We start from the raw sequence: 288,358 nt of genomic DNA on the forward strand, positions 1-288,358 counted from the left end.
AGCATGACAAGAGCTAATGCACCTATACAGTGGAAGCTGTATTATTAATGGCCCTGCTAATAGCTGGTGACAGTGAGAGAGTGAATTTCCACAGTTCACAGCCCTTTGTAGGTCTTCTTCTGGAACATTTCTCTCCACTATCATCACCCAGACTCCCCCTCTGACCTCTTTATCAGTCAGTGAGTGGTACCAGAGGTTTAAGACACATCATCACTGCAGCATGCCATGTGTGCTCTGCAGGGCAGCACAACAGATGGAGAAACTGGGGAAAAAACACAGTCCTTTAAAAAAATATAAGTTCCTAAAAATAGTTTGTGAGGTATGATAATGTCATTTACTTCCACTTTTATTCTTTTGTGCTTACTTACTTCACATGAATTTTCATGTTTCATCTTCAAGTGAATCTTCTTATTTACAGCTATGCAGCCTGATCTAAAATTCACTGTGGGCAGTGGAAATGCTGCCAATGACTTCAGTGGACTTTGGATCAAGCCCATATCTACCTTAGAACTCTGGTTTTCTTGACTCCTACACATGAAATCAAAGGCTGAACCTGGCTTATCTATATATATGAAGAATACAGAAGTAACATTAAAAGAAAACACTATTATGTTTGCTTCCACTTCTGCCTCCCTTTCAAGGGGAAGAGAAGAAGCTGCTCATTTCAGCACCTCTGCAATTAAAGTAAATATAACCAGCTATATGTTATATAACCATCTATTTCAAGCATGCTTTATGTTCAGCAAACCTTAGAAAAACTGATGCTTTTTACTTTTGCAGCTTTTTGCTCCAGAGAACAAGTGGTTGAATTTGTTTGCTACAGTACAGATAATGTTACACAGATGTTGCTGAAGCACAGCACTGGCCCTTGGACTGTATTTGGTGTCTGCAGGAGCACTGGAGTCTTCCAGGGCCTTTGAAGCCTTGCACTTGGCCTTTCACAGAAATGTACCAAAACACAGTGATACTGCTGATGGTTTTATTTAACAGGGAGGGTTGGTGTAATGTTGTGCTCCACACGAAACAGCAAAAGCATCACCTCTCACTACTCCAGCTTTTGAAACTGCCAAAACTTCTTTGGACTATTTGTTTACCCTTAATGCTATTAAAGGTTACTGCACTTCCATGGAAGCCTAAGTTATGAGGTTGGCAAAAGCACCCTGAGTATTTTCTCTCTAAAAAGAGACAATATGAAAACAATATAAGAACTTGACTAGCAATTTCTAGTAATGCAGACTTTGAGTTTGAATTTGATCTGTTCAGAGAGGTTTAAAACATTTTTTTTTCAGCAGCATCAAGGAATCTGTGTTGTATAGCATTTTCCATAACTAAATGTCAGTGAAGCTATTTTCAAGTGTTCTTTACAGGAGAAGTAACTTTAATCTTCCTGTTATTACTCTTGGTGTTTTTCAGTACCCTAGAAGAGCGCCTGAATGAATCATTTAGGGTTAAAATTTTGAAGTAAGTTCTTAAAGGAATATCTTAGTTGGTTTGTTTCCTTAACACAAAATTTGTATATAATTCTTACTCAAATTCAGAAAAGCTGAATTAATATTCAATTAGCTTAATACAAAGAACTACCTTGGTTTGCACAATATAGCTGAGTACTGATCAAACAAGAAGAATTTATACACTTCCCCTCCTTTTGTTTTGGTTTGATTATTAATACTGGTGGTACTTTTCAGCTTTATTGGGGACACAGGAGAATTGAGGAGGTATCTTTTCCTTATTTTTCTTTCCAGGAGGGCCAACTCTAACAGTCAGGTCAATATATAAAACATTCTGATTAAGGGCAAACAGGACCCAGAAGCTGTTCTGGAAGCACTGAGAGTGAATGGCTTCCCAATAACATGTCATATAATTGAAGATGATTCTGATATTTCAGCAGCTGGAAGATACCTTGGCTCTTTCTCTGCCTCAGCAGCTATTTCTGGCTGCTTACTTTAATGAGATTTGAAGGATCTTAACTTTCTCAGAGATTGTTATTCCTACATCAAATTGATCAATGAATTCAATGGGAGATGGGGCAGGAGGAGTGGTCAGGCACAACCAGACATATGCAGATCATGATAAAAGGCTCATTTCTCTAAGACATCAGAGAGAAAATCATCTATCATGTTATTTTCTAGAAGAGCTTGTATTTCTGCACATTTTGCAAGGGTAGCATACAGCTCCTTGCGCTGGGCTGGCAATGAGATGCCCAAGGTAAAAGGGGGTTTGCAAGCCTGCCTTCTCAGCAGCTTCATGGGGAGAGAGGGGCGGCTGCCCTGAGCCAGCCCCTCCTTTGCCCGGGACTAGACCTTTCCAGGTGCAGCAGATGCTGGCCCCACTCCAGCAAAGCACTTAAGCACATGCTTAACTTTCAACACATCAATTACTCATGGAGAAGTCAAGCCCAGAGAAGCTGCTGGTGCAGAGATAGCGGTGAAAAGGAAGTGGGGAAGTGGTGACCTTATTGCCTCTCTTTCCCAATGGACCTGTCTGCAGACATCATTCAGGGCCTGGGGTAAAATGATCAAGGAGGCTAATAGGTCAATGACCTGCTACTCTGTCCTTAGCCCAGCCCCAACCTTCGCAAAAGAGAGGGGAAGGGAGTGGGGAAGATCTGTACAGTTTGTCAGATGTTATCACGCCTGATAAGACAAAGCTTTTCTTTCAGGAATTTCTTCTTCCCTAGCTTGCTGTGAAGAAAAGATGGCAACTCAGAGATCTGTAGTGGCAAAGAGGAAATTCGCAGTCTTTTGTTCTTGCTCTGCCACTCACATCTGTGACAGGTTTCCTTTCTCCCTTAAGCTATTCCAATTTCTAGCTCTGCATGTGTCAAAATAAGTTTCCAAAGCAAATCACAAATGTATGGGGTAATTAGAGCTGTCATTTTATTGTCAGAGGAAGGCACTCCCCTTCCCTAAGAAGAGTACACCTCCCTGTCAACAGCATACTGTAGTGATGATGAAGAATTTAACGTTTGTCTCTTTGGTTAATTAATATTTTTTTTTCCTTTTCCCTTGAGGGATGCGATAAGGAAAAAGAGGAGAATTGCCTGATGTTGCTGCTATATGGACCCTTCTGTGTTTAAAAAACTCTTGGAAAATGCTGTTGAGAGGTAGACAACTATGCATAACCACTAAAACACACAAAAGTGACCCTAGAGTCACCTTTCCAGACATGTGGAGACTTACCTAAATTTAAAGAAAATTTAAAAATAAATATTCAAAAATTACATTCAGAAAATTTGAAATGCAACAAATCGAAGGACAAGATCTGTTCCTTCAGATTGCCAGCAACATGAAAAAGATTTTCTAAATGTTTGGAGGAGTATCTTTAAAAAGACATGCAGCCCAGATCCTCACTCTTCCAGAGAATCCCTCAGGGACACATCTGAAGCTCCCTTCACAAGACACAGTAATGACAAGCTCACCATAAGCCTACTCTCAGATGTTTCCATAGTTTTTTTAAATGTGAGTATTTTGTAATAATATGTGGCAACAATTGTGGACATATGTGGAGACAATTATTTCAAAAATTATTTGTGGGAGTTGAAGTGCACACAAAAATAATTTATTTTCCAATTAAACTTCCCTGCTTTAGTTTTATACTCCTGTCCAATACATGACTCCCCAATCTTTGTAAAACAGTTTTCTCTGGGGAACCCACAGCACTTCATGGGAAGTTGCAATCAAAATGGAGTCAGAGGTGTGTTTTAGATACAGAAAGAGTGGTTAAGTACCTAAAATGCATATTGCAGCATGGAAGAAGGGTGGGCTTTCTAATCAATGTGCAGGACACTTGCATTCAGATTTGCTCTCTTACTGGTGTCCAATCTACTTGTGGTGAGCCACTTCCACTGACCAGGTCCCAGCTCCACAGAGGGCATCATTATGGTGCTCCTTTCTTCTACCTTTCTTGCATATTTTGCAGCATGGCATTTTATTAGTGTGCTGGGAATACTGTGGGGTATGAAGCATGGTGAAAGCAACAAGCATGGGAAGGTTCTCTGGCTCTTTGAGGTGCTGTTCAGCTCTGGGGTCTAATGGTAAAGTAAATCTAAGGATTCCTGCCCATTTCATCTCCTTGTCCCTCTCTGTGTACTGCAATTCACTGCCCTGTCAGTTGTTCCACTTAGAATTTTTCTGGAAGATGCTGAAAGCAGATCAGGGAACTTACCTAGTTAAGAGCAAGCCTCCTCTCACCAACAAAATTTCTCATTCAGGCCAATGCATAGATAAGGACAGCGTGGTCCCATCAACAGATCTCAGCACAGGTGAGATCTCACAAGGGCTGTGAGACAGCACAGGGCTGGAAACAAAGACTTTGGGTCATCTTAAATTAGTTTAGTCATCATTTCATTTCACTGTAGCCTGAGCAAAACTTTTTAGACTGAAGAAGCATTAAATGTTGTTATATGAGTCTGTGCTCCAACTCCATTGTGAAATTTTGCCCTTCTTGCAGGATTTCTGGTCAAGTAGCACAGCAGCTCTTTGCAAACATTAAGTACTGCGTCCCTACAACACACCTGGCAGGCAGATACAATATCCTCTTATCAGATGGGCAAAACAAGCTGCACAGTGACCACGACTGGCTCAGCCATGCAGCACAAGCCAACAGGATAGGCAGCAAGAAGTTGAAAGTCCCAATTGCTCGACTGATGTTTTAACTACCAGGCTTCTGCTGGAAACCAGTGGCCACTTGCAGTAACTGCCAACACAGAGATGCTTCAAGCAGAAATAGGAATGGGATAAGGAGTAACAATGATATGACTTACAGATGGCTTTCATTAAACAGAGTTTATATTGGATTAAAGACACAATTTTGAGTCTACAGCAAAACTGCTTGAAATAGTTTAATCTAATCTTGAAGAGGCTTTTTGACCAAATCAAACATTTTACTGCAAATTTTGCAACTCCACTGAAAGTTCCTGGGGGGTTCTGTTTTTGAAAAAAAAAAAAAAAAACCCCAACCCTCTCCCCCCCACCCCCCAAAAAAAGGGGAATCTCAATACAGTCATATTTGTAAGTCTTATTGCTGAAAATGAGATATATTTTATAGAAAGTGTACGTCTATACTTCTAAGAATAATTCTTATTTTTGCCTGGTCTTATTAGCAGAAGACTTGTCATTGATTAACATGAATGAGTGACTGAGCTACAAATAATGTAAAAAGCTAAATGCTTTCTGTGTTACAGCAGTAACAAGAAAATACTTATTCCAGTGACAAAACTGGTGGTAATCAGCTTTTCTTGAAAGAAAGATTGTTTCATGTTGTATTTGGTGTCTATCTTCAAACTTTAAAATTATTATTTAGCAAATAATATGTTTTCATAGCAAAATTATGGTCATGTGGAATTGTTTTTGTTCAGGGGTTTTGGGACCCCAAAAGTCAAAAGATGATTGTATTATGCCAGTAGTTACCATTTTCACATACATTCATACAAAACTTCATCAAGGCACATATTACTCGATTCACAATGCACAGTCCAAATAAGATTATATACATGCTTGCAACTCCATTTCCTGCTATATTCTTGGACATCAATGAAAGTTTTCTGAAGCTTTTCTTTTTGGAGACAAACTCATATAGGTCTCACATAGTCTATCTCATGGATAGACACTGAAGATATGAGTGAACAAGGTAATTATAAGTTTGCCTTTGAACAGTCAGAAGAAATAAAGGAATTGCCTTACCAGGTTTTTGAGCCTATATGTTATTGGTTAAATGCCCAAACCAACTGAAACCTTAGCTGCACTTTCCTTCTAAATTTGAACTGTTCAAAATTAGCTGGAGACCTCAGGCTCTGGTAGAGAGATCCAAAATCCACTTAGGCTGACACCTTGAAGGACAGAGAAATCCCTTCTGATTATGGTCCATAAAAAGAAAAACTGTTTATAAGCATGGAAAATTGTATTCATATTTGCATAAATGATGATAACAAGTGGTGAGGGAGGTCAATGGAAGGGATGGATCTTGCAATTCTAAAGCAAAGAACAAAAAGCAAATCCCCTCAAAAGATTCAGAAGTCCCATCAGACCAAAACCAAAAGTTTTCAAAATCTGCAAAAACCTTCTGGTATAAAATAATTTCAAGTTTCAATGACAGTGCGGTTGGCAATAAACTATAAATCACTGTACACAGAGGTTTCTAACTGGCAAGTGGCAAATACATGAAGGCTGTTTCTCCATGCTTTTGGCTTATTCAAATACAAGTTTTTGTAAGGAAACAAGATTTATATAATATTGTATTTCTCAGCCCTTTTAATCTCTCTGATCCCTGCTGGATAACTCCAGCTGAAGAGAGCACTAGAGGCTTGGAGTGATTGTCGTTCTAAATACCCTTTGAATGTCACTCCCCAGGTACTGGAGAGAGGCTCAGAGGCACAGAAGAGCTGTGATAGGAGAACAACTGCATCACCTGCTGCCAGGAATGCTGAAGAGGTGAGATCTGTGGTGCATGTGCTGGCAGTAGGGAAAGCTGTAGCTGCAGCTCACAGTTTACCAGATGGGAGGTGTTTCAGCAGAACTGAGGCCAGAGGCAGAGTCTGCTACTCACTGAACAGGTTTGGTCTCTTATTTCTTATGTGGGGAAGGAACCTCTGCTCATTCTTCACTCTTCTTCTACACTGTTACTTTTATGGAGGTTCTTTTTTTTTTTCCCCACTTTTTTCTCCTTTGGCTTCATCTTAAAAGTTAAGGAACAGAAGTTGAGAAAATGTCCCTATGTGCACAAGCATGTGGGTAGTCAGATGGTTTCGTAACAGCTGCTGTATTGCTTTCTCCTTCACCTGAAGAGAATTCCTTATTCCACAGTGATCCCACCAACTAAATATATTCCCTGTGTCTGCAACAGTCACCACTCCAATGGTATCATGTGAGACCCTAGCGAGGCAGAACCCTCCCCAAGATTCCTCCTGGGGACAAGAAGGTTCTTGGCAAAATGTTCTTCAAAATGTTCTTCAAAATCTACCTCTCTCTTAACCTGCTGTGATAACATTTCAGTCATAGGCAGGAAAAGACCTGTCATCCAGCAGTGGATCCATACCTGACAGTGGCAGGCATGGAGAAAGGTGTATACACAAAAGGCAGGATGGAGAAAGGTGTATGCATAAAAGGCAGGAATAACTTGCATTATACAAGCATCTGAGGACTCTTCCATAAGTATCCATGGAAGTCAAAGTTACCCTATAATTCTTAGTGAATCAATTTTCAGACACAATCTGTACATCTATGTCACCAACACTCGAATACAAAGGTGCTTTTGTTGCCACCTGATGTATGGTGCAGAAGCAGGTGCAGACAGGATCACATTCAGCACTGGGAAGTCATCTGAGTATTTAATAGCTTCTCAGCAAGTTTTGAAAACTTTACACAGATTCTGGTTCAGCCTGCAGCCAGGGATATTCCTCCCAACTTCTGGCTCCAGCTGGTCAGCAGTCAGGACTCCCCTACAATCTCACTGCTCCATACAATGGGTGTGACAATGTTTGGAGGGGTGTGGGCTTGAGGTGCTGCTACTCATGGGCAGGTGTGACAAATCTGAGGAGCCTGAACCTTGATTCAACCCACAGTGACCTTAACAGGCTGTTCGGATGGCGTATTCATTGTATTGGAGTGGGAATTATGACTGTGCATACTGACGCAGAATTAAACACAGGCAGAGACAAACAAGAGAGAAGGGATACTCCCCAGGGGCATTCAAAATGAAGGTCTGTATTGGGGGACGAAAAGAAATTAGCCAGCTGAGATTGATGTTGGAGAACAAATGTAGTTCGTATTTTATTAATAAAAGAGGTCTCGCCACAAAGGAAATTCCCATCTTGGCCTGGCGATGTAGCACTAAGTGGTAATGGATACATGAAATGCCAAAACCCATAGATCTCTAGTTACACCAGAGCAGACACTCTTTGGGGCTTGTAATTACAGGGAGCTGGCAGACATTCAGATTTCATCTTTGAGAGAGAAAAGGACTTTCTGCTCTCCTGCCAACTGGGATGACTTAGCTCAGTGCCAAGCTGGACATACCTTCCAGAGTATTTGCAAAGTAGCATTCAGCTCTACCTCAGGTTCTTTCACTTTTCAGGTTTTTGAAAATGAGCAAATAAAATATTTGTAATGGCACCTGTAGTAGTGAGGCATCTCAGAGAGAAAAGCCAAGTCCTGCCTCCCAACCAGAAGAAAACACAGTTGAGAAAAAGCAATAGCTCAGAGCTGTGTGGGACTGAAACAGAAAAAAAAAAAAAAAGGCTGGGACATAAATGATGTGTCAAAGACAGCAGATATTCTTGGACCCAAGTTTGTTCTCTGGACCCATCCTAATGGTGTGGATCGGGCACTGATGTACTGAAACATGAGGCAAACGTGGTTTCTCAGGCTGAAGACAAACTGACCATGCTGCCAGGGGTTATCTATATAGTCAAGACCTGCTGTAACAAGACCTGGAAAGCCTGTCCTCTGTTACTCTCTTCAGATTATCCCTGGACATTTTCTGTCAATTTGTTGTACTGAGATTAACAAGTTTGCCCTAGAAGATTTATGTTGACTGCCAAGGTGGCAGTTGATGAGCTATCTGATATTAAGTTAGATCTCTTCACATGACATATGTAAAACCTGTGGGCAAATGAGCAGGCCCAACACTTCTTAGACAAATTCTGTACTCAGTTACACCAGAGGAATGCAACTGAAGTCAATATGATTTACAGGAAAAAATGACAGTACATGGCTTGGGTGTTTTTTGAGATGACTTGGAGATTCTAGCTGTAGCTAACAGGACTGGCCACAGAAGAAAACTCAAAGAAAAGTAACACTGTTGTTTGTTTTTCTTCCCTAACTCTAATGTCAGCCCCAGTCTAACAAAGCACCCAGTAATATTTGCTTAGGCACTGAATTTGTTAGCCTAACTTATTTTCACTGTTTATCCCACATTTCTGTAAAAATGTGTTAGAAAGAAATAATCTGTTAATGCCAAAAGTTCTCAAATACTCTATTTCACAGACACAGTGTACACTAGAAGGAGCTTGCAAGTACAACTGTGCTGGAATTTTTATATCAATAAACCCCAGAGGGGTGGTGCAGCTCCTGACACTGCACCAGTTCCAAGGATGAAATAACACATCCTGGCAACCCAACTGGATTTTGCCAGCAGAGCTGCAATGCTTTTTTTTGTTTTTATTTTTTTTTCTGAGACAGAATACCAGCAAAAACTTCTCCTGAGAAACCAAGCAGGGACTACGCCTTAGCTGTCTGCTTGGGATGCTCATCTGGCACACAGGAGACAAAGGTGCGCATCCCCGCTCTGCTCAAATCAGCTGTGTCAAATCTTAACCCCTCTCCCAGCGAAAAGTCTCCCCAGTCCTGGCCCTGCTGACTACCAAAAGATCCTTCTGTCCTTTTGAGCTCATCTGTCAGAACTGTTCCAGAACAGTTTGATCAGCTGGTGGTTAGGGTGGGATGTGGGAGAGCTGGGTGTCATTCAGGCAATACAAGAGCTCAGAGAAGGGTGTCCTCTATCTCCAGACATCTCGAGCAGCAGCCTTTTGGCTGAGGGGCAAAGTTCTGTCTGCTTGTCAGCAGAAACACTTGCTGGGGGCGCAAGGAATCTTTCCTGACAAGGATATTATTGCAGTTGATGGGCCCCCACAGTAAAATGCATAGTTTTTTAAAAGTTGGCGTGTACTTGCACAAACACACGTACATTTTGTTTCCCTGAAGAACTTCTGAACGTCTCTTGTGTGCTCAGGAAAGGCCAAATGACCTAAGGGTTATAAGGTGCCAGTTACAGATACTGTTTCACATTCTTTCTTAGAAAAATAGTTATGAAACTACTGGATTTTCTTCCCCCCCCCCTTTTTTTTTTTCCCTGTATCTCTTCCAATGCAAAATGCTTTTCTCTCCCAGTGGAAACCAATCATTTACTAAATACTCAATGTAATTCCTATCACTGTCTCTCAAGTGGGCCTGTGTTTACATATCATAAGCAAGAATCTTTTTTCTTATGCCATAGTCACTACATAGAAATAAATACAAGCCACAGAACCTGCACAAAACTTTGCTGACACACAAAATTTTAAACACCTTATGGATTAATGTTTATGAAGCCTGTCAGAGGTTTAAAACCACAATGAGAAAGAAAGATTTTCTTCAGGTCTAAGAAATGAACTTTTGGTCTAATGTCAGCCCTACACTAAAAAAGCCTTGATAGTTTGTTTGTCTAAGCCGACAGCTCCTTATTCAATTGTTCATGATGTCTCTCCATTTAATTCTTGCTATAAATTTGTCTCTTTGTCACACTCTTTACACTGTACCTCAGTGTGCCCCAGAGACATGGTGAGCCAGCAGCTCACCACTAACTCAGCTTAAGGAGAAATGCTAGCAACAAGGACAAGCCTGCCAAAACCCATAAAACTTGCTGCTTTTTGCCTCAGTTTAAAACAAAAAAATAATATTGTCTTTTCTCTAAAGTGGTAAAGCAACACATGCCCAAATGAGTTCTGGACATTACAGGATTTTTAATGGTTTTGAAGAAACCTTTGCACTTATAACACATTCTCCAAAATGTATGGTTGTTAATTTAGTAGTCAGCATAAGTAAAAACAAACTGGTGGCAGCAGGTGCAACCACTGGCTTTTGGTAGGCAATGGGAAGTACATGAAATCACCGCTTCTGAAATACTGAATAAATTGTAAAGGAAAAAGCTGATTGAAAGCTGAGAGGTAGTCATGTCCATTGCCATGTTAACCTGCTGTTTTACTGTAACCACAGTGTCTATGAGAATGTACCTGTACTCACCAGCTGGGCAAAACCAGTTAGTGAAAATCTAAAACATTTCCCTCCAAATGTGTTTTTTTTGTTTTTTCTTTAAGATTTAAATGAGCTTTTTTGCATTATTTGTCAATTTTTTGCTATTTCTGAAGAAAACTTGGTAAGAAACAATGACTCTCTGTAGAATAAAGGCCTCTGCTACCCATTGCAAATTAAAATTTTGCTAGGTCATGTGTAGCAATTTTTGCACAGACCACTGCATGCTGATAATACTACTTTCCCCCCAGAGGTGCCTGCCTCTCTGCATTTGTCCTCAGGATCACTCAAAAACTGGCTGCAGGAATCCACTGCAGATCTGCAGCCTCTGCAAGGCTTGCTGGGTAGATATTCCTGCTCTCACCCAATTTCAGGGTCCTATCCCCGCCCTTGCTTATATTTTCAGTATTTCACCCCTGCAGATGAAGCCGTTGTTTGTAGTCATGAGTTATGTTTTCTCATCTTGCACAGAAGATTTGTTCTGACTTTCCCTGGACAGTCATGGAGGGTGGAAAGGAGCAAATACATTTTTCTTTGCTCTGTGCCCATCATAAGGAGGGGACAGGAGTGAAGGGAGAAGGGCTAAGGAATGACTAGCTTATGCCTGTTTGATTTCTACCGCCTATGTCTTAAAAGGCATTAGTGTCTGTGCAAGGTGCCCTGAAGAGGAAAGCCCTCTGTTTATGCAGAAGACAGGAACGATGTAGGAAGGGACAAGGATGGCTGCCCTGCATGCTCAGGCAGCTTCGCCTCCATCCCGTCCTAGATTGATCTCTGCCAGTGGCGATGGGTGGCTCTGGCACTGGGCCCATTTCACCTTGCCATTTTGGCCGAGATTGCTGGGTGAGGTGAAGGCTTTGCAAACACCTCCTGCCCACAGACAGCTGGCTTGGGACCATGGAGCTCCCCTTACAAAGGGCTGAGGAAGAGGAGTACCAATGTAAAGGAGTTTGGGTTACAACAGGTTTACAAATCTGAAATAGCAAGCTGGTACACAATACAAATGTCAGTGCTAGGGGTTGGAAATAAAAAATATACAGGCACTAAACCAAGCTTTTTATTCCACATGAAATTTCCACTGGTAAAATACCAGACTTTTCCTGAGAAAGCATTTAACCTCTTAGGATTAGAAGAATGGAACCTCTTCCTAGTCTTCTGAGAAGCAGCGCATGTGGATGCTGAAGTGGTACATCTCTGAGATCTGGTCAGGATCTTCCCAGTAAGATGATTTCCTACATTTTAATTTCCTACATTTAAACTGTTTGTTCCTTCTTTCATTTGAAAATAAAACTTATTTCCTCCAAAAGATGATGAGCCATACAAACAGATAAACAGGAAATGATAGCAAAACAGGTAATGATAGCAAAACAAGTCCAGCCAGGGAATAATAATAATAATAATAATAATAATAATAATAATAATAATAATAATAATAATAATAATAATAATAATAATAGATAAACACATACTACTTCTGTGCCCAAGAATTTTGATGTCTTAGAACCTCTGATGTTATTTTGTGTTCTTATTTTCTGCTGCATCTTATGTGTTACCTATGTCAGCTACTCACTCCCCTGACTCTCAGAAAAGCATTTTACAGCCACTATTTCACTTCACACAATAGTTCTTTTCCTGTATGATTTTAATGGTTGGTGCAAATCTGGATGCAAGAATTAGAGATGCATTTATCCTCCCCAGACAGAAATCCTCCTGCTGACATTCTCCACAGAGTAGTTTATGTCCAAGGCTCCAAGAATCATGCAGAATCCCATGGTTGTTTCCAGAGAGTCAAGCAGGAAACCAGGTTTGTCAGCAACACTTCCAAAGGCTGTCTTTTTTCTCTCTTTTTCCTTCTTGCCTCTGTTGGTGCTCACATCCTTCTTGCCAACTGTGTGCTCTGTCATTCAGCATGTCCTGACTGGTGCTCCTTTAACTCAGCCACCAGACGGTTTTTCAGGGTTTGGTTCTCACCCCAGCCATGCCATCCCAGGCTCCACACTTGACTGAAAGAGGAGCACCTGTGGCTCCTTACTAAACCTCTGATTTAATGCAAGGTGAGTGAATCAACAGCCACGCCTCTCTCTGCACTGCAATAAGCAATCTTCTGAGAAGTCCCAAGAGCATGCTGCGTGGGGTGATGGGGAGAGCATAGAAGAACTCTGTCTCTAGCAGGTGGGAATGCTACTAGCACCAGTCTCATGTCACGATGAGAGTAGGATATTTTTGCCATTGTTGTTGCCCTGCAGAGGTCTAAGTCCTCTTCCTCATATTGAATACTCACTAAAATGTAATAAATCTCCACACAGTAAATTCTAGTAATAAAAAATGCAACATGCTGAAACTCAAAAGTCCAACTGAAGGATGAAGCTTATCAAAGCCGTCTGTTTCCCAAGGACAGCCAGCCACACACACTGGTCTGTGCCTCCTCAGTTTTGACTTGATCTCTATATTCTGTCCCCTTCCTAAAAGGTCAGTTTAATATATTTTGGGAAATCATCTTTATTTTAAAATGATAATGTCAACATCTTCTGGACTCTAAACTTGCCTTTTTGCAGAATTTTTTCCTTTTGGCTATTGTCAAATTTGTGTAAATCCACTCACATTTGACTAAGTTATAAACCCTCAAAAACCTGCAGTTTGTTTTTATTAGAGGTATTTCTCACCAATTCTGAGAATGTATTTTTTTCTGCAATGTCAAATCCAAACTGTGTGCTGTGCCACTCAGCATGTCCTGACAGACAAGCCAAGAGCAAAGGGGACTGTTGGCCATGAATTGCCTTTACCCAGCTACAGGCCAGCAGTGCACACAGCACTGAAGGTGAAGGAGTTGGTGGGCTTGCAATATACAAAGAGCAAGGTGAAACAGAAGGGAGAGCAGGCATGGGCTTGTGATGAAGGGCACACGGACCTAAACTGGGGTGGACTGGAGAACATGGAAGAGGACTAGAAAGATGGGGGAAACAGGACTCTGTACATGTGGTGAATAATTGTGTGTATGAAAGAGGCTAGTCATGGTCAGAAGAAAAAAAATCCTTTTGTCTCTGACAGACATGTCAACATTGCCAAGTTTCACCCAGCTAAGAGGAAGGGGCTATGAAGCCCAGGCTGGAAAATCGTACTGCAGTGCCTGATGCAGCAGCTGGCAACTTGCTATCGCTGTGAGAGATGCTGCTAGTTTCAGAGCAATAGAGGTCTTGTGCAGTGAAGGGCCTCAAACATGCTCCAACCTGGGTGATAGAATATGGTATCTTCAGGGTTTTTTTCCCCATTTAAAAAGTGCACACAGATGTGTGCAAATACTTTGTTAAAAATTGCATCATATAATGTTGTATTGCACTAATAAAAAACAAAACCTTTTGAAAACCTTTTTAAATTTTTGTGACTGTGGGTGCTCATTGAGAGGTGGCAATGCTGCAACTACCTTTCTGGCTGCATTCATTGAACACTGTAGGATCTGGAGAAGTCAGCAGTAGGTGTCTCAAGTAAGGCACTCAAATCTCTCCGTAATTAATACCTACTTCTCTCCACCTAGGTTCATCATGCATGCAGCTACTGCTTTAGAAACATGCTCTACCCTGAGTCCCTCCTCACTGAGCCACGTGTGACAAAGCTTGCAAGGATGTTAGATTTAATGATTGAAGAAATTGTTGTGTGTTGGGAGTGTGCCATTCTGCAGCCTTCCTAAAGCACTTTTGTGTTCCGTCCCACAAACACGCACACACGGAGAAGAAAGCAAGCCCTGATAGCTTCAGCGTCCCTTGTAGTACCACTTACCTGTGGGGTCTCTGCGGGCTGACAGTGAGCTGTTGTGTCCCCGGCAGGAGCGGGGAACTCCAGTGACAAAATTGTAGTGAAAGGGTTTCTTTCAGGCAGCAGGGACGAGGAGATCCTTCACAGTAAGGAAATATAAACAGATCTCTATTTGGCTCTTAAGAGATGAGAAAGAAAAGCGCAGCTCTGAGGTGGAAGGTTTCACCTGGCATTAACTGCGCGCGTAGCGGCGGCCCCGCAGCGACCGCATCTCACCGAGGTATCCCTCCCGAGCCCAGCAGTGCCCGCTCCCCGCCGTGCTGGAGCGCCTGGCAGCCCCCAGAGACGCCCGGCTGCCCCACGGGGAGCTGCCACCTTGGCTTTTGTTCCAGCTCAGAAACCTGGATGCCACGGTCCTGGCTCCCGCCCCGTGCGGTGACCGGCTGGAGGCGCGGCGGGGCCAGGGCAGGGGCGCTCCGGTAGGAGGTCGGGGCTCACCGGGGTGGGGGTCGGGACCACCTCTCCCGCCTGCCAGGGGCTGCCGGTATCTGTACATGTTGATTCAGCATGTGGCGGGGGCGTGGGGGAGGAATAAACCCTGCGGGGGAAGCAAGCGGCGACCCCCCGGGAGCACCGGGGAGGGTTAATCGGCGAGGATCTGTGGGTCTGGGAGGAGAAAGCGGAGGCCGGGCTGGGGAGGGGGAAGGATAAGAGGAAAAGGGGCAGAGCGGCTAGGAGAGGTCGCACACCGCCAGCCTCCGCAGCCGCGGCAGTGCCTTCCCGCGTGCTCCCGGTGGTGGTGGTGGGTCCTCCCTCCCTTCCCTTCCCGTCCCAGTCGTTTCCTCCCGCTATCCCTGCCACCGAGGGCTCAGGGTGGAAGGGAGAGAAAAGGACCCCAGGGCTAAACAGCAGCTCGCCCGAGGCGGAGGCAGGCGCGGCGCCCCGGGGGAGGCGGTGGCGTGCGGCAGATTCCCCCGGCAGTGGGAGGGCTCCGGGAGAGGATAGGCTGGGGGAGCATCTCCTAGCCGGGGTTTACTCCCGAGGAGCGAGGGAGGGACACAGAGAGAGGGAGAAAGTGCCGCCACTTAGCTTTACAGCCGCCCTCAAATTTTAAGGACTGGGGTGGGGAAAAAGAAAACTGAGGATCTGAGGTGGGACCTCCCAGCCGGAGCGATTGAAAAGGAGCCAAAGCAGGCGTCGGGGGGGAGCGACATCCCAAGGAGAGTCCCCGTCCTCCGCTCCCCGCAGCCGCTGGGTGCCCTCCGCCGCCGCCTCAGGATGTGGGTGCCGCTGCTGCTGCTGCTGCCGGAGCTGCTCCCCGCCGTGCCGGCACAGAAGCTCTCCGCCCTCACGGTAAGGCCACCCCGCCGCCGGCGTCGGGCGCCCCCCGGACCGGTCCCGGGAGCACCTGAGCAGGCGATGCGGCTCCGGGGCGGCGAGAGGCGCCCGCGGCTGCCGGGCCGAGCGCTGCGCCCTGCCCCGGCCAGGCGGGAGCCCCGGCCAGGCGGGAGCTCCGCCGCGGCTCGCCCGGGGAGCCGCCGGCACCGCCGCCCCGCCGAGCGCCTCCGGGGAAAGCACGGCCCGCGGCTGCGGAGCGCAAGTTTACTGCGGGTCCCCGCAGAGCTTCGGTCCAGCGTTAATGTCCTTGTTAATGCTTTTATTTGCCCGAAGAGGAATAATGCTGCAGTGAGGTCCGCTTTTGGACCTACTCGGGCTGACCGATTTTGCTTCTTTTTAATTATAAAGCAACATGAAACAAGCCTTTCTGGCTATTCCAGGCTCCATGATGCTATACATGGAACTCCGCGTAGAGATGGGTGAGCCAGTTCATTACGCTTACTAAATAAGCCATAACCACTATTCTAGCCAAGACCTGAGGTTTGCAGCTAATAGCTCAGTTCAGTCTTCTTGTAGAGCTTGCAGTGTTTGCAAAGCTATAATTAATGCAATCTGTAGAAATAAAAACATTTTCCTTAAATGTGTTTTTAAACAAGTGCTTGAGTAAACATAACGGGCAGCAAATACTTCTTTCAAGCTGTTTTTAAGTGTTTTGGTGAAGGCTATGTGCTTAAAGTTTATTATGGTAAAGTTACAGGCAGCTGCAAAGTGAAATAGACCCTATTTTGTTAAGTCTTTCAGAAAATTTCTGTAAAATCCCAAGAGTTGAGTTTTTTGGTTTTTTTTTTTTTTTTTTTTTTTTTTTCCCCCATTCTTTCCCCCTTATTGAGTAAGGTGCTATAGGGACAGCTCAAGGTGAAATGGCTGTGGGGGATGGCTGGGCTGTTCATACCTGAAATTCTTCAGGAAAAGTTTTGTTGACTAAATTTGGGGGTTTTGGTTTTTTTCCTCTTAAATGATTTGTAGATTAGAAGCTGCTAATTGAAAATCTTAAAGGACTGAGTTTGCTCCATGAATTTTATTGTGTATGGCATTTTAAAGTGTGGGATAGATAAAGTCAAGTGCTTCTCATATTTTACTTTTTAAGACCCTAATTTGAAGCCCCCTTACACGGTCCGGTGATATATACTATTCTAATAAACAGATTAACATTGCAATTTACTTTCAACTTCACTTTAACAAATGTATAAACATAATTTGCAAGATAGGACATGTAATATTCTTTTTTTCTGTACATAAAAAGAGTTCTAAATATTAGTGGAAGTAAACTGGAAATGCTACAAACCCTTAGATTGTCCAAATGTAAAATAACAGTGATTGTGACTGTTACAATATCTTCAGATGGTACATAACCCAAATGATGTTAAAGCCATTTTAAATATGGATAGAAATCACTGCAGAATATACTTTTCATTCAGTGAGGGGTTGTCTGCGACACAAAAGGGAAGAAAAATCTGGCTAAGGTCACTTTGTCAAACTCTTTAAAAATTAAATGCCATAGACTCATGCAAAGTATTTGACTTCTCTGTCATTTGAGTGATGTTATAATACCCTCTATTCCTTCCTTCACCAATTCAAAGTGTGTGTTACTCATTTCTGTACCTTATAGTAGTCTGCATCTTTATGAAACATGAGCAGAAATGTCAGTTCTGGTAGAATTCCCACCCAGAAGGTAATAGTTTTAAAGAAGTCTAGCTTTCAGACTGAAATGAACTTGAACATTTTGGTTGGTGTAGCTAGCCTTGTTAGTAGAGGGCTGTAGGTAGTGAGCTCATGTTAGTTTTTCCACTGCCTGTGCTCTTCTTCCGGAAGGGGCTCACCCATACAAATGCTAGACAGCATTGGGAATCCTTCTCTAAAACAAGTAAGGGACAGGCAGACGCCCGTAGGAACGAAATAACACTCACTCACACTGATGCACATACACTTTCTACATCTTCCCACAAGGTTGAACTTTGAGTGAGGCAGGTTTATTTCTACTATTTCTGTACTTACCTGTTTAAACAACAATAAAAAACCAGTGCTATTACCACAGCAAATACCACACCGCTTAATCATTCTTAACTCCTGTAGTCACTTTGTTTGTAGCTCACAGACTATATAACTCCTCTCCACATGGACCTTTCTCAAATATCCATGGATAGTATCTGCATAATTACAAGGAACAACAAACCAAAGCTGTGTAGAAATACCAAGAAAATCTTGGCCTTTTCTTTTTCACCTGCTGTGCCACTGTGCCGTGACTGAGAATGGCCATTCTTTTCTACACATCATATGCAGATTTTATTTTTATTTGTGGTTTGAAGAATAACAGATAAAGGCTGAAATTTTCATGAACAACCAGAGGTCATGGGAACAGGGCGTTTCACTGCGGATCTGAGTTTTATCGAAATGATGGGATGATCGTGGAGAGGGAATGCACATCCCTGATCACAATACTGTCAGAAGTATACTCATCTTGCCAGGTGGTGGCAATATCAGGAGAACAGTCTACTGCAGTGGTAAATCTGACATAAGATGAACCTTGGCAAAGACAAGACAATAAAATTATAGTTCCCTGCAGCAAAAGCCACTCTACCATTTTCTAAAAGGTAACACATGGATCGGAGGATTTTTCCTTGCCTGGGCTTTAATCAACAAAGTGGGTGATGGCATGGCAGGGAGGGAGGATATCAGCATCTGTCTTTAAGATTTTCATTTTTATAAACAGATCTCTGGCCTGTTTTAACTTTATGTCCTCACTAGATCAAGGAATGGATTAAGTATTACTTTAGGAAAAGACTGTCAGTAGTTTACAGACCTGTTTTCCCATTTAATCAGGAATAATATTTTTGCATTTCACTTGGGTAGCAATACCCACAAGAACCACCCATGTCTGTAGTCCAGGTGAATATGCGATTTTCATATGTTGGAAGCTTTGCAATAGTCCAATAGCAATAAATCACACAAATAATATCTCCAAGAGATTTCTGGTTATCTAACAGTCTTATGTGACTGCAGGTTTGCAAGAAGTGATGGGCATATGGCTTCCTACTACATGACAGCTATTAGGACAATTTCTGGCAGGCAGATGCATCAGAATAGTTATCAGGTAGTGGAAATGCTCCAGTCTGTCTAGAGTCTGGTCCCCTTGACCTCATGGCTATATCTAAAGTGAGCATGAATGTTGTAATCTGTCTATCTCTGCCCAAACTGTGGACCCAGACAGAACTTACTTGACTGCCTATGTGCCAGATAGAGAAGGGCTGATGAGAGATAGGCTGGTGCATACCTGAATCTTTATTGGGAAGCCATGATCTTCACCGGTGTCTAAGAGTTTCAGAGTTTCCATGTGTTCACTGGGTTAGAGATAGTCCAAAGTTACTTTGAGTTTGTACCAGTCTTGGCTTCTTGTCACCAGGATTACTCTTTGCTAAGGTTTCTCCTGGACTCTGGTCTCCTGAGTAGGACCATATTGCAGTGATAGATAAAGTGAGGTGAAATGTTATATTCCAATTATTAATTGCTAACTGAGCCTCAGGGATGTATGCAGGAGGATAATGTTCTTTATTGTTGTATTTACTGTTATTTCAAATGAACAAATATTGGCAACAGAACAGTGGCTTTTATTATGGAAAGGTAGGCTGAGAGCTGTCTAAGAACCCCTGAGATCTGGAGGGACTGTAGCCAGTTTGGCTACTCTTGTTCTTTTCTCCCCTTGTGTCAAATACTAATGTATTCTACAAAATATCTTAAGTAGCCTTGTCCTTTTACCTTGTTTATAGAAAGCCAGGTAGCACTCTGCAATTTTTGTAACACACTGTTGGAACGTTTTTGCAATGCTGCATTTTATTCTGCTCTGTGAGATGTAGCCATTCTTTTTGGGTGTATGAAACTGAGGGGATCTGAGCCTTGCTGACTCCTTGTTTTAGGGAAATTAGGCATATCTTGAGGATATAGGTACTTTTGTTTTGAAACACAGTGCTTTGAAGAAAGCTCATTTTCTTCCTCAAATAAGTAAGTTTATGATCACTGCATTTACCAACACACTTTGTCATTGTTTATACTGCATTTTTGAAACCATCAACTTCGCTTTTATCTCAGTTGCAGTGTTGTGTGTGTGGATGTACTTCTACAAACAATAGGATACAAGTGTTTCTTATTTTAAAATCTTGATGACTTGCAACATACCACAAACTATTTATACTTTCAAAGCCTTGCTGTACCGTGGGCTTTTCTCAATACAATTGATAGATCATACAAAGGAAGAAAGTTTGCTTGAAATTACTTCCTGAAATGAACACCTCTGCCTGGTAATAGTTTCTTTCATCAGCAGCTGAATATTTTGGGGAACAATTGTTTTCTTTTTCTCCCTTGGCACATGCTTTGTGAGTATTCAATAGCATTTAGTGCACTGGATAGCTTCCACAACACTGCCCAATATAAGATGGACCACTAAGGTAGTTCAGTAAAGGGAAGCTAAACACAATCAAAGCTTTCCAAGTTAAGGACTCATTTGGATGGCGCCTGCAAACCAAAACATTTGGAAAAGTTACTCTAATTGTGACTGAAAAACCAAGGCCATAAATAAAATTGTAAGTGGCTCCAGATCCTAACAACATTGTTACTGCAAATGGGCATTGGTACAACCAAGGGTACATCAGCTCTGAAAATAAAACACTTTCAACAATGCTTCCTTGCAATAAACTCTCAAGACACTTCTTATTAAAGAAACAACACCAAAAACTGTGGGAGTTGATACAGAAAGCATCAGCAAATTTTTCATTGGGCGTCAGAAGTACTTTTTGTGCATGCAGCCAACATAAACTGCACCTTACAATGTGTAAGACATTAATGGAGATGGCCAGTTGACTGTATGCCCATAAGATTTTTAAAACTAGCATTGAAGACTAGAAATGAGTGTGAGTGGGGAGGGAAGAGAAGGATAGAGCAAACAAATAGAAGATCCTGCATATTGTATCCACTTTTGGTGCTGTCATTGGCCCCCTGTTGCCTACTGAATACCTCAAGGAACTTCTATATTTCTTGACAGTGGGCAAACTTCAAGGTTTAGTTCATTCTGAAAAGCCTCCAAAGGTTTAGCTGCTATCCAAAACCTATCTGAACCCTGTTGGTCTGGAAACCAGGATACAGATCTTTTCAAGATCTGGCTTGCTCGGGACTTTGCTCATATTTCCATTTCTTAAGCCAGACCAGCCTCACCACAGGCACAGCCATTTTCATGGTATTTTGGTGCTTCATTTCTTGTCAGGCCTGAGACCAGGAAGTGCAGAGGCGCCTGAAAATTAAAAACTGAGTAAAAAAGAGTTGGAATCAAAGACCTATTTTTGAACAGCAATGAAGGTCCGAGTTTGGTTCAGGAGTGACATTTTATCTGAACAAATTCAAACATTCTTGGGCAATCTGCGAGTGAAAGGAGGTTACATCTTGCAAAGGACTTAGGGATTTCCAAAAACCTTTGTGTTTTCCTTAGACTCAAAACCCAAATACATCCTAATTTTCTGTTTGATTTAGTATTGTGCTCTCGGGAAGATTTTTAAAGAGTTGACATTGTAGATTCATGATGAAGGCCGTTTCACAATTAAAATTTGTAGTCCTTTCTTCCAAATTAATATAATCAAAGCAGTTTTTGACTTCATGAATACTGTGTCCTCTGCCCCTCTACTGTCTTCTACAGCAAAATTCTGGTGATGCCAGTCATTTGGTCTCAACAGCCCTGTGTATTTTCACAGGATATGCTTCTGTTGACATTTCTTTATCCACTTCTGGTAATTAATTGCTAATCACTGCCTTAATATCTACAGTGGTAGTGCAACAGAGTAACACTGGAGGCAAATCTGGAAAGAGAAAATACTTCAGAAAAAATTTGCAAAATGCTAATCTCACACATAATAATTTATGCCAAAAGAAAAGGAGGGATAGTGAGATGTAACACGATATTGTCCATAAGAAAATAAACTGAGCAGAGAAGAGAAGGTATAGCATAAATACCAGCATTTTTTTCCTGCAGTTTTCCAGTCTTTGCCTAGCTGCCCCATGTACACAGGGAATTGGTCTGAATTACAGCCATTGCTGTAGTGCAGTGGTGTGCATGGGATACAGGGATACAGGCTTTGGTTATGGGGGAGTGAAAACTACCGAGATGAATATGGACTAGTTTTTAGATTGATGTGATAGCACTTAGTATGAGAGGATTGCTTAATATGACTTTACCAAATTATCAGTGGTCCCCAAGCAGCGAAGCTAATGCAGTGTCACATCCTACCAAAGAACTCATGAAGTCAGTCTCCCAAATGGAAGTTTCAGCCGGTCCTTGCAGAAGAAATCGCTTTGATGATTTAGTAACTGCCCTTCAGTGATTTTTTTCCCCTCTCTAATTTGTTACCTTTTAAAAATGACCGCTAAGTGTTTCATCAGCTGTTGAAAATCCAGGCTAATAGAGAATGCAACCTAGAATTCTGGTCAGGATAGAAAGAGAAAACATTTCCTGAAAGCGATGCTTTCCAGCTCTCTCCCTGGCTTACTCAGTGGGTTGCTAGAAAACTTGCTCGAGACTGTTTACATCATACCTATCCAAAACCTAGCTTTTTTCCCTTCATTTACTTTAGGCTGCTTGTTGTGTCATCTTCTGAGTCACTGAGTAAAGATAATTTTTTTTCTTTTGTGTTGCCTTAAAGTTGTTTTGAGGATGTAATAATATCCTTTCTTGTCTTTTGTGTGTTCACTTTTGAACTGTATACAAATTAGCTGTCATACATGTGCTATAAATCTTTGAATATGTCCTAGAGACCTAAAGAGTACTTACATGCAAATCAAGAAAAATTCCTTTCTTTGGAATGCTCGTTAAGTCATGGCTTCTTGCTGTGTTTTGCAGATTTTTTGAATAAAATTGCTGCCATGAAGTGCTCACCGTCTTTTTACTTGGCCTACCTTTATCGTGCATTTATGAATATTCTGACCTTTTTTCAGAATTAAAACAAGGTACTATCAGTGAGTGAACAGTGTAAAAGCTCAGGAGAGATCAGTACATTTTTTTGAAATGCAAGTAGCGACAGATAAAGAATAATTTTATTGGTATTCAGGATGGACTCACTATGATCTATGTAGCAAGCTGCAGTACAGAGAAAAACTGCAAATTGCAGGTGACCCCTGGATGTCAGGGTGCGAAGGCAATGCCTCAGTTCCATTATTTTTTCTTGCTTTTATCTGGAGTAAAGTGGAGGAATGGTTGAGTTTAGTCTGAGTAAAATCTGCCATTGAGTCTCATTACTACTTTGAAGGATGGGGAGCAGAGTGGGTGACATATTAGTAGTCATGCAAACCATTTTAACCATATTTCAACTGCAACATGTCTACTTGTACAGAAATGCTATTAAATCAGACCATCTCTGTCTGGAAGTATCACAGAATACAAAGTGTGTGAGCTGGGGACATAAATCATGTCATCTAGACAATTGCTTCCCAAATGTTTTTCTTTACTAGATGCTGCTCTTCACAGTGGTATCTTCCTGCAAATGATAGAATCTAGGGTGTGGGGCTGCTGTTCTGAGCATACAAGGTAGAAGTATGGCATTGACAGCATGTCAGAAAGATGGTGATACTAAAATATGAAAATCTCTTCTCAGTGAGGCTGATACATGTGTGCCATGCTATTTTCAGTGCACTTGTCTTTATCCTGATTTTCTGTGTCATCCAAACATGCTGTGTTCCTCTTTGGGACTGTGAGGTGAACCTAATGGTCTTAAAATTAAAAGGACATTATTAGAAGCAGGAGGGCACGCTGAACACAGCTTACCAATGGTTTCTGGTTCAGTTGTCTCAGTTAATTTATTTGCCCTTGTCTGTGCAGGTGAGGAATTATTTATTGCATCTGATCACCATGTTTTAATCAGTTCTTATTCACTGTAGCCTCCACATGGATGCCACTTAGTGCAGACAAAGGGGTGTCAGTGAAACTGACCCTGGCTCTGTAAAGTTGTATTTGTTAGTGGTGTGGTCACTGTGCATCACCATTTTTTACCTATAGTGCCGTATAACACTGCTCAAGTCAAGGCAGCAGTTGTCACATGGGCTGATGGGTCTTCTAGAGTGAAAAATCACTGTGGCAAATGTCACTTTTTAAAGTAAAAGTTTCTATCAAAGAAATGAAATCAAGTGAGTGAAACCTGGTCCTGAAATAGGTGTGCTACTATGTCCTCGAGGGTAGCACATATTGTAAAGATACCTTTGTCCCCACAAGAGGGTGCAGAAATGAAAAACATTGTCAAAATGGAAACTAAATCAGGCTTTGAGTTAGCCATAGGTTTATTTGTTCAGTAATTATCTCTGGTGTGTTGGATGGCTTAGTTTTGGAAGAGAGCCATCAAAGTATTAAGTGATGCAAAATAAAAAGCAGAGATGGGAAGGTCCATACAGGTATTTCTCAACTTCTCCTCCTGTCCATTCTGTTACAAATACAGAGCGGTGGCACCGCTTGCGCTGCGTCCTCAGGGGCAGGGAGGTCGCCTCTCTTCTTCCACGGCACTGCAGGGATCCACCACGGGAGGGAGAGCAAGAGCAGGTCTGCCCCGACTCCTCTGGCCAGGGCTGACAGCAGGAGAAGCCCTGGTTTCCCTCCCCAGGGGCTTTAGTCCGGAGGGGAGGAGGAGAGCAGCTGGGGACCTTGATTTTTCAGTACTTGCCACTCAGTAGCGCATCAGATGGGAGCTCAAATGGGAGAAATCTCAAGTGGAAAAAGTCTTGGCACAAACTATTGAAAGGTCGAAAAGAGTTCTGCAAAAATAAAGTGTCTTTAATGACATGGTGTGGCTTGACATTAATTAGCATGAATTAGCACTCATGAGAGCTCAGAGCAGGCTGGTGAGGACAAGAGGGATATATGGCCTAACATAAGAGATGCTCTTGGCTGTGAGACATGAGGAGGTGTTCAGCCTGCAGAAAGCATAGGGCATATTAATTTCATTGCGTGTATCCATGCTGTTTCTTTTTGCAGCATTTATTACATAAATTCTGATGAGCAAGACAAAACGAAGTGGACAACTTATTTTTTACACTATTTTTAATGGGATTGTATTTCAGACCATCTCCTCCTGGGACGGCAGTTTCCAAGCATGCCAAATTTTTGATAGATTTCGGCCTAAGTGGATTAAATTGCAAATCTGCACTTTAAACAGGAGGTTTTGTCTTCCCATCATGTTTTCTCCTTGAAAGGTTCCATAAATTACATTTCTAAAAGAAAGGGAAAGTTTTTTTTTAAAGAAGTGTTCATTTGGTAAATTGCTCTTCTGTTTAAGCTTCCCTTTTCCAGGTGCTGAATGACTCCCAGAGCAAAAGCTTTGTCATTGCTTGAGAATGGACTTCCATTAATTTGCAATAAAATTACAAGGCAATATTCATGCATGGATAATTGATTTCACTCTGAAGGGAAAATGGCAAAAAGCAAAGCTCAAGTGTCTACTTGTCTGTAACTAGTGCAGCAATTTTCTCCACTGCAAAATGGGTATCAAGTGTTTCTCTTATGAAGTGTCAGTGTTTGTGTTCATTCGCTGCAAGACCAGGAGAGGTCTACAGCAATGGGAGGGTCAGGGTATTTCCTACTACATGACAAAGCCAGGTCTGACACCAAGACTAAATGTCTGATAGAGATTGATTTTTTCATCTTTGTGGCTGGTGACAGACTCACTAAAGCTCAGTAGACACAGCACTGCTGGTTTGGTAGACTGACTGGTGAGATAACCACAGGTTCACAATTCATGTAGTGTTGAGGTGAAAACAAAGAAAAGAGCTACTGCAACACTGCTGCTAGGAGTGAGCCCAGAGGACCTGGAAATTGGCATCCTTTGGGACGCATAGTTGTGAATGGGCTCTCTCTGGCTGCTGTAGATTTTTCTCCAGTATTCTCCTTCCCCATCCAGTTGATCTTTCCTTAGTTCGTCTTCAGTGTTTACATGCCTTTTCTGTGTATAGATTGTAAGCTATTTGTGTTTGTACAATGTTTTGGGCAAAAGAGGCTCATTCCTGGTTCACTTTCTTGGTCTGCCACAGTTTTCTAGTTCAGTAATAAATAAATCTCAAATGACACCTTCTTGCAGGTGAGACTGAACACAAATAATAGAAGATATACAAATAGTAGAGTTCATCAGGCAGTTGTGGCCACAGTCTGGTTCTTTACACCCCCTGCAAATTATCCAAGCTGGTTATTTTGTATAGACTTTCTTATAACTATTCATGCTGATTATTTTGTATAGACTTTCTTACAGCTATGCATGTCTACACAAACACACACACACACACACACACACACACACACACACATACACACACAAATATGTATGTTCGAACCTACTCTGCCTTTTGTAAAGAATTGGAGCAAGCAATTCAACATTACAGGAAGTGATCAGCAAAACTGTCTATTCTCTGGTCTTGTCATGCTGTTGGCCAAAGTGTTCTGCACAGTGCAGAGAGCCAAGTGTCATCTGCTTGGTATTTCCTGACTTGTGAGAGCTTAGTGATTCAACCTTATCACTGCCCTAAAGCTGGGGTTCTCAGCCTGTGGTATGTGTTTCCTTTCATGGTGCAAAACTCTTTCTCCCCTAAAGAAATAGAGCCCTGAATCAATGCAGCCCGGTCTTTCCTACCAAGAATGGCGTGACTCTTTGGATGCCTCTTCCTATTTTTGCATGTAGGTCAGATGGGCTTGAAGCTTCTCTACCCACTGCCCTTCCCTAACTTTCAAAGGAGACGAGGAGATGGGTTTGGATGAAAGATGCTTCTGTCTTGTGAGTGCAGGCCAAAGAGCTGAGAGCTGCTCTTGCTGCAGTGTTACAGCCTCTGAGGGTACTTTCTCTTTCTATAGCAGCAGCACCAAGAACCCTCTGGGAAACCTGGTCCAAATGCTCTCTTGACAAACTCAGAGAGATGTCAAGCATTATCAAGGACTTCTCCCTGTAGGCCTTCTGTAGCTTCTGTGTGTTGTATCCATCAGCTGCAATAAATTCCCTAGATTGCCATTTTCTACCTTAAGATGACCCATGTCAACCATAAATGTATATGCAGGGGAACACTATATACATTCCCATGCAAACCTTTTCTTCCTTTTGTTTTTCAGGAATGATTGGAAAACCCCCATAAAAGCTTAAAGTTCCCTTGAGGTTAATAACCAGAATGTCAGATATTTTTCCCATGAAGTTTATGTAATTTGATCTGATTGCTTTGATCTGATATTTTTGTTTGTGTGTTTTGGCCTAAGGGAATGATGCATAGGAGTCTAGTGTTAGTTTTCATTTGACAAGATTTCTAAGTTGTTAGGTTTTGGCTGTGTTGGAAGTGCTACAGGGCAGCTGTGTTTGTTAGTTGATTAATTTGTGTTATCTAAAGACTGAAAAGAACAAAAAGAATACCATCTCCCTTCAAATCTCAGATCAAGTCACTTCAGGAACTGCCTCAGGCAAGAGTTGATTTTATTTTAGCAGCTCTCATGATTATCATTCTACATAATGACAGAATAGAGCTTTTACTGCCTGCATTGCTTATTATGACAGGAGAAATCAAAAGGTCTTACAGTATCTTTACTCGTAACGAAAGTAAATTATTTCTTTAAAACTGCTATCCTGAGTCTTCTCAACACACCTGGGGGTGAGAAAACTCCCAAGTGAGATTCATTTTACAACCATGTCAGGAAATCTCACTCATTTTATAGAAGTAAGAAGCAACCAGAAGTCTCCAATGAAATTAGGAGGTTACAAATAGGACTAATCACATGTAAAAACTCACTATTTCCAGCTGACAGCAATTAAACCAGTGTCAGAGATTCAATGATATTCCCTCCAGGGATCTTCGTAAAATTGAGACAAACATTAGAAAGAGCGTGCATGATGGATGGGAAAGTTTGAAAAAAAAATGACAAGTCTATCAAAGCTGAAGGGGGTCACAGTTCATGCTCTCCAGCTCTTTTGTGGTATGCAGGATGTCTCTCAGGAAGAGCCCTGCAGCTATCTGCTGTCAACAACAGCAAAGCAGGTGTGCAGGTGTGCCTGGACTATATACTTTCTCATACCTGGTGCTTCTTGCTTGAATAAAGGTCAATATCTTTTAAGACTTTGTGATTATTTGTTTACTGCTTCTGTTTTTGCTAGAAAACTGTTGGGTGCAGTGAGATTTAGAAGCTGTTGTCAAAGTATAATTGGAGCTGATTACCTAATTTCCTTTCATTTGTCGTGACTGTGAAATAGCCCGAGGGCTGCATGTCAAATACACACATTCTGTGCCCTGTACTGATTCAAAAGCTGTGTGCCAGGTGCCTGCAAGGCAGCTCAGATGGCGCAGTAGCATGGGTGAGGGGAAGTGAGATGGTTTGCCCTGCCAGTACACTCTTCTGAAAGATCAGAAATGATTCTGCCTCACCACGCTTCGGTCCTTCCTGTTAAAGAGAGATGTCACAAATGCAACTTCTGTCCTGGCTCTCTGGAATATTTGTACATCCCTGTGTTACTTGGAGAGCAGAAATGCCTGAAGCAGGCACTCAGCTGAAGTGGATCTCTGATTGTGGCCTGTGTGTTGTGCATGCAGGAGGTGCAGGTTCAGCGGTACGTGGGTCCCAGAGGAGGGATTGCATAATAGCAATTCTAATATTCCACAGTATTTATGATGGGTGTGTCCAGCCTTCTCCATAACATCCTGCTGAGTTCAGTGGGAGTTTGAGCAAGATGGAATTGGACATCTGTCTGCCCTCTTGAATCTGGAACAAGGGAAACTATGGGTCTACCCCCTAAGGGCAGGAGGGTGCAGAGGAGCTTGGAGATAATTGAAGTGCCTGAAACTGATACTGTCAATGTGCATGTTAGGATATGAAGCTTGGGAGGCGTTATAAAATCTTTTTGTCTGTGTGTATCTGCGTGGTGGAGCTGTTCATAACAGAAACATGTTGGCAGCTTTTTGTACATACAGGTAGATTTTGGTCACAAGGATACCACTGGGCATATGCTGGGCGTATAGAGTGTAAAATCACCTCTCCATGCTCTTTTTGTTACCGGATGGTGTTTACTTTCTTGAATCAATCCTGTTGTCACATTTGTCCTTCTTACATGTTGTTGACAAATGCATGTGAGTACAGAACCTAAAGGTCCACTGAAATAGCCACTAATTCAGGAAATAAAACTTGTTAAAATACTATCCTTCCCTTTTAAGAGCAAATATAGCTCTATAACTCTCTTACTATGAATTTGATAAATCCCATATCCACCAAAACTGTTACTATAACACTGCCAATTTTCTTTTTTACCTCTGAATATGATAGCTTTAGTCTTTGTGGCAAAGGCACACCAAGACACAGCCATTCTTAATGCTCAATGAAGGCTCCAGATACTCTTCTGGGAGACAAAGATTGGCTGATAGATATCTGAGCATGGTCAAAGCACTGGCTCAATTGAAATAGAAGTGAGGAGAACCTGGAAGAGACAGCAGTTAAAGTCAACAGAATGGGGAGCTGTGCTCATGCCAAAAATATGTGAAGAAAAAAACTTGAGTCTCAGCATTTTTTATATTACTTTTTTTCCCCCTCAAAACCAGGATGTTTGTTTCAAAATAAAATGGATTATAAATAAAATGGGCTATAAATAACATGCACACATTTTTGTAAAATTATTTTCTTACAAGCAACCTGTAAGTCAATCTCCAAATGATTCATATTACCTCAGTGACATTGACTTTCTGTGCATGCAACTCTGTTAAATTAAACCTAAGGTTGTGTATCGTTCATCAACACAATCATTAAGAAAAGTTCATGAAGCTGGGAGTGCTAAAATACCTGTTGTTCGTTCTGACTGCATTATCTGGGCAAGCCCATTCAGTGTGCATTGGTTTCACAATGCACTCTTTTCAAAGCTCATGCCTCTCAATCAGTCCTGCTGTCCCCCATGGCCTGGAATCCTGCCCGAGCTTGATTGCAGTGTCAGGTGAGGTTCCTGCTGCTTACCTGCTGCTTCCTTAGATGACAACGTCCCATGTTGTCCAGAAGTGCTCGCACATTGTGTTAAAACTCCTGCAGATTGCCTATGAAAACATGGAATAAGGGAGTTTGTGTTTTCAACAGGCAGCCTCTGTCTTAGCAGCTGTGTGAAACAAGTCAGTGCTGTTATTTCAGTTAATGTGGCCAGGACTCCCTCGTGTCCATTAACCTGAAGCTGTGAATGATGCTATGAAAAGAAGGGCTGGTCTTACAGTGGTCAGGTCACTTGCATTGTTGTGGTAGCACATTGATCAATATTTTAAGCATTTTCTAGCCCAGAGATCTCTGCTGCTTGCTGTTTTGCTATCTTAAGTAGCTGTTGACTAATATATGCTGTCTCTCAGATAGACATTTTTCTTCAGTGCATTTTTCATGTCAGAGGTGGACACCATTGAGCTATTGCTATTTCATTTTCCATATTGAATTTGGATCTGTGCCGTGGGAATCCATTTAACTGCTATGGTGGTGTTCAAATAAACTGAACTTGAATTGAGCACTTGGCAGATTTAGCCTGATGGACTGTGAATCCAGATGTTACCCTTCTGCTGCTCATCACCTAATAAAATGCATACCCAGTACTCTGTTACCCTAGGGATAATTTATCAGCCACACTCAGCTTCATTATGGACACTTCCCTTATCCTGTGGCTGATCTGTCTAGTGAAGTGCAGTCCCCTTCTATGCAGTAGGTTGTTTGGGGATCTGTCTGGGAACCCTTTTATCTTAGAAAATATGTATTAGGGATTGTTAGGTAATCCTGATGTTCTGGTAAAGGCCAGATTGGTAACAGGGTAATGCCCCTCAGAACCACAGGCGACAAGGAGGTTCAAAATATTTTTGGCGAATATTTCTGCTTTATTCCTAGGTGACTGGCAGGTCACTGCTGTGTTTCTGATTGATGGCTGAGTACAAGGACAGCCTCACATGCACGGCACAGTTTCAGTTGCCCACTTGTTGCTATTTATTTACCATCACCTCTGTAGTTCTTCAGGAGCCAGTGGAAACTGAGTTGGTGGAAAGGATGGCTTCCTCATCTACTCAATGACTGTTTGTGAAAGGCTGAAAATTGTATCAGCTATAGCATGGGCTGAAAAACAGAGAGAGGAGTCACACGCATCCAAAGATAGGTACATATATTTTTGAAGGATCAAAAAAGAAAGCACAAAAGAAGAAGAATGTGTCAATATCATACAGGATAGCCATCTAGCTCCAGGCATACTAGGGTAAGTGCTCTCCTCTTGCCCCAGTCATGTACATGCATGTACTGACTCCTTTTTTTGGTCTTTTTGTTTGCTTTTAACTGATTTCCTTCATTCGTAGATAGATGGCTTTTCATCAACTGAGATTTAAAAAAACCTGTTACCAATAACAAAGCATGTGAAATCTAGCTAATCAGATTAGATGAATGTTTTCTCTCATGACAAGAGCTATGTAATCAAAAATACAAGTGATTAAAAATTATGTTAGCATAAAGAGAGAAAGAACAAGAAATTTAGGCTTTTTAAAGTAAGATTTTTTAAAAAGCAATTTGCCTGTGAAATGTTGCATTTTTAGAAAAAACACTTCTTAACAAACAGCTCTTCTGTTTGAAAGATTTCTGTAAAATTGGTGGATTTTATTGAAATTCTGTGTTTAAAATGCTAATGTTTTAAGGAGATGGAGAAGCACTCTTGTTGTATTCCAGAGATGCACAGTAATGCAAAAGAGGTTGGTTTCCAAAGAGAGCTGTCAGAAGACAAAAATGCAGGAAATCCAGCAATTTTTAAGTAGAACAATTTTAGTTGGAATGAACTTTAAGCAGCTGCAGTATTTCATGCACAGGGTAACATGGATGAAACTACAGGCTGCTGTAATTACAGTTTTCTATCAGTAACAGAATATCTGCTTAACAGGAATTAATGCAGTCTTAAAAGTTTCATGAACTGATTCTGCTTCTGTGAATCTTTTGTAATCTGAAAGGTATTCTGTAAAATTAGCAAATTCTGCAGGTTCTCTGACTTAGCTTCTTAGCAATCACACCATCTTATTTTAATATTGAAGACAATATAGAAATATTCACTATAGAAATATAGAAATATTTTTTTTGCAAATTTCTTGAGAAGTTCCTCTACCATTTTTAATATGCGAATATCTATTTCTGATAAAAGATTTGATGTATACCATAAATTTGGCTCATTTAAAAATCAGCTTTTCAAGCCCTATGTTCAGAAAAACCATGTCTTTAATACAGAGTAGCTAGAATGTCCAAGGATTTTGCAGATTTTGTAGAATATTTTCCAGCCTTGAAATATCTTATAAAATTAGGCTCTTTTCTTGAAACTCTTGTAGGCATAATAAATACTGGTTAATTGTCATGCCATGCAGGACAATCTTGTAGGTACATCTGAAGTATGGGATAAATTGACATTTGTATGTTGAATTATTATAAGCGAGAGACTGAGATAAGACAGGTCAAGCTGTTGGCGGTTACTTTTACTAAATTTGTTTCTGACCAGGCATATCAAAATGTTCACAGACAGCTGTAGATTTATCCCTGCAGAATGAGGGAAAAAAGTCCTTATGTAACTATTACCAAAGCCAAACACTTATAAAGTTAAACTGCTTATTTTATTATGGCAGTTTGTTTTCCTGTTTCATACTCAAACTCTTCTTTGCATGGCAGATATGATCATCTATAGGAGTATAAAGGTGTGATTTGGGAGATGTCTCCAAAGATCCATTTTTGAAAAATCCCAGGCTATTTAATTAATGTATTTTTAATGGTATCTTTGGTGTTATATAGAAAATTGCTTTGTTTCATTGTGCAAGTTTCTTTACATTTATATCAGTTTCATGATCTTAGTGTCAGAGTGACCTTACCCATATCACAATCTTTAGTGTCAAAATAGTCCAGCTGTTTTCTCCAATTACCCTAATTACCCAGTGTCAAAACATCCCAACAGCCCAGTCTAAACACAATTCAGTCCAACAAATTAGCACATGTAAGGCTTTTTTCTCATATTATTTAATTAAAAATGAATTTCCCTTCCTCGGTCCAAAGAAAATCATTACACATTCGTCTCAGGGGACCAATTCCTTTTTACTTGAACCACTACAACTGCCTCTTAATATGGTAAAAAATGTAATGTAAAAGGCAAGAAGTCTGCAATGGGGTGTCAGGTGCTGTGAGGACCAGGGAGTGGGAGCAGTGGGGGCTCCCTGTGGGCAGGCAGAGCCTGTCCCACCCCCCACCAGGAGCAGGCATCCATGGGGTCCTGGGACAGCCCCAGCCCCTGGCATCCGATGCCTCCCCGCGTATGGGCTGCTCTTTAAGGGGGAGGTCACTTGTAGTTTGGAATATGGGCATGGATGAGCAGAGCCCATGGTGAAGATGGAATGGGGCAGGAGCAGTGGATCAGGCAGGGGCCAAGCAGCAAGGGTGTAGCTGTAAAGTAGGTCCCATGGGTGGGGACAGGTCCCAGCTGCGTTGTCACCTCTCCAGCACGGCATGGGAGCCCCTCTGCAGGGACACCAGGGAAGAGGGGCTGCCAGTGGGCTGTGCTGTCCCTCCATTAATCCTGAGCTCAGACAGCCAAACCTTTTTGAAGGGCATCATCTCAGGACCCGTACATGGGATCAAAAATCTCTATAATGTGTACATTAATTCTTCTGATGAAAAATTCTAGCTGCCAGATTTTTGATCTGGGCAAGGTGACACAAACCAACCTAAGGCAGGCAGAGGCCAAGCTGCTGTTTCTAGTTTTACAAGATGAAACTGGATTGGTTGGTGTCTGCATAAGCACCCCAGTAAACTGCCTCTGCATTCTTGTTGATGCTGAGTTACATTGTACTTTTTATAATACAGATTTTATAGCTTTAATTGCTATGAAATGCATAGGCAGTAGAGACAATTAACTTCTTATTTGATCACATATGCTGTGCTGAAGTTGCTTTTCTATTTGGGAGTGAAGACTTTTCCCTTGGAGAAGGAGAATTAAAAGAAGCTAGCATAGTACAAAACTGAAGGGTCTCATCATCCCCTAAGTCATGAAAAGACTGAACAGAGAATCTGTGGAAAACTGTAGAAAAATACAACCCTCTGTGTTGCGGGCTGACTCAGACAGACTGTGGAAGCCATGTGTATGCTGCAGTTTTTCATGTAATCACCCAGGGTACCTAAGGAACATTAGGTTTTGTAGGTTCCCACATCATACTGACTGTTGTTTTGCATGACAGCAGTAACCACAAGCTGTTGACAGCTTGTGTTCATATTTCTGACAGGACAGCAGCCTGTAGGTAGGTAAAGTTTCCCCATCCACAATCTCCTCAGGTGTGAGTAGCAAGCTATTACAGGAAATGAATAACACTTTCCACATTGCTTTCCCTGCTTTCCACACCCTATAACCAAGAAGTGCAAGTAAACCTTGTAGAAGCATGGGGGGGGGCTGCCAGAGGCAGAAGCTGCAGAGGGACCTGTCCATGTCTACGTTCACACCTGTGTGCCCCAGTGAAGGAAGCACAGGAAGGACAGGTGCTTTATAACTATTTCCCCACTGCAGCCAGGTATTGATCAAACACTCCTGGCAGTAGGAGACCACATAGCTCAGTGTAGCTGTGCTACCATGGCACAGTGCCCATGCTGCTGTGGCTTTCAAGAGTTGTGCAACAAGGGGTAAACATATTCACCTACATCAAGACTAATGTGGCAGTGCAATTCCTCAGCAGGAACTGTGGAACTGTACTGCGGGTACTTCAGGGGTGCCAGAGATTACCATGGTTGTAATTGTCACATACATCTCTCACTGTTTTCAAATTTCAGAAGACTAAACTGAGTAAGCATGTTGCAGGTAACTAACAGACACGTGGCTTGCCTTCAAATATTCACACCAGAAATGCCCTAGTGAAATCAGTTTCTATTATATTGCACGGTCTGGACAGAAATAGTTCTAGACCACAAGAACTGATCTCATGTTGATGAAAGATCAAATTTCATGCCTTGTGTTTGCAGTTATGAAATGAAAGGTGCTTGCCAGCATCAGCTTTCCTGAGACAACAAGAAAACTCTTGACATTTTCTCCTCCCTGAAGGAAGAAAAAAAGGAAAAAGTATCCATTCCTCATTTCTTGCTGCAAGAGAAATATTTTTGCTTTCACATTCTTACATTACCATATCAGGATTTTTTCCCAGACTTTAGGAGAAATGTTTACACTGAAAGCACTTGCAAAGTAATTTATTTTACTGTTATATCTGGTCATAAGGTTGAACACTAAAACAAAGCTAATTTACAGGATTTGGAGCTGATTTTCCATTCGTAGTTAATATTTTTGATCAATTTGAATAAGTAAAATAATAGGAAGAATTTTAGAATCTTACAGTTCTCCTGGAAATTTTCATTGCTAACTGATTGTTTTTGCTACATTAGGCTTGTCTGACCTCTTTGAATGTTTTCAGGATAGGCAGTAGCTCATGAAATTATTAAAGTTTTCTACAGGAACTACTTATGAAGAGTTTATGTGGGGTAAAAATTTTATTGTTAAATTCTATCTGCCTTCACAATAAATGGATTAACCTTGAGTGATCCACCTTGTTCCTCACTGAGATTTTCTTTAAGTAGTGGAGATTTTGTCACATCATTGCAATAGCCTTGCTTTTTTAACATAATGTAATTAGAAATAGATTTTTTCATGGATACAAACTTATGTGTAGCACATCAAATGGATGATATGTATTTAATGGAGAAAGGAGAAATAAAACCTGTTTGCCATTTGCCTCAGTTCTATGTCAAGGAGATCTGCTGTAGTTCTCTGCTTAGCTAGCTCCTTCCCTGGCCTTTCTGTAGCTGGTGGTGTCAGGGAGTCTGGTATATTAGGCTGGGAGGGGTCTGAGTGAGCTGTTGGTGGGGCTGAGGTGTAGGGAAGGGACAAGACTGTCAGTGCAGGTTTGCCTAAGTGCTCTGAGGGGAATTTATTGGCTCTCGGTGGTTATCGCGGTGCTGCTTCGGCTGATGGAGCAGACTGGGATTTTTCAGGAGGGCTTTCAAGGGGTTGCTTCGCTGTGACTGGCAGCTCAGGGCTGCTGAGGAGACAGCTTCTTGTGGTGCCAGCAACAGGGCATTGTGCTTGCTGCCTAGATAATCAAGGCAATACTTGATGTGTTCTGGTTTGAACTAAGTGTTTGTTCTAGAAACAAAATCTGGTGGAGAGACGATCTCTAGTGAAAGTTGTACTCTAGATGATTTTAAAATATTTGTTTTCTAGTGGGAAAGGAGTCTGTGCCCTCCCTCTGCCCACCAGAGCTGAACACAGCCTGTGTGCAGCAGATCTGAATAGGAGTAGCTTTTCCTGTTCCTTCTGTACTTTTTTCCTGTTCCTTCTTTAGGAGCCATCTATAATGTGTTGCACAATGCTAACAAACTATAATTTATGAAACAGTTTAATTACTCAGCAAAAGGTACCAACATTTTGGGAGGGATTTCCGAGGATCAGAAAAGCATTATGTTTTTGTACTGCAGGGGGCCTTGAAAATATAGATTAATACTTTGGGAAGTAAAATCTTTTAATGATGTCAGACAATGTCTTTCAGTCCTTTAATTATGCAGATATCTCCATGAGGAGAATGTGTATTTTCATGGGTTCAGTCCCATTTTTTTTGTGGCTATTACTGTACAAATATTGAGTAGCTCTTTGGGCAATGACATCTCAGAGAGGCAAGCCCCCTTTGCAGAACCCATGCAGACACCTCCATGCCCTGTCCAGTTCACATCTGATGTAGTCAGGGCAAAGATCTCTGGGACTGGGTGAGGTAAGACTCTCAAGTGTGAAGTCGTGAACTATGAAACTCCTGGAAGTGCTTTTTTGGGGTGGTTTCTGTACCTCTCTGTGGCAGTGGTGGCATCAAGGATTCTGCTAAACTGTATTTGTTGATATTTTTTAACCTGCTGGAGGGAACTGTTGGAATCCTGCTTGTGGCACATGGAGGAGAAATAAATTCATTGGAAAGAAGAATTGAGAAACATCCCATCTTTTCAGGCATTTTCAAGCTGAGTGCTTCTGTCAAGTGGTTTTGTCCTAGTGGCAGCAGAAACATGTAGTTCTGTGGCAGGAACAAATGAGAATTTATACAGAGGAAATGGAAATTCTTCAACCTTGCATTTCTGGTTTGAATAATCTGAGGATCAAGCTCTGCTGCCCATGTAGTTCTCCCTTTGGGAGAACAGTGTGCTGGTGGAGGGGGTTTGTTAGGCAGGTTGTTGTGTTACTCAATTTGAGCAATCACCAGTAAAATCTTATATGGTGGTGAACTCTTACATGAACGGAACTTTAGGGTGGATTTAATGCCAGCTAGAATGTTATAACTTAGCCTTGGTGTTCAGAGCTCTGTGGTTGCTTTCAGGAAACAGGATTTTCCTGCACTAGCACTGTGTGTGATTCATTCCACAAGTTCATGGTTGGGAGAACTAAATGTCACCCCTAATTCTGGGGGTGGTGGGAGGGGGAGGATGTGAAGAATGTTGAAAAGATGTTCTCTAAACCACACAAGAGAAACAATGAAAAAAGGAAGAGTCTCAAGCCTTTATATCCCATGTGTATGTTACTGTGAGTTCACTCAAAATTTCTGTGAACACCGTGCCAATATTCTTAAATTAAGCTACTGCTGTGTATTTAAGTCTCTGTTGCATATGGGGGCATCCTGCATTAGTGAATTTGCAGCACATATTCCAAAAGGGAACTCTGGGGAATTCTGCTGAATACCAGCCCCCACACACTGTCAAGCCCTCTTTTTATTTCAGAGTTGTAAGAAAAGCTCTTGGATATGTACATTAGATAATGAAAGGAAAATTTTTTTCTTGTTATGGCAGTGAATCCTTATTCAAATGGAAGTCATTGCACAGCTGCAACTTGGAAGATTTTGATCTGTAGTATTTGTGGATGGGAACACAGTGATGGATTACTGACATCTGCTATTTATTTTGTCTTCTGTGAGATGCTGCTGTGTTTAGTGATGATAAACAGCACTTCTCAGTGATTCAGGATTTGCCCAAATTACTCAGCGAGTAGTCAAACTGTTCACTTACAAGGATGAAACTAAAATACTTAAACACACTAGGAGATCCTGTAAGGAATAGGGACTTTCACCATAGGAAAATAAATTGTAGTATTCTAAGGTGTCAGCAGAAGAAACTTGCACCTTTCCTGAAGGGAAAAGACAGATAACACTTCCCAGTATGTGCTCACTTCAAGATCAGGAGAATAAACCCTACCGAAGGTTGTATTACAAATGGGTCCTTGCAAGAGTTCATCAGCCTCTTTGGTTTTCTTGTCTCTTAAAAACAGAGGAGATTGACATCCAGCTGGCTCCTGAAATGTTGAAGATCTCACCTATTTCAGAAGAAAAACACTATAGTTAGCAACTCTTTACTGACTGCTGTAAACTGGATTGAGTTCACTAGTTCAGAGAAACTAAGATTGTAACCATGGAGCTTTTCTATTAATAGAATCTAAAAGGGATAAAATACAGGATAAAGTAGTAAATTGTTTCTTAGTCTGCTAGGAAAATTCCTGAAGCTGAGCATTTTCACCACAAAGTCTATTACCTGCACTAAAACACATCAACTGAAATGCTGCAATATGGTAAAAGAAGTTTTCGTTTGCCCTGTGTAGCTTTACAGATAATAAAAATCCCAGGTGCTGCCTGGATCTTAGAAATAGCAAATTACAAAATAAAGGAAAAGAGGATTTTACTATGAGTTTTTAGAAGTTCAGCCAAACATAGATGGGAATGCCCTTATCTGTGAATCTACAGTCCAGGGAAGGTCTAAATCTCGTAGGAAAATGATGCATAACACATTGTGTTCAGGTCTGGTTTTCTGCAGATACTCTGTGTGTTGCTAGTGCTTTTCTCTATGAAATATCACAAGTGATTGCTACATTGATTGGGTCAAAAACCCTTGAACACTGATCTCACCTGTGAGCTTTCAAGTCCTGGTCTCATAAGGAAATATCCTTGAGTTACCAGTGCTGAAAAAAGGATGTTTGTTTAACTTTTGTTTGTCCCAGTCATATGTCCCATCAATCTACTGGTCGATCTAGTTAATGATTTACCCTTTAGGGATTCAAATGAGTTTAAAACATAAACTGTAAATCTCTCTGTGATCTGTAGGTGGGTGTATTTCCACTGAGACAATGGCACAGGGTGGGGAAGTTATTCAACTTCTTAGAGGAAAATAACTCTCTGCACCTCAGCATTTTAGGTACTGCTAATCTGAATGGTGTAACTTGCAAGAAAAAGACATAGCTGGGTACACCAATGTAGTTTACAATGGATTCTTACAGAGTCCAAAAACCAGCATTAAAAGGCAAGCTAAAATTAATCAGTTGCTTGGGAAAATATTTTCCAGGTTTATTAGAATCTTTTAATTCCATAAGCTATCTATTCTAGTGACAAATAGCCAAAAAGATTTTTAGATTGAGATGGGTATTCAAAGTACAACAGGCAGCTGCAGTGTTTAAAACTCTTCTCCATTCAGGGTAACACAATTCCACTTCACAGTTGTGTTTTTGCAGATGATAAACTGACAGTTTTGGAAAATTGGCTTTGCACCTATCAGAAACAGAAATAGCTGGAACTCCATTTCCCTAGTTCTTTAGGCCACAATAGAAATTTTCATTCAGCCAGTTACTGTTAGTTTGTGAATTCATCACTGTCACTTTTTACACAAAAGAAGTTGAGTCTCCTGTCTGAGCCAGAGTGAAGAATCATTGCAGACATGCTTGGGTTTTTGGAATGAGTGCTTATCACCCTTAAACATAGATAAAAAATTCCAAGCAGACAGAGATCAGAAAATTCAAGATCAGCTACTTCCAGAAACCTGTATTTTATCTGTGTGTGTTCTCTTAAGGTACAGCTGGGCTGACAAAGGCACAGCTGGGCTGACAAAGTGTCACCTGGCCTTCTTGGAAACAATTGACATTTTTCCTCTTTTCTCAGTATTGACTGGAAGATTTTAATTAGGCTATAGATGTTACTTGCAGCTGTGAATCAAATATAGGTGAATTTTCCTGCTCTTGTGTAATGGAGAAGTTGTTTCCTACTTTGTAGCTACCTGATTGAAGAAAGATACTAATAATTTAGTTTACTGAATGCACTCTCTGGGTGAAAGAGTAGCTCCCCTCCTTGCTCTCATAGTTAACAGTATGTTCTTTACTGAAACTGAACCACAATATACTAAGTCAGTAAGATAATATAATTTGTTTCTATAAATCTGACTTTGTAGGTTTTTCTTGTATTTAACGTAAGGATCACAGTATGAGCACTAGTTAGGGAAATTTCCCATATACATCCTTGGCAATGTGACCTTGACTCAGATATGCTTTAACTGAAATAGTTCTATCCCTAAATCTTTCCAGGCTCAGAATTTTTTTTAGGCACTCAAAAAAGCGGCTGTAGCAGATCATGCAGCCTGTATAAAGAAAAGAAAATATGCCCAACACACAAAACTACCAACAAACATGATTTCACATGTAAGCTAGTTCTGATTAGATAGATAAGAATGCAGATATACACATAAGCAGACTGATGCATCAAAGTTCACTATTTAACCAAAAAACACCAGGAGAGTTTCCCCCTCTTGTTGAAAGCATTGAGTTTTCTCCTACAGAGCAAACAAAAACATCTGGCTGTGACAGGTGTTGCAGCGTGGATCCCTCTCAGCCATAGGAGTTAATTTATGGATGTTTGGAAACAATTACAGCTTTTGTAGTTTCATTTTGATGAATAGTGTCACTGTTGATGTAGAGACTCAAGAAACCACATTTCTGTTCACCCTCTATGTGCTTCGTGCTCAGATGACAGTAAGAAGTATAGCACTACTTGTTTTTAGCTAGAGTACAGAGTTTTGTTATGTAAGATCGTTCAGGTGGCCTGAGAAAATCAGTTCATATCCTTGTAAGTGTTGCTATTTTTCTGGCTGGGATGAGGCTAGGGATCTGCTCTGAAGGTTGCTGTTGTACCCCACAGCCTTGTTCCTTTTTCTACCGGAGCAAAATCTATGGAAATGGTGAAAGCAACTGAATGGGAGAAAGTAGGCAGAATATTCTCCCATTGGGAAAAGATGAAATACTGATTAGTTGGGAAAATGTTGCACTGGGAAGAAGGCTGGCAACTAGTTACAGTAAGTACTAACCCTCAGCACAGAGCTTCAATTTTGCATTTTTGTTCTTCAGTACTGCCAGCTGAAGGAGAGGATTTGAAGCTGTCTGACTGCACAACTTTGAAAACTTTAATTACTGGGTTGTCGTAGTTCAGAGTGAAAGGGAAAATGAAGGCTTATTTTGCATATTCCCAATATTTCTGAATTGTCAACTTGGTTGCCAGCATATGCCACCCCTGAGAGAAAACATCTGTGGCTGGAGTCAGTAGACCTTTAACTTAATTTGAAAGAACTTTCTCAAATGTGGAATGACTGGCCTAGACTCTAGGAAAGAAACCTTTTTCCCACAACTGACTGCATAGTCAACATATTTTGGTTTGGACACTGATTCTCAAGAGTGGGAAGATGATTTAATTTTATTACTGGGTTAATTACTTCTTATACAACCAGCTGCAGTATATACATTAAAAAAGACGAACACTTCAAAATTCAGAAAAAAGTAGGCTATTAGGGAAGTGTTAAGCATGTACATATTCCTAGATGGGCAGCTTCTTGATGGGCTTCTCATTCATACTAAGGGTATGTAAAATAATCTGATTGATAAGATTCAGCTTTTAAAAATTAAATTAGTTTGTTGTTTGAATTTTTCTAACTTCAGTTTCAAGTTATTGGATCTTTGCCTTTGCTGGAAGTTAAGGCAGATTGCTTGAATGAGAAAGGTATTTTGCTTGTTTACTACTTTCTGTCAAGTTTGCTTGCATTTCAAATTTTTTCATAGGTAAATAGGTAAAATAGGTAAATTCTGCTTTCTAATGTAAACATTCAATGACTTGTCCTATGGAAGGAAATGAGATTGCTCCTGTTAATGACAATAAAAGAGTTCAATGTCTTCCACAAATATTTGAGCAAGGAAACAGCTGAGGTTGATGGATAATCTTCATAGAAGCAGAGTTCTAACTGTAAGCAAAAACTGGGTTTGGAACCATGACAGATTTTGCATGCTGGAAATTGTTGAGTTCTGTCACAGGTGTCCTACAGCTTAACTCTGGAATGAGTTCTTCTAATGGTCATGTATTTGTTGATATAGCAAATTAATGATCATATCTGAGTTACGGACAATGGAATTTATAATTTCAGTGGAACATCAAGTTGGCACTTGCCTGTTAGCATGTTTATTTTCTGTGTTTCTTTTTTGTTTTAGACCAAAAAGTACTTACTGTTTATGTTCCACAATTTAATTTACCAGTTACCACAAAGCCTTTAAAATCCGAAGTAGGTGCTGATGTATTTGGTGTGATATATTAGTTAAAATTACAGCAAATTTTGAATTGCGACAATTTATACAGACAAGGGCCTGAATCAAAATCTTGGATCTAAAACACACTGAGCTTGAGGAGGATTTGGATTTGGATCTAAACTCTGTGGTTTGGTTTTTTTTCTTTAATCACATGGTGTTACAAACATCTATTTCATGTTTCTAAACTGTCCCAGCTGTGCCGAGTATTTCCTTGAGCACATTGGACTTATTTTCACACAGATGTAAATCAGGAGTAACTTTGCTAAAGTCAGTGCAACTGTTGCCATTAGATGAGGCATAAGTAAAAGTCTTTGCTGTCCCTATGGTGTCTCTCTATGCTGATAATACAGAAATTACATGTATTCATTGCATCCATTTTGTAAAGAAACTGTCTGCAAGTCTTTGCATGAACAAGAATGGGATGCACAGAATAGAAATATGAGTTGGAATGGCTGCTCTGTACAGTGGCCACTTGACACTTTTCTTAAGACAGCACTCAGTGCCATTGCTGCATCCTCTTTCCTTTCTTTCTCCCACCTACTGGTTTCTTCCAGGCTCTGTTACAACCACTGAATTCTCTTCGCACGTTTTGTAGCCATGTCCTGTTGCACCCTGTCAGTTCACTGGATTTGCCATTGTGCTGTTTGCCTCTCACCTTTAAGGCTATCACTCATCAGCTCTTAGGAACCAACATTATACAGTATTTGGGGTAAAGAGAATATAAGACCTGGATCAAGTGTTGATTTCCACTCCAGCTTTCCCTATTGAATTACATAAAGGTTTCAACCGAACTTGAGCTATTAAGAAACCCAAGCTTTTCTTTAGGTTGGACAGAGCTTGTAAAAGTCCTGTGTTTTTGTGTCTGTCATTCCCCATCCCTCCTTCTTCATTATTCTTGCATGCATATCCAGTTTCGGATTAAACTGTGGCTGTTCTTGTGGTATTTCTTGTCCTGGCCAGAAACAGGAGCTCTGGGAAGCATTGCTGCAAAACCCTCTTGTTGAGTGTTCCTGTGTAGTTTTTCAGGCTTACTCAATCTAATCTTTGTTTTTAGATCCTTACTGGATGAAAATAAATTACCATTCCTTTACCTGTAGCTTTATTCGGATGCCATTGCTATTCTTCTGTTTCATCAAAGGAGGGGACTTGACTTATCTGTACTAGTGAAAGTGATCTGACTTGCACCATATTATGCCAGCAATGAGAAACTGCCTCACAGATTTGTATTTTCCAAAGATGATACGTGGTCTCTCCGCAGCTGCAATTCCCCTGGAGGAAGGTGGTCAGACTTCTTACTGGGGGTTGTTCATTCTTGCCTCTTTGAGCCAAGAGCAATATAAGCCAGGGTCAGTCAAGGGTAAGATCCATGCAGTTACCAGTTCAGTAATGCTTAGCATGAAAATATAATCCTCTAAGGGAGCATGGGAGAAAACAGTGAATCCCACAGAATGTCATGTTGCATATTCTATCAGATAGAAGAAACCAGTACTTCAGGTGGCTCTGGGCAAGTAATAAAACAGGGTGCAAGGAGATGATTCGATCTACAAGCTCTTCTTAAACTAAATACTAGGTCTTGGCCAAGGAATATAAAAATCCTGATACTTCCTTTTAAGTTGCCATTCAAGTTTGTAACTTTGAGGCAGGAAAGGATGAACAATCATAGATTGCTTCCCCTTGAGAAAAGCAGTATTTCAAAGACTGCAAGCAGTGTGGATCCTGGAAGGAACAGTGGGGATTTTCCTTTTGTGTACAAATATATGTCACTAGGTAAACTGTTCCGAGAGCACAGGTGAATTTTGTAAGATCTCAGCTGTTCTTTCAGTATCTTAAGAGCAGCTTAAGCAGGTAACATATAAAACCAAGTTTGTTCTAGCGCTACTTTTTTTAATTTGAAATATATCACATATTATTCATCAGAGGAGGATTGGCACCACAATATGAGAAAGATGCAAAGGTGTCAGAAAGCATCCAAAGGAAGACTACAAAGATATTGAAGGGAGGGAAGATATATGAGGAGCAGCTGAGGTCACTTGGTCTATTCAGCCTGGAGAAGAGGAGAATGAGGGGAAACCTCATTGCAGTTACAGCTTCCTCCTGAGGGAAAGAGGATGGACAGGCACTGATCTCTTCAGTCCTGTGGACCAGTGACAGGACTCAAAGGAATGGCTTCAAGTTGTGCCAGGGAAGATTTAGGTTGGATATCAGAAAGGTTTTCACCCAGAGGGCAATCAGACACTGGAACAGCTCCCCAGGGAAGTGGTCACTGACAGAGTTCAGAAAGCATTTGAACAGCACTCTTAGGCACATGGTGTGACTCTTTAAGTGGTCCTGTGCAGGGCCAGGAGTTGGACTCAATGATTCCTGTGAGTCTCTTCCAACTCAGGAAATTCTATGATATTCAAGCTGACAACCTGTTTAGGCTGTGCAAGAACACAACTTTATATAAAAAGTGTCCAGCTTGCATAGTACATGAAAACAAAACAATAGAACTGAGGAAAACTCAAAGATAAACATCAGCCTATGTGGTGACTGGGGAAACTTGTACATCCCCAAAACTTTAAATTAGACACCTTTTATAGTTAGGTAATGGTGTATATTCTCTCTCATCGACAACTTAAGCTTAGTTATGGCTTAGTGGTTTAAATTAGACTCTTCATTGCTCAGAAATAAGTTGCCCCCAGATTTAACACTTGCTCTCTCCCTACTGGAATTTTATATATGCTTGACAGTAGATAGCTTTTGGATTTACCTCCTTTTCATTGTCTGCACCAGGTCACCTGCTCCTTTATCTGGAGTTCAAGATTCAGTTTAAAACCTGACATTTGTCTACAGTACTTCTGCAGGAATTCTTAAATATAGTCTTGAAAATCACTGTTTGAATTTATTAATACAATTTTCTCTATTTTTAAATAGTTTTATGTCACTTTCAGTGCTTGTTTTTGTGTTTTCTGGATGTGACATTCCTGTAGCCAAAGAACAGGTCTTTTAGTTGGATCCTTTTGCAGGGTTATGTCAGCTGTGCTGAAAGATATTGGAGTACCTTTTGATTGACATGATTTTTAGAAATGGGAAAAAGAAAAGAATTTTTAGTAATGGGCTGTAACAATTTACGAAGCTGTATATGCAACACTTCTACCATATTAAAAAATACTGTATTTGTCTATTGTTTTTTTACATGTTCTTGCACATGAAAACATGATACTATATTTCACCTCCATCTGGACAAGAGTATTTTACTTTTGAGCTAGGGAGAAAGGAGGTGTATGATAAGTGGAGTGTGCTATGGCCCTTTGTATTTGCCTTTTCCAAAAGTTTCAGCTAGGATATTGTTGCACGAAGCAAAGCTTTGACTGGACTGACTTAAGCAATAAGAGTGAGCTGTTCTTTATCATATTAATTACAGTTGACTCATGTCACTTCACCTCCCAAGACCAATGATAGTCGGTTGAGATTATATCCAAACCAGTCATAAGTTACCAATGAATCAGTAAGAGAATATTTTGGGCTGGTATACAAAAACATGTCTTGCTCCATATTTAGTTAGCTTGGATCCTCCTGTGGTTCAGCAGTATTTTACAGAAACAAAACATTTTCAGCTTCAAGCAGATTCCAGTTTCCTTAATAAAACTCTCAGTGCAAGGAGGGAAAGAGTTTAGCCAACATGCAGTTTCATTCCTCCAAGAGCAGCTAGTAGGCACACATCTTTCGTATTCTGTGTTCAGGGCTTCCTACTGTCATTCATTTTGATTACCTGAAAGCTGTTGTGATATTAAAAGCATGGTGTGCAGCAGATAAGTTGTGATATCAGCTTCTTGTCATGCTAATCCTCTCTGCTTTTCCAGCTGAGAGAAGAAAAGATTGAGGTGCTTGAGTATGGAAACCATGTTGAGGAACATGTTCTTCTTGGTAGAAGTGTTTCCTATTTTTCTCAGATCAGTTCACGATTTGGTTGAAATATTGCTGTGAGGAAGCACTGAGGTATAGCTTTTAAACAAATAAGTGGTAAGGAAAAATGTTTAGAAAAACCTTGATAAATATGCCTCTGCCTTAACAGTGTCTGTTTGCTATAGAAACATTAATGTATCATGTCTATTCTGTTTTGATGGATATATTAACAATGCTGTCATTGTTTCTCTATATCTGACAGCTACATAAAGGAGTATCTGGAAACTGAGGTGCTCCTAAAAGCTAAAAACCACGTAACTAAATAAAACACTGTGCTAAGCTAATGTATAAAATAAAAGTAATTAATGCTTAGCCATAAATAAGCTTCAGAGAACTAAAGCAAAAGTCAAGTGTGTGGCCATGTTTAGAGCCTGATCTCATGGCTTTGGCACTTATTTAATGTTCTGCTCTTACTGTATTTTTCATTCATGGTTTATGAAATGCTTTACAAAGACAAGTAATGATAGTCTGATTTTTGTTAGGGGAGATCTGAAGAAGCACTAAGATAAAGAAAAGCACTAAATCACTTGTCTGTTATTTAGTCAGTTCATTGTGGGTAGAAAGAGTACAAATATTGCCTTTATTTTGAGGGAGACAAGGTTATTTCAAGAAGAAACATTGTAGTTGTGTATCTCTCACAAACTAAATTATTATTGTTCTCTCCTACTCTTTTAGGCTCAGAAGTGGAGAACACTGAGAGGCCTTGAATTCAGAATTTCCCCTAAAAGAACTAAAAACTGATCAGTACCACACTGTTCAAAACTTGAGAGAACTAATAGCATGCAGAGTCCAAACAGATCAGCCTGTGTTTTTTCCTGGAAAAATCATCCTAGATTGCATTAAAAATGACATTCAATGAAGAGCTGGGGTTTTTATGTAAATTGAAACAAAAGGCATAGAGTAGCCTACAAAATATCCTCAAATGTTTTTAACAAGAAAATCCATGTGCCAGTTTTGAAGGATTCATACTGTTTGTCTTGCCATGTCCTTGGTTTGTTAATGAACCAGGCTTATTTCAGCCATGACTAGATCTTATGTAGGAAAGACCACTTGGAAGAATGACACGTGGTTAAAAAAACAGGAAGGAGTTTCTGGAGTCCTGTATTTAATTCCCAGCATTGCCACAGACTTCCTCTTTGACTTTGAACAAGTCACCACATCTCTGTGACTAAATTAACTGTCTGTAAATTGATACTAGCAGAAATTTTCTCCTTTAATGGCAAGTTCTGGGGAGAATGTATATTTGGGTATCAACAGGAGCTGCAAAGGATTTAGATTTTTAGCTTTCTAAAACGTGAATCCAAGAGAACTATTTAAAGGTGTAGCCGTTTTCTATGGATTGTTTCAACAATGGAAAAACACCACAAAGTGTTTGGAGTTGTTTGCATCAGCAATCCGTGGTGCTTTGGCACCCATTCATATCTGACAGATTCATAGCAGAACATACTTTTCTACTGTTCTACTTTTCAGATTCATAGCAGAACATACTCCTACTGAGTCCAAGACAGTGATAATGGCAGATGCGTCAGTCTGTCCTACGGCAGATGTGTCAGTCAGCTAATAATGCTGCTCTGAGTATGCTGTGGGTAGAGCTGCGGTGTAGATTGCAGAGGTGACAGACTTCAGGGAACTTTACTTAAAGGAAAGGTCTGGCTCCCAGGTGCTGTAGGAGGTGGCTAGGGATACAGGCTGAGTGTATGGCACCCAACAGGTCAATGACAGACTGGGCAGCTGACAGAAGGATAGCTCAGCTATCAAAGGCAATCTGTTCTAGGTGATAAGGGACAAGTTTTATGCCCCCAGGCCTACATCTTAAATAGAAGAAGGCCTCTCCTGTAGTAAATATGGGCATGCTGAATTCACATAAAACATTTGCTCTCCTGTTTTCTGAACAGTTAAACAATGATTTACATTTGTCAAGGTTTGTGAAAAATACCCGTGTTCATCTAGTCCAAGCCATTTTCATGGCTGAATATATTTACACTGTCATTCATAATTTTTATCCAGATTACTTTAAATTTGGTTAAGTGCTGTCCACAGAGAGCATCAGTAGCCTGTGGTGAGCAGCTGTAATTCTCCTTGGTAGCTGGCCAAGCTGTCCCTACAGAGGATGGTGTCGAATGAGGAATTGTCCTTAGTCCAGTCACCTGATGTTCCTTTTCCTTAGGCAACAACATAAAGTGAGGTGAGAATGCCTTAGCCTCTGCTGTAGAGTATGTTCTTTTTTCCTCTGTGAGGCAGATGACAGGGAAAAAAGATTAAGTTTTTTAAAAATGGCATCACTATTTCTTTTCTTCCTCCTGTGTCAGTGAGATGTGGTCAAAAGTAGCCAACAGACTGCTGTCTTTCCAGGCCACTCCATGCAACAGAGAAACAAAGCTGTGGCTCTGTTTGGCCTCACAAGCACTAAACGACAAAAGATTTGTGAAAGTCAGATTCCATGCTCCAAGGAAGGCAACAACTTGTAACATTGGGAGGAAGAGGATGTGGAATTGGTGTGATGTGTCTATGTGTTAGAAGGGGATGGGCTCTCTTAAATATTCTTCCACAAGCTATAATCTCTGCAAAACCATATCAGGGAGCCATTTTCCACAGTGAAACAGGAAAATGTATCATAGGTGCCACCTCTGCCTGTATTTTTTTGGTCAATCCCACTGCATATAAAAAATATCTATAACATGGGATAATTATAGTCTTCCAACAAAAATAATCAGAGAGGAAAAGATTCTCTAATTTTCAAGTATAACTAGAAACCACAAATACAAAATATTGCATCAGAGACTTCGGAGTGCAGAAATCTTCACTCTTGAGCTGTAAAAATATGATGTTTATATAAGCTCTTGGTAAGAGCTGAAACTTGCTGGGCCTTAATTCTTTCACTTTGTGGGGAGAGAAAAAATATGATTAAAATGAAATACCTGTTCTTTAGAGGTCTGGCGTTCTTTATCTGTTGTATTTTCAAATTACTTACAAGCATTTTGTTATCACAGATTCAGTGTCTAGACTTCCTCAAGTGTGCAAAAATTAATTCTGATTGCATAACAATAAAAAACCCCAAACTTTACAAAATCTTTGATGGGGGTGATTTTTATTAAAAAAAAGGATCTCAATAAATTGTTATAGTCTTATTCTGTGTTCTCAGGTCCACTAGGTTTAAAACCAGAATTTTTGGTTTTACTTCTGAAGTGAGATAGTCTTTTGTTGATTCTTCATCTACAATACAGTGTGTGTGACTGTCATTACAGCCTTTTTGGGGATTTTTTCTTTTTGGTACTGCACCAACTGTTGTGAGGTCTTTGCTCACTGAACTCAAGTGGAAGCTCTTCAAATTCTCCTCCATTTGGTTTGTCATCTGTAAGAATTCCTTATGCTACCAAGAAATCTCACACATTTGGGTCTGTGGTGGTAAGGGAGTGATGGGTTGTATTGCTAGTATGACAATTTTACATCCCTAGGATTACTGGGTGATCTTTTATGACAGATTTTAAAGCTACTGGCCAACTGGTGAGTAGAAGCCAAAGAACTGCAAGGAAAAGTTCTGACAAAGAAAGCAGAGGCCACTTAAAATGTGAAACAGAACTTGGAAAAATTCTTTTATGTCTGGTTTGGATCATGGTTTGTTGACCCCTTTTATCCACTGCTAGATGCACACAAAATTTTGCCTTTCATATTTAAGGGTTTTTTCTTTTGAAAAACTCCTCATAATAATTAGAAATAAATGGCTTCCTAATGACTTTTTTCCTTGGAAAACAATGGTTTAAATTAAAGGAAAAATGTTTTTGCCCAACATACAAACAAACATACAAGAGTTCCATAAAACCCCAAAATTGAGAGGAAATGGAACTGCCAGTGGTTTGAGAAAACTGTTTACAGGTTCTTGTGTTCCTGTGGAAAGTGGTTCTTTTTTTCATTAGACTGGCTTGTTAAACCCTTCTATGTTCTAAATGTGTACTATTAAACCCTTTGCTTTTAGCATGATTCCTCTTTTTAAAGACGACAGTATTTAAACCTAGCAACATGTTATTTTAAGATCAGCAGTTTAGCAAGAGCAAAATCTGCCTCCCAGACTCAGCTGCCTGCCTTCTTTCCCAAATACTTTGTTCTGAAGGAGCTGATGGCAGTGATAAATGTAAGAGAGTGAGAGCTCTGCAGTTATTGTCAGCAAGTTAGCTTTATGGCTCGGGGATTAGACCTTTGATGTCTTATCGAGTTTCTGCCCTGCGTGAATCAGTTGCTTACTTGATTTAAATTATAAAAAGAAATGCTCTGTTGTGATATTGTCTCATACTGTGTCTTCGTCATTTGAGATGCCTCTGTGTTCTTTAGTTCCCTAGGAAGAGAAGGCAACCAGCCATATGGAGAGTGGCCAGTTGCCTGCCGATCGTGATAGGCACTAAATAGAGTTGCATAGAAATTCAGATGTAGGAAGGCCCTGTGTAGCTGAGCCTTTCTGTCCCCCACAAAGAGAGATTGTTCCCTACAAGTCTGCAATGCGACATCCAGCACTGTTTCCCTTTAGCTTTCGAGGGGGTCCCTCTATTCCTTTAATAAACTATTTCCTTTTCACAGAGGTAAGTGCTTCTTAAGAAGTTTTCTTTTTTGACATCCCTCAGTGTAATTGCAGCTGTAATGCTGCTTCAGCATGTGGTGGGGGGAGAGCAAAGGTGAGCTGGAAAGGAAGTCCCCCTTTCATGATTCCAGGAACAGCAATACCTTACACTGGAAACGACCATCTAGAAGCTCATTTTCAGAGTTTTGTGTGTCCTGTATGTTGGAGATTTCTGGCATTTGTTGCTGAGGTTTAACTTAAAGTTTCTTTTTTTTTTGAGTTATAGGTCATTGCCTTTAGTTTTATTCCTTTAAGCTACCTCAGACACTTTAAACGGTGTGTACTGATATTCCCTAATCCTAAAATAGATCTCTCAAGTACAGAAATGTTGATCTGACTTATATTTTGTTTGCATTTTAAAATAGCTTTTCAATATTTTGGAAGCCAAAGTATTTTTCAAACAAGTGGCCTTTAAAACAACACTAAGAAGTAAAACTTGTCTATTTTCCCAAGTTGTTGCTGAGGTTGTGAGAGATAACAGGCAAACAGATTAGCTGTGTCTCAGGAAACTGGCTAACAGGATGGTTGTGCTAGCCCACTTGTATTCTGAAAGCTGGGTCAGTACTTATGAAAAGCTTAAGTAAACTAGAGGATAATTCAATACATAGACAATGCATCCCACTGTTTCTCTGTTTATTTTCTCCCTGTGTGACTTCTGGCAACTGAGAAGAAACGCTATAAATGACAGCAACCCGCCAAAGAAAAGATTATGAATAACAATACCACAAGAATGAAGGGCATGAAGTTACCACTGACTTGGGACAAATGCAGAGCAGTGGACACATGACACAGCCAGCAACCAGTGGATTATAGTAGATGCAGAACAGAATACCTTCAGATGAGAAAGCCTTTCAATTTGAGTTTCAGCTTAAATTTATGCTAGTTTGTCCTGTCTCTGGTAACCAAAGGTCTTGATATCTGTAGGTTTTTGACTCTGTTGAACCTGTTTACTTTGCTGGTAATACTCTGAAACCAAGAGAAGTGATGCCACTGGACACTGACAAAATGAAAGTGCTGAGCTCTCTCTAACTTACAGTTACGTGTACATAGAGATGGTGCTAGCTCGTTTTGAGCACTGTACAAGTCTGTCATGCTTCCTATCCCAATCTAACATTCAATTTTCAGGCAATGCATAGCATAAGTTTCAATACTGTTTAACTTTTTGGATGTTGCAAAATGAAAAAAAATGCCAGCTCTTAATGTTAAACTGAAGTTAAAAATAACTTTAATAAAAATCACAGGAAGATTTTTTTTACCCCTGAAAAGTCAGGTAACCTGGTTTTTGGAAGAAAAGAAAAGATTGTTTGTAGATCCTTTGCCCTTGCTGAGGTGCACTTTTATTACTTCCAAATATCTACTGTATTAAATGTGTTGGCTGTTTTCTTCTAAAGTGAATACACTAGGATCAGTTTGCAAAAATAAGTGGTTTCATGAAGTATGAAGGAGTCCTCATCTTGAAATGAATTAATGTAGTCAGATAAAGTGTTTTTTAGGGTCACTTATAGTATTTATGATATCTTGAAAATTAAGACCAGTATTTTATTTTTAGTTGTATAGGATCAGTGCCAAAATATTTTTCATACATTGCTTCTGATGCTCAGATTTTGCAGCTTCTGGCGTGACTCATTGGAAGCGAGGGCTTTGTGCTTGAGAAGACTGTACTATAGGAGCACTGAAATGAATCAGGGAAAGGCCCTTCGAAGGGGTGATTCACCATGGCTGAGTGCCACTCAATTGGAGCCCAGGCCTGCTTCTGTTGATGTCTGTATATTTACATTAGTAGCAAAGGAACCAGATCCTAGAATTAAGCTACTGAAGAGAATAGCCCTTCAAGAGGTATGGTTTCACTACCTCTGAGTTTCTATTTAAGACATAGAGAGGAAAAAAGAGTAGATTTGGACTTCTTGTTCTTGTAGCATTTTCTGGCATTCACGTGTTCATGCTTTCTTGAAAGCAAGAAAAAATGTATGTCATGGTTTGCTTCAGTTTTAGCCTAATCCTGCCTAGTTTATGTGGCTGCACAACTGAGATATTCTGCCTTTTTTAGTAATTTGTGAAGCAGCAGTAAAAAGAAATGATGGATGTGCTGACATTCACCCCCATCCCTCCATCAATACGGCAAAGTAGAGGTCACTTAAAAAAAAACACCTGTTAAAGCAATAAACATTTAAAAAATAACATGCCAAAGCAAAACATATCAATCAAAGCACAACTCTGTTTAATAATTTTCTGTGCTGGTCATAACAAGAGGAGACTGTAATTTTGGCAGTGAGGCTCCAAAAGCTTTACTGCACTCCAGGCACTGAGGGAGTAAAGCACAACACTGTTCTAATTGATATGTAGGTAACTTGGAGCTGACTTTGAGTACTAATCCTGGGTGATTTAAAAAAAAACAAAACAACAAGCACCACCACAACATAAAAAACAAACCCCAACAAACCCAAACCTCAACTTCCCACTCAGTAAAACTGCATACTCTAGCTGTTTATTTCAACCATCCTGGAAAAATTTTATAGGAAAAGAGGCAATACATCAATTACATATGAAAAGTTTCATTAAATGAAGTAGTGGTGGTGGGGGGTGTCTGTTTGCAAAGGTTTAACACAGCCCTTTTCAATAAAACAGTGTCTCAGCAGGTATTAGAGACAGTTCTGCCTCCTGTGTGCCCCTACAAATGCACAACCTACAGGAGACCTTTGAGAAAGTTATTTCTGGAACCTAGAGCCCACCTCTGTTTCAGTTGTATGAAACCAGGGACTGTGACAGTTTGTTCCCCTTTGTTTTTTTGACACTATGGGATAGGTTATTTTCATAGGGCTTGAAACAATTACAGAAGGGTAGTTTATCAGACTCTCCAGCTCATAAGGTAGAAGAGATGTTTTTAGGACATGATCTGTCTTTTCCAAGCCAGGTGAAGCTTATCCTAAAGCTTCCAGTTTCTAGTTTTGTAGTCTACACAATTAGTTCCACACTATGACACCATGATCATGGCTCGCTGTCCTGAGAGTGCTGCACTCTTGTGGCTGGGTCACTAATTTTTGCATAAACAGGGATAATGAGCTCTAAGGAACAAATGTTCATTTTATCTCAAGTCTGAGATAACTTTATTGAAATCAGTAATCTGCTCACTTGTCTGGTAGGGGAATATAATGGGAACATTCTGGTGCACACCAAGAACCCCTGAGAAGAGGCAGAAGAGTTTTGATGAGATTCTTTGTTGTAAGTGCAAATGGCCTTGCCTACTATAATAGCAAGCATGGGCGTGTTCTGGCTCTAAAATCACGTCTGATTAGTCTCAGAATTGCAGAATGGGCCAGTGGGGCATCTGTTCTAGCAGGGTTCTCCAAGAGCACACTGCACAGGATTGCATCCAGCTGCTTCTCAAATATCTCCAATGAAGGACACTCCACAACCTCTCTGGACAATCTGTTCCAGTGCTCAGTCCCCTACTCAGTGAAGTTCTTCCTGTTGTTCAGGTGGAGCTTTCTGTGCATCACTTTCTGCCTGTTTTCTCTTGTCCTATTGCTTGACACACACCTTTAGGTATTTATACACATTATTGAGGTCTTCTTGCAGTCATTTTTTCTTAAGGCTGCACAGGCCCAGTGTGTGATGGCTTCTGTGTAAATTCCTCCATGCAAGCTTAACCTTAATGGTGATGTTCTGTATGTTTGTAAACAAAAGGAGGCTACAATTTCAAGTACCCTGCTCTGGGTTTGTCATGGAACAGACATTAGGGACTGTTTTGCTTCAATGGGACAGAACAAGATGAACAAATCTGTTTAAGATTGCTTGAGTACAGCAGTTATACAGAGCAGGTATTTTGAAGGTATCTCCTGGTACTGCCCTTAATAACAGGGGTGAGGAGAACTTAAGTCTTCCATCCATTTCAGTGCTAGGGCTGAATGCTTTCCCATGGCATTGGAATGAGAGTAAAGTTTGTTCTGTAAATTTACTTTAGAATCATAGAATATGAGTTGGAAAGGAACCATTAGGATCACATTCTGCTTCATTCCTTGGGAGAACAGTAAAGAAATAGCCACTGAAAAGATTAGTGCTGTTTCAGTGAAGCAGATTGAGACAGGCTAGCTGATTGGAATGCTCTCTAAGGCAGAGTGTAACGGATATTTAAACATCATTGCCTTTTTCTGAAATACACATGGGAATATGACTTTACAGATTATAACTCGCATATGTCTACATATATGCAGACACACATGCATACATGCACACACACACACACGTGTTGTGGTCTAACTCACTTTTCCATTGTAGACAAGACTAGAGGGAACAAAATATTCCTAGGTTGGAGATTTCTACATCTGCCTATCAGGCAGCTATCAGACAGGAACAGCATGACTACACATATCACTGTAAATCAGCACATTTTTCACCAGCACAAAGCTCTCAGCACAGAGCCACTTTAGAGTCCACTGCTCCATGACTTGTTTGCAGCAGCAGGGAAGTCAGACCCTTACATTCAGCATCTCACAGTAACCAGATGCAGAATAAAGAAATTGCCTTTCAAAGCTGTACTCTGCAGTAGGCTTTTCCAAGCAAATCAGTGATGTGTAGCATCCATCTTCTCTCTTCTGCTTGTTTTTCAGGACCTTTTGGCCTTCAGCCCTCCAAGATGAGGTGTTAGTCTCCTGTTTTATGAGCAATCTTGAACTGTATTTTAGATTCTGAAAGTAGCATTCACTTGGTCAAAGGAAAAGTCTGTATATCAGTTATAAGGGGTCCACAAAAAATAATAAAATAAAAATCTGTTGTGAATGTGCTTAAATACCTAGTGTCAGTGGAGGGTATGTAGGTCCAGTCAAAATTGAAGGAATGTTACAGAAAAGAATGAAGACTTTTATCCACAGATAGAAAAAGTGATTTCCTGGTCTTCATCTTTTTTTAAGAAAACTTATATTAGGGCAAATTAAAAATAGGTTTTGCACGGTTATGAGTTATGCTTTATGTGCAGCCTGATTGTGTTGAGGATGCCTCTACAGGATTGCAAGTATTAGAGGCAAGCTGGCCCTAATTTAAGGAAAAAAAAAAAAAAAAAAAAGGGGAAAACAGTCCTGCCTTGCTCAGATTAATCAAACAGTGGCATCAAACTAAAGACAAAATCTACAGCTGTGCACTATATTATGAAATGTAGAGTAGAGCATTTCCCATTACTGTTTTGAGCCCCATTCAATAACTAATCTTTACACCTCAGCCTGAGTGTGTTTATTGTCCGTTTTTCTTCCAATACAGAGATGCTGGTGCTCCCCATGGCCATACTGTGACATTGCTCTTGACTCTTCTGCTTTCTTGGGCTGGCAGTTCAGCTTGCAGGTGTATCCAGTTGTTGGCTCTCTAGCCAAGCACCATTTTTCTCACCTTATACTGTCATCTGCTTAGAAGCAAGGAGAGCTGCTCTGAACTTCAGAGGGTGGGTGGGGTCACAGATCTGTGCACCAGAAATGCAAAGGTGTGCATGTGACTCAGTTTAATGTGAAGACCTTTTCTGCCCTTGTGATGATGTAGTTGCAGGATGTAGACCAGAGGAATGAGACCAAATCCCTGCATAAGAGTGAACAGTGTAAGGTAGAGATATGTGTGACACCATAACAGGGAGCAAGGTTATACACATACTATTTTGATAAATAGTTTAATAGCACAGTGAGGAAACCATCCATTTCCTACTCTTAAGGTGCTGGAAAAATGTTCTCATTGGCTGCAACACATTGCTTCTGGTTGGAGAAATAGGGATCCTGACTGTCCATAGCCCAGATGGACAAAAACAAAGTGAAAAACCAGTGACAAAAACAAAGATGAAAGATAAATCAGAGCAGAAAACAGCAAAAAACAGAGCAGAAATGTTTTCCTCCACTTTAAGCAAGGTTTCATGTGTCTACTGCTTCATACCCTGAACTTCAGTAACAGAGAGATGAAAGATCACTGGGATCATCAGTGATACATTTAATCCAGTATTAAGATCCTTTGAAGTGTGAGACAGTGAAGGAAAACACTGGAATTCCTTAATGCCGGAAATATATGACAGTAAATAATATTTCAGAAATGCCTATACCTGTCAAGTGGGTATATCTAGTGACTTTAGTGATCAGCTTTTACTCATGAGGGAAACCCAAAATCAAACATTTTTCTGCTATGGACCCGTTATCATTCTTTCTTCTCAGAAATACTACATGAGAATTTAAAGCAGTGCCTAGTACAGAATATTAAGTCCTTTGGAAGCTGGGTCTTGTCAAATATAGTGCTTTGGAAAGGCTGAAATGAATGATACTGAAATGTAAAGGAGAAGATAAGTTACAGTGATTCCAGCTGAGTCTGGAATCTGTGGAATAATTTTTAGGTGAAACCAATTTTTTTGAAACATGACTAGGCTGGTGTCTGTGTCATTAGGGCAAGAGGTGTCTCTCAGTTAAAAGTGTTTTGCTTTTTAATAGGATTTAACCATAATTGTCCACTTTATGCTGGTTGTTCAAAATAATTCCATCTCAGGTTGTTCAACTGTTGTTGGCCTAATTTCAGTCATTACCAGCATTCAACAGAAATGCTGCTTTAAGCTTGTCTTTCAGTGAATCACGTGTTTGTACAGTAACACAATTGTTAAATGAATTCAAAGACAGAAATAGATGAACCAATACTGAGAGTGAGTCACTTTCTGGTCCGTATTGAACCATTTTTCTCTCTCTCAAAACTGTCCTATTTTAATCAAAAGTACTATTCTCACAGGAAAGTAGAGCTCTAGGATGTGAACCAGTGTGATCCCAGCTTTTCTGTCACTGATTGTGCTTGTTTTTCTTTTCTTATGAGAAATTCCATAGCCCTTTCTTGTTTCAGCATTAGTTTTAGATGTGTTCCTCAATTCCTTTGGCTATGTGAGCAAGCAATACTGATTTTGACTTGTACCGTCTTACGCTGCTGTAGTAAAGATGACAATGAAGTATTTTCCAAATGTCAATCACAAACTTTCTGCATGTTTTTTTTCCTAGTACATTTTCTAGTCTCTCTTTCAGGCTGTCTTTCCTTAAAATTGCTTGCCTTTTCGTCCTTCCTGCTCTTAAATCCCTCAGTTACACAAGGTTGGTGGAAATTGTTTAAATGTACAACCCAAATTCTCCAGTGAGGTTTGGCTAACCAATAAGCTATTCAAGTGGTTTTGTCTTCATCCTCTGCTTTTCCAGGTTGCTTGAATATCCTTGAATCCTTAATTTGCCCTAATCTCCTCTAAGGCTTTGAAATAATAAAATACTTAAATAAACCTCTTTGGATAAATGCCCTTTAAAATACAGCTTTATCTGTGACCTATCATGCTCTCAAGGGAGCGGATTTTGTTCCTCAGACAATTTAAGGGGATTTTCTGTCCACGGTGTTACTGTCAGGCATACCCATCTTAACTCCTGCAACAGTTCAAAACAGAACAAATGAGGAAACTCTGGGGAAGAAATGGTACAGGGGCTAGACTCCTGCTGTCTGTGATTTTCTTCTGGTGCCTGGGTTCAGTCCCCTGATCTGCTGCATGATTTTCTGTGGGTTACAAAGCCTTCCTGTGCTTTTGAAAACTAACTCTCTGCTCAAAAGGGATGTTGCTGAGGATAAGTTAAGGGTGGCAAAGTGCCTAGCCATTACAGAGGGGTAGTCTTCTACACACTGAAAGGCTGAATTCCTTACTTTGCAAAATAGAAAGAGGGAGATCACCTGACTTGCCATCACCAAATCCACAGGGGAAGTTGGAGGCAAAGCAGAGGACTGGATCCATTTTTGTTCACCAGGGGCCCCGTGGGGTCCATTTTTCATTGAGAAATCCTTTTCACAGCCCTAGGTAGGCCCAGTCTCAGAGTCCTGCAGATGCCTCCCAGGCAAGAAAGGGAAGCCAGGACAACCTCACAGGGCTCCCATTGTGCAGCTCATCAGGGCACCCAGGCAAGCCCTGGAGACCAACATGCTTTGGGGGTTGTTCAGAGCCATGAATGCCTGTCTTAAGTGTTGCTCATTGTGCAGGTAAAGGGGAATTACTTCAGTTTTTCTCCCTTCCCACTCAGCTCACCTAATTATTAATTTCTGTCGGCAAGGAACTGCAAAATAACACCGACATAGGGAGCAAGGAACATCTTTCCTCCACTTCTGGAACTCTGTGGTTAGATTCCTTGGAGAAAGATTTGGGGTTTGTGTGTAATTTGTGAGTAATTTGCTTCTGAAGTTAATTATTCCTAGGAGTGAAAAATTGCTCAAAAGCATTGGGAAAAGCAAGCTTTCCTTTTTATCTTAGTGAGCCACTAAAATATAAAAATTCTGGTAAAAGTCCAACAATATGACTATTATTTTAAAGTGATACCTTTGAGATAATCTCTCCATTTTCATGCAGACTCTCCAGAAAGACATCTGTATTTCCTCACATTAAATGATAGGAAGTGGAAATATACCACAGTTTTAAGTAGGAAGATTATGGAGATTTATAACTCTCTTTATATATTTCTTATGTGTAATAAAATGCAGGGGAACTATACATAGTAAATGTTTTTTTTTTTACTTTTTAATCCCAGATACATACTACTCTTGGTGCTTTCTTTTTTTTTTTTCCTTGAAATTTTCCTCCTCATAATTTCAATTTCCCATCTGAAGTTCAAAATTTTCTCTACCTAAGGTTTGTAATAATGAAGTAGCACCAATGAAAACAGGGCTTTAGCTGGATGCAGATCTTTTCTTGGGCACCTCATGATGCTTAGGACAATTATTAACTCCTGGTAGCTGTATGCCTTGCTTAATTCTGTGCTTGTTCAGAAGAAGCAGAAAGAGAGAAATTCATCTGAGCACTTACTGAGTTCACCTTCTCCCTAGTCCCAGCTTTGCAAGAGCTCAGAAGATAAAGTAATACCTTTGTTTTTATCTGTCTTTGTTTTGGCTGGCATGTAGTGGCATCAGATCTGATTAAGGTTTTTTTGGCAGCATCTTTCAGGGTGAGAAACTCCTTCTTTTCACAGTGCCAAGGGTGATGCCAAACTCATCAGCCGTCCTGTCTTGGTGTTGGAGGGATGAACAATTAGGTCAGGTTCAGTGTACTTTGTGTTAAAACTAGAAAGAAGTGCATTGAAGTCCACAATGAGAATATTTATATTAAAAATCCTACTTGGGTCTTAGAACAGTTGATACATATCTAATAAAATAGACAAGCATCCATTGCTGTCTCATTTTTGTTGTGAAGAATGTTTCTGCAATCACCATTTTCACTCCAAAAACTCCCAAGTTGCTGTTTTGAGGTTCATGATGGTTGAAAGAGATTCAGACACTTCCTAATTGTGATAATGGATTTAGTGTATGTTACGGAGATGTTGCAGTCACTGCCATTTCACAGCAGCAGTGGAAAAACCCCAGATATAATGAATCAGCTAGGACCTGAACACCCAAAAAAGGCAGAACTTTCTTTTCAGTTTTAGGTGATTTTTTTGTATCTTTGCTGGGGAAAGGGACAACAGAGCAGTTTTCACACAGGAATAGCATTCCTACAGCATTAATTTCTTTTTTCCCTAGTTTTTGAGAGTGGACCAAGATAAAGACAGAGAATGCAGCCTGGACTGTGCAGGTTCCCCTCAGAAATCACTCTGTGCATCTGATGGAAGAACTTTTCTGTCCCGGTGTGAGTTTCAACGAGCAAAATGCAAAGACCCTCAGCTGGAAATAGCCTACCGAGGCAACTGCAAAGGTGAGAAAATCAGTTTCCCTTGACCATAATGAAAAATAATAGACCCTAAAATAGTGTTTGAAATGTCTGTGAATTGAAAACCAGGAGTGCTGGACTTGAAGAGTTTTCTAAAAGCAAGCAAGGTTGAAATCTGTTATTTCTATAACAATATTCTATCTAAAGATAAGTTAATCTTGAGCCTTCATCAAAATTGTGACTCCCAAACCCTCTTATTTTTCAGTAAGTCACTATTAAAGAAACTTGCATGGCCAGGTCCTTGTTCAGAAGCACCATATCGCTGGCAGGTTCAGAGAAACTCTTACAATAGTTATCTTGCAAGGTTTATCCTGTCTATTACAATTTGGTATTTGAGTTTGGGATGGTGAGTTTAAGTCTTGTATTTCCTAACTGCAACCATGTGGTGTGGCAAGGGTGGTGGTGGTAGGGTGAGTTGAGTGAGAAAAAGAGAAAACAAAAAAAAAGCCTATGCATGGAGCCCTCACAGGCCATTCCTCATTCCTGCCTATATCATCCACTCCTTTACTTCTGATCTCGGTTTAGAGAATTTCAGTGACGTGCAGCCCAACAAAATATTTGCAGTTAAATCTTTTAACTTTTAGAGCACCATGGTGCTAGACAATGCAGAACCTTACTGAAGTGTAGGGTGATTCCCAACACAGTGATCTTTCTAAAATGTAAGAAGAGCCATGGTCATAAAGATTTGCTTTTCTCTCTGTCCTAAAGAGAGTGGCAGGGAGTGGAGGTAGGGGGTGGGAGAAAGAAAACCCCAGGGACCACACCAATTCAGCCTGTAGGAGGCAATTTTCTACATCTTCTCTCTCCATTAGCTCCTGCAAACCTCTGAAGCATCAAGACTGCTTCAAAGAGACATTCTGTCTCATCTTCTGCCTGGATGAAACAGTATCCTCATTCTTCAGCCCTTTCATAGTAAACCATTGTACTGTGTGATGGATCTATTTACTGTGGTGAGCAAGGATAACGTAATGGAGCCACCTGAGCCAAAGCTTTTGTTACACTCATGAACGACAGAGACAATTATTGTGCACTTGGTATTTGTTCATTTTATACATTAGAGCTTTATGGAAATTAGTTTTGAGTGGTTTTCTTTATTGTTTTTTATACAGTATTGAAAAAGCAATCTGCAAGAAATTTTCTTCATTAAGATGAGAATTGCTTTACTGAAGGTTTCGTCATTGATGCTGTCAAATTTTTCTGCAGTCAATAGCTGCAATTTGGAGAAGTACTCATTTGCTGTTTATTTATTAATGCATACAGTAGAATTGTAGAATTGGAATTAGATGCCTTAAGCACCTTAAGTATTGCTGATAGCAGGTACACATCGTGTTCTCTTAGAGCAAATGTTTTTTTCTTTGATTGGTAATAAACAGATATTTGCCAATAATGCACTTAATCAGTATCAGCAAGAGACAAGTGCTCTTTTAATTTTTCATTTTCATGGTATTTCTTATTCAGTAAAGCAATTTTAATGTTTGAAGCGACCAGTGTCTTTATTCCTACTTATGTCTGTGATCATCAGATATATTTCAAGCTGTAAAAACAAGTTTTAAAGAAGAAGAAGATGGCTCATTGGCCTAGCTGCTGTTTTAGTTTTAGCATTGCTAGGGATAGTTCTGATACTCATATCAAACCTTCTGATAGAGCCAAGGAAATGCTCTGATTAAGACCTTTTGAGCCAGTTGCTGTTGATTGGTAAAATTTGTTGTTGCAGGTGATGCTTGATCAAAAAGCAGAGGGTTGTTTTAGTAGGGCTAACCAAAAAGTGATGTTTCAATAGAGAGCAACTTTCAAGGTTTCAGAATTTACTTTCATTCCATGTAGGAATGAAAACAGATCCTTTTGGAAGTGTTTGTCTGCACCCCTGAAAAAACAGACACCCACCCTAACTTCCCATTAAGGCATTGGTTTTGAAACAAGTTTTGAGCTTGCAGGTAAAAGGGAAAGAAACATGCATGTTCCCATGTGAATGTTCTGAAGGGAGAAAAGAGGTGATTCCTGGTATAGACTTCACAACTTTAAACCTGTGCTGTGATAATCATCCACCATTGATCAAAAAAGGCAATCTTAATTCTGTCTCCTCCTGTCTTCCAAAAAAAGTCCTTATTCACCTCTCAAAAATCTTCTCTAAAAACAAAATATTTCCAGCTACCATTTTAATTAATTTAATGATGACTAGACCTTTGTTTGGTTCAGTCTATTCAGTAGCAATCTAAAGACTTCACCAGTTTATGTTGACAGCCTTTTGGAATAATGTTGAGTCTATCATTTCTTGTTTAGATATTCAGAACTGTGACTTCTTTTTACATCCATAGGGAATTTTGAATTACTACCAGACAGATGTCTGCTTTCTCTGTTTCTTTTTTCCTTCAAAAGGCAAATTTATATTGACTCTTTTTTCTCTTTTTCACTGTTCTCAACTTTTTTCTCATCTATTTGGTTTTGAACACTTAAATACTAAAAAGCACAAAAGGATAGTTTGCCCTGTGTGTGCTGGTTGCCTTTCTAATTCAAGTCCCATTCACAGCAAGTGTTCTCAGCACAGGCAATTCTTTAGCATTGCAAAGGAAATAAATTTTAGACTCTAGATCTTAAAAGATCACAGTAAAATGGCAGCATTTAAGCAATTTTTTCCCTTATACTTCTGTTCTAGTTCCTGATTGTTGCAGCAGAGATCAAAACATTTCAGGTTTAAGCAAACCTGAAAATGAACAAACCCTGAACCTTCCTCTCATTTCTGAAAGACAACCCACCTTTAACAAAACAAGCATGGAAAAAGAGTGTTCTGTTAGCTTTTTTTTTTCCGAAGGCATTAATTTTACTTTTTTTTTATTTTAAGTCCATGTCCAACCTTTGCTGGAATCCATTGCTAAGCTTAGAAATGCTATAAGAAGCTAAAATCTTATAAAGTTTCCAGCCTATATTTGGAGTTTCTAAGAGCTCAAATAATCTGTGTACACTGTAGATGAACATTCACATTTTTGGAGACTTTTCCAAACAAAATCTTAATTCCAAAGTTCTGGAGATTTGCCACTTGCTCGACACAGACATTTACTGTGCAATGAGATTACGAATCTAATAAATAAATGTGTGTTGACAGCTGAGAAATACTACTTGTGTTGTTTAACAGTTAGGAAGGACTGTTAAAATATCACCTGTGATGGGGATCCACCGCATGCACACACAAATGCTTCACAGTAAATGTGGCCCAGCATAGCCAAAGGAACAAAATATACAAGAAGTGGAAAAGCAATATAATTGCTTTTAAACTCCTCAGAAAGAAACAGATACTATGTCTGCAGGAATTAATTAAGCAATGCCAGGAGACAGTGTGAGCGCCAGGCAGGTAAGGTGATAAATGCTCCCTGTTGTGCTTTGGACCATGGCCAGCTGTCCTCTGCTGAGGACTGTATCTATATGGCTCAGTGAAAAGATGGGCCAAGGACTTTTCCATGCAGGCAGCATGCACAGAGGTGCCTTCTTTTACAGGTTTAAGGCTGCTCAGCTTTTTTTTTAACTTTCTTTTTCTCTTTCATTTTTGTTTCCTAAATAGCATTAGGAATACAAATTTCATTTCTTGGTATGTTTTTAAGTGTATATACCCCCATACCATAACTGAGGCCCTGGAGATATTCTGTAATATTCTGTATGTATTAGGCAAGTCGCTCAGTAATAATATTTGGTATTTGGGCATTGTGATCAATGAAAAAACAAATTCATATGTATCTTGCCAGCATACCTCTACCCTGACACAGAGTTCTTAAAATATTCCAGCTGGGGCACTTTGATTTTGTGGGTTCTCTACCAGTACTTCACTAAAATAAGACTTCTCTAATGGCTGGAGTTTTGATACAAATTGCCAGTCCTTATAAAATCTCCCCTGCCAGGGGGATCACATTTCCTTACTTCACTATCCTCATGTAACAGCAGCCTGGGTGTATAAGCAGCTGCTAAACAGGACTTGCACAAATCTCTGAGTGGTCCTTTCTAAAAATGGCAATGTAGGAGCTTTACACAGCGATATTTAATTTCTGAGGGGCTTGGAATTTAATCTGTGTAACACTGAGTGCATACTCAGTATTTGCAGATGTGGCCCCAACAGTGATTTACTGCTTCGTGAGTACACCAAGGAGAGCCATCACACAGAGTAGTGTCATTGTTATTCTGTAGCTGTGTAGATCCCCTTCCTTGGCTGAAAATCCTAGGTAGGTCGTGTTTAACTTAATTAATTTATGGTATCTTAAAGAGCCTCACTGTTTAAAAATGCTGCTCTTTTATGAGCTATTATTGTGGTATTCACATGCCCTCTGAACAGAGAGAAGCTGTGAGACAAGTAGAGAAGAAGGAAAACACAATTCTTATCTCGCTTGCTGTGCCTGTGTTGTGCTAAAGTAGAATGCAGTATGGACAGTCACGAGAGAGTCGGAGATGAGTGCAGTTCTGTGCAGTTGTGGGCAAGAGTGAGTGCATGGCGGATTCAGTCTAGATGAAATGTACATAGTATAGTATAATAAAGTAATTCATTAGCCTTCTGAGGATGGAGTCAGATGCAGCATTCTCTCTCCCTCGCCAACGTTGGAGTCGTCTTTGGTTTACAATATATTATAGATATGAGAAGTCTTTCTCACAAGTCACATAAAGAACCAAAGCACATCAAAATATGAGTAAAATTTTTCATAAAACAGGTATTTTACAATTTGACTTCCTTAAAGAAGAAAATGCTCAGCATTTCATTTTTTAAATTAAGGCTTTCAGGAATAGTGAAAAGTTTCACTCATTTCAACTGTGGTTACAAAGTTAATGAATGGATTAAAAGCATGCTTAAATAAATTGAAATTTCTGCCTTTGGATAATCACACTAATAGGATTTTTCCCTTTGTGCAGAGAATGAAGGCATTGCTGGGCAGTAGTTGTTTTGAGACCACAAGTTAATCTTGGTCTCATAATTAGTGAATCCAAGCATAATTTGGAGAGACATTACTCTTGCCTATTAGCTAGAGAACTGGGTTGTAAAAGCTGGACGTGGTTTCTGAGTGCACACCTTTTCCAGAATTCCCATGGAGGCTGGCATCCAGCTCAGGTTTGCCTGTGAGCCAGGCGGGCGTGAGCTTGACGTGTGCTGGCAGTGCCTGAGCATGTCCCTTAGCTCGGAGTGTGGGCAGGGACCTTGGCTTGGCCAGTGCACCTGCTGCCTGGAAGGCAGCCCTGTGGGATGTGTTTGGGAGGTAGAACACGCTCCCAAGATGTTTCGTTTGGAGAGAGAAAAAAGGAGTGAGTAGGTATGGTTCTTTTTCGAACTGAAATGAGTGAAAGTGGGACTGGACCAAGGTGTCAGCCTTAAAAATAAACCTGAACAGAGTGAGATCTTGGACGGTCTGTGCCTTGAGAACAGGACAGTTTTCATGTGTCCTCAGCTCTCCCTTTTCACCTCTCCTTTTCTTTTTTCTTCTCATCTTTAATGAGGGGGGAAAAAAAAAGAACGATGCAGGTTTTTTAATTATTTAATAAAAACATATTAAAAACAGAATATATTGAGAAGCGGTGCTAACTTTGGGATTATTGAAAAGGAAGAAGATTGATTATATAGCAGATTTTTGTCTTAAAATACTTTCAGCTAGGAATTATCTCCTCCTTTTTCAGACATATTTTTTCACTGTAGACACTGTGTTTAATTTGTAGGATGACTTCAGGTTTCCAGACTGTGGGGCTGGCAATCCTGATGCAAATACTTGTCAGTCCCGGCTGCATTTTGGTTTTGAGTCTTCATTTATATTATGTGTCAAGATGATACACATCAAGCCACTCTAGTAAAAGTGGTGGGAAACAAAATATCCAGCATGGTGAAAAAGGCATCTACATAGAGAAGTTACAAATTATGTTATCTCTTAAACAAGTGGAGTTGGCTTCTGATTATACTTTCTAGTATTTCATGGAAAGGAATGAAGTTTAAAGTATGTTTGGAATACTTTTGTGGAATATTCTTTGCTCTTTTAAATTTATCTAGTGGTACTTAGAACACAAGACAAGTAACACTGGGATAGTATCCACAGTTTTCTGGAGACAGAGTTTATCTCTTTTTAAAATTATCAATTTTTATTGATACTATTTCTCCAAGCAGAATTTGCTGAAGCCAGACTGCACAGAAATAAGGCATGTAAGAGCATTCTTATGCACAAAAAATGGGTCTTCATAAAATCAAATATGCAATACAACAATTTGATTTGAAAGTAATATTTTTCTGGGTTTTTTGTGGAGTTTTCATTTCTGCTCTTGTATTTTCAGTTTGAGGTTCAGAGGTCATATAAAAATGAAGGTCCTAAAAGAAGTGGAGAGTGCTAAAGCAATAATACTGTGCCAAAGACTAAGAACCACAAACCTTTTCAAAACTTCTCAGATTTCAGTGCAAGAATTAGCCAAATAGACTTCTCCAAACTATCAAATCTCTGCTCTTCTCAGAAAGCCAGTGTAGCCTTTGGCATCTAAAAAATCAGAAAGCTGTTGCTTTAGTTTTTCTTGAAGTATTTGATTCAGTTCTAATCAGACTGTATCTCTCCAAATGCGACTGTTAGCAAACTGAAATAGTGTGCCAAGAGGGAATCCAGCACAGCATTCCTTATTTTATCTTAGAGCTTAGATATCTAAATGGCTGTGTGGTTGCTAAATGTAGGGAGAAAAAAGAAAAAGCAAAAGCAAAAAGAAAACAACAAAGAAACCCCACACTGCCTGGCTCTGACTGTTAGATGCCAATAGAGGAGAGTTTAGGCTAAGATTGCTCTGCTGTTTTGTTTGAATCCAGAAAGCAACTATAAAAATAAATAGTGAAAGAGTTGGCCAGCTCTTGTCACGAAGCAGCAAGTCATTATTTTATGGTTATGTCAGGCTAAATGTCTGTGCTGACATCCTTTCCAACCCAAGAGGCTAATATCCCTGCATCTTTAAAACTGATACTTTCAGCATGTATAGTTTGCTACGTGTTTCCTATCACTAGAGGCAACAACTTTTTATCTGCTTTGCTGTTAGACACAGTCAGTCCTTTACAATATACATTGACCTAGGTCAAATATAATGGGAAATTTTCATGAGCGGTTTATTCCATATAAACCAAGTGGTGTCTTGTGCTCCAAATAAAATTTTTTGTGCTAAATTAACTGTAAAAAAGACTGTTTGACTTTTATCATATCACTACCAGTTACCAAAAAGGTACAGCAGTGAGAAAGAAGCAAAGAAGCAGAAAAAAATTCTGGTTTGTAGGACAATTCAGTAAAGTGCTCAGGTGAACAGCTAACTTGAAACAGCTTGTTGCACAGCATGTTTCTAAGTTTAAGGACAAGTGTACCACAGGTATTCTGGCAAAATCGAGGTGCAGAGGGAAACAGTGAAAGGTCTTTGGATTACGTGTGTCTACACTAGGTCTGGTTGTTCACATCTATGTGACTTTAGAAAAGATTTCTCTGTAGTGTAAGAACAGCTGAGTCTCTGTGGGAAGCTCTCAAGGAAATCTTCAAATGATGAAGCTAACCACTTTATATATAGTTTTTACAAAGTAGTAAATGTTTCTGATATGTTCCACAGAATATTCCATCTATAACAAAATAAGTAAGTAAAGGATGGAGTGTATTTTTCACTAAAATAAATAACAAGGTTGTGTCAAACACAATAATCTCTTGCAAAGCAAGCAAAGTTTGCTCCATATATTGGGACTGAGAAAGGTATTTTTATTCCTACTGTGATACGTAGCAAACCAAAAAACACTGGATGAACTAAATTGAAATCTTTGCAAGAGATTTATCTATACTTTTGGCAAGTTGTTTACTTTTCCATGAGAGAATCTGGGTTAGAACTCCCTGTAGAACCCCAAAATGCCTGTAAATCAATTGTGCTGAATGTCACCTTAGAGATGGTGTTTACACCCTTGACTTTGTGTCATTGTTATAATGATAAACTTCTACTTTGCAGTAATAAATTTCCCTCTGTTTGATATATTATTCAAGGATTAGCCAGCAGAGTTAAGTTGGTGCATGTTTTTTCCCTGAAGCTCAGTGTTTTCGGAGCTGTACTGTTGGAAATAAAGCATAAAATGAGATTAGTTCCAAGTCAGGCTGGTGCTGTTTGTGAGGTTAACTCTATTTCCAGAATTTCCTGTTGACTTCAGTGCTATCTCAGGAAGGTCCTGCAGCAATGTAGTGGCACCACTTCATAGGTGAAAGTTTTCCCTGTTGCATAGAGAAACTTAGATCAGAGTTAAAGATGACTTTCTATTTTGTTTGTGCTTTCTGGTCACTGGTCTCTCCTGGAAGTCAGAATTGTCACTAGGGCAGTTCAGAAAGACCTGCACAAACAGCTAAAACTCTGTACTCCCTTTAGTCCTGTGTATTTCTGTCCGCTCCCATACACTCATTTTTGTCTTCTGTTGTACACCTCAAGATGTGTTCATCTTATTAAACCTCTGGTTGCTTTTGAGGTCCAGGTGCTAAGTCACACAGGTACAATCAACACATTGGCCAAGATGTAGTGCTAAAATGCAATGAGCCTTGTATCAATCTAGTTTGACAGCTAACAGAGTCCCAGTGAGCTGATTAAGGTAAACTCATGCTCAATTTCTATGCCAGGAGATATTTTTTTTCCCATTCCCCACGAGGCTGTGGGATGTAAAAGCCCATTTACCTGGAGTTGAGAGGATAAAATCTCACTGAGTTAGTCATTGACACAATTCCAAATTACAGTTGGACATGCATATCTGCAAAATTAGTTCTTCTCATTGTATGACTATATGCAAATTAGGCTGCATTTCAGCCAGATTTTAACAGGTCTTAGAACCTAATGGCATTTTCACCAGGTCATACACTAGAATCCAGCTTGAGCCTGCTGGCTTCCTTATTAATACTTTAGTTAGGAAGAGAAATAAAGTATAGTGGGAATTCTAGTAAGAAACTTATAACAGTTTCAAGACCATTATTTTCCCACTAGAAAGTTCCAAAAATTTAAACAAAAACAGATTAAAAAAAAAAAAAAAAAAGCTTTGCTGCATTACACAGTGCTTGTCATCCTTCCACAATCTTGCAGCCTCAGAGTCCCCTCTGCTCTCAGGTTTGTCACCAGAGGGACACTGCTCACCTCACAAGACTTTAACCTGCTTTTGTCAGGGGCAATGTTGAAAAGTCAAAAGCTGTGGGCTGATTAATCAGCACAGAGGTAGGTACTGGGTCAGTCCTATCACCTTTCATTCTTGGTCCTAATTTCAAAATAATCAGGGTCCATCCTGATCTGAGAGATTCCTGTCCTAGATAGATAGCAAAGTTGAATCTGTGTGTGAGAGACTTTACTGTTACCCATCCCCTTAGATGTATTTATTTATTTATTGATTCATTTATGTAAACTAAATTCTGGCAAACCACATAATTCTAGACCCATCCTATTAATTTGAGTTTCGTGTGCAGCTTTACCTGCACTTCTACAGGTGCACAGAGGAGTCTGTAGACAAGAATTGTCTGGGGGCAGTCCAAGGAGACTTTGTACAGTGAATCCCAGATTTGCCTTTGCTCAATGGTCATAAGCAATGGCCATGTTGAAGGTTTTTCTCCCTATGGATTAGGATGTCACCCATCACTTATTTATGCATGTTAAGAGCTGCAAGTTTTCCCTACAACTATCTCTTGTCTGATGTTTTGATGTGAGCTCACGTTTCAGCCTTTCTTCAGTCATGTCAGGAAATATTTTTTTAATCCTTTTTCAGCTGTTATTTTGCATAAATGTATGGCCCTTAAATGTCTTGAATTCTTTTTCTTTGGAAAAATTTCTGGAAGTTATGCAACAGATTTTTAAGGCATTGCAACTAGGGCAGAGAGGCAGATAATCAGATGGTGTAATCTTACAAATTTATAGAAAATATTATCATTTATTTTCTCTTCAGTGATCTCTTTTTTATTTGAAGGAACTTAGCTCCTCTGAATTAACAATTCAATGGTCATTAATATTCTGAGTATTAATGTTTTTATATTTCTTCTTTTTTTCTTGCTCAACTCATTACATTTCTTCTGTCAGGTTTGGACCTCCACTCTGTGCTATAATTCTTCTTCTTCAGTAATATCTTGGTAAAATTAAAAAACAAAAACAAAAACAAAAACAAAAACAAAACAGAACTGGAAATAATATTTTGGCTTTATTTACTTTCAGATGCTTAACTTGATAAGAGATCTTCCTCGTTGTTTTATTTTGTGTATACTGAAGCACAGTAATATCCAACAGGTTTAAAATGTTTCCATGGTTATATAATACAAAATAAGACTTCATATGTGAATTTTATATTCAAACAAATTTGGTGACTTTTGATTTTAAAGCATATTAGGTCATCCACGAATAGGAGGCCTTTAAAGCATCAGGCTGTTTAGGAACAAGTGGTGGACAGCTTTGGAGAACTTCTCTTCTTGGCATATTCTTATGATAATTCAACTATAGAAGATAATTTACAACTCTGCTGGTTCTATACCAGAGACCTTATGTGATGGAATTTATATCACTTTTCCTTTTAGACATTTAAACCACATGTCATTCTAGAAAAACGAGGACAGAGGTCCAACAAAGGAGTGATTTATTTTCAGTTAAAACACTAGCTACATTAAAACCACATGTTATTAAGTACTGTATAACCAAACCATGCTCAGAAGAATGCTTACGACACCAAAGCTTGCTTAAAATGACTCTTTTTTTTTTTTCCCCAAAAAAAAAATCTTTGGCAGTGCACACATTAACAGATTTTACCTGAGCTGCACAGTACCTTGGCTATACTTCTCCCTTGGAGAAAAAAAAACCTATTCAAGTACCATAGTACAAATTAATTCAGTTCCTTGTTATTTTTCTTTCTCATATTTCTGGATGCTTGAATTTCTCTGTCCCTTTAAGTTATCATTTCATCTCTGTAAGTACCCCTCCTGAAACAGCATAATACAATTAATGATGCTAAGACTGAAACATAGTTTTTCAAAGTGAAACTATTTGTATTTGGGGCATATTAGCAGCATGAACTCTCATAGTGCTCCTTTGAGAAGAGTAAAGGAACACACAGAACTAGTGCACATGAATCCAAGATTAGGAGGGAAATAGGAAGAATAGAATTAAGGGGCCCCAGTTTTGTTTTCAGAATGCAGATGCTGAGGACAAGTTTCTGTCCTCATTATGCTACACTTCCACACCAGATTGCCTAGGACTTGAAGAGATTTTTTAATGCTGATGTTGCCAAGTGAGTTATCCAAAGCTCAGTGGGAGTGACAAGTGAAGGATTTACCCTGTAAAAAGAAACTTCTGCCATTCCACTGAGTTTCCAAGGTGGTTCTGTGAATGTGTGTCTGGATCATAGTGGCACAGAGAGGGTGCTTGCAGGAATTCAGCTGGCTCACCTGTGTGCTCCTAGGAATGCAAACCTCTGTCAAGTGCTGTTGATTCACTCTGCATGTTCTGTTTAATTTGCACCTTGCATGGATTAGAAAGGCTGTTCCCATGCTTTTGAAGAACTGCACAGGCATTAATGAATGACCACAACACCACTGTCTCACAGGTTATCACTGGACAGTTTTAGCCTTAAAATGGGATTAACCACTTTCTGTCAGACAGTCTTTAAACCAAACAGGGATCAGAAGCAGCAAATTTCTCTGCTCGTATGTTTGAAATCATTCTAATTCAGATGTTACAGTCGCATCTTGAAGTCATTAATACTACCTTAAGCTTGCCTGTTATTCTCATTTTTCCTGAAATCGCTTAGCTCAAGCAGTTTCTGAAGTTCTGATTCTGCATCAGCAACTTGTGAAAATTTGTAGTGTAAAAGGTACAACATCTTATGCTTGTGTCTTTTATAAGCTCATGGCTGCATAGCTGACATAAAGTATATGTAGTAGACAGTATAGTTTGTTAGACAATAGAAACTCCACCGAATTAAAGCTAGAATAGAAACTCCACCGAATTAAAGCTGGCTGGTTTGCTGTTTGGTCTCTTGGATGGAGACCTATACCAAGTAACAAAGGAGATGGTGCAAGAGACCTCACAGTGGACAAAAAGGACCGTGTGATAGACTTGATGTCCTATGCTTAAATCATAAACTGTCACATTAAATTTTAGTGTAATATGAATCCTTCATGTCCAAAATGAGTATTTAATCACCTTCCCAATAAGTTCCTGCACTGTACAATATATATATTTTTTTATTTTACCAGCCTGGTGGTGACATCTGTTGGCACAGCTGAAGTTGTTTCCTAGCTGCAGTAAGTAGGAAGTACTTGGCAGCTGTGTTCCTGCTGCCTCCTTTGCCTTTCCTGAAGCACTAGAAAGCAGTTGTTGCCACCATCTCTGAAAGAATATTATGGTGTGCAGTGTGGCAGCTATTGCTGTGTTGCATTGAGAGGAAAAGCTCTGTTTGGGTTTCTACTCTTTGGTGGCATTTGGAACAGAAAGTTTGTCTGTCCAGGCATCTCTCAATTTCATTTCCCAGTTATGGATTATTGTCCAGAAATTATTATCCTGCATTGTTTTTCTTTCCCTAAAAATAATGCAAGTTGATCGTACATTTTCACTTGCTAAAATTCTGATTCTCTTTGCACAAGTCTCAGGGTTGTCTTTTTCATAATAGAGATGATCACCTATCCTTTTTTCATGTTGCATCATCATTACCTCTTCTCTTTCTCCAGATGTTTCCAGATGTGTGGCTGAGAGGAAGTACACCCAAGAACAAGCTCGCAAAGAATTTCAACAAGTGTTCATCCCAGAATGCAACGATGATGGCACATATAGTCAGGTTGAAAATTTTTCATTCAGTGTCTTGCATGACTGGAAGGTCAGAGTATGTGTGTTTGAAAAGGCGGAAGAAGAGACAAATGTAATGAAGGGAAATGTCATTTCAAAATTATATGTAATTTGTACCAACACGTCAAAAAAAAAAAAAAAAAGAAGGAGAATCTGTGTTATGTGTTGAGTCCTTGTTCTCTTTTTCACAGTTGGCCAGCAAAAGAGCCAAACATTTCCACTGTTCGTGTAATACACTCCCTGTTCTTCTAGGATGAGGCAGCTGAATCATTCTTGTAGCCCCCTGAATACTCATCAGATGGTAAAATACTTGGAATTTGTGATCTGTTCCTGATTTGAACCAGAAATCTTGCAACTGGAATCCATATCTTAACTGCTAAATCATGAATCATACAGAATCCTTCTTTATTCTCTGCTGAATTTCTTCACAAGCATGTGGTCTGAGACTAATTTACTTAGATAATGGAATTCAGAAGCAACACAGTTAGAAGCTTATCCTGAGATATATATTCTAATCATGATCCCCTTCTGTCCCCTCTGTACTGCATTTTGATCCTGGAGTTGTGCAGAAGACAACTTTTCTTTTTTTAAGCGTGATGAGGCAAGTGATATTGGCCCTTAGAAAATACAATGCAATTGGTTTTTAAGAGGAATTCCAAGAGTTTCCTTTCTGACAGCTTGGGATATGAATAATGCTGGCAGAAGCACTCTGTCCTGCTCCTTCAGTGGGTGGAACAATATGTTCTCTATGTGGGAAAAAACTCAGGATTGCTTGTTTCAGGAACAGTTTATGTGTCCCTTGAGGAACTTCCTTGCGAGGTTTTTATAACACCTGCACCTCACTCGTCTAAGGGTGTAAACAATCACACAGTTCAATAGTTTTCTCTTCCATTTGATTCTGAAGGACCTGCCACACTTAGCTGGACATATGCTTTATGCTAAAAAATCATATCTAGGACTGAGATGGGGCCATTGTGGTTTATTGTTTCAGGTTTTGTCGATACAGTTTGCTGGATAAGTTTCAGTACTCACGTGCCATGAATGCTGTGGGATAGCAGGCATGTGTCTGACAAGCTGCACATGGTTCTTGTTGTTTCTGACAGGTTCAGTGCCATAGTTACACTGGATACTGCTGGTGTGTCACTCCCAATGGCCGTCCTATCAGTGGTACTGCTGTGGCCCACAAAACTCCCCGCTGCCCAGGTAAATCTTGTTTGTCTGGCTAGGTTACAATGGTATGTCATGAACAGCAGTTTATCTGTGGCATCTGATTAGACTTAAGCAAAAGGAGTTTTCACTAGAAGGGTGGTTCAACCCAGAAACAGGTGGTGGTGGAAGCTGTGGATGCCCCATCCTTGGGGTCTGGTAAAATTCAGCTGGATGAGGCTCTGAGAAAGTTGGTCTAGCTTTTCATGTGGCCATGCATGAAGTCTGAGGTCACTGCCACCTTGAGCCTTCCCGTGATTCTGGCATCCATCTACTTTATTTGTACATTAATCTAGCTATTAAAGGTTTTCTGCAGTGGTCATTTATACCGTATTTATGTGTACTCATATAAAACCAGGTGACCAAATTGCTGTTATAGCACTTTGTGTTATAAACTCTCTTGCACAAAAACTCATTGCAAAAACATTTCAGAGGGATTTGCATTTTCTGATAATTCAATATTTAGAGTACAGGAAAAAACGTAGTGGGAGTGCCCATTTGTAACATAGCACAATGAAAGAACTCCCACAGCACATTCCACAAATGACCAAATCCAGAGGAGAAATAATAAAATAAAAGCATTAAGAGCAAAATGAAAAAATTGCCTGCAGAAATTAACTGGCAAATCGAACTCACTGCCTTGCAGGCTGCCTTTTGTCTTTCATCAGGACAATTAACAGGTTCTGTTTTTCAGGGGTTTGCTTCTGACCCTATTTCATTAACACTTATGATAAATACAAATCCCAAGTGTATGAGTCGTTGTTAGAATCGCTGTTCATGCCCCTTGAGGTTGAGAGAATTGTACAGAAATAGCTCTACAAATATTTGCACACTCTATCTATTGTATAACTGTTTGTGCTGCAGCACCATTCTCTGTCAGAAAGTGGAATAAATAGCTTTAAAAAGCCAATCCTGTAATGTGAACAAAGCTGAAAAAGAAAGTGAATCAGGGAATTTACCTGTCCTGGTCTACTTCAATCATTCAAGCACAACATTGATGTCTTTAATAAATAGATGGAGGAAGGAAGAGACCACTGCAGAAGTTTCAGCAAAGTTAATAGAAAGTTATTTTTATTTTTAAGGTCTTTCTAGTTAAAATAACTTGCAGAATTTTTCCACATCTTGCCTGCAGGTGAACTTTATCCAGAAATAATAATCTTCAGAATATTCCTTTTAATCCAGTCTGAAAAGTCACTGTGAAACAAGACTCAATTGTGAAATGTAACATAAAATATTTAGAAAAATTAAATAGAGGAAAATGTGCATTCATTTTAGTGTTATTATCATTTATGTCTGATCTGCATCTTCAGAAGACACATGGATGTTTCTTCTTTAGTTGTGGATGTGCCATCCCTGGAAATGTTCAAGGCTGGGTTGGATAGGGTCTGAGCAGCCTGGTCTAGTGGATAGTATCTCTGCCTGTGGCATGGGGTTTGGAATGAGATAAACTTTAAATTCTCTTGCAAACCATTCTGTGATTCTCTGATGCTGTGGTTAGGACAGCACTTTACTGCTTCAGTGTAATTTTGAGTAGAGATGTTTTTACATGTCCATAGCCAGGGCTTCACTGAGAGTGTACCTTTGTTTCTTTCTCTGCAAAATCCATTTTTATGTCCTCCCTGCCTGTCCTTTCACTGACATCAGTGAAAAAAGGGTTATTCTCATGCTGAAAGTTCAATAAATAATTGTTTGTCAGGTGTCTTATGGCACTATTGTGACTCAAAATGTTGAATTATTTGCTATATTTTCACTTTTTCTATTGGAACTGGTATTGCTGAGGAGCAACTGCAGTGTAATTCCCAGAAAATTAATCAATTAATTTGAGAATTATTCTATATCACTACAGGAACCTAACCCTAGCTCCTCTCAAAGGTATATTCATGTGCCTAGCAGATAAACTGCCAGACTGCTTCAGCTCATTTTTGGAGGGGTGGGAAGCGAAATTATTTTTACAGAAATGCTAAGGTGAAGGTCATAATAGCATTCCAATTGAATTTAGTAGCTCAGAGATAAATAAACTGCTCCGCGGCACAGGTAAGTATTCAGAGTCTGATTTTGATCCATGGAAAGATTTTGGGTAATTTTTCAGTTGTTATGAGACCCTGCAGGATTATCTCTGCACATTTCATCCCCTGCTTCTATCAGTGTTCTCATGTTTTACTATTCATCACTTCTCCTTTGTCCCTCAGGAAAGAAGTCCAGCCACAGCAGAGTTTGGAAGTAAGACTTGAAATGCTAGGGGATTTTACAGTGGTATTGGCTAAGGAATCAGTTTTGAAAGATCTGGAGGAACCTTCTCATTCAAAGAGAAGGCAGCTACAGATTTTCTCAGGAAGTTATGTGGTATAATAAAGCAAAACTTAGTTCGTTTATTGCAAAATGAAAGTCTCACGCACAACTGCATCTTTCTCCCATTTCCCAGCATATATTCAAAATTGCCATCTGTTTAGGATAACAGAATTGGGGTTTTTTTTCCTCACAAGAGTGTTGATGTTTTCCAGATCACTATTGATTCCCTTTTGTACTTTTTTATTTTGTTCAACTATGTGCAGGAATTATAACCCAGACTTCAGTGGGTCAACTGATGTTGAATGGATATATTCCTGTTTCAACTAGTATTACAGAGATACCATTTTTGCCACTGTTGTCCCTTGTTAGCCTTGTGTCTTGCTAGCCTTGATGCAGGAATTGCCTTGCTATTTCTGATATACAGGCAGATCTGCAGTAGTGGCATCCTGACACCAGCATGTTTCTTTATTCTCACTGCTTCTTTGTATTCTGCAGGCTGGATGCTGTAGGTATTTCAAAGACATTTATACAAATTTCTAAGTTTGCCTGTACCATAACTTTTTCTCCCAAGATCACTTTTGCCACCTTTTTCCTTTAGAGAAAAATTTGTACAGAAAATTAAGATGCTTTTCTAATGATTTTCTTACAGGTAATGTGCTACCATGGAATGTATGAAATTTTTTTGCTTTAATGAAAATATTCAGTTAATTTTCAGTTCTATTTTAGTTCTTCAGCAACTTCAGATAAGGTTCAAATACATTTCTAATCAACTGTGCTGTTCTGAAATTATAGGATAATTTCTTGCCTTTCATTTTCTCCCAGTGGAACTACCTTTGATGAATGCCCAGAAATAAGAAAGAAGAATATGGCAGTCTGGAAGAACTTGAATTTCAATAGAGGAAATATAGAGCAGAATTTAGGATGGGCAGTTAGGAGTTTGGTTCAGCAATTTCAACCCCTATCCATGCTTCCCATTTACTGTGTGATACTGGATATGCAAAACAACCTCTACATTTCCCTAACTGTTAAGGTTGGTTAGCTAAACAACATGGTGTTTCCTAAAGTTATCTCAGTGTCCCATATCTATTTTTTATGTATCAACAACAGTTGCCTGAGCCATTTTTTGCTCATTGACTTGGTCTTGTTGCTTTTATTTAAGTTGCCTTTTGTGCAAGAGACATAAGATATGGAAGGATGAAGATCACAAGCAGCATTAAAAAATGTGTGACTTTCCAACTGTTTTATGTAAACCTTTGATTTAATTACTATTTCTTTACCCAAAAGAGGCTCTTCTTCCATCCTTTTCAGTTTTTCCCACATCAACATTGGGTACTGCTAAGACACACATGATAAATCTCAAAATGCTGTTCCACTCCATGAAAACAGTCTTCACTATTGCAAGAGCAATGGTGAGAGGGACAGTAAATCACACACATTCCCATGATGGCATTAAAAAGAAAGCTCCTTAAAAATGATTAATGTCTCCCAGTACTTTCACTAAAGAGCACCAGACATAAAAAAAGGACATTTTTACAACTCTCCATCTCTGTTATCAGCACTGCAGGGAACTACAGAAATTCCATAGGCAGGGAGTCCTGAGAAATGGGGCAGAAGTTGAGAAGCAGGTGTTACATTATCATTGGAAGATACAGTCTTTGCCTGTTGTAGGGGGTTTACGCGCTATTAAATAGACTGGGCTCCTGCCAGTGGGATTGTAGAGGTATGGAGACATATTTTATTCTTCTGTGAAGTAGTTTTACTCCCTTTTGAGTAAGATGGCATGATCATCTTTTATGGCCAAAATACAAGTTACTACCTTTAGAAATTCCAAACTCTTCCAGTAGAGTCCTGTGATCAAATAATATGATTTGGGAAGGCAATGAACTTTTAAAGTTTGCATTAAATTGTTTTCATTAGCTGGAGAAAAATATCCATCCTTGAATCATCTAGGTATTTAGTCCTCATATGTAGCTCTTTGTGTATACATACAGTCAGACACAACCATAGGTGAGATAGGAATAATAGGGGGAGTTTACCTTTCCTGATATCTGCATTCAGTGATTATATATCAAATATTCTCTAGTAAGAGATCAGAAATAATTACCTAAACTAATTAACAATAGGCTTTCACCTTTTTTTTAATAGCCCAGTTCATATGATCAGAATGATAGGGAATGGATATGCTAAAATCAAAACCCACAAAACTCACATCACATTCCCTGGAAGATTTATTGTGCCTCAGATGCTGTTAGAGTGAAATTGGATAGAATTGTGGGGTGTGCCATAAACTAAGGCATGAGTATGTCTGCCTTAAAAAAAAAAAGATCAGAATCATAAATAGATAGATGGCTAAGCAAGTGTACAAGCTTGAACAATGCTAAATTCTCCCTGTTGATGTAGTGCTGCTGAACCTAATATCCCTCCTTATCCTCTGTCATTCCATAAAGATATTTATTGTTTGCTTACAGTGTACTGAAAATTTGGAAGCCAGTTGCATTGCCTAACTTTTAGATAAGTTATAAGCTGGTTTTGTTTCCTGCCTAGCTAAAAATGTGGGGATTCATCTTGATATTGAAGACACAATTTCCTAAAACCTTGCAAATGCAACTTCCTATCATCACTTCAGCTAGAAGTGCTTCTACCTTAAATATATTCAGGAAATGGTAGAAAAAAGATGCAAGCTCAATAACTCACCTCAAATTTGGAGACAACAAGAAGTTTATGCTGCATAAATTGAAAATTTCTGGTGGAACTATATGAAGGGCACAGGTTTTCTTTTATAGGAAATTCTATGAATATTATTATTGACTTCTTAAGACTATTAAAAAAAGTAATGTTAGCCCAGGAAACTTAATTTTCATAAAATCCATCTAATTTCTTACTGAAGCTAGATTCAGTATGATTATGTTAGTTTTTATTACTAGTTAATGCCATTCCCCTCCTCCATCCATTTTCCTAATTTTTTCATGAAAATTTAGGGTAAAAAAAATAAAATTTGATTCTCCCAGACTTTAGTCATTCTCACCGTTTCTCATATAGATGAAGTAATGTGAATGCATCTGGAAAGATTTTTCTGCTTTTAGTTTAAGATGTGTGATATTATATAAACTCCACCAATGTGTTAAATTACTTATGTATAAACCGAGTTCAATTTGTACTAATAGTTCTAATGTACATAGAGAGACAACCCTGGTGCCAAGCTGGAGCAGAGTGAGTATCAGTAGCAGTTCATCACACACATTCCCCCTGCTGAGACATCATTTCTACTCACAAATGAAAAGCCTGTTTAAAATGCTTGTGTGACTGAGAGTTGGGCCTAAAGTATCTGGGTTTGCAAGGAAATTATAATTATAAGTCTGTGAACCAAAATGAAATTCAGAAACTACAGAGTTAATAGTAGCTGGATGAAATTTGAGGAAAGATTGGATCACTAGTATTTGGTGCAATTAGAAAAGCCTGTAATTTTGTGTGTAGTACTTCCGAACACTGGAACACTTTATTTGAGTTCGAGCTGAGCCTTTTATCAAATGCAAGCTAAGCACCAAAAACTTAGATCTTCTGGCTTCAGCATAAATACAAAATCTGCCTCCTTTTCAGAGTGAACAGCATGGATTAGTACTGGAGCCCATTTAGAACAAGCTATCCTAAACAACCTTGGATATAATTCCTACAGTGATAGTGACTTTCTTTTTCTTGCCTCAGTTAATACTGATGCATCACTGACTTTATTCAGTTTCTGGTGACTCAAACATTGCATAGTGAAAATAGATTAAAATAAACTATTGCCATAAAAGGAAACAAATCTAAACAAGAGCATTTTCATATGAATATATAGAGCTGTAATTTGGATATATAAAGCTGTATTAAGAGCTGAATCCATCAGAAGGTTACTATCTTGGCTGCAATGCCATCTATTCTTTTATGGAGCCTTTAAAATCATCAGGGCTGATTTGTAATGTAAGGCATCTCCCCTCTGGCAAACTCCTTGTCTAAACTTCCTGCTGAAGTAACCATCAGCTCGGCATGGTAAGCAAGGCCTGTGATTTAGTGGGTTCTCTTGTTTAAATTGTCCTTTTAGAACACAAATAATGTGCTGCCAGGTTTGGGTTTCCTTTACTTTTTTTTTTAAACACAGTGATCATAGTTATTCCAATAACTTAACAAATTAAGAAAATTAAGGCAGCTAAATTATTTCGCACACCTACAAGCATCTTTCAGATGTGTCAGATGAATGTTTTTTTTGTATTTTTCTTTTAATTATAGTAGGTGTGTGTAAGAAGAGACTATATTGTAAGAATGGAAAGACTTCATGTTTTAAAGATTTGATCACTCCACGTAGCTCTTCAGAGAGAAAAATACCACTTTTAAAGGTGGTTTTCAATGCAGCAGACAGATAAATTGTTAAAAAATGTCTTGTAATTAGAATCATAAAAATAGGAATGGCACATAAGCAAGAAATAAGGAAGGATTTCTATTTTAAACCTGAAGGATAAGTGCCCCCTTGAAAAACTACTAAGAAAATTAGTGGATTCTCCATTACTTGATGGCTTGAAAGCAGGGCTGGATTCTGTGTTGGATTGGAGTACAGGCTGGTAGAATAAGCTGTGAAAACCCATCTCTTGAAATCTTCTTGCCTCCCTTCTCAGCTCTGCTGTCTCTTCTCCCAAGGGCTGCAGCTCTGGGGATGAGCTGTGAGCCAGCTCAGGCTCAGAATAAGGCTCTGTGCTCCCCCCAGGACACAAACGCTTTGCTACACCAGCACAGGGCTTCCACAAGGTTTTGTGTGAGGCCTTTAAAGCAGGAAAGGACTGGTTTTAATCTGAGCCAGGCCTGGCCTAGAGGCTGAAAAAGCCCCTCAGAGCATCTGAGGTGTGAGGGCAAAACTGAGCAGAGGGAGAGAGCTGCCCTGCAGGAGGGACAACAAGGGAGTGGTTCTGGGGTGATGCTCTTTCCTGCAGAACCTGTCCTTGCTGGGGCAGTGGGGAAGGGAAAGGGTCATCCTGCAGCACATGAGCATGTTCTTGGACTTGTGTCTGTGTAGTGTTTAATGCTGCCTCTTTCTCAGGACTTGTGGTGGCCAAAAGTTGGAGTGTGGCAGTGTAGGGATTGTGCACGAATGCAGAGGTCAGGCAAAGCTGAAACCTTTGGTTTGCAAAGGAAGAATTTGCTGATATTTATTGCTGTAATATACAAAAATGAATCATTACAGCAGAACTGTGTTTCTTAGGTGGCATATTAAAAGTGAAAATAATATTTTTCTGATTAATTCCTTTTTCCAATTGTAGGTTCAGTGAGTGAGAAGCTGCCACAACGAGAAGGAGCAGGCAAAACAGGTAAATATCTTAGTTGGCCTTTAAATAGAAGCTAAAATATCTGTGGGAGACACTACTGTGGTTTTCCATTATTTAAATTATCAATATAAATTTATGATATATTGTAGCTGCATATGTAATATATATGCATGCATGTTATCAATTTTGTATTCGCATTGCAGATATTTAGTAAACTTAAAAGTATAAATAGATATATGTGAATGTATGCATAGACACTATATTTTTCTAGTCTTAGTCCTATAGACTTTGCCATTCAGTGCTGTTTGGACAGCAACTTTCCTTCTCAATTCTATACTCTGAAATATTTTCCCATACTTTTTGCTTCTTCTGGAGGACAGATTATTCTGTCTGTTTGATAAAGACAACATTCTGCAGTCCCAAAATCTTGGGAACTGGAGTTCTCACTTTATTTCCATAGCAATCAGTGCTTGAGTCATCTTGGACCCAGCACTTGTCTTTGTATTGGGATTAATTCATCTGATGGCTTATATTTATGGCCAGAAGTTTGTTGTTGTTTGATATAGGTCATGATGTATATCTTTTTGGCAGAGCAAAATCTGATGTGAATCTGACATAGCTCGCAGACTAAAATGAATGAGATGTCTATGCTCTAAACAAAATTAAAGTTTACACTCTCCAAACACTTGAAAGAATTTTAGATTCAGCTGAAAACAACATACTGAATATTTCCATCAGTTACACTTCATAAATTAATTTTAAAGTAGTTACCCATTTTTGTTCTAATGTTAATGCCTCTCTGTTTGGTGCATGGTAAATATAACTGAATTTTTTTTACAGGAGCTTTTGCAGCATTGCAAAAAACCTAACATTTAAATAAACTATAGTGCTGTTAGGCTGAAAGAATCAGTACTTCTTTAAGGCTAATAATCACAAGGTACTGAAAAATTGGTCCTTCATGTATTTCCAGACAAATTGCAGGTTCCACTAACCTTAGGTTGCCATTTTCTTCAGGTCTGGACTTTCATTTTCAGCTTTGAATGGAATGAACTATTCCATGTAGAAAACTTGACTGGTATTCTTTATTTTTGTTTGTGGCTGTGATGGCTGAACTACTGAACCCTGGATGAAGAGTCATAGAACAAGGAAATGAACACAGTTTATCAAATCTCCCTTCTTACCACTTATATTTGTGTCTTAAGTGACATGGTTGCATTTTACTCATGCCTGGTTTTTGTTCACCAGCACAAGCCTGCAGCATTAAAGGCTTCTGACCTGGTTCCCTGGTGGTCCCTGCCTCTTCTCAAACGTGGCTATCTTCCTCTCCTCACCCTTCTTCCAGCTGGATACTGCCTTATGCTTTAAATAAAGTAGTGTTGTCAGAGACATCCCAAATTCCTTAGGGACTCCCACAGCGTAGGGACCAGGATCATGCATCTATCTGAGTTAAGGAGCTGTGCTTCAGCTTCACAGCCAGTGTAGTAAAACATATTTTGTAGCTCGGCTTGCAGGGGCGCAGTAGTATTTTTTGCAACAACCAGAACGCTCTCTGCTCCTTTCCTCCACATGTTCCTGTGGAATTACCAGGGGTGTCTGCTCATATTGTAGCCCAGCAAGCTTAGGCTGGTTCACAGTGTTCTCAGTGCTCCAGAGGATGCGCTTCAGACCTTCAAGGTGTGGCCTTGAGCACTCTCCTCAAGAAACAACACAGACTTAAATTGAGACAGTCTCCTCTTCCAAGATATCTCAGAGATATGGAGCTGGTGAGCCAAATCTGTTGTACTTGTGCACCTTTCTTTCTCTGGGTATTGCAATACTGAAAGAAAACTTCCAGCTGCAGATATTGGAGACCAGGGGCTTTGTTAGCATGTTTGTAAATTTAAACATTAAACTAAACAGAAATGAAGCTTAAAATTTATTCCCTAATGTATGTTCTCTGGCTCCACACCTCTTTCCTCTATCCAAGGAAAATATTTATACTCTGAAAAGCACAGGTGTCGAGTTGGGATCACATCCCTTTTTTCTGGTTCTTAACTGACTGCAGGACTGTGTTCTTGGTAACTGAACTCTGACAGCAAACAGAATTTAAACAGGTTTATGTTTAAATATATGGACTGGTATGCGTGTGCCAGCCAGGAAGAATTGTGCAGTTGGTCTGTGAGATATCTAATTCATATCAGTCATTAAAAATACGTTGTTTTACAACAACAGAAACACCAAAACTGTTTTAAATGCTGCTTGGACAAAGTTCAGGATCCTAATTCTAATTGGGCTGATTATCACTGAGTTGCAGCATTACGCTGAATTTCAGATAATTGCATAAGATTAAATGTGTCACAAACTGAAATTGTGTACCAAAAGATGATTAGAAAAGTGTCATTTAAATGCAGACCCAGTTCCTGGCTTGGCTCTGGGTAATGTCAGCCTACCATAAGTTACCTTCTGAAATACTGGGTTTCCTGAATCACAAACTGATTGATGATCTAAATATGTGTCTTGATTTTGAGTACAGTAGGATGCTTGATGGCCTCTCTGAAATTAATCAATGGTCTTATTCCCCCACCCAGAGGACACCACAGAAATGCCAGCAAAATTAATGAGGAGTGACAGTCTTTCAGAGCGTTGGAGCAAAGAATCCTGCCATTGTGTGGACATGAAGAATGAGCACTCTTAAAAGAAATCTCATTATGCCTTGGTTAGATAATTTTGCATTGAAAATAAGCTCCTGTTGCTGCTGCTTTGGTTTTGTATAAAGATCACTATTCCATGGCTGGAAATTTGGTTTTACCTGCTATCAATATCTACTTGGTATCTGTATTTGCTGTGACCTAGACTATGACCCTTAGAGGCAAAGGTCAGAGTGACCCCAAACTTTTGCATGATTTAAAGACAACACAGACCTAAAAATACCCCAAGCAGTGATGGTGATAGCAAAGAGAACAGGAGACTCTTGGAATTGCCCTAGCAGAAAGGAAAGGAAGGGGACAGTGTGTTAGCCTAAAAGCTGCTGCTCCCTCATTACCCAGCCAAGGGTTCATGCCAGAAGCAGCTTCTCAGTTACCTTTGATTCTGTCTTCCATGAAAATGCCAAGAAAACAATCTGGAAACTGTTTTGGTCTGACATCCACTTGTGAAACTGCAAGAAATAGTAATAAAACCTTTGCATGGAAGATGCTGTTTACTGCAGTACACCTTGGTCTTGGAGTTAGCCCCATGCCACAGGAAAACATGACTGGAAAATATGTACTAGCGTGGTCTCCTGAGTCATATTTACCCCACATCTGCAATAGTTTTAAATAACAAAAATATAATAAAGTAAAGATGGGTCTTTGGTTTTATTCTGTTTAGCAAAAGCTTGTTTAAATAGTTTTTTATGTTTAATTTTTCTTTTCCAGCACTATGTCCACAGTGTTTTATTGAACCTAAAATGACTCACATCTTCTTGTCATTTCTGTAATTTTCCCTCCCTCATTTCTTGCAGTAATAGTTGGTAGTAGGTGGATGGAGAATGATGACCAGAGGATAACAGTGTGAAAACAATGTTCTGGTTATATAATCTGTGAATCTTACTTGTAAATCGACTTGATTCTTGAATAGATCCTGCTGGACTTAAAAATCCCTTTGATTTTAAGGTGTCTGCAGCTGCTCATTCCCTCCGGGCTCTTTTTACTTTTACAGGTCTCACTTCTTCTATACATTTACCTAATTATTTCTTAGAAATGCTGATTTTTCAGTTATAATCTATAGGTATCAGCGTGCAGCATTAGAAGTGAAGAATTACACTCCAGAGAGCAACCTGATCGCTTCATGCCTCACCAAAGAACTTGTAATAAATTCATCATCCATAACCTCCAACCCCATCCATTTATAAAACATAGTCTTTATATCTAATATATCTGTGCTGTGTGCTGCCTATAAAGAATGTTTAAATTATTGTTTACTGGCCGGGGCTATGTGCAAATCATTCTTTTCAATCATGTATGTACACTTATTTAGCTTACTCTCATAATTGTAGTCTCCTTGCAAATCTTTTCCATTCTGAATTCAGATGATGCCTCAGCTCCCGCGCTGGAGACTCAGCCTCAAGGTGATGAAGAAGGTGAGCAAATTTAACAGTGAGGTGTTAAACTGTGCAGTTGTGGACTGTATTCCACCACATAAAATGCCATCCTAGGAGTATCTGCGACTGCTGGGGCAGTGGCAAGAAAGTGCAAACCTCTGTTCTTTTTTAAGGACCATTAGAGTCTTGCAGGCAGTGAATTTTGTATGATAGTCTGGAGATGAGACTTTACCTGTGGAGACCAACATCAGCAATTTTAATTGTCGTGACTGAGGGCAGACACAGGTTTTAAACTTGAGCCAAAGTGCAGATTAGAACTCTATGTTCAAATTAGCAAGTCAAAGGGTAAATTCTATCCTCAGTGTAATGACTAGTAATGTCACTGTTAAGGCTGATGTTTTTTGAGGCTTATTTGCCTCTGGAGAAATGAATTGCCATTAAATAAGCAATAATAGTCCTATCTTGTGGCTGCCTTATCACTCACTGCTAATCTTGCAGAATTTGTGTCTGCAGCCATTATATATTTTGGGTCCAGAGTAGGACATTTTTATTTTAATTAATCATAATTTTCATCTAGAAGTGTTTATTCAACTTTTAGATTGAGAAATCTTCTGTACAAATAGGATAAGGAAAGGACTGTTCATGCCTTTGCATGAATAATAGTCTTAAATGTGGTGGTGTTCACAGGGGTCTCAGGACTAGGAAAGAGATGAGGATCTGACTCCATGTTTCAGAGGCTGATTTGTTACTTTATGATTTATATTATAGTAAAATTATACTAAAAGAATAGAAGAAAAGATTTCATCAGAAAGCTTGCAAGGAAAGAATGGAATGATAATAAAATCTTGTGACTGACAGACAGTCTGAGCCAGCTGGACTGTAATTGGCCATTATTTAGAAACAACCAGATGAGACCAATCACAGATCCACCTGTTGCATTCCACAGCAGCAGATAATCATTGTTTACATTTTGCTCCTGAGGCCTCTCAGTTTCTCTGGAGAAAAATCCTGGCAAAGGGATTTTTCAGAAAATATCATAGCTACACCTAACTGCCCTAATATAAACCAATGTTGCCTTTTTTTAGAGATCCATGTTTCTTTAAAACTAGCCCTTATCCAATTGCTAATAACTTTTAAAAATGCTAACATTTATAAAGTATATTATTTTTCCTTTCTTTTTTTCTAGATATAGCTTCTCGTTATCCTACCTTATGGACTGAGCAAGTAAAGAGTAGACAGAACAAAACCAATAAAAGCTCAGGTAAGAAACTTAGGTTGTCCTTACTTTGCAAAGCTCCTGTGAAGGTATTCATGAACCATTTTAATAACCATCATGCTGCTCTCTCTTTGTATGATAGTGCCTTAATGATTAGCAATAGTTTACTAAGCACATGCATCATGCATTCCTTTATGGAGGAGTACTTTTGGCCAGGCTCTACTTGGCTAAAATGATATTAGTCCACTAAAGTCTCTGGTTCATACCTGTTTGCATCTGTTTAGTGGGTCAGACATTTATTTTTTACATTCTTTTTAATTATCTTCCTCTTTGTTATCTGCTTAATTTTGGGTGATATGTAGCAAGAAGGGGCTTGTAAAGCAACAGTGTGGGATACATTTGTTTGGTTGTGAATCTTAGGAGACAAACCTGAAAAGAAGCAAACTCTCATCAGAAGCCAGTTTTCAGTGAGCAGGAATTGGAAAGACAGTGTTACCTGCTTTTTTCTACATCAGTAACCTGCTATCTACAAACTGATAACTGGTTTGATGTGAATTAATTAGGTTGCTTTTTAAAAAAATAATTGTGGAATTCTGGCTTTACTTATTTTCATCACTGTTTAGCATTGAGCTTTTTAAACCTGGACTGGGAATGTCAGGTGAATGTCCCAAGACTGAATTGTCTAGAATATTCAGATAAATTCAGTCCTTTGGTAGATGATAAATTTTGGTGCCTTTCTCATTGCTTCTTCCTTTCAGTGGAATAAACTTTAGACAATATTCCTGGTTTCTATTTCTGTGGAAAAACTTATAGTTTGAAAGGAAACATTAATGATGAAGGCTATGATTCAGTAAATCACCCCAAACCATGTTTCAAATCCAGTAGAAATTGAACCTATGCTTTACAGTAAGTACTGAATTGAGGGCCAAAAGCATTTAGAAAAAACAAACAATCATCATAAGACAGAAAGCAAGATGCTAAAAGGTTTAAAAATTCCTTTGTACAAGCCATTTTTGACATCAGTGCAATAATTATTAATAATTTTTTCTCTCCTTGATTTTCCAGTAGGCTCTTAAGGGAAGAACCTTAAACAGTGTAGGCAAGAGTTTGAAGCAAATACTTTTCATGATGGAGATTTTAACTTTTCATTTCTTTAGTCAGTGTAGGCAAGAACAGAATTCCTTTGGGATTTCTGTAGCATAAAATATGTCTATAGAAATTTGTCACTTAGGAGTGTTTGTTTAATTTTTACAGTGCTAGAGACTAAAGCAAGACTTCTTGAGTTTGCAGTGTAGCTGCCAAAGCTTCAACACACACAGACACACAGACACACAGACACACAGACACAGACACACCCACCAGTGAACACCAGACACACCCACCAGTGAACACGCAGAGAAAAAATAAAAAAGATGGGTTTATTTCTGAGACCTGGTAACCTCCAGTCCATCTAAAAGCACATTTACAAGAGAAGAGGAATCAGAAGCATAGTTTACCTGTGTTGTGACTCCTAGCCCATCATCAAAAGCATGATTGTGTTAGATTTGCTAACAACAGGACTTGCTCACCATGGTGGTGCCATACCCAGGCTGGCAGAATTACTTCAGGAGGAACTGTGCAGCAAACCTTTCTGTAATTTGTAGCTATATCTGATGTGCCAGATTGACATAATCATCCAAGGGGAATCCAGGTGTTAAAAACAGTGTTCTCACTGATTGTTGTAGGCAGGTTTTTAAGGTCTTGAAAAAAAAGAGTAAGTTTTTCCCTTATTACCTCTCAGAGTGGTGTCAAGGCTTTTGGGGACATCCACAGAGAATCAACTCTGGACTGTTATGTGTACAGGGCAGGAAAGAACTTGCCACTGAATCCAGTGGATTGTAAACTTGCTGTCTTCCCACTTCCAGGCTTCAATATAAAGGATAAATATAGATATCTTCTTCACTCAGTTAGCTTAGTAAACTCTGCTTCAGACTTGATCATACAAACATTAGAAAGCTTATTGAAAAGTATTTGTCTGAGGAAAAAGAAGAAAATTTATCTCAGCATAGGAACTGTGTTTATAAAACAAAACATGAAGCCAAATTCATTCATAAAGGGCTAAATTTTCCTTTGTTTTTCTATAGTAATCCTAGGGCTGTCAAAGAAATTCTTGAGGTGCAAATTACACTATTATCTAGCCCTGCCTATAGAACATAACTAAAAAAAAGACAAAATTAAAATTTCAGGCAAAATCTTAATATGCTATTTAATGACTAACTATTTTAGTCTATACTGCTTTATTTTTGCTAGTTTTTACTTGAATATATGTTCTAATGTACCATGATCAACATGTCATCTACAAACTTGTCTTGAGCTGAGAAATCAATCTCATTAGGACAAAAGGTTTTGTCCTAATTAATGCATTAAATTTGTTTTAATTAATACATTAAATTTGTTTTAACCATGAAGTGGTTTTCTTTTACTATTCTGTAAATGACCTGCCAGTTACAATTAGTCAGTAAAATCAGCATAAACTATTTTAGGTTTTGGAAGATAGAAAATAATGGCTCAGGAAATTCTAGTTTATATTGGTTCTCCAGTGCATTCATTTGACTGAATGAGCTTACATCAATTTAGCACAGAGTAATGGCATTTGCAAGACTCACAGATGCAAGGCATGAAACTAGTGGATTATATATCCATGTTCTATAATGCCTTCTAGTGTATGTTCTTTTTGTTGGCTCTGAGAAATAGGCTTTTGCCTTCACTTTAGGCATTTGTGGAGTGGTACTTAACCTATTAGTTTTTGAAGACAAAATTTTACTCCTGGAAAAAATGCCATCAACACTGGATTATGTTACAATAGCTCTGTTTAGAGTGGCTGTTTTGAGTAGAAACATCTCAATAGCTGTTTTGGTACATTTAAGATGATTTCCAAAATACTTTTTCTTTCCGTACTTAGAGTATGCATCTCATTGCTAAAATAGGTTTTGCTGAGATATTTTATACATATGTCACAGTGCCTTTGTAAATATTTTATGACTGCCCCCACACTCCTCATTTCTTTCTCCATTTCACAGAAAACATTGCAGATTTGCCATATCAGATTGACAGAAGTAAGAATTTTATCAACAGCTATAGAAGATAAACAGAAAACATTGAACAAGGGACTACATGGTTTCTGATTAAGACACAGCCTACACTGCTGTGTGTCTGTGAATTCAGGGTCTAAGTTCCGGCTAGGAATTTAGGCATGGGGACTAGTTTAGATCTGTAGTTGATATTAAGGTGTCTGTATTTTGGGCAGACATAGTCCCACACCAGTATCAGTTGGAAATCCAGGCACTGTATGAGTAGAGAAGACAGTGCAGATACTTTCCCATCACCTAACAGGGAAAATCCACTCCCCTGAGGACAGCTTAAGATGGACTCTAAATCTCTTAGGTTTTCCTTGCTTCATCCCTGCTCTATCAGTAGTTTATATCCCTAGGGGATTCTTGGCAACACAGTGTGGTGTTTTACAGAGGTTGTACACCATTTTTTGTGTTTGAGTATAGACAAAGAAAGTGTAGTTTAATTCTTTTCACAATGCCCAGTGAAGCTTCAAATTCTTTTTGGTAGCTTGAATTTGAGAGCCATTATTTTGGAATAGTCTGTTGTGGGAGCACTTTCCTGAGACATAAATAGGGTGAGTTTCACTGATAACATTATTAATGTTCAAAAAGGTTCTTAAAGTACTCAGTAATTCCTCAGTAGAATCTGTATTTTGTGATAAATATGTAAGTGTAGAAAGCGCCACAGAATAAACCATACTTAGTGTAAAATTTCATTAATTTTGCAAATACAGGAAAGAAAAAGTCTTCCGTAGCTGTAATAGAGGTATATAGGTACTTAGAAACTCTGGTGATAATGTAATTCAAGATAAAAAAATGTTTGAATATTGTTCTGGTGGCTAAAATACAGTACAATTTCACCTATTTACTATTCAGTTCTCTTATCATTATTAAACTTTCATCTGTTTCTGTAGAGATGTAATAGTATCCTAGCACTAATGATTTATATGTTCATTGATCATACATTTGTTGATTGTGTATTTAATGAGCATTGTAAAGGGGTTGTAAAACTCGTCTTTGTTGTGTTGATAATCCAGTATGACCAAAACAGAAGAGAGGAAGAAATTGTTGCCTTTCTCTGTTGACCCAATAGTTCACATTTCATCTGAACCCCACAGACGAGTGATGCAGTGTTTGTGCCAGCTCTGTGATTTCTGCCATCTTTAGGCTTATATGCTTTAAGCAGGTGCTAGTGGGCAAGCCATACATAATCCACCATAAAATAGGATTGACCCAGAGAGAATCCTGATCTGCCATTAAGGCTTCTGATGCAGGGTCAGGTTTATGTGATTATGACATTTTTCCTCCAGAATGAAGAATCCTAAATCACAATTAATTGTCTCCTCAAACCATTGTTTTAGTGATTTCAAGAGTACCCAGATTTCAAACCCCTTAATCTGGATATTCTGGTAATGTAGAATCATCATAATATTTTACTTCACCTGTGCACACATGAAAGGGACACGTAGCTTTTTATTAAATTTTCTGACACAATGGAGTGGTGTTTTATTGCTGCCTTTTTGTCACAGACTATCATTTTCAGGGATTAAAAAAAATCTGTTTCAAGATTTTATCGATTAGTCCCAGAGAGTTTGATCCAACAGGAGTTTCATTCTCAAAACACCATCTGGGAAAACACTGATGTGCACATACAGCAATGTGTTATAGACTCTGTACAAATGCAAATGAAAACTGTATGACATCTGCTGAGAATACCTTCTAAATAGACTAAAATAATGAAATCTAAAGTGATAATTATGTGTCTGTATCTACACAAAATAGCTGCAAGCATTTACCTGTCTATATAGTCTGAATCTGTTAGCAAAGTGTGGCAGTAAGACTCATTAATATGAGTGACATCCTAAGAGGTGAATGCAGTTTTTATTGCTGTGTCATCTGACAGCTTCAAAGCATTTGTGCATTAGAGTTATCCTCGCATGGAAACTATGTTGGCTGTCAATGAAGTTTCTGTCTCATTAGCTTGCTTGTTTTATTGTCCATGTTCCAGTGCTCATGTTCGTTCCAAGCTCAAACCTGACCAACTTCTTACTGTTTTGCCTATTCTGACAAAAGTCAGCTCTAAAGCTAAAAAAACTTGCATAAACACCCCCTCCCCCCCAAGAAACCATTTTATTTCAAAGGAAATAAATGTAAGAGTTCATGTATCTGCCCAATTACATCAATTCTAAGAGCCATTCTTTTCTAAGCATAGGAAAATTAATAACCTAGAGAGAGAAAACTGTGTAACAGCTCTGTGACTTTTTATTTATTCTCATTAATTGTTGCATTTTCCAGATGTTGCTTTTAGTGTTCACTGAAGATAAATTACCTGCAGTTGAAGTTGTGTGAGCTAGCAAGGAAAAATTAAGATCCAGTTGAATGTTTCCACTTACATATTTATTACAAAATAGTTAGAAGTTTTCTAAAAGTATTTTTTATTAGGCTTATTGCACAATGTGGAGATTTGAGATATGAAACCAGTTATAACAGAGGGAAATCAAAATGGATATCATAAAAAAGTGAGGAAAGAACATAGGCAAGAGGGGGAAGAAAGTATTTTTTAAGTTTGTTGCCTGTCTTTTTCAGCTGGGGCTCCTAGGAAGTCCTTTGTTGTCCTGCAGAACTGTGGCAAATCTTCCATTCTTACATTTGCTTGTATTTGGCATTAAAGGAGGGGCAGGTGAGGATGATGCCTGCTTGCTCTTAAGATTTTATGCCTTTTGGACACTTGGAAATGGACTTCAAATGAATACATAGAGTTGCATAGGTAAAGAGCCTGAGTAGAAGTGGTCCATTAATTGAAAACCACTGAATTACACAGAAAAACTGGAGCTTTTTGCCTGTTACTAGCTCATTTCAGCCCTAAAGACAGTGTTTCTTTCCAACAATTACTGAGGTATGAGCCACACTCAAACATAGCAATTACTTGCTTTGTAAATACTTGTAAATGCAGTCATTAGCTGTAGCTGGAGAAGTCAAAAGCGTGGTAAAAAATTGTTGAAGCATATCCATGTCATGCCTAGAGTGTCTGACATTGTCATAGGCTAAAAGTTACAACAGCCTGTTGGAGACCTGTAATGTTCTGGCAAAGAGATTTGATAATCCAGAGTATCTGAAATGGAATCGGCTTAAGCCCTAAAAAAGTCAATTCAAACCCTGAAAGGAAAGTGGAAGGCACAAGTATTGATTTTAAATGTTTTCAAACATCCCAACGGGCTATCAAATCAACACAGGGATTCTGTCAATGGGAACTCAGTCCATAACAAATAGAATTGGTCTTTGCTAAATTTTAGACAAGTTCAAGTCCACACATTTTTACTGGGAACTTTCTACATTGGACTTACCTGCAGGTCGGTTCCCTACACAAGGAAAAGCACTAACATTATTTCATGACATTACAGCAAGTCCAAATATTTTATGTTAGCTATAGATCTGCCTTTTGGGCCTTGTAAAGTCTGAGGGCGCTGAAAGACATGAGCTGTTAGAACAATTTTTGTTTGGCCTGTTCTCTCAGCAGAGTGGTGCGTGGCAGTTAAAGAGAAAAGCATTGCATGGAATTTTAGTAAGAAATACTCAGATGAAGACTGGAAGCTTCCAAAACACAGTCTTACGTCATTCTCAGACTTTTGGGTTGACTCTTATAGCTGATTCACTAAATGTTCCCTTTAGAGTTCAAGAAGGAACTTAATTATTCTGAGTGAACTATAATTTCTGATTTGCATTTTACTCTAAACCTAGCATTGTTAAGAAGCTGCTGGGGAGCGAGATCCGTGAGGCACTGTCACGACTTGTTATATGCACTACTGTTATAATTTAAAGTGTAGGAGGCAGCTCTCTTTACTTCTCCTTCATTTGCTGTTGTTTTTCTGTCAAGAACCACAATAGTTTTAGAGTAGAATTCTTTCCGAATACTGCTTGCAAGATACCCTCTGGCAGCTGAAAAACTCACAGCTTAAAAATTACTGGATGTTCACATCACTGCAGCCAATCAGTAAATGGTTGACTTAGTTCTTAATAGAGAACTTTTTATTGCTTTCAACAGCAATTTTTAATGATACTCCAGGCTTGATGTACCTGTTACAAAAGAGGGAACAGTACTCTTCAAACTCTTCATGTTCTCCACCAGTGAACAAAATCACTCTTCATACTCTGGTCCTCTTTCTTTTCCTTGCCCTGCTTTGCCTTGCCTGACCTAAATTGGTAAAGGAAAATTGCTGTTTTCTTTCATTCTTTCAGAGTCATCCAAGAAGATTAAACTTTCCAGACCTCCCCACACTGCTTGTATATTATGATTCATTCTTAATTCATAGGCTGCTGGATCATGCTTGTTACAGAACTGTCCTATCTTTAATAATCCTTTTCACAAGGATTTTAATTTATCTTCATTTTCAGTTTACATATTAGTTCAAAACCTTAAAAAAGATCAAGCACTGCCATTTCCAGCTTTTTCCTCCCACTACAGGAGAAGACCCTCCCATCCTAAACCATTAGAAAAAGAGCTCTGTTTTACATCCAGTTGATGTTCTTTATCCTCAGGATGTTCCAGGGCTTTACTGGACCCCACTGTGGGAGGGAAAAAAAAAATCTGTTTTTTGCAAGGCTGATAATTTCTATTTTACTGCATGTGTTAAAATTTGATGCCAAAAGATAGTAATCATTCCTGACCATTTTTAATTATATCACATTACTTTCTACAGCAAGTAAATGACAAAGCAGTCCTGCTTGATGTTCTCCTTTAGTTTTCAGACATGCACTCCTCCACCTACCCACAGCTTTCTATGGTTTGCCAGACATCAGATTGCATGATCATAAAAACATCAATAAGGTCCATAAAGCCTAAGAGGAATGTCAGATTAATGATCTGTATTTTAGTGACAGATGAAAACAAATCATGTAAATCGTGTTAATGCACAGAAACATATTAGACTGGATTATATCTAATGACATAATCGTTCTGGGAAATAGATAAAACTTTCAGTCAAGACAGTCTGGTTCTGGCTGTGGGTGTACTACAATTGCTGGGTGGTATGTAGAAGATAGGTCTTCCAACAGGGTAAACAGTAAGAGCAGCCAGGCGTTCCATCATCATTCAGTGACCTGATAGTTAGGAGAAAATGTCCATGTTCTATGCAGAGATGCAGTTTTTTTCTTCTATCAGGATAAGTCAAATAACCAGCTATCTACCCTGCCAATAATGGAATAAGCTTTGTTTGAAAAAGAAGCGAAAACCAGTTATATGGACTGTGGAATCCTACCGCTTCATCTGAACAAAAAAAGTCCTGGCAGTTGTTAATGTAAATACAGGCTGTGGGAGGACCATGTAATGTTCCCTGGTAGATCAGGTTATGGCTAGTCATGGTTGCTTAAATTTCGAGGGATTTTTAATTGGATGATTTATCACATATGAATTCCACATTTCCTGTTTGCCAAGCCGTGTATCTCTGAACACAATTGTTGAAGAGACTGACAGCTTGTGTTACAGTTCATAGATTGCTTAATTATTAAAAAAAAAAAGCTTGGCTTTTTCTGTAATTCTGTAACAAATTGCCACATGATGCAGGAACTTTTTGAGGCTTCACCAGTAATTTTAGTGTCCTCCATTTGGTACAAAAGCAAGAGAAATTCAGCTCGTAACAGTGACTTCTATGTGATGGGTGGAATTCACCCCCAAATCCGTGCATTGGCCATATGTCTGCAGTGAAGCTATTGCATTAGTCTGAGTCTTTACAGCAGTGTCTGCATTTATGGACTGTTAAGGTCCAAAGTTGATGCTGTCATCCATGGATCCTTTACCCTACCCTGTCCTTAATGCAATGTACTGGATTCTTTTGTTAGTTACAGTTCCCACTGTAGATCCTCCTTTCCACGCAAAGCCACACCAAGAGTCATCAGAGCAAGAGAAGTTCTTGCAGGCACATAATGTTGCTAAGGTACATAAACCCACTTCAAGATCTTCTCATCTATACCACAACTATTGTCTTACAACTGGCTTGCTTTACATTTTACTGCACTCTGTCCATTGTACTCTGTCATCTCTCAAATCAGACTGCTCCAGACAGATGTTAGGCACTATGTTTTCCCTGCACTCTGCAATGCATAGGAATAATGTTTTGTTTCCACAATGCACTAGATTTCTGTGTCACTGGAGAAGAAGCAGTGGTTGAAGAGACAGACCACTGCTTTTCATTAAGCAATTTTTAATATCTGTTTTAGTTTAAAAACAGCAGGCTAAGTATCTGCATTCATCCACAAATAAAACTATGCTTAAATACAATTAGGGCTGTAAATTAAATTTCAGATCTTAAATTCTCTTGGTCAAAACACAAGAGAAAAGAGAGCGCAAAGCTTAATAGGCCAAACTGGTTGAAAATGCAGTCTTCTGTGGAAAACACATGACTTAATAGAGAAATAGTTTTTTAAATATATGTATTTTTATCTAAAGAAGTGCATCTTAAAGACAAAAATTTAGTTAAAAATATCTTCAAATAACTGAATGTTTTTGGCTCAAAACTCAAAATCCTGACAGTACATTATAATGCCTTGTTGGAGCTGTAATTTTAAAACTTCATTAGTTCTTCCTTTTTTGAGTGCTGGGTCCTTTGTATATGTAGAATGTAATCATCTCCTCTTTTTATAAACTCAGACACTTGAGGAATCTTGTATTGTGTGGTTCTCTGTGAAGTTCAACACAAACAGCTTTTTGAGGGGTTTTGTTTTGTTCCCTTTTTTATCAAAGAGAAACACTTTGAATGAAAAACATTTTTGTATTCAAATACTTGGTTTTCCAGCAGACAGTCAAAATAAAATTTTTCAACCAACTGTATTACAGTCATAACAAGCGATGAAAAAATTTATGTTCTTGCCATTTAAACAGTGAGTTACCTTGTACCATTGCTTTCCAGTGAGATCTAAGTGATATTTAAACTTTCCAGATTTGTTCTTCAGCAAGTGAACACAACTTATCAAATGAAAGAACTTTTATTGGCCTCTATTTAAAGGAATGATTAGACGCAGTTTTTGTGGGACTGGAATGCACTATAAATACATAAATTCCTCAAACATGGGTGACTTTTAATGCCCTTTAATTATTTTCCAGTACACCCAGTTAGATCAGGGCAACAAATTCATTGATATTTGGTTTGGAAACAGAGGACTGTGAAGTCAAATTAACTCTTCAAGTGCCTCCAAAATCTGAGGTAAAGTTTTTGCAAGAAAGAAAATAGTTCAGAATTGCAAGATCTGTTTAAGTTCAAATCATAGGATGGGTTTAGTGACTCCCTCTGTCATTAGGCCAAATTTTCACATCTGTATTAAACCAAATTCCAAAAGATGAAAGAACTGACAAAGACTGATGGTTCTGTTTGCCTGTTGCTTACTGAATTCATCCACATAATCAGATTAAATGGAGACTTTTAAGAGAGTCAGAGGTGGGATTAGTGGCAGAGGCTCGTGACCACACTGTTCTGGTGCAGTTTACTCTTCCAGAACATCCCTGTGCCCAGTTATTCTGGCTGTCAAGGAAGTAGGGGTGCTTTCTCTTTGTTTACTGGTCTAACTGGTTTGGGGAGGAGAAATTTAACTTCTGCTCTTGTTTCCTCTCTGATTTTCCTAGAACTCCCATTATGTAGCTAAAGTCATAATCTCAAACTGCCAGATGTAATGAGAAAATGGCTAATTTCATTGCTCTCCTGTTTGGTTGTCTCTTAGTTTAAGGGACTTACAGTTTCATTGCTCTTGAAGTTTCTTATCAGATTTTAAAAGCAATCTAAGATCATTTTTGGGATATCATTTTAAGTTCCTATGAATTGACACAACAGAGGAGCAGCAAAGCCAAAAATATCACAATAAATGTCAACGGTTTGAAAGGTCACTCCTTCCCATTTCCCTACCAACGTCTTTAGTACAGTGACTTGCAATGTAGTCACACATCCTGTAGCTCATCCCTTTAGTGAAACAGTCCAATATAATAATAGAACATGACTGCAGGAGGCGATGATCTAGTTTCAGCAGGCATGAAGCCTCGTGTTACTAGGGGCAGTGTAAATGGGAGTGACTCCGCTGCAGTTACAAGGCTAATACCACTGGAAGACTTATGAGGAGAGAGGGGAATCAGGCCTGGAGGGTTTATTTAAATTTTTTAAAAGTTTTTCTCTTTATGGGGATGTTAGTGGTACAGGACTGATTATGGAGTTAAGACTTCTCTTGGAAACACAGTGCACACTCATTTCTTGAAGTAGCTAGTATGTAGTATATCAGTCTGCTGAATCAGTGACAATTGGACAGTCCACCCCAATCCTGCTGCTGTTACATAGGTGGAATTCTTCTTGACTTTAATGAATGTGCTGTCAGCACATGGGCTTCTCTACTCCAATGGTATTGCCAGCTGAAAGGCAGAAAAAGGTATTTTCTCTTTATTATCATTATGTACAACTTAATTGTCACCAGATGATGTGTTTTGCACACTGAATCATATTTATATTGAGAAAAATTGAATATTCAGAAATACCTTCACACATCAGAGAATATGTCACACAACTAACCCTGGTGCTAAGGATGTCGTGGTGCACTTACCTTTCCAATATTCTTGTCAAAATGAGCCTGTGTGGCTTCTATATAGAGCACTCCCTGTTGACAGCAAAGCTAGAGGGAAAGTGCCTTGCTTCAGGTCTTTTCATCCCCTGTACAATTAGGAAAGTTTGTGAATCAGAATACTATACTTAAGCTTAATTTCTCTTTTATTTCATACCTACTTTTATTGGTGCTTTTTGCAATATTATCATAGTCTCAGTTATTCATCCTCAAAGTTGGTTGCATACAGAGAATTCCCATTATGTTTGCAATCCTTTCTTTGCAGTCTTCTTTCTCTCCTGTCAATAGCTGATCTTCACTGCCTGTTTCTCAATTTTTCACTAGATATCATTGTGCAATCTCAAATGCTGGTTAACATTTCTTGTACACTGATTTATCATCTCTCTAATCTTTCATCTTCTCCTTTTAACTGAGACAGAGGCATAAACTGGAGGCTTTTTGAGGAGAATAACCAAGAAATAAAGGCTGTTGATCCTGCTATGAGTTTGCAGGCTGTATTTGGAAAATACAGTGATCCCAAAACCAAGATGAGAATTCTTAGGAGCACCCATTTGAGCAGTGATTGCAAAGAATAGGAGAGGGAGCTTGACTCCTAGATTGAGTAAACTTGGAAAGGTGCCATTACCTATCTGTGTAGGATGTCAGAGACTGTATCAGAGATACCTTGTCCAGCTGTGTTATCCATACTGCAGGATACTGAAGGATACCAAAATGTAGGAGCAGCTAGATGTTTGACGCTAAAGCTAGTGAAATAAATTTTCAGCATTAATTCCGTACCCTTCTAAGTAACAATGTTTCCTAAATAAGAATTCATCTTAAGTTAGAATGCTTTCTAAGTTAGAAGGCATCACCTTAGCCAAAGCTGTGAGTTGTTTTGTAGAAGTTCATTTGAGTTTTTCATTAAAACTCAATACAAGTGTCATAAGGTCAATGCTCTTGGTCTGACTGACTAGTGCTCAGAGTCTTGGGCTGTATTTTGTGCCAATATCACTTCCTCGGGATATAATTGTGGCAACTTCAGCAGCCTACAAAGTATTGTATGGGAAAACATCTGACGTCAGCTAGTGGAGGGAGACAGTGTGGTTTCATTGCATGTATTCAGGGCAGCTAGCCAGCAACTCCAGGGCTCTAATCCTGGCTCTGCTCTGGGCAGGCCTGTCACAGCCTGGACAGATCAATGCAAGTAGAAGAAAGGTTTCATCAGAGAGATGGCTGAGACAGCATCTAGTACAGGACTATGGAATACAATACAGAGCTTAATAGACTTAGGCAGTATAGCAGGTGGAAGTGAAGGAAAAGATGTATTGACCAACTGAAATAGTGGCATTTCTGTAAATGAAAAGGCACCCTTTTGTTCAATTCTGAATGCCATTTGCTTTGTTTGTTGATCTCAGTGTCCCAGTCATGTAAATCGTGACATTGAATTTCCATCTTTTTCCTTGCAACTGATTGATAACTTTAGAGATTCCTCTCCTTCATTCTGCAAACTATACCTGTCATTGTGTCATTGTAAAATATGCATGTAGAACACAAGCAAAAGAGGATAGGCTTGCCCCTTTGATGCAAGGGAGAGCCTGTGTCTTCTGCATGTTACTTTCATGAAAATGTGCATCCATGTATGAGGCAAATGAGACCAAATGTCTCCAAATGAGACCCAAGGCAAGCAGGTTTGTAAATACCCAGGCATTTCCACTCTTCTTTAGCCTGTGTTTGTTCCTCATGATTAATGAAAACTAGTACTGCTAAAGGCCCTTGTGAACTACACTAATTATGCCAGTGGTTGGTTGGTTTGGCCCCAAATGCTTTGTAACAATAGGCAGATTTAATTAGCAGCAGTTCTGATTGCAATAGCTTCACAACCTCCTGGGACCATCATGCAGTGAGCTTCCTTTTGCATTATTGTCAAGACATTAAACAATGTTTAATTTTCCCAAATTAAAAAGAACACAAAGCATACAATGCATTATATGTAGAAACAATAACAGAACTGTCTTCAAGTAAACGATAATAAAAACGTTTCCTTATTAGGTGACTGAATGCCAACATTGCTCTTTCCTGTGATGCTCATTGTAAAAGTTAAATATTTATAATCTGTTTTATTCAAACGGTACTGCCAAAACCAGTCTTTCAGATTTTCTTCCTCAGTTGTAGAAAGCTTCAAAGTAAATATGGCTTGAGGTACTTGGCTAAATCTGTGTGGGGAGGTGAGGTGGGAACAGGTCTGAAAGGGCTGGAAATACCAAGCAAACACCTTGAAAAATTACACATTGGGAAACCTGCTCTTTACTTTCACACACAGTAGATTGCTGGAAATTTTTGCAAGGCCTTTACTATTTATCCAGGTCATTTGTGTGGCATGTTAAACACTTAAAATAATGATCTTCTGAGCATATGAAGTAATCATGGATTGTAAAAGATTAAGGATCCTTAGACACTTTAAAACTCTCATTTTACTAGTTCAAAGGTCTTTGCTACTATGCATTATTTAAGAAGCCTTTAAAATTGTTCTGAATATTCTTGGGACTAAATTTTCTGCTGCTGATCCCTACTGTATGCAATGGAATGGTTCCAGTTCATAGGAGCAGAAATTTTGGCCTGGAATTTTTCAATACGATTGTAGGTCTCCCATTCTTCAAAAGCATAGACTCTCACATCATATTTAGCATTATCTACTCTTCAGAAAACTATTTTTTTTTGAAAACAGAGATGAAAGTGGGGTGGAATTGGAATTTTTTTTTTTTTTAATTCAGATTGCCCGTTTTTCCAAAGTTTGAAGGTAAAGCCAAGCCAAAGATTTGTCTTTGCTCTTGAAACCAAAGCACAGGCTGAGCTGTTTAACCATGGCCATATGACAAAACAAGAAAAGAAAGAGCAACATAAAACTGTATTGAAAGTTATTGGAGTTGAAAGAATTAGTATTAGAATATTCTTATTGGCTTTTACTCTTCTTTGGCTCATCCTCTTTATTGCACACAAAACTTTGCCAAAATCTGTAAACAGTCTTCTTTCTGAATCCTGGAGCTCTCCTGTTATGAGTACTGACATCCTACGTGCTGTATAAATAATGTGCTTTGGATATGGTGTGCTGTGGGGCAAAGACCTGAACAGCCTTTAATCTGAGATGAGCTTTTGGCTTTACACAGGGTTAAAGTAGTGCAGTTACCTTTTGACCAGGCTTCATGTTCATGTTGTTGAATCTCATACAGAGGCCAAGAGTTCTGGGAGCAGTATAACCAACAGATGATACCACCTTAGAGAAGTTGTTTCTCTGTTAAAAGATTTTTCATTGCACAACACAGCCCTTGTAATTAGAGACAAGCAATAATATGACTGCTCATTTGCCACCTTCTTCTTGCCTTTTCTTTAATGAGATGAAGAAGAAAAAAACAGTAGAAAAGTTTTTGATTCATCTGTCATAGGTTAGCTTTTAAGGGTGTAATTATGTTCTCAGTATTACTACATTTTTTAAATTTTGAGATTGTTTAAACCAAGTAGGTTTTAAGGGTACTTATCTGAGAGATAATGACAATGGTAGCATAAACTTTTGTGTTATGGCTGTCGGAGTCACTGCCTGAAATATTGAAGAAAAAAATGGAGCATTTCTGCTTCAGCAGCCTGTTTAATATTCCTGCTCAGTGCCTGAGGGACAAATTCTTACCATTAAGTAATGCCCATCCAGTCTGTTATGAATTAGACAAAGGTGCAGACACTACTGACCATTTTTTAAGATACTTTGACACATGTAAAGGAGAGCTACCAAAATTCAAAATAATGTTCTCTTATTTTTTTTTAACATATCTGCACATTTTTAAACTATGCATCTCAGATCACATTCCCATAAAACTTACAGAAATCCTCCTGGCTCCTGCTGGCTTTTGCAGAAGTGGTGAGGGTTCTGTCTGTAAGGTGGAAATGAGTTGGTACTTAGAAAATTGAATGTTGGTGGACTGCAGTCACCTCAGGCAGGAGTTAAACAATAAGGCTGGAAAATATTGCATGGTGCCAATAGCATTAGCAGTGTGAACCAGTGGCAGGAACATGACACAGGCTTCAGCCAGAGATGCCACTGTACACCTCTGAAAGGAAAATTACTTGAGTGCCTAAGGTCAAGTATCCAAAGTCATACCCACGTGCTCAGTTTCCCAAATGGGGAAGAGAAACAACTTCTGTTTCATGGAGGGGAAATGCAAGCTGGATAAATATTCGTGTAAGATGGCTGGGTTATTTAAATGCCAAAGTATGAATTTAGGCACCACTGTTTGCCTATTTTGTTTTTTAATTTTTATTACAGCTATTCAAACAAATATGTATCCTCAGCTTACCTGGCAAAGAATTTCATTTTCACAGCTCTATGGAAAAAGTGAACGAGCTTTATTTTCACTCAAATCTCTTTTGAAAAATGAGACATTTTTCCCCTGGCAGGAGACTCACATTTGCTGGTCAATATACTCATAAAGCAAGAATGATAGCTTTGCGCAATTTTGTTTAATGAATGAGCCTTCAGATTGCTATAGCAAGCTGGCCAGCCAGCCACTCTGTTTGGGACAAGTCAGTGACTTTCATTTACTGTAACTCGGGGTGGTGGCTGTTTTGTTTGGTTGGTTTTGCAGTTTGAACGCAGTGAGGCTGCCCTGCTATGGCAGGATGAAGCGCCCATATGTAACAATAATAGGTGCCAGTATTTCCTCTTCTGTAGGAAAACCAGATTTCATTCTGTTTGGAAAATAACTGCTTTCAGATGTATCGTTGCAGAGTGGGGCAGTCATTTGCACATTATCCTCTCTCATGTTAGGGAAGTCAAGTTAACAAAGCCTAGCAAGAACACCTGGAGATGATAATCCATGCTCTTCCAATTAATTGAGCAAAAGCAGGATGAAGGATCTCATCTCTTTAGAAGACCATATTTTCCGCTCTCTTTGTGAAGCCTGATGCCATGACGTTGTCCATTTGGCTTTAAATGATTTTTGATTTGTGTAAAGGTACTTTTTAAAGATCCATTGAGGAAGGTAGGGTGTAAACAGTCCTTGGATTTTGCCTGGCACTTTGCAAAGGCTTGCTATCCTTTTCACACACTGCTGTTAAAGATTTAACAAAACTATGCTGCTTTTGGTTTACTGGACTTTGACATTTCATGGATGGTACAATAAAACATTTAACCTGGGAAATTCAATACAAAAATTTGCCTTTATTGCAAAATACATCTTTGAAGTAACTCCTATCTGTAATCTAATGTATAGTCTGTGTTTCTCCCTTATTTAACTACTGTAGAAGTAAATGCTAATATTTAAATGTTTAGAATCTGATTGTGTCATGTTTATAAATGAAGACTAATTTCTGTGTGAGTTTTCAAGTCGGGACAAATCTCACACTACTGTTTTATTCAATCTGAGTAGGAATGATAAACTAGAGAATTACATTTGGTGTCAAAGAAGTAGATAGTTTGATCCCTTAAACTGTTCAATGGCAGTGAAGAGAAAAAGGACCACAAGTGAATAGCTGATTAATTTAAATTAGTTATAATTCTGTGAGAGGATAAATTTGAATACTTGAATAATGCTTCTCATCTGTTTAACCAAGAAGTTGGGCTAAAATCAGTAAACAAGCAAGCAAAGAAACAATCAAATAGAATGCTAAAATAGCAGGCTTTTTGAGGCAAAACAGTTATTTTTCTTTTGCAGTGACTGTGGTTATAGTCTTTCTCAGTAACTGTGGTTACAGGATTTCAGATCTTAAGAAAATAAAGAATTGCAGAGGTATGTGCAAAAAACTTCCCTAAACTAGAAACTTTAAAGAAAAAATCCCAGCAGAAAAATGGGTTTGGGTTTTGATTAAAGAGCGTGTCATCCCATTACATTTCAGACCTCTGTCTTATGGCCCCCCAAACTTTGCCAGTTGGTAGAACAGAATTTGTGTATTTCAGAAAGCTTGATTTGATATACGGCTACTTGACTCAGACCCAGGGTAAAAGTTGAGTTGGTGTATGCCAGAAGATGATATTGATTATGATTGTACTCTTTTCAGGTAAAGCTAAATGGGGACTAGTGGTTTCTGTATTTTGAATATTTTTTTTAATGGGCTCAGTTCATTTTCAGAGGATTTTCCTTGTGTATTGTCTTTGCATATGACACCACATAGATAAATGAGAGCATCTGTCTGTGATTTGTTCTTCTTTGTTTAATTGATTAAAATACATAAATTAATTATTAGGGCTGTGTTGAAGCAATGAGCTTTTTGCTTTTTGAGCCACAATCATCAGCCCAAGCTCCAAAAGTGCAAAATAGTGATCAGCTCTACACTGAGCGCTCTCTGGAAATGCACACAAGGGGCCTGCAATATTTGGTTCCCACAAGTTTTTTCACAAATGAGAAAGAATATGGGTAGGAAAGTTGCCAGCTTCCTCCAGGCTTTGAGAACCCTCATGCTGATGCTCATCTGAACATAACGTAAATCAAAACATGTGTCATCAGATGAGATGAATGCTGTAATTTAGCCCTAGGTTTTGGTTGCCGTCTAGATTTTCGGTCTAAGGTTGAGTGTTTATTAATTAAATTAATCCTATTCCTTACAATCAGTACTTGGTCCATGGACAAATATTAGGCTTAACTGGAAACATACTTGTATATGAATATATTCAGGTGAGACTTGATGTACTGTCCATTGAGTTTAGTAGGTATTTTTCCATGGGTTTTTACTGGGGGAAGCCTGGCCCACATAAATACTCTTTGTTTGATCCAGGATATTGAACAGCCTTTATAAGAAGCTAGCAGCATGAGCAAATTAATTCTTGCTTTTTTTTTTTTTTTGTAGCATTTAGCTGCACTCAATTTCAGTTAGAATCAAGGTTATTTGAAAGTGTCAGGAGGTGGCAGGCAGATAAATTTTTGTAAGAACAGGTGTCCTGGTTTGAATAAAAACAATCTTAAGACAGATTGGTGTGAGACGCCCATGCTTTGGCCATGAGGGACAAGGAAACAGCTTACTTTACACAAAGGGTAAGAAGGTGGCATTCAAAGTGCATTATGCCACTTCATCTACCTCTTCAGAGAAGGAATCTGTCATGCTAGAGAATGTCTGGACAAAAGCTGGAAACCCTGAAAAAATAGAAAGCCATGGAATTACATCTCTACTTTACTAGGATGAAATAATTTGGGGAATTTTTGTCATTTGTATTCGCTGTGCTTACAGCGGGAACATAATTGATGGATTCTGGGTGATGAAATTGGTCAGCTACAGGTAAAGAACCTGTTAGTTTACCTTGAAGGGGTGTGTTTGCTGGAGTTGGATTGATGGAGCCACTGCTCTAGTGGACTGTTTTGCCATTCAATCAACTTCAACTCCTCTGCAGGAAGTGCATATCTTGAATAGAAATTATCCCACTTCCCACTTTCCTTTCTAATGTGAACATTTTGGTCATACATGGAAATACAATTTGGTGTAATGTAAGTGCAATTCCATTCAATGAAACTTGAAATAATGTGAAAACTAGTTAAAAATATAAAAACATATTGTGATCAGTTTCCTTAGGGTGTATCAACCAGTGTATTCACTGGCTCAAAGAGGGTTCATCCTAAGCAAATGGATCAAATTCTTATTCTCATGAGATATGAAATTTCTTGGACGGTTTCATGGGCATCAATGGAATGAGTATTTGTCCATCCTAATCATGGTGTGTCAAAATAAACTAGCAAAAAGCTTCTGTAAATTAGTACTTGAAGTGTGCTTAAATTAGGTTTAATTAACTAGGAACAGACAGATGATTTGAAGAACACTCTGATTAGCAGAAATCATCATACAATTTGGGTATGATCACATGATTATATTCTGTCTGTATATCCTCCCAGAAACAAGGTAGAGCTGGAATATTAGCTGCCTGTAGGGTTACACTGTAATCCTCTAGATCTTGCTTATCACTTTTGGAATTTTTTTTGTTCACAGATTTCTTGTTACCTGTTTTCTATAGGGGACACTGAGCTTCAAGCCCTAATAAAGAATCCATTTACCCTGAAAACCAGGCTGTCTAAAATGCCCTTTCATGGCCCATTATGATAATGAGAAAAGGAAGGAGAAGGAACTAACTGAAAACAGAATTTCTTGGAGTGGATTCTGTTTGTTATATACACATTGTGGGGTTAAGGAAGTTGGAAGGAAATGTTTGTATAGTGGCAGGAGATGTTAAAGTACCATACAGATGCCTCTATAATTTTCTGCAGATTTAACAACTTGTTCCTGTGTACCGTACTGAAATTTAGACATAAATACAACTATCTACGTTTATGCAAAAAAACCCAACTCAAATTATTTGTAATCGTGAAATTGCGCACACTGGGAGAAGTTGTGATAAGATACAACAGAAAAACTCCTTGATTTTCTGAAATAAGGAGCATGTTACCAGACTAAGAAGATGATTATCCTAACATACATAATACAGCACTCAGGGTTTTAGATGTGCAACAGAAAAATGTACAGTTAAGTAGATTATTCAGGATGATTTTTCCAGAAAAATCACTGCTATTCTCCTCTAGGACATTCCCTAGTAAACATTAATTAACATTTTAGGTAGCCCATCACAGATGAGTAAATGGAGTCTTTAATAAATAAGGATTTAAAGTGCTACATCCTATTACTATTGAGGTATTTTTCTCAAAAATGAATGGAATTAATTATTTTTTATTTAATTAACTGAAGTCTCCTTTAAAAAATGTCTTGTGAATTAACTTGATTTGTTGAAATCCAGAGTGGAAGAAAAAATTGACCAAAGGTTTTATACAAAACCTGAAATTTCTCCTCCAAGCTTGTAATTAGCTGAAATGTGTTTCTTATTGACAGAAGATGCAGTATTTCAGCTGGTTGTTTGTAATGGACTGTAAAGGCATCATAAACCAGAACGTGAAAAATGTATTTAGCAGCTAATCTTTAAAGTGAAGAGGGAAGAAATTGAATAGCACTGTGACATTGGAAGTGTAACATACATTACAGCTAAAGCATTTTTTTAAAACTCACTCTTAGTTATGAGCAAGAATTTTACTTTGTCATTCAGAAATGGCCACTGGGTGGATGGTACAAAGGGGCTTGGTATGAAACTGGACAAGAAGGTGTATTTCCTTATATGATTGAAAGGTCTGTTTTGAATCAGTAATGCTTATAAGCCTAAATTAAAATGTATTTTGGGTAGGAAATGCAGAAATGTTTATTAACCTGAAATAAATTACTTAAGCTATAGCACTGACCAACATGGTAGACTATGCAGAAAGGATTCTTTTTTAGCCGTGTTTATATTTTTTAAGCCATGTTTATATTTTTTTACTAAGATGCTTGGAAATTATCTCTCTTTTTCTGGCAAGGTAAAATTGAAGGAATTAAGTAAAATAACAACACTGTAAGCACATTCCTTGAAAAGAAGAAACTGGAGTGTCAGTGCTTTTCTGTTCCCAGAAGGAATGTTATTGTAGTGACACATTCCAGAGAAAGTTTGATGCATTTTAATGAGTAAGGTATTTACCCGACTTTTATTGTGGCATAGATCCTTTTCCATACTGTTCATTTTATGAACTTCTGGCATCCATCTGTTATGGTTCCAGTTCATAGTTGTTGTCAGATTGTTTGGACAAACTGTCAGAGATTTTCTAAGTTAATGACATTTATCACTGGTTCTCCTGGGAAATGAACATTTGTTGACCATGACTCTTCTGACATTACAAAGGCAATTATTTTCAGCGGTATGGTAGCTCTTGTGATAAGAGCTCTTAGCATCACAGGGCTACAGTTGCATCTTTCCACTACTCCTGTTGTAAATAATTGAAAGAAAAGTCTGAAAGTGGATGAATGGCTCCCTCAGACAGGAAATCGTACAAAGGATTAATGTTCTGGTTCTGGCGGGCAGGATTATAGATAAGCACTTTAGACCAGTTTTCCTTTAGGTTGGATCAGTATTCTAGTGGGGAAAACAAACAGGGAAGTAGTAATGGTAACACAAATGGTTGCATCAAAAGTGTACAAGACATTAGACTTCAGAAATTACTTTCTTGGGCAGATGGCCTGATAGCTGACCTGAAGTTCATGGGCCATTATATAAAGGAGTAAAATGATAAATTATTGTGCACTTTTGTTGATTGAATTTAATGAACTCTGTTCAGCAGATTTGTAATAAGACTCAGTCATTTAGCTCATAGAGAACTGACAAATGTAGTGTTTACCATATTCCTTTTTATTTCCTAATATGTTAGAAATAATCTAGATTTTATCTGAAAACTAATTTAAGCCCAGTGATAAGTGTTCCTCTGCTTGTTAAAATTTCCTATCTGTAAGGAAAAGATAAGAAATCAAAAGTTTCAAGAAGGGGAAAGTCATTTGTCTTTAAACCTTCCTTTATTACTCTCTGCTCTGTTTCCACTCTCACTTCTAATGTTCAATTCAAGCAGCCCTCTGACTGTCCTTCCTAAAGCTATAAGCCATGTTTTCAGCCCTCTTGTGACATCTTCCCTGTAATTCTGCTTTTCTGTGCCTTTGAGATTTAAAACCTGACATAAGAGAATAAAAAAACCAGAAGAATCATGGCCTAAGTGCAAAAGATACAAATTTCTGGCTTGAGCAACAGCTTGTAGAAAATCTGGCCTCAGCAAATCAACCAGTAAAGACCAGTTATTGAAGTCTAACACTGTCACCTGAATCACCTTAACAGAGGTGACTGCACTGGCCCACGAGTCAGCAGTGCAGTCCTTCATGGGTTGTTTCAATCAGTAGAAACTAGAGCTTCACAGAAATTAGAGAGCATGCTTATGCTCACAGCTGAAAAAAAATTAATATTGGCTTCTGCGCTGGGAATTTTCCGTCACACCCACTCTGGGTGATACATTTTGTTTATCTGGATGACCTGACAATGTGGTCTTTATACACCAGTGTATTTTCTAAACAAAGCTGGGAGAATACAAATGTATTTTTCATACAAAGCTGCGTTTTGGGGAGACAAGAATACCTGCACATCTGACATATTATGTTGCTAGTTACAAGGACATAAACCAAGAGAAGGTCACAGTAATGGCATGGTCCCAAGGTTTATCAGTATGAAAGAGACATTAATTTAGTGGAGTTTAAAAAGTAATTATTTCCTCTCTCTCATGGTAGCCGCTTCACCCTAAGTGCTCTTTTTTGCCTGATTGCATACAAAACATAAAGAGTGAACAACAAATCTAAGCGAGGAGTTTTCTAGAGTTGTTACAGCTTGTTAATTGATATTCATCATAATCCATATTCACTGATGGGAACATTTATTTTGGCTACTCTAGGAGGATGTTGGTGACAGATTTCTACTTTGTCAAGCTATAGTTATTTCTGTGAAGGTTTCAATATGCAAATAATTCCTATTTCCCTTTTTAAAATAGTGTTTCTGTCCCTACCACAGTGATTTTCTAAGTACGCATTATTATCTAAACACTGGAAATTTGAGAGGTATTCAATCTCTGTTTATGTCAGTGGGAAGACCAAGACAAAAACATGCAAAACCATCAACTTATCTAGATACCTTGTTCAAACACTATATGAAACAAAAGAGGGGGAAAAAAAATCAGCTAAAGACCTCCATCTGTGCCTTGTGTAATCAAGCTAGAAAGTGATGTTCTCTTTTACATGGATTGGAAAAAAGCTCACTGTTTTGTAAACCAGGCCATTGTATAGATGGAACAGTGTGAAGGTGTTTATCTTCCTACCACCTTTTTTCCTGCCACAGAAGTCTTACTGATTTTGGACACTTACATATGCAAAAAACTGTCAAGGAGCAGCATTATTCTGTGAATTTCTATTGGTGCCTACAGTTTGCAAAGCATTTTCTGAACTCTGGATGAAAGAAAACCAGATTACCCTAGAGCAGAAATTTGTTAAAATGCACTAGAATATTCAGCCAGGATTCAACCTGTTCTTTGTGCACTGAACTATTGAAAGTCAAAAAGTAAATCTTTTAACTGGTTTGAAAGAAGAGCAAATATTACCCACTTTTTTAATTTTATTTTTTATTGTAACATTAAAATGACAGTTCTTTAACTGAAGTGATTCTGTTACTGATTGAAATTTTACTGGCTTGAAATTTTCCTGTTAGTAATTTGAACATCTGTAGAGGGCTTAATATTCTTGCTTTTCAAACATTTAATACTTTTTTCCTATTGTATAGTGTGTGAATTTTTTAGAAATTTATTTATAGATAATCTAAATTTCACATGATGGGTGATTTTAAAGTCCCTGGAAAAATAATGGCTTGAATAAATAGTTTCTCTTATTTACTGTCACTGAAGTTTCACATATACTGGTTTGTTAGTGACCAAAAATCCTCAGCAGAGATGTTATTTTATTGACTGGTGTAAACTGACAGTCCTTCTCAGGCCCTGTGGTTCCTGCTCTTTCCCCCTTGCCTCATAGTTTCATGTAAAGATTGAGAATGTATAGATATGTAAGTTTTTCACACATTCTGAAAGATTTCGGACATACTGATTCCATGACATAAAAATGTATTCTTCTCGTGGGTCTTTGCTCTCCAGAGCAAATGATACATTGCCAACACCAGAATCACCAGAAAAGAACGTGGAAGAATTCTCACTGTGTCAAGAGGTTGTTTCAAAACTGGAAAGAACGAGAAGAATATAAAAATCCAAATGAATATCTAGATGAATAATTCATTTAAGGAATCCTAAGCAGTTGGGTTTTTATTATTGCCTCTGAAAAGAATCCGTTCTTTAGTGACTGTGGAGTGCATGAGGATTTTTTTAAGGTCACAAAGTATATGCTTATCCATATATTACATCAAGTACAGGAAGAGGGGCATTCAAAATCCTAATAGGTCTATAAAATGAAGCAGCTGCATGAAAAGGAAAATAAAGCTTTTAACAATATATAGCCTAAACCAATGTAGCTGGTATTCGAGCTGTAGCAAGCCTTCACAAAGAAAATCCTTGTATGCAATCAAAGAAAGGTATAAAATGTGTTTGATAAATTGAGTAGGCTCTTTCCATCTATCTTCTTCAGTGCTTTTTCTTTTCCATCCAAAAGCATCGTCATGCGATCAAGAACTTCAGTCCGCCCTGGAGGAAGCAAAGCAGCCCCAGAAAGACAATGTGTTCATTCCAGAGTGTGCTCAGGGTGGCCTCTACAAACCAGTGCAGTGCCATCCTTCCACGGGCTACTGCTGGTGTGTTCTGGTGGATACAGGACGTCCCATCCCCGGTACCTCAACCAGGTAAGGGAGTACAAGTTCAGCTCTCAAAAGCTGTGTAAAGAACTAATCCTAGTGTCCATGGACTATCGTGTAGATTTCTATTGCTGGTGGAATTATGTCATACAGGTTTTTTATAAAGTGAAATATTTTGAGGTATCAAAAATTAAGGCCAGATGGCACAGGCAGTTTGCCATCCGAGTCCTCTTCTTTACTCCTTTTTTATGCTAGGAATCCAAGACTTGAAGCATATAATGAATAATCCCAGAGGAAATCTCACACTCCTTATCCTGAATATAAAGGAGGCAAGTGAGATGGTCTATGAGACAAACCACAAACAACCTCAGAAATGCCTAGTTATTTTGTTATTTTTCCAGCAACCTCCTCAACTATTTCATATGATGGTCTTTGATGGAACAACTCATTGGGAACCCATAGCAAGGAAATATCATTTTAGTGTGTTATTAATAGAAGGTTGGAGTTCAGTAATCTCAGATGAGCCGGATACATGGTAAATTATTGTAAGCCACATAGTGCAGATGTAGGCAAAGCACATATCAGGTTCCAAAGGATGTCATTTAGGTTGGTTATTGAGGTTTGGCCCTTGTAGGAATGCTATAGAAGCTCATATGGAGCTGGCAGGCAGTATAGGTATCTTGATGCAATCATAACTCCTTTATAACTTAAGCAAAATCTTTTTTATCATTTGCATAAGGTTTGTGAAAGAAACATGCCTTATAAGCTGCTTGCTGTAAATCCTCCCCTTCTTGGGGAGGTCTTTTTCACATATTCTTCAAGGGCTGAGTAATCACTAGCTGTTTATACTGTAGTCTCAACTATGGCAATTACAGTGCCATCTGCAGTAGGCTTTATGATCTTAGAGGTCTTTTCCAACCTTAAGGATTCTTTGATTTTATCATTTAAAGTCACTGTTGATCAACTGTTTTTGACAAGTTGTGATCCATAAATGGTCAAAACATAATAGTCTAAATTTGATGCTACAACTGTAGGATCACTATGCATATTGTATGAGGATCTAAAGATGACTTCTAGAGATTCCAGATGCTCCCCTTTGTGCTCTTTCTCTGTTCTCCACCCCTAGGTTTGTTCGCTGTTTCTTCTTTTTAGTGCTAATCCTTCTTTGAATTATTATCTTGAATAATTTTATTTCCTGTTCCCTAATTTGAGTCCAATTCATCTTTTGGTGCTCATCAAGCAATGGGGCTTCTGCTGTGGTTTTGTTTTTGTTGGGTTTTGGGTTTTGGTGGGGTCTTCTTTTTATTTTTGGGTTTTTTTTTTTTAGTTAGGGTTTTCTTCTTGTGGGTTTTTCGTTTAGGGTTTTTTGGAGGGAGGGTTTGTGGTGTTGTTTCTTTTACTTTTTTCTCCTTTTTTTTGGTTTTTGTTTTTTGGTTTTTTTGGTGTGTATTTTAGGTCTTATTGATATAATTAATTTTATAGAGTCACAGAATAGCTGAGATTGGTAGGGATCTCTGGAGGTTTTCTGATCCAATCCCCTTACTCAAAGCAAGATCATCTGTAGCAGATTGCTCAGGACTATGTCCAATTTATTTTGAGAATTGCTAAGAATGAGGAATCCATAGCTTCTCTAAGCATCCTGTTTTAGTGTTTGATCACCATCATAGTTAAAAATAAGGTTTTTCTTACCTTTACATAAAATTTTCAGTATTTTATTTTGTGCCCACTGCCTTTTTTTCTACCACTGGACATCACCAAGAAGATTATAACTGCATTGTTTTCCTCTCTTTGGACACTTAGAGACAACATTAAGATCGTCCGTGAGCCTTCTCTTCTCCAGGGTGAGCATTGTCAGCATTCTTTTCTTACTATATCAAATGCTCCAGTCCCTTAATCATATTCATGGCCCTTTGCTAGACTCAGTGTGCCCGTGTCTCTGTTGTTAGGGGAGCTCAGAGCTGGACACAACATTGCAGGTAAGTCTCATTCTCCCATTGTGAACGAGAGGGCAAAGATCTGACCTGATGGCAGTACTTTTTCTAAAGCAACCCTGGAGGCTATTGGCCTTCTTTGCAGCCTTATACTCAGCATCCATCAGAAATTCCAGGTCCTTGCTTCAAAGTTGCTTTTCAGCTGGTTGACCCCATACTGTACTGATGCAGGGAGTAAATCTGTGCCAGGGGCAAGAATTTTGGGGTTTTTTTAAACTTCATGGGATTCCTGCTAACCCATTTCTGCAGCCTGTTGAAGTTCCTCTGAATGGCAGTACAGCCATCTTTTGTATCAGACACTTCCTCCCAGTTTGTATCATCTGCAAACTTACTAAAGTTGCTCCATGTCCCATTGTCCTGGTCATTAAGGAAGAGATTAAACAATATTGTTTAGCAATAAACAAGCTTTGGGGCTCTCCACTGGTGACTGGCTTTCAGCTGAAATATTTCTGCTCATCCCAACTCTTTGACACTGTCTGTTCAGCCAGTTTTCAACACACCTCACTTTTCTTTTATCTCCTACATACTTCATCAGTTTGTCTGTGAGAATATGCTCAGAGACAGTGTCAAAAGCCTAGCTAAAATTAAGAAAAATAATATCTGCCCATCTCACCCTATGCACTGAGCAGTTACAGAATCACAGGAAGCTGCAGCAGCGCTGGGGAAGTATGATTTCCTCTTCATAATTCAATCCTGACAACTCTCAATCACCTTCTTCTTCTTCATATATTTTGAAATAGCTTATAGGAGGACTTACTTCATCACCTTTTCAGAAACTGAGGTGAGGATCTCTGGCTTATTTGGCTCTTCCTTGCCCTTCTTGAGCACAGAAGTGACATTTTCTTTCTTCCAGTCCCCGGGAATCTTTCCCAGTCAGTACCACCTTTCAGATATAAGACAGTGGCCCACAGATCGGTCAGCTTCCTCAGCACTTGTGGGTGCATCCCATCAGGTTCCATGGAGTTATGTATGTCCAATTTGTTCAAACAATCCCTGAGTTGATCCATCATGACCCAGGATAAGTCTTCCTTGCTATAGACTTTACTACTGCTCTCAAGAACCTGGGATTCCTTGGAGACTGGTCTTACAAGTAAAGACCAGGGAGGAGGTGCCAGTGAGTACTTCTGCCTTCTCTCTGTCACAAGGTCTCTTATTCCTCCCAGCAGCAGGCTCAAACTTCCCATGTCTTCTTTTTGCTGCTGATACGCATGTAGGAAGTTATTCTTGTTGCCTTCATGCTCCTTACCAGATTCATAACCCCATCCCTGCATGCTTGAACAGTCTGTTTATTCCTCCTGTATCAGCTGACCAATTGTATGATTCCTTTTTAAATGTGAATTTTGGTAGGTGCATGTCCTTCATCTGTGCGGGCTTCCTGACACATCCTGCATGTCAGGATGAACCATTTATGAAACTGAAGGTGATGATCCTTAAAAATCAACCATCTTGCTTTCCTATTCATATGTATAGTGTGCCTGCAGTATGTGCCATTTTGGCTCCTACTGTCATACAGACTGGAATTGTAGGCCTTCCCAACCCCTTGATGAATCATCTATGGACCTAGAATCAGTCTCCGTCTCTTTTTTTCCCGGTTTGGTCTGCTGGGCTCTTGTTTTTGGCAACTACACAGTCACTCAGCTGTGGGAGAAGAGGCAGCAGGAAGACCTTTCACTGTGCTGCACGTCTCAAGGTTGAAAGGCTGGAAAATTGGATACAATCTTTCCATGCATATGGTTTAGACACAAAAGTGCTCTGCCTGATGACTGATACTAAAAAGATCAGCCGCTATGTTCTGGACCATTTCTAATTTTTCATCTTTGTTAGACTTAAGGTCAGTCCTCAGTGAAGCTCTGCGGAAGTAAAATTTAGTGATATCCCCAAAGAGGACATTTCTGAGCACAGATGGGTAAGGAGAGAACTCAGTTTTAGGAATTTCATACTAAATAGAGAATGACTGATGTATTTAGGAATCTAAAGTCTTGGTAAACAAACTGGTGGAATTACTGCCTGGAGTTTAAGAGGAATGTCTAGACCTCATTTCTGAGAAATATTTAGACAGGCTGGAATCCCATTAATTATTTCTTGATTTTAATTTTCTTTTCTGTATTGATAAAATTAAACTTTTTTTTTCAGGGAGAGGGAACTAAATAGGGATCAGAATATAATGAGGTATATGCACTTGTCCATTTGTAATTCTTATAGAATGGAAAGAAGGAATATGTGAGTCCTTCCTAGTTTAAACAGTCAGGGGCTTTTGCAAAATTTGGTGTACTGTCTTTTAGTTTTCCACTTCAAAATACAAATTAAAGGATCTTAAAATTCTGCCGCAGGAACTGATGACATTAGTGCTCCTGGTAGGAAGATGGGTGCATAGCACACTGAAATCTCTGTCCTGCAAATACGTATCAAATGGCTAAGGGACAACACTTGAAAGGATAGACAGATCCAGAAAGCTATTGCCAGAACAGCTCAGCATTCTGCTTGTTATTTGTTTTGAATGTACTCATGAGGATGATATTTGTCATATTATAAGGTTCTGAACGCCTCAATAAATGGCAGTCAGCAGTCACGTTAAATAAGACCCTCAAAATGAAAGGAAGTTATCAATATTCATTTACCTTCTAATACACTGTCATCTGAAAAAAGACAAATCATTTGTCAGTGAAGGTATTTCAGAAAAAAATAAACTAATTCTAGAGTTAAAAAAAAGGTATGTCAATGAAGGACATTTAAGACAGTAAAACAAAAGAAATAGGTGAAGTTGTGGAATAAATCTGGATTAAAAGGAGGTAATGCATTTAAAGGCTAAGAACAGCCATTCCCACAAAAGTGTCAGTGTGGTCCTCACCGGCTGGCTCCCAATGCCTCTTGGAAATCACAGCATGAACCTCAGCCTTTTGGCTCATTGGGGACCATGGGGCTGTGCTCTCACATGTGACTTTTTTAGCAACCAGGATCTTGTACAGAGTAAACCCCAAAATTGCACGAGATTCTCTGAACTTAAAAAGAAACAGAAATCATCTGTTTCATGAAGCTGCCCACACGGTAGAATCCCTGTGGAAGCCTCCATCCTCTACTGCTTTGTACACCTCAGTAAATCTCACTGCTTCCCAGCAGACTGATCAGAGATACAAAGCAGTCTTCCCAAGCCCTTGCCAATTCTAGATATACATTTACTGCTAGGGATTCTTTCCTCTTTTAAATTCAAAAGAGTAACTTGGGATGCCTTGTAACTACACTGTTTTAACCTGACCATGTTCCATTCTGACATACTATCCCGTTCCCACTCTTTCTCCATGAAAACTGAGGCAAGTCTGTTTTTCTTATCAGTTTTTAGCATGGCTGTTCCTGTATGGTAAATTGTAAATGACTTGTTTTCTTTCTTCAGTTGCCTTAAAAAGTTAAACATAGACTTTTCACAGTGCAGCATTTTAACACCTACTGGGCTTTTACAGATTTAGTTTGTATATGATGAACCATGAGTGTATTTAACAAAAATATCAGCCCAAAGGGTAGAAGAGTAAAGGCCAAAAAATGAAATGTAGGCACAGAGCAGCCACAGTAATGGAAGAGAAGGAGGGGAATGCAGAGTCAGGTATCAGATTAATCAGGGACCAGGCTGTTTGCCAGATACTGCATTAGTGGGTATTGCTCAGAGACTTCCCTTTCACTGTTTTCTTGGCTGATTGAAGTGGTCATCCATCAAGTATCTGAATCCAACCCATGTTATCAAAGCACCTTCTATTTATTCTTTAGGGTTAAAAAGAGTCTGTAGCTCTCCCATGTCCATAAAAATGATACTGTACCTTCTTGCAGCAGCCAAAATTTGGTGGGCCAGTAGTCAGTTTCATCAGATGGTATAGAAATAAATTAAGCACTCAAAAGAAAAAATAATATTGCAGTTCTCTATGATGCCTGATAATTAAGAGAAAATATTTAGGCATTGTTTTTAGAAGTAGTCTGACCTGAATCCAGAGCATTGCTGCCATTCAATGTTTTTAGAAATAGTTTGTTCCAAAAAAATTGGATCAGTATAATTTAATAAGAAATTTAAGCATGCCATGCAGTAAATGCGATTTTGGTGAAGTTGGAGTAGGAGAACTTCAGTTATATAAACTAGAAAGAATCTAGAATCTATTCGGTGAATAGTATGTGCACACACATGTATATAGACATGATTCATGTTAATTTAACTGAGAATTGAAACATTCTCTGAAGGGCTACCTGCTAAGTCCTGCAACTTCAGTCTGTTTTAGGACAATAAAGTAAAAATTACTCAGAAAGAGAATCTTTTGAGGTGAGTGAAAAATCATCATGCTTTGGTAGTGGGACATGGAAGAGGTGAGATTCAGCAGCGGATGCTCCCATGTCTCCTGGTCTTGCATAAAAGATATTGCTAGTGATGTTGCATAAGTCACTGTTTGTTGGAAGTACAAATAGCAGAATTTCTTGTTACCAGTTAGACTAACAAAGTGACTTTAAGTAAACTCAGCAAGCATAGAAGAGCCAGAATATTCCAGTAGCAGGTGGAGATTCAGTCTTCTTCACAGTTCACTTCAAGCAGTTCCAGCCCAATTACCTTCCTTCTGGAAATCCTATGACTTTTTCACTCTTGTTCAAAACATTCATGGTTAACCCTTCTTTCTTAAACTATTTTTTTTTACAAGATACCGTAGCACATGAATTTAGAACTGTAGTAGTACCTAACTGTAGTACCTTCCTTGCTGTGATTTTGAAATTGTATCTCTGGTGTTTCCCAGCATGAGTACTGTCTGTGGTATTGTTTATGACTTTTTTGTTTTATAGGTGGGACACAGCCTGATTTTTTCTTGATTCTGTGGGGTTTCTTTGGTATATTTTGCAAAATAATTTTATTTTGTATTAATTTATAGCAATTCTTTAGATTTTCTCCCAGTAGAATGGGCTTTAGAAGAGAGAATATATTTTTTATTTTGGTATCAACTCCAGGAGAACAAAGACAGTTTCTTTGAGGTAAGTGAAAAATAGACAGATAAGTTTGCATTGCCCTCTGAATGAAAATGCAGGCTTATTACCTAAATACTAGAAGGTACGAGGACTACAAAATTGGAAATTAATTAATTCTTAATCCAGTTAACTCGACTGGTTTTATTCTCTCCCTGTTTGTTCTTTAGGTATGAACAACCTAAATGTGATAATGGTGCCAGAGCTCACCCAACAAAAACAAAGGATTTGTACAAAGGACGTCAGCTTCAAGGTCAGTGAAACGGATAAATTTAAGTTTATGCATTCCAATGCTTTGTCCATTCACTGCAGTGAATTAGAAAGCAATTCCTTACACTATATCAAAGCAGTGTGTCTTTTAGATACCACTATGTTGATTTGCCACTGACTGAAGTCTTTGACTTTGCAACAGTGTAAGTCAATATGGGTCTTGGGATCTTGTCAGAGAAAGTAAGTCTCATTTTAATTGGTAGTTTAATGGCCTTCACATTTACTTACTGGAATTATTATTCACTGCTCTCATGTCAGGGAGATCAGCAAATATATCCGGGATAACTTAACCTATGCTTCATAATCCTTGTTCTAGCAAAATCCATGGGAAATTGGCCTCCATCTTCAAATCAGTCTAAATAATGTATCCATCTTACTTTTCTCCAAGAATATCCTTGTCAGTTTATGTCGCAATAATACTTGAAATTATTCTTTGATGAAGGAAAAATGGTGTTTATTAGAGTTTTCATTTTTTTCACACTTTTTATAATCATGTGAGAGATCTTATCTGTGGATAGTTGAGTTACACAGAAGTCAGTAGACTTCCTTAATTTTTGAAATGTCTTTGTAGTATGCTTGAATAACTTGAGGAGTAGCAGGTTTAGTGATACTGCACATTATGAGAGAATTGCAAGTCACTGTCAGCCATTGTAAAGAATGAGAAAGAAGTAAATAATATGTGCAGATCTTTCCTGTCATGAAAAGTAATCTAGTTTGGTCAGCCAAAGAAACATTCAGACAATTCTCAAACTGTGCCCATCAGTGTTGAAATGCATATTGAGTGAACACACGTTAATGCTCTCTGTCATGAAATAAATTTAATTACAAGGTGTAATAAAAAAACCCAAACTAGATACAACTCTAAATTGTGTTCTATATAGAAGCTAACCAAAAGACCTGGTTGAATATGCCCTGCTTATTGTAGGGGGGCTGGAGAAGATAACCTTCAAGGGTCCTTTCTCACCCAAATTATTCTGTGCTATTTACAACTCCATGGAAACCAGTGGAAAGTTAGCCATCTTCAACAAATTATTTCACACAACACTTGCATAGTTACAGACTTGGATGGTTACTTCATTTTGTGGAGGTTTTTTCTGAATGTAAAGAACTTGACTTAGAAGACATCTTGGCAGAGCAGAAGTTGAAGAAACAAGTTTTGCAGTTAAATATATCACTTAATGGTCATTTTTGCTTACTGGTCCTACCTTTTGCTGAATATTTTGAAAAGCATTTACATAATGGAATCTTAGAGGGAGAATGGGAAGATGAAGGTTTTTAAGATTACATATGTCTATTTTTTTTTCTAAACTGCTAGGCTGTCATACAGTACAGTAATAAAGATTTATCCAAAATCAAGACACAAGTGAAATAGTTAACAAGAATTTTCAATGCTGCAAGCTCCTACGTAATAAATTAATTTTCATTAAGTTAGGCAATGTATATTGATTTTCTGTTTTTTTGTTTTACATTATGGTATTTTGCTTTATGTGTGCTTTAGTCAAAAAAACACTACAACAATGCAAGCCTATAAGTATTATAATTGATATGCATGACATGGATTTGCTGTCTATCATGTTAGGTTGCTTAATCTTTGACTTTCACAAGCCTTGTGTTATTTTAAATAAAGGCAAATACCAAAATTTCTTAAATACTTATAGGCTTGCTAGAGGAATCTCCTATTCTGCAGCAGCATGGAATAAGTACATGTCTGTACAAGTAACTGGGGGAAGAGGCTACTTCCCAGTTGCAGTTGTGTTAAGATGTTTGATTTCTTTCTCTCCCTGTAAGGCTAAAGGCACAAGTGCATTTGCCAATAAATGGCAAATTTATTTCATATCATGAAAGCACTACATCAAGTGAAATTAATTGAATTTACTTTAGACAATTTTTTGAAAAAAAGGAGGTTGAAAGATGAGCTTGTACAAGTATTTCTAGTTGTCAACAGGTAACACAAAGTTGTGTGAATAGCTAATATAAAACAACTTTTTAATAGCAATGAATCACTGTTTTTGAGTTTTTCTATTGTAAGCAGCCTTGCAAAGGCATGTTTGCAACTGTGTTGTCTAAATTTAAATATAGCATATAATTGCTGAGTGGTGCCAGGACTGAATAAAGAAAAAAACTAGGTTAATTGTAGTCTTACTTTTAAGGAATAATACATTTCTGAAAGGATGGGTTTGCTTGATTTGCTGATTAGAGCCACAAAAATGCAGCAGCTCTTGGTGAACTCACTCTACTTGCCATGTAAAACCAGGAAGATTTTAAAATTAATTACTTTACTGCTATGAATGATCTTAAATGGGATAAACCCTACAGGTAGATCCTCACGTGGATTAAACTGGCATGGTTCTGCAGCTTCACTGATTTATACCACCTGAAAATTTGAACCTGTCATACGTTAAGCCAAATATTTTTAGCAATAATTTGTAAGCAAACCAAGAAGCAGTTTTTGGCAAGCACTGATATCTTGTTAAGGCGAAATTGTGGCAGATAAGGGTCCCTTGGAATCTACAGCAAAATTCCCACTAACTTAAACCTTCCCATCCTAAGGTAACCTAATATAAAGCATCTGAAGCTGAAGGCTAGCCTAATGTTTGTAGGGACGATCCAAGCCACCTGTATCTCTTAGTTTGGACTGGAAGTTACATAATAATAATATAATTTTTCCCATTAGATTTCCCATTAGTCCTTTTTTAAAGCCAAAGCATTTTTCTGAGGTTACTTGCAGTTATGATCCTTCTCAGAAACTGGTTATTCTGAGGTAATGAAATTGAACTCAAGAAGGAGTGTAGAGAATGTCACATACTATGGAAACAAAAGGGGTTTTTATTTTTCTCACAGTCAGAGTTTTCAAACATTTGTATTTTGACCTTTTGTTCTCTTCTGTGTTATACAGTAAAATGGAATCTCTGTGATGTAAGGTCTTGAATAGTTTTTTTCCATACTTTGGATTACCGGTGTGTTAAAGAGGAATTCATTTTTCTACATAAGCTGATCAAGAGCATTTAAAAGGGTTTAGCCTGAAGGCTAGTTAAGCTAAACATACAGTGTAGTCATCTTATTGCAAAAGCTCTCATGGGCCTCGGTGATTTCTCATGGGCAGCTCCTCACAGCACTGCCTCCTTCAAAGCACAGCCAACAACTCCGTCTCTCTCCCCACCCAGCTAACCCACTCTTCTGTAGCACTCTTCTTCTTATCAGACACAGCTGTGGCCTATTAAGGGCAGGCCTGTTCCTAATCTTTGGTGATTAGTACAGCTGCAACTCCTCAGGTGTGAGCCTACCTTCTGCACTGTCTTTATTTTCTTACATTCTATCCCTCCACAATACAGTGTGATGAAATGAGGTGTGGGTGCCCCTGTAAGCTTCCTGTTTGTAAAGCTAGTCTTGCCTCTGCTCTAAGCAACCTGGGAGAAAATGACCTTGATGTGTAAGAAAGCAAGACCAGATAGCATGCTGAGACAGTGCCAGACTACTCAGATAATTTGTCTCCTGGGCAAATCCTTTTCTTATTTAAAAAGTATGCATTGAAAGCGAGAAGTATCTGTTTTAGGCTCTGCTGTGTGTGAGGGCTGGATAAACTTTGGATAGTACTTTATATGATTTAAGATTTTTGTATTCTTACCTGACTTGGGAATTTATCTTATTTTCCTGTAATATGATTTTCATTACCCAGGCCTGAAATTTGAAAAGTAAATAGAAAAATTTTTAAAGTATTCTGGGCAATGTAATTTTGATCACATAATGTTTTTTAATTAGCAGTACACTTATCTTTTGTGCAGAAATAAAACCCCAAAACTAATAAATGAGTAAATGGCACACAGGTTTCAGCAAGGGACACAATGTCAAGCTGGATTTTCAGACTTTACTGGGTTGCTATGGTTTTGTCAATTTAAGTCAGACGAGTAATTTTGTTTATATTTTATTTTGGTTTGCTTAAGTTTCTCCATTTCTTTAACATGATGTGGGTTTTTTTGAAGTTCCTACAGTTGTGATACTTCATTTCATACAAAAGGATAATTTGAAAGGGGAAAGTATAGTTTGGAAATGACAGTGCCTCGAACAGTAATGCACTATACTGACTTGGGTCAATGTGCAGATGTAGTAAATCAATCTACTAAAACTCTTGAAAGTCTCCCTTTTGTATTTCCTCTAAATAGCATAGCTTTTCACTGTTGAATATTTTGTTTTCCTGAGATGCTGATCTCAGTTCGCCTTGCTGGAAGTAGCATGCATCCATTGCATTCAAGTTGCACCAGTAGATTTTTACTGGTGCCGTAAGATCAGCATTTCACTCCTATTTCAGTCCTTACTGGCAATCCTTCACTTCAGTTGATTATCATTACAATTTTTGATTCTAGACCATTCCTCATAAAAAGGTGAGTATTTTAGGGTTTTGATAGCATTGAGTTAAGAAGCATCTGAAAGGATTTTATTGTCCAGGGTTTATTCGGTGGCACAAGAAGGATCCAAATTACTTTTGCACAGCCTCTGTGAGACAGATTTTGAATTCTCTGTGCCCCCTTTTCCTCACAACCTTTTCCCCACAATGCAAATCCAAAACTCAGCACTTTCCATCCAGGGCCTAAGCTCTGTTAATCATGGTGGGGGTACTCTGATGGTCTACAGTTTAAGTCAAACTTAGAACTTTATGACTCATTTGAAATGTCTTGATAAAGGTCTCTTGTATAGTTAATCAACTTAATAACAAAACAAAAAAAATCCCTTAAAACTTTTCCTTAAATATAAACTACAAGTTGTTTGCTAATTTCATAGCCTACTACTGGCTCAGCTCTTGTTTTGAGCTGTGGGTGTTCTTGAGCTTAGTTTAACCTTGGTATTCAAGTAGTTAATATTTTCTCCTGCAAATCATGGATGAGAGCAGTTTAACTCATCTGTTTATTTAATTTTTGTGTTACTTAAGAGAAACAAAAATATTCTAACTGCCCAATTCTCTTCCTATTGTAATGGATTTATTTACTGTGTTTCTGATGGGATAATCCTGCACTGACCCTGAACAGTTTATGTTTTGTGGAGCAAAACTCATGATTTAAGGTATGGGGGAATTATATGTGGATAAGTACAGTTTACTTTTGGTTGTTGGCAGTGTATCTTTTTCCAAAGTTAAAGGGAAATAGTCGGAAGCACTCAAACCACAATGATGCAACACCCACAGCCAAACAGCCATTATATGAAGTGTCTCACTTCAAAGGCATCTCAAAAGAAAAAGAAAGTGATAGAGGCTTAACTGCTTTTCCTTTTGAGGTTCATTCTATCATGCAGTGGTTCCACTTTTGACCATGACTGCATCAGGTTTTATGAGGTGCCAGAGAATTTCTCAGCTAAAATACTGAGGTACCACCACTGCCCTACCTCACCTAGCTTAGTCTGTTTCCACACAGTCCTTTGTTTCCTCAGTGTAGTCTGGTACCAACAACAGGTAGAAACTAATCATACCTTATTTCACATTCTTAAACATTTGAATGACTAAAGCTTTCTTTTTTTTAAAGGCATCAGATAAGGCATAATGCAAATTTTTAACACATGCCTGCCTTCCCATGAGCTTCAAATTGTTAGGTCAATTGGCATGTAACTGTCTCCACTGAGCTGTGACTTAAAAGGATTATATTATTATGATGTAACCAGCTTTCTGGCTGCATGAGCTAATACTCAAAATACTCCTTTCTGCTATTGAATCTTACAGCTCTGAGTAGTCAACCAACCACTTGAAGTTGCTGGCTGTTTTGAATGAGCCTGTAACCATTGCCCTGAGCTCTGTGCTGTCCTACTTACCAAGAGGTACTTGGCAAAAAGGCTCTGTACAGAGCAGAGCTACCTAAATAATGACTATGACCAGGAAATGTTGGTTCAACTCTGGTGTGAACCTTCATGGCAGTGAAGTGATGGCAGAGCTGAACAGCTGTGTAGTGAGTTGATGTAGGGGACCTGCCTGACGTGGTGGGGTCTGAAGGGAGGAGATGAGGCTCAATGGGGAGGTACAGCTCCCAGAGCTGGAGGTTCGTGATGGAAGCAGAGTGAAGCCCCCATAATCCAAAAGGAAATGGCTAGTGAGGTTGTATGCCAGTTAGACACCCACAAGTCTGTGGGCCCAGACGGGGTGCAGTGAGAGTGCTGAGGGAGCTGGCCAGAAGAGCTTCCCAAGTCACTTCCAGTCATTTACCAGCAGTCCTGGTTAACTGGAGAAGTCCCAGAATTACCAGAAGGTAATTAGCAAATGTAACACACATCCATTAGAGGGATTGAAAGGGTGATCTGGGAAGCTAAAGGCCTGTTATCCTGACCCTGGTACCAGGGAAAGTCATGGAGCAGATCATCATGAGTGCCATCATACAGCATGTGCAGGATAACGAGGGGATCAGGCCCAGCCAATGGGGCTTTATGAAAGGTAGGTCCTGCATGAGCACCCCAATCTTCTATGGCAAGGTTACTTGCTTAGAAGATGAGGGGAAAGCTGTGGTTGTTGAATAACTAGACTTCAGTAAAGGCTGTTACACCACCTTCCACAACAGTCTCCTGGAGAAATTGAGTCTTTTTTTGGCTTGAACAGATGCACCTTTTACTGGATTAAACTCTGGCTGGATGGCTGGGCCAAGAAAATGGTAGAGAATGGAACTAAATCCAGTTGGTGGCCAGTCACTGGTGGTATTCCCCAGGACTCAGTATGGAGGTTGGTCTTGTTTCATATTTTTTATCAATGGTTTGGATAAGGGGATTTAGTGCATCCTCTGTAAGTTTGCAGATAACACCAAATTAGATGGAAGTGTTTTTCTGCTGGAAAAAGGCTCTGCAGAGATATCTTGACAGGCTGGATCAGTGGGCAGAGGACACCCGCATGATGTTCAGGAAAGCCAAGTGCTGTGAACTGCCCTTGTATTGCAACAACCCCATGCATAGTCTTGGGGAAAAGTGGCTTGAGAACTGCTTGGCAGAAAGAGATTTGGGGTTACTAGTTTACAGCTGGCCAGCTGTGTGCCCAGGTGGCCAAGAAGGCCAGTGACATCTTGGCCTGTATCAAGAATCGCATGTCCAGCAGGACTAGAGAAGTGGTTTTCTCCCTGCACTCAGCCCTGGTGACACCAGACCTCAATGCTCTGTTCAGCTCTGGGCCCCTCACAACAAGGAAGACAGTGAGGTTTTGGAGGTTTTCAGAGAAGGGCAGTGAAGCTGGTGAAGGGACTAGAGAAAAAGTCTTATGATGAGCAGCCGAGGGAGCTGGGAGTGTTTAGCCCGGAGAAAAGGAGGCTCAGGGAGGGAACCTCACTGCTCTCTAAAACTACCTGAAAGGAGGTTGCAGCCAAGTGGGGCCAGTCTCTCCTGTCATGTCTCAAGTTAAAATTATGAGAGGAAATGGCCTTAAATTGTGCCTTGGAAGGGTCAGGTGAGATATTAGACAAAAAAATCACACTGAAGAAGTTGTTAGGTGTTGGAATAAGTTGTCCAGGGATGTGGTAAAGTCACTGTCTCTTGAAGTGTTGAAGGAGTGTCTGGATATGGAAGTTGGTGTTTTTATTTATAGGTGATTTAGTTTGTTGTTAGGTTGATGGTTTGACTAGATGATTTTAAAAATCTATTCCAACCTTGATGATCCTGTGATTCTTTTCAGAGGGGTGCTGGAGGGCCAGAAACACTCCTTGTTAGTCCCTTAGTGCTGGGGTAGGAAGGGGACTGGCTGCTTCCCCTCCCAGAGCACTTGCTGTCTCCTCTAGAGTGTGCAGTGGTGGCCTAGGGAGGGGGGAGGCAGTAATCCTCACCACTGCATAGCTCTGCGGGTCAAGCAAGTGCTGAGGCCACTGCTATGGCTTCAGAGCAGCTGATCCTCCAAAGAGGACTCAGTGCTTAAACCTATCATAGTTTACTTGGGCTTTTGAATTTAGTAACTTTAATATTGTTACCCCATTGTCTGGCTACATGAGTATATTTTAGTCTCCCAGTGGGAATTTCAGCTCCAGAGGGAGGAAGTCTTGCAAGTTCCTTTACAAGGCTCTGCAGATCACGTTGATTTCCTGCACACCCTCTTCTATTCATCTCCTCATTCTGATTTGATTAATAATGATCTGGCCACAGTTCTTCATGCTGCTTTAATTTTGCCTCAATTTGTCATAAGTTCTTATCAAAATGAATCTTCACACAAACCTGCAGTAGAAATATTAATATCTGAAAAAAATAATTTCAAGGACATAACCCAAGACCTACTTAATGTGAAAATTTGCCTATAAAAATTACAGTGAAAGAATTTGTGTTACTAGTAAAATGCCAGTGAAAGACACAACTGTTTCACAGCTAACAAAAGAGAAAAGCTTTCTAATTAAAGGTGATGTTACTTACTGGCTCAGCAATAGCATTTCATTCATTGCTCTATTTCATATTAACCTATAATTTTATGTTTAATGTAAAGGGCGATACTAGAACAAATAAACACTGACCTTATTTGCTTCACAGCATTTGGCCATGCCAAAGAATATATATTCTGTTTCTCACCTCACTTGTTGCTGTCCTCCTTTTGCAAACAAACACATGTTTAAGGACAGCAATCTTGCCTGCTGTCAGTGTGAGCAGTAGAACACCTCCAGGAGAACATGCCTAGAAGGGAGAATGTTCTCCTGTATCTGGATGGTTCCCCAGGAGGTTGTCTCACACTAGCTGTATAGTTACATTTAATCCATAATATTATATTTACTCTCCTATATTTTTTTCCTAATAGTAAAGAGACAAAGAAGGGAATGAATTTATGTGAAATGTTTCAATGCAGAGATTAGCCTAATCAAGAATTCCAAACGAAACTGCGAAACTACATTTTAAACATCTTTGTTTCTTTTAACAAGGTCTCTGCAGAAAATACAGATGAGTATGAAGAAAATCAAGATACTTGCCCTTTTTAAAGACAGTCTAAAGTGTACAGTGAAAATACCACAGACCCTTTTAAAACAGCTCCAAGTACATTACTGTAGGATACTGAGGTAGTGTCTGTGCCCAGTATTAAATCCTACAATAAGCAGAGTAAAACTTTGATCACAGTGGAACCTAAAAGGAATTAAAGAATTTAATTCAACAAACTTTGATGCTGTATTCTTAAAACTACAGGCTTCAAGAAATTTTTTTAAAAAAATCTTGAAATAATCTCTGTCGTGGTGAAGATGCAGGAGAGGTATCTCATAATAATGGAGCAATGTGGGGCAACTGGATTATAGCTCTTGTGTAAGCCCTAGGAAAAAAACAACACCAGCAGGGAAGATTGATATAGAATAACCTCAGTGTTTTCTGCCAGAATGCCTGCAATCATTATCATCTTGCAATCTAAAAGCTGTCAAGAAAAGCTCATATTAACTGAACGGAAAAGGTGAAAACCTTTTAGTGTGCCAGGGCTGTAATCATAATGAAAAATGACACCTGAATCTTATCGTGACGGTGAGTGGGAGGCACATAATAGGACACTATTTCCTCAAAGGCACATGGTATGAGGCTTCTCCTTTATAATCTGATAGAGTAAATTGAATGAAAACATGCCATGGATTTGTAACACTGTTCCTTTCAAAATGGATCTCTCGTTTTGTTGTGTTTTCATACTTGGATACAAGTTCTCCTTGATTATGTGGCAGAAACAGCTCTCATGTTTAATCTGTGGACAGGGAAAAATAAATATTTTCATTTCAGATTGAATGTATATCTGGAGCTATATTTTCAAGAGGTTAGCCATTTATTCCTTGTGTTTAGTCACTTGGAGAAGTGTTCCAGTTTTTAAATAAAATGAGCACTTCAACAACTGTGAGTTCAGTGGGGATTTTCAATTCCCAGCAATTATGAAAATATCCTGTACTTACAATAAATCACCCTAGAAATTTTGTGATTTTCATCAGACAGTGACTTTTTGAAATGCAGACTTAAAAGGCTAGGGCTTGTGAAAATTTAAGCCAGTGCAAGCCATCCCACTTACTAACATTTTGAATAACTTAATGTGTAATACAGTAATAACATCAGTCATTACTACGCTGAATTATGACTGAAAGTGTCAAGCAATAAACCTAATTTACTTGTCAAGGAAAATGAACAAGATGTAGTCAAAATTGTTGACACTGATCTCACATCATTAAGTATATTTTTCTGAAGAAAATATTTTTGTTTTAGCCTCCAAAAGGCTTTTTTGTGTAACCCCGTGCAAAAGGGCAAAAATTTCCTTCTCAAGGCCTTTCAGTTGTGGAGGCCTAAAGGTTGTATTCAAACAAGGGATAACATTGCACATTTAAAACCACAGAAATAGTCTCATATGCACTATTGTGCAGTATTATTTTCCTGCTGCAAAAAATAATTACTTTGCTTCTTTTGAGAAAAAGGCTGTCTCTGATAATCAGTCCATTCAATGCTCCTGTTTTCTAAATACCAGCATAGCTTATCAGAGACCAGTGGAACTGATCACCAGTAGAAGAGCATTGCACATATCACTGAGGTTGACTTTTTTTTGCAAAGTAAAATATGGGTATTGAACATAGTTTCTGACTGAGGCTCAGAAGTAATGCCAGGTTTTGTCCTCCTCATTATAGCAGATCAAAGACATGATTAATTTCACATGCTTTGTCTTGGTTAGGAAGTGCTGTAACCTTGGTGCAAGCCACAGATAGAGGATGTCATGTTGTTAATATGGAGAACCTGCAACCAGAAATGAGCTGGGGAAGACTCTGTGCTTCGTGTTGTTAATTGTTGGCCTCACAGGAGTTTATAGCTGTATAGCCTGGGATACCAGTGTTCTGGGCACTGCACAAAAATACAGAATTACAAGGCAATGCCTGGAAAATTCACATTTAAGCTGATTGCAAAGCCACTCGGACAATGGGTGGACAGATGCCATCAACTGGAGAGGCAGTGAAAGTTCCTGCCAATTCCTCAAAGTGCTTCAGTCTGCCAGCATGTGTCACCTTCATTTCACACTGGCTGAGCTTAAGCCAGCTGGCTTTCCTCCAGGTCCTTCTTCACATCAGGTATTTAGACTGCAGAGAAGACATTTTTCTGGGCTCAGTGAAGAGCTGTAGAATAAATACTCTTGTTCACAGGGATGACATTTTATATGATACTATCTCAGTTTTTTCAAATAGATGGTGTTATTCCTTAGTTAAGTACAGCTTATAGGCATCCACAACTAAGAGCCCTCAAGAAAGAAATGAAATGGCCCCATACAAACATCTGGGAAATCTTTCAAAGGATTCAGAATGCTTCACAAGGTTCAGAAATTTGCTTCTCTCTAGCTCAGCAGGAGTGCTACTGTTCATAGATTCCTGATGTTAGCATATGGCAAAAATCAGTGAATAATTTTGGGAAATAAATTAGTCACAAATTTTGCCCTTTACATTTGTGAAGTTCTTGAATTTGCTTGTTATCTAGAAATGTTTTCTGGTAAAGCTTTTTTTCTCTGTAAGTCATCCACAAGCAATTAATTGTAAATATTCCTAAAGTACAATCCATGACCTGCTGAACCCTGATCCTGCAAACACTTACTTGCATTCTTCTTGTGATTAGTTCAATTAAAATCAAAGAAACTTTTACATGTGGTTGTAAAGTTAAGCCCAGGCATAAGTGTCTGTAGGGTGAGGGTTTATGTTGTTCCATAACCCTTGATATTCTATGTGCTATGTAGTCTCTGATTGTTAAATGAGACACAGACAGCCAGAACCAGTGCAAAGTCAGGGATTTTCAGTCCCTGTTCTCTAACTGGAGAGTTATAGAATGTGAGTCTTACGAGTCTGAGGTTTGGGTTCTTTGAGTACATAATCCAGACTTGCTGGTAATGATCCAATTTGAAATTCACTTTGGAACACAGTTCAATGCAAAGCAAAGGTCATTGGATGAAATTAATTTAAGAAGCAGAGTGAATATTCATCAGCTTTTTCTAATGGCTTCTTAATCACTACAGACCCTTCTGTGCTGTGAACTTTATAATGGGGAAAAGTACTGATAAGCGAATTCCTAAGTTTTGTAGCCAGACACAGTTATAATGAAAAATGTCTACTAGAGCTGAGCAGCAGATTTGTCTGCAGAAAATAAACCCAGAGTTTGAAAAATTCACCTGGCTCACTGAGGAGAAAAGCAGAATCTAGGAATAGCTGTTGAGTAGCATATTCAGCTACATAGTTAGCTAGTAGTAGCAGTACTAGTTTGCTATAGTATTTTTTCTACTATACACATCTGCTGGTGAAAAGAATAGACAGCTATGATAAATATGGATTTAACTCGTAAATTGCATTTGGCGTTTGGCTCTACAATCTCACTTGCTATTATTGCTGTGTCTCTCTCATTGTCATGAAGCAGGAAGGCATCATAAAGGACTCCATTAGTTGTGCACCTATGTGTGCATCTAAATATAATCATCAATAATGAACAGAGTTATTCTTTCATATATGCTGGAAATATCCATGTTGTAATTTCAGTTCAGAGAAGTAATATTTAAATGGCCACAAAACAATATCTCTGAACTACTGAAAATAAAAGATTGCTTGTTTTTTATTAGGATATTTAGCACATAGTTCAACCCTTGGAAATTTTTCAGTATATCTGGTGCTTCTCCTTTAGGCTTTGAATGCAGAAATCTAATTTGGAGTGATTAAGAGAAGGTTTTAATAGTTTGAATTTTTGTCTCTCTCTGAAATCTGTATAGCTGAATTCACACTATCAAAGAAAGAGCTGGAAGGATACAAAAATATTTCTAATAAAATGTTCTTAGACTCTCTGAAATATTTATACGATAGAGTTTGAGATTCCTTTTTTTCCCAAAATAGCATGTACTTGTGCAGGGTTTAGGAAGATACATTGGAGTATAATAATTTCTTCTGGTGCTTTTTGGGGTTATGTGTGCTAGTAATTTCATCACACAGGAATAATGTGTTTCTGATTTATGCAGATTAAAACTGTTTATATGATAACTAACATAGCTCTAAATTTAAATCTGTATTTATGCTAAAATTCACATTTACAGACAGACATCCTCTTATGCCTCTCAACTCACACTCCTAGGAAAGGATCATAAACAGGTTCTACTTACAAATGTATTCCATATATATTCTCAGTAGTTTTCTCATGTTTTGAAATGAATCAAAACCATTCTGCAAGCCGAATCCTATCTCTGCTGTTTGTAATGAATTACTGTGATGAACCTTAGAGAAACAAATCGGTTTTACTTAGCCTCACTCAAGCTGACTCTGAAATTCATTTTGTCATTGTATTAAGAACAGAAAAAGTAAATACATATTTTGCCAATATTTTCAATAATTGATATCATGCAGCTGATTATATAGATGACTTCTTGAAAGTAGGTTTGTAATTGTATGCTTGACAGTTACTTGCTCTAAAGAAGAATTTTATTTTATTTAATCTCTGAAGCTGTTGTTCAAATTCTGCTTCTAATTCATTACTTTGAATTGAAAATAGTCTCACTGTAATGAGTTCTTTTAGGGTGTAAAATTACCATTTTAAAGGAAACCAATAACTAGGACAGGATACCTATAAAAGGCTCACAAAAGAGACCTCTGATACTAGTATTTTTCTTGCTTTTTATTTCACAGAAGGAGAGAACAACTGAGATTCAGTAGCAAGGGTCATTAGAAGGTTTCAAGGAGTGTCAGCATTTCAATCCAAGTATCTCTTGTGAATACTGACATCCTGGGGAGGGATGCTGGGGCCCGGAGGGAAGATTTCACATCCTCTTCTCTCCAAATGTTTGGGTGGACATTCATTCTTCTGCCACAGCAGTCCTACTCTGGAGCAAGACAGTTCAAACTCCAGACTCCAGTGGGGCTGCAGGACATGAGGCTGGGCTGACACGATCTGTGTGCACCACTGTGCCCAGATGAGTTGAGACTCCCTTGCTCCCATGCTCCTTGCACACATGGCAGAGGCCAGCTTGCACAGGCATCAGTCTGGGCTGGGGGTGAGATGTGATGACTGAGCTCTTTTTATATTTCCCTGTCACTGAGACTTAGCAGGGGTTTTGAACTATTCCCCTACCAGAAGTGGGATGAGCTGCTCTGACCAGCCCATTTTTTCTGTAGGCACATATATGTGCCTGCATTTTTTTGCCTAGAGCTGGTTCTGTGACACATTGCTCCGAGGGAGAAGAGTTACTCTCTGCTGTGTCAGTGAGCTCAACAGCCTCAGGTGATGTTGGGTTCACTGCATGTACAATGTGACTCCTTGAGCATACCCACGCTCTCCACTTCTCAATGATTTCTGTGTGTCTGAAAGATATTGAGTGGTAGGTTACCATGTACGTCACTAGAAATGGCCACATTTCTCAGCACTTTGCTCTGCACACTTATCTTTCAGATTTTTCATGCAGACCTATTAAAAAAAATTGGAGTGTACTTAAGAATGAGAGAACATTTTATTTTACAGCCCTTAAAACTGTGTCTCAGCATCTTTTGTCTTAGAAAAGCAGGAAGATTGCTTCTGAAAAAAATGTGATTGATGCATTGTATGCTACATATATCAAAGGACTACTTTCTTTACACAACATGAGATTTTTTTACAGCTGGCAAGCCAGGACACTTGGTTAATTAGGAGCTCTTAGTAAATATCTCCCTTCCTCCTTAGTAGTTCAGCTGGATCCCAGTTTTCCTATCAGCTTTGTGCAAAGCATAGTTCATCATAACTAGGACACCAGCTGGACTGTAGAAGCTAGGGTCATCTAAACTTCATAAACAGCACCAACAGGGAGTTCATGCTCTAGGTGTTGCTGACATTACCATATCAATTTGAACCAAAGTAATGGATAAAAGTAATTAATATTAGATATACAATCCTAATGTCAAATTTTGAAAGGAATAATTATTCTCTGAACTTAGTCTGGTTCTACTAAATCAAAGGAAGCTAGTCTCTTTTATACAAAAATACTTTGTCCTCTGAATTCCTTAAGTTTTACTAATTTTTTCATGAAACTTTCCTATTGCAATCTGGGCTAAACTTATTTGTTTTTTGCAAACACTGTAATTCCAATCTGTTATGAGCTGTTTGAAATCATGTTTTCTATTTCAACAGTCCACTCACTTGGACACAATGCTGATTTCATCCTTTGTCTGCTGTATTTCTTTTTCCCTTGTTCCTTCTTCTTGATTAAAAAAATGAAGGCAAACAGAGTCACAACATCTGCGTCTCACATGTTTATAAGTCCAGTTCATTTGTTCTATGAGCTGTACAGGATATATGTGTAGCTTTTTTTCGCTAGGTGTAATTGTCAATAGGAAAAGTTTAATCCAATAGGGAATAAAAAAAAAAATCACTTACTTGAACTTCCTATAAAGAATAAATTTTTTAAAACAGGCATTTTGATCCCTGCATTAACAGGGTACACAGTTTTCTTGGAGCCAAGCTCATGGTTCCAGGCATGCATCACACAGTGTTATTGCAAACTTGGCAACTAAATCGAGGGCAGAGATTAATGTGCAGTGTGGTGGATGGACATGTAAGGTACAGGAATCGGGCTTTAATTTAGAGTTCCCTGTATGGCTTGGTAAAAAAGAAGGCACACTGCTGTGGTGCTGGCATTTCTGATGTTTAGAAAAACAGGGCTTGCTCTTCATCGTGAGTTGTTTTTACTTTTGAAGTTCATTAATTTCCCTGACATAGGCAGGTGGCTCGGTTAAAATAGGGTTATTTGGGAAAGCAGGGTTCTTCTGGGAGAGTGAAAACTGTATGGCTTATTCTACAGTGAAACCTTGTTTTGTCAAATTCCTTAGCTGCTTGAGATTTAAGCTTGGAGGCTTAGCTGAGCATTTGGGTGAATGTTTTGTTGTTGCTAGCTCTCCTTCATATCTGGCTGTGGGGCATCTTGCAGACAGGCTTCACTCGATAGTCACTTTGTGTGGAAGGCAGTGAGGGAAAGAGGAATGTGGATAGATATAAACTGCTCTGATTCTTTACAATCCACCTAAGGAAAGCTGCCCTGGAAGCAGGTCAGAAAATGCTGGTTTAATACGAAAGGAGAGGCATGAATTTCTTATCATAAAACTCTTACCTGAATCTGAGGAAGGAATATATTAAACCTAAACTCTTAATCAAATGTGGTTGTCTGGAGGGGGAGTGAATAAAAACAGACCCCTGGATCTTACTCTAATTGCCATTATATAGGTGAAATACAAAAGGTGAGCTCATTGTGGGGTACAGTGAATGTCTTTATGCTGAAGTTTTTCCTTTTTCTACCATGAATTTCAGAAGATGTTCAACTGGGCAGAAAGAGAAGGGTACTTTCTATGGTTTTTATGTTAGATGGAACTCATAGGTTAGCTAATAGGAAAGGAATACATTTTTTTAAAAAAAGTATTTCTTTACAAATGAATTTTATAATTTTTTTTTAAAGTTAGGATTCATGTGTACAGGCTCAAGTCAAACTCCCTCACACAGATTTTTTTTCTCTCTCAGATGTTTAGTTTCAGAACTTTTGCTTAGTAACATTTGTTATTTGGAGACAGGTAGGAATTAATTGAGTTAATTTTCTTGTTACCAACCCAAAATTTGTACTTCAACAGCCAAAGACTAATTCCCCAAGCCCAAGTTTTCTTCTAAGTGATTTATCTCTGTTTACAGATAAAGCAGAACACTGTAATACGGGGCAGATAAAGAAAGGACATTCTATACTCATTATACTTTTAATCGAGTCAACAGATAAATGCCTGTCATAAAAGAAGAGCAATTTATTCTTAAAATGGGCTTTGATAGCTAGGCATTTATATTCTTCTTCATTGTTTCCTGGTAACCATTTCCAAATGTATCAGGATAATTAATGGAGTCCCTCAAATACTTGAGAGATGAAAAGTGATCCTTTTCATGCAGAAAACCAGAAAACAGACTAAATAAAGTTCACTAAAAAATTGATTGTAAAATTTGAATTTGGAACTCCCATCCTTTCCCCTTGTCTCGATAGATATTTTTATCTTCAAACATTCATGAAATTCATGGATCAAATTGATTCTGCTCCATCTGAACAACCCAAGATACACTTGATATTAAAGAAAAAGCACCTAGGTGCTTTACTTAGTCGAGTTGTAGATATTTTTGGTGTTTTTGAAGGTACTGTGTGAGAGCCCCGAGTTCCCTTTATATTCAAAATTTGGACAATTGAGTGAAACGTTTCTCATGAAAATGAAAAAAAAAAGTGACAAATTAAGGTTGTGCTCTGTGTTGTGAACAATGGAAATTGTCAGGTTTAGATAGAACCACTGAAGTACCCTATGCTTTTTGTTGCCCCTATAAATAATGTTTTCTTTTACATTTTTTCACACTCTTTTCTATGACGTCTGAGCATTTGTTTCCCTCCAGCTGCCCAATTTTTTCCAGGGTGCTCTGAATTCAATTTTATACCACTGGACATTGTATTATCGACTCTTTTAATGTCCTCTAAGTGAAATACTGAAATTGAATAATAGCGAAGCTTAAATGCTCAGTTTGAAATTGAACATATTGAAAGTTAGAAAATAAAAACCAACAGACTTAATATGTTTTTATATTGAACAGCAGGCTTCTCTTTTGTATTTGCTGAAAAAAGGTTATAAGCAGTGGCTTATAAAGTGCTGCTTAAGCATCCATTCACACAGCTCTGTTGTTTGGTGAGGCAACAAGCCTCAAGACCAAAACATGCAAGGCAAAAAACCTTTTTACTGAGAATTTGACTCTTCAGACTATGAAATGCAGTGCCTTTGTCCAGCAAAGCACTGGAGCCCATGCTTTTCTTTAAGCTCATGAATTCATTTGATCTAGTGAGAAGACTCTGTTGACACACTTGCCAGGCTTTTTGGAAGATGCTGGATGCATTTCTTTATGTCATGCAGGATGAAGCCCTGACTTAAAGAACACACTGTCCAGTTCTGATGCTATTGTTATTCTGCTGAAGAAAATGTTTTAATATAGCAAGAGGAATGGTTTCTGACATTTTCTTTGTTCTGAGGGTTTGCTCACAGCAAAAGGAACCCTTCTGTGGACACACAATAGCTTGATGATTAGAGTACTCAGCTGAAGAGGAAAGAACATAGGTTCAAATGCTTGATCCAAACCAGACAGAGCAGGGAATTGAACCTAACTCTCTAGTGTCAGAGATTAGGGTATTCCACTGGGATAACAGCAAGCCAGGTTTCAGCTCCCTGCTCTGTCTGGTTTGGATCAGGGAGTCGAACCTCAGTCTCCTCCATCTCAGCTGTGTGCCCTCATCACCAAGCTATTTGGCCAAGATGGGAGAGGGTGTTTTGCTCCTTAAAAAAAAAAAAAAAAAAAAGAAAGGAATTAAAAAACTCATTTTGCACCAGAGTAAAATATAAGCTACCAAGTCCTCACTATTTCCACATGATGGAATTGTTGTTTTCTGGCCAGGCTGAGAGAGAGCTACTTCATGGTCACATACCAAGAGTGCCAGAAGCAATAGGAAGATATAAAACCCTTCTGTCCCTGCAAATGCATCTAAAGATGCAGAGATTCAGCCATGTTATCCACATGGCTTTGGCAGAAGCAGAGAAAACAAAACCACCAGAAGCCAGTTCATGTGAACGCCAGAGCTATCTCAGTGAATCACAGTTTTGTTTGGAGAAGAATGGGGGAGGAAGATTAATATTCTGTCAGTGCTGTTGGAGGTGTCTGTGTCAGTGCACAGGCTGAAAATTTGCTTGGAACTTCAAGTAGCTTTTTTCTCCACTGGTTTCCATGCCTCTCTTCTCTCCCTTTTTCTACCTGGTTCTTTCCAATTTCAATGTTTTTCTACTCCTTTCACTGCCCTTACCATATATTCATGTCCTCTCCACAAAAATTGTTCCGGCTTAAGCTCTAGTCTTTGCAATGGCACACATAATTGAAACTTGCAAAATCTTCTGCAAACATAGTTATATCAATTGCTAGAAATGGATGGGTTGTAACTGTTTGCCTTTTTCTTGTAATCTACACTTACATTTTGAATTTCTTGATCTAATCCTAGGCATTTTTAAAGGTTTAAGTATTTGGTTGGGGTTTTTTTCTGCTCATTACATTCTCTTTTTTGCCTCCTGGTTTTAACCAGCAGTAGAACACCAAGTGACTTTTGACAATCTAGCATGTGAAACCTTTTATAGTCATTTTCATAGGGTTTGTCTACCTTAGTCATGTGAAGTTCATAGACTGAAAGTCTGTATGGAATTCACAGTATTTGTTATCTGTAGGTATGGAGGATGGGCTTCTAGCTTTGAATAAGAGTTTTTTACATTCATTCACTTGTAATGGAAAATGACCACTGCATACTAAATCATTATTAGAGTATGTGTATTTATACCAGAGACTTATTCCCGGTAGAGTTAGAATGGAAATGTGGGGTGTGTGAATTATAGAGTCATTTATTCAGTTCCTTCACCAACAGGCAAGCACTGTTGCAAAATGCAAGGCTGAAAGTCAGATTAGTATTCACACCCAAGAAGGACTCACTTTTTCTGGGTCTGAGCATTTGGGATGCTGCTGTTATCCACTCAGATTGAATTTTCCCCTATGCCCTTCAATACCCAGGGCACAAACTTATAAAGCAATGTCTTGTTTCCACCTCTCTCCATTCACTTTGCAGCACAGAGTAAGACACCTGAGAACTTTGCTGATGTGTTTCTATTGCTGTGTTATCAACAAATGAGATTCCATGGCCTGCTCCAGAAACTGTACACACACACTGCTGTAACTGCCTACACTGGCTCAGTCTTGCAGTATGCCATGCCATGTCAGCCTGTCTATAAAAGGGGGTCATGTTTGTTTGTAGACCATGCCTGATGTCTGGAGGGGACAATGGGATATTTCTCCCTCTCTCTTTGTTTCCTGTAGGGTCCCACAGTCAGTAAGCCTGACTGGTTTTCACATTTCAATAACCTGTCTCCTCAGCCCTTTCAGATATTACCTGTTAGTACCAAGAGTCAGCTGTTTCTGGGGATCCTGGTTGGCATTACACTTCATGACAGCTGCTGAAGCCGGCAGGGCGGGCTTCTGCACAAACACAAGGAAATCCAGTCCTTGGCACGGCTGCAGGATATCCTTAGTTGAGTACCTGACTGAATGCTGGACGTGCACAGGGGAAGCAGGCCACACTGTACCCAATGAAACTCACCTGCAGTGTAGTGGTTCAGTGAGGAAAGTGTCCTCATAATCCTTAACGGAGTGTTGTCATGGAATTGGATCTTCCTGCTGTAAAGTGACCCAAGGCACTTTGTAATCAAACCGCACACTGTAAACTGTTTTACATGAAGTCAGCTGCATTGCATCCTTCCTGGCAGACACTTTAGAACCATAATTACATTAATCTCCATCCTTAATTTGCTCCATTGTGCTTCTGTCATTGCAGGATCTCTGCTACCAAGTAGGATGTGTTCATTTCCTCAGGGCTTACTGTAAATTGCAAATTAAGGGTGGCATCGTTAACTCTCAATTGCCTGCTTTTTGTGGGATTAAATCCACTTCATCATTACTTGAGCATTTAGTTTATTATTGTTTAATGAGGTACACACTACTACGTTTGAGTTGGAGGATCTGTTCCAAACAGAGGTCTATTTGCAAAGAAAGTTGGTTTGAGAACCTGCTGTAGCTACAGAGACCTCTGTGAACCCTGGAGAAGTGAGCTTGGTAATGTTGAATACCATCATCTTTCATTTAAATAAATAGTGTCTAATTATTAAAGCCTGGACCTAGTCAGTCTGTCACAATATGCCCACTTCCTTCAGCAGGACCTAGGGACATTTCATTCTTGTGTAGTTTTATACCTTGTAAGAGTTCCACATTGAGGATTTGTATGTTGTATTTATGTTTTTTGTATTAGTCATCTTACAGCTTTTTGTCTAGCCAAGGATGAGCCAGGGAGATTTGAAATGATGTTTGCAGAGGAAATCTATCATGTTTAATGGAAAGTGTCCAGAAAGGTAACAAGACTGCAGATCCCAAATTAAAAACTGCATAAAGAGAATGGAGATTTTTGTGATGCCAGGTTTCCAAGGACTGTTTCATTCCATAGTGTTCAAGTAATGCTTTAGTGGTACTTGCTGACTCTTGTTTCACTTCAGTTACTTCCAGGATTTCCATTTTAAAAACCTCTTTTAATCACTGCTGTAAAAATCCATTCTGAGTCAATCAATTCAGTATATAGTTAATGTTCCAAAAAATAGCCATGCCTGCCTGCCATTAATTCTAGCCTCCCTCTGTATTGGATATCCAATTCCTAAATCTGTCACTTGCCAGTTATGGAAGGAAGGGAGAAAAAAATAATCAGGTAAAACTGGTGAAAATTTGTCTCTTAATGCGAGTTCAGTAGTCACAGGTATAAGCAAAATAAAGCAAGGGTAAAGACTGATATTTTACATAACTGCTTGCAGTATTGCTGGATCTTCTTCATCCTTTGTGCTCCTCCCTTCCCCGTCTTTCTTTTCCATCTCATCCTCTACCATCCAACAACATGCATTGGGCCCTGGTAGTACTGACTTAGTTTTGCTTTTGGTGGTTCTGCCACTGCTTTTATTTCCAGATTCAAGAGACATCAAATAACTACCTCTGTGAAATACTCAATTTGTGTGCCACAGGTTGGTCTGTACCATCTCTATTTGTTCTTTTTAAAAAAAAAAAACAAAAAAAACCAAACCCCCAAAACAAGGAATGTATTGTGTTTCAAAGGTCTTTTTGAAAAGATCCATCAAGTACGAAAAGATATCTTTATGGAGCACTAATCTTCCATCTCCATCCGTTCTGTGTTCTGTATACACATGAGAATCACACACGGGTGTGAAGGTACCACTCTGTGCACGGGGACTCCTAAGGAATTGCTCTGAAAGGAATGTGTGCTGCTGGCCCAACAGCTCTGGATCTCCTTCTTCCCATTTAATGACCGGTGGTTCTTAGGGTCTGAATAAAGACCTTTTTTGTGGCTTTAGATGATAGTGGGTGCTTTGAGGATTTTCGGCTTGTGCTTCCACTGGTAAAAGTCTCATTAAGAGACAGCCATAAAAGTTAAAATCAACATCAGTTGGTAGAAAAGGCTGTTTTTCATGAGAGTTTCCAAGGAGCAGGCTGCTTAGATTAATTAAGTAATGTAAAAAACATCCCCACTAAGTCAAGTCCCCATAGTTCAATTTTTCCATCAAGAGACCAGAATTATGCACCTTATTTCTGAGGTCACTTCCATAATTACAACAACATACATTCTTTGTAATAGCTTTTCCTTTTTAATGGATATTTAAATGGAGGTAATTAAATATGTTTTCTTTCATATCCTTCTCCTGAGAGGAAACATAACAACATGATGAAAACACAAGTAAATGGGAAGTAATAAATGTCTACTAAAAAGAACTGCATTTTTACTCTCTAAGCAGTATTGGTTGCTAATTGTTAAGACTCTCAGAATGATAATGAGGAGATTCAGATGCCTGTCATACTGTATAAAACTGGATTCCACAATATTTCAGTTCAATAAGCTATTCTTAAAAGTGTTACTGCAGTCAGAGGTACTAGCTGTTTATCTCAAGTCCAGGCAGTCATGAAATGTGGTACATAAAGCAGAAGTATAATGTTTTGAAAACCAGATCTAGTTGCTTTTATCTTCTACACATTTTTGGGAACCTTTCTAATTTTTAAACACTTCTCTCTGTGTCCTAATCAGTGGGATGATTGAGTTCTGTCACTGTGCCAACTCTTCAGTTAAATGCATTGGGTTTCTTCCTCTGGAGCTCGACCCACACGGCTGCATTGCAGGTCATGCTCAACCTGAGGGGATGAGCCTCTAAAGGCTACAAGTTGGCAGTGGCACAGAGACTGTCAGCCTAAATGCTGAGAATGTCAGATCCTTCTCAGCCTACTGAGATGTCTTTGGCCCCCAAAAGTGAAGTAGATATTGTAGGCATTGACTGCCAAACAGAAATATCAGTTTTCTTGTATCCAGTCAAGCAGCAAAGAGGCACAACTTATGATCTGAATTTTTAGACCTTTTTCCTATTTGCAGTCAAACCTAGAAAGGGAGAGGTCTACAAGAGAATGTTTAAGAATGGCAAATAATATCCAAAGACTTTCACAAGTTTAGCACTGACTTTTGGCTGGATGGCCTCTGAAAGGATTACTGTGTTTCAAGTGATTCATCACTCCGTGTTGTCACAGTGACATCTCAGAGCTATTAGCAGCAAGAAATTCACTTCTCAAAAGCCTTTAATGGAGGGATAGCCAAACTAAAAAGTGGTAATCAGAAGTTAGCCATTTCATATTGCCTGTCATGCTTTGACGATATGAAACAATTTCCTTTTTCTTGTTTAGTGATAATAGTACAGGAACTGAAATAAACGTAATGGACTGTTTTTCCTATCAACAAATGCCCTAGACTTTTTCACTCAGTTGCTTGCAAAAGCTGCTTATAGGATTTTGTGTTTCTGCTATGAATATAACCCCTTCCTTCTTCCACATTTACCCAGAGAATAGGAGAGTAGTTAGAGCCTAAGTCTATTTGTAAAACAGACATATATAGAATTAATCACAACCTGAGTAACACCACCGGGGAGTATAAGTTATCTGCCTGGGCTTCCTCAGTTAATAGGGAAGAAATGAAACATTTTAAGGGAGATACTCTTCTATTCTAAGGAAAAAAACCCCTCAGGTAGTTGGGATGAATGCCTTCTGAATGGGTTCCTTTATACTGAACTTAAATAACTATTGTGGGTGAGACATCTCATTTCAGCAGGCTCAAGTTCAACAAATCCCTCTCAAAGAACTTTGGTATGACATGAATGTCTGAGGTTGAAGGGTAGGGCTTTGGGAGACATCCTTTGTTAACTCTTCTGTGTGTGTGTGTGTGTGTATGCCTTGAAATTAGAACAGAAAAATAAATTTAAAATAGTAACAACAAATTAAATACATGTTAAGAACTGAAATCTGCTTCCTGCTCTTGTTGAGAAATAATACTTCTTTCCTGTAAGACATGGAGATCTGGGGCTGCAAAGCAAAGGATTAGTAGCCCCCTACAGCTAATATCCATTGTATTCTATCTACTTATTTTTGAAATTTGGGTAAGGACATATGAAAGAAAACTTGTCTCTGAGCTTAATTCTTTTAAATTGTATGAATATTTAAGAGAAAAAAATAAAGTTATTAAAAAATTGTAATACCTGAGGGATGTTAACAAGGGCAGGTAATGTCCTCAAGCCTTCAAGGATACAAAATAAGTAGATAGTTTTTGTCTGTGAGAAGTTACCAGAAGCTGCAGGGAGGGAAAGACTGAAATGAGGCATAGAGTCATGGAATCAGAGAATTCTGAAGACTGGAAAAGACCTCTTAGATCATCAAGTACATCTGTTCAATAAAATTATAAAGACAGTGACTTTGTCAGTGAGACATGATTTGAGACCATGATTTTTAGTAATCAGTAGAGTAACAAATTGCACTTCCCAGGCTCATATTTTTGAAGGATTTTTTTTTTTTTTTTTTTTTTTTTTTTTTTTTTTTTTTTGGAAAGGGAATCAGGAAGAGCTCAGGAAGTCCTCCAAAAAATGAGGAGGCCCCTCAGCATGTCTAGACAAACACAAACTCGTGGTTCACATGGATCAACAAAAATAAACTCATGACTATACTTATGTGTGTGTATAAAATAAATGTCCAAGAAAAAAGGTTTTGTTGTATTGTCTATTGTGCCAGGATAACCAGTAGCACTGAAAAATTTTGTTAAATTCTTTTCTTCTGCATAACACTGCTTTTCAGTGACATCAAAGGTACAAATGAAGCATAAATAGTTCTGGTCATTCTGCTTTTTGGCAGATCAAAAGCTTACTTGGAATCTTTAGAGGAATTTCAGTAATCATTGTATTTGAGTGCACCACTAAGCTTTATGTTCATATTAGCAAACAGGGAATAAAAAAGAAAGTTCAGATTTGCTAATCTAAAGTTGTCATGCCTTTAATAACTTGAGTGACTGACTCAAGACACTTTCCTCTCTTGCAGGAAGATTAATGCACAGCCCCTTTTAAGGTGGTAAATCTTATCTGTTGTATTCCCATTTTTACAAAAATGAACAAAATGCTCTTCTAGCCATGACTTCAGATATGTTGTAAAAGATAATCTTCCAAGACTGACAGTGGTAGATTATTATCAGCCAAGCAGGGAGCTCCAAGGCACTAGGGTTTGCATATTTTAGAATGTTAATGGAAAACCTCCCCACAGATTTAGCTTCAAAAATCCATTCTCAGTGCTAAAAGTAGTTATATGTACAGAGAGATGTGTATATATGAGAGATATAAGGCATAATGATGATTCTCCAATTTCCCTTATATTATAGCTGAAATGAGGTGTTTGTGTATTCCTGTCATTTGTTGTATGTATCTGTTGGTCTCAGGTTTACTCTGGGTAACACTATCCCTAAAGCAAACACTTCAGTCTGCATTCTGAACCTGTATGTTAGCTCCATGTGGTTTCAGCTTCCACCCTTTAACAACAAATTACTATGTGTGTAAGCTGTCAAATCCACACAGGACAGGCAGCTGCAGAAGAAGAAACTGAAGCCCATAAACCATATCAAGAAGCATAAGGCTCCCATAAGAGACTAGTCTTTCGCTTTCTGTATTTAGCCCAATAAGAGTGAATTATTCATTACAATCAAGCTAAAGCTCCTCCAGTCTTGCCATCCACAAATTTGCTGAAAATTAAAGCTCAGCGTGAAGCCTCCAGAGAATTATTCTGAGTTAGTAACACCTGCAATGAACAGAGATTTCACTGTGGGGTAAATTGCTGTGTGATTGCCCACACGTCAGCAAAACTTATAATTGGGAGAACCTGAATATTTTCTCTGTATTTGACTGATGAGGTTTTGTGGGGTGTCATTTTACGTTAAGTAGTAGAGTTGCAATTTAGAATGTTTCAGAGCAACTTACTGTGTTTGTTTTAACAGCAATTTCTGTATTCTGTGAGATTTCTATTGCTGTCAGCTGTTATTGCAACTTTATGAAATACACATTTAGAAACCTTTCTTAGTCTTAGGGAAAATTGTCAGAGACAGGCTTTAAACTGTGCAATTTTCTTCCTGCGATTTCTTGAGAATTTAGAAGTTGATACTTTCCCCTGCTTAGCTGTATCTCATAAATGGCAAGCTAAGTGAGGATTTTGATCTCTATATCTGTAGCATATGTACACTCAGCAGCTCTCTGGACAGCAGTGGAAACTACCTAAAGCAGATTTTTGTTTCTTCCAGATGTTTCAGAAATACACTCATAAATGGTGGAGCTCTTAAATCAAATTGGATATTGACATTATTAACTATCCAAAAAAACGACAGAGAAAGAAAAAAGTCAAATTCCTTTGCTCCATGTTGCACTGCATTGTTACATGCTGAGGTCTTATTTTTTGCATTTTCTATAAGTTCTGTATCAATTAAAAACTTAAGCTTGGAGCAGAATTTAGGCTTCTGGCTGATGTTGGTAATAACAACTCCAACACGAAATGAATACAGCTCATAACAATCAAGACAGGCTTTCGAGGAGAGCCCCAGACAGACTCTTCACCTGTCCTTTGAAGGGAACTAGCTCTGGCCCACAGTGCTGTCCTTGCTAGCAAGGGCTAGCACTGAGCTCAGTGGGTTGCTCAGGGCCTTGTTGCTGATTCATTCAGGTTGGCATGCTGGCACAAGTGGATGTGCCTGCTGCACGGGGACTGCCTGCCCTCTGCCTGCTCATCTCTGGACAGATGTGCTTTTGTAGCTCACAAAGTTATGTGACCTCATTGAAATGACAATGCACCATTTGCTTTCATGGCTGGAACGCCTGAACCTAATTTGGCAGCACACTCTTTGCATTAGGGATTATGCACTGAATGGAACCTGTTGGTACAGTTTCCATCCTTCCCTTATTAATATCTCACCACCCTTCTAGCTTTCATACCTTTCAGGGAAAATTGAAGTGCTTGCTTCACTGAACTCAAACTTATAGCTGCTGGATTGTTTGGTTTTGGGTTTTGGTTTTTTTTTCATTTCTTTTTCCTCTTTTTTCCAGTTGTGACAGAAAAAACCCCACAAATAAGGAGAAGGACATATGTAACAGAGTGACAACTACTTTCATATGTGTACTTTTAGTGCAGTGAAACTTGCCTCAGTGAATTCCTTTTATATACCTTTTACAGTTACTGAAATAAAATATCCTTGGTGCCAAAGGCAAGGAACTCATAACTACATGAATGTGTTAGACAAAAATATCTACTGGGTACTCCTGCTGTACATAATAGCTGAGCTATTCTGACTGCAACACAGCTAAGGGCTAATATAACACAGGTTTACTTCCTTGGATCAACGTGGGATGTATTAAAAATAATTTGGTGGGCAAGATGAAGCTTTTCAGGCTCATGTAGTCCTACTGCCTGCTCCAGAGGTTGCTGAGAAATTTAGTAAAACACCAAATCCCTACTGACTGACTAATTTTACTTTTCCACAACACTTCAAAGTATTTCCCTTTTTCACTTTAAACCGGAACTACAGTAAGTGGCTTCCAGCACAGAATTGTCTGTGAAAGTCCTGCCGTGGGCTCTAGCTTCAAGCTTGTAATCTCCATGTCACTGATCATGGATCTTCCTTTACTTTAACTCAGCTATTTGGAGGGTTAGAGGAAGACCTGGTGTTTGGCTCAGGTCTCTAGGGAAGAGGAGAGGAAGCAGGTGTATTGTATAAACAAACCTCCATGTGTCAACATCCATGTGCTTGTCAGAGGAATTTATCTGCTCCAGCTGTGCTGCTTGGAGAGGGGCTCTTTCAGTATATATTTATCTGACAGACTATGTATCTGAAACATGCTGTCTGTTTCTTTCAGAGAAGAACTTGGTAGCATGGGGAATGTGATTATGAGGATGAACTAGCATCACCATAAGCTCTCACAGCATGAACCAAAGTACCAACTAAGAGCAGCTTATTGGGCTAGGTGCCATGTAGTGCTAGTTAACCCCTGTCCAAGTGGAAAGGGAAGGATACAAGGAGTTGAAAGAGGAAAGAGTTACAGAGAGGAAGACCAATGTACTGAAAATATGTGTGTCAAGAAAGCCAGTGGAAAATAAGAGGAGAGAAAGTGGGAATCTGAAATAGGTATTGTGTTGTCAGCTTCTAGTCCATTTTTCTGTCTTGGGTCATGTACGAACTTTTCATGGCTTCAAAGCTGTTATTTTCAAACTTTGACATCCATGTTAAAGACATCAGAAAGAAGGAAAAATAATGGTCAAAAATTAAATAAAGGGACTCAAGGTAAGCAAAACAAATTCACACTTGCTTCAGTTCAAAGGGTTGGGTTTTTTATTCCTGCTCTGTTACAGATATGAACCTGAATTTAAATGCTTGTCTTTGAATTATGTTATGAACATGTCCACAATTTATGGAAATTTGTGTACAGGGAGTAATATCTGTCTCAAAGTTTAAACTATTGTTGAAATCTAAGTGTTATAAAAGCAGGTAACATGAAAAGAAAAAAAATATCTGATTTTCTAGGTTGTCCTGGGGCCAAGAAGAATGAGTTCCTAACGAGTGTTTTGGATGCGTTGTCCACAGATATGGTGCACGCGGTCTCTGATCCATCATTGTCTTCCAGCCGGTGGGTTTCAGATCTTTTTATGTGTCTTTAAAAGGATTCCCACAATGGTGAACAGATTGTTGAGGGCTTTGAGGAGCCTGCATAAAGGGTGAATTTCCAAGAACCTATCTAGGAGAGTTTACTTCAAGGTTACCACTGTGGACTGTTCACTAAACAGAGATATACTTGAATGATGAATTCTCAGCAGCACAGCTCAGGGTTTATCTGTAGCTGCTGGTGCAACTGTGTGTCAGTCGTTGCTCTCCTCTCAAGGCTTTATTTCTTGAATGTGTTCTACCTTCCTGATTCATATTCTTCCTAGTTGCTTGCAAAACAAACCAATGCTATCAGCAGTCACAGGTAGTGTTAAAAACGTGTGAGTGCTGTCAAACTTAGGGCATCTGCAGGTCAGGTACTTATCTGAGGAGATAGCATTTATTTTTATAGCTTATCCTGTAATTCAATACATTTAGGTGTTGTAGCTCTAAGAGAATCCATCATGGGTTGTAATTGGAGCTTTGGTATTTGGCAGTGCTGATTGTTGATCAACTTCAGTTGGTTACTTTACACGTTTAATGCATCTGCTGACTATGAAGCAGTCTTTTTCTCTTTTATTTCTCTCTCCACTTTTCTCTCATTTAGGAAATTTAAGGAGAAAGCACTGCTTGCTGAGCATGATGCTGACCTCAACAGGGTTTCAGAGTGTACACTAAAAGCAAATTCTAGCCCTTAGTGTAAAATTTAGGATATTGTTGGCCAAAGTGAAAAAAAGAGAGATTCACTATAATTTAGTGTCCAAAACTAGGGAGTTTTACATAACAGTGGTGACAGCCATCTGATGGTGATATAACTATTCTGAAATAAAGGTAATAAATATCAAAATTAAGACTAAATTCTCTTGTATTTTTCTTTTCCAGTGTTTCTGAACCTGATCCAAATCATACTCTGGAAGAGAGAGTCGTCCATTGGTATTTCAAACAGCTGGATAAAAATTCCAGTGGTGATATCGGCAAGAAGGAAATCAAGCCATTTAAGAGATTCCTAAGAAAGAAATCAAAGCCCAAAAAATGTGTGAAGAAATTTGTGGAATACTGTGATGTGAACAACGATAAGTCCTTGTCAGTTCAAGAATTAATGGGCTGCTTGGGAGTAACAAAAGAAGAAGGTAAAGCAGAAACAAAGAAACGCCATAGTAAGAGCCTTTTCTCTCTGTCTTTTTCACTAAATTCTTCAAAGCTTATGAAGCCTGAGATTTATATATGCCAGAGTTTTACAAAATAAAAGAATACACCTGTCTGCAGCTAATGCAGCTGTTGCTTAGGGCAGATGGCAAGAAAGTTGTTTCTGGATCACATTGCTCCAACAGAATCAAAAACTTCCTGTTGATTCTAACCATTAAGTGTATTATGGTATCTAAGAAGATACAATAACAATCATCAAAAAGCCAGTTCAGTGTTATTATAGAACTGTGTTCTGAGTGAGTGGAAGTATCACACCTGTACTTTTTGGATTCCTGGAAGCAAGCACATGGTTGAGTTTTCTAATGAATTCTCATTTCTCAAATGTGGTTTAGAGATGCAGAGAGGAATGTGGTTATCTGCCAAACAGGTGGAATAACAGCTAATACACAGCCACCTCACCTTGCTGCCAAGCTAGTAGGAAGGGGAACAACTAACCACAGAGTATAATAGTACCTGCAGAGTTCAATCACACAATTCCTGAAAAGGGGGGGGGGGGGGGGGGAAGTTCTAAACAGCAGCAGTAGATCCCCATGCTTTAAGAAGTTGTGGAAGAATGAATATAGGTAAATTCTTTTGTCTGGTACCTTAAAATGAAGCAAGGACAGTGGAACAAAGGTCTCATTGATTCTATTCTATACTGCAGAAAGACAGAAGGAGTCTACATTTTACTAATGAAGTAAATTGTCTATGGCTCACAGTAATAGATCTCTCAAAACAAGTCTCGATCAAATCCAGAATTTTTTTCCTGGGGCTTTTTTTTTGTGGACCTCATAATGATACCTTCCAATTTTCACTTAGATTATGAAGATTTAAAAAATTAATATGAAGGTGGATGAATTATGATATCTTTATCTATCTGACTTTTGGTCAGATAGATTTTTTATCTATGAATGTGGAAAGTGAAACAATTCTGTCCTGCTGCAGCAGGCATTCTTTTAGGCATTCTTTCTTAGGACTTGTTGTGGATGACATTTGGGTCCAAAATCACTACAGAGGCAGTAAAGGAAAGCCATAGCAAGACTCAAAACAAACCCCAGTTTTTTTTGTCATCATATTCCAGTAGAAAACCCCCAAAATATTAGGATAAACTGTCTGTTTTGGAAATGAAAATTGTAAGAGGCATGAAATCATGTGAAGATCGCACAGAGATTTGGCTGAAGTAAAAATTGTGACCACCACAACTGAAGTTCTGTAACAGAGCTTCTGCAAAAAATTCCTTTCAATAATGAGAACATTCAACTTTGGAAGGAAAAAAAATCCCAGAAGTTGGCATTGGAAAACTAATGGTATCCAGTTGGAAAAAAGTTCTTAACCAAATCATATTGGGTTGCTTTACTAGAAGTACATAGTTTTAAGGACAAGACAATAAAAATTACTTTTGTTGGAATACCACTATTCTATTTTGTTTCTCTTACTTGATAATTAAAATTTCCTTTCTGATACTTCTTTCACTTGCACAAATGAAAGCAATTACCACTTCACTGCAGTTAGAGTTACATCTCTAGGAAAATATGAGACTTGTCACCTGAGGTGTCAGAGCTGAGCTAAGGAAGTGGCTCTGTATGATTTCGTGTGAGTCCCAAGTTTCTTGTGTGAGAATAATTTGAAGCAACATAAAAGCCAAATAGTTGTAAAGCATGTTTTCTGAAGGGGGTACTAGCTGCTGTAGCATTTTTCAAGCACCAGGTTTTTTTCCCTAAATTCCAGTACAGCTTGTCTGACTCACAGACTAACATGGAAAACCAAGACAGTAAGTTCCTCCCTAGTCTCACAAGTTAGCTTGGGAAGATTATTGGGCTAGCAAATGCATTTAGCTTTTTGAGGGTTTATTTTCCCCTACTTCAGGCACTGTCTTTGACTTTGAAACTAAGAAATTTTAAAAAACAGTGATAATCCTGTCCTTTTACAGATGCAATGTAAACAATATTTTTGGTTTGTAGAAATATTTCTGTGATATCTTTATCTTTTTATCTATTTTTTATCTTTTATCTTTTGCTTTGTAGAACTGTTTCTGATATCTTTAATCAAAGTGAATGCTTTCCATAAAAGTCTGCTTGTCCATGCTTCTTTACTGCCAGGGATAATAGACTATATTTACTGCTAAAGATTTAGTAAGTTTGAAATGCTCAGCCTTGACTATATGCAATCTCGTAAGCAAATTTGACATGTTAACTGGCAAGAGATGTTGTTGTTCAATTTTCATATAACTCCTTGAAATAAGCAATACCTGTATTGAGGAAAGAAAAAAGTAGGTGTGTCAATGAAAGGTCTGAAATATTTTATCTCATTTATTGAAAGCTGTGCACTTACCCTGCTCTAAAAAATAGCTTTTCAGAATGAGGGCTTCAGTTCTTGAGGATAACTTACAAACCATATTTATAGTGTTTTCTTTTCCTTTCTTTAGCGGTCCCTAGAACCAACACTGAGAGCACTTCATCCAGCAGGCAGGTTAGTACTGGGGAATGCAAGATCTCCATTTCTGCATATCCTGGCTGAATTTCTTGGGGTTTTAGCAGTCATCATTGCAGCTTCAAACTGCTTTAATCTGCTATTCTGTAGAGTTGCCAGAAAAATGCAGAGCAACACCCCAATTAATGAATTTTAACTTAAGTTCTATGTATGGAAAGCTAAATCAGTCAATTACAGGTGCAGAGTAAATGTGCATAATTTGCAAAGTGGATTAGGCTTGCATGTGGATGTTCCTAGGAAAGTGTAAGTTGACATATAGGACATTTATGATAATTTGATGAGTGTAATTGAGCCCTCTTGGGTCTTCTGCATTCCTGAATGACAGCATTCCCATGCACTTTTAAATGTGCACTGCTTCATCTTCATTTAACTTTTACTTTAGCTAAATTCTGTCAATTTTCCTTTGTGTCACACTATAAACACAAACTGACATTTATTGAAATGAGCAAAGTCATGCATTTCGCATGCCCTGTGAAAATCTATACATTTCAGAAACCCCACTGCATTATTATATGATGGCTTAAAAGAGCTTTTACAATCTTAGTGCAATGAAAAGAGCTGTCACTTTCAGATGCCTTTGCTGGCTGAGCAAAGTATGCTGAAGAACTAGGATTTACATCAGTCTAATCTGCGTTTAAACTAAAATTGCAGAATGATTGGGAAAAATAAAATGTCAAGTACCTTGACAACATAATCCATAATTTTTTTTGGATCAGTTTTCTGCAAAGACTTGATCTTGTTTTTCAAAATAGCACCACCACGGAGGTTTGGCTACTCAAGCTGTTCAGAGCTGCAAAACACACAAAAGCAGAGTTTTTTAACCCTTTAAAGAAAGGTGCACTTTGAGAAGGAGGGACTTCAGTGAAAGGCCAGGAAAATAGGTTAAAAAAGTGGGGTTTAATTTGTAGGTGTCTATTTTAATAACCATTTATCCTAAAGAATTTTTTTCTGGGTAATATTGTTATATGTTCCTAGTACTTTTGCATGGCCTTGAAGGAGAACTGGTGAGTCCAGTAGTTTGATTGGTCAAGCAAAAGAGTCATCTTCACACTATTCTTAAACCTCATTGTATTAGTTAGAGGACTTAAATTCTTAATGACTACAAATGCATCAGTAAATGATGAAATGGTTTAAAATTTATTCATATAACTGTATTATAAGAACAGCTCAGGTAATGTTGCACCTATGAAATTAGGAATTTGGCTAAATATACCCCAAAATCCAAGTTGTGGTAAATGTCTTCCCATCTGTCCTAAAGCTAGATTAATTTGTTATAAACTGAACTCCGGGTGAACCTGCCCACAAGCCAAGAGAAATCTTCCTCTTCAAGCTGCTCATTGATTTGTTCCCTTTTTTTAATCTCTGCTTTGTTTGATGTTAGGTTTGCACTTCCTAAGGCAAGCTCAACATTTGTTGTGGTTTTTACCAGAGACCTCCTACATACCTTTGATGGAATATAAAATATTCTCACAGCTACAATCATGTGATAAGTTTGTTTGTTTAAACAAGTGTTTGTGGTCTTAATTTTTCAGGTTTTCCCCACAAATCACTTGCACCTTAAACAAGACAGCCTGAAAACAATTATCCTTTCAGAACTCCCAGAGCATTCAGAGGGGTTATTTTAATTATATAATGGCAATTACTGGCACACGTGCCTTGCACTTGAAGCATGACAAGCCCTCTCCCCTTTCTTGTAATCTGATACTGACTTGTGGAATTGGAAATAAAAGTGTCCTTAGAACATCTATGTTTTTCAATTTTGTTGGATAATTTTGCTGACTCAGCATCAATTATTTTAAGAGCTGTTGCTGACAAATGATAGCCTTGCATTAAGGCTGGCTAAGAAAACCATCTGTTGGCAGTTTCATACTTGAACAATACATGGCTGCAAATGCACAAGGTGGTTTTCATCACAGAATTTCTCACTTGAAAGGAAGCTACTGAAAAGCATAGAAGCTGCTCAAAGGAAACCACCCATCTGAGGATGCCTGATCAGATTTGCAACACTCAGGAGACACACACCCAAAAAGCTTACTTTCTACTAATTTATTATTTAGCAGCAGTTCAGTTAAATATATGCTTATGTGTGCTTCAGCTCATGTTTTTTCATGTTTGTTGAGAAAACAGCTCAGTGAAAGAAAGCAGACAGAGAAACATACACTAATGTGCTTACTGTGGTGCAGCTGTGGTTGCTCTCAAAAGGTCAAATAGGGGATGGGTCTGACTGGACTCAGGTAGTGGCCAGGTACATTTCCCTTGCTCAGCTCCACCCTGTCCAGCAAACACACACATACATGCCCACACACCGTCAGTGCTGCTTTTTGCAGCCTAGCAAAAAGTTTGTAAGGAAACCACAGATTGTTTGTGAGACTTCAGCCAGCAGCCCGTTCCTTACAGATCACATGTCCTAGGAGGCATATTGAACCAGGGACTTGCCCAGGCAGTTGCTAAAACTGTGTTTGACAGGTGTGGATTTAAGGGGCCATAGGTAAGTAGTCAAGATATTGCTCATTCCCTTGCTCGTAGATCCCATGAAGGAATACAGGGCAGGAATTTCTTTTATTCCCTGTATATGTTTATGCAGAACTCTCTTCTGATAGTGGAATATGGGTGCTGTTGAAAAATAGAGATGGAATTTTATGCTGGACTAATTGAAAACATCATTAATAATGCAGATTTTCCCAACTTCCTTTCAGCAAGTTTCGAAGAAGCAAGGATGAACACCTTACTAATCCAAGGCAGATCTCTTTGACATGTGGGAGATTTCCTCACCAAAAGGCAATAAAAACAACTGTAGTATTTGCACTTTGTACTTAAAAATGTAAATTCACTTTGTAGAAATGAGATATTTAAACAGACTTTTTTTTAATCTGTGAAAAAGTAATGGCTAGTTTGGAAAAATTATCACATACAATGTATGTGTATTCTTTTGTTTTCTGGAATATGTCAAACATGTTGGAGATGTAAAAGTTTGCATTTAAACCATTTTTTAAAAACTAACTTTTTGGCAAACAGTAGCACAGAAACCCGATTCTATGTATTTTTGGTTTCAATAGTATGCCTTATTTTTCTTAATACTGCCATTTAAGTAGAGTTATGCTGAAAAATCTACTGTATTCTCAACTTTGTCCAAGCAGTGTTGAATGTTTCAGGTTTGCAGGACTGAGAGAATTGTGTAAATTGCTGTTTACTTGGTTTTGCAGTTTTTTACTGAACAGATATTTCATTGGTGGCAATGTTTTATTTCATTTTGTTTTTGTTGTAATTACTAGGCTTTCCAAAGATCATACAATGAGAATACAACCACTAATGGATTCAAAAAACAGTTATTCTACTTGGGATGCTTATAGAACAATGTATCCTTTTTATCAATTTTTGAAGTGCCTTTATTAACAAGTTTTGGTAGGATTTTTCTCCTGTTTGCTTTTGCTTGAGTTGCTAACACAGCAAACCAAAAAGGAGTAAGGTGGAGTGTAGTGTCACTCCAGTCTGGTTCAGCCTGGGCCTTAAAAGCATGTTTCCATGGTCAGTGCAAAGCAGGAGCAGAGTTTGTATGGGTCAGAATTGTAAATCTTTCGATTGTGACAGGGAAGGATAAGCCTTTTTCCTCTACACCTGGTTACCCTTATCAACCCTTTGGCTTTGCCTGGGGGCCCACTAGAGGAGGGGCTGTTCACATTGCCCCTGCCTGAAGCTTTTGTTTTGCTGACTAAAAAAACTTCTCGAAAGTTTTCATACTTTCTCCATCATTTTTTCCCCCCAATGCTTTTTTTCATATGTGTGTCTGAGGGGAATAAGAACTTCTGGATGTGAATCTAAAGCAGGGGACCCGAATGAAAAAAGTTCTGCTCTTGAACAGCTGTGAGCTACAAGCAGCTGGATTGATCGATGCAGTGGTAGGACTACTGGCATCTAGGAGCTGACATGAGAAGGCAGGAATGTAGCAGCAAGCAGTGATTTCATTATGGTTTGTTTGAATTATTAGGAGGATCTGACATGTGACCAGCTATTTGTAAGAGCACCCTGCTTGAGTTTGTACCTGGAAAAGCTTTTTGTGAATCAAAATGTGTCATTTCAATTCCAATGTATTCTGAAGTAATGGAAACACTGTATGCAATGGAATTGTGTCCCAGAGATTGTGTACTCTAAGCTCTGGCAACAGGAGAAACCAAGGCAACTGTGTGTTATCTTGTATTTTTGTTTTAAAAAGTATTTGTTATTCTTTTATAATGTTAAACTTTGAAATTAATCTTCTTTATAGATTAAAGATTAGTATGTTATCAAACTATGCTGGTGACTTTTCTTTTGCAACACAGAGAGACTTGTTTGGAAGTAGAGACACACAGTGATGACTTCACCACTGCTTTTGAGTTTAACTCATGACCTGGCATTGTGTCTGTCTACTTCCCTTGCCTTTATTGAATTCTCTTTTAAGATCATTCATGTCTTAGTCATACCATTGCTTCCTCAAATTCTCCATATAGCTTCAATTTAACCTCTTGCTTCTTCTCAGCAAAGTGCAATGTGGCATAGATAGAGATGACACCTTTTCCCCTCCATGTGAGTGTGAGCTGCAGGGCAGCTTTCAGCCTGGCTGGAAGCAATGAGGAGAGAGACGCAAACCCTCAGAATTCCCAATGCCTGGTTAGGAGGTCACAGCATGGTTAATAGCATCATTTTGGAAGAAGCATTTAATTCCATCACTTTGGCCTTTAGAGACAATATAAATGTAGGCTGCCAAATATTTTGCCGTGTCCATGGTTTGAAAATGCACTCTGTTCAAACGGAGAGGTTGTGTGGAGAGGCAGATTTGGACTAGCAACATGATTATATAACAAGTAGCCTTAAACAGTGGTGGAAGTGCAGGTAAGTGCTAAAGGCATTTTTAAGTAGCCAAAGACTTCTACAACATAGAGTCATTTAATAACTCTACAACAACTGAAACATGAGGTATTTCCTCTTTGTATACATTTCTGTGTCATCACTTTCATGATTTATGTCAATTAACAGCCATTACACCACTTGAATATAAGCAGTACTGTCTTCTGATACTGCCAGGTAGAGTCCAGATCCCTAATGGAATCATACTTGCAAGTTTGCTAAATTCAGCTTGGCTTCCTGCATTTCCCATATGTCCACAGGAATATTTAAACTGAGATAAATGTTCTATTTCTAACTAGAAACAGTCTTGATACCAAAAAGGAATCCATGTGGATAGGCCCTTAGGCTCGCACTACAGTGTTTATTTACACAGTAATTAATTAGTTCTAGTTTTTATCCTACTCCATGTGCAACAATTTAATTTCAAATTTAATCCTGTTACTGAAAACAAAACTTATATTCTGCTTCTCATTGACCAATATTTGTTCTATTTCCAGCTATTGCTGAACATATTTGTTTAGAGCTTTTATAAGGTTGTAAATAGAAGACTATAAAGTTTGAAAAATGTGTATGCATTCAGTGAGTAGTCCAGCCTGTTGCAATGTCCATTAGTCAACAGGCCACACAATGAGAAATGCTCCATATTTTGCCAACACTTTGGAAAACATACTAATTTTCTTCCTTTCCCTACATTTAGACCAATTTCAGAGTTTAATTTTTACTGAAACCACTTAATTGTCAGTCTACTCCCAGTCTAAAAAAGTACCTATCTTTCAGGTGCTCATTTTATAGAATTGATACCTTGATAAGTGCTCCATTTTTTCTTGATAATGTCATTTCAGATATTGAAAGACTGAAACAAAGAAACTTTAACAATAATCACTGCATGTAAATAAAGGAATACACTGCAGTTTTTATTTAGACCACCCTTTTGCCCTTGATAATTATCATAAGCAAATGGAGAAAGCAAACATTCTTAGAAAGCTGGAAGGAAAATAAAAATACAGATTGATTCATTAAAGATATTTAAGTGTTTCCAAGATTTGATAAATGTAATTAATATTTTCTTTTTATAATAGTAATAGAAGATGGATTAATGGAGGTTAAGAAATCTTTGCTGTCAAAGATAATATAGTTGTCCCTTATAAATATTTTCACTGGTGTATTATATAGCTAAGTTATAGAAACCAATGTTTCTAAATAAGTCTTTAGTGCTGAAAGTGAGAGGTTTATTGCTTTTATTTCCTTTAGGATGGCAAACTGATATAATTTTGTAGTAATTACTTTGACATTAAATAGGAACCAATTAAGTTTATTGATGTCTGAAACATTAGAATGATTGTAGTAAATTATTGATACAAACTGTACTCTTTTGTCCAATTTAATTGTTTCAGTTCAAGTTTTATAAGTGAAAACATGTCCTTTGTTTAAAAAGCATCAATGATACATGTTATTTTTTCTTTAAACAATAGCTCATGTGGAAAGCATTGAGAACAACACATTTCCCTAGAACAACCAATGGGGGGGATAACAGGGAGAGAGATCTATTTTTATCTAAGTTAATGCTAGAAATACATGCAGTATTTTGCCTCTACTACATCCACCTTTCCTTTTTCTTCATTGTCCTGTTTTAAGGCAAATTTAGTAGAAAACCTCCAAAAGGTGGCCCCTCCAGAAAGCAAACCTACACTACCTCTCCCCCCAGCCATTTTGGGAAGAATTCCTTGGAGCGAGGTGGAAAGAACCTGTTTATTTAACAGGCACAGCACCCCCCAGCACATAAAATGAACAATACCAAATGACACCACTCTTTCATCGCTCTGAAAAAAGATGACAAATTCAGAAATTTCTGAACCACCCCAGGGTGGTTGCTCTCTTATCAGTCCCTCCAGTGCTGGGGCAGCTGCTGCAGCCACAAGGTGCAAACTCTCGGTGTTTCCAGGTCCCAGTCCGGAGCAGGTTCAAGTAGGTCCAAAAAGAGGGAAAGGAAAAGCAGTCCATTAGTTAGCTAAACTAACTAATGAGCAAAAGCAAAAAGCAAGAGCAAAGCAGGAGCAAAGCAGAAGCAAGAACGAGAGCAAAGCGAAAAGCCAGGCAAAAAGCAAAAGCAGCACTATGTACTGCCCGGCCTCTGTGTCCCACCAGCCGTGGGGGGGCGGCTGATAAGAAACCAAAACAAAACATTCACTCTTCTGAGCCAGTCCTGAAGGCACAGAACATAATATCCAGCAGTAACAGAACACATGAATGGGGATACAAGCATCGTAACGTCACCCTAGGACAGTCATACACTTTGCTCTCCGACTCATGTCACTGGTGGTACAGTACACTAAGCTTTTTTGGAAGGTAAAATAATGAATTGAGATTCCCTTCTGTGCATATGAACAATCTTTTACATAAAACAGAGTCATCTGAGTCATCCTTTCCCTAGATACTCTCTTTACTTAACATCAATTCAATGCATGGGATTTCTTGCTTCATATCAGCTACAGAATCCTTCTTTGCACAGTCATGGGATCCATTCTTGGCTGAATGGGTACTTTATGAAGAAAACCTCTCATAAAAGATCAGCACAGTATGTGGGATTGTAGGTGGACAGCTGCAATTTTTTATTAAGCTACTAATAACAGTAAAATAAGATTTATAAACCCACTCAGTATGTGAAGTGAATCCATGAAGTTGCCTCTATTTGTTCTAAGTAGTCAGGCAATTAAAAAAAAAAAGGAAAGAAAGAAAAAAGTGGTAAATGAAGCTTCCAGTGAGAAATATTGTTTCACTAAACCATGATTTACTGATTTAATGTGATTGAGGTTTACTATGAAATGCCACTTTTAAAAGTATTTTTTTGGTTTAGTATTATTTTTATCCTGGAACTTATTTTCCTTTAACTAACAAGCATGAAATATCAATGTGGTAAAGCAACATTTGGACACCTGTTTTGTCACAAAATTGGATATTGCGAAAGGTAGCAGTGTTCTTGCTTTTCCACCAACTTTTTTTAAAAAATCATACTTGTTTAAAAGCAGTCAGGTTTCCAAACAGTTTTTCATGCTTCATCTGAGTTTTTGAGTGCCTTGCTATGCTTGTGTGAAGCAAAGAAAAACGAGACTGAGGCTTGATGAATGGTTGGATTTAGCACTGAATGCATGTGAAATGTGAAGAAAACTGCAATGTGGGTAAAGGTATTTACATTAGTTTGTATCTATGCAAAACAGCTGAAGCAGTGTGAATTATATGCAGAAATATAAGGGGCACTATTCCAGCTTGCAAAGCAAGCGTGCCATGAGGCTGATGGCAAACATACTCAAAACCTAAACTATTCCAGCAAATCTCTACTTTTAACAGTCATTTCACTCAAAGGCTGGTGTGAACCAAAATCCGCTTTGACCACTACCCCAGCAGTACCTCTAGCTCTCTTGGTTTGTATCTTCCCAATTAGTCTTCCTGAATCCACAGCTTGGGTACATTCTTCTGAGACCCCCCAGGCTGCGATACCAGAGGGACAAAGACCCAGAACAAAGAACATGAGATTAAACATGGTGACAGATACTGCAAAGTACAGGATATTGCTCCATAGCTCAGGTTTTTTTCCCCTGGTGGGCTGTGATGAACTGAAAACTCCTGCCCCGTATCATCAATGACAAACCCTAACTTCCTGCTTCTTAATGCATCAAATCCGTGCTCAGAGCGAAAGAACATCATGCTTCAACTGAGTGGGAGGCAGTCTGAATCACAGCTACAGGGCATCTGAGAAATACTATGACTCCTCAATAGATGCATGTGCTCACTTAACTCCCACCAGCCAATTCCTCCTTCTGCTCAGCACCATATGATGCAGTAGTGTCTGCACACATCAGTTCTTTAGTGCTCTGCAGAAAGGAGCTGTGCTTCTCAGCCTGGAGCATAGTTCTTTGTATTGAATGCTCAGCGTTGAGGAAGGGAGGTTTTTTCTGTAACTTCTTGTTATCCCAGGAACCTGAATTGTATCACTGCTGCCTTACAGAGGTTTCAAGAAATATTTTGCAACACAGAATATACAAAGGAAGAGGTGCTGGCTGAAGTGGTAGGAAAAAAAAATAGAACATGCAGTTTGAAAAAGGCTAATAAAAAAAAAAAAAAAGAGAAGAAAAAACTTAAAAAGAGAGAGAGGAGAAAAATCAAAATAGGATCATGGAGATGCCCTGAGGCACTAAGGAAGGTGGCCAGAACTGTGCTAAAGCCACATGTGAAAATGAAGGAAGAGCAGACAAAGGGAACACATAACGGAGTAAGAGCAGGTTGAAATGGGAGGAGAGCATAAAAGGGTATGAATGAAAACAAAGCAAGGATAGAAATAATAAAGATAGAAAGAAATAGAATAGGTCATTAGGCTCCCATGAGGAGGGAAAGTCTGAGAGACGGAAGGGAGAATAAGACGAGAGGGGACACAGGTGAAAAGGAGACTGCAAATTTCATTTTTCTGGGCACAGCATCTCTCTCATACAGCATCACTTTCTTAGTAGTACAAGAAGTTTATCCTGCCTTTGGATGTTTCCTTATCCATGTATAAGGTCTGAATTTGGTCCTTGGTATCCCAGTCGCTCCAGTGCTTTGTTCCAAAAGACATTGTTTTCATGGCCAATCCAAAGGCTTCCTTTAGATCCAGGAAGTCTGAGCAACATTTAATGAAAATGTGAAAGAAGAAACCAGGATATTTCTAAACTAAGAGCAGACTTGAGCAGGATGAGGAAATCGGAACCACAACAAAGATAAATTTCCTTTTGTATTTCTTATTCAGTAAAGATGCAAGCAAAATTTAATTAGCTGTGTTTTTTTAGTTTTTTCTTTCATACATTTCATCAACAAATCCTCTGCAGGCTTTGGTGATACCCTACAGTTTAACATTTTCTTTAATCAACACATAGATGACAAAGGAGTACAAAAGTTCTTAATTCTCATTGTCTGTTTTTTTTGTTTTGTGGTTTCCTTTATGTTCCCTCTTGGGTTGGCTAAAAGCTAATTATTTAAATGCTTCTCAAAGTCTTTAATCTTTAAAGGTTTCTATCTCTGTGAGAGAGAAAAAGGCACAGAAACAGACTGCAAGAAAGATGCTCAAGAAAACTTTGGAGCCTTTAGAAAATATCACATGTTCAGATTAAAACTATTTTCAAGGTACCAAATGTTTCCATGACCTGATGACAATGAATTTTACTTCATTACCTTTGGAAATTGACTTAGAAAATTCATTTGGAAAATTACTTAGAAAATTGCTAACTTGCAAGATGCAAGTAGCATCTTGCACTTTGGATTTTCAGCAGTGCAATGAAGAAGATATACAAGTTCAGCAGTGCAATGAAGAAGATATACAAGTTCATCACATGCTGTCCCAATGAAAATAGCAAATTGGCATAGGCTGGGGTGTCTCTAGGGAGAGTCTGGGAAGGGTCTTCAGTGGGTGCTGCTTGAAGCAAGAGAGAGGCATCTACATGCCCATCAACAGCTTGGATGGGAATGGGAGGGAGGGACCAGGTGAAGAGGAGGAGGCTGCAATGAGAGTGGCCAGATAGCCTGTCTTACAGCCAGAACCTGCTGCACCATTTAAAGGCCAGAAACTGTGAACTGTTCAGAATCTGTGTCCTGGCAGTAGGCAGCGTAGCCAGTGCATATCAGATTTTGCCTGAAGGTTTTCACCTTAAACCAGGCAGTACAACTGAAAAATGGAAGACAATGGCCATTAGCACAGATTTCCTGTTTGTTTGTGATGGTTGAAGGTGGGGAGGGTGGTGAGGGAGGGGGGATGGACAGTGACAGGAAGATTGTTTTAAACTTTAGAGCCTCTGCTCAATTTTAGCTTTTTAAAATATGAAGTTTCATTCTCTTCTGAAATCGATGAGATGTAACTTCCCAGGACTGAATGTCATCTTCACAGTGAGAAAAGGGGATCCAGACCCCACGATGAGACAGACGTCTCTGAAAGGAGATGGCCCCAGCATCACGGCTGATTAATAAGAAACACTGAGCATTGCTTTAAACTAGAAACTAAATGTCCAAATGAATATGAATACTGCCAGATTGAGACTCAATCATCATATACTCGGTCCCCCTTTTTTCTCATAATTTTCAGCAACAATTTGATGGATTCTGCATAGCCTGGGCTGTAAAAAGCGAAACAGTAAATGTCAGATAAATTTTCCCTTGTAAGTTTTGCTTTAGTTTGTATTATTGGTGTATAGGCCTTTTTGGGGGGGAGAAGTCAGTAAGGAGTACTTCAGCATCTTTGGTGCAACTGTTAGTGCATCTCTTTTTTTTCCTCTTCTTTTCTTAGGGGCTTGAAACAGTCTTTCACACCATGAAAGACCACACTTCTACCAATTGCTCTCTGTTAAATAGTGTTGCCAATCTTCTGGACAATAGGTAACACATTTGAGAGGGAAGTAACAGAGCAGATCATGCAGCATTTGTATAGTAGTGACATGCATTGCTGGTGGTATTTTCGTATTTTGCTCTTCATGCATTTAGATTAACATTATCTTTCATTGTAATTCTATTAATCAGTACTTTTATATAACAAACAATGAAAACAAAGAAAATCATTATTTTAGGAGAACAAAAATTCTGTCAGGGAATTAAGTGTAGTTAAATTTTCCTAATATTTATCACCTTTCACATACATTTCCATAAGCAAAATTCAGCTCATGCTGATCTACTTCATGGTTTCATCATCCTACAAGATTTCACAGACAGATTCCCATTGTTTGGGTGTCTGCCATAAATATAAGGGAGTTCATTATTTTTGTCCTAAACCACCTATGTTTGTAGTCTATCTCAAAACCATGAGAAAATTTTGTGTGGCTAACAGCCTTTGTTTCAAAGATTGTGGGGAATGGAATACAAATGATTGAGGTGCAAGTGCTAAGGCAAAGCTACATGTGGAAACTTGTAAAATGCCCTTTTCAACTAGTTTTTAGCTTGCCTTTTAGTGAATTTTCAACTCAGTTTTTGAAGAACACATTTAATAGATAGTGAAGTAGGATACATTTGCTACAGATGTTTCTGCATATAAATAAAATGCCCCCTGTCTTTGTGAATTGCCTTCAATAAACACTCAGTGTTGTGGTTAACAGCAGAACCTATGTTTATTCAGACAATCTAACATGCAGGCAGATTTCTGTCCCCATATAAAGTTCCCTACCTTTCCCTAAAACACTGTGCAGACCAGCTGTGCTCCGGTTCCCTGGGAACATTAAAGCAGTGTTTAGGACCAGAGCTTGGGACTCTAATGAGAACAGTGTGGATTTAAAGAGTCAGCCAGATCTGAGAGGGGAGTGGAAGCATCACTTTATCACATCTCATTCCTGTAAGAGCCAACATACAGAGCTCTCACAGATAGGAGTTAAGGTGCTCTGGAGTAAAAGTGTGCCCAGTTCTCTGGAACCAGGGGCTGCAGTAAGTGAATGCAGGCTGTGAGCTTACCTGCTTACAAAGTGCTGCTGCCCCTTCCCCTTCCACCTCAGGCTGAAGTGTGGTGAGGGCATTATGCTGTGATACTCAGTTCACTCTGGAGTTTCTTATGCTCTTTGCCTTAAAAACCTGTCTGGAGGGTGCTGCTAGATGGGCTGAATACATATCTGGTTGGTTGCCAGGTTTAAGGGCGCTGCTTGGGTCCATTTCAAAGCAGGGCTCCAGCACCACTGCTTCAGATCATGGTTTTGTGGGATCAGGCAGAGGGTGAGACTCTAGACAAGCCCCAGCATGAGCCATCCCTACAAACAGTCCCTGGCTCACAGCAGCTTTTCCATCAGGCTTAATAAGTATAGGCATGAATAAAGAGATGAAACAGATGGAGCCCAGTCTGGATTGCAGAAGAGCTCAAGGACTGTCTTCCATGAGCAGGGAGGAGAAATTATTATTTGCCAGCAGTAAGTTAGGGCAACAGTTAGTTTGAATTTAATTCACACTAAGACCTCAGACAAGGGCATTGTTAACCCCAGCTGCAAAAGAACATATCTGTGCTTATTGGCTGACTTTCCAAATGAAGAGGTGTATGTGAATCCAAGATAGGGATTTCAAGAACATGGAAATGCTGCTTTTATAGACCAGATACATTTTTTAAAGTTGAATTTTATTTTTTCTCTTGGGTAAAGCTAGGATCAAAGTAGCTAATGTGTAATACAGACATCTGTACTGATGTAATGATTTAGGCCATCATCAGGACAAAAAAAATGTTGAACCATATTTTCTGAAAAGTCAGCAAATTACAGTGAGGGATATAAAGAAAGTTGAGTTAGGAGCAAGTGCATAATCTCAAATTTAACAGTCAAGAAGTTACGTTTATATGCACTGTTTCCAACAGTGAATAAAATCTCTCCTGCTGAATAGAGTCACTGAAGTTATATGCAATGTTTATATCCCAGTTGAGTTTCAGCAACCTTGTACAAGTCTTCTGAGAACCTGTTTCCAGTAACAGAACAAGGTTGGCAGTACAGGCTATACACACATCTGTTTCCTGGAGCATGGCAAATCTGCAGTTTGCCGCACAAACTGGGTTGCACATGTTCTAGAAAGCCTTGGGCGTTGATTCTGAAGAGGAAATATGTTAATATGGGTTATTTCAGAATGGTTTTCAGGTTTAATTTAGTTGATTACTCTGAAAACAGAAACCTATATAAAATCTCAGCAAAAGTAGAGAATCTTTACTTACCATAAAGCTTTTTTAACAGCATAGAGTGGTGGTGAAGTTTGGGGTGAATAGTTCTGGCAGAAGTTCTGGTGAGGTTTAATGAAGATTGTTGGCTGCCAGAAATCAGAAAAAAATACCAGCAGAAAAGAAAAATGGATCATTAACTAAAGTCTCAGCTGACTTGAAGCATATTTTGTTTGCCTGCCTGACAAGCACATACATCACATGGAAGATTCTTGTTTGGATTCATGTTATATTTTCCTGTTGTGGTCTGGTGACAGCTGAAATACAAGATGTATGGCAGGAAGTTTTCGGTAACTTTCCAGGCCATGAAATGCTATGAAACCCGAGATAAAACGAAAATTGCAATGAAAATCCATTTTCTTTGCAGGTTTAGAAGATGCACCTGCCAATTCTATTTCTTTGGGAAATGTACTGAAACCCTTAGGGTTAATCTATTGTCCTCCTAATATAACGCCAGAATCTGTATTTCAAAAACGTGTAGAAACTCCCACCTACCATGGCCACGAGGGCCACCAAACATAGGACAACTTACAGTTTACTACAACTACTGCAACATTTTCAACACTACCAAGGCATTCACTAGATTTGAGTCCAACATCCTGGTGTCAGCAGGTAGCAGAGCACATTACACACGTGACCTTTTAGCAATTCCATATGTTCACCAAATTGGTAGTCAAATATGGATTCAGACAGTATCCTTCTTCATAAAAAAGCTGGTGAATGAAGTCAAATTTTGTTGTAACATTCTTGGGACAAATGCTATTTTCCATAATCCTTTTATGTGAGTATTTTTGAAGTGTTATTGTTAGATCAACATCAATATCTCTTCTATTTTTCTCAGCTTGTGTCAGGGGTCAACTGTCCTATCAATTTCCTAAAGCAATGAGCAGCAGAGCTCATTGTAATAGCAATTTCTAATCTTTTTCAGTTTGCAAATCTATTTTTTTCAAATGAGATACTTTTTCTTGTAGAGTCCACACAAGGTACTATCAGCAGATACTTCCTCACTATTTGGTGGATTTCTTAGAAATGGAGCCATGGACCATCAACAAATACAGTTCACAGTTTGAGATTACCACTGTAGGAAAAATACTGATAGTATTGATAATATTATACATGAATCCACTACCATTCATTTTCAATGGAACGGAAAAAAAAATCCATTCTGCCATGAGGTCTATTGGAAAACATGATTTCTCCCAGTTTGCAAATTAACTGATTCTACAGGTTTGTGTTTTGGTATCTGTAGCAGTGTTGCTGATTTTCTCAATTATGTTGTGTTTGTTTGCCCTTTTGAGTCTATGTCTGGTGACATGTAATGAAATGAAGAATTCCTTCACGTTTGCTGAAGGTTTATCATAGCCAAATGTTTAGGTGGTAATTATACAGGCAGGATGTGGGGAAGACTTTCCATGTGCTTCTGTGGGAAAAGAATTTAATTTCTTAAATCATGGTTGGTGTATCCTTGAAAATATTCCCAACTCAGACAGAATTCTGAGCTTGGAGAAGTAGTGACTGAGCAAGGATCTATTTAGATTGATCCCTATGACAGGAAGTCAGACTGTGGATTATGTGGTTCTTGGCTTCTACAGCTTGTGAATTTCAAAATAGATGTGTAATACAAAGGAAGAAAGTTAAAATACCCTTAATGCCACTCATTTAAAAGAATTGTTTAGCGTAAGGTTTAATTAGAGGTGAGATTAGCTTGTAGGATTTGGATCTGTAAAACTTACTTTTTTTGTTTGTTATATAGGAGGAAATACTGACTGCTATATTTAGTTTCAGGCATGCTACTTTAGATTTCAAGTTTGTTCTATTCTCTCTCAAAACTAAATAAAAAATTAAAAGATTGCAAACATTGTGCCATTCAGTTGTTACCAAAGCCCAATGGCAACTTTTTCTTCTTGTAGTTGAAAGCTAAAAATGGGAGAAGAAACATACTAGCCATTCTTATTTTGACTGATGCTGTGAATCTTGTTTCCTTCTTATCTGCCTTTGTGCAAGGAGATGTAACTGTGTTGGGATGAAAGCTTTGAGAGACTGACCCGCCGTTTGACAGAGATTGAGTTGGCCAAAGAAATTTTGCGTGTTGCCCTGCTCCCTGTCCATAAGCCAGCAAACATCCCCTTCACCCTGCTGAAAGCCACCTATCACTGCAACTCAGCAAACCAGACAGAAATTTACTGAAGTGCTTTCCAAGTGAGACACTCTTGGGAAGGGCTTGCAGATTCATTTGAGAGCTCACATCTGGACTCACCCATGTGTGTCTAGCTGGGAATCTTGCCTCAAATCTTACATTAACTTGTTTAGGCATTTCCCAGGAATGCAAAGAGGTCCTGACATTCAATAGAGAAGTTTAGACAAGTTTCATGTAGCTAATTATATACATGGACACAGAACCAAGTACTGGAAAGAGTCTTCTGAAAAAAATTAATATTTCTGTAAGTAGTGCATAGGGATTGGTTTCTGATGGTTTGGCAAGTGTGATTGAATTTACTGGTCTCTAAACAGATACAAGAGATGTGGAAACAATGTCTTGAAGATCCTCACTCCTTGTTCTGAAATTGTCTGAGGAATTCAAAATCTTCTTAGAATAAACATAAGTGTATCATGCTTGCTTGGGAGTCCTGAATAACAATTCATAGGAAAGAACAAAAACTTTCAGACTTAGATACTTTAAAACAACTATCCAAAAGCATGTTCTGATGCTCTAACCATTCCTACAGAGTACTCTAAAAAAATTAGATTTCCTCTTGTGGTCCCTAGCATCATAAATATTAAATCTTTGCCCCAAAGTATAACTCACATTCACTGACTGATTTTATAGCAAAATATTGAAGCTGAACTATCCAGAGAATGCTTATGATAGCATCTTTCAAAGCTTTCCTCCAGATGGAGCATCTGTCCTCCTGCTGCTATGCCAGTGTCTATAAAATATACTATCACTAGCTTAAAAATTATTTTTATTGAGTAAAATGAAACCAGAAGTCTGTTGTGGTTTAGATTATTGTTTCATATATTAATATTAAGCACAATTTCTCAAACAGGGATAATAAATGAGAACTGGCTTGTCCATGATATCCAAGTTTACTGTTAGTGCTGTGAGGGGTCAGTAACAAAGCAGTTTTCCAAAACTGAGTCTGTGTTTAAACTGCCTAGGATCTTATTCTTTTAAAACAGCAGAATTGCAGACATGCTTGGGATGATCACTTAGAAACTCTGCTGGAATAATATGTTGTTCTAAAGAAACTTTTATTATTGGTCTTGGGCTAGGAACAATCATATACTGATAAAGTGTCTATATATTTTTCCTAACCAATATTAACATACTATTACACAATTTAGTTGAAATATAATTTTCAACTAAAAAAATGAAAAGAAAAATAAAACAGCTTCTTTTCTGTTTTTCTCTTTTAATTTCCCATTATCTAACATACAATGATGAGTTTAGCTTAGTAAAGTGTGCATTCTTGGTTTTGTCCAATGCACTATCTGCAAATTCATTACGCAGTTATTTTGGAGCGTTCTCTTTTCCCTTAAAATACAGAAACTGTCACTAGAATGGTTTCTTCAGAGTTGAAATTCCAAATATGACTGTGTCCAAGATGTACCTAACCATACCTGAGGCAACAGCCTTATATCCAGTCATTTGATGGAATATCCCATTCCCTTCCCGTGGCAGCAGTGGAGCCAATGCACAGGACTTTATTGTGAAGCTGTGAAGAAAACTGGGAATAGTTACATCAGGAGCAAGAATGCTTAACTTCCCTAAATTTCATGGAGCCGAGCCTTGTTCACATCTACAGATTTGTGCTGTGTTACACCCAGGAGATTTAGAATGACTGTCTGTCTGAGACTTAATGATTTCAGGACTGACAGGTGGTAAATGAATAACTTTGATCTCATGAGAATCCATGAGGGTTTAATGAGTACTTAAATGAAGCTTCCACCTGTCCCAGTAGAGAACTGAGTCTCAGTTTGTGTTCTAAGTGCCGTGATCTTGCGCTATTTGTCTGGCTCAGTAGAGAAAATGATCACTGGTTTCAGCCTGAGTGAGATCTAGTTTCTAATCCTGCTTATGTTAATTATGAAATTAACTCATCAGGGATTTGGCTGGATGTAGCACTTTTGTGCTTCAGCTGCAGCGCCTCACAAGCAGCTTCCATGTTTACATCTGGTTTTACATTGAGCTGTAAACATTTCTAGATAACAATCTCTTCTCATATCTTGTTAAGCTAGTGGAAATGACTGTTTTCCCACCATTCCACAGACCTGAAAAATCAATGAATATTTTGACCTTACCAGCATTTCCAGAAGGTTGCTGCCATGGTTACCTTTCCTAGTAGCTTACAAGGAGTGTGTCAAATCAGAGGGAAAGGAATCTGCTCAGCAATGTTCTAAGAAATATTCAGCTAATGCCACTAGAGTTTTGGTTAAAGGTACTGAGCCAGCGACATGAGAAAATTTTCACTTGAAATGATCCATTTCTTCTACTCTCTGGAGGAGAGCAAAACTCAGCTCTTCAGTTAAGCCTTACCTTAGGCCTAATTGGAATATCTGATCACTCTCATGTATCTAACTAAAATTGTGAAAAAGAAATGTCAACCCTCTATGACTGCAAAGGATAGATCCTACCCCTGTTATCCATTCTAGCAACCTGCTTGTTCCAGTGAAGAGAAGCCCCTCCATAGCAATTAGTAATTTCCTTTAGATAAAAATGTCTGCACTTTATACTTGTCCCTTCAGGAAGGACTACCTGAGAAAATAGTTGCTTGAAAAGGAAAGGCAAAATTAGGAATTTCAAGTAAATTCATGGCATGAGATTTATCACCTGGACAAAGAAATGTCAATTTGGGCTCCCAAACGGAATGTATCACTTGAAACAAACCCTCTTTAGTGCTTGAGTTGCAAAATTATGGTTTTCTTGTTACAAATAAATCATGCTTTTTGCTCTCCTTTTCTTTTCCAAGTTTCATTCTCTCACTGAATGCTAAGAAAATCTTATCTCACAAAGCTGCCAGGTTTAAGGACAGGAGAAGAGCAACAAGTTTGACCCAGAGGAAAAGGAGAATGAAGTTTTAGTTCATAGCAAGACCTTTTTATCTGTGTTAGGTGGGTCTGGCCAGACATCAAACAAAAAAAAAATGGTGGTATGGCTCAGCAACCCCTAATATGGAAATCAGGGGATGCTAATGCACACCATCCAGTTGTGCATTACAGGCAAAGTGTTGTTCTTATGATTTTGGCACTGTTGATTCTCTCGAAGAAATGGGTGCCCTGCAGACTGACCTTGACAAGAGGGCTGGGTGATCACCAGTGAAGTTCAAGAAGGGAAAGTGCCAGACTCTGCATCTGGAATGGGGCAACCCTGGATATATGGACAGATTGGGAAATGACATGCTGGTGAGCAGTGCCATGGAAAGGGACCTGGAGGTCCTGGTCAGTGGCAAGGTGAACATGAGCCAGCAGTGCCCTGGCAGCCAGCAGGGCCAGCCCTGGCCTGGGGGACATCAGGCACAGCATCACCAGCCAGGCAAGGGAGGGATTGTCCTGCTCTGCTCTGCACTGGGACAGACTCTCCTCGAGTGCTGGGGGTAGTGTTGGGCAAAACAATATAAGAAAAATATTAAACTGTTAGAGAGTGTCCCAAGGAGGGTCAGGAGGATGATAAAGGGCCTTGAGGGGAAACCATATGAGGAGAGACTGAGGTCAGTTGGTCTGTTCAGCCTGAAGAAGAGGAGATGGAGGGGAGATCTCATTGTATCTACAACTTCCTTGTGAGGGGAGGAGGAGGGGTGGACATTGATATCTTCTCTTTGGTGGCCGATCACAAAACTGGAGAGAATGGCCTGAAGTGTGTCATGGAAGGTTTAGGCTGGATATCAGGAAAGGTTCTTCACCCAGAGGTTGGTTGGGCACTGGAACAAGCTCCTCAGGGAAGTGGTTGCAGCGCCAAGCCTGACATAGTTCAAGAAGCATTTGGACAACACTCTCACGCAGGGAGATGGTGCCGTTCAGGGCCAGGAATTGGACTCAATTATCCTTGTGGGTCCCTTCCAATGCAGCATATTCTGTGATTCTGTGATTCTGCAATATAATCAGCCAAATGTGCCAGAGGTCTCTGCATATTTGATCACATTCAGATATAATTACAATAACTAACACAATTTTACTGGAGTCTACCAAGAGGTGAATCTACCTCACTTCAAATTTTTGTTCAGTCTTAAGGCAGTTGAGAAAATTCAAGCTGAGAGATACATTTATGTGTGCTTCCAAACCAAGTATAAGGTGTGCCATTCTTCAGTACCATGAGCAAGTCTGAATGCATTTTGAAACAAATTAAGTTCTGCAGCACCTCAGCAGAATTTAGTGAAAATCACAGCTACATTCTGCACAGAAGCAATGAATAATTAGCCATGGAATTTGCCCAACACCATGAAATGGAACCCTGGCTTTATTTTATCTGCTTTGACTTCCTCCCCACCTGCCTATGTTTATTACATTTCAATAATTAAGTGGAGCTAGAAAACACCCCCTTAACTCTTGGAAAAAATCTAATTTATAGATTTTGTATGTGGTTTTCTTAATTCCTGTGAATAGATTTGCTTAGGGAGCAGTAAACACGTGAAAATTAATTTGAAACCATAATCAGACTATGGAGTACAATTATTCTTTCCCAGACTAAACAAGCTTCAAGAAATTTCATGCTAGCCTTCTTCTAATGGGAAAGACTGTTGTTGAAGAAAAGGATTCTTTCCAAGATCTTCATACTTTCTTTCCATACCTTGTGTAGAACCATTGCCCTAAGTTTTCTGTTGCTGTTCTCTTTAGAACCTTTTAAGTCAAATTTTAAAAATACAATGAAATAACTTTGGTAGCCTGTTTGCCTTTGTGCCATGAAGAGCATGGTATTTTCTCAAAGAAATTATGCCAGCTGTGTTGGTATACTGATGTTAATCTTTTCCTGTTGTGTGGTTGCTCTCAACTACCAGATTGTCTCCCAGGACGTTTTTAGAGAGGTGTTCATGCACATTGTGTTGGGGTTTTTTTTTCACTAATCTGCCAAAAATTGTTAGGTTGTTGCAGGGATATAATGTACTTCTTGGAGACACAGAAATCCAGTCTAATCTGAGAGCTATGGTTCAGATCTAGCACAAAACCTGACAATTTACACTACAGTCAGACTCAGTTTTGATACATAGGACCCAAATCCGTATGGAGCCAAAAACAGACTTTGGGTATGAGAGAAATATTGCTCTATGTTTGCTCTCAAAGGAGAAAAGCCTGTCACGTGCAAGCACTGCTCTGCTGAATTTACGGTGGGTTTAGTTTAATTGGGCCAACTTCGGACTCCAGATTCACAAACTTTTGTCAAAATAAGCAATTTCATATCTAAGCAGGAACAAAACTCCAGTGTAGAAATGAAGTTCTTTAATTCTTGTGTAACAATCAACACATATTATTTTTTATTATAATAATTAGGACTAGAGAAATAAGCTCTAGCCAAAATAAAAGCCAATTAGGTATTATTGTTATTAATACTATCTGGTGATGTGATCTGCAAAAATAATGGGTACATTTTAAATGCCTTGGATGAAAATATTGAAACGTGAAGGAATGAAGTTAACATCTAAATTAAAGGCCTGATTTATTTTTTTGTAGAATGCCAGACTGTTAAACAAAGCCAAACCCCGTGGCGTGCCAGTAAGTTAACAACATACCACCATGAGAAAAACTTCAGTTGGATTTATGGTCCCTCTCTCTGAACCTTTTCTGTTTGAAGATGCCTAACTTAAATCTGCACCATGGGTGGCAGGAGTGTGAGAGAGGGAAAAGGCTGCAGTCACTTTCCTGGTCCCTCTTCCAAAGCAATGGCACAATAGCACCAGTAGCCTATAGGGCCTTTCTTCATGTTAGGAAGAAGCAGACAAACTGTCTCCTCTTGTTCTAGTCACAGCATTGCTTTCTTAGGGAGTTGTTTTTCTCAGCTTCAAATGTTAAAAATAATAAAATGGAGCATTATTTTCTATTCTATGGAGCATTATTTTTTATTCTGAAGTTCTTTGGAAGTGAAGGTGATGTAAAAATTATTTTTGACTGGAAAGAATAATTTTCCCTTTTGCTGTTTTAACTATCAGAACACAAGAAAGAAAGAATCATGCTCATGGAATAAATAAAGATGGGGGAAAACCCTAAAGCATTTTACTGGGCAAGTAAATGTAAAAAAAAAATCAACCCATCAAATGAAAACAACTTTCACTTTTGGAGTCCTTGTAACTTAATTTGGTATTTTGTCTTTCTGCTGCAAACCTCAAAAAATATAACTAGGCAATTTCTCATGATAACAGTTGGACAAAATTTCCTTTACCAGCAGAAAGATAACACAAATTTTTGACTCATTCTGCTTCACCTTTTGAAGATATAGCCAAACCCCCCTGCTTATATTTCATACTGCAGCAGCACAGGCACTCGAGGGAGAGATATTCTTCAGTGTACTTTTTCCCTGGAAGTCATTCAAAACTGGTAGGAAGAAAACAGGCATCCTGCCATGAGCCAGTATTGTCCTCTCTCTGCTTTCTACATCTGGCAGAAATCCCTGCTGTCACTCCCACCCTATCCTATTTTACCTCCCCCTGGAATCTACATGGAGGGCTGCTTTTTTATCATTATTGTAATCAGTCCTGCAGCCTTTTCATTCTGCCCAGATTTCTCCTCTGAATACTTGCTTACTTGTCTGAAGTCCCTTCTGTGCCCATCCTTGTGTACCATCAAGACAACTGCATTTATACTGTCTCATGGCGTGTCAGAAACACAATAAAGCCATGACTGTACATTGCATTGAGACCCTGAGAGAAAAATCAAAGACAAAATCATGCTTAACTATCATGCATTTTGTAGTGTATAACATTGCCGGAGAGCAAAATGCACTGGATGAACAAGAAATGCTGCATTGAATCCATCTAAAGGGTGAAATTCTGGACTTTCTCATATTTAATTTTTTTTTTTTTTTTTTTTTTTTTTTTTTTTTTTTTTTTTTCCACAGCTGTTCTCTGGTATTTGGAGGTTTGTTTTAGCTAATTCAAACACAGCATAGTCAGAGTAGCTACAGATCTGTTTTAATTTGCACCACCTGCCTTATTTCCCTTGCCTGTACCTAACTCCCCATAAACCTCTCAAAGCCTCATGTATGAAAGTTTGGCTCTGGGTGGTTAACTAGACTATCTAAGTTTCATGGGATGTCCTTGACTCTGCACCCTGCCTCAGCAAGTTCAGGAAAGGTTTTGGGAACTATTTTGTCCCCTCTTTTGGAACCCCCCAGAAGAAAATAGGTTTCCTGCTTGCTTTCATAGAGCATATATGATTTTCTCTGTCTTTCCATCCCTATGGTCCTCGTGGCAAAAGGGATTAATCAGTTGGGTAATCAACAATATTGATGACAAAAATAACAACATGGTCACTTCAAACTCTGATCTCCATGCAATCTGAAAACCTTCTTTTTTCAGAACATTCAAAGAATTAAAAAGTGTCCAAATAAAAAGTGGCATGGAAAAAAATTTTCATTTTTAGGAAAAAAATGAAGTTGTTCAAACTCTCTCATCCTTACTTGGGCCAGCTAGGGGAATTTTCACTGAGAAGTGAAAAAGGAAAAGCATATCCTACTTCAAGGAAGATTTTGATTTTACTAAATAATTCCTTAAAGCTGAACTTAATTTCAGTGCTGAACGAGACACCTACTCAGGAACACGGATTTTCCTAACAAAAGTTAGACTTATTTGCATTTCCTTTTTTTTTTTTCCCCAAAGCAGAGGAACTGTCTCTTTTGAAAAATAATATGGCTTAATTCTACTTACCTGAAGACAGCCTGTTTTCTTTTTTTGTAATGCATTCAACTGTTTGTCAGATATTATACATTTTTCTTTTTACTCCTCCAATTCTGTTTTTGGCTATCAGGAAATCATAGTATCATGTCTAGCAAGAGCATCCCTTTCAAACATGTCAGTGTCATAAGCTTAAGGCACTAGTATGTCTTAGACCTAATTTCCATGATTTCTGCCCTGATCTACATTTCCTCTAATTTAGCCAAACTTCCTTAAGAGACTTTGTAGCCATTGATTTCTTTTTTTTTTTTTTCCTATTAAGTGTAAGCTACCTATCTTATAAACCTCTCTGCCTCCTTGCTTTGTCATACCAGTTCTGCTTAGGAGGGAACCTAAGCTATAGATAATCCTTAGATAAGTTAGGTCTATGACTGGAATCTTTCCAGATTCCTGCTAGATAATAAATTCTGCTTAACTCAGACCAGTTTTGGGTTTTTTTCCTAGAAAATGATTAAGTACATATAATTTTTGTGATCCTTGGTAGGAGGGTGATACTGGACAGGATTTACATTTATGCTAAACAGTAGGGCTGAGTAGGTTTCAGAATTATGACTGCTTTTTCTGTATATCTAGTACAGTCTAAAAACATCAATTGTATTAGAATGGAAAAATTTGCTAGAGGTCTTTCATCATGTTTAGACAACAGGAACAGTTGTAAATAGTTTCATGGCTGTAGGTGGGCATTTAGTTGAGTATAGTTTTAATGTTGCTGCATGCGGCAGCAGACTGGAAAACATTTAATTTATATAATGTTTCATCAATCTTTAAATGAACTTTAGTTTCAACTAGGATATGCTTAGAACCTGGCACCATGATACACTGATGCACATGCTCCCTCTTTCAGCTGTGCTTCATCAGTTATTTAGGGTCATATAGGTGACCTTTCTCTATATCTTGGCAGGTAGTGAGGGTGGCAAATGAATTCATGTCTTTGTACCGTTCTTGGCTTAAAAATGCAAAATTTATTCCTGAGGACATCACTTCTCACTGTACCCTTCTGTTTCAAGTAAATGTTTTTTGTTTGGAGCTATTATGAGAACACTGCCCCTTCTCACTCTTTCCAAATGAGAACCACATGCTGGTAGCTTGGGATCTCTCGGAGAACAGCAATGCAGTTTCTGATACATGATTTTGGCTGTTTGCATCGACAGCTATCTCAAGGGAAGTAATGAAAAACTCAGAATGACAACTGTTTTATTATAAATATTATCATCTTGGGAAACAGGTTGGAGAAGTACATAATGAACAAAAGTAATATTTCCTAGCCTGCTATAAAAAGACTCTTTTCATTATAAGCAACCAAAATATATCAAGCTAACATAAGCTGTGACAATAATTTATATTCCCAAGTAGACAGAGTTTGCAGCTGGAGATGAAACTTAGATTTGTTTCATAAATAGAAAAGGGACAGGATGATTAAGATGCATGTGCTTTATTTCCATTCTAACTTGGAGTAGAACTAAGGGTTTCTCATTTTTACCTTTCTGACTTTGCATTTGCACACTTACTGCCAAAATTCCTCCCTCCTTTCCACCTTTTGTAAAATCATTCAAAAATGTTAAGTATTGGTATCATGTGCCAATCACAAAACCCAGAAATACTGTGGTTGAGGTTGGTATGTGACCTGTTACTCTGACATCCTCAAATGATGGTATTGTTGTAGCCTTGCTGAATAGGACTTTTCTGGAAGTGCCCGAAAGACAAGCCAATTCCCTTGAGTACCACAGCCATATTTTAAAAAGTAAATATTTACACATTATATTAAAAATACATATTGCATATATATTTTTAATAAGTTCTCCTCTTTCCTATGTTTTTGCTGTGGATAATACTGGATTTCTAAGGAGCAACATGTATGTTGTCATGCAGCTGTGCTTGTATGCGCAGAAGGACGTGTTTTGGTCTCACAGTGAAGACACGATAACAATTAATTCTAAGTGCATTGGGGTTGACACTTACAATATTCTTTGAGTACTTCCCCCCCCCCCATAAATGGATATCCTGCTTTTTTTAAATTTATTTATTAAAAAAAGCTGATAAGAGCACATCCACCTGTGAAACTTTGCCGAATCCAACCTGGACAATATTAGAAGGAAGAATATAAGACCTTTCAATCTGCAGCATAAACCTGAAGCACTTGAACAACCAAGCAGTTGATAAGAGTGGTGTGGTAATACTTATGGTGTGGACCAGTGCTGGACAGCACAAATTGTGGATTTTGTTAAGTGACAGAATAATAAATAGAAAAGAGTAATATTAATATTTATAGTAATAATAATATTTTCTACTCTTCCCTCTTGAAATGCTAACTCACTCTGTTTTGTTTTGGTTTAGCAGTTTTCTTTTCATAACAGGGATTAATTTTTATCAAAATGAATTAAAAGAAATTTTAGTAATAATAATTCAACTACCCAATATGTAAGATAACTGGAATAATGAACTCAGCCCAATAAATTCCTGTGAGATCCTCCACTGGTACCATCCTATAAGTAGGAATGCAGAACTAAAAAAAAAAAAAAGGAAATTAAGAGAAATGACACATAAATCTTTACAGAAAAAAGGAAATGAGAAAAAAATTACCCAAAGTTTAGCTGTGTTTGCCAGAAAATAATAAGATTAAGTATAATAGGTTTTTTCAATATGTGGGGGCAATCTGAAAATGTCCTGTTTAAATTAATTGGGAATAAACAAAAAAGGTTACCTGGGGCAGAGGACTGAAAAGAATCTGTTTTTAATGAAAAAATGAACTTTCTAATAAAAAAAATATCCTGCAAGATTATATTTGGAGTTGTTGCCACATAGATGTTGTGGTTCAGTGACCTTGGTCTTTTCTGGCCAACTCATGGACTGCAGAATGAGGGATGGGCTCTGTGTGAAGTATGCTTTGAGAGACCTAATCTAGCCAGTAAAGATGAAAGCAAGTGAAATACCAAAAATAATGCATCAAGGTGACACTTCCCAAAAACCAATATTCAGGTTCATTATGAGTTTTTACCCAAAATGAACATCAAAGTTTTGAGTAATGCTTTTTCTATGTCTTTCCACCTACAACATAATGCTTGTATCTAAAAGGCCCTAGAAATAAGCACAGACTTGAGGAACTCCTTGGATGTTTTTTTAGTAAAAGCAGTGTCAGCGCTTTCAAATTTCTACCAGAGACTGGAAGACTATGCATGGGATACTCAAAAATCTCCATACAGAGTAAGAGCGTGTTCTGAGACACCTCAGCTCTTCTTTACATGATGAGAAGGTCATGACCAGGAGAACATGGCTCTGAGTCCTTCTTTAAACAATACCTACTACAGCTGGGATTGGATGCCTGTTTCCTGACTACTTTAAGCTGTTCCAGCAGCAAACCTCAGTCAACCCTGTTTGCAAGTAGAGCTGCAAGGTAAAGGCTTTGTTTTAATTGGCAGTGTTGTCCAGAATGCAGAAAAGACAATGTGAGTGGAACAGGACGACACTACAGACCCACCACAGAGAAGGTTACAGCTGCCTTGGCATTCACTACACTGCTTGCTGCTACTGCTGGCATTCTAAATATTTCCCCTGATTCTTTTTGCTCTCTTTTATTTTGGAAAGAGTCCTTTGCAAATCTGAAATAGCTAATGAATAAGGACACCCACAAATATTTACTAGGGCTGATAAACAATGGAAAATTCTGTGAACAATCTCAGCTTATTTTTATAGAGATGAAAAGCTGTTCATGGTTGCCAGGTCTAGAAGCCTCAGGCCATCACCATTAAAATAGTAAAGGCATCCTCGGAAAGAAAAGGACTTGAAAATTGGGTTCTGGACCTCATCTCCACAGCAAAATGCACGTTTTAAAAGCAAAAATATTGCTTTCAAACCACATTACTCAAGCAAACATGAGTGTCACAGGGTGGGCTCTTCAGTGCATTTACCTAACAAGCAAGTGTAAGCCTCTGGTTGAAGTAATTTCCAAAAGGACCTTTGGCTTCTTACCTGTGAAGATGAACAGAGAACCAACGCTATCACTGTTTCCAATAGAGACTGTTTGTAAAAAAGCAGGGCTGTGCACAATTAATCACAGCTTTGAAAAGTTTTTCCAGAACCAGAAGGGGTGCAGAGAAAGTTTGAGATGAATTACTATGCAAGGAGAAAAATAAACAGTACAATATGCTTAGATAACCAAACAGAAGGCACAGGAACATTTTAACTGGCATGGGGCGTCTTCCTGGAGAAAAAATTCCCAGTATGACTCTCCTGAATCTGCCAGGGCCAGCCCCTGCAGGATGAGGGGGCTGCCCATGGGGGTCTGTTGAGACAAAGCATGACAGGACCTGCCCTGCCACCCCAGCAAGGTGCAGGCAGCTGGGGGCACTGGGACAGTCCCGTTCTTGGGCGTCAGGCACATTCCTGGGGATGGAGACAGGCTGAGGTCTGGACCAGATTTGGATCTGGCTTGGCAGGACTGAGGGGAGCAGGGACCAGGCCTGCTGCAGAGTCAGTGAGACAGGGCTGGTGGCCCTGGGGACTGACACAGCACCCTGGGCTGTGCCCAGCATCGGGGGAGTCCCACAGTCTGGGCAGGGACATGGCATATCACAGGGCATGGATCTAATAATGAGAATGATCAACCCAAGGAAGCAGAATATTTTCCAGTTTTGTATTATTCAAATGAATCCTTTGCTGTTTTTCCAGAAGATAAGATTTTCTGGTGAAAACGTGAAAGCCAAGTCAGATAACATGGCCTGTTGGTGTTGTAGGTTCTCAGTCTGTGGATATCCTGTCCAGTTTCAGTTTAAACAGGGTGCCCATTCAGCCTAAATCAGGCCTTCTCTGCAACAGAAACAAATAAAAAATATCTTCTCTTGGTATCAAGTCTGTGTGGACAGTTACCTAAATTCAATTAAATCCAAGTAAATTTTTGTTAATCTGTTGGCTTATGTTTGGGCTTTAAGCTGAATTTAGAAAATGTTCAGATATAGTCCCAGATCAGAACATGCTAAATTAACACATAATATGTCCTAACATGATTTTTTCCTCAAGTGTCAAGATATTGTCACCTTTGTTTGTGTGCTTCATTTGAACAGTCTAATGAAGGAAATCAAGAAACACCCCTTACCATCTTCCTACAAGAGGTCTGTCTCAGGTGGGAATGGGAGCAGGGAGATAAACAAAGGAGCTTCCTCTGCCCACTTCATTGCAAGACCAGGGCATGGCACAGCAGAAAAGACTTTTTCCAGACGAAATCCTCTTCTATATTGTGTAGGGCTCTAACCTGTCATGTGAGAGGACACAGTTTGTGTGCATTTCTGCCCAAACTGAGAGAGAGAGATTGTAGTGAAGCAGTTGTTTATGAAGCCAAGTATGTTTGAGAGCTGGTAAGCACAACTGCTATACTATAGCAAAGGCACTGGCACTTGCCAGAAGCTGCTCTTCAATTGACTACTGTGCTAGCAGGCTGCCAGCTGGGTTAATGGGACCAGGAGCTGGAAGTCTTGAAGGCCACTCTTTTTGCAGCAATCAGTAAAGTAGGAATTGCCACTGCATTTGGCACCATGGTAAACTGTTGTGTTGCTACAAAACTTCTGCTATCTATTACTACCTCTTTTATTATGCCACAAAGGCTTCAGAATTTGTTTGGGGAGTTGTTAGGATTTGCATAATCATTTGACAACTTGAAAAATGGTTGAGAGATACCTGCAAATGGTAATAGGATGAATAAGAAATGTTGTTTAGAGGCTGGACCAGATAATCTTTTGAGGTTCCTTCCTGCCTGGGTTGTTCAATGTTTGCTTCTAAAGGAAAGCAGAAAATTCTTGGCAAAAGTCTGCAAATACCTGGGATTGATGATGCTTGAAACAGATACACAAAATAGCTTAAAAAGCCACAGACTTGCTCTGCTGTTCTGGTACATATGGGCCTTGAGGGAGAAAGCAGGTTTTGAAAAATAGATTTCTAAAGGATTAAAATTGAGATTTTTGTAATTCATATAGTACCAGAGCAGGCAGTTTAAATACCACAGTGGCAGCATGTTTTCCCCTTGGCCCAAAGACTCTGCTTAGCTGCAAGTGAAAAGTTCATGAGCTGCCCTAGGCATTTCTAGCTTGCAGTGTCAAAGTGGCACGGAAGGACACCTTCATCTGCTGTGCCTGGCAGCAACCAGGCTGCCCATTGCAACACAGGCAGGCTTGAAGGCTGCAGGGCTACAGCTGGCCAGGCTTGTGCATGAGAGACCTGGGGAGTCACTATTGGAAGCCCACTGGAAGCAATGTAATGATGTAGAAGGCTTTTAAAGAGTTTTCCTAATTTCAACATCTCATCAGTATATAATGAGTCAGCTAATTTTTTTTTTTTTTTTTTTTTTTTTTTTTTTTTTTGTAAATAACCAGTTAGTTGCCTCTTTTGTTTGTGTGGGTCTTTCAAATGACAAGACTGGGGGTTTGTTAATCTTGTATTATTTTTTAGTAGCGAAAATGTGAAAAAAACTGGCCTAGAATGTCAATGCAGTACCTGAAATTACTTATGTCTCATTAAACGAAAGTGATTAGACTTCATAATATTTGCAAGTTTGATAGAATTGTGTGTATTTAGTGTCTTTGAGACAGGAAAAGAACTGAAGGGAGACCATGTAATGATATTCTCTCTTAAAACATTACTGTGGGGGAAAGTACTGTTTTTGTCTTCTTTCCAGGAAAGGAACAGAAATGATGAAATAGATCTGTAGCAGTGAAGATTCAGGTTTGACACCACAAAATTCCCTCCACTAAGACAGTGAAGTGCCACAGACTGTAGAAGAAGCTTATGTATAAGGTGTTAATGAGCAGACTGAACATTTTGGAGCAAGAAGCAGACATGCCTGATTCTCAACTGGCAATGGGATGGAGCAAACATCATGTCATGTTCCTTTTTAGCAGCTTTTTCTACCATTTTATGAACTTTTTTTCTTCAAACTTGCAGTTAGAGTTTAGCTTTTGGGGACTGCTTAGATTTTTACTTCCCCACCCTGTCCCCAGAACATGCCTATCTAACTCCACTCCCAGTCTCCAGGTCCTGGAACTTGTAGCCTGTTGGTATGTGGTCTGAATGACCGGAATGCCATTGCTGACTTTGTCTCCTAAACAACAATTAAATGTCATCCTTGAAGAACTCTTCAAGAGTTTGTATAAACAAAGGGCTTTTTATGCCAATCATTTTTTCTCTTTCTCATTATAGTGCTTCCATTATAGTGCTAGGGTAAATAGAGCACCAACTGGAGCTGGTACTTTAGCATCTCTTATATTCTTTTTCCTTCTGAGTGTACCTAGATAATATTGCCTATAGTGTAACTTGGCATTATAGTCTGTTTCAGAGCTCCTGTCAGAAGACCTGAACCCTCAGTAGTAATGACTTTTTTACAAGGGTATAGTGGTAGGACAAGGGGAATGACCTTAACCTGGAGGAGGGTAGATATAGATCAGGTGTTAGGAAGAAACTCTTTACTGTGAGGGTGTGGAGACATTGCCACAGGTTGCACAGAGAAGATGTGGGTACCTCATTTCTGAGGGTGTTCAATGCTGTGTTGGATAGGACTTTGAGCAACCAGGTCTGGTGAAAATAGCCCATGGCAGAGGGGTTGAAGCCAGATGATCTTTAAGGTCCTCTGCCAACACAAACCATTCCATGATTCTATGATGAGAAAATTTCAGGGAATACTAAGTCTCTAGTTCTTCCCAACAGATTTTATAATGAGGGTAATTTTACTTGCATTGTACTTTACTTATCTGGTCAGACAAACTATTGCATTGTGTGTCCCTGCCCCACCCCAAAAAACCAAACCAAACCCTAAACTAAACTAACCAACCAAAAATTCCTTAAACCGCAAGCCCTCCCTGGCCCCCTCCCCAAAAACCCCAACAAAAAACTAAACCTTAAACAAAACAAACAAAAACCATCCCACTCCACCTCAGACCCAAAAAACCACCCTTGAATACATTCAGGATGAAATTGGGAATGTCTTCTCTTTATTTTCCCTTTTTTGCCCAATCTTAAATTGCCAGAGGGTAGTTTAATTTGTTTTTTGGGAACTTGTTCACATCAGTGAATTTTCCTGGGAAAATTTCATCCAAGATTAAAGAAACTGTGACTTCAAACAAAATAGGTCTGTCTCTTTTAGCCAACTTGACTTTGATTGTGAGGCAGCAGAAGGGAGAATTCTCCTAGGTCTGGGAACAGCCAGCCCTCTTACCCAAAGATTACCTGTGAACAAATCAGGTGCGGTCACTTCACTCCTCATCATCATCCCCAAGCCTGCCCTCTTTGGAGTATCTACATGTACATATTGGTATTTATGAGCTGTTAAAGAAATATGTGAAGATAAAGGACACAGGAATGTTTTGATGCCCACAGATGACATAAACCTACTTCACTTTTAAAACTGGTGGGCTTTGCCACCATTTTTTTTTGGTGGTTCATAAGAATTTCCACCCTCCTCCTCACCTCCTAATCTGAATCCTGGATGACTCTTTATTTGACAAAGCTTGCTACTGCTGTGGTCATCTGAAAAGTGGCATTTTGGCATTTTTCTGCTCTGGTATAAAGAAAGATGTGCCATAGATAAATTAGCTTTAAACTAGACCACCAGAAAACATAGGTGCAGACTTTAAACACTTTAATTAATAACTCACTTGAACAAACACTTAAAATTTCTCTTCTCGGTGATGACTGTGGGTACTGCCAGCCACTTTTTTTCCATCATCATGAGCTGTTTATCTACTTCTGGTATTGTCATAAATTGTAACTAAATGTTCCTCTTCCTCCCTGCCTTTTCTTCTCCTAATTTTCCTCTAACTTGTGCCTCCTCAAAATTTATTACCCATTTCCTCTCATCTTACCCACCTTCTATTTCCTATTTTTTGTAGTGCTAAAAGACAGGCTGCTAATTCAGCATTCCATGCTTGCCTAAGTGATTTGCACATTAGCAGACATAGAAGAGAGCTTTGCAAGAAATGCAAGCCCATGGAAGACACTGTGTTTTGCTGTTGATTTCAATATAGTCAATATTAGTGTTCATCCAAAACATGTTCACTTCCCTCTTATTTTTTAAATGGTATCTCTTCTTAGGGATAGATAATATTAGGTTAACTATGTTGCCCTCTGAAAGTTCTTTTTATCATGATACACTGAAAAGGGCATAAGACAGATCCCTCTCTCTCTTCCCTCCAGATTTTTCTTTTCTGGCTTCACATGATAGTTTATCAGCACAAAATATTCCAATCTTTTACTACAATTATATTTTGCTACATTCCTCTGAATAGTTCTAGTCCCACTGCAAAAGATGTCAGGGGGCTTTTTGACTTATTTTTTGTGACTTCAAAGACAAAAGAAGTCTTAGGGTCCAAAGGTGGAGAAAATGTACTTTAGTTCCAAAACCTACATGAAGATACTGCTCTTCATGTACAGCCTAGGGCTTCCAGTTTTAAATACAGGCACTGCATTACACAACATCACTTATTTGATGAATCCAGCATGTACTTGTTTGTAAAATCTGTTCCTTGACATTTATACACAAAAAAATTATTCACACATGAGTGAATTAACAGAAAAGCAGTATCTACACAAAATGACAGTGGAAAGATCATCTGATGGGTAAGGACAGGGCATGTTCTTTTTCTTCTTTCCTCTCTAATTTCTGTGGTATCATTCAGAAACCATCTCTGTAAGCACATCAATTACAGGAAACTGTGGGTAGAGGTGATGTGAATGTGGGTCCCAGTGGTTCACATTGCAGAGACAAACATATACATGCCCAGTGTTATAGTATATTGTTTTTAGACCAGGTTAAATCCTTTTCCTCCTCTTCTGCATTTATTATTATCTGGTCTTTGACATGACTTGACCCTACTCTGCATGGTCTGCACATGGTTTTTTTTATTCCTGGCTCACAGCCACCTTTGTTTTGTTTCAAGGTAGCACTGAAACAGAAATGATGAGATAAGCAGGGCTAAGAAACACCTCGCTCCCTCCCAACACCCCTGTGGCATAATGGAAATAATTGCAATACTGTCAGAACATTTGGCTAGGCTGTTACTAAGAGAAGATTTTACAAAATGAACTACTATGTCCTATTGCAATATTTTCCCTGTAGAAAATGAGCTGTTTAAGCACACTTATATGAAATAGGAAGATTGAGATATGAAGTCCGAGGCTGAAAAAGAAATCAGCTGAAGTACCAAAAGCTAATCAGGAACAGTGAGAATAGACCACATATTTCCTAACACAGCAGGAGCTGTTCTTATGCACAGCTTCAGAACTGGTTTAAGCTTCAGAACTGGTTTCATTACTTTGGTGGTGTTGGTTTAGGGTGTTCTCTGTTATGGATGTGCATCTCTCTGACTCTACCAATTCTATGTAGTCACAGCTTAATAGCTATTCCAATAAATATAGAATATTTTAAATTATTTTGATTCCTTTATAGACAATTAGCTGTTAAAAAGCAAATAAAGAATGATGTTTACAATCTGTCTTGGATTTTCATCAATAAACCACTTTCTATTCACATCTCTGGCACATTACAAAATAAGTTTTTAAGTGCTTTTTGTCACTGAGGAATATGACCAGAATGTTCCACTTCAGCAGCAACTAAATGATTGTGGAATAAAGAGGCTTTTATTTCAGAACAACATTTCTAAGAGAAATTATTCCAGAACAGGTTATTGCATAGTATCTATTTGATTCACTTTTGTCATACAAACTCTAGACTGATTTAGTTAAATCAGTATTCAGACTTTATGTAGGCCAAGTCCCAGACTTCTATTCTTAAAATGTAATGTTCCCTGAAAAAAAAAAATTAAAATGGACTCACTGGATTAGATTGAGATTTTAGTCTTTGTATTTTTCACCTTTAATTTATTCTAACAGATTGCCTATTTGTAATTAAGACATCAATTAGCCAGTTCTGAAAATATGTTTTATTTAAGAGTAAATACAAATGCATTTAGCAGAAATTTAGCTACTCTTTTTAATGCTTGGTAATCAGTTCTGCTTTTGCCTGGATGATTCAGGAATCTTGTGGGATAACCTTCTTTACAAAATATGATCTGTGACTGCTCTTCCTTAGTGACTATGTTAGCTCCAGAGGTGTGCTTAAGAGAACAAACAACTCAGCTTTTCTAGACCTCCAAATCTGACTTTGGGCAAATGGTCATGGAGGCATTTATTTTGTTAGACCTTGTTTATATGTTATTAACTGTTAGCTATAGATGAGCACAGGACTGTGGTTTTGGTCTAATGCTTTGTTGTTTTTTAATATAAACAGCCTTTTGAACATCATGGTTTGCCTTCTGTGGACTGGGGATACAGAGGAAAATTAAACAAAATGAAAAATCAAAACAAAGAAACCACACCAATGAACAAATAAATAATGAAATGCATGACGTTTTCTGTATGGAGCTAGCAGCAGACAAGTTCACTAATTAAATCATCCAACATGAAATGTAGTGAATAGTAAAAATTAGGCTAGTGGCAGTTTTTCACATTATTTTGCTTTTTTTACCTTAAGTATTTAAGTATTCTCAGGCTCTCATTCTTTAAGTGATTTTGTGAAGACAACATTCCAAATGAAATGAAGTTAACTTTGGATAGCAAGGCTGGATCAGCCCATGATCCAGACATCTCTCCTAAATCTGACTCTAAGGACAAGAAAAAACTTCTGCTGGGCCTTCATCTACCAGGTATTTAATAAGGTCCAGACTGTCAAGCACCACACTGGAGGAAAGTTTATGTCAAATTAATAATTACTGTCCCTCAGGTATCTCCATAGTACTGGCCACTGAGAGTTAAATACCAGTGGCAACAGCAGCCTATCCTGGAGGCTTGCTCAGAAGCGGTGGGTGTGTAAGATTTCCACATCACTTGCCAACCAAAACATGAAGGAAAATGTGTCCACTTGTATGGTTAAGAGAAGGGGAGAATCTAAACCAGCTTGGAAAAAAAGCAAACAGAAAACATCATTAATCTGGGTGGGCTGGGCGTTGCTATGGGCAAGCTGTGCTTACCAGATGGCTGAGTGGCTGAAGCAGGGGGAAGTTTGGGTTCAGCGGGCAGATAATTCAGATTGAAAGCTGTAGGTTTTTTATCCTTATCCCTAAGAATTTTTCCCTAAACAATAGTAGCTATTGATGTTTATAGGCATTTGACACACGCAAGGGGTACTGTTTTGTGAGAGAACATCCTGTTATATGCAGACCTGTGAGAAGTGAGAATCCCCAAAATTTTAAAGAAAACAGAATTAGGAGCTTTTCAGACCAGTGACACAGAGACAAAAGGGTTAGAGGGGTTAGACTCTTCAGAAGAGCTTCGCACAAGGATACAATTCTTTAGATGAATACCCAATCTTGTATTCTCTCTCCCATGGGGGAGTTTTGACAGCCATCTTTCCTCATTTTGTCTGGGATCTGGTATTTGCTCTAGCATAGATGAAGTCAGAAATTCTGGAGGAGTTCTTGCTGGATCTCAGAGATCCATGAATATAGACTCCAGCTGCTGGGCTTCAACAGCTGGTGCCCAAGGAACACATTTTCCCCTTGAGTCTCTGTCTCTCTAGGAGATTCTCTCAGTGTTTCTGCACCCCGTTTGAGCCTCTGTGTGGCCTCTCAGGGGAGTCTTAGCAGTGCACATGCACACACACACACATACAAATAATATGCCAGGGATAGGTCGGCATCGCTTTGGCCAGACTCATAGTCTGTGCAGGGAGAGGTTTAAACACACCCTCCAGCACACACAGGGTCCTGCAGGCCTGAGCATGCTAATCAGCTTACTGTGCCAGTAGGGGTGCTTGGCAAACTCTGCAGCCTGTCTGCAAGAAGAAGGAAGAGCACCATGATAAAAGGAACTTTTAATTTCTTTGTTAACGTTACCACTTTTTGCCTTGCTCCCAGACCAGTTCCTTAGTGCCCGCAGGGACTGAATTCAAATGCCTGTGGACAGATGTTTCTGTGTCCAGCTGGGTATGAGTTCAGTGGACTTGCAGGAACTTCCCCCCCCTTTTACGCAATGGATACCTTCAGGCAGGAGCTTTGAACATTGTCTGCCCTTCCTTCAAAGGGTCACTGCTACTGTGGAGTCCTTCTAGCCACCTCCAACCTGCAGAGAAGGTAGTTGCTCTTTGAATCTTCATCAGATTCTCCCTGTAGCTGGTGATATTCATGTAATTTAGGGAGTCGGGTTCAGTTATGTATCTTTTGTGACAATGTGTGGAAAGAGGGAACCCATGCTAAAACATTTCAAATTTTTAGAGGTTTTACATTTGAATTATTAGTGCAGAGGTTTACAAAACAGCAGTTAGCCTGTCAGTTCGATTTGTGCCCTTATTCTTTCTGAGTCCTTAGAGCCTTTCTTTTACTCTCTCTGTATTTTTCTTCTTAATGGTTTCTTCATGTTTTTGTTATTGTTACGTTGGCTCAAAGGTAATTTTTCCTGGCAACACAACCTTTTATTTGAGGGCTTACACTATTGTACTATTGTTGTCTTTTGAAAGGATTTTCCATTCCGCCTCGTTATTCCCATCTCTTTCAAATTTTTTTTTTTTTTTGTTTCACCAAGCAAGTATCATTCTGTCATGAATTCTGTTATACAAAAAAAAAAAAAAAAAAAAAGAAAAAAAGAAAAAAAAAGGATGAATGTATATCATATCTATAAGATGCACATACCCATAGACATACCCATATGTATGCAAAACATATACATGTAACATATATACAGATATATGAAAACCACAGACCACCAGGCTAGGGAAGTATCAAGGGAAAGGTGACCTGCAGCTGATTTTGTACAGGCCATAAAAATTACTGCCTCTGGTCCATTATTCCACAGTTGTGTTGACAGCATGGCTGTAAATACCCTGTATCCTGTTTCAGCCAGGGACTAGCGAAGAACAGCTGTGTACATCTCCTAAACCAGAACAGTTCATTTTCCCTGAAAAGGTCACTCCTTGTTGAAACAGCTCAGGAGAAGAGTAAGAAGTAAGAAGTAACCAACCTCCAGCTGGGAATATGTGGTATGGAAAATGCTGAAGGAGAATTGGAGTGAGTGGAGTGAACTGACAGCTGTGAGTGGGATAAATTGACCCATGTAGTAATGCAGATGTATTCAAATGGTGAAGGACTCCCATCACCAAATCATCCTATCTGCAGTTCTGGGTGGAGAAGAGACATGGGATGACTAGAGGCCACTGCAAAAGTGTGAGACTATGCTGACTCTTCATCCTATTTCATGGGAAATGGGTCAGTGTTAAAGTTTTCAAGTCCTAGAAAAGATTACAGTTTAAGTACTTTAATAAGAGCTTTGACTTTCCCTGGAGTCTGAGCCGCCGGGCTCCCATTGAAAACCCAAGCCAAGACTAAATGGATTTTTTTTTGCCGGACTGAGGGCTCAGACACTGCATTGACAGTTGGAAAAAATCCTAATAACATTGGGGTGGGGCAGAAGAGAGGAATGTGTTTTTATTTTAGAAATCACTATTTAGTACCTCCTTGAAAAAACAAACCATATCTACACTGCTCACCCAAAACAACATATATCTAATTGATGATTCATCTTCATCTACCTTGCTCTCAATCATGGGTAGCTTTTCTACACTCAAAAGGCAGAAAAGTGTTTATAAGGACAGCTTTCAAATTCCAGTAGATTATGTACCTCTCACTTTCTGAGTCACTTCAGAAATACTTTAATGCTGTTTTAAGTTGAGGTATAAGAATAATATTCCTCATTTGTTCACTGACTTAGCTTGAAGCATTAAACATCCTGATAAAATCTTTATTACTTCTCATGTATTTGCTTATTAATAAGTGGGAAGAATCAGGGCCTAAGAGTAAGGGAAGGCATAACTCATGTTCCTCCACTTTTAATGTCTCTGTACATGTTTTCTTTCACAGGTAAATTATGAAAAAAAAACCCAACCAAAATACATTCATGACTACTGGATGAAAGCAATTCTGGTGATAAAAATGAGTCAACAGGACGTACAGAATGAAATTATTATGAGTGCAATGGGTTTTAGAGTAGATTTGAAGGCAGAAACTATGACTACACAACTAACCAGCTCTTCAAGGCTCCCCCAATGCACTGAAGAAGAGCATATCCGGCTCAGGTTGCTTGGCATTTATTCCTGTCTAGACTACTGACTTTTCATTTTGTACTATTACATCTTGGTGTGCATTGGTTTCCCACACTGTAAAAAAGGGTGAAGATATGTCTCTCTTTTTAAGGCCACTCAGGATGCACTGCTCGAAAGCATCCTTTAAGAATGAGGCATTATTTCTGAGTTCCCGTCATGTGATGGCAATTGCAGGACTGGGATTACAGATTCTTTATTGGGTATTTCAACACCATAAAATCCTGAACTGGTCCTGACTGCTCTTGCCCTTATCTGCAAATAGGTTCTGACTGTATTTGCAAGGATTAGTATTGCCTGTGTGGGATTGGACCCACTTTCAGCAAGGCCAGCACTACCCACAAAATAACTGATTATTAGACATCTGTATGCTGACTTGCTGTTTTGTGATATATTATTAGAGGTTGCTGTTTAAGGGAGGGTTGCAGTGTACAAACAACACTTAACCAGCATTTCTGATATTGCCTTGTATATCCCACAGGGCCAACACTAATAATTTCATCACAGGTCATAGGTTTTTTTCTGTTTGTTATAGCATTTTAGCATGCAACTCTGTGTTTGCAGTAAAATTATTGCTGTCAGCCTTCAAACCAATGAGATCATTTGCCTTATTGCTTGCAAATATGATCTTATTAATATGAGTTTAAAAGATCAGGATCCTATCCCACTGCCTAGATTGTTCCCTCTGGACCTAGAAAAGCTTGGAACTATTCCAAGTGGTCCCATGTAGCTTGTGTGATTTCAAGCCCTTCCCTAAAGTTTCAGAAATATGGAAGCACACAATACCCTCTGGAATACAGCAAAGAATGGGATGTCTAATCCAGGTGTAAAGTCTGGACTTTGTTTCTGGGCTGCAATTCCTTTTCTGCAGAGTGAAGACTGCAGATCACTCCTGTTTCATGTAGTTTGGGAAAGGTTGAAGTATGAAGCCTAGTCATGCAGGAGTCCTCTGGGAATAGAAATTAAGTGCAATGAGTAGAAATCCAAATTTATTAATTGGCAAAAATGTGTTCACCAGTATATACTTGTAAATGTGAAGGTCTCTGTCAGTATATGCTGGTAAAAGTGAGGGTCAGCATCTCCATGGTGAGGAGCACTCTTGTGAGAAGACAAAGTATCCATATTTCCCCAAGCATGGTTTTTTTCTGCAAGTGCTTCTGCATGTGAGGAATTGGGAGATGCCCCAGGTGTTGTGTTGGTTGGAGGACAAGCCAGAGTCAATCAGATCCAAATCTTGGCCAGACACAGCTCACAAGAATTCCTTTCCCTGACAATTTCATGTGTTTTTCTTTACCAGTAGTATATTAGATATCAGCCCTCCTTTTGCTGCTCTCATTTTATGGACAGTGAAAGATATGGCTCCCCTTCATTTTTGATTCCACAAAACTTTACCCAAAACCAAGGACAAGTATGTCTTCCGCTCTAGTATGATGTATAGTGTATCATATAATTATCTTTTGGCTATGGATAGCTAGAAAAATAATAATAATACTTAGCACTGACATAGCAATTACCTCTCGGAGCCCTTTGGAACCACTGCCTAGTTCCATGGTTCCCAAACTTTAGTGCATGCCCTGGGAGTGGCTGCAGAGAGATGTTGCCTCAAACTGGCGAACTCCCAAGTTTACCACTGGTGCACTGCCCTAAAGACAGCTACAAATCCCTTCTATTTGGTGATGTAGAGTAGTAAACAGAAACCCTGGTACATGAAGCAAGCTGGGGCCACCTGTCAAATTGCATGAAGTTGGTAACTTGACACCTGGACCTGGAACAGTTTGTGCTTACACAGTATAAAGGCAAATTGGTTATCACAGGGACAAGTGTTCCAGTGGCTTCAGCAAAGTTTTGTGACCAGGAAAGTGAGGAGAAATGGTCTCTATGACAGCATGAAGGAGGGCTTTCACTGCTGCTTCTGTCTTCAGAAAAAATTGGGATAAGAAAAAATGTATTAAATCTAGAAAATTAATTTCATGCAAATGCAACCTTTTTTTTTTTTTTTTTTTTTTGCATGAGATTACCAGTAATCAATTTTTTAAAGGTCTTACAGCTGCAAAAATAACTATTTAGATTTCTGCATATCCATCTGGAACATGGACTACAAACTGGACCTTCCTAACATTGGTTTATACAAACAACCAGAACACAGTTTCTCATAGTCACCCCTGCCTAAACACCTCGGTATCTTATCTAAGTGGAAGAGCTTCAGCAGCCTGGGATAAAGGCTCTCTACTTGCACATCACAAATCATAGTTGAAAAAATACCTCTGTTCTCCATCACAGAACACAGAAAGATGAACCTGAGTGTCCTTAACTGCAGCTATATAAAGAAGGAAGGGAGAGCACAGCTATTCTGTTCCTCAGGTTTCCTGCAGCTTGTATCTTCAGCTTTTCCTAAGTGTGCCCAGAAGCAAAACCATTTTGGATCTGAAGAAATAAGCCCCACATGGGGATAATATTTTATTTCTGATCTTGCCAGACAGCTAAAATGCCCCAAAGAAACAAAGAAAAACATTGTCCCCAAATATGTTTATTTTTTTATTTGGCTGCACCGAAATTCTGTAGATCATGTAACTACATCCAGGTAGCAGAAGCCATCATTTAGGGTTGGTGACATTTTGATTTCCATCAAATGTGCTTCCTGCTCTTCAGAAGGAATACACAAGATTGATCAAACAGGCATAGGCAAGGATGGGCGCACCCTATGAGCCTTGATTATCTGTGCGGAGAAATTGTTCAAACAGTTCCTGGCATGTAACTAGGAACAATCAGGAGCACACACAGACCTGCAACCTCTAGCAATACTCAGGCTGGATTTGGCCAGCCTGTTTTGGAAAGTATAGGAATGGATAGTCTAAGTTAGTCGCTCTCAGGACTGAAGAATGGAGCCTAGCTATTTTTAAAGTTTCAATACACATGTAACCACAATGGTTTTGCCAGTCCTGGGAAGAGGAAGATCCTCAAATCTCAGGCTGTGTCAAACCAGACAAGGCTTTGTACTAAAAGGCTGGGTTAGGGCCCAAAATTTTGTAAGCACAAAGCTAATCAAGAAATTGAAATCACTAGAGTGAAAAAAAGTGTATGAAAATTTAAACTTCACCTGTGAGTTTCAACACATCTTAGGAAGGGATGTACTCAGGAAAACTTTCATGCATGTGTCCTTGAAATTCATTCTTTTCCACAGAGTTCTTGATGGTTTTCAGCAATTGAGTGCTGCATGGTACAGGTATGACCTAGGGATTAAAGGCAAAATTATGTCAAATTAGTATTGCTCTAGAGGAAGAAATCCCAAACCTCTTCGAGTCATGAGGACGCAAAATTTTTGCAGAGGTCATCTTTTTGCGGCAATTGACTGAGGGCCCTGTGAAACTTGGTCATTTTTTTTGAAGTCCTGAATGTTTTCTGCAGGCATCTGCTCTCCAATTAAAGCTCTGAGATGCAACCTCTCAGAGCTTTGCCATGTAACAGGCATATTTCCCTTGACACACATGAACCTACACATTTGCATTGTTCTTGCACTAAAATATATTGCTTCACCTTGCAATATGAAGTAATCTTTCAGTAGTCTTGTTTTATAGCTTCAAGTTGAAAAGAATATTGCAACACTAAACTACAAAATTAAGCTGGAATTCTCAAGAGAAAAAGGCTGTTTTGTGAGGTTATTAATCCTTCCTGTTTCCACTCTGTCCAAAAATACCACAATTTCAATTTTGGTCACGGCATTTCAGCACTTCTTTCTCAGCCAAAATCTCAAAATACTCAAATGTAAGTAAAGGAAACAATCATGGGTGATCTCCAGCTTGCATTCTCCCTTCCCTTCTACCCCCACTTCAGCTTTTTATACTGAAACTATCCCTCTCCCATCTCCTTTTTATTTGACAAAATAATAAATTTTAGTTGCAAATTTAATTTGATCCAATAGAACTCAACTTTTATGCATTTTGAAGAGAGAAGATATTGAAAACTGTAATTATTTTTGTGAAACCAAATAAAGCCTGTCTTACATAAAAAAGCATTCTGGAAAACAAAAATTTAACAGAAATATTTTGATAGCTAATATTTAAGTTCATTCCAGAAAATATGTATATGTATGATTAGCTCAAATCAGAAATACCTTTCAATATCTTCCTACAGTAGAAAATAATTCAGTAGGGATATTTTCAGAAATGATTTTTAACAGATGTGAGATTGTAGTGGCTAAGAGCCACGTATGGGCATGAAGAACACGGCAAGGGCAAGGCTGGCATGTGCAGCTGGTTGAGTCTTTTTCTCTTCAGCTGGACTTAACTTGTAGCAATTAAAAGCCTTCTAACTTTAAACTATCTGATTAAAGTCGTTCAGCCTTGCAGTCTGGTACTTTTAAATGGTGCTATTAGGGGCACAGCAGCTTCCAGGAATGCTCTTTACAATACCACGCTGACAAATTTGCTCTAGCTGTCTAGTGCTGTTGGTAGGCATGAAATGACTTTTTGTAAAATCTGTTAATTGTTTGCTCTGGTTTAGAAAAAAATCTTTCAGAAATAAAAACAGTGACAGCTAAAGGCGTAATGTGGAGCTCCCTCCCATTCTGGGGGACCAAAAGCAGCATGGGCAAGTTAGCAGGGTTACTGTGGGCATTCATGTTACCAATCAATTATAACTACATGGCAACACATTTATGTGCCTCACATGCAAGGGAAGGCAATTAAATCCCACAGATATATGTAAACCTACTTCTTTCCTGGTCTCCTTTTCAACTTTTCAACCTAAGTCATAAGCTATTAGCAATATTTTTAATATTTTTTTTTTAACTAGTACATTTTATATTGGATGCCACAGCATAGGCTGGTTTATGTACTATTTCCCCAAACAACCAGCGTGGCACCTCTCATCTGCTAAAACCGTCTTTTGGGAGCAACCAAACATGGCATGCCTGAGTGTAAATGTAAGTTTAAATGATCTGGGTCCCTTCACTTGAATTAGAAATATTTGGAACAGCTCAGATCTCTCAAAGCCCAGAACAGATTTTTAACCAAATCTTTAAGTGTCAAATTTTAGTTCCTAGATGTGGTAAAAATTAAAGAGGTTTCTTGTCAAATCCTCTGGCGTGTTCTGGGGTTTCTGTGCTGATGGATTTCAGTTTTTAAATGGATGATCAATTTTTAAGGATGGACTCCATAAAGTAGAGTCTTCAGCAGGCTTCACCTAACTCAAGGTAAGTATTTGGCACTATGTTTTCATTTATGCTATGAACCTATTGCTAGAGGCATGTCTCAAGATCAACATTATAGCTATGAGATGCTATTCAAGCAGCATAGGAAATACCGTCATCTTGTCAGTCTGTCTAACCCTGCATTTTCCTTTCATCTCCTTTGCAGCTGTCCATGATTCACAGAAATGGATTATCTCTGTTGTAAAAAATGCATTATTGTTCTTTTGGATTAATCAGTAAATGATGTCTATGACATCTCCTGTCTCCAAAGCTATAACCAACTCAGCAGTCTTTGGAAGTTCGAGGACCAATGCTCTTATTCTACTGGTTTTAAAGTTCTCTGTAACTGAGAAGAATATCTTTTTGGGTGTGCAATGTCTTACAAAAATATTTGTGAAATAGAAGCCACAAAGTCTTCTAAATTGTCAAAAATCACAAAAATCCTATGCAAGTTGTAAGTCTTCATAAAAGCACACATTTCATTAAGTAGAACATTGGACTGAGCATCAATGTGGTTTTGTTTCAACACTGGTGGTTTGAAAATTCCTCTATGCAAGTTTAGTTCATTTTAATGATGAAAACATACTGTGCAAATATAATTAGGACTGATTACAGGAAAATCTCAGAAAGTGACTAATATTTATGTCTGCAAAAGGTTAGAAAAAAACTACAAAACTGCAAGCTCACTTTTGTTTCCAAAGAATGTACTCCTCTACATGACTTTTTGTGGTGTATTTAAACAAATGAGCTGCACTATTTGTGGTTTCATGGGAGATGATGTTATTGTTCATTCTTGTCTGGAAGATCTAACAGGTTGAGCACAAATACCATCACTATTCATCCCTAGAGTTATTTTTTTCACAGGTAGATATGGTGTGAGTTTCTGAGGGACTTCAGAAGTCAAATTCAGATCTATTGCTCACTCTGAGATTGTGCAAGATGTGTTAGTCATGTACCAATTATACGCTGAATGACTTGTGTCTTGGCTGCTTTTATTCCCTTCTCTGCAGGCCCATCTGAGAAACTGTAGGGAAAAAAAATCCATGTTAATTAATTTATGTGAAAAGTAAAAGAGAATAACAAAAAGCAGGTAAGAATCTGTAGCAAAACTAATTGAAGAAAGGGGACTCCACATGGAGAAAAAACAGTGGAAATGAAAAGCTATTTCTATTTCACAGAGACTGAAATCCAGGCATTTCTTATTACATTATATTAAAAAATGTGAAAGTTTAAGGAATATAAATGTATTTTTTCCCTCTATTTATTTCAGTTTTCTAAATATATGAATAGGTTGGCCAGTTTCCCCTTAGTAAACAGACACACTGTTTACATTATTACATTTTAGATGCTTACACAATTTTGGTTTTCCTTCTGCTATTTGCAACCATTGAAACAGGACAAAACTGTCCAAAGAATAATATCTTTTCAATACTCACTGTATGCAGATGAAGACTTTTCTTTTAACATTTTGCTTCAGTCAAGTGACTTCTTAGCTATGTTTTTGTTAAAGTAAATATTGAGATTTCAAGAACAAGACATGTTTACCTGTGTTTTAACCAGCCTTGTAATGACCAGAATCAAGCACGTTATTTTTAGAACTGTGCCAAGTGCAGGAATTAATTGAACAGAAATAATAAGCTCCTTATTTCAGCTCAATACATTCTTATTCATGCAGTTATAGAACATGACATCCTTTGCCCATGGTCTTACAATGTGATCTGTCCACCACCATAGCTTGCAACTGGTCAAAGTCAGGGCTTAATGAGACTTTTGACATATACATAAAATTATGAGATGAATATTTTTGCTCTTAAATATATGATTTTATAGGTGATATTTTTAAAATGTTTTATGGGTTCTTTGTTCCTGGATTATAGGAAACTTCTCTGTCTTATCAATATTCCCATTAAAATTTTGTGACCTGAAAGTTTGTCAGAAATGACTTCACATTGTTCCCCAGAAAAGCAATACAAATGGAAAACAATTTAACATTAGATCATCATCCCTGGATTTCCCTCTGAAACCTACCCACTCAGAGATGACTTCCTGCAAACAATTGCATTTCAGTTCCTGCTCAATTAACTAGTTTTCTCTTATGCTTTTCTTGTTTTGTTGCTGTTGTTGTATATTTCTTGGTTGCGTTTTTTGTTCATTTTTATAAAGTGGAACCCATTAGCATGACAAACATTTCACAAAAGTTTGGCAATATTGTATGAATTCTTGCATTTTAATCAATCAAAATATCATTACAGTTAAAATGCAAAGTCTTTTGCGAAAACATAATTTCCTGTAAAGGTCATCTTAATTGACTTCTATTACACCACTTTCTCCTAATCTTTATTAATGAACTCCTTCACCAGTTGTTTAGATAGCCAGACTAGTGTTTAGGAAGGCAAGGATTATAACTGGTTCATTCTATTTAGCTTTTATGAATATTGGCATGACACTAGGATTCTTCTATTCTACTGGAACTTCCCTACTCTTTCCAAACTTACTGGAAAATTATATTTGCAATTTAAACAGACACTCAACAAGCTCTTTTTAAAGTCTTGGATGCAAGTTAACCTTTATTCACTGGTTGAAATGTCAAGTTTTAGTAGTTTTTGTTTAGTATCTTCTGTCAAAGTGGAAACTATTTCATCAGACTAAGAGCTAATAGAAACTTGCCAAGAACAAATTCTGCCTAATTTATTTCGCTCGCACAGTAACTGAGCAGCTAATACAGTAATGGCATTGTATATTCTCCTTTTAATGAGGTTTTTGATCATCTTCTGAAGATCCTAAGGAAATCTTGTGTGGACTTTAAAGTGCATGCAAAAATGAAATGGTAGCAGTTTTAGATAGTTGTTAGCAACAGTCAGTGATAGGACTTACCCAGTGTCAGACCTCCCTGAATCTAGGCATGCTCAATATTTTCATGACTTGAGGCGGGAAGAGAGATCATGGTCATGAAATTTTACAGCTGATTGGAAGCAAGAAGAGTAGGAAGAAAAATCAAAATTATCCTAGCCAACTGAAGAAATTCTCTGGAAGAAAAAAAACTGTATGTAATCCAGTAGTGACAGGTTTTAGAAACAATCAGCCACACATATACAGGATGGAAAAAAACTCCAGGAGTGCAGCCATGTTTTAGAAGCTCATCTAGGAATTTGATTGTATCATTGTTGGACACAAATCAGAAATGTTTGGGTGGTATGGAAAGGCTAACATTACAGTGGGATGTATAAACTGGACCAGACATAGGAAATAATACTGCTCTTAGCATTGGCTGGAGTTCCATTTTGAACAGCATATTTCAAGAAGGACATGAAAATATTGAAAGGAATCCAAACATGATTGACAAAAATGTCCATAAGTATAGGAAACATGAGGATTTGTCTCACCTAACAAAAAGTAGAATGAAATAGACATAATAACAGTGCTGAATTGTTTTAATAGTTTTGCAGGGATGAAAGGATTAATTGTTCTCAGTGACCACGGTGGCTTGGGCAAAAAAGCAGTTGGCTTAATCTGGAGCAGGAAGTAAAAGATATTTGGAACAGCTAGATAGGAAACAACGTGGTATAGGCAAGTACAGCAGAACACTGGAGTAGGAAGCAAAATGAGACTGTAAAATTTTCGGTGCTGGATGTCTGCAAAAACACAGTAGAAAAAATAATACCTTGAAAGATATAAGTATTTAGAGGGTTATGAAATGTACTAGATAGCTTCTTAAAATTACTTAAAAATCAAATTGTTTTTCTATGATTTTTTTCTGTGATATCTGTAGAATATGAACAGATCCTCTGTTTCTCCCTGTATGCTAAATAAAGAAAAATCTTGACTTTTTCATTTTCCTGTTCTGTTCAAGCATTTTCTGATAGCCTGTCCTAAACAGTTTTATTTTCTATATAATACAATTGACAATTCTACCACTGACAAACAGAATAAGATTCATTCTGCAAGAATTTTATTTGTTCATCACAGCCTTTAGTTTACCAAATTGGTTTCAAGTCCTGTTTTCTGGTTTACAGTAATTTCTTCCAAGTTACCTCCCTTTACAATAGTTAGATATTTTTTAGAGCTGTTCTATTTTTCCCTATTAAACATGCTGTTTTTCTAATCAATGAGGCCCTCCCTTTGGATTATGGGGTTACAGCTTCTTGACTAACAACTGACAATATTCTTAAGTAATTCCCAAATATTGTTAATAATTTTTTACTTAAAGTTATTTGTAAAAACTCATCTTGTTCAAAATTGCTTGGAGATTTTTGAATTTCGTAATGTTAAAACCTCATGTGGCATTAATTTGGATATTAATTTATTTGTGCCTATGAGATATTGTTTGGTTGGGTTACTTTTGAGTAACCCAACCAAACAATAATGTGAGAATAATTTATTCCTATCTTTTTTCCCAGAATTTTGATCTGAGGATTGCTATAGGTGCTGGTGGAACATTCCAAGGACACTTTATTGATATCTGTATGAGCAATTTCATGTGGCTCAAACCAAAGATCTTCCAAATTCTGTTAATTATACTCCCATTAAAATTATAATCCATTTTTCCTACACACTACATACTTGTCCTTAAAGCATTGGTAAAACCAGAAAAGACTGTTTTTTAATTTTGTTGTTCAAGGGCTAAGAAACATCCCCATAGGTGCTAATTATTTCTTTTTGCACATTTTGGCCAGACCTGTAGCTATGCAATGTTTGACTTAAACCTCAGTACTTAACACAAGGGGTATGACTCAGTCTGAGCCCTCCGTGCCAGAAAAGCTGGGGGAGTGGGTTACAAACCTGAGGGAACCCACGTGCCTGGTGGTAGGCTTCAAACCCCAGAAGTTCCTTAAATATATTATATTTCAAAGAACCAAAACCAGGCAAGGGAAGAAAAGGGAAGGGATTAATTCGTTTAAAATTCTCCCAGAAAGAGAAAAAAAGAAAACTATAAACCAGAACGTCACTAAAGCCTGAGTGGCCTCATAAATGTATAGGTCTGATTGAACCTCTAGTGTGATGGAGAAAGATAAACACAAGAGGTGGGCTTGAACTCTGGGTTGTATCTTCCCAGCAAGATGCACAACTTTACCCAAATACTTTGCAACAAAGGGGCCACAAGAAGTTTAAGACCAATTTGAAGTCCAAAGACAAGAGAGAGATAGATAGTGTGCAGGTCTTGCCTGCACAAAAGTACCAGCTTAAACCCTTCATTCCTCCATCAGGAAAAGATGTCTGGAAAGAACAGTGACTGGTGTGCAACAGGATATGTGAATCAGTGTGTCAGTGCTTTTCTTTCTTCATTTGCTAATTTTGAAAAAAGAGACCAGCTTCTTTCCTACTATGTAAGAGACACTCCAATAATTTTCTAGATTTCAGTCACTGCAAGAAATCCCTCATAAATATCAGGTTTCATACCCTTATGTTTTCAAAACAGAAGAGAATGTGTCCATTTCCTCATTGGAATCACCCTGCAATGGGTTTTTACAGCTGACACGATTTATTCGCACTCAGTCAGAAAACAAACCAAATCAAAGCATGAACAAAAAAGCCTTTCTTTTGGCAATACATGGCTAAGATCTGTGGAGGTGACTGACAATTGTGAATGCAGCTAAGTGCTGAATTTATTACATTGCCTTACAGCCTTGAACATTGGATAGTCAACATTTTCTGAAAATTAGGTACGTGGGAATTGTCATAAATTAAACTCTCCCAAATAAGTAGTTATTTGATAATGTACTGGTCAGCTGCTGAAAGCAAGGGAATGCATAAGTACATTCTCACATCCATTCATAGCAATAAAATACAGAGAGAATATGATGATGTGGGAAAGCAGAAAAATTTTATAAACATTCATTTAGTGTTTTATAGAGAGCAATTGAGAACTAACATATTTACACATATATTATGTTAGATAAACCAAGTTAAAAATAGCCTAATTAAGTGTGTTTTCAAAAATGTGTGTATTTTCATAGAATGGAGCATCTTTGTGCTTGAATTACTGTCCTTAGTCTTTCTCTTAGAGAGAATAGAATATTGCAATTCAGAAATCCAGAAAAATAACCCTGGAGGTGATCCAGAGAAAGGAATGAAGCAATTAACTCTCTTTGCATGAAAAGGAAATGGAGATAAACACATATTTCATTGGATTTGAGCATCAGATCTGAAGGAGTTATGCACTCTTTGCTAAAAATATGAAACCTGCTCACTAAGTATTCTGGTTGCATACATTTGTGTATCGCTTGGATTCTGGAAGAGGTTTGAATTACTGTAGGTTCTTTCTGACTATTAGGGGAGTCCAATCATGGGAAATATCTAGAGCATCAGTGAATTTATGACTGATACAGTATTCCTCTGGGCTGATGGAACAGCATAATATCCCTCTAGGTATTTTCAGAGCAAATAAAGCACAAGGAGGCTCATTGATGTTCAAACCTCTAGCACAGGTTTGACACTAGCAAAAAAATATTAAAACTAAAAAAACCCAGAGGAGAAAAATTGCACCTGACTAATAAACTTTTTTGTTATCTCATTTCAGAGAAGAGCCTATTGAATCAACAGGATTTGACAAGCATGTTTACCTGACATAATCCTGCAAATAGCCCAGCCCATGCTTCATCAGATCCTCTTATCTCTTTCTGTACTGCCCTGCAAGGAGCTTGCAAGCCAAGTCAATGGAGCAAAAAAATAAATTTTCCCTGTGGTCTCTGGTTCCTGACCTCCCACCTAGGCTGGCTGAGCTGCACAAGCCTTCTGAGATGGTGTCATCCTGGACACTGCTGAGATCTGCTGCCTGTGCCTGGGTTTCACACTCCTCCAGATCATGCTTGCCCTCCGCTCCCCAGGTTTGGCATCCAGAGACTCAGTGCCTGTCTCACAGCACCTTTGGGAAAGGCATCCTCACAAAACCAGAAATGGAATACTTATACCAACACAGCTCCTTACTGCAGGGAAGAGCTAAAATGCAGAATGTGTTTGTCTCATCACTGTAAATATTTTCAGTAACAAACCAGTTTCCAGTTTTCCTGCTCTTTCTAGGGTTATCTCAGTTTTTGTAGCCTTTTCCTGACTTTGTTTCATGAAATCTAATCCATAGCTTCTTCCCAATTCTTATCAGCTCTCCAGTCTACCTAAATTGGCTTGGTCATGCAGGTCATTTACCTTCTCAGAGGAAAGGCTTTTGTTACAGAAAGTTATTTTGAACACAAACTTCATATTTTGACAAGAACAAACAAATATAACCTCTAAACATACTTATTATTTTCATTAATAATAATAATATTAATAACAACAGTAATAATAAAAATAATAAAAAACCCAGACACATTCATTGCCGATTTTATAAAAATCACAGATTACTTGAAGCAAATTATTATTATCTCCTATAAAAATAGGAGATTGTTTGAAAAAACAAGTCACCTTCATGTTTCCAAGCCATCAGTTTTAAGGATAACACATTATACAAAAACTCTTTTACAGCTGTTTGGTTGAAGGCATTGACCTGAATCACAGAGTAAAAAATGGTTTGAACTGACAAGGGACACACACATGGCAGCAAATCTTGCACTCCTGGCTTCAGGAGATAGGAGTGCAATTGGAGTAGATTGTCACAATTTAATTTGATTTTGTTTCTCGGTTTTCTCTAATGGAAATGCAAGCAAATGAAAACAGGAAAAAAGGAAAAAAAATCCAACAAATTATTTTCTGCTGAGATTAAGTAGCACTTTTCAATGACAATATTTTTAAATAGAATTTATGTAATTTTTCCTTAAAATAAAGTAATGGATAAAAAAATTAAATCTATCCCATATATCTGGAAAGAAGAAATGCGCCCATTTGAATATTTTTGGCCATAGATTCATTTTAGTTTTACAATCCTAAATGCTGGGAATTCCATCATTCTCTGAGTGATGTCTAATAGATTTCCTTGTTACAGTCATCATATTACCCCCACACCACATATTCTACACTTTTTTTAAAAAAAATTGACTCTAAAAACACAAAGAGCCCTTATGGAGGTATTCTCACTTGCAAATGCCTGCACAAAAAGCTGGTCACTGAACAGACAAAAATTAAGTGCTGCATTTTTGGCAGTGGTACAGAAAGACATAATTGCTTCCCTGAGTTTTGCAAAATAAGGAATTAATTTTTGCAAATAATCATAAAAACAGCTTTCTGTTCTGTTTCAAGGCATCCTGATCCAAACTTTGCTTTGCCACAGCTTTTTGTGGCAGAAGAACAAAGGATGCTAAATACTTAATTACCAGGACAATACACGTGACTGGTGGATTGAGTTGGATAAATGAAGCTGCAATTATTTCACCACAGTGTGGCTGACTAAGATTGATACTTGGCCTTCACTCAATGGTTTTCATCATTCCACCAGAAATAAACAGAGCACAAACTAATCTCAATATGTTTATGCATCAGTAACTTAAATTGCTTTTGGAAACTGTGAAATTTCTGCCATTGGTTATAAAAGACAGCACAGTTTTGAATTTTTTCCTCATGTGCTGCAACTTAGAGTCAATGTGTGCGTAATTTTCATCTTTCTTATAAGACATGTTATTCCTAAGAGCTGAGACAAAAAAACAAAAAAAGAACATACTTTTCTTCATCAAAACCCTATTCTATTTTGCCTTGTTTGCAAAGATGAGAAACAGGACTTGCAGAAAAACTAACATATGAGTCCAAGTTTCAGTTTCCTTCAAAAAATACATGAAGACAAGAATTTGGTAAAGACCAAAGCAGGTTACTCTGTCACAAAATTTGGATCTGTGTGCTAAAACTAGAAATATGGGGTTACATGCTGCCTGAAGCCCCAGTGCTGTGAAGGTGCCTTGTTGAAGGATAGCTCATGGTAACAGTGCCACAGTAATGAAGTAATGTGGATATATGTCTCCAGTTTGGAAAGGTTTATGTTCAGCCAGCTCAGAGGCCCAGCAAGTGATAGAGTCCTTACCTGAAATCCTTGTCTGATTTTAGTTGTCTACCCAATTTAGAAACATAATACTGCAGAAACAGTGGTGGGAATACTGGCAAGGACATGAAAACTGTGACCTTTGCTCCTCCTTCCCACCATGCTGCCTAGCTTTGCCCCAAGAAGGAAGAGATGACAAAAGTCTAGCTGCTTTTTATATACCAATGTCTCTGCTGTTGTCTACCAGCATGGCATCTTTAGAAGTGCTGTTTCAATAACAGAATGATTATAGAAAGTGCTCAGCATGGACATGACTACAGAGATACAGCAAGCTGTGAAAAAAAGACTAGAATTCATTAAGCTGTCTTTACCTATTTTTTTTCAGATTTGCACCATATCTTTTGTAAAGAAGGATATACAGGAGAGTCAGAATTAAATTTATTTTAGGCTCCTTCCTAAGTGTGGTTTACATGTTTTAATTCAAGCAAGGACAAGCATAGGGCTTCTGAAGAATATCTCTGACTTCCTGACACAGGAAGCCAAATCATCTCTGTTGTGAAGACTTTACATTTTCCTAACTGATTGATTTCCTACATGACTTTCTATATTCTAAATGAGGCCTAGCATAACTCCCATGTCTATTAGCCACTCTAAACAAGGCTGTTGTTCAATGCTGTGTGACTAAATAATTTCCATATAGTGGTTTTCTCTTTATTTACCATCTTCTATTTATTTACAGTCTACCAAGACATCTTGTTTATATGTATCAGATTAGTTCTGAATCTGGCCTAAATCAGCAATATCATCTGCTCCATATGTTTGTATGACATTTTTGCTCAGTTAAGGAATTTTTTTCTTTTTTTTGTTAAAATTAATTCAAGAAGGGTTTCATGTGCAGGAAGCAGAAGGATAGCATCTGAGCTGATAGATACCCTAGATCTCAATTATCAGTGATCTGCTCAAACCAGTCCAAGCAGGCTTGAAGGCGCAAGAGAGATGAGCAGTCTGATTTTAGCAGTGAGATACTATTTCTCACATTCAGAATACAGATCACAGGGCTTAGCAGAGGACAAACTACAGAGCAGGGAGAGGCAAGGAAAGAAATACACATCTAGGAAAAGAAGGAAAGTAGATGTGTACAGCCTTGGGTACATAGGAACTTACATTTTAAATTTATTCACTAAATTCCTTCAAGATATTTTCTACGAGGCCAGGTTGGATGGGGCTTTGAGCAATCTGACATTGTGGAATGTGTCCCTGCTGTTTCAGAGTTGGACTCAAAAAAGTTACATTTTCAGTACAAATGACATAATTGTTTTTACCTGCTTATCCATTGCATTTAAAAATATTGAAAATAATTAGAACTGATTTTAAAAACCCTTAAACAATAATTTCTTTTCTGTTATTCTTAATTTACTTTTTAAAAAAAAATACTTAAAAGTTAAATCAGAATATTTATTTGCACATGTAGTGTGTCTCTGATTTTATAAAGTTATGTGCTCATTTGAGGTAGGAAATCTTCCAGTAAGCTTAAAAAAATGTGATGCAAGTGTTAAAAGTTATTAATTATGGATGTTAGAAGTTGGTCTTGGTCAGCCTGAGAAACTGGCACTCAAGAATTAGTATATCTCTCCGTCTGAGAGGTTTCAAAATATTTCCAGAATTTTTTTTTTTTTTTTGAGGTATTCTAAAAAGCCAGAGAACCTGCGTCAATGCTAAATTTCTTAATTGTCCTTCTTGAAAACTCCAGTCTATTTGTATATGAACATGAACTGCTTAAGGGCCTTTTCAACCCTAAAGTCTGTCCTAGATAATTTAAATTGAAACAGCTGATGTCTCTTTATGCAGAGAGTTGTTAATCAGAACTCAATTTAAGGAGATGGTACTTAGCCTTAAAACTAAAAGCTTGTAATTAGAAAATATATGGAGGCAACAAAATATTCTTGGACCAAATCAAGAACTTTTAAGATTATGAAGGCTTATGGTATGTGGTGATGCAGAGTCAGTATAGGTAAATAATAAAACATCATCAAAAATAACTTGATGTTGTAGAGACTTCACCTTTCTTCTTTGAAATTCAATAAACTTGACTTAACTTCTTTTACTAATTTTAGTGGAAATTAGTGCAGATATTAAACAGCAAAACTTAATTTAGAATAATTTTCCAAAGTGCTAAATTTGCTCTTCCACATCTTCAAAAGCCTCTAATAATTTCTGATTTATCATGTGCCCATCTTTCCCATCACAATGCCTTTATGTTTCTCAGTTACTTTCAGTCTCCCTTTATCTCTTACAAGAGCTGCTTAGAGAACATATTAAGAGATATCAATCTAATGTAGAACAGATGACAGAACAGAACAATATTGACAATGGGGGAAAAAAAAAGGGTGGTGGGAGATTGAAAAAAAATGAATTTTAAGTTTCCTTCCCCTTAATTTTCTTTTCTCCCCTTTAGTCTTCTTATTATCTGATACACAGAAAGAAATGGGGCAAATATTTTAGCTTAAACATTATTTTGTTTGGTCAATGTTTCTCTGTAGATCACTTTTTTGGAAATTGTAATTTACAGTATACATATTTTTATAATCCATATTGCATCTTCTCTATAGAGTATTTTAAAGGTTTTTTGCTAAAACTAAAATTTCAGTGTATTTCCTCCAGTAATCAACTGTTTAATTCTGAAAGATATAAACCTGGAAATGGGAAGATAGAATACAAATTAAGTCTCAATTTGTACACTTTCAGAACAGCTTTCCTGGATATACTCTGAATATAGTGCCTTACATAAATGTAAAGTGACTTGATTTATGACTTAACCATCTATGTTATTTGCAATATTATTTATTTATTTCAACATCAAATACAAGGAAGCTTCTTAAATGCCTATGGATTCTTGTTGCTTCAGTTTGCCTGGGTCTTCTATCACAGGATGATTACTTGCAGTTACTCAGAATCTCCTCAGTAAATAACTTTCCATAGTATAAATTTTTATTCATGTCTGTTACTATGATAATAGGATGGACATTCAGAATAACTATAGGCATTTTCTGGAGATTAAAATTCCCCTCTTCAGGAGAAAAGTAATCCCCAGTATTAATAGAGATTATTGTCGTTATGATTATGATTATTACTATATTATTACTATTATTATTATTTTCAAATAATAAATAGCTTCAGAGGTATTCTTTTTATTAAGTAGTTTTATGATCTATACAGACGTGAATTTTACCCTTAAGAGGCAGTATCAAAGTCAAGCAACACTTGACTAAGGCACAGTAGAAGTTAAAACTATCAACTTCAAATCATACCAGATGATTACAGAGCTTTCCTCTGACTTCATTCAGGGTTTTTGTGTTTACACTAGACAATGGCTGAGTCTGGTTGCTACCATACAGATGAGTCAAAGAAGATATCAGCTAAAAGAGATGTTCAGTTATGAGTGTGAAGTGGAACAGAATTTGAAAATTTACCCACTCTGCTAGTGTTCAAAACAAGTTGCAGCTTCCTTGTCTTAAAGAGTGGCAATATGAATGCTAAAACTTTGCACAGTTTGCAAAATATTTGGGGGAGACCGAATTTTCTTTTTTCATTATTTTCTTGGATTATCAGCATCAATCTAGTCAGCTAGCACTGAATTTGCATTACTAACTCATAAAACATGGCATACTGAATTAGCTAAACAATCAACATTGTCAGGGTTAAGAGTGCAGCACTGAAACTCCATAATTTTTATATTTAACTTACTTATTTATTCTTATCTAAATTTCCACTCCCATAATTTCCACTTGGTGGTTCATGGAAATCCTGCCAGAAGAAATCACATAGATACAACTAGTCAATGTGAGACACCAAGGTGATGCTAAAGAGGTTGGAATATGTTTTGAGATGGGTCTTTCTAATGAGGTATATTTGCTAAAAGTGAGTTCTGGTAAAGGTAGACACACTGATATGGAAGATGTTTATTTGCTGCATGGTCTCTTGCAGTTCCATTTCCTCATTTTGCTACTTGTTGCTTCAAGAAGTTACCACAGATTCAACTGGTATTAATTTCTAGGTTATCCAAAGCAGATGGAAAAAATGAGAATGAAGAAGCAGCCATTATTTCCTACATGACGCCTGAGACAGCTTGGGATTTTTACAATGTTTGTATCAGTAAAAACATAATAATTGCTACAGAAGAAACCAGAGGACCATCTAATTTGACCTTCTGTCTTCAAGTGAGCTGATGCCAGCCTTCTCAAATGTAGACATAAATATCCCTAATATACAGAATTGTGCAATGGTCTGCCAATAGAGGAAATTATTCCTGACTCCAGCTGTTGCTCAATTATGTCCTGAAGCATGAGGATTAATGGTTCTTGTGACTTCTTCTGTCCCAGCATGAGTAATTGCAGATGCCATTATTATTCAGATCAATGGATAATTCTTCTCTGAACCTTCCTCAATGCTTTTCCTTCTACTAGTTGGTGGCCTTAAAAGGCAGAAGATGTCACATCATTTTAGAAACACATCCCAGACATATCCTACCATGCACCAAAGAAGTAGATTTTATCTTGAAGCAAAATTTATCTGCAGAAAAATATTAACTGAGGTGAAAGTTATGCAATCATTTGGCTGCTGGAGTGTAGGAGGGCTCTACAGAGGGATCTGGACAGATGGACTGAGGCCAGTTATATGGGATTCAACAAAGAGAGGTGCCAAGTCCTACACTTTGGCCACCAGGCAACCCCAGGCAGGCCCACAAGCTGGGGAAAGTGTGTCTGGAAAGCTCCCTGGCAGAAAAGGACTTGGGAGTGCTGGTCAACAGCAGACGAACTCCATGTGCCCAGGTGACTGAGAAGGCCAGTGGCATCCTGGCCTGTATCAGGAAGAATGTGGCCAGCAGGACCAAGACAGTGGTTATCCCTCTCTACTCAGCACTGTGAGGCTACGCCTTGCAACCTGCATCCAGTTCTGGGCCCTTCACTTCAGGAAGGCCATTGAGGTGCTAAGTGTGTCCAGAGAAAGGCAATGAAGCTGGTGAAACCTCTAGGGATTAAGTCCTATGAAGAGCAGATGAGGGAGCTGAGATTGTTTAGAAAAAGAGGCTGGGGGAGGAAACACCTTAGCGTGCTTGACAATTCCCTGAAAGAAGGGTGTATCCATGTGGACATCAGTATTTTCTCCCAGGCAATCAGTGACAAGGTGAGAGGACACAGCTTAAAACTGCAACAGGGTTAGATACCTGGAAAGGATTATTAAGATTTGGAATGGGCTGACCAGGAAGGTGCTGGAGTCATCATTCCTGGAGATATTCAAGAAGTGAATGGACGTGGCACTTAATGCCAGGGTCTCGTCTACAAGGTGGTGATTGTCTAAGGTTGGACTTGAGAAATTAGAGGTTTTTTTCCAGCATAAATGACTCTGTGATTCTGTTGGGAGCCACCCTTGTCCCATTCCATCAAGGCTGTGGGGTTGAGATCAGATAAGTGGGTGAGGAGATGTTGGCCCAGTTCAGCTTTTAGATCCTGCCTGGAAGTTGCATTAGATAACCATAGCCTGAGAGATGCTATGAACGGGCTTAACCAGTCTGGTGAGCAGGCACTTCCATGAATGCTGAGATGGTCTCCTATACAATCTGCACATTTGTTAGTAAGTCATTCCTAATCAGGATAGATCATCCTCCCCTAAAAAAAACATTCTGCTACGTGTTGCATTTTGGCTCCAAAGCTAGTTATTTGCAGAAAGGCATCCATTAGTGAGATAATCATTAATGTTCATCTAATGATTTTATCTAAAGGTACACGCACTGAAAGGGGTGGGAAAAAAGCCCCTAAAAATTCCAGGGTGTCTTTGAGTTACAAAGGTATCTTTCAGCAAAGTGTTTACTAGGCCAATTTTTACTAGGAGCCCATGACTCCTGCCTTGAATAAGATTATTTTGTTTTTAAATTCAAGCAAAATAAATAAGGAAACATTTTCCAAGTCATTAAAATGATTGGAAGAATTAGCCAAGTAGGTGAACTAACTGGTGAGGGTAGAAAGACTGAGATGTTTTTATTAACAGACCAAAGAAATTAAGGGACTCTCTGTAAAAGCAACATTTCTCACTACCCATGAAATTACTGTTGCCATCTATTTCCCAACAGATGATGCATCAACAGGTTTCTGGCAGGTGCCTTAGAGAAACATTTTTGCATTCTCTATTCCCGTTAGGAGACTCTGTTTTTCCAACTGCCATTTGGGTTGTATTTGGCAGCCACAGTGATTCACTAGAAAATGAAACACATTTTTGATTGTATAGAATACACTCGGGTCTACACACAAGATCAGGAGAAAAATGGTAGAAAAGTGAGTCCAGATGCTCAGAGCCACTTCTGGAGGAGCCAGGCTTGGGTCCTAAAACAAACCAACAAATGAAAACTCTGTAGTATAAATGTCACATCAGAGAAAGAGGGAACCTGGGGAAAAAAGTTATGTGCACAGAAAAATCACAATTGATTTGAAAGTATTGTCACCTACCTCTATTAGGACACAAAGAAGGAACCAGCCATTTAAGAGCTAGTAGGCAAAACTGTCTTGGGTAAACATATGAAAATCTGCAGAAGAAATTGCAGAATAATCCAGCTTGTTAATCATTCCCCAAAAACTATAGTTGTGACTTCTTCACTCAGAAATGGACTTTGCAAAAATAAGAAGAATAGGATGGATACGTGGAAGCTGCTAGCAAAAGCTTGGGCATCCTTGAAATTAAATATAGATGAATTTGGTCAGAGATGTTGGGTGAAAAAAGCAGTTCTTTTGTTTTGAAATAAGAGACTAGTGTTGGCTGTGTCTAGAAAACAAACAAACAAACAAACAAACAAACATCTAAATGGATTTTCAATACATTTATTTATTTAAATATTTTAAAGTGATTTTCTGAGAATATTTGAACTTACTTTCTCCCATGGTAAAACCTGAGCATTTTCTTTCTGTTCCTTCCAATGCCTATTCTGAGCCCATGCTGTTTGGGAGTGGTCTTTTCTACATGGGTTAAGGAAGACTCCAGAGAAGGACAAATACAAAGATGCCAATTTGCAAGCCGCACTACTCTGATATGGGTTAAGCTAGTTCACAATTGACTTTAAAACTGATCAAAAGGCTTCTGCCTGCTTCCTTGCAAAAAAAAAAAGTAAAGTGTTTGAGTAGGAAGCTGCTCACATTTGTTCTGCTGATTCTCAGTCTCTTAAGTGCTTTCTCTTCTCTCATTTTATATCTTTCCAACACCTTTTGAATTTTTTGTTTTTAGAAGCTCTCCTCAACTGCTATTGTCATTTTACAAAACTTAACCATGTTGAGAGCTGCCCTCACTGCCTGCTCCCCACATTAAGATATATCCAGCCACAAACAGTATCCTTGCTTCTCCCTCCCTTTCTCTTACCAAGGGCCTTTTGGTAATACTTTGAACAGAGCAAGTATGATATAAATTGTCATTCATTTCCATTCCTTAAGTGAACTTCAAAGAGATGGTACTCAGTTAAAATACTCCCATATGGTATAAGGATGTGTAAGTTTTTTATAACCTGGGTTCTTTCTGATCTCATAAATTAGGGCTGCCTTCTGTCAGTGGAGTTTCAGAGTAACAATATTCCTCATCTGCTCAAGCTGGATACATATGTCTGGATTTGAAAATACTTAGTACAGACTGAAGGACTAGGTCAAATTTGAGAGTTACATCAAGAAGTGGTAATGGCATGGAAAGGATTATTTGCTAGCAATAGTCAAAAATAGCATCATAGCTGAATCTAAATTGCAGATTTTGAATTTCTAAATGCTGTGTAAGTCCTGTAACAGTGGAGAAGCTCAAGGTATTAATAAATGCATTTTATATAAAAAATTATCTTAACCTGATTATGTCAATTTGACCTGCATATAACACAGTTATTGTCAATGGAATTAGTTTTTTCTAATTTCTATTTTTTTTCCTAATTCTTTTCTAATTTTTTTCAAATAGTGTTGGCTATAGCAACCAAATACCAGCTGGCATTGGTAAACTACATATTGCATAAACTACAATAACAGGTAGTCCATAAAGAAGATTATACTTGAGAGAAGGGAGGAGATACAATTTAGAACAAACCAAAATTTTTTCCCAAGTAAGGATTATTTTTAAATTACAAATGTTAAGCTTTTTAAGCAGGAAAATTGTTCTAATTACAAATTGTTAGTTTACTTAAACTGGCATATAATTGTATAATTTATACAATAGGTATAACTTATATTTCACTGCTGTAAAATGTGCACTTAGGTGTAGATAATGTTGCAGCAAACGGAAAGAGGTCAGAAATTGAGGTGTATAAAACTAAATGAGAAAAATAATATAAAGCACTCTAAACTTCCTTGCTTACAGTATCTGCTTGGTGTGAAGTGTCATATGAGGTGTCACATGAATGTATTGGCTTCTGTCTCCTCTCACTGTTGTGATGTAATGCTGTGGAGTCCTTGGCACAGCTGACATCTTCTAGAGCAACTACTTCTGTACTTTAACTCTTTCCTCTGCAAATGAATAATGGTGGTTGTGAACAGATGGTAAATCACAGTTTGGGGACACTCAAAATCGTAGATGTTCACAGGATGATTGGCCTGTTTACACGGGGTGCTGAGATAATACTACAAAGAGAGAAATCCTAGCAAGATGCTAAAATCTCATTTTCATGTCCCAGAATATGTTATTTTGAAGGATTCTCAGCAGCATTAGCTCCACCAAATCTATGTTCTGTTCCTAATCTAGCTCATTTAACGGTGGAGCCTGAAAATATGTGCTCAGTCTGTTTTACTCTGTGCTTGAGAGAAATCATTCCAGAGATGACTTGAATAAAAGACCATATCCACAAGGGTGTAACCCTTAAAGAAATTCATGCTGATCATTATGTCAGCAGAAATTCTATTAGGAAGCTTCAATTGCCTGCTGAAATCCATCCATGCTCCATCCACTCCTAGTATATTGTGGAAAAGAGGAGAAGGGAAAAAATAACCCAGACACATACCCATTCTGGATGCTCGGATGAAGGGATGTGTGAGAAAGCAGTTTTCTGATTATCAGAAAGATGGTTATGAAAATAAATGTTTAAGTTATAGATATATTCCTTTCGAAACCTATTTATGAGGGGAAAAAATTAAAATCACTGGTCAACAAGTTATTGCTGAGGTTTGCATGTGGGACAAGGAGGCCAGTTATATGAATAGGCAGAAAACATGCAGGAATTGCTCTGCAAGGCCACACAGTAAAAAACATAAATGTATGTGGGTAAACCAATGTCGAGCTTGTTTACACATGAGTAAATCCTAATTAGAGAAATGGAAAAATGTCTGAATCTAAATTTAAAGTGGAGACTGTTCGTGAGAGTCACGGGTGACTAAAAGTAATTAAGGCCATCACTTAACCAAACAGATGTAACAGATTAACCATGTGTTTCTATGTTTGATGTAGAATTTTTGTTTTGGATACACTGCTATTTAAAGTCCTTTAATGCTGCCTGAGATACATGTGCCATTATTTTGATTTGGTGATTTCTTGTTGCAAATGCATTTAGCACTGGCTGACATTTAGTTTGTCTAAACAATTGAAAGTGTTTACAACAAAAAGTATTTGTTCAAGCAGCTACAGTACGGAGAAATCCATTCAAAATATAAAACAAAAGATGTGCATAAAAATAAAATACATTTTAATGCTTCCTTTTGCACTGAATTTTTGCTAGAGATGGATTTAGATAAGAGTAGAAAAAGGAAGCCCAGTTTCACCTGACACTACTCAAAAAAACCTAACTTTTCTTACAAAATATTTTTTTTAATTGCATTAAGTGTTTTTATTTTTATTTTCAGCCTTGTAGAGCTCAGATGTGCTAAGTTTCAAAGAGTAATTGTATTCCACCAATACTTCTTGGTAAAATGAAAGAAGATAAAGTAGCTATTGTTTAACATGGTTTATTGTCCTGAGTTTTTCACCCAGATAACACAAAGTTCCACATAATAAACCTGCTCAAGGAATTACATTTCTGATGCAGCTCTATGAATAGGATTACATTGAAATTGGAGCATTTGTAACAAGGTTCCATTCTATTTCTATTACAGGAGTGAGAAATTTCATTTAAGGTTTACTCCACTGGCTGTAATATTTTATTGATCAGTTTGCATGCATGTGCATGAGAGAAACCCTGAGATACATGCCTCATTTGTCTGTGGTTTCGTACTTGCTGAGACGCTGGCACATCTACCTTACAGAGGGTTGGGAAAGAATAAGGTAAAGATGAAGAGTGTCATTCAGAATTGCCCAGAGTCTCATTTTGTGATGAGGAGACTTGAATGTTGTGTTGCAAATTCTCTAGATGCATCTAATGAAGGAAAAAATGGGTGAACTCAATTAGCTTTAAGAAAAAGTTATGACTGATGATGCTCTCTGACTCCAGTTTGGCCACCCAAGTATGTGATGATCCTGATCTGAAACCTGTGAGGCTGGGGATGATTGTAATTCCCTATCTCTCACAATATTTTGTAGAAACTCCTGATAACCAACAACAGTGTTGAATTGTCACCATGGGCCTCAAAATTTCTGATTTATGGCACCTCACCCTTGCTCCTCCAGAAGCTGTATTAGCAAGTGAGTCTCTGCATTAGCATGTTTTTGGTTTTATTTCTTTTAAAGAATGAATATAATTAACATTTTAATCACTGAGTAAAATAAAATATCTTTTGCAGATTTTTATGATGAATGAGTTTCCTGCACACTGCTCTGGGAAGTTAATTGGATCTATAGCATTTGTTTGCCAGACGGCCACTCTCTAACCCCTGGTCACACAAGCTTCACTCATCTAGAGTCCTCAAACAGCAGTTTTTTGAAGGGCTGTAGTTTTATTTGGACTGAAATATTCCTGTGAATCAAAAAGAATTGACCACAACAATTAAGGGCAAGTACTCATGAAGCCTGATATCAGCCATCAGAGTTGAACTCAATGATCCTTGTGGGTCCCTTCCAACCCAAGATATTCTGAATCTATGATTCTATTCCTGGGAACCTTTTCTCATGCATTTCACTCCCTAAAGGCTGTAGCAGATCTGGAGGACAACTGTCTGCTTCAAATAACTCCCACAGGAGCCTTCAATCTTCTCCATGGACTATTAAAACCTCTTAAGGAGGCAGGCTTGAGTTGCTGCTAGGTTTGTGTTTTGTGCACTCATTTATCTCTCATATATAGAGTCTGGAATTCAAAGAGTCATACGACCAATGATGTCAGCTAGCACAGCTAGAAGAAAAGGGCCTTAAAGTACTAGGTCCTCTTGTCCAACCTCTACTTGCGTGGGGTCCTTTCCCACACAAGGCATGGATATGCCACCCATAAAGGCAGCTGGTAAGAGCAGCAACTGGGTCTGAATCACACAAACAAGGCGGGAGGGAAATTGTGTAAACTTTGTAGTATAAGAAGAGGACATTTTCCCCAGGGTTTTAAGGACTTCAGCCTGATGGTTCCTAGAAGCTGTAAATCTTCCAAATGTTACCTCAGTAACTGAGAATTTTCCTGATGACACTGTAGCTTTATGCTGCCTCCTTCTGTGCTCACAGCAGATGGAATATCATCAAGGAAAGTACAGGTTTGACATTCCTTTTGCTGAGCATACTTACAGTGACAAAATCAACCAGCCTAGAGAGATACTAGGTCTGGAATGACTTCTCTCCATTCTGCTGAGATCAAGAATGCCTGTTTAAACAACCTTATGCTGCTCAAATAAGAAGCAATAGACTCAAGGCATGATGCTGAAGGACAGACATCAGTAAAGTCAGGGTTCTGGAATCAAAGGAGTGACTATTTAAAGCTGCATCTTAGCTTTCAACTTACAAATGAACCTCAGCAATTTTTGTGATATTCAATCCATTCAACACCTACATACTCTCAGAAGTTTTTATTTTCTATCTTCTGTCTCGTTTTTGGCTATGTGTATGATCCCTCAAGCATTTATGAAAACACCCATTTCCACAGATTCCATATGATTTTGTCTCTGGACAGTCTGCATCCTGACAAAACTGGCTGAAATTAGCAAGCAGATTTATAAGCTATGAAACTATTCTCTATGTTTAAAAACCTTAGATGTGTTCTCATTTCTTCTCATTGGAAATGCAAGGCCAAAATTAATTTACATGCAAAATTTTCTGTATAAAAGTTGCTGTATTTGGACCTTCTATAAGAAAATAAATACAAACTCCATGATTAATAGCTGCCTTTCTGTAATTTGCTAAATGACTGGTCAAAATTTAATATGATGCAGTGAAGGACACCTTTCGACCATATCTGAGTCAGGAAATGTAAATGTCAAGCCATTGGAATGTCAGAACTACTAAGTATTTTAGAAGATTACCAGTTACTAGGCTTGTCAAAAGAAGAAGGAATGTCTAGAGCAAACATATCTTCAAATTACAAAATAGTGATACAAATATTGAGCAAATATTGAGTTAACACTTAAAACAACTCAACTAATTGCCAATTTTATTCATCTTAGATTTAAATATAGAAACCTATTTGCATATTTAAAAAAAATCTTTGTTTTAAAATAGATTGATATTCACAAACCCCATAAAGATTAATAAACCCTCATGGTCTTACAATTTCACTTCCAGTTATAGTAGGCTCTCTTTTGCCGGATGGGTGGAAAACATTGGGGCCAAGAAGAAAGGAGATATTTTTATAAAATGCTTTACTCTTGACAAGCCAACATTCCTTGTCCTGTTGCAGCTGACACTAGGGAGCAAATGTAGTTTTTCTGCATTTAGTCTTTTTTATCACTTAGACTGTAAGTTCTCTGCAGCATAATCTTTTTGTAGTGCTGTGAGATCCTTTCTGCTCTACACAAACAGATCATAATATTAGCAATGAATAAAATAGTCTTCTTTCCACATCTCACTTAAGAAGCAATTTAACTTTGATTGATGTCCCAGATCATCTTGTGTCCAGTTCCATTCATGTCTGTAAAAATATTTACTTGCCCTCTAGAAAAGAACGGCCCCTGATGTAAAAGAGTTGATTTCTGAGCCAAATCTGTGGTCAGCTGCCTCTTCCTCCTGAAATCCATGAGAATTGATCCTAACATTAGTCTCAGAGCAGGAAGAAGTGGAAAGTTTTCTACAAATGGCTGTCTGTGCCATGTGGTTTGAGCTTTTCATGTAACACATTACAAGTTCTGGTGAAGGCCTATGGCCAAAAATATAATATTCCTTACTTAGGAAAGAATTCTGTTCAACAGTTCACCAACTTTTAGAAGATTATATACCATATTGCTAGAACTGTCCATTTCCAGGATTTAATCCAGTATCTGAGATTGTTTTCTTTCCTTGCTAAGAATGTAATTAGGATTGCTGAAGAGTCTGTACATATTATGAAATTAGGCTATAAAGCCAAATGCCATTAAGTTGCCAGGAAACGGTCCTGGCTGTTTTCTGACCTTCTGGTCACAGAACTCTCATGTTTTACTTCTACCCAAAAGCTGGAATTAAATGTGCATTATTATGCAATGTTTAGAAATTGATGTCTTAGACACGAGTAGGAAAAAATCAGCTATACACAAAGCTGCTTGCAGGAGGTCCTGCCTCACATGTCCTTGGGTGTTAACAAAAGGGAATCTGGGACTTATCAACATGTTGGAGAAGGAAATAGCAAAAAGTGACTTTGATTTTTCTGGAAGAGAAGATCAGAACAGTAAACTACCCTCTGAAATATCAAAGGACCTTGAAAATAAAGGAACCCAAATTACAATCTCCATTGAGTCAGTGCAGTTTGGCCAAAGAATATTATGACTTAAAGTGGTTAAATCCTGGTGTGTGTCTAATATCACTTGTGCCAACAAAAGTAGAAGAGAAACCACTTAAAACTTACATGGAAAGCATGGGCAGATTGCCTTCTCAATAAAAATGATTCTGCATACACATTATGTTTTTATGTGTAATGTACTGTTTATGTTTTGCCATGTGATTTAAGTTAGGAGAAGTACAGAAAAAGAATATTGTCCTTGTAATGCTTGTACATTGTTGAAAGAGCAATGGAAGAATTTTTTAATTATTTGTTTCTTTTCTGCAACTTACTGCATGTTAGAAACCTTCTTCGATGTTTAAGAGCTTTGCGGGTCTCTGTACATTAATAGAACCAAGTGAAAAACATTCCTTTCAAACAGCAGTATATTGTCATCTGTTTCTAATTACTTCATCGTGTGTTCATTTGTCTTTGCTTTTAACACATCTTTTTTACACATTTGTATTTGTTCATGAAAGCCACTTTATAATAGCAAAGACATATATTTCACAACAGCTGAGGAGACTATGCTGAAAATCTCTGTGTAGTGGAGGCTGCTTGCTGTTAGCCAGCTCAGACTCTTTATTCCTTGCTGAGCTATTAAGAAGCCCTTCAGTGAAGTAACTTTTCAGCATGGTTCACACTGGATGCAGATACCAATGGTGGGCTCCACTTCACCCAAAAGGGGCTTCTTATTTCAGTTTGTTGTGTAGGATTCCCATAAAAGTTAAGGGAAGACATATGCACCTTGTAAGGGCCGTGTATTTTAGCTGCCCATTTTATAATCAAATTGTTCTTTAAAAAAGGCAAAGTCTCTCCTTTGATGAGAGGATGTAAGATTGATTAGTTTAGACTAGACACCCAAATTTTAGGCCTTCAGAATGAGGAGGGATGGATCCTGCCTCATCAGTTTACAATTAGTTAAGATTATTTGCCGTAATTTTCTAACACACTTAATGAGTGTTTCTGGATAAGGCCCTATTAGTTGTGCTGTAGCTTAGCAACTAGGGATCTGAAATGGCTTGGCTACCTCAAAAATAGAGTAAATAATAAAAAGACTGTGCTCCAGCATGGATCAGTGACTGCTGCAAAAGCATGGAAAAGAAAACTTAGGAAAGTAATGAAAGCTTAAACTCCTATGATTAAATTATTGGCGTACTGGAGCTATGTTTTATCCCTGTAAGAAGCAAAGCTGCAGGGGACAGACTCTCACTGCTCTGAGGACAGGTGCCAAGAGCAAGTCTGTCCTTCTCAGCGAGCAGCTGACCCAGATAAACAATTACCAAACAGAAGGCTTACTTGTACACATATTTTTTCCTTTATGGCACCTGCTGTATTGGCCAAACACTGCAGCCAGCCCAGCTCCTGTCCCAGATTTGGATGGAGCAGCTGTGATTCCCAGCAGCCCAGGGTGGCGGTGAGCCCGGACAGGCAGCCCGAGCTTTGCGCCCCGTGCCGAAAAGCCGCGCTGCTGGCGCTCTCTGAGCTCACTCCTCTGGCTCTGCAAGCGCGCTGGGGCTGAGGGAGCATCCAGAACTGCCTGCCTGGAGACATTTTGGAATGCTCCCCTTGGAAGGAGCTGGGAAACTTGAAGGTATTCACTGTGCTGCTGGGACGCTGTGAGCAGCAGAATAAACTTTCCTGTAAAAGGGGCCATTTGGATAAATTCATCTTGTTCCCAAGCAATTTTTGGAAAGTCCTGTACACCTGCACCACAGTGGATTTTCTGAATATTAAGTAAAGACTTTCTATTTCATATAGACATATGAAAAATGTATAAATATGCATTTTAGAAGTATTTCTTCTAAAAGCACTTGCACTTTGAATGTATAGATGGCCAGACCTCAAAAAATGATTTAAGTGTTTTTTTTAAAAACAAGCCAAATATTTGCAAGGCATCTGTTTTTGGTGAGAACACACTGATCGTTTTGTAGAATATTTATATATATCTAGATGCTTACAGATTTTTGAAAAGAAAACATTTATATTGTGGTTTCTGAATCAAACAACATTAAGTATGTAAATAATGAAAGACTGGACACTTCTTTTTTAGTTGGTTTTTTTTTTTTTAGGTTTATTTTTTCAAGATCTGGACTTAAACATAACTTAAATGGGATCGTATGTAGTTAGGTGCCTTCAGACATGAAAAAAATAAAGACTCACTTGTTTGAGAGAGATTTCATGCACTTTGATTGACATTGAATTATAGACCTGAATTTCTTTAATGTAAACTTTACTTAGAAGTATCTTAGCTGAATGTGAGACAAATGGAACAGTTGAACTGAAAAAAGCAGAAGAATAATTAAGCCTTTTTCATTTGAATGAAATGTGTATATTTTTTATGAAGTTCACAGCCATGTGAGATTGCCTTCTTTCTGTGGCAACTGGTTTGGAGGACAAAAGAGATACAGGAGGGATTACTTGCCTCTTTTGAGGTGGGTGTGTTTTGAGTAGTCTTCATAATCCTCAATTTGTCCCAAATTTGTCAGGAAGATTTTCCAAGTTTTACTGACCTTTGAAATGAGCTCAGGCGGAACTTCTAAAGTATAGATTGACTGTCAAGTTAATCCTATCTCTGAGTTCCACAGAAAGTTTACCATTTTGTTCCAAGCCATAGAAAACTTGGTTATGATTGAGTATTGCTTTGAGTTTTAGGGTTTGCATGAGCCCAGAAACCCGAAGTTAAACTCAGCATGTGTGTGAATCCTCAGTAACTGAAACAAAAAAAAAAAAAGAAAAGAAAAAAAAATGAAAATAAATATTGAACCCTGGGGATGTGAAACTGCCAAAGTTCTCAGAGCTTCAGTATATGAAAAAAGAATGTTATTGCAGCATGAGAAAATTTAATGTCAGTAGAATAACATTATTTTTAAAAGTGTTGAACTGTCACACTGCTTTAGGAAAAGATGTGATAACTTCCTAGATTTAATTCTTTACTCACAAACTTCAAATATTTAAACTCAATTTTAAAAAGAAGACAAAAAGTATATTTTTTTTTTGTCTAATCTATATGGAATCTAAATAATGCAACTAATGGCACATAATTAAAGACATGTAAAATGTTGTATTTGGATACATTAAAAAGCTGTATTACCTAGAAACTTCTCAACTTACTTTCTGTTATAATCTGTTTGCTACATTTAACTGAGCATTTTTCAGCCCTAACATCTAATATTCAGTTCCCGGATTGCCACATGAAGTGATACTGTAGCCACTTTGATTTCTGCATATCTCCATTCCCTTTTACAGGAGAGTGCAGAGGAAAATTTAAACCTTGTGGGTGGCTTAGTCTCTTGGGATAGTCAAAGAGTTTCTTGTATTTTTTTCAGTATTTTGTATATCTTCAGCTCTGAATTCAGCTTAATGAAAATTCCCATACTCTAGTCATGTTTTGAAAGATGGCAGGTTCCTTTCCATGTGTAAACAGGACAGTGCATTTCAGCTTGAATCAGTCCACTTGGATATCAATACACTTACAGTTTCTGACTGCTTTCTTCAATTTTCTTATCCCTGAGGATGGAAACACCCATGACAATTTGTAACAATGGAATGTCAAGGGAAAGCAGATGACCATTCTATCTGTAAGGGGGGCAAAAAGAGTCATAAAGGAAAAAATTACAGTCATCTTTCTGAAATACTGTTACTTGCATAGAGATAAGCACAACTCGGATGGCTCGCAAACACTTCTGAAAGAGACTGTGTGCACCTTCCTGCGAGGTGGCTCAAATCCCACGGCTTTGCTTTGCTTAGCAACTTGCTCGTTGCGTGGTTACCATTTGCAGTATACAAAACCAAATAGATCAAGCCACTGGGGAGGTGTTGGCAAATACTTTCATCAGTAACAGATGCTTAAATGATCATTACTTGCATCCAGATCTTTCAGTCTTTCCTCCACCCTGGCTGAATTCAATGGGAATTTTGCCTACATCATTCAAAATACTGTAAAATTTAGGATCATAATTTTCCTAAGATACACACTATGTAAAGAACCCCTCAAATAAAAAAGACCCCAAAAATGTCTGTGTCATTAAAAAAGTCCTTGTATGTGATGTAAAGAATCCTTCTGCAGAACTGAACCGTATGAGGTAAATTTTGGGAATAATACTCTCCATATTTTCAGAAAAGAAATAAACGTTTAACAGAGATTAGCAACATCTCTTTTTTGTTTTGAAAACACATTAACTGTTTGCCATCCTTCAGGTAATACTCAGCATCTTTTCAGACAGGCACAGTGGTCTCATTCTTCTTTATGACACACTATAGGGTACACAGGATAAAATGAGTAATGATGGGATTCAACTCTCCCAACTTACACTGACCACACAGGCTCCTATTCAAAGTCACTTTGTTGCACTCCTAAGATGAAAGAGAGAGATGGATGTCTACCAAAGGTGGCTTTTAGACTTTCTTATATTTAAAGGGTGGATCCTGACAAAACGTCTCTTTGTGTCTCCTCTGTCAAAAAGAGAGCCTAGTTGACTAGCTTAGGCTAAATATTTCAAATTCAGCTAATTAATCTCATCCTATCAGCCTAAAAGTGTAAGAGGCTGAGACACCTTTCTCCCCTGTGCTGAGACACCTACTTAAAACCACCCCACTGACTGAAATGCCTCCAACAGTTTATGACAGCTCAGTTTTGATTTAGTGTGTTACTTATTTTGCAGTTTGAAATTTACTGCTTCTGCGACAGGCCAGAAATTTTCAGATTGTCAGGTGTTCAGGTCAGAGGTTTTGCATTCTTATCCCCCAAATCAAACTCATCTTGATGAGTAGCAGTATTAGGACCCCCTCCCTACTTCTCCCTTAAAATTTGCCTTGTGTTCCTTTGTCTGTCATGACTGGAGCAGCATCCCTACCACTTGGAGCAACTGGAAGAGGAGCAACAGTCCTGTTCCACTGCTCTCTTGTTAGGGAGCAGGCAGTGGACAATGACTCTGGCCACTGCTTGCTTGTGTGCCCATGCATCATTACAAGGCCAGGCACACAATTTCATAGATGTGCATTGTATGAATGTCATACAGGAAATGCAAATCAGTTTAGGCTTTCCAATTTATTTAGAGAATGAAAAAAATTCCTCCTTAGAAGCCAAGGACTGCCTCTTATGCTTTTACTACCGGCTGCACTGCCTTTTAAATGACAACATGATAATTGCAGTTAAAGCAAAATGTGTTTTAACACCTCCCTCTTACATTTTCAAATGTAATTTATCTTCATATTTAACACATTATATATAATTCCATGTGTTTCTCTGCAAAGTTTATACAGAGAGATTTATAAATTATGTCATCTTTTATAATTCTGTCTCCTTTTCTCGTGTACGTTTACTTTTCTGTAATTACAGAAATATTCCATATGGAAACAAATTTTCATTCCCACCTGGTGAAAAATATCACAGGTAAACTTTGTATGAAATGTTAGGAATACACACCATGGGCTCTTTTTTCTTTTGTTCTTTCTTTTTTTTTTTCCAGAGGGGGAATAGGCCAAGAGGGCCCTTTCCAAAGATACAGAACATTAAGCCATTCCTCAAAAGTCTCATTTTTCATAGCAATGTTGCCCTTTAAACATGTATTACTTGGCCAAAAGATGGTTAAATAGCTCATGATATATTTATATATACACAGGATGAAAAAAATACCTTTTATGCTGGTAAATCAAATAAACCTATGGATAATTTTATATGAAAATGTTCATAAACCTGGGATTATGAACAGTGCTCACTAAAGTAAAAAAGACAGAAACAGCAGAGAGAAAACTATTTAAAAGAAGTTTCTTTCAACATTTTGGGGAAAAAAAACCATTTTTCTATTTGAGCAAAAGCAGTGGTTTGATTTCTCTTTAAATTTAATTTTAAAAAATTAAAATGAGTTCTTGCATTACCAAAGTTCATTAAATTAATACACATGGGCAGGGTTAAGGCCGCCCTGAGTAAAGATATTTGATAATTGCAAGATGAATGAAGCTTAGAGTAACAAATTAGGACTGCATTGCATACGGAATTTTCAATTGTATATTGTTTAATTTTCATCTTGGATTAAGGCATACATTCAACACTAAAATAATACTAAGATTTTTTGCCCTGAGAAAAAAATCAATTTTATTGGAATGTCTTTGTAATGAAGTTCAATTACCATCATCGAAAATCCTGAAGGACCACTCTCAAAATCAGAGAATAGTTGGTTTTTATTTTATTTTATTTTGCTATTAATTTGGAATCTGCTAGATTTTTCCAGCCAATATGATTTCTTTACTGTTTAAAAAGACATGTCAACAGAGGTAGCATTGCATGATGGTGACATGCAGTAACAAAACATAGCTGTTGAAATCTTTCATTTCAGTTTTACAGAATTGCTGCTTCATGCTGATGGAAACAGCTTTTTATTCCTACCGCAGCACATTCTGTGCTTTGATTATATTTAAGCCATTTGCATTTTAACACAGGTGATATATGAGTGGAAAAGGTCTTCAAAAGAGAGCAAAACCTCCCACAGAGTGGGAAAGATTCCAGCTTTCATTAACTGTACAGCCAAATGTTGGTGTGACACACCACATTAACTCCAAATTAATTTAAAATTTGATGTAGGATATTATAAAATTACTGGTCATAACTGTGTAGTCAAGGCTGAGTGTCATATTCATATATTTTTAGACTCAAAGTCTTAAAACTCATTAAAATAGGAAAACACTGGGGACAGGAAAATATATATTATAAATATCCCTTAAATAAATACAGTCAGCTTCAGCTAATATGGGGAATAAGCTAATGACATTTTAGAGTGTTATGATCATCCTGTGGCTGTGGTAAGGAGAGGTGGTCTAGGGATGTTGTGTACTCTCTTGAGCTCTCCTGCAAACTTGAAACCCCACAGATCATGCCAGTGTGGGTACCAACGTCTTATAACAGCAGATTTTGGCACACACTGCAGTGTTCCCAGGATTCCATACAATAACAAATGCACACAGGGAGATAGTAGGGCCACCAAAGCAGGGATAAGTGGATGAGTCCTCACTTGAATGAGAGAGTTCCCTGTGTTGCCCCTCTGCAGTAACAGGGTAAGAAAGCAACCGTGCTTGAGGGAAGGATGCCCAAGTGTGCAGTAATCAAAACACCTCACTTCAGTCCAGAGAGGTTTTTGGTGGCCTGCCCTTAGCCCATGCAGTGCCTCATCTGTGGGACCTGCTCCTTCCATGGTGGTTAACAACATCATGGTTCCTGGTACTGACTGCTCCTAGTGACTTCATCCTCACGTGGGTTAAAAACCATTCTGTACCTGAGCTAAACACAAATCAAACAGAAAACCAGTCCCCAAGTGTTTAGTTTATAACATGGTAAAGGAAGTAGATTTGGAAGATAAATAAATATTAGGTTGAGATAACTGAGAGATGGGTTGACATCATGGAGTAAGTTCTAATGATAATTCTTCATTAGCCAGAGGCAAATGTGGGCAACTGTGCTGCACATAGAAAATAAATAAATAGGTTTTAAATATACATATAAATTAACTGTTATGTATGCATACATTAAAGAATATAGAAAGAAAACACAAACATACTTTTTATCCAATTCCCTATTCCTGTAAGGTTAAATGTATTTCGTAGTCCTCTAATGTTTTGTTTTAGCTCAGAACTTTTCAGTGACCAGATTTTTACCTTCCAGATATAAATAACTACAGGGGAAGAAGACAGGTATTTAAAAGAATTCAGAGTTGAAACTCTTCAAACTAGATGGTGTCTCTGACGAGAAAGAAACTTTTGTTTGCTTTATGTCTTTATCCTGAAAGAGATCAGAAAGCTGTTGAGAGTTGTAAAGTATGTATACATAAGGTTATTCCATTTGATTTAGCATTTGACAGGGTGTATAGACATTTTAAATCCCTCTATATACTTTGAACTTCTAACTGAAAGTCTTCTCTTTGTGATGTTGTTGCTTAGCTTACATTAAAGAATTCAATGGATTCAGTAATGTGGAATAATGCTTTGACTTTTTTTAATCACGGTGTGCCAGTCACTAGTCCTAACTTGAAAAAAAGGAAATAGCTCAGAGTAAATCCAAGTTTATGATGACTGGAAAATAAGTCATATAAGTGACTTCCTGCCTGAATTTTCTGGAATCTGATATGCCAAACTGAATGAAATATTCAGGATCTGTCAAAAGTGATACAAAGTCCTTGTGACATATGTAATATCAGTATTTTAAGATACAAGTTTGCAGAGTCCTTGTTTATGCTGATATCACCATAACAAAATACTACTGATCTGAATGCTCTAGCCAGTTGAAGATTCAAGTCTGGATCAGAATTACATTACTTGGATGGTGAAGTAATTTTGCTCAGTGTCTCTGAGAAAGCAATTTGTTTTAACTTAGTAGATTAGTTTTCTGTCTGAAAGAAGCAACTTTTTCAAGGCCCATATTTTCTTTTCAAAAAATATTGAATAGTGTCTCACATGATTTTGGTCAAATCACAGTGTATGCCTAGTAGGGCTTTACAATTAAAAAAACCCTTCAGATATCACTGGTATACACAGTCAAACACACTTCCTTTACAGTGCTGTAAATTCATACTTTCATGCCTTGGTAGTTAGCTTCAATTTATCCCATGAGTTTCTACTGAGACTCCCTTCAGACAAGAAGAATTTGTTCACCCATGTCTGTTAATAACAGACAGGACTTTCTGTATCTTGTTGAAATGGGAAACTGCATCCTGAATTTTTTTTCTAAGACATTGTCCTTGTTTTGATCAGTGCAACACTTAGTGGACCAAAAAACCCAAAGAAATTGGGAAGGCTGCTGTGTTATGAAGAAGACAGCACTGATCACAGCCTGCATCACTTCTGAGAAAGAATTAGCACCTTGAAATAGGCAATAGGTATGTGGCAGAATCGGGAGGAAATTGTCCATGAGGATTAGCCATCAGATAATGTTCTCTTTGACAGGTTAGTTGCCCAGTAGAAGCGTGGATGGGTGGGTGGGCAGCCATGCAGGCATGCACATTCACATAAATATGCAAGACACAAAACAGCAGTCAAGGCTCAGGAGCTGTCAGTGTCCTAATAGAAACATTTTTGATTGTGGTCTGCGAAATGATTATGTTCCTCCTGAGGATCAATGTCCTCTCTCAATAACTGGCTTGGTGCTATGCAGGCACTGTGGTGAAGGACACTCAACTCATCATTAAACTGAGAAAATGCCTTCCCTTTGTGGCCTTCCTGCCTCTTCTGAAACTCTCAAATCCTTTCACAGACAGGATAAAATTAGCTGTCATTGCATCTGACAGGCTTTTCTTGTCCTTTTAAACATGCATGGCAGGCAAGAACTCTTCTAAACAAGCAGCGAGCTCCTCTGTATCTCTGTCCTTTGCTGTGTGGGATTAGAGACAAACTAAACAGCATCCTTTACTCCTCTAGTGTCAGACTTGCAGGCTAAATGCCTCTGTTTTAGGTCAGTCTTGAAGAGAAAGAGTCAGACCAAATCAGTCACAGATTCATTGCTTGAGTTCTTTGGCAGAATTTGATGGTACTTTAAAGGGTATTTTTGCAGAGAGCTGCTGATTTTGCTGACTTGGCTGTTAGGAACACCCTTTATTTTTCATGTCAGCCACCACTCAGGTATCAGTGTGACTTATCCATCTCCAACCATTGGGAAAATGTATAAGTTATGAAATCTCTTCAAGTCACATCCTGACTATATGGCCTTGTTCACTGCATACAGGACAGCTTTGATATTCTCCTGCTTTCTTCTTCAGTTTTTTTATTGCGGCAGCCTATTCCTCCAGGGAGTTCAGGAGAAAAACAACCTAACAGGAGGCAGCCTTGCAAGGGTCACCAGAAATGGACTGATGGGAATTGAGAAGGTGGTCTACACATGAAGATGTGAACTCCAGAAATCTGAATGTGACAGATTTAGTAGTAGAACCATCCAGCCTAAATTTTTCATGTTATGTATTGTTTATCATCTGCAAGATAAAAACCAGGTGGAAACAACAGATTACAGAAAAACGTGTGCTGTGTTACTTAGAAATCTTTACTAGCTGTACTCTCCCACTGCCTGGCCAGTCCTGTTCAGCCATGGCATATTGGATTATCCAGAAACCCACCACGGTATCATCATGTTAGATGTATTTGCATAGCTCCAGAAAAATGTGTTTTGAAGAGTGAAAAAGAAGTAAAGAAGTGAAGAATTAAAGCAACAAAGAAGTAAAGAAGTGAAGTAAGGAATTTTGGTGGTAGCTTTCTGTAATGATTGAGATTTCTGAAAACTCAGATTTGATTAGTGATGCTGAATTCTTGTATACCTGAATTATGAATGGAAAAAAAATGAACATTGGCATTGTTTTTTGTTCTATGTCTCACTGTCTTTTTTTCCTCAAGGTCATTAAAGGCAAGGGCTCTCTCCTCCTAACCACCTACAGTGGTTAGCCCAGGCTGGCCATATGGTTGAGCTAGTAGTGTAAATAACTACAACTGTCCAAATGCTGACGGGAGCTATGCACAGGAGAGGCTATCTGCACTGATTTTGCTCTCTGACTTTAACTAATTAAATATACTGTCAGTATTTTATTTCCACCCCTCTAGAAGAGGAGCAAATAGAGCATTTTTTCTCTCCCTGACAGGTTCCAGGAACTTGATGCACCTCTTCTAACATTATAGTTGCTTTTATAAGTATTGACAACCATTTCAGTGCACTTACTTGATTCTGATTCAAGTCACTTAAAAGTGAAGCTTTATTGCTTTTCACTTCTATGGAGGAAAACTTAGAGAGCTATGCTGAGAAATACCAAGTAGTAAAGTTCTTTCATGGCTGCAGTTTTAGTCAGCCCATTGCATGAGTCTCACTTCTAAAAGATGGGTTTAGAAGGAAAATATGTTCTTTCCTTGAATATAAAGGACCTTCTATAGTCAATAAAAAAAAAAAAAAACAAACTATGCTATTTTAAATGTCTGGGTTTCCCTTTGATTCTTGAATGCACTGTGGAAAAATGGTAATTATGTGATCAAACAAATGCACAATACAATGGGCAACATCAGAATGAGGAGTAACAGATTATGTATGGTTTGCAGACATTGATTCTCAGGGGGTTTTTCTCTCTGTTGTTGAGGTTTTCTTGGGAGGGGGGGAAGTTGTTGGCTTGGTTTGGTTTCTTATTGTTTGTTTGTTTTGTTTTGTTTTAGTAAGGCCTCCAGGACAAACTAAAAAATTTCAAAAAGCCCCCACAAAACAGCAACAATTTTATTTCGTTCTTGGAAGCCAGGCAGCCATGCACCTCAGATAATCTGGGCCAGAGTTATTCTTGAGGTCAATTAGTAAAATGCCTGTATAGTTTAAAAGGTGATATGCTGGGGATATAGCAGTATTTTACCATTCAGGAGGGATTAACTAGTAAAAATTGAGGGTCCCAGAGGGTTTCCATATATCACTGGAGGAATTCTGTCTGTGGCAAAGTAGAGCTGTTAATCATTAAATCAGTTTCTCTTAAAGATTACTTTTCTCTTAATAATACTTTCCTGTTTATTTTTTGGACTTGATAGAGCTTTTTCAACTAACCTGCTTTCCACAGGAATGTCATTAATTTTTCCAGAGACAAAAAAGTTTATTTTAAGTCTGGTCAGCAGGGACTACTGGAGTGACAGAAAGCAGAAAAGAAGTAACAGCTGAAATAAAATGTCAGCTTGAACTTGTCACTGCTCCTTGAGTCTTAAGGACCTTGCTTTGCAAAGCTGGGCTGCTGTTCGAGTGTCTTTTCAACCTCAGATAGTGAGGGACTGTCCTAGGTGAGCCTTACAGCAGGATAGATTTGGAGACATTTAATGTTCATTGGATTTGGGCATCATGACATCCTAATTACTCTCTATGGTGCCCCTCCAGTGAGACCTTTTCTGGTGAGACCTTTTTCTAAAGAGAAATCCAGTAATAAAAGAAAGAGGCAAGTCAGCTTCTGCTGTGGTGGGCTGGTCTAATTTGGGCTCTAGGTACAAGAAACTGATTTTCAGACTCAAAAGATCTGGGACTCAGCATCTTACAAGTTCCGGTCAGTCACTGTCCAGGGAGGGCAGCCACTCCTCAAATACCTTCCCTACACAAAGACCTCTCTTTCTCTTTCTGACCATTCCAACTCTGCGCACCTGACCAGGCATAGGGAAGCAATCACAACAAAGGAAACGTTCATCAGACTGAGGCTTTTCTGCTGATTTGAGTTCAAATGGGCTAGAACCAGTCCCAGCAGACTCATTGCCTCTTCCCTCTGTTTTCTTTTTTAAAAGTAAAATGAGATATGCTATAGTCTGAGTCAACTCAGACTTCCATGTACTCTTGGATCTTTTTGCTTAGATAATGTGTTTATTGAAGGCTAGCAATGGATCAGCTAAGCATTTAATCTGCTGGAACATACCTGCTGAAGAACTGGAATACTCAATAAAAATGTGGATTAGGCATGTAGGATCTGCACGTTGAACTCTGTGAGTTCAAGTTGTTTCTATCTTGGATCTACTATAATGTGATTAGAATTAACTAAAATATTGTTAATGAATCCTGTTGTAATTACATTTTATCTCAGGTTATGAAAGGTTTTCTTGTTCTCTCACTTTTTTAACTTAGCTTGTTAAATACAAAGTATAACAGGAACAATCAAGTTGCTATTATTTTAAATTGTGTTCTGTTCTCCTTTCTCTTTCTCCTCTTCGTGAATGATAAAAACATACTGAAAGAGAAAATGAGAACTGCACATTTTGATACACTATAAATTTTAAAAACCAGAAATGAGGGAGATAACAAAAAGAAATAAGTTAAACAAAATATATTCTCAATGCATTTAATGGGAAAAAAATTTAAAATGTAAAAGAGATAAATATATTTTAAAGTTTATTCTATTTAATGCAGCCTCCACAAGAAGGAAATATTTCACCTTCGGGTACCACTTGCCACACATATCTTATCTCTTCTCATCTCTTCTCTTCTCTTCTCTTCTCTTCTCTTCTCTTCTCTTCTCTTCTCTTCTCTTCTCTTCTCTTCTCTTCTCTTTTCTCCTCTTTCCAAAGATTAACTTTTTTTTCTGCAAAAGAATAACGACAAGCTGTGATTATTTTGATTTCATCATGAAGGAAGTGAGGGAATACCAGTATTTCTGGCTAAATTTTTGGGGCTTCAATACTGAGGTTTTAAGAAGACACTGTTTCCTGCAGGCTCATATGTATTTAGCATTTCCCTGCCATTGTTCTCTGCACTTTCTGTTTCACTTATGTTGACAGGGGCTTTCCCGGCCACTGGCAGTGGGCACACCCTTCTGCATATGAAATCATGTATGTCATGTCCCAGAATTGCTATTAAGTCTCCTTTAAACAGATTTCTACATCCCTTATTTTTACATAAAATAGATGGCCTTTGACATATTTGTCACCTGATATTTTCTGACACAATAGAACAAAACACCCCTCTTTTGTATTAAAAATCCCTTGTTAGCATTTATGTAGCTCAGGGAACCTTTCCAGCATTTACTACCACAAAACTTAGGTATGAAGTCTCCAGCAACTCAGCTGGTATGGAAGACAGAGGTTTGTTGTCACATTTCTGAAGGAAAGGAGAATTTGGGAGCAATGGTCAAGGGCAGAGGATAGATGAATATTCCCAAATCCTGCAGGGAATTAGATGTTAGGGAGTCAATCATCAGTTTAGGCCAAGCTGTCTGATTCTTAATTAGGTGCTAGCTGAAAGAGAGTCCTGCTCTATTTTGCTTTTGTTAGATTCCACATGGATACTGTGTCCAGCTCTGGGGATCCCCAAAGCACAAAGACATTGACATGTTGGAATGAATCCATAGGAGGGCTACTAAGTTGATCGCAGGGCTGGAATGCCTCTTCCATGAAGACAGCCTGAGAGAGCAGGGTCTCAGCCTGGAGAGGAGAAGGCCCTTGCAAGACCATATAGCAGTGTGCCAGTCCTAAAGAGAGGTACAAGAAGGTTGAAGAGGGACTTTTGGCAAGAGTATGTAGTGGTAGGACAAGGGGCAATGGGCTTAAACTGAAGGAGAGTAGTTTAGGAAAGACATTAGGACGAAATTGTTTACTGTGAGAGTGATGAAGAACTGGCACAGTTTTCCCAAAGAAGTTGTTGTGGATGCCCTATCCCTGGAGGCATTGAAGACCAGGTTGGATGGGCTCTGAGTAAACTGGTCAAGTGGAAAGCTCCCTGCCCATGACAGGGAGTTTGGAACTCCTTGGTAGAAGATTTTTAAGGTCTCTTCCAGCTGAAACTGTACTATGATTTTATGAACATCTCAAGAAGACTCATTGTGATTTCAGTGAAAGAAAGTGTCTGGAAGAAGCTCAGAACATCTAGCAGGAAGGGAGGTCTTCATCAGAAAAGACTTTGAAGATCTCAGGGAGTCTCATAGGAAGTGTTAAAATTTACTGTACTTTTACATGGGAAAGTACTGTGGCTACATAACTGGACAATGAAAAGTCTAAAAATGCTTAATATCTATGTGTGTGTAAAGCTGGTCTGAGAACAGAACATAGCTTGGTCTGCAATTGTTGTACAAGCCACCAAAATAGCAATTTCTTTGAGAAAATTTGATAAAACGAGCTAAGACTTTTAGGCCAAATTCTCCTCAGTTATATAAGCATGGTGTAAGCACCTGAAGAAATCTGAATCAAAGTCAGGCTACATTTTGGAAAGAGAATCATGAAACAAGATCTTCACAGAATCCCAACATGAGAGCCCAAGAGGATGTTCTTTAGATGGAATAACTCACAGTTGCTGAAATAAGTTTATTTTCTTATCTGACAAGATCTGGCAAATTAGCCATGTGGCACACCAGGAAAGCTCTTGGTGCAGCTGCTACTGACATCAGTGAGCTGGAATGTGTCTGCAGCACATCCAGTGGGAAGAGTTACCAGTCATTCTCTGAAAGCAGACAAGGTGTGAGAAACTACTGCACGTCTAATGAGACCACTTCTAACTGTGCTAAATATACTGTTTATGCTGAAGATGTTTTACAATCATTTAAAGTCAAACCAGAGTGTGAACTCACCTGAGGTGACAAAACACAGCTGGGAGAAAACACTTGCTTCTCAGCAGTTATTTTCTCCTTAATACCTTCATTCTTGGAATTTTAAATGCATTTGTTTATTTGCCTTGGTCCAATTTCCTCATTTGAAGTTTGTTTTAAATTTTTAAATCAAAAACTCTGTCCGGAATAAATACTGAAGAGTGAATAGGTGGGCCCCAAACACCTCTCCAGCTCTGAAGAGCTGAGGCATATCTAGCAGCACTTCACGCTCTTCTGATGCGACTTATCAATAGCAAAACTTTGCAACAAATTTCAGTCAGCTTCACAATATCTTTTTTCTTCTGAAGAGCCTAATGTATGCTCTGCAGAAGGAAGAATTGCAGCAAAGTCCAGCTGAAAAATGTGACATACTTACACAGCAAGAGAGCATAGGTTAGAGAATTAGATAGTGTCGACCTAGCCACTGTGAGCCAGCCCCCAGCTTGAGGATTGCTGAAATCACAAGTGCCCAGTGAGCAGGTGGGGACTGTCTTTGAACATGTCACCTGTGGCATCACAAGTTCTCCATGGTTCTCCCATATCAACATGCTCTCACTTCTTCTCTCTTAAAACATTATTACTAATTTTCTCAAAGCTGTAGCTAGAGCCTAAGATGTTGTCTTGGTTTGGATAAGACAGGTGCCTGCTAAAGAAGGCAGGAGCTTCCCCTGAAATGGAGAATGCAAACCCTCCCCACCCCGCCAAATTGCTATGAATTTTAAATTAAGGGGCTCTCAGGCAAAAAAATACGGGAGCAGGAAATAACAGTTTTTTAATAGGGAAGGGGGGAAAAAACATAAAATGATAAAATAAAAACAATGCAGTACACTAAAATGACAGAGTCAGAACTCAACCTGACACCCTGTTGGTCAGGGTGCTGGCAGCAGTCCAACTGGAAAAGTGGCTGCAGTCCTCCTGAGGTGTCAGGTGTGGTTCTGTTGGAGCAGGGGGTCCTGTAGAAAAAGGGTGATTCTTCCTCCACAGATCCGTGGAAGTAGAAGCAGCTGCTGTTCCTCTGGTGAATCCAGTGGAGAAGCTGTGTTGGTGTGTCAGAATCTCCTGATTATATCTGGATAGCAATGCTCGGCTCCTCCCTCTGGGCGGAGCATCTCACAATGGGATGCTACAGTTCTTATCAGCCATGCAGTGACATTCAATAGCCTCTTATCACAGGATGCCCCCTGCTGAGGGAGGAGTGATTGTGATCTCTCAGGGAGAGAGATAAGGGGAAATTGCCCACTTAACACCTAGACAACTGCCATACAGATGGTAATAGAATACATCCTGCCTTGCAATCCAGAACAGATGTAGCAACACAAAATTCATAAGCTGCAATTGTTTATGGGTTTCATACTGATCTGTACTTGTACTTACCTTTTCCAGAAAAGAAAGTAGCAAAGGTAACCACACAAATACATATACTTAAGTCCTGATCTGAACCTCACTTTGATGAACCTGCAAAAATATCACAGTAAAACAGAATCATTTCATGGAAGGTTATATCTAATTGCTGATGTATATTAGTTTCTTAAACAGACTCTCTGGCCTAGTAGCAATTTTATCTGAGACCTTATGCTTCATTCTTTTCACTTCAAACTAAAATAAGTCAGTTTATATGCAGAGAAGGTCAAGCAAGCCACTTTGGCTTGCTCTCAGAAATGTATAACTGCTGTTGAATATAGCTGAGAACAGCCACTTAACTGTTTATTTGAGCACTCCTGCTATGCATCCAACAAAATTGTTGGGTTTAATGTGTTGTTTGGATCTTCAAGTGTTGCAAAGAGCAGATACAGCCAAGGTAGTCTAGGGAGCTCCCAGCTCTGTAGGACACTTGTAGGTACAGCTGCAAGCTGTTAAGCAACTCAGCTAAATTGTAGGAAAGACATAGCCTCTCTAGTGACCTTTCAGTTATAAATCTCTGAATGCAGAGTGATGCTGCTGTTCTTACATCCATATGGTCTGTGCATCAGGATTTCTTGCAAGAGGTCCTTAACCCACTAGGAAGGTACTCTTCCTCTGGATGTTTTCTGTATGAATACTCAGACAGCTAAAGGCTCCATGCTTCAGTGATAGCACTATGTAGAGCTGCTTGTGAGGTAGTTTATTATGTGAATGGTGTTGAAAAATCATTTGCTCTGTAAGAGATGTGCAATATCTGCTGCAAAACCCAGAAGTTCAGCTGCAGATTTCCCAAAAATTATTAATATCTGAGTTGTGAAGCCAGTCCAACAATTATGAAGGAAGTTACGGACCTTTTGACAGGGGAGTTAATTTTGTTTTTAATTCCTTTAGACCCCTCTGAAGACCGCATAAACCATTTTAATAAAAAAAGCTGAAGCTATGCAAAATGTTTACAATGAAACCAAAACCATATTACAAATTTGGAATCCAGCATGGGGTTAGTCAATGCTTGCACGCCTTTTGTGAAAACTGCTTTGAGAGAAGTCAGGCTATATGGGTATGATATTTGATATATGGGTTTGAGCTGGAATTATGGGAAGCAGAATTCTTGGCTGAGTTTCATGTTGCATGCTCTGAGTTCATTTCAACCTGAGAATTATGCAAAATTGAAAGCATGAAAATTCTTATGGATCAATACTGGGAAATGCACTGAGAAACTGTTTCCATGATTCCTTAGAGCTTAAGGGCAAGCATTTGGTGTTGTTTAGTGCACAGAAGCTGTTTGTGATTTTCATTACTAAGGTCTTCAAGAAAACTCTGATGAATTGCTGCAGATCACTTTAAGATAGTTTCTCTATGTTTATTTTCTTCCTACCAACATATTACAGAAATGAGAGGCTTAGCATAAACTTTGGCCTAAGTACATTTAGCTGATTTTTAGGAAATATAATATGGAGATGTATAATTCTAGAGCTGAGGTGCAAACTGGCTTTTGAAGTACTTTTTGGATAGACCCAGAAATCAAAAGTAAAAATGATCTCTCTGGTATGCAGTCATGTTCAGGATCAGTCATGAGAAAAACCTAAAATATTTAGACATGTCCAAGGGGTGGGGAGTGAGAAAAGACTAGATAATTCTCTAAGAAGTTCACATGGCTAGAGTAGTATAGTGTAGAGTTTTGAGGGGGAAGAGCAAGTGTAATACAGAAAACTGATATTCTGTCAAGAAATGGAGAAGACCTGGAATAATTTGGGACCTGAAGAGAAAAATTTTTGGCATTAGGTTTCATAAAGGTATGTAGAAGGAATAAAAATTAAAAAAAAAATTAAAAAAAAAATTTAAAAAAAGGCAAGAAAATGTAAAAATAAATTACATTTAAAGAGCTAAATGTTTTGCGTGTAAAAAGGTACTTCAGTGTCACCTCAAAAAGTCTCCTTCAGTACTTACCATGTAAGTTTACAAATTCTATCCATAGCTGCAATCAGTACTGCAGAAATCCAATCAAATTTGCTTAAAATGCCAGAGGCTACAATTTCTTGATGAATAAAAGCTCCTTAGCAGAACCATAAGTGGAGAACACTTTCTGGGAGGAAGAATAATAGATTTAGGACCAATGTGTAAACAACTCCCTCTGCCTTTTTACTCACATGGAGGTCGACCTGCCAGTGGTCATCAGGGAGTAGAAAGAAAAGACTAGAAAAGAATGTGAGTCTTGAAGATGGCAGGAAGGAGAAAGAGAGGAAGCCCAAGTTTTACCGGTGCCTTCAAATTCATGGCAAAACTGGAACAGTTTCTGATGGCAGCAAGTGCTAAAGCAGAAGTACAAGAAAGGCCCAGTAGGTAGAGGTACCATAATGCAAATAATGAGGAATTTACCTTAATGCAGATAGATAAACAAAAACACTGGACACTGAGAAATAATATACATAAAAACCAGGTTTTAATGTCTTTGGAACTATCTCTCATCCTGATGAATTCTGACCATCACTGAGGGTTCCTCTTTACCTATTTAACCTAATTGTTTGATCTTATTTCACTTTCAGCTTCCAGATGCATATATTTGGAAAGTCTCATCATATACTTAGTGAGGGAAAACAAACATCTCCGCAGTCTCAGGAGTGTTTTGGTATTTTTTCATACAATCATAGCTCCATATCCTCAATTGTTTCTGAAGCAGTTTTCCAGTACTTTTTTTCTTGTCTACACAATTCAAGCCTATTCGAGGTAATTTTATTGCTGATGATAAAATAAATATAAATATTTTATTTCTTATCCAGACATTTACTGGAAGTCTGTAGCAAACAATGAAGGACTCTTACCTTTCATTGGTCAATTCAATGTTGTTTAACAGATGGAAATTGCCCAGAAGCAATAGGTAACTTATTGATTTTGCACACATTTCACCATGCGGAAGATGTCATTTCTATTATAACAATTGAACAAAGTAGGTTTGGAAATGCAGACAGCTGTAAATATGAGTCTTAACATTAAATTCATATAGGCACATTTTCCAACATTTTCCAATTTCCTCCCTGTTAAAGAAAAAGGAAGGAAGCCTTCACTAAGGGTAGGCATATCAAGAGCAGGTGTTCTTGATGCTGAAATACTAGGAGAGAATATTTTGAGACAAATATATCTTGGGGTCCTTAGAAAAGAGGCTTACAGAGTGTAATGAGCATAAAAAATGTGAAAAATAATTTTATTTTTTCCCCTTTAAAAAAAACAAACACGCTGGTCAGTGTTCTATGCAAGTTACAGATTGAAAACCAGAATGTGCTTGTGTTTTAATTGAGTTGATGAACTATTATACTGGTAATCTGGAGATAATATCAAAGGGAAGTATTAGTGGACATTCATGGTTTGAGTTAAATATACTGAGAAGCTGGGAGTCTTTTGGCTTGAAGTCATTCTTAGCTTTCCAGCCCAAGTAGTAATAACCAAAAAAAAAAGTCTTTCCTTTTCCTTATTAAATCCATCTATTGTAAATATCACCTAGCAGGCTGTACAGCCCACTTTATCAGGAAGTGTGCTTGAGTTCAGATAAAGTTTGTTATCTCTGCTGAAGTGACCACCCTGTTAGATAGCAGCAGCCCTGTGTGTTTGGCATACCTCAGAAAATATCTTCTTCAACACATAATCCCTCTGGCCTTTTCTCTACAGCATTAAATCAGAAAATCTGTTTCCAGAGAAACAACATCCCCAAAGTAACAGAACTTACACCCTGTTTGCAGCATACAATACTCAGCAATGGTGAATTTGCCAGGCAACTTTGTTCACAGTCCTAAAGCAGCAGCATGTTGGGTCTCAGCTATCTGTCTTGGCACTGCTACTTCAGATTTTCTCACAACAATATGCAGAGTGGAGACCTTCTGCAAGAGTGTTAATCAAAACTAGATAAAAAGTGTTTTGTTCTGAGCAAGGTGACTAGCAACCCTGCTGGTCAGATTTCTCAAACCTTCTCAAAACTGGACACATAACAGAGGTTTCTAAAAACTGCAAAATGCAAGAAAATTTTTCAGGATGTTGGGGAAAGGCACTGTAGATGCCTGATCACAAGCCTGTGTAATGGAGAAATTCTTTAAAGAGTGTGAATTCTGTCTAATCTCTTCCATGCTCCATTTCAGCACACAGATTTGTGAAGGTTGCAGCTCCTCATACAAAGAACTAGTGGTTTTCACAAGTCCTGCCTGTTTTGTGATGATTTTTAGAGTCAACTTTTTGCAAAGTTCATAATTTGATTCCAATTTCTTATGTTTTTTCTTATATTTCACTGCTAAAAGAAGTCTACAACCCACCACCCACCCAAAAAAAAAAAACAAAACCAAAAACAAAAAAACCCCCCCATAAGAAATAAAACCCCAGGAAATTAAAAGGCAGGTAGACCAATAAATGAAGAGAAGAGAAGAGAAGAGAAGAGAAGAGGAAGAGAAGAGAAGAGAAGAGAAGAGAAGAGAAGAGAAGAGAAGAGAAGAGAAGAGAAGAGGAGAGGAGAGGAGAGGAGAGGAGAGTGAGAGGAGAGAGGAGAGGAGAGGAGAGGAGGAGGGAGAGGAGAGGAGAGGAGAGGAGAGGAGAGGAGAGGAGAGGAGAGAGGAGAGGAGAGGAGAGGAGAGGAGAGGAGAGGAGAGGAGAGGAGAGGAGAGAGGAGAGGAGAGGAGAGGAGAGGAGAGAAGAGAAGAGAAGAGAAGAGAAGAGAAGAGAACAGAGACAGAGAAGAGGAAGAGAAGAGAAGAGAAGAGAAGAGAAGAGAAGAGAAGAGAAGAGGAAGAGAAGAGAAGAGAAGAGAAGAGAAGAGAGAGAAGAGAAGAGGAGAGGAGAGGAGGAGGAGAGGAGAGGAGAGGAGAGGAGAAGAGAAGAGAAGAGAAGAGAAGAGAAGAGAAGAGAAGAGAAGAGAAGAGAAGAGAAGAGAAGAGAAGAGAAGAGAAGAGAAGAGAAGAGAAGAGAAGAGAGAGAGAAGAGAAGAGAGAAGAGAAGAGAAGAGAAGAGAAGAGAAGAGAAGAGAAGAGAAGAGAAGAGAAGAGAAGAGAAGAGAAGAGAAGAGAAGAGAAGAGAAGAGAAGAGAAGAGAAAAGAACCTCTATTAGTAAAAACTTAGAGTTGGCCAAAACACTCCACACAGTACCCCCCTTCCTATCTGCCTTTTTCTTCGTATCATGGCTCATAAGGAATGGGATCTCTAATCACCAAATTTTAAAATCTGTTTGCATGAGAAAGAATTATTTATTCTCTATTTTTTGTTTTAGTATAAGAACTCAACATACAAATGGCTGAATTCCCCACTGACTGCATTAGTTCATGATGATGTGCATGTCTTTTTCAGAAACAATCTCTCCGAGTATATGAGAAAATAAGAGATGAAAATTAGTTACTTTACAGACTGGAAGTTTACTTTGTAGGCCTGTGTTCTAAAGCCCACAGTAAAATCTGTAATAAAATTTGGTGTCATAGTATTTCTTAAAGCTGGGAGAGGACAGATGTTTTAGGCAATTTAGGGTTAAAAAGGGCTGGCAGAATTAAAGTGAATCATAGACAAAGGGGCCAAATATTTTTCAGACATGTCAACACGTAACTGATGAACACTTAATCCTTCAGTAACAAGTTAACCTGCTGCTCTGTTCTAGCCATGAGAAATGTCACCATGAGCAGTTCCCCCACTTGTCATTTGGACTGTGTTAACCTGTTCTAATGAATTTGCTTCAAAGCCCAAGCTAGTTTACATACTGAAGCACTAAACCAGCTAATTTTCACTCTCAGCTGCAAACATTTTATTCTCAAATCATTCTTCCCTTATCACCTCTCTTTCTTAGATGCTTTCCCAGAGACTGATGGCTAGTGGGAAATATTTTGCATTGGGGAAACTACCAATGGGTGAAGGGGGGAGAAGAGTCAGATTTGAAAAAAGAAATAAGCTTCTTTTTTAGTTTAATGTTTTGGATTTGGACACTTGTATTTGTGTTACTCTTACTGTTGCAATTTTTCATTAAACTATAATGCACTTCAGATGGTTGTGTACTCTGCTTCATCTTCAGATGAATGTTTTAACCTTTCAGATAGCATCACATAAAACAGTGGTTAAACTACTCATCTGAGGAGTGAGAAACTGAGAAGGTGTAGAGACCCAGAAGATAAGGGGCTAATGTGTATGTCTCAAATGCTGATAGTCAGATAGCTGTGGAGCCAACCAAGGATTGTTGGGAATAACAGCCAAAGATTGTTGGTAATAACACACTGTGAGAAAGAGCAGGGTAGAGAAGGGCTGGAGAAGGGGGCTATATAGGGGTAGGGTAGCACTTTTCTGGGAAAAATATCGTTGTTCTAGTTCCTGGAGCACAACACAGTGCAGTGTTGCAGAGTACAGGAATATGATTGAGAAGCAGACATGGACAGTAGGGACAGAAATCAAGACCACCAAAGACCTCCGACTCATTTCCAGAAAGGTCTAGAAGAGCAGACTGCACAAAACTAATTTGTATAGGAAGCAAGAAACTAAGAAACTTAACTCTAGGGTGGGTAAAACTTATCTATAGAAAACAATGTCTATAGAAAGGCAGGCCCATGAAGCCCAGGCATGCAGGAACCCCCAATTGGAATCCATTGAAATGATATTGAAATGATACTGGATCCAGAGCTAGTGATCTCTTTTTCTCTCTTTGTTTCTTCTCTCTCTCCTCCATTTTAATTCATCTTTCCTTTTCTCTCTTCCTTTCACCCCACCCTTCTATCTAAACCCCACTGTTGCATGCTTAGGCTAGGTCAGGGACTAACATACCAATTTCCATGCCAAGTGTTTAATCCCTCTGGCCTTTTTGCAGCTACTGTGGATCCTCTGACTTCTGTTTTTTCTTTTGACCACAAGTATCTATGAATCTTGAGTGGTCCCTTTCTCTTAAGAATGGGACATCACAGAAGGGAGGTATAGAGCAAAACTTCTAAATTATTTGCATGACTCCTGAAGGAATAGGCTGTCCAAACTATATGTCTGTACTTCCCATAGCTTTGAATGGACCAAGCATGTACTTTTTTGCATTCGGTTTGCTGGTAGGAAACAGGAAGGTGACAAAAAGTATTCGCCTAGTAAATCACTGCTGTGCTGCAAACAACCGAGAGCCAACTCCAGACACAAAAATAGTGATGAAGTACTGCTCTCATAGCAGTGGAGTACAGCTCTTGTTCTTCCTCTCAAACCATAGACACAAATGCTGGAGGAGGTGTCTTTTTGAGAGCTTCCATCACAGACTTCAGATCAGGCCCTGCAGCCTGCTGGCATACCTGGTAATTGGCTGCTGTCAGAGTGGAAGGGAGTGTGGTACATAACTGTGTGTGCTGCACTGACAATACCTGTGAGTAAAACCAGGTTCATGAACATCAATGACCAGCCTTTGGAAATATATGTTCATTTGGACTTAAAACTGGAAGGCATGGCTAATGTTTGACGTATAGACATTCCATGGCAACACATATTCGCAACCTAGCAGAATTTGTATTTTATCTTTCAGCGGCAGAAAATTAACTCCCAAGAAGCTTTCTATGTGATCAAACTTTTTTTACAAGACCAGAATCTTCTGTTCTATGGGGAGTTTAGTGATTCCACAGTGTTGGTTTATTGTGGGCTATTTTTTTCCACAAGAGATGTTGTTTCCCAAGTCTGTGAATTTTCAGCCAAAATTCCCCTTCCCCTGCTGATCTGCTCTTTTTCAGCTTTATGCTTGGATCCCAACCTCCAGCAGAGAGATGGAGGCATTTCAAGGATGGGCAGAGTAACTCTTTTATGGATATTATCTGTAAATTGCTCCGGGATGGTAGGCACTATAAAAATATAAGATATCATTACTATTAAACTGTCGTTCAGCATCCTCTCCCATTTATTTCTCTTGGAAGTAACAGGGAAATCACATTCATCATAAAATCTGGTTGATAACATCTACTGAAACAGCTGGTATCATGACTTGTTTGACAGAAGTGGGTTCTTATATGAAGCTCAACGAATTAAAATTATGGTAGACACTGCTTAAGTTTCTGAACATGTAGTTCAAGCATCTTTTGTCAATTGATTTTCTGAGTACCTGCCTCACATCTTCCTGGTCATCAAGAGCTCCTGCTTGTATTAAACCACATGCTTGTGGTAGGGGTTACACAGCTTGGGCAATATGTTCAGCTCTACTCATGCAGTCACATGGATGTTTAAATGTGTGTGTAGAGACCTTGGCAGTGTGGGCTGAGGGGAAAGAGGGTTTGACTGAACTAAGGGAGAAGCCATTATTTTGCCAGATGTTCCCTCCTGTAGGGAATGAAGGAGGAGCTAATGGCTTGAGTAAGCACAAGGCATGCCAGTGCTACATATATGAACCTCCAGAAGATCAGTAGAAACAGGGTAGGGAAGGCAATGTGCACAAATTGTTAAAGACATCTGTTTCCCTCATAAAAATGAATAAATTGTTCAATGCATTCATCATTAACTAGGCTCTTTTTAGACCACAGATAGCTATAGGTTATGAGTGTCTCCAATGGAGAGATTGTGTGTTTGTGTTAATCTTCCTGTAGGAAGACCGAGGCTTCCTATGGTAAGAAGCACAGTAAATATTGTATTTATTTCCATAAAATGTCCCATCCCAGCCAAAATCTGAGTAGGGAGTTGAAGGTGAGCAAGGATGGAGGGAAGATTTCAATTTGGGACTTGGTTGATCAGAGTTCACCTGTTTTTATCCCAAAGAAGAGCTGTCTATACAATTCAGCTGTTGCTGAATAGGGTCTGTTACAAATCCAGACTTGGCTAATAAAATCTCTGCAATAAAAACATGTCTTTGATGTCCAGCCCAGTACATAAAAACCAAAAGTATGCTGTTACCAAGGTGAATGGGTGAATGGTTTGGGTTAACATCTGAGCAGTTACAAATGTCACAAGCTTGGAGAGATTTAAAAAACCAATTGAAACATCCACTGAAGCCAGGTTTCTGGTTTAAATTTAAAAGAAATGAAAATATCTAATATATTTTATGGAGTTGTCAGGCATGAAATTGCATCTTTGAGAGACCGAAAAGCACTGAGAATTTAATGCATGTATCTTAGGTAATGACATGCAAATAAAAGAGATAGCAAATGATTCATGATGCACTACACTAAATACCAGACTATACAGCGGGGAAGATGCATGTGGCATGATTATGATGCTGTTCTTCCTTCTGGTAAGTGCACACTGAGAGAAAAAGTACACATGGCAGATTTACCCTCATGTGAGAGAATGTTTCCAAAAAAAAATGATAATCACAAACTTTCATCTAGAGAAAGAAGTGTGTGAGCAAGCTTTTTATTTTATCAGATAAAACTTTTCCTAGGAGAAATTACTGGTTGTTGCTTTCATCCTTTTCTACTTATGAAAGAAAACAAAACTTGGTCGGACATGGCCACCTCTGGTGTCTTCTAGAAGATCATATATATATATATATATATATATATATATATATATATATATATATATATATATATATATATATATATATATATCCTGTCTATATATTTCATTACTTCAAAGAAGAGAGCATGATAATCAGAGGGAAGCTGAACCCTATGCATTGAAGAGAGAGATAGGAGGGGGAAAATAAAAGAAGAAGTAAAAAAAGAAGTAGAAACAGCACAGGGTTTCTACTGTGCAGCTCTGTTTCCATCAAGTCTATATTCACAAGATCTGTAAAATTGCAAGATATAAATTAATATATACACTTCATATCTTTCTGCACAATGAGAAAAATGTTTTTCTTGACTTTTGGGATCAATAGAGTCTTCCAATAATAATTTTTCCTTCTTGTAACTCCACAAGAAAATACTAATGGATTCTCATATACTCTTTTCTTCACAACCATAGTGTACAGCCCGATGGCCTCAGCTGCTCAATGGGTTTCAGACATAATATCTTCTGCACAGAAATGCTGAATAAGGAAAAAAGGCCAACTTAATAATTCAGTACTGTAAAACAAAGGTCAGGCAAAGAAAAACAGTACCAGGAAAGTTCAGTAAAGCTTAGGGAAATCTTTCTCTGGCAACATCTGAGTTTTTCATGAAATGTCAGTGGCTATAGCAGGAAGCCATGTGTGAGTTGAAAGACCACTTGGATAGCAATATTTCCATCTAGAAAAACAAAATCAAAAGGAATGTTGTGTGGCATTAGTAGGAGGAACATGAGGAAACCTCAATATCTGATCCCTTCATGAATGTTTAATTTTGTTGGGTTTAGCAATTCTGAAATCTAATATACATCTCTATAAGTTACAGCAGTTGAAAGTAGGCTACACTAAACCATAAAAGAAAAGAAGAATAGACTGCTTTGAGTGCAGATGGGAGCCAGTATCTGAGAAGACAGGGAATTGAAGGGTTTGTTGACTGAGGCAAATTAAAGCACAATCAAGTTCTCAGCATTATGAGTCTTTGTCCCCCTCTGGTGACTATGAAGCTACAGAGGTCTGTGAAACATTTAGGTTGAAAAGGAAGGTGGTTGTCGTTGCTGTTCTATTTGTTTTGTTTTAAATCCAGACAGGTGCAAGTAATCCTGGACTATTCTTGCTGCTTCACTGCTAACAAGCCATACAGGAACATCCTATTTCATGAATTAAACCCAGAAAACCTAGTCACAGAGCATTTCTGGCTGTGAGTTGTCTTTTGTGCTTAATGAGTCTTAATGGAGGTGAAGGCAAGCAGAATCCTTTCCACGTGGCTAAATTATTGGCTTCAAATGGCTTTTTCATGGATTATGAGGGGAGCGGATATTGGGATTTCAGAGTCATAGAGGCACTTTTTTTCATAGCCAGATGTGTCTGTGTTCATGCTCACACTTGTGTGCTGGTGGGATGCAGAGTGGAACGTCAATTTTTGCCTGCTCACATTACAATTCAGAAGGAGGATGATGAGGGTCAGACCTTTTCCACGGTGCAGCTTCATTGTATCATCTTGCTGAAACCCCAGTTATTCTTAACTGCTTATTAAAAGCTCATGAAAAAGTGTAGGAAATAAGTATGTTGATTCATGAAAGTACAGATCTGTGCGGAGGTCAAGGTAAGCATCAGTAAGGGATAGCCAGACTGAAATACAGGGCTGAAGTGACCAAAGCTGTTCCTAACCTCCAGGTATTTGGACACTATTGGCCAATGCATTGCTTTTAGTCACTCAGGTATTCCAAAAATTGAAGAGACAGAAAGTGCTTCAGAAAAAGAAACACCAAAAGAAAACACAGTAAATGAGTATTTGCTGAAAATCATAAGAAAAACTGAGGACTGATGTGATTCTGAATATCTCCATTCCCTTCCCTACAGTGCTCTTATTACTAACATAAAAAACGAAAGGCTGGACAAATCATTCCTGGTCACAAGAGGTAATAATGATATCACTCCTTTCTTCCCAGTACCACCGGCTAATCAGAGGCCTTGCCTGGGATAAGTATAGACATGGAGGGTACTTCCTTGGCCTCATGAATTTTGGTACTTCAGAGTAAGGAAGAAATGTTTTCTTTTCCTTGGTGGAGCTGTATGTTGGGTTCATGTACCTGAAGTGGCTATTATGAACCTGTTTCCCTTTGGAATCTAAAGTGAAAAATCCATTGCAATGGTATTCCAGCTGTCATCAGCTGAATTAACAGGTGACTTTTCACCATCTACATCTCAAACACTAACCACAGATACTGGTTGGAAATTTTCTTAATCTGCTTTTTTACTGCTTAAACTGAATTGCCAGAGTGATAAAAAATTGTATCATTTTATTGCCCATGTCTTCACTCCGTGAATACTTATATAAACTCATCCTTCAAAGAGTCTGTATTTGCATCTATTTGTTTCAGTGTAACCACTCAAAACCACTTTTAAGGTCTGATGTTCCCTCAATATTTTGAATTCACAGGGTCTAGTTAAAAGCCCATGACAGAACGAATCCAAGAAGTTAGTGGACTCTGGAAAATATTTCTTTTGCTCATCATCCTAGGGTAAGAGTGGTTTTCCTCAAAATACGTAAAAATTTCTAATGGTATTATGCTAATTTTTATGCATTATTCCACCACTGTTTAGATTACCTATACTACCAGCATTGTGTATGTCACAAGCACAATGTAATTACATAAATGGACCCATGCACGGAGCTAAAATTAGCATTTTGAAAAATACTTGTAGATCCTACCTTGTGTTGCAGAGAGGAACACAAAATGCAAACCCCTAGAGCTTTAGTTATATTCACTACCTCACTGACTTGGAAAATAGCTGTACTAGAGAAGACTACAGGATTATTGTTAATGCATCAAGGGGCATACTAGTCTACCTATTTATCTTCTTACTGAACGTAATAGGAGGCAGAATTGTACTTTCTGCATGGCTCTGAAGTGATGCTGCAGGTCTGTTTCCTGTCTGCATATGACACCTGCAGCTTCTGAAATGACTGAAATCCTCCAAACACCTAATTTCAAAGTATCTAAGTATGGAGAAAAGTGAGAAGTGATAATGTCAAGATCCTTGAGTCTAATTACCAAGTCCAGGAACATCTTTCAGATGTTCAATTTGTGAATGGTCAGGAAGGGTTAAATCTTCAGGAATGTTAGAATGATATATCTTCACACACTCTTTGTGACAGCTTTCCTTTTATTTATGGTAATTGGGAAGTAATGGTATTCTGTCAGGTCACCTGTTGAACATCTGGCTTCAGTTTTGGTAAAGTAGTGCATCAAAGGAGTTAAAATTTATTTGACTATGTTTGGCACAGGTCAGAAAACATTTGGCTGTCAATACACCAGGTAGATTTATGGTTACTCATGGACAGAAAGAAAGATTTGAGCAGATTTCAGAGAAATAACAATGCTCTCTTCCTTTGATAAATCTACTGGATTTTCATTTTTGTTCAAGTCAACTTCCAGCAGCAGATGCAAAATGCACCTGGTTTTGATGGCACAGTACAGAATAATATGAACACTGTGCAAAAAAAAGCAAAAGGCTGATCTATTCCTTGAGAGGAATAATTTTTGTTTTGATCGCCCTCTATACAGTAGAGAAATCAAAAATATTTCATATTGACAAAGTACACAAGCTTAAAGGTACGTCTTAGCCAAACCTCTTTCTGAGTATTATATTAATTTACTGTAACTTGCTCTAATTGTAGACAGCAATTACAGAATCACAGAATGGTTGAAGTTGGAAGGGACCTGTGGAGGTTATCTGACCCAGCTTTTCTGCTCAAGCAGGGTCATCTAGACCTGGTTGCCCAGGACCAGGACCAGGTGATTTTTAAATACCTTCAAGGATGGAGACTCCACAACCTCTTTGGGTAACCTGTTCCAATGCTATCACTCTTATAGTACAAAAGTGTTTTCTGAGGTAAAAATGAAACCGTTTATGCTTCAGTTTGTACCCATTGTCACTGTTCCTTTCACTGAAAGAACCTGGCTCCATCTTTACTCTCCATTAGGGTATTTAATTCATTGATGAGATGTCATTGAGCTGTCTCTTCTTCAGGCTAAACTCCCAGATATCCCAGCAGAGGTGCTGCAGCCACTTGACCCGTTTAGTGGTCCTTTGATGGACTTTCTCCAGTATGTCCATGTCTGTTTTGTACTGAAAAACCCAAAATTGCAGATGTGGCCTTACCTACTCAGAGAATACTCAACTCTCTGATAGCACCCTTGTTGATGCAGTCCAGGATACCTTTGATTCAAGGATACGTTGCTGAATCAGATACAGTTTGATCATTTTTTCAATAGGCATCAGATCCCCTGCTTTGTCCAGTTTCTCAAATTTTCTTTTGTCCAGCTGCCTTTTCCTGCAATATTCAGAGCAAATTTAGGTGGGAAATCTTTTATGTGTTTATCTGGGTGTGTTGTGTTCAGGTGAAAAGTTTCCATTTTACCACATCAAAAATAGGGGATTCCTTCTACAGGAAATACACATAATTGACTTTTCTACTTTTCCATTCCTACAGTATGGGTTGGATGCCCAGGGTTGTACTGTACTCCAGCTTAGCACTACCTTCACACTGATACACATACCTGTGCTACAGACTGATCACGATACGTGTGCCAAATAGTGTTTCTATTCTGCCTCCTAATTAGCACTGACAGTTTGGGGGGTTTGCAAGCAAAAATATATTAATGGGAAGTTATTGGTGTTAAATGAAGGTGGAAGGTGTTATTTGTCTGCTGAAAAATATCATTTAGCAGGTATTTCCTTCTAGTGCATCAGCATCTCTAAACTCATAAATATGAGGAATCATAAAGATATTTTGAATTTAGGACCAATTCCAAGAAGTGGCATTTTCTCTGTTGTATCAGAAAACAAGAAATATGACTGTTCAAACCCTTCCTTCCTTAAAAAAATCTGTTTACTAGTGTGACTGTAAGGGCAAGGCATAGCAGGCAAGGCTGCCGTTCTGTCCAGAGGTAGAAGATGGAGTCTGTTTGGAGCAGGGGTTCTGATCAGCGAGAGTGGAAGCACAGAGATGGTGTGGAGAGAGCTGGAGTCTGCCCTAGTTCTACTTGACATCAGAGGACTATGAGGCGGTGCTGGCTATCGATGCCTGCTTCAGAGAGGACATCTCTGCACACTGGTGCAGGCTGGCAGCATCAGCAGTCACCTTGGCTCTCTGGCAGCCTGCACACACACGAGCTGAGCAGCAGTCCATGGATGTGTAGAAGAACATGTACAGGTTTTCTCCCTCTGCAAGTGGGGCAATCCTGAAAAAATGCAATCTTACCACAGACATGAAATGTGAGACATGAAGGAAGATTTCAGTCTAAAGTGAGGGGAAAAAAAAGCTCTAAAATATTGAAAATCCTTCAGCTTTTTCAGTTTATGTGAAGAATGGAATTCAAGAAAATCTTAAACTTACTGGTTTATGAGAGTATTTTAGAGCTTGTTACTTCAGTATTGTCTGGATGCAGTCAGAATTCAGAAGCTGAGACAAAATTGTCTCAGTAGTAATTTCATTTGTGCCATCTCAAGCTCTAGGCTGGTGTTGAGGATCAAAGTATGATTTGGTACCTGATGGGAACTGCTTCTCTCATTTCATCAAGTTCACTGACAAGCATGGCTCATGAAAACTAACTCAAAATTTCATGGGGATATTTGAACACTAGTTTGAAGTCCAGTTAACAGCAGCAGAAAGCAGACAAAACAGCATGAATGTTTGACAGAAATTTTAAAGTGGGGAACTCAGAAACTGGATACAGATGGTGCAAGACTTCTGGAATTGCTAGTTTGCTCAAGGAATACACACCAAAACCATTTTCATCCAGTATTTTGACTAGTTTTTATTACAGTGTAAAGATTAGGCAGAAGCCCCCCTTCTTGCACACTGTGAAGGCATATGCCACACAGGCAACTCCTACAAAGTAAGGCTGGAGAAACAGCCAGGAAAAAAGAAGGGTCTAATAAAAAAAGGATTGATAAATGGAAGTCCCAAACCCAAACTTATTAAATAGTTCAGGATGATGATCCTCAGACTCATGACTTCAGAGAACTATAGACCTTCAGAGGTGTGAAGCAGCTCTGTGTTTTCCAGGATAAGTGCATGGGGCATTGATTGAGGGTAGCTCTAGGCAAAGCAGAAATTACACTAAGGATATTTCATGGAGGCCAAACCCAAAGCTTTACAACCTGCGAAGGGAAGCATAAGACTTCCTAAACACCCTGGCTAGAAATAACTGTAGCTGGAAACATAAGCTGACAAACAGGTTTTTTGCATTAAATCTTAAGCTATTTGAAAAAGGGTGGTATGAGAATTAAGGCTTGAAGAATTCCCCTAAGGGAGAACACTGATGGAAGAAAAGACAATACTACAATTACTTGAAATGAGAGGAAAGTAACAGAATTCAAAAGTGGAATTCTTTCCTTGAAAGGAATCTGCTTTGGTCAAGGGATGATGGAAAGGACTGTAGCTGAAGGGACAGAGGTGGTGGCAGGGTGAGAGGAGCTGAAAGAAGAGGGAAGCATCTGGACAGCTGGGGAGTCTAACAGGCAAGCGTGCCAGAAGGCACTATTTTCTCTGGTTTTAACTTCACTGTATTCTGTGTTGCAACAGATTTATATTCTACCTGGTAGCCACTGTTTGCCACGTGCACTATGTTTCTGGGTCATAAGAAAAGAACTTATTTTTATATTTACAACTCGTCTTTTAGCCACCCTTTCATAGGACTGGGCCAGGTCACCCTAAGCTCCTCTTGAAGCCAGTCCTTGCATGATCATAGGCTGGATCTGTGTTGGAAAAGAACTCAGTTGTTCTCCAGTGCAAACTCCTTCTCAAAGCATGGTCTGCTCTCAAGTTAGACACAATTGTTTCAGAGCTTGACAGCTGCCAGTCAGCCCTTAAAAACATCCAAGGATGGAGACAGAACAATCTCTCTGAGCAGGCTCCTCTGCTTCTTAAGAAAAGTTGCCATGTTATAAGAGATTTTTTTTTCCTTAAATCCAATCTGAATCTCTTCTTTCAGCTTATGTCTGTTATTTCTCATCCTTCCACCATGCACTGGTGGCTATATCTTGCTGGTGACTTCTTTGTGGGTACTGGGATCCTTCTGTTATATCCCCCCAAGCCACCAAAATCCAAAGATGAGATAGTACTATCAATACCCTGCCCTCACTGTGTTGCAACACCTAAAGGCTAAAGGGTACTGTTATCTGCTGTGCAACTTTCTTTATTAGAGCAAGAACTTTCTGAAATGGAGTCAAAGAGAAGTTGATGCAAAAAAAAAAAAAGCCAGATATTTGGTTTTGCTAAACTGTGGTTGCTCTTCCAGACTTTGATATTTCTGAAAATAAAATATTACAAGAGCTTTTGAAATTTCTGCTACTTCCATATTTTTTCCTTTGGCATGTCAACATTAATGTAAAACCAGCTCTGTACATAAGGAATATGTAATTTATTAAAATTTGAGAAAAGTAATTTTTTAAGGCTTTGTGTAGATTTCTGAGCCTTAAAAAAAAATTTAAAATGTTGAAAATGGTGAATAGTGCCCATTAAAGATGAACTGAAGAAGTGCATGAAACAGAACCAGGAGAAGATTTAACATTTTTTCTTGCAAGATCTTCAGAGAGACATTGTATCTTTACTTCCAGGCATTAAGCACCTACAGAAAATTTCAAAGTCACTTGTCAAGTTTATCAGGGCTTTGAACATTCTTTTAAACCAAAACCAGAAAACTTCTGTTAAATTTTATCAGGCCAATTTTTATTTTGCCAATAAAATCTGTACTAAAAAAGATATAATATCAGGCCTCACATCTTGGGAAACTATATGAAGGTGTTTACAGAAGGTTTAGCACAGACTTATTTAGCAAAGCAAATGTTGTAGAAAACAAGTCTAACATATAAACCTTTTACCAGAAATTCACACTTTGGTAACCTTTACAGAAAGGCAAAAACAGAAACTAAAGGCTAGGATTCCTAAAAGGATGGACCTGAAGGCTTAAAAAAATTGAATGCCCAGCTCCTAGGCAAAAACTCCTATCTAATACAAATAGGAAGAAAATTCCAGCTAAAGCCAGTGTGAACTGCAAGATGAAACAGGCCGTGACCCAAGTCCCAGCAGGCATTCAGTGTGCTCTAAAAAGAAAATAGGAGAGAAAAAAACCCCACACCCCAAATTGCCCAAACCTCCTCAACTCCTTTGTAGCAAAGGTATTTCAGCTCCTGCCAAAAATGCTTAAACTTTCCTAGGTCCCATCTGTGAGACAAGGACAGAACACAAGGCAAGGACAGAACCTGGTCAGGATCTCTGAAGTTATTCATTGCCTTGTAGCTCTGTTTCACTGATAAATTTGAATGTAGCTTGCTGGCAAACAGACTGGAAAAAGTATGTCCTAGGCTGATAAATACCTAAAATGCAGGGCCTATCTCAGACTGCACAGATGAACTGATTCCAACCATTCTTATGAAAGCAGAGAGGAAACCAATGTTTTCTAACCATTAAACAAAACAGGAAAAAAAATCTTTGATGTTGGAGAAAAAACAAGGTCAGCTTTTCTAAAGGACAGATTTTGGGGAGAAAGGTGTCTTTTTTACTCTCCACCTACTGTACTGACACATGAGACAGGATACAAACAACTACTGTCAAAATCACACTTATGTTTAAATATTTAAAAGGTCATTAGACACTTTGAAGTTCAAGGGAATACACTGAATTAAAGATATTCAAGGAATAATGTGCTGGTTCTCCATCTTTAGAGCAGTTAGAACAGGTTCTACCGACATTTAATTATTATTACTAAGGAAATGTTAAGTAATAACCTCTAATATAATAATATTTTTCCTAAGTCCAATTGACAAAGCAAAAACTGAAGTCACAAATAGGTTTTTTTTTTGAAATCTACAAAAATGTGAATGATAGATAGATAGATAGATAATAGATAATAGATAATATATATGGATATAAATGCAGATTTGCATTATTTCTTTGGTAATTTAGCATTTTATATTTATTTATGCAAGTTTTTATTAGATGTGGACACATAATTGAGCTTAAACCCATGACCGCAGTTGCAGCAGAAAGTAAAAAAAAAATCTCAGAATAAGAAGCATTAGTATTTTATCTGCTGTTCATAATTAAATGCACAGGAGCCTCTTGTAAGATGACAAGCCCTTACATTTGGTGTAAGTGCTTTTTACATTTTTATAATAATTACTTGAATACCCTTGATTTATACTTTGAACACTGTCAGAAAATACAATGTTATCTCCCAGAAAAAGAGTGACTATTCATTAATATGGATACCTCTTATCAGAGATGAGAGTTTTTCCTTCTACAGTCTTTTCATTCTCTCTGAAATAACCCTAGAACTCTCTGGTGCAGCTTAAATTGAGGTAAGGATATTGTCAAAAGCAATTGCAATCTTTAAAACTAAACAGTGAGTTGTTCAATTACCCATGTACGTCATGCAGAGGAAATTCCAAAATAATTTTCAAATTATTTTATTAGCTAGTGCTGTGGTCTATGGACTTGTTATCAAACATGATGTCTATTTAACTGTAAAAATCAAATATGAAAGTGAAGGTTATGAAAAATCTAATAAGATGATGAGGTTATTTTGTCCCCTTTGTCACAAGTAAACAGGAAGTACGTGTGCATATTAATCTGAAATTAATCTGGGATGCCACAGCACACTCAGCAAGTCCATGCAGCCAGAGCAATGCAGCTGTGTGCCAGCTCTGACCCTGCTCAGCCCAGCTGTGTGCAGCATGAGAGACCCTCCTGCTGCGTGGCAGTGCAGGGGCAGCGCTGGGAATTCCCCCCTCCTTTATCCTTCCAGCTCTGCTCCAGCCTTGTCCCACAGCTGATCTGCAAGGTGGGGCTGCTGAGGAAGCGTGGCAGGAGCAGCACCTTCCGCTTGTGCAGAGCCCAGTGCATGCACAGCTGTCCCTGGCTGCAGACACCCCATCTGCTGGGGCTGGGGGCGTCGAGAAGCTCTGCTGGAGGCCATGCCACAGCCAGGTCTTTCCAAAGATCTGGACAAGTGGTTTGACTCCTACTGAAATCACTGTCCCCAGGCAAGAAAGAAGGAGTACTAACAAAAGCCCAAAACCCCCGAATGTGTTTAGTCCTGCTCCTGCTTTCAAGTCACTGTTGGTGTCTCATCCATCACAGACACCCCTTTCTTCTGGATCAAGTCTCTGCCTTCAGCTCTTCCAACTCATTAGTGAACCATTCAATGTGTCTTCCTATTATGATGCCAGTATTTATTACTCCAATATGGGAAAAAAGCCATGCATGAGAGAAGGAAAAGAGCGAAGATTATAAATACATTTTCTTAGCTTTTTGCACTTAGACTGTCAAAAAGATTCATGACTGAGCAATATAACAGTAGGATAATTAAAAAGCCATTCTTTTGGAATGTCTTCAGAAGTGCCTGTTTTTGGCACACTGCTAAAATAAAAGTCAGCATGAAAGTTACAAAAGATTCTATTTTTATTTTCACCCCAGTGATTTCCCCCCTGCTATCCTGACTCAGATTTCTTTCTTCTTTATGTGCAAAACTGAAGTAAATGAAGCACGCATCAAAATCATTCAACTAAGAGAGGAATCTTTGAAAGGATCATTGCTTTAACAAGGATCACTTAACTTTCCTTCCATATTTTCTAAAATCACCTTCATTTTTCTTCTAAAGTCAGAAGTCTCCAGGCAAAACTTTACTAAAAATTTTAAGATGTTTCATTTACCTGCCACCTGTATAAGATTAAACTTGTATTATCTCTCTACCGTTTTGAACAAAATTTTAAAATTTTTTTGTTTTCGTTTATGTGTTAAGTAGACTTCCTGGATTCATTAGAAAACCCATTTCTACTTCCATCCAACATATACCCAGCCTCACCTCTTTGAACAGCCTGTGGTCTGGCCATTCTCAACTCTGACCTTTTATCACAAAAAACAGATTGAGGAGTTAAACAGTCGTATTGATTGCCACTTTAGCTGTCTGAACAAAACCCACAAAATTAAAGCAGCTCAGGGCCTGGAAACTTCTTTTGGTTTAGGTAGGTGGCCACACAGCCACCTAATAGCCTCATGTTTCCCTTGAAATTCCACAGTTTCTGAGTTGAATTTCAAGGGAATGTGTTGCAATTATCTTCTTATCTCTTTACTACCCTTTCTGAAGGGTTGAGCTTTCCTCGGTGTTAGAAATCTAAAACAGATCACTGAAATGAAATATATATATAATTTTTTTTTTTTTAATTTTGGTAATCATATCAGCCCTGATTGGCTTACACCAGAAACATCATTAAAAGAATGTGGATGTAGATTCATGACATTTATAGGACTGGATGTTATGATATGCTCCCAGTTTATGGCCTCCATGTATGAGGCTTCATAAACATCTTTTGTGAAATCCTATCTTCACTCATGATAATGTCAAAATTCCTGTGAATGTCAATGGAGCCAAGCTCAGTTTTTTCAGGCCCTCTTTGGTAGGTTTTCAGCCCTTGTCTGCACCACAGAATTTCTGTTACCACAGTTGTGCTGGTAAAACTGTGTGGAACCACAATGGGCAGGCAGTGTTTTCTGACTGAAAAAGTGTTTTGTAGGTGTACTTCAACTACCTTCTTGAAAGTCATAACCAAACCCAACTGAAATTCCCTTTTGGCAACCCAAAAATGTTCATGTCATTGGCAACACAAAAATGTTCATGTCAATCACTTTGCTGGCATTGGATCATAAGTTGGAAGTTTTTCACACATGAGTTTTCGCACGTGAGTTTTTAATTTAATGTAAATTTAGTCATGTCAGGGTAAAGTGGGATGGATGTGGTCCACCTGAAGGAGTTCTGAGATGGCTGCTTTTTAAAATCAGGTGTTATGAAAACTTTACACATAATTAGGAGAGGAAGAGATCTTTGTTACTTTGATTTGTGTTACTGGAGCACTCAAATATTTTGGCCATGTTTAACGATCCTACTGGAAAAACCTCCTAGGACAGGACCTTTGTGTTCAAAACACAAACAATGCAGGACAGAAGAGAGGGATGTAAGCATTGTGGGCATACATGAAAAGTATCGGCACACCATCAGCATTAAAGCATTTTTTCACCATTTTTTTGGGGGAAAAAACCCAACAAAACTGCTTAGACTCAAAAGAGAACTAACAAGTGACTGTCACAGCTGAAACATCTCCTCCAACTGTGAGGGGCCAATTTCAAGCAAGACTAAAATGGTCTTGCTTGAAAATTGTTGCAGCAAGCAACAATTAACAAGGTTAACAAGACAAGTCAATCAGAGGTGGAAGTTGATGTTGTGATAAAGAATAAAATAGGTGGAGGAAAGCCCTGAATGATCTTTGAAGAGATATCACTTTTGTTTGAGGGGGAGGTGATCAGCCAATTGTGCACTAAAAGAAAGGGTATCAAGATCAAAGCAACAGGCTGGGAAAGTGATCATTAAAAGAGCGTTCTCAAAGGCTCTGACCAGACAAGACTGCATTTGTCAAGGTCAGGGGAAAGGATGATTAAGATATGAGTGTCTGTATGACTTGAACTGCCTGTTACAAATCTTGTTGAAGGATAAGATTCCATGAAAATGTCGGATGTCAGGAAATGCCTGGTAAGAAGAGGAATGGATTGTGCATGTTCATGTAGTCATACACAGAGCATTTCAGCTCTCACACATTCATGACTATGCCATTATACAAAAGCAAACATGAGTGGGAGTAACTGCCTCAAATATTGCCCAAAATTGAATATAATTTAGTGATCATGAAATCTAAGGTACCTGCAATCTAAATGATGTTTTTTTCCTTGTTGTGACAGTGGGATCTATTCCCCTTCATAATAAAGCACAGTTACTCCTGTGGTCCTCGAGCTGCATCAGAAGAAATCCTGGCAAAACAAGTAAATGTGTCAATAACCATAAGGAACGAGAAAATTCCAAAACTGATTTATTTACACTTATAAAAAGAAAGAGCATTTTATGAATCTGTGCTGCTACTGAAATGTTTACTAGAAAAATAGGCATGATGGGCAAGCCTTCTAGCACAGCACTGAGGATGTGCATGTCTAGAGAGCTAAGCCTGGGTCTGGAAAAGGCCAGTAGGCTCCCAGATATGATGCTAATTATTAGTGCTTGGTTGCTTATTGGGAGAGTGCTGAAATCCATCTTACCAACTGTGGAAAAAGAGAGAACTCTGGCAACAAGACAGCAGAACCACATTCCCTTTTGCAGGGAATGGTGAGCAGGTACTTGTTTTGATGAGGTCTTCCTCTAAGCTTCTGTCAGTACCACATTTAGCTCAGCACTGTCTGCCTGAACTGCAACATTTAAAACATTTTTTTACACACAGGTGGAAACATGGTTTTAGTACTGTGGCGCAGACCTAGGTGAACCCTCCTAAGACATCAGTGTTCCAATAGAAAGCCAGGTTGTTATTGACTGATGCAGAGGAAGACATCAGCACAGAGGTCTAAGGGAAAGTGAAAAAAAAAAAAAGATAAAAACTTAAGTATGCATTATATATATTTTTATATAACCTTCTATATTTTCATGCAAATATTACCACATTAAAGAAGCGATTTCTCTTCAGAAAGATGCTCTAATTGTGTCATATAGAAACACAAGCAGTACATACTGCATTTCTGGTCATATGTTTGGCCTAACTATATGCAGTCGTTTACCTCTATGCCCAAATGCAAAGGGGGTAGAAAACAAAATCAGTCTGAAGCTATTACTCACAACAGAGCTGACCTCCAGAGCTGGCTTTTCTGAAGTGTACAGAGTGAAGTGAGAGTGTTCCGTTTTCAATTGCAGTGTTGTTTATTTAAACCCAAATCTGCAAATATGATTGAAGCTTGGCTTGGATTCAACAACTTGATAAGGTATTTAAAGCTGCAGTACCATGTTTTGAATCCCAGACTATTTTGCTTCTTTCAGGCTTTTTGTTATGTCACTAGGCAATTTCTCCTTCTTTGGCTTGTTTTAAAATAATTTTTAAGAGATATTAAAAGTGGACCTGGGAAACTCTGCTATAAAACATAAAACCACACACAAGGCTTGTCTGCTGAATAGAATCTGGGCCTCAGAGGCCCTTGCTGAGTTTCAAAGATTTGCAAGAGTTTGCTCCAGGGTCATCTTGAAGCTTCTGGCTAATAGAAAATATAACAACAAGAATTTTCAAAGAATTTTAGGCACTAGGAAACTACAAACAAAAAGTCATCCTAAGATCTGTTAGCCTCAGTGGAATAAACAGCATTTGGAGCCTGATGAACTTCAAAGTGAAAGGCTTTTTTAAAATGCATCAGCAGCATTTAATAATCCTTTACTTTTAGATGGTCTGATAAAACAAGCTGAATTTAGCAGAAAGCTTGCAGCTGAGATCAACACTCCCTAGATTGCAGCCACATAGTATTCTTAATTGGAAAATGTTTAGAGGCTGAACAAAGAAAAGAAAATGTCATTATGTTCTATTTCCAAGCAGTATAATTAAAGCATTGCATAAATAAGTGTTTCCCTAAGGTCACGCCAAAAGATCAGTAGCAATGTAGGAAGAGGTGTAAGAATTTCAGGTGGTGGATCTCCAGCTTTATCCTGAAAACAGCACTGTTTCTCTAATTATGAGAATCTTGGCAATCAGGAGTCTTAGATGGTTGAGGAATTCCTACTTGTTCTGCTTGCTCAAAGGGAAAGGCTCTAGGTAGTTGGGAAGAGAGAATGCATAAACTATTTGCATTGATAGCAACAGAAGGCAATTTCTAAACTCCTTCTGTCTTTAGGAGGTGATGATGTGTCCTTTTAACACAACTACAACTGCATCGAAAGCATTTTTACAGCACCTGCTCTTAAAATTAGTTGCTTTATGACATCACATGACATGATTCACATTTATATTCAGCTGACCATCAATCAGTCTTTTTAAAGGAAAAAATATTTATTATGAATTTAGAAAAAAACAATACAATTTATTCAGGTATGAAGTTCAGTGAACCACATCGCCAAACATTTTGGAGACCTGCACAATCAGATTTAAATTCTGGATAACTTTTCTGTTACATAGAAAGCTTCTTTCCCCTCCTCCCTTGATTATGACACTGCTCCCTAAACAGTAATTTGTAAGATGTGCCCCTGGCATGATATTTCATTCTTACATGTTGGAAAGTTGCAGGCTAGCATCTGCATGGAGCCTTTTGCAAGGAATTGAAGGCATTTTTACCACATGCCTAAGTTCTGTAATTCACCCAGAACATTCACTAGCAAAATTTTCCTCATTGGAAAACAGAAATGCGGTTTTCATATGGTGGCCTTATGCCAAATAGAAATTTCCCAGTTTGCCACATACCCAGAATGGTTCAAAGGATCTGCAATCAAGCACTGTGGTGTTGTCCTAAGTGGTGGGTCAAATGCAAGCAGTGGATTTGCATGAAGTTCAGCACAGCAAAGCTGAAGTCAGTACTACGCCACTTTCCCCAGCTGAGAATATAGACCTCAGTTCACATCTGGACATTTTGTGTCTTCACGAGACACTGCTGTCTAGGAATTTGTGAAAATTATCTATGTCTGGCACAAAACAGTCTGTACAGAAAGCAGATTACAGCTGCCTCACAGAGTCTCTAAGTCCCAGAGCATCCAGCAGCGAGATGGGCCTCTGTTGATGGATTCATGGGCAATATTAACCTTAAAAAAATTAATATTAAGCAAGAACCATGCATCAACTTTGTGATAGCAGTGGCTAGGAAACAAGAACGGGCACAATACATGTGCTTACACAGCATACATACACACATGCACAGGCACACCAAGTTTCAGCTTCAGTTTTCATTTTGTGTTAGGAAGAATCTGGGATATCTTGAAACTCTCTTTTTTTTTTTTCCTTCTGAAACTTGGTAAAACACAGAAGCCTCATAATGAAAAGCTGCTACCCTCAGCTTCTGGAGCCTCACCAGCACTCGCCTGAGAACTCCAAACCACCATGTAGCACAGGACATAGCTCTCTTCTTCCCTTGTGAGAAATGTCATCCTAAATCTGAGACTCCTCACAAAAAGCTTTTCAAAAAACTAGATTTTTTTCCTGAAGAGTTACAGTTTCAAGAAATCAGTGTTTTCAAGGGAAGAGGTGTTTAATAAAAAAGAAATCCTGACTAGCTTATGTGTAGAAAACCCCTTGAGAACATATTGATTGGATGCTTGATGCTTGATGCATGCCTGCTTCACCAGACCATGTCCTTAATGTTATACACGCGTAAAACTATCATGTCTTTCATCCTGGAGGAATGTGAAAGTAGTCCTAATGCAATACACACATGATGCAAATGACTTGATCCTGTTTCTGGCAGATATCGGAATCTCATTTGTCCCTCAAACCAGGGTAACAGGGGTTTGTCCTTTATGGAACTGGTTCTCCAAATTAACTGAAAATTTTATGGACTGAAGTCAGCAAGACAGCAGTACATATGGTGGAAAAGCTATGGATGGGGATTTACCTAAGGTTTGGACTTCAGTTGCTGGAGCCAGTAATATAACCTTGTGCAGTTACTTGACATTTGTCTTTTTTTTTTTTTTTTTTTTTTTTGGCATATGCCTGCATGCATATGCCAGTGAATATTATGATCTTTCCTGAAAATATGTACTAGATCCCTCCAGACCAAATTGCTTTAAATAAACCTATGCTTATAAATGAGCACACTCATGTCAACACTGATGCATAACATAGACGCTGCAGTAAACTTCACCAGAGTTAGAACCAGGGCTTAGCTGTGCCAGTCTGGCAAACACCTCATTGGAATACTTTCATAGTTAAGTATAGAAGTGACTATTCCAGGAACTCCGAGAGACACATGCTTGGCTCATTTTTATTAGGTATGTCTGTAAATAGTGTTGCTGTGCTGGCTGGCACCTGAATAGGCCTTGGCCCTCAGCACTGCACAGGGAGCATAAACTTGGCAAATCTGCCTAACAAATCACATATAAATCAGACCTGCCCAGGAAACTGGTCCCATGGCTAGAGCTCCTATTCCCACACACAGGATTAATCTTTGAAGCCAAGTGCCTTAAAGATGTTTTTGTTTAAAGAAAAATGTAAACATTAAGGTTTCAAGGAGTTTATTCCTTCAGCAAATATTTTTACAAGACAAATAACAGTTGTCCTATTTTTGTATTGTTTTGTATTTTCTTTGTGGAACTGTAACATTTAATCTACAATAATTCAATGAGAAAATAATGTGTATCTGCATTATTATTTTTTTTTATTACAGCTTCTGTTTCACAGCTTCTCTCATCCCACATGGCTGTAAATAATTTTTTGTTCTCTAACATATGCATATGCATATTATTTTATATATGATTTGAGAATGGGTATGGAAATGTATACTGAAATGTTAAACTTTTATCTTGGTGGGACAGTATGTGAAGTATTGTAGAAAAATATATATTGGGAAAATGTCGCATTTTGGTCTGTATCATATGCTAGTTTTTTCCCAAGGAACCTTGTCAGTAATAAAGCAGGCTTAATTCTTCTGCTCCTGGAAATTTTTGAAATGGAGGGGTTCCTGATCTATTCATGCTGTTTCTGAACACAGGGAAGCATAGGTGCATCCACTTCCAAGTGAAGTTAGTGTGTACGATGTTCAGCAGTCTCAGCTAACAGTCACAAGATGAATATTCAGAAATCACTTCTGAAAATTATTAACTTTCTGCTCAAGTTTGAAGTAGATAGTGTTTTGAGTAAGGCTTCATCTTCTCAGCTCCAATTAGTATTGGCTAAAAACTTAAGTACTTTGACCCTTATCCTTGTGCATTACCCATGAAAGAGACAGACTGAAACCCAAGCAGAAACCACTTATTGTTGAAGTCGTATATAAAGTTGCCCCAAAGTATTTCTGGATTGCAGCCAAAATGAATTGATTTGCAGAAGAGAATGATGTTTAAATAAATATGTATGTATGTATATATCACATCATGTAGCTAGATGCTCAGAAGGCAAAGTAGAACTTCTCTACAGAATATAATGTTTCATCTTTAGACTGGAGGGAATTTTATTGGCTTGAAAAGTAGATCTCTTACTGAAAATATCTACAGAGAGAGAAGTTATGTTTGACAAGCCTGTTCCAAAGTAATACTCCTATCACTAGTAACAGCTTTTATAATTAAAACAAACAGATCACACCCATCAAATTCAGTTCAACTACAAAGTTTGTGGCTGCTGCCATTAACAATTACATTTGCTACAAGTGTGTGGGAGTAATTTATACTGCTGAGTGTATAATGAAATTTATTTTCTTATGCAGACAGGCTTTTGTTGTTAAGTGAATCTAATATGGTGATAAAGTTCTCAAATAGCTGTACAAGTCCACCACTATACTTCATAGAGGTTATTTTCCCCAAATTCTGTAAATATAAAGTGTGCACCTCTGAGGCTGTGTGTTTTTGAAAGGTAAAGCATCAGTATTTGTTCTTGGGATACTGCTACTAAAGGCAAAAGGAAAAAGAGGGGAGTACTAGCATTCACTGTATCTTCTCTGCAAGACATTCCACCTCAAAAAACTTGTACATGCAACTTCCACAGCGGTGAATTTTTCAGAAATCTTCTTTGCAATCCTTGTGGAAAGGTGCTTGCCAAATTTCTGTCTATTATTTTCAGCAAAGGATGCACTTAAAAACCAGCAGAGTTCTTGTAAGGCAGAAGGTTGGAACATACATGGAACAAAGGAGAATCACCCTGGATGCTGTGGTCCCCCAGAAGGATGAAGAGAAATATTTGTTATTCTTGTCATCTCACTAATGAATTTGTGGATGTTTTTAATGATTCTGACTGCAGATTAGCCACATCAATTCCAAATACCTGCTAAGTGATAAAATAGAATTCCTGTACCAGAATACTCTCTTCAAAGAAAGGGGATGCAATTTAAACTGAAGAAGAACAAGACAGAGATGAACAGAATTGAATGGTATCAAGCACTAAGCTTAAACATTGAAGTTGTCTAATTACATGAGTAGTGATTTCTGATATGGAGGAGCATGAACAATTCCAGTGGAAAACAGTAAGCAGGATATTAAAGAAAATGCTAGGGTAAAACAAGAGCAGAGGTGGTATGTCTGCAGAGATTTTAGTAAAAGAAATGGGGAGTTTGCACACTGGAAGAAGCATGACCCAAATTCCACATGCAAGGATGGGAAGGGAGGATACAGCAATGAAACAAGAGGGCTGGGAAGGGCAAAATAATACGACAGGATTCAAGACATGAGGGCACAGCCGAAACCAAACTTCTGTTAGGGCTTTTGAATTGAATGTTGAAGGAGTGAGAGAGAAAAGAAGACTTAGAATAAAAAAGGAACAGTTATTCATCTGAGGAAGAAGAAATTATTTTTATCTGATGAATATTAGGTAGGCTGCACAAGGGAAGCTGGGTGCCAGGAAATGCACACAAAAGGAGGTTGAGGTAGGCCATGAGAGCAAAATGATGAGTGACATAGAAGAAAAATAGGTCTGTTTAGAAGATTATAGAAGAAAAGAACACAAAATTGAATGGGGACTCAAATATTAGGAAGTGAGGAGTGAAAAGTAGTTTCATGGTTGTAAATCTGAGTGTCTGGAAAGATGGAAGACTCGTCAACAGTGATGAAAGAAATGGCATGGGGAATGGGTTTGGAGGAAAGACAAGAATTTATCTTCTTTCTGGTTACTTAAACTGGGGGCAAAGGAAAGAGGGCAGAGAAAATGCCTGCACAAAGGAAGATGCTGAATTTGAAGAATTAGATATCAAAATTGCCGCATAGGCATTGGGCAGGACACCGAGGTGGCAGTGAGCTGACCCAGGAGAACAGTATGTACGAAAGCATGAGAAGATTAAGGAGGTGCTCCCAGACATCTGTGAGTCCAAATCAGCCAGCAAGAGATGCTCAGTTTCTAAACCTGCACCGTGGCACCAAGCCAGTAAGCTACAGCTGCTGCATCAGCAAGACTGACAACATCTGAGGAAGATTTTGAGTTAGCAATTTCATTGAGGTCTGCACTTGACCCAAATCCAATAAATACATGTTGAGCTACAAACTTTCCATATGTTAAAACTACTGATTCCCCTGAAAGCTGTGCACATCTCATGGAGGCATGAAACAATATCTTCTGAGATAATTTAGCCCTGGCACCTAGAGCAACTCAACTAAGGTTAACCTTCCAAAAGTTCACTGTCTGCAGCAAAGAGAAGTGTTAGAACTGATCGTGGTCTGACAAGGGTTGTACTCTAAAAAAGAGTGGAAGCTTCACAAAGAAGCAACACCTCTGTGTCATCTACCCTGAAATAACTTACACAGAAATCTCTGTATTTCTGGTCCACAAACTTTAGAATGCAGTGCTGGTTTTATTTAGGAGTGAAAAAAATCTATCTAATGTAGATGAAGAAAGGATTTGTTTTAATCAGTTTGGACTTTTACATGAACCATAAGAATAACTGGAATAAATAGAATCAAAATTTTAAAAAATATGGGAGAGATATTAAACCTCAGACTTCCAGGCTCAATCCATGTTATGACTAAAGAGCAGCAGGAGAACTTCCCACACCTTTCTGCTAATGCTGGTCAATATCAGAGGCAAAATATTAGGGTGCATTGCCCTGTGGGTACCATGGCAGGTTCCTGTGCTCTTACCTGTGCCTGCTGCAGGTACAGGTACAGGTACTGAAACAGGCAGTTCTAGAGAGGTCTAAAATAGAGGCCTTTAGGTTGTTCACTGGCAGTGGTTCATTTTCCTCTCTGTTTGCTTGTTTTTTTAATTAAATACTAAGAGAAATCTAAAGTTAAATGAAAATTATAGTTATGAGGTAGAGCTCTTTTAAGTCTAGTTGTAGAATCAGCTTGTGACCATAGCTGAACATGACAGAATTTTTGCTGAACAGCAGCAAAGCAGATCATATGTTTGCCATGTGGAATCTTAACTCTTGTAACGCATTTGAAGTAAGTATCCATTTCCAATTTTAAAAGGTCCATGTCAGAAAAGTGAATCTCAAAATATACAGCCCAGATTCTCTGCTCTCTTTATTCCAATGAAAAACAATTTACAGAATTTAGCCCAACTGCCAATTCATTTCATACCCAATTCTCCTTCCCATTAATATCCACTCATTTAAAAATCCCTAGACTCTTCAGAAAGGAAGCTTATCACCAAATCTTCCCTGGTAAGGTGGCATGAGATGGAAGAGAATGAGCTGTTAAACCCCTGGTCTGTGTCGCCGTGTTTGACAGAGTGAAGTAGGTGCTCTGTTGTTCCACCAGTGGAGGGGAGAGGGAATAATTGCCTCAGTGGGGCACTGCTCCTGCCCGGCACCTTTACACTGTCTAGAACACAGTCATAATTCCACACCAGACAGTGTCAGTTTAGCCCTGGACATCCCACTGCCACTGAGCTGGCTGGTGATGCATGACCTTTGCATCCCTCGAAGGAAAAAAACCTGACTGGAGATTTTGCAGGGCACCTGGGTGCTGCAGCAATGCAACCCTGGTGGGAAGACCCAGTTGCCTCCTTTAACCTGACCATTTAATCTGTACAGGCATGCTAAATTGTCATGCAGTAATTCAAGGGTGTGCACATCCTTCTAATGCTACTGATGGGTGTCCCTTCTGGCTCACTTATTTCTAGCATTGCACCCTCAGCATCCCTATTGCCTTGTTCAGTATTAAAGAAGATATACCCTGACACCTCATGGCAGCAGCAGCCACCAGATGAAGGAAAATCAAACGAAATCAACATCAAAAAGCACAGGAGTTGAAAAGCCCTCTTTATATTTCATGTAAAATATAAGCCAGGAAATAAAAAAAGCTGGGAAATTATTCCTTGAGAAATACAAAGTGGAGGAAAGTTTAGTGAAATCAGATTATTTTTCAGAGTTAAATAGGACAGAGAAATAACAAAATCTGCACAAAAGCAAAAAAAATAAAAAATTCAGTAAATAAGAGATTGAAGAAGAGAATTTGGGTTGTCTGCTGCGGGAGAAGAAAGTGAACATGAAGTGTTGAGGGGATCATGAATCATGCTTTAATATGAAAGGAAAGAACTTGTAAAAACATGGAAAAACTAAAGAATAAAGGAAATTGACAGGCACAGAGCTGATAGGAATCTGAAATGCTTTGGATTTTATGATTAACAGAGAGCAGGGGAAAAGGAATGAAGGACAGAGAGTTTTTTCTAAAAAATATCAGCCTGGCCTTTAAAGAAACTGTCAAAAATACTGTTCATAGGGATACAAATGAACAGAAGGGAGGAGGCTCAGTCAGACTGTGACAACAAAGTATGATAGTGAATGAGAAGTAAGGAGCTTGTCTCTTTTTGAAAAAAATCTACAAGTGCATAGGAGGTTTCCAAAGTTATTGTGCTTCCTCTAGAGATGATACACAAGGTAAATTCAGGGGCAAATATAGCCAAAATGAGGAGCGAGCCAAGAAAAAAATATACAATGCATCAGGTGGACAGACAAATGATGCAGACAGAGGTAAAAAGTCTGCCAAGTATGAAACTGAATATAGAGCTGAGTTGGCAGGTAATACAATCAAAAAATTCTCCCAGCTCTCTGTCTGACAACCTGCTTTATTAAAGTTTTATTAATGTTTGAAATTTGACTTATCATTTTTGAGGAAATATCTCCATAACTATGCTAGCAATCTGATTCCCTACCTTCTCTTTCTTTGAATTCTTCCATGCAATGGTTGCACCACTTACTCTTGATTGGTAGTGGAGGTGTGAGGGGTTTACTGTAGGATTTTCATCTTAAAAGCAGTTGAGAAATGGATCAGTCCTGTCTGAAGGTAAAAATCACTTTTTCAGACTGCTGATCACACAACAGATCTTTCTTCAGAACAGAAACAAAAGGGACCATTTTCTTCACATTCTGTAATTTATTTTTTCACTATAATTCATGTAGTAAATCTCAGAATTGTCCCTTGGTAATCTAAATTAAGCTGAATAAGTTTTTCCCTTCATCTATGGGATTGACTTACTACACAGAGGGTAGAGTTAGTCTGCCGGCCCTTGGCATTGAAAATGCAAATTGAATCCTGGCGTTGACAAGAATGTTTGGATTTGGTATAAAAGAGACTTAGTCACGGTACATTTCCAGCTCCTGATTATGCCAAAGCAGGAGGGCTGAGTGAATGCCAAGAAACAGCGGTTGCCACTCCCCCCTGAGGGAAGGAAAAATGGATAGCCCACCCCTGGCCCACACGCACTTTCTGTATTTCACTCTTGTGAGCTGCCTGAAGAGACACTACAAAATAAGGAGATACATGGAATTTCGAATAGTGTGTTTTATTTTTGTGTCTGGTATTTGTTCAGAGCAGATTTGTTCAGAGCAGAAGGAAACTCCTACACTACTGACTCAACAAGCACTTCACCAAAAGGTACCAAGTGGCTTCCAGTGTTTTTCAAAAAGAATATTTCAAATAAACCCATTATTGGGTCTTTCTGCATTTATACACAGATTCAGTAGTCCTTTGCACACTGTAATATGAGCTGTATTAATTTAGGTGCAGGACTCCTCAATTCTTACAGAAAACTCAGGTTACTCTAACTCTTTGTAAGGACTTTAGCCTCAAAACCAGAATGGACATTCACCTGTGTCCTGAAAAATTTCTCCTGCATACTTCCTGATTTGTAAGGCAATAATGGGTGACCCTTTGTAAATCCTCAAGTGAATGGACAGATAGTGACATTAACCATCTCTGTATAAATGAAAACCTAGGAAAACCCAGTTAAAAAGCCCAAATCTCAACTAATCTTAACCAAACAAATATAAATAGTGCATTTCTTTTCTATTATTTTTACATTCTGGTTCACAAAAAATACATTCTAAAGCATGAATATTAAATTTGAACTCTCACAAATAGCACAGATTTAATAATCTCTTCTCTACCCCAGCTTCAGACAAAATTCATAAGACAAATGAGTATCAGTTATTCTCCTGTATGCTCTAACAGTATCTGAATAAATTCACTGTTTGTCAAATGCGGGAAAGAAATGGGAATTGCATATTGCAACCTTCTCTTTCCAATTTATTAAAACTCATAGAAAATGTCTAGCTCAAGTGTATTCAATGTTTGAAGGGGGTACATGGTAGAAATAACATCCCTGAAAAGAATGGGAAATTAGGAGTTGTATTTGCAGGAAGAGGGGGAAAACAAAAGACTACCCAGATTCTTGTGGACGCCTCTTGTTTCAAAGTTAGAATTTCTTGCTTGCTGGCCAGTCCTGAACATGTTCCTTTCTATACATGTCATGTACCATAAAATCAGTAAAATAAGGGAGTTAAGGTGGTGAAATTTTCTTCCAGGAGATGGGGAATGTTGTTAGGTTTGGGTTTGGGTTGTTGCTTTTGGTTTTTTCTTTTGCGTGATAACACCTGTAAAGATTACCTTATGGGGATATCAATTGTTATTAATGACTTTGGGAGTTGTACTCCATTTCAAAGAGTAAGTTCATTTCAGTTCATTGAAAGGTATGTTGTCTCCACTAAATATTGTGGCTAAATGAAGATAAAAGCTACGTTGAAACTAAAAATAGCAAACTAAGCAGGAGAGACTTCCCCAAAGCTGATTTTATTCATTAATATATGAATAACCTCTTTTGTAGCCTTCACATCATTGAAGGCTGGGCATTCCCTTTCCTTATCCACAAAACCTTCCTTTTGAAGGGAAGTATATTCACCAACTAGATGGGAAGGCATTGCCTCCTTTAAGAAATCCTGAGATTACAAAAAGGAGGAGGCAGATTTTTGTTTTCCAAATGCATCTTTTCCTCAGTAAAGCTGACTTCAGCTTTCTGCTTGGCTTTCAGGGGTTTTTTATGTGAAGGACAGCTAAATGCCCCTTCCAATCCAAATTGTTAAGGAAGGACTTTCTCTAAGGCTACCACTGATGGACTGAGGCTTGCTGCTCAACCTGAGGAATGTAACTTTCAATTTTTTGTACAGATGACAGAGAACATTTTCATATCCACTTTTTTCTGAATCCACTCTTTGCTTAGTGATCCACCATGAATATGCACTAACATTTGAAAAAGAGAAAGCTTAATCTAATAGCACCACACTGGGATGCACTGGAGTATTCTGGATATGACCATACAAGTAACTGAAGCCCATTTGGTTTTAAATTCCCATCCCTGGAAATACTTTTCCCAGGGTTGTGTAACATCACAAGAAATCCTCAGATGTTCTGCAGCCTTCTCAGCTCACTGCTTCTGGAAAAGCATAGGTATTTTTGAAGGCAAGATATTTGTGATTGTTTTTTTCTTACTTTTAACTTTTTTGGGAGTCTGTCTGTCTTGTAGCTGAACTTGGTTTCCTTGGGATTTAACAGCTGAAGATATTTATGTTTGAAAAAGTGTATTCTTTGTGAAACATATGGATTTGTGAAGATGAAACAGCACAGCAACTGGCAAAATCAGAGTTGAATAGAGTGTTAAACTAAAGGATTTTGAAGTGTCATGCTGACAAACTTTGATGCAACAGGCCAAATTCCAGTTTTAGTTGTGGGAACTGAATTAATGTGGGAACTCCCTGCCCCTCTTCATCCACAACAGAATTTGCCTTCTTTGGCAATAAAACTGGGGGTTCTGGTCTTCATTAGGTACATCTTTGTCACATGGGGGGACCTTGAAAATAAAGCTTTCATTTTTCTTACCCTCCTCTTTTTTTCTTTTTTTTTTTTTCCCTAGCCTTTTGAGTTGACTTTTTGGGTGTAGCTCTTCTCTGACTTAATCACCCTCAATTCCCTTCCCACCTAATGGAAAGAAATGGGTATTTCAAGGGTGTGATTCATCAGGGACCTTTAAAATGTCTGGCTGAGGTTTAGATGAATCAGGACTGAACTTAACTGACCAGGACATTGTTGACTGTGGTGGGAATATGGAACTGCAAGTTGTGATGGAGGCATCCAAATTCCAGACATCACCATTTGACCCATTGAAATCCAGCCTTTGTATTTTTCTTCACAGGGCATTGAATGCTGATATTAAAGACATTCCTCAGGTACTCTGTGGAGTTCACTGAGGGTCTAATGCCTGTGATTCAGGCTACCTGTCAGCTCAGGAACTGCGCATGAATTTGCCTGAAATTTGCAGTTAGAAGTTTTCAGCCTATCTGAGAAGGTGAGACATTTACACTTTCTCACTTTCAGAGAACTTAATCTGGCTGTATTTTGCAAACTCCAAAAATTCAGTTAGCAGAGTGCAGCAGGTGTGTCCCATTTTCGGCTTTCCAGCAGCTCTCTTTTTCTTAACTTTCTTCATCTGTTCCTCCCCCCATCAAGTTCACACAGATCTCCATCTCTCGTTTTCTTTGAAGAAAATTCCCATGCTCTTGTTTCTTCCTGACCATGCCCATTAGGGACACACAACTGGTTAAGAAGTCTTACATTGACAGCTTGGAAATCCTTAGCCACAAACCCACTTCCCACAGAGCCTTAGTGGCATCTGAGCAGTTCTCCTCTTGCCTGAGGAATGGCTCAGCAATTGGAGGAAGTCAGATAGCTTTTCTATTTCTCCTCCACTGTTTTCTCATCCTTCTATATCTCCCCAGCTCTCTGCTCCTTCTTGCTGTTTCATAAGACTGACATTACTTTTTCTATCTGCCTTCAATCTCTTTCACTAGCCAGCACTCCAGTACTCTGGCATCCTGTAGTTAGTGCTGCTGTTGAGAAGACTGTGTGGCATGGTCCGTGGTCCTTCTCCAGCTCTTCTTGACCATAGCTTAATCCTAGGGCACTTTTTCTGAAGCAGACCATCTGTCTATGGCTAGGATGTCACAAGGTGGTTGACACATGGGGGGTTTTCTGACTTCCCACTGTTCCCATCCAAGCTGAATTCCCTGTTGCTTTTGCTTCTTACAGGAAGAATTGGATGATTTCTGAACACCCCACTCAGTAGCAGAACCGTAAGTTTATGATCTTAAACCTAAATTCTGGAGAGTGTGCCAAACTTTTTGATTCTTTACGTCTGATAATGCTTTTCCTGCAAACACTATTTCCAGAGTGCAACACACTGGTTTCTGAAGAAATGGAGTTAGAAACAAAAAGAAGGCTTTGGAGACTGCACAGACACCAGATCACCACCTTCCACAGCAGAGAGCAAATAATCTCAGATTACCCCGCAATAATAAATATATGAATGATTATAATCAGCTAGAGAATTTTGTGGACGCTCAAAACATGCACAGTACAAGCCACTGCAAATCAACTTCCACCACTAAAGGAAAACAGTCTTCCAGTCAAATACTCTGTGGGGAAATGTTCTTCTCCTGCATGGCACATTTACAGTCATGATGTTTTGATTGAGGACAACATGCAATTATCTTGGAAAAAAATTCTTGTATTTTAGCATAATCTTTTACTTTGATTGACACCAAATGTCTACCAAAGTCTAGGCAGATGATTTGGAGACTCTTTTGAGACACAGGAGATGGGATCTTCTGGGTCCAGCTTTTTTTCCCTTTAAGAGAAAATAAACTTAGTTCTGCCCTGTCATGTAGCTTCCTTCAGTCAATGACATCAGGAGAGAAGATGGAAAAAACAAATTTTCAGTTGAAGTTTTCATTGCGATACCATCCTAGTTTAATTATTGATGATTCCAAATAGCTTCACTGAAGGTAAGAGCATTAGTCCTGGTTGATACCAGGAGAGAGAACTGAATTAAGTTCCCTTTTTCTGATAGTGACCATTTCACAAATAGCACAGATATGTGGTAGGTCCTCCTTGTTTATTTTGTGTGTGTGTGTCCATATTTGTTTTGGGAGCCTGCGGTAATCTTGCCGCAATCTGAAGTCCCAAAATACCACAAGAAAGGGTGTCTTACACTGTCTCCAGTCTAGCCAACAATAAATAATTCCTATGAATACCACAAGGAAGTTGATTTATGGTCTGATTTCTCAAACAAAGAGCTCTGGACAAAGTTCAGATAAGGAAGTAATCTTATGGATGCTTATCTGGAGTAAACCAGTATATCTCTGGGGCTTCATTCAAGGCCAAAATGACCATAAGATAGAAAGCAGAGAAACTGAAAAAGTACTGAAAGGGTTTAGAAACTGGCATGTTTCTGTTCAGGTCACCAGCACATTTCAAAAAACCTAATTAATTTTAGTGTGTTTAATTGTTGTCTGTTCCCCTCCCTCTGGTTTCTAATTTCCCTTTTATGCAACTTATAAGTCAGAAGTTTTTTAAGACTGCAAGGTTAACCCTGGGTGCATGGAATGTATAAACCAACTTTTCAGCAGTAGGATTTATACAAGGGGGAGAATGCAGGATTTGCCAGGTGCAGACAGATGTAGAGGATGCCTGCAAAGCTTTAATACCCTGATGATGGTAACAGGAAACCTGAGAATTCAGACAGTGAGAAAGGGCAAAGCACGGCACCAATCTGAGCTTTGCAGCATTCCTGAGTTGCAGGTGACAGAATGACAATTCTCCTCATGTTATGTCAAGCTGCTTTGTTATCCTCTAATTCCGACTAGGCATAAAAGGAAAATAGTTCTTGTTTGTCCATGCAGCTGAGCTCTGCTTCGTTCTGCCTCAGCTAACCCAGGTGCTGTCAACTATTTTTAAACTGATTTAATTTTGTGGCCAAGAACCACCCATTGCTTTCCAAGGATAACAATGACTTGTTTGATTCTGAGTAGTCTTAGGGTACCTCAGGGCATGAATTAACTGGAGTGAATTTAGCTGTGTTTGGTTATTGTGCTGTAGAGAAAACCATGGGGAGTGGTGGGTGACCTACTCATCTGCTGCATGAGGGACGAGGGATGAGGGAGCAACTGGGCTAGAGACGGGGCAAAAACCATGATATTCCCATGTTAGCCATCTTTAAAAATCACTGTGATTCATAAAGATGTTTAGCATGGGAATATCATGCCAACTTTTCCTAAAGACCTGTGCTGGAGGACCTGGTTGCTGAAAGTGGTAATCAGTATGTCTTTAAATTCTTGTTCCTAAGTCAGTGTGTAAGGTGTTTTATGATTCATATGTATTGATCTAGTGTACTAAGTGTCTAGTAAAGTGGAGAAACAATCAAAGAATATTTTGACTTACTGCAGGATAAGACATGTGGCAGTTTGATCAAATTCCTAGCAACACATTTGGGTGTGTTCACCCCGGGGATGCTTTTATAATTAAGGTGAAGCTTTGGATGCTCATATCCAGCCAACACACTGGACCATATGCCAGTTAACCATATTATTCTTCCACCTGAATCCACAGCACCTAAGGCTTAATAGCTTACTAGACAAAACAGGAAAAATTAATGCTGTTTTTTCAAGAAGGCATTGGAAAATAGTTTCTCAGGAATTTCCATATTTGTTCAAGAATTTAAAACAGTCTACAGCAGTGTGCTGTACAGGGAGTGAAGCATGGTTAGTAGGAAGGTTTTACTTCCATTCATTTGATATGATCTATGTAATTCACTTAGGACTGTGCTTCCTGTGATTAATCCCATGATTCAGTATGAATGACTTAAAATTCTTTTGGCTGTATGATGTAATCATGCACTTCATAGTACAAAAATACCGTGAAGGTCATTTGATTTTGCTACAAACAATATGATGATAAATATAAATATAAAATTTAAAATTTAAAAAAAGGTTGGAGGAAAACACTTTAGTTCAGTGTCCTTTAATATTTTTATTGTAATATTTTTAATTTTGTGACTGCACGGTCTTTTTTCCATCCAGTGCAAAGAACAGGCAGTTTGTATTTACTTAGCAGTTGTTTCAGTGGTGGTTTTATTTCCCACTGTGTCTATTATTTATGTTCTCTTAGGCTTTTCTATGTCCTCATAACTCTGAAACAGGCAAATACTGTTTAGGGTATCTTCAGAACTTCCCTGAGAAGTGGTATATAATGTCCCTCTTTCATATGCAAGGATATGAAATTTGCATGGAGTAGGATTAGAGGTACTTGCTAATTTCAGATGCCAACTTTTAGTTATCTAGGACCTAAAATTTTTAAAATATAATGCATCCTTCCCTGTACTTGAGAGTTCCAGCTGATACACATTGTTATTGGGAACAACTCTTTACCTTCAGGTACAGCTCTTTAGTAGGTGTACCAACACTGATTATTTTGATTGAAGAGATTGTATTGGATACTCCCAGCTGAGGCAAGGATAAGAACAGGTCCTCACAACATCAGCTGCTTTAACTGGGTTCATCTTAGTGACAGCCAGCTTTCTATTCTGAGCAGAAAGGTGATTACAAAATGCTTTTCTTTCTTTAGGTGGCTATGCAGCACCACTGGTGCAAGTTCTTCATGAGCCCAAATTTATTTTGTTTTAAAAAGGAAAATAATTAGATCAAAAAAGTTTTTTTCTATCATTGTGCTGACTTACAAAATAATTCTGAACAGAAGAAAACTTCAGAATTAATTTTCAGAGCATTTTTGCTGTTTAAGCCATTGACAAAAAAAGCTGACAAAACTGTCAGCAAGGACTAACAGCAGTAACAATTGGTTTGCTGTAGGTATCATGAGCATTTTGGCTGTAGGGAAATAGTAAGACTTGAGAAGGATTATGATCCCCTAACCACGGTGCTGCTCACCAGTGTTCAAGCTTTTGCCCAGACTCCATTTGTAATGGTTTAACTCCATTAAGTATCTAAACACCCAACAGCCTCTCACTGGCAGCCCCTGTCCCCTCCCATGGGGTGGTGTGGAGAAACAGCATTGTAAAAGTGTGAAAACTCATGGGTTGAGATAAAGAAGGTTTGTCATTCAAAAAAAATAAAAAAAGCGAAAAAGGGGGAAAAAAAAGAAAAAAAAAGGAGGAGAAAGCCAACAAGGAGAAAGGGAGAAAAAGTAAAAGAAAACCTGAGAAAAACAATTAGTGCAAAAGAGTAGTTGCCTACCACCAACAAAGAAATGGCTATACAGTCCCTGAAAACAAGCAGCCACTGCCAGCTTCTACCCCCAAGCTTTATATGTTGAGCATGATGCTTTTTGGTCTGTGTCCCCCTCGACTCCTTGTGCACCCCCAGCCCACTCACTGATTCACTGATGGGGTGGGTGAGGAGCAGGAAAGGCCTTGATGCTGCATAAGCCCTGCTCAGCAATAATTAACATATCCCAGTGTTATCAACACTGTTTCCAGTACAAAGCCAAACTGCAGTCCCATATCAGCTACTATGAAGAAAATTCACTCTCAACCAACCAAAAGCAGCACACCTTCCTTCTGTTCTGTCCCTTCCCTACCTGTAGTTCTTACCAGCAGCTCCATTTGACCGTGCAATGCACCTTTCCTTCATTCCATCTTCAAACAAGGCATCTTCCAGCTCTCTGATGCATATGACATCAAGTAATCTCTGCTGACTGTGACATTCCCTGCTGGTTCCTGGATGCCAATCTGTCCCAAAACACCCGGAAGTAATGGTCTTAACAACACATTTTAATTTAAAGTAATTAAAAAAATCTTAGGAAAAATTCTTTCCTTTCATCAAGTCTGAACTGAAAGACTTGGAAGAGGGCAGCCCACACATCTGGCAGAGAAGAAGAAATTATGTATTAGACAGACACAGGGACAGATGAAGGTGTTACATTCATATCAGAGTGATTTATTTCTATTTCTCCTTTCATCTTTGCCTGACGCTGCAAATTTTAAGAATGTTTCACAGCAGTGAATAGACAGAGTGCAGTGTTTCTTTTCCCTATTTGGTGGACAAAAGTCTACTAATAGTATTATTCTCATGGCCAGAGGGGGCTATAAAATCTGGCCATAGTAACTGCCTAGAGTAAAAGACCCAAGCATTAGTGTACTAGAGCAGTAAAGAAAGGCAGAACTAGGGAATAACAATGTAGCCTCCTATTTCTGTGTCATATACTCATATGAATCTGATGCTGTGTAACACAGTCAGCAAGGTGATGAGAGGCTGTATCTCAAATTTTCTGTCTCACCTGCAAACCTACTTGGTGGTAGAAAGACCAGGCAGGGACTAGGAAATCTGGCCTTTTGGTCCCTCCTTTGTTGGAAACATCTGTGACTTGCAGAAACTCCAGTGTGCTCCAGCTCATTCCTACCTCTCCTGCCCATTAATGACTTGCTGTATGCCCTGCACCCATGTGGATATATTTGAGAATTAATGCTACTAAAGTAAGGAAGAATTAGGGTGATACTGCAGCCATACAGATCTCACAAGATAGGCAGGCCTTTGAATGATGGGATTTCTCAAGGCTCCTTCCAGCTTTACATCCCCATGATTTCAACATTTGCAAGACTCATATTACACGGTGGTTAAAATCTGATAATAAATATCTGATAGTATACCTTTAACATGTAGAGACACATAAAAAGCTATCTTTTGGGTTCAGTGGGAGGTGTGACTGGATTTAACTTACTTTTCCAGATGAAATTGTAAATTCATTTTCTCCTTTATTTGTCTTCCAGAACTTGGATTTGAGGGTGTATATTTCCTGGGTCAAAAATTATGTAATGACTGAAGTGAGAGGTTCTGGGATTCTCTTTGTACACTATTATAAAATATGCAGATGGAGTTTCAGTCACTATAAGATAAAAATAGCAGAAGCCCAAACTCAGGTCTTGAAAGGTACTTACAATATTTTTCAGGTGAATTTTTTGTTTGGTAATTGCATATTTAATTCAGGTTTTGGTAACTTCATCTGGTGGGATTATGGCTTAATAAATTAGTGGAATTTAATATTTATTAAATATTAATAAATATGGAGAATTTAAGGCCAAAATTTGGCAGCTGTTTAATAACTGCAGGAATGATTGGAGACTGCTTCCCGTGAAAAAATGTTCTACATGATATTTAAATGGATAAAAGAGAAAAAACAACAGAATCTGGGGTTTTTCAGTTCTTGGCACTGAAGAAGAATTGGCTAAACCAAGAGATTTCTGAACACCTTATCTGAACTCTGAGAAGATAGCCCAATTTCCAAGTATCTTGAAAACATTTTTTTTTCTCAGATTCTTAATTTTTCATTACTTTTTATATCAGTACATTAAACAGTAAATGACTGATGCTTGAAATAATAATAATAATAACCTTACATGGAAAAAATCCAAAACTTATGCTTATATTAAGATATGGGACCAAGGAAAAAAGTAACCATGAGAGATGGATAGTAGATCTTGCTCACTATTCTGCTTCAGTATCTGATTTTTCCTGTGTAAATATGAACTCATTACCTTACCCTCTGAGAAAGCTTTTATTGTTAACATACGTGGAAGCAATTCTTATCTTTAATGTACTAAGTTTCAGCATCAATACCAGGGCAGCCACATGCTGGTCATTCTACCTAACAAACTGAATTTTTTTCTTTTTAAGATCTATAGCAGTTGTGAAAACACAAAGGCATGCAACATAGCACAGGAAGAGTGTGGGGCCTTTATAAAGTAATTGACATGGCTAAGCTGGAATAAGTATATTGTGTGGCACTGCACCTACTGAAATTTAGCTTCAAAAGAAATGAAAATCCAGATGTGTCCATTGCAAGTACCCATTCACCAAAAAAAAAAAAAAAAAAAAAAGAAAAAAAAAAGAAAAAAAAAAAATCCACCCCTCTGGGCAGAAATGAACCGCTTTGAAGTCAAATGTCCAGAAAACGGATACCACAGACAGTGATGCTACAGTTTCTCCTGAAGTCATAACAGACATACAATATTGTGGTTACCTGCTTTTAGTATATATAGAGCAAAAATGACTGTGTTCTGAGGAAGATTAATAGCTAAAGGGCAGCATGAGCTTTCAATCAATCTGAAATATCAGTTATTAAAACTAGATCCTACTGTAAAAAAATTTTATACTGAATGAAATGTTCCTCCTGTGCAAAGGACCAGTATGAGGTCTAAGCCCCTTTTAAGTCTTTAAATCTCTACTGCACAGCATGATTGTTCCTCAAGGATTCCACGGGCTCTCAGAACAAGGGTGAGTTTTATGAGAGGTGGACAGACCAGTCTGTAATAGTAGTGCAGAGAGCAGCAAATAGTGTGAGAGGTAGCAATCTGTTCTCAGATTTATATTTCTAGAACATGGGCCTAATTTGTACTGCAGTGCAGGAAATCTGCTCCATCCTGGATTTTCAGCATACTGAAATTAATATCTTTGCATTTTCTAAGGGAACAGCCAAGAAAGTGTACACAGCTATATTGTCAATTTCAACAAGAAAAAGGAAACACAGAATGGGAAGTGAATATTATTTCTTTCTTATTGTTTTCATCACAGACCATATCAACAATGCAAAAAAATTGCAGGAAAGGACCAGTCTCCACTCAAACAGATCAGCTCAGAGTGAAATACACTGCCAGGAGTGCATGTGGATACTACGATGGAGAAGCATGAAATAGAACCATGTCTAGAATAAACACTCTAAGAATAAGAAAGAACAAGACAGTATATTTAATGAGGCATCAGCTTCTTCTACTTCATTTGATATTCTAGTGTGTTACAGGGTGAAGAGAATAAAGCAATACACAGCTTTACAAAAGCACAGCCCTCACAGTCAATCATCTTATTTCTAAATTTCTAAGCTATATTCACCCTTTCTATATGCTCTTGAATCCCTTCTTTCCTCTTCAGTAATGCCTGGTTTACGACTAGAAAAATGGAACACAGGAGACATTTTGTTGGTGGTGGGGTTTTTGGTTGTTTTTTTTTTCAATTTTTTTTTTCTTTATTGCTGCATTGGACAATATTCATAATTGCCATTGCTTTTATCTTGGATGCACACTGAAGTTTGCACATCTCAAGTGAAGTAAAAGACTCTTAGCAGAGAGATCCTGATGGATTCTGGGAAAGCTTACCATAAAGAAAACAGGTCAGGTCAGATTCAGGGTTAAACAGACTGTGTCTATAAATCGACTTTGGGAGTTCATTTGCGATCCCCAGTTCAGTGGCAAAGGCATCGAAAGTATCCTGAGAGGATGCAGAGAATTCTTCAGCAAAGGACGTCTGGGAAACCTTTTTGACATAATGTGACTTCTTACATACTTTAGGAAAGTAATCTACCTGTCTTTCATTTTTGCTGTGTTAAGGGGTGTGGGGTTATGTATATATACTTGCTTGTATATGAACATCATTATGATTTTTCCTAAACCTGTAAGATCCTGAACTTTGGCTAACCACTTGGCTTTGGATGCAAAAAATCCCCATCACAAGTAAGAGCAATGGACCACATGAAAACTAATACTAACACAGGTAGTTAATTGGAATGTGGTAAATTGGGCTCCAACTGTATCGCGGAAAAGGGGATTTTCTGCAGCTGAATAACCACAGATGAGATGATATAACTGCAAGGCCTCCTTGATGACTGTGCAGACTGAAAATATAACACTTCTTCAAATATGCTGGTGGGTCACAATATAGGTAAAGGGAGGCTACTATGAGTGCCCACACTATTAGTTTACATTTGGAGGTCAATATATTATGCAGGCAGACAGACAGACTTCTGTGGACAGACTATGGAAATGGCTAGAGTGCAGACAGTCAGTTAGGGTATGCGTGTCATTTTAGGGACGTGGCTAGAACATAAGATCCGTGCATGCAGTCAGCATGCTCAATCACACATAAAACTCTGTGCAGTGTGGTGGCAAGAAGCACACTGAAACTTCTAAAGCTGAACTTAGTACAGCAGCCAGCACATTGGTCCTTCTCCTGTAAGACTCAGCTGAAGAGACTCAGTGTGACATTTTTTAACAGCCTGAGCCCCGAAGCAAAGTCTGTTCAGTCCAGTTATTCTGAAAAACAAGATTTTCCCCCCACTGTTCTGTTGCTTCCATTATAACTTTGGCCAAACACAAAAAGGACAAGAGTTTTGGGGCTTGTGCTTTCTTTTGTTGTGAAATGCTTATTTAAAACAAAAATAGTAGGTTTTATCTTTTCCCACCATCTATTTTCCCATTTGGGTTGGTTTGAGTTTTATAGGGTGATTGCATTGGTGCTTGTTCTTTCAAACTGGTTCACATCTCTAATTTCCCAGCAGACTTTGGAGACGTCAGTCTTGTGGCCTCAAGCTGAATCTATGCATTCATGGTAGCTGACCAGGCAAAATGGATAATTGTAATCCACAAACATTGTTTGTGTATGCAATTACTCATTTTGTAGTTGTAGATTTTGCCTGGCTCACCTCCAATACCGACATTAGAAATTCCAATATTTTTTCCAAATTTTAATAATTATAGTATTATTTTAAAATCACAGAAAAAGGTTAATAAAATAATTTATTGATGTACTTTGAGTAGTTTATTTGGGTTATTCTGTATCTTGTTTTCCTGTCACCTCTGTCCAAAACACAGTTACATAGTTGTAAAAACCTCGTATCTTTTCTTAGTTGTGTTCAGCAAGCCTGATCCATAAGAGCACTGCAAAATGAACAAAATACTCTGCTGACAAAATACACAATAGATATAAGTGTCTTGTGCTTGTATCATGATAAACAGTCTTATGACCAATAATAAGAGGCAAGCAATTTCTTAACAGATTGATTATCCCTAGAAAATGATGGTTCCTTGACTCAAACATCTCATTCTAGAGATTATGCCATTTTACCCTCTGAATTCATCTGAAAAGTAGAAGCCATGGTTAAGCCACAGTTCCCCACCTATTCCATACCTATATGTGGTATCTGGAGTTTCTGTTAAAGTCCTGTATTCCTGACTGAACTGTAAAAACTCCATAAACAAAAGCATTGTGTAGCATCTTTAAACTCCATAAGCATAAATGCATAGCTCCAGTATGTGCATATAAGATGTTCTTGGTCTTGGTGCCTTTAGAGCAGCTTGGTGTCTAATCAATTTACAGTGAGGTGTAAACAGCAAGTACTCATTTCTCAAATGCCTGCAAAGTGTGGTGAATGGCCTGGACCTGCAGGTCCTAATCAAAGGCCTCTGAGTTGTGAATGCAAGAGATCCTTGAGTGCAAAGATCCAGTTGCTGACCAGTGTTTTGGTTTTGCTTGTCAAGAATTGCAGGACTAGTCCTAATCCTTAGTCATACACAGGCCACTGATCAGTGCAATGCTGAATTGTACACAGGGAAAAATAGATATTCAATTTTATTGCTCTCTTAAAGTAGACAAACTCTCTCCAAGAAGGCTGGAAACACCAAAATAAAAGGGGAGAGCATAAGTATCTCAAATAATTCCCAATTTTAACATGACTTTGCAAACAGGTTTTTCACGAAATGAAATTGTGCCCTCCACTGCCCTTCTTCTCTTTTTCCCTCAGAGAAAAGGGATTTCCACGAAAACAGCAGTGGCTTTTATTTCACCTCTGTAATTCAAGCCTTCTTGCAGTGTTTAGAGTAACATAATCACATACCTGCTGTAGCCCAGGTATCAGACATGCAACATGTCCTCGGTTTTGTCCCTTAAATCCCAGAGCTCTCTCCAAAGACACACTATTCATCACATCTTCCTGAAGCTGAGACAGGGTCACTGACAGAAGGGCAAGTACACCACGGCTGGATCAGCGCTGTTTGTTTGCATGTGCATCTCCCTGAATTCTCTCAGGGAAAGCATTCCTGTCAGGAAACACTTCACAGTCACTTTTTTTTACAGAAGACCCATGTTTTTACACTGCACTGCATATTTTCTTATTACTCTGCATATTAATTACCTTTATCTTCCACTGCTGGCTATGTCAGCTGAATAATGAAGTAAGCATCTCTTAGGAGAGAAGTATGAGAACTACATTAAGGTACCTATTGGCATGTCATAAATGACTAGTTTTGACCAGGGTGTCCCATTGCAGTTGTGAGATACAGACTGGTATTTTGCTGTTTGATCCATCTGGCTGACCGTTTTCAAGACGGTCATTCCCTTGATAGGAATTCTGACTGACTAATTCTGGAGCTAATTTATCTTCTCTTTTATTGAACCAGCTGTGTGGTATCACAGTGGATCTAAATACCCTGAAAGTATCCAGATTTTTGTTTTCTTACCTGTCAATATGAGATTGTCTCGGCCATGACTTTTTCTCAGCCCTGTGAAACTGTAAAAACAAACAGGTTAAGGGATAAAAAAACCTTCAGATGTCTGAAAACATTTCAGGATTTGCTAGTCTGTCCTGTGCTATGTCACAGAGACTCTAATGCGGCTTCTGGTTTGCCTGAAACCTGGCTGAAGGGAGCTGGTGCCCAAAGGAGTCCACCCTCAAGGTCACACTGCATAGCCCCCCCCCAGCTTTGTGTTGACTGAGGGCTTGTAGGGCCACAGCTTGTTAGCATGTGATATCCCCACTCACAAACAGTTGAACAGTGACAGGGTTGAAAATTAGTAACATTCAGACAAATTCAAAGAAGGCTCTGCCTCACAGCTTCCCAAATGTCTCCACTTATGCTTTACCCACTTGAATGAGCACTGCTCTCCCACCCCAGACACCTACTGCCTCACCAGAGCTCCCTAGCACTGTTTCACTCCCTGATCTCATCCTTCCAAGTTATCCCTGCTTTGCTTTCAGCTGATGCCCCCCACTCCTGTTGCCGACATCTGCTGCCCTGCTGTCTGCAGGCTGCTGCCGGCCATCCTGCTGTGCCTCTGCCACGGCTGACGGTCCCGGCCCCTCGGCTGGGGGTCCAGGAAGCAGAAAGCAAACAAACAGGCCAACATCAAAGCAGCCCTCAGTAGTCTGCCCCCACACCCCCAATTTCCCCTTTCCATCTGTTGACAACGAAAGGAGCTTCCTCCAAGGAAAGCAAGGGCTTCTGAGCTCCAACCCCCACGGCTGAATAGCTGCACTCTTTGAGCCTCTCAAGGGAAACTGAAGGAATAGGAAGGTTGAGACATTTTGTTGGAAAAGCAGGGCCAAGCCTAGGACAACCCTAGGACACGCTATCAAAAATCATGGCACTAAAAATTGCTGCTCAGATGCTAATTGTGGCAATGCACCAAAAATACAGCCTTATGAAAGGTGACTGCCTGGAGGGACAATAGCTCCAAGAGGCCCCTGCCTCAACTTGTAGTCTGGCCTGGCTGAGAGCTAGGAAACGTGTTCTGCCCTGGGCTAGGGAATTCAACACACAGGAACATTTCCAGACACTGTGGCAAACCAGCACAGGGTATCCTACAGCTTGTGTTGAAGCTCATAAACTTTCCAGGATCCAAAGTCCCCTTGGAGGCAGGAAAGTGGCATGCTGGAAATGCCCCCTGAAAAGCTCACATTCCTGAGCTGTGTGTGGGGATATTTCTGGGCACCAGGAGTCTTCCCAGGCCACAGCTGTGGTAGGGATTGTTTCAACAATCTAACTGTCCATGTATCTGACTGGGAGCATTTCACAGCTTGTTTCATTTATTAATGTAGAGGAGAGGTGGCAAATGCTTTCTAGACCCCAGGTCTCTTGTTGGCATTGGCTTGATATCCGTCCAGGAACAGACTAAACAAAGCATGCAGTCACAGCAGATATTCTTGTATTTGCTAATTGCTTTTTAATAGAGCAGTCTTGTCTCATGTAAGAATATTACGTGTAATCATAGCGTTGTATGAGTACATGTGCAGATACAAAGGAATTTGGACTAATTTCCCAGCCTCTAGGATAAATCCTTCTGGCTGAGAGATTGTTCCACCTGAAGAAAAGAAGGCTCCAGGACACCTTATAGCAGCCGTCTAATACCTAAAGGGGGCCTACAAAAAAGCTGTAAAGTGGCTATTTACAAGGGCATACAGGGATAGGACCTGGAATAATGCCTGTTTGCTAGCTAGATTAGGTATTGGGAAGAAACTCTTTCCTGTGAGAATGGTAAGGCACTGGAATAGGTTACCTAGAGTGGTTGTGGATGTCCCATCTCTGGAAGTGTTCAAGGCCAGGTTGGACGGGACTTTGAACAAGCTGGTCTAGTGAAATGTGTCCCTGTCCATGGCAGAGAGGTTGTAACCAGATGATCTTCAAGGTCCTTTTCAACTCAAAACATTCCATGATTCTCTGATTCTTCAATTCTCCAGATTGAGTAGTTATGGTGGAAATTTCACTGTAAGAAAAGAAAATAATGCTCAATGCAATAGAGAGGGTCAAGAGAGAAGAAAGCAATAGAACATAACATATTGTGTACTCCTTCCTGCTGGCTATATAATTTCTGTCTTTGCTTTAAGCAACTGCTACTATAAACACTGAGTTGTCATGTAAAACAGAACAGCCTGACTACACCATGCCATACTTTACAGGAAAAAGTATAAGATGTGGCTCGGACTTACTGGGATTTGAATATATTCTCCTTTAACTGTCTAGTGGGCATGTGCCTGCCTACTTTGTATGGTGAACTTCATGCTGGCTGCTTTGGACCCATTGGGAATGATCAGAGTCTGTGTAAATTCTGTAGGAAGATAAATTCAGATTTCATTTCTATTATGCTGCTATATCCCTTATTCGGTGTACAGATACAAAGCATTACAACCTAGTAGGTCCTCTGTGGATCTAGCCTGCAACACAACTGATATTTTTTTAATATTGGAATAGCACCAATTTATTTTCATTTAATGAGACTATAATCTGGCCTCCTGTCTTTTCATGGCCCTGGCATACTGCATATTGCAAAGTTCACTCATTAGGCTTAAATAAACATGAATTTAGTAAACTATTTCTGCTTTAAAAGAATAGCACTGATTTGCAGCCCAGCTCATGGCTTTAATCTCTATGTACTTGGCACCTCACCAAGCCTAAAAGTCTATATTAAAGTAAATGTAAAGAAAGGAAAACAAAATTTCAATAACAACAAAATGAGAGGTCCTATAAAAGAGGCCCTATAAAATATCCTATGCTTTAGCGGTAGCTTTTCTCTCTCAGATAAATAAATAAATAAACGAATAAACCTACTCCTTTTTGGGCTAAGATTACATGATATGGCACACTGTATTTTAAGGCAGACTTTCTGAGATCACAAGCAAAATGTTTGGCTGTTTCTCCTTGGAACAGAAAAATACAACAGTGTTGTAATAATCTCAGACATAAAAAGAGAGAAGACTTTTCTCTCCTTAGTTCTCCGCTGTGAATCCTTTCATAAATCAGCCTTAGCCAGTGATATAGAAAGCACCACTTGAGATTTTCAAAGCTCTAAGTGGTAATTTCAGACCTATACCAATTTCCTTGAGATTTTCAGCTGGTGATACTTCTTACAGACAGGCTGGAATCTCTCCCAGAAGCCCAAGACAAAGCATGACCAGCCCATCTCAGCATGACTGAAGGCCGAGTATATCAGACAGAGCAGGAACTTGTGTTTGGACTTTCTATCCCACAGCCTGTACTTCACCCCCAAGGCTAACACCCATAGGTGAGGGCTACTTTCTAGCTTCCTCATTTTTTGGTTGATCTTGACAGCTTTTTAAAAGTTTTGGTTTAATCCCATTGCAGAAGGAAAAAAATAAGTGTCTCAAAAACTCAATAAATATTTATTTTTGAAATAGGATCCTTGTACCCAGGCAGCCTCCAGAAATCAGCTTCAAATGTGATACAAACCTCTTCAATCAATGGGTGCCAACAAGACTTGTGGCTAGAGGTAAAGCTGGAAGTCAAGAAAAATGGGATTTTCCTACAAGTTTCCGTTAAGGCTGCAGAGAATTACTATTGTTCCCCCTCACATTTTAAAGTCCTTCCTGCACTGGTCTATTTGAAGAAAACAACAACAAACAAGCTCCAAATTGTGTATTTCTCAAGAGGAAGAAGAGGCATAGGTTATACAGGTATCAGAGGGTCTCTTTAAGATACATGTCAGTATTTTGTCTTTCTGTAATTCAATAGAAAAGATAAAAACTGCAATACAAATGGACACATGCAATCAGCCAGAGCCACATTGTGGACCATAGCCCAAAGATATCTTTTCTCCATAGGGTCTAAATTTGTTGAATGAGTAGAAGTAGCTGGGCTCAGCTTGACAATAAATAAGCCCATTCTGCCATCTACTGGCTCTTTGATATCAAGGTGGTGAAAATCTGGTTAATCATAAATGTGATTAAAATAAAGCAGAATATGCCTAAAAATATTCACAATATTACATAAGAATTATCAGTAAAAAGAAAACAAGCTACCCACGATTGCTCTTACTGTATCAACATGCTTTGTTTTGTTATAGCATTGACAAAATGAAAATTCCATCTTGCTTATTTCAGGTGTCTCATGACATTTGTATATAAGGTAAATCTGGGAAAACAAATCAGTTTGATTGTGTTAAAATATATACATCTGGAAAAAAGTGTTGCGCGTATTTTTTCCTCTCTTAAAATTTTATGGCTCAACTACAAAATTTCTAACCCCTTTAATAATAAAACTCTCTCCTTTCAATGTTCCCTAAATTTTATCCCTGACTTTAAGTAATTTCTGATTTATTTTTCAGGTTGCAAGCTGTACTGTATTTTCTTTAACAGAAGTTTCTCTGCAAAACATAAAAACATTTTCTTAGCTCACTATCAGGAGCAATGATGGTCTTAGACTTACTTTTAAATATAGACTAATTTTTCTATTTAGATTTTTCTGGGTTTTTATACAAGATGAATGTAGGTCAATGTAACCATCAGACAGGGTCACTAATATAATGTGGAGCAGTTCTAACTACTCCTGCCCTCAGAGCCACTTTGCAGTCTTGTTTCTTCAACAGAAAAGGCTTTTACATTAACCTAGAACAATCTTGGAGATTTCTGGCAGTGTTTTTGGTAGTATTTTTTCTGATGCAAACCAGCAAAGATGGCTTTGGTCCGTGGTAGTTGTCTTCTGACACACACTTGTGGGCTGAGGGTCTGAGGTTTAATCTAATATTTTCTGGTGAGTGCTTGCTGAAATCAAATTTTTGATATATTGTAGCAATAATCTGTTTTAAGGGCCTTAATGTGAAGTTCCAAAAACTGCAGGCATCAGTTCTGGATTTAAGATTGCTCTTTTAAAAACAAAGACACTCCCTGACACCTGTATAACCTATGTCTCTTCTTCCCAATAAGAAGTACACGGGTTCACCCATCTTTCTGGCAGTGATTTTACACTTACTGTGTAAGCACATCTGTCCGTATAAGAGCAGTGACTTGGAGATTGGAGTAGGATTGACTTACTCTGGGTAGAATCCTGTGCATCAAGCTTTTGTCAGATCACCAGACTGTGCTCTGGATAAAACAGCAGCCATTTCCCCATAATGGGGGAGCTACGGGGGTGGCTTCTGTAAGAAACTGCTAGAAGTTTCCCCAAACTGGACTTGATGCTGGCTAAGGCTGAGCCCATCACAGTGGCAGAGATAACATCTCTGGGACAACATAGATAAGAAGCTGGGGAGGGAGGAAAGACCCCTACACAGGAACAATTGAAGACAAAGAAGGGAGGAGTGAGAATATGCAATAGAAAAAGGTCTGCAGTCACCGAGGTCAAGGAAGAAGGAGGGGGAGAAGGTGTTCCAGGTGCTGGAGCAGAGATTCCCCTGCAGCCCACGGTGTAAACCTTGGTGGGCAGCTGTGCCCGTGCAGCCCATGGAGGTCTGGAGAGGAGCAGAGATTTACTTGCAACCTCTGGAAGACCTCACACCATTGCACGTGGATGCCCGAAGGAGGCTGCAACCCTGTGGAAGTCTGTGTTGGAGCAGGATTTCTGGTAGGACTTGTGACCTCAAGGGAAATCCACACTAGAGAGTTTGTTAACACCTGCAACCTATGAAGAAGTTCATGGAGCACTGTCTCCCATGGGAGGGACCCCGCTGGAGCAGGGGAAGAGTGTGAGGCGTCCTCCTGAGGAGGAAGGAGTGGCAGAGACAAGCTATGATGAAGGGACCACAACCCCTATTTCCCTCACCTTTGTGCTGCTGAGGGGAGGAAGTGGAGAAAATTTGGGTTGGTGTTGAGCCTGGGATGAAAGGAAGGGTGGAGAAAGATGCTTCTAAGATTTGATTTGATCTCCCAGTATTGTACTCTGATTTGATTCGTCAAAAAATATTTTTTTTCTCTAGTCTTCTCTGCCCATGAAGGCAATTGGTGAGTGATCTCTCCCTGTCCTTATCTTGATCTACATTAGAGTGTCTTCGGTGGGCATTTGGCATCTTGTCCATGCCAGCCCTCCACAGTGGGGAACAACCTGAACAGAGAGAAAAGAAATGCATTCCTCAATATCCTGAAGCTGCACACAATGTAATGACACAGTAGACTGGGATAACAGGCAAAGGTCCCTCCTCACAAATCCCTGCTACACTGAAAGTCCTGGAGGACTTAAAATGGGATGTTCTGGGACTTGTTACACATGATCTAAAGAGCACTTGGCCCTCAGAGGATGCAGTCTGAAAGGTTTCCTCTCATCACATATCTCATGTC

At 38.6% G+C, this 288,358-nt stretch overlaps 1 protein-coding gene across 6 annotated transcripts; it reads left to right on the plus strand.

Moving 5' to 3' along the window:
- Positions 1 to 15,340: 15,340 nt before the first annotated feature.
- On the plus strand, positions 15,341 to 156,110 carry SMOC2 (SPARC related modular calcium binding 2). 6 transcript variants are annotated; one of them, XR_009485766.1, is made up of 14 exons: positions 15,341 to 15,887; positions 60,447 to 60,618; positions 73,308 to 73,414; positions 74,526 to 74,625; positions 82,203 to 82,250; positions 86,224 to 86,307; positions 87,455 to 87,529; positions 112,198 to 112,384; positions 119,481 to 119,563; positions 148,034 to 148,136; positions 149,033 to 149,280; positions 151,761 to 151,804; positions 154,522 to 154,603; positions 155,098 to 156,110. XR_009485766.1 is itself a non-coding variant. In XM_059841526.1 (13 exons), the coding sequence occupies exons 1-13, from the start codon at positions 15,813 to 15,815 to the stop codon at positions 154,543 to 154,545; spliced, it is 1,350 nt and encodes a 449-aa protein (XP_059697509.1). In that variant the 5' UTR covers positions 15,343 to 15,812; the 3' UTR covers positions 154,546 to 156,110. The 6 variants fall into 6 exon arrangements, 4 of the variants coding, with proteins under 4 accessions (XP_059697509.1, XP_059697508.1, XP_059697512.1 ...); XR_009485765.1 differs by having other exon boundaries at positions 15,343 to 15,887; positions 149,033 to 149,307; XM_059841526.1 differs by having other exon boundaries at positions 15,343 to 15,887; positions 154,522 to 156,110.
- Positions 156,111 to 288,358: the final 132,248 nt, after the last annotated feature.

Source organism: Haemorhous mexicanus, chromosome 3 (assembly GCF_027477595.1).
Source record: "Haemorhous mexicanus isolate bHaeMex1 chromosome 3, bHaeMex1.pri, whole genome shotgun sequence".
NCBI classification, from domain to species: Eukaryota; Metazoa; Chordata; class Aves; order Passeriformes; family Fringillidae; genus Haemorhous; species Haemorhous mexicanus.

Excerpts from the sequence above, each read along its gene's own strand:
- SMOC2 (XM_059841525.1), top strand. The coding sequence starts at position 15,813 with ATGTGGGTGCCGCTGCTGCTGCTGCTGCCGGAGCTGCTCCCCGCCGTG. Across the intron at positions 15,888-60,446 it reads AGAAGCTCTCCGCCCTCACG|TTTTTGAGAGTGGACCAAGA; the intron begins GTAAGGCCACCC and ends TTTTTTCCCTAG. Across the intron at positions 73,415-74,525 it reads ATGATGGCACATATAGTCAG|GTTCAGTGCCATAGTTACAC; the intron begins GTTGAAAATTTT and ends TGTTTCTGACAG.